The 210,996-nt window shown below is 40.7% G+C and overlaps 3 protein-coding genes and 1 long non-coding RNA gene across 6 annotated transcripts in view; 3 read left to right on the plus strand and 1 right to left on the minus strand.

Annotated features, from left to right (window-relative positions):
* SWT1 (SWT1 RNA endoribonuclease homolog) overlaps nt 1–13,953 on the plus strand; it is a gene marked incomplete at its 5' end in the record, with an annotated part of 63,608 nt that extends 49,655 nt beyond the window's left edge. Inside the window, one exon of the mRNA XM_079762056.1 lies at nt 8,030–13,953. Coding sequence (XP_079618182.1) covers nt 8,030–8,173 — 144 coding nt within the window. The 3' untranslated portion in view covers nt 8,174–13,953. The remainder of the gene's footprint in view (nt 1–8,029) is intronic.
* Nucleotides 13,954–14,322: 369 nt separating this feature from the next.
* On the minus strand, nt 14,323–34,301 carry IVNS1ABP (influenza virus NS1A binding protein). Of its 3 annotated transcripts, XM_079761341.1 has the most exons (15): nt 34,041–34,292; nt 28,388–28,613; nt 27,345–27,473; nt 27,000–27,169; nt 26,579–26,654; nt 25,231–25,404; nt 24,781–24,906; nt 23,330–23,437; nt 19,547–19,676; nt 18,646–18,870; nt 18,056–18,177; nt 17,833–17,959; nt 17,619–17,750; nt 17,304–17,477; nt 14,323–15,506 (listed from the first exon to the last, which is right to left on the minus strand). In XM_079761341.1, the coding sequence occupies exons 3-15, from the start codon at nt 27,453–27,455 to the stop codon at nt 15,253–15,255; spliced, it is 1,929 nt and encodes a 642-aa protein (XP_079617467.1). In that variant the 5' UTR covers nt 27,456–27,473; nt 28,388–28,613; nt 34,041–34,292; the 3' UTR covers nt 14,323–15,252. The 3 variants fall into 3 exon arrangements, with proteins under 3 accessions (XP_079617467.1, XP_079617468.1, XP_079617469.1); XM_079761342.1 differs by lacking the exons at nt 24,781–24,906; nt 25,231–25,404; nt 26,579–26,654; ... (2 more) ...; nt 28,388–28,613; nt 34,041–34,292 and adding an exon at nt 24,236–24,372 and having other exon boundaries at nt 14,342–15,506; XM_079761343.1 differs by lacking the exons at nt 14,323–15,506; nt 17,304–17,477; nt 17,619–17,750; ... (3 more) ...; nt 19,547–19,676; nt 23,330–23,437 and adding an exon at nt 23,444–24,376 and having other exon boundaries at nt 34,041–34,301.
* Nucleotides 34,060–36,124, plus strand: LOC307093331 (uncharacterized protein; the record flags this gene model as incomplete). Its single annotated transcript, XM_079761347.1, has 2 exons — nt 34,060–34,546; nt 36,067–36,124. The coding sequence occupies 2 exons, from the start codon at nt 34,060–34,062 to the stop codon at nt 36,105–36,107; spliced, it is 528 nt and encodes a 175-aa protein (XP_079617473.1). The 3' UTR covers nt 36,108–36,124.
* A 67,620-nt stretch (nt 36,125–103,744) lies between these two features.
* LOC307093332 lies at nt 103,745–209,446 on the plus strand. The gene is made up of 3 exons (XR_013812952.1): nt 103,745–103,836; nt 195,206–195,362; nt 209,182–209,446. It is a non-coding gene; the product is annotated as an uncharacterized lncRNA (long non-coding RNA).
* The last annotated feature ends 1,550 nt before the right edge of the window (nt 209,447–210,996 follow it).

The raw sequence follows: 210,996 nt of genomic DNA on the forward strand, positions 1-210,996 counted from the left end.
AGAGTGTTATCCCAATGTGCACCAAGGTTGTGGGTTTGATCCCAGGTCAGGGTACATACAAGAATCAACCAATGAATTCATAAATAGGTAGAACAACAAATTGATGTCTGTTTGTCTCTCTCTGTCTCCTTATCCCTTTCCTCTCCCTCCTCCTCTCCTTCCTACGTCCTTCTCTCCTGCCCCATCCTTCTATTCCTTCCCCCTCCCTCTCTCTCTAAAATCAATAAATAAAAAATAAAAAAATAAGTTATTAAAGACCCTCAAAGAGTTTTTGTTTTATGTGGGTCATATTTATCTGTATTTACTGTATTAGAAATTAGAATTGATAAATTTAAAATATTTATTTAAAAATAACAGTAGTTAATGAATTACATGTTAAGATCAGTAACATAGAATTATGAAAAGAATTTTTCCCAAACCAAAAATGTTATTGACGAGAGTGGCATTGTACATTTTTGCAAATCTCTTAATGTCTGGTTTAATAGAAGAAAGCTGGGTTCTCATAGCTGTTGCATTTATTCTGTTTCCATAATCATGTCATGTGTCACTGGGAAACTACTGTGTACTCTTGCAAGAGTGAGATTGCAAAAGGCAAATCATGTCTCAGTCTTGTTAGGAAAATAGCTTTGGCCTCTGACATCTCAGACCCTTGGAAAGAGGCTGGCATTCCCCAGACCATGTTTTGAAGAACAACAGGTGTAAAGAATGCTCAGTTGACAAAATAGACCTTTGCCCAGTCCTATTTGTATCCTCCCTCCCATCCTCTCCTTAGTGATTTTGTGTTTATAATTCTCAACCTTACCTTTATGGTTTTACTACATATTATTTATTATTAAAAATATGGGGGCCTGGGCCAGTGTTGCTTAGTGGTTGAACGTCAACCTATGAACCAGGAGGTCATGGTTCGATTCCTGTCAGGGCACATGCCTGGGTTGCAGGCTTGATCCCCAGTGTGGGGCATGCAGGAGGCAGCCAAATTAGTGATTCTCTCTCATCATTGATGTTTCTCTCGCTCTCCCTCTCTCTTCTTCTCTGAAATCAATAAAACTCTATTTTAAAAAGTTTTTTTAAGTGTTTCTAGTTTTTTAAAAAAGGGATTAAATTAGCAGTATCACACACTATATATTCTTTAAACAAATAACTTGGTTTCTAGCATTCATATGTAACAAAAAAGGACTAGTATAAATCTGATTCTTGTATACACAGGGTATATGTTTGAATCTCTCCATCCCTGGGCCCAGACAAACAAATCCTGAGGAGAAAAAACACATTTAACTTAAATCTTTCACTGTCACCTTATTCTTTGTAAGTCAACATTGAGATTCACCATGTTGAGGCATGGAGCACAGTTAGTTCTATTACAACATGACAGGTGCGTTCCTAATATCACCCATGCTCTATGCAAAACCATGCAGTAAAAACCTCTGGGTGCATAAGAAAAAAGGGGGCTGGAGCACATCTCTCAAAGATGTAAGGACACATTGAAAAATCAAAATGGTGTCCCAGATTTACGCATGTTAGTGGTTAGGAAATATATAAATGCTATAATAGATTTAACACTTGTAAAAGTGCTCAGATTGCTTATAGAAGTGGTTTTTGGAAGGCTGCAGTTCATCGGTTAGTGTGATGTGCTGGGGGAGGGGTTATCTAGAATTGGATGTAAAGTCACAGCACTAAGTGTGAATGGATGTAGCCCATAACACACAGGAAGCTGAAGTAGCTGTACATGTTTGAGGTGTGTGCATGCGTGTGTTTTGTCTGTTCCTAAGCAGCTTGTCTCAGCTGGGTGCAGTTTTCTCTCTTCATCTAGCACCTCTCACTACTGAAATTGTGCATAGGACAATTACTAGTATGGGCTCAAATTGCTCTTTACTATATAAGTGGTGTTGGAACAAATATGTGCATTTGGAACAAGTGTTGGAACTAAACTGACTGCATTTTTTATTTTCATTGCTATGTAATATGCCACTGCAACACTAAATCACTATTTATTTGCTATTTATAATTGCAGATGTGGTTACAAAATTTTATGTGCAAGCTCAGGGACTAAGTTAACTATCAAGGTGCTTCTGTTAAAACTTTTAATTGATAAATTTGATGGTCAAGATGCGAGGACAAATGTCATTAAGCAGCACAGCTATGAACGTTCACTCATTAGATTCAAATAAGTTTTCCAAGAAAATCTGATAGGCAGTGGGCATGCATGATGTTGTAACTGGGGGAGAGAATGGGTGTTTTTTTTTAACCGTGATCTTCAGACTATCTTTTTTTTTTTTCAGACTATCTTATTTATAGATCTTTACAGCCAGTTTACATGTAAATGTGTACATGAGATTTGTGTTAGAATATAACGTCTCTGAACCTTAGCCATATTTTTGAAGGTGTAGAAACCCCACTGTAGATAACTTAGAGGGCAGAGTCCCTTGCAGAATGGTTCCATCAGATCTCTAAAATTAGTTTAACTTCCCCGTACTGTTGGAGTAGTTGGGAGGTTTTTTGGAGGGGGTGGGAGGAGGTAGGGAGGGTACAGGGATCAAAATTGAATGTTCAAATTTCTAATTTGTTTTCTTTCCACTTATAGTACCAAGGATTTGAACTATGATATTAATAAGCTCCGTCTTATACCCAAAAAGATGATTTTGAAATCAAATATACCTAATATCTTGAATGGATTGAAAGATATAGCCTTTAGATTTATTACTCTGCTGTTGTTTTGAAATTATTTGCCCTATCTCTCCCCCATATTAGCCTCTGGGATAGTCCACAGCTCAGTTTTCAAATAAGCTGCCAAAAGAGACAGTGGTTCATATTAGACATGGGGCCAAATGAATAGATAGTAGGTGGTAAATTTTTCCTGTGGCTCAGAGATGAAAATAGATGAGTGATTTAGCTTGCATATATAGCTGGCCACCTTTGAGAATATTAAGAAGAGCAATTACTTAAAATGTCTGAATTTCCTGTTCTTTGCTTTTTAATATAAAGTGTTAGTTGTGAGGAAGGAGACTATTGACATGCCCAACATCATATTGATTGCAATAGGGATGTAATTAAGTAGCTGAAGAACATAAAACTTTACTTTAGGTTCTGATAAACAAGGAATTGAGGTTTCAGATTGCCAGTAGCTTTGATCCAAAGTTGAATTCCATGACACTGGAAAACATCCGTGTTCACTGTCTATAAACCAGTTAACTTTTCTGTCTTCTGTAGTTTCTGTCTTCTGTAGACTCTTGGACGTAGCTTTTGCTCTTGCCAGTAATATCTGTCTGTGCGCTTTTTACCCTGAGCATATGAGGAGTTTGCTCAGAAAATCCAGGATGGCCTGGCTGATGTGGCTCAGTGGTTGAGCATTGACCTATGAACCAAGAGATCACGGTTCGATTCCTGGTCAGGACACATGCCCAGATTGCGGACTCAATCCCCAGTAGGAGGTGTGCAGGAGGCAGCTGATCAATGATTCTCTCTTATCCTTGATGTTTCTCTCTCTCCCTCTCCTATCCTCTCTGAAATCTATCTGTCTGTCTATCTATCTATCTATCTATCTATCTATCTATCTATCTATCATCTATCTGTCTATATAAAGAAAATCCAGGATGGTAAATTAATGAGATTATAAAACAGGTTACCAAGTATATATCTTGTGTAGTGTCTTATATGTATGAGAAATAAGTTAGGAGCAGGTTTAAGTCACTTTGTTGGCCCTGTAAGTTCTTGACAGACTGTCCTGGCATGTTTGTGAGACAAGTTCCTAAGGTCATTTTTTTTTTCTAGATAAAACGCAAGCAGTTTGTGACATTAGCCTCATAAAACACCTGGCATGTCCAAACAATTTACTACCTAAGATGGCTTGTATATCAGAAGCTTTCTTTTGTTGTCAAGTGCTTTTAGGAATGTCTGCTTCCCTACTCCAGGAACCAGGTCCCTGGTAGTGTCTTCAAACTTATTTTTCGAGCTGTGGTTGTCTTGACTGTGGGTCCAGGACCTGAGTGTCGGCATCACCTTGGAACTTGCAAGAAATGCCAACTCTGAGGCTCCACCCCAGACCTCTTGGATCAGAAACTCTGGGGGTGGAGCCCAGCCATATGTGTGACAGTCCATCTAGGGCATGGTCAAGTTTGAGAACCCCTGTGTTAAATTAATGACCTGGTCTGTCCAAGAAACCTCAGACAGAAAAAGCCTTAGAAAAAAAATAATCTAGAATTCAAATTTAGACCTTTGATGTTTCTGTCTTTTTTTTATTAATTTTTTAAAATATATCTTATTGATTTTTTACAAAGAGGAAGGGAGAGGGAGAGAGAGATAGGAACATCAATGAGAGAGAAACATCAATCAGCTGCCTCCTGCACACCCCACATGGGGAGGGGATGTGCCCGCAACCAAGGTACATGCCCTTGACCGGAATCGAACCTGGGACCCTTGAGTCCGCAGGCTGACGCTCTATCCACTGAGCCAAACTGGTTAGGGCTGATGTTTCTGTCTTAATTAGAAAAGGATTACATTATTTTTGTGTCTATAGATGCAATAATACTTTGTAGTACATTTGACTATATTATTTGTGAAAGAAGATAATACAAAAGTATATACTTTTTTCTTTTTTTAATTGAGGTAATATTCAGGTAACAAAATTAACAACCACTTTAAAGTGTATAATTCATTGTCATTGAGAGCATTCATTCAGTTGTGCAGCTTTCACCTCTGTCTAGTTCCAAGACATTTCCATCACTCCAGTAGGACATTCCATATCCATTAAGTAGTCATTCTCTGTTCTCCCCTCCTGGCCCCAAACCCTGGCAACCACTAAGCAGCTTTCTTTCTCTATGGATTTATTCACTCTGGGTGTTTTTTGTAAGTTGAATCAGACAACATATGACCCTTTGTGTCTGGTTTTGTTCACTTAGCATGGTATTTCCAAGATGCATCTCATTGTAGCATACACTGAGTGGCCAGATTATTATGATCTCTGAACACATAATAATCTGGCCACTCAGTGTGTGTGTGTGTGTGTGTGTGTGTGTGTGTGTGTGTGTGTGTTAGAGGCCCGGTGCATGAATTCGTGCATGGGTGGGATCCAGCCAGCCTGGCCAGGGGGAGGGGACATGGGCGGTTGGCGGCCTGCCTGCTGGTCGAACTCCTGGTCGAGGAGACAGTTTGCATATTAGCCTTTTATTATATAGGATATACACTGAGTGGCCAGATTATTATGCATTCAGAGATCATAATAATCTGGCCACTCAGTGTATATCAGCACTTCATTCCTTTTAAAGGCTGAATAATATTCCATTGTATGTATATACCACATTTTGTTTATCCATTCATCTGTTGTTGGACATTTGGGTTGTTTCCACTTTGGAGCTAGTGTGAACAGTGTTGCCTTTGTTTGAATTCTTTCAGTTCTTTATAATTTGAGGAGGGTGTATACCTATGAGTAGAAGTCCTAGGTCAGATGGTAATTCTCTGTTTAACTTTTGAGGAACTTCCTGTTTTCAAAGCAGCTGCACTATTTTACCTTCCCACCAGCAGTATACAAGGGTTCTAATTTCTCTGCATCCTCACCATTTATTTTCCATTTTTTTATTATAGCTATTCTAAAGAATTTGGAGCTTTATCTCATTGTGAACTAACGCTGTTGAACATCTTTTTATACGCTTGTTGGCCATTTGTTTGTCTTTGGAGAAATATCTATTCAAGCCCTTTGCCCATTGTTAATTGGGTTGTTTTTCTTTCTGTTGTTGAGTTGTAAGAATTCTTTATGAGGAATCTGGCTCCAGGCCAAAATCTTAGGTGTGATCTTTTAGATCTGACCATGACAGTTATGTGCCTTTTATCTGGCGGCTCCATTGGGGAAAGCTGCCTTCTCCATACCAGATTCTGTACACAGCCAATGAACTACAGCCTTCTTGAGGGGGCTGCAGGCAATGCTCAGGCCCCCTGCCCCTGGGCATGCTCACATGCGTACTTGCATTCCAAGTCCTGGCAACTTCGTTTGGAGGCCTTGTATGGGGGGCTTTGGCTGAGGCATCTCTTCTGAGACCTCTTTTAAGAGGCCTTGGCCATAGTATTTTTCTCCACTCTGACTCAATGCTTTTCTGCTCCTAGCTCTTCTCCTTTTCTGTGCTCTGAATATTTATGTCCCCCCCAAAATTTATATGTTAAAATCCTATTGCCCAAGATGATGATCATACAAGGTGGGCTCTTTGGGGGGTGATTAGGTCATGACGGTGGAGCCCTCATAAGTGGGAATACTGCTCTTATAAAAGAGGGCTCTCACCAGAATGTAGCTATGCTGGCACCTTGATCTTGGACTTCCCAGCCTCTGCAACTGTGAGAAATAAATTTGTGGTTTAGCGCCCAGTCCATGATATTTTGTTATGGCAGGCTGAAAGGACTAAGACACCCTTAGCCATTTGCCTGGATGAGAGGCAGGACCTTAGTTCGGGGCTCCTCAGTAGTGAGATACTGCCCTCTCTCTGCACTGCATATTGTCTGACCCTTACATGGCATCATTCTGTGGGGAAAATGGAGCATTAGGGAGCTGACACCTTTCATTTGGCCCCTTGCAGTCGCAGTAAATAAATCAAGTCCTGATTGTTACTTTCGGTTTGGCTTGTTGACTGTCAACCACCTGGCAGCGTAACATATATGTTCTGGATATTAGACCCTTATGAGATATATTCGTTTGCAAGTTTTTATTTTTTTGAGAGATTTCTGTTTAATCATATTTTATGTTATACTTTACCGCAAAATAACATTGCCAGATAAGAAACCAGACAAAATATCAAAGACATAAAAGAGAACAAGAATCTTTGAACTAAACCATGCAAAGTTGTGTAAATGTCAACCCGAACAGGTGCTCGGGGCAGAGCACCAGGTGGTAGAAGGGGAAAAAAATTGCAGTCACCTCATCAGAATTGAGTTTATCAAAAGTGCTCCTGGGTTATTTGCATTTTTGCCTTAAAATGTGAACTGTTTATACTGTCGCAAAAGGACAAAACAATTTTTGCTGGGCAGTTCATATAAATTCTTGCATTTTTACTTTTTACTTAATTTTTTTTTATTTTTCAATTACAGTTGAAAAAGCTTTAATTTTGATAACATCCATTTTGTGTGTTTTTTCTTTTCTTGCTTTGGTTTTTGGTGTCATTATCTAAGAATCCATTGCCAAGGCTAAGGCTATGAATATTTACCCCAAATATTTTTCTAAGAATTTTATACTTTTAGCTTTAACAGGTCATTAATCCATTTTGCATTAATTTTTGTATAAGGTACAGGTCCAACTTCATTCCTCTGACATGTGGATATCAAGTTGTCCTAGCACTGTTTGTTGAAGAAACTATTCTTTTCACATTGCATGGCCTTGGCACCCTTGTCGAAAATCAGTTGACCATGTATATCAGGGTTAACTTCTTGACTTTCACTTCAGTTCCATTGGTCTGTATGTCTGTCTTTATGCCAGTACCACACTGTTTTGATTGAAGTTGCTTTGGGTCAACTTTCCACCTCCGGTGTCAAATAATTAATATTCATTTAACTGCTAGATAACTTATTTCAGCAATTTTAAGTGTTGAAGCCCTGTCAGCGTCCTATCCCCTCTCTAGTGTCTGTTCCTAGCAGGAGGAGCATTCTCTTAGAATCTTCTAGTCTACCTGTTCTTTAACTCTCAAACTGAAGAACACAAAAATATGTACTCTACCTCCCTGCCCCCCAGCCTTGCTTACCACTCAGATTAGAACATATTAACATCAGCCCAACCTCTGGGAGAGGTCCTTCAGAAACCATACAAAGGACTTTTTTTAAGCATCCAGCTTCGCTTGTTGACAGCAGGTCTGCCAATTCCCAGAATTCCAGGATCAAGATCTCCATGTTGATTGATAACTATTCTACTAAGTGCTTATCCTCCCATGTTTTGTCTGTGCTAAGAAACCGTAACTCTCGGCATTTTTCTCTCTCAAATATCAAATAATGTATTTCAAATCTCAGTGATATCCTGTTGTATGAAGTGTTTTCATTTACCTGACCAGCTCTCTTGCAGTGATTTAACATTTCTTTATTCCCCAGGGAAAAGTTAACTATCGGATGCCGACAGCTGGTTGAGATGGAGTATGCCATGCAGCAGTGCTATGCATCTGTGTATATGGAGGCCAAGAACAGGGGGTGGAGTGAAGACAATGCTCAATGATAGGACCTAATCTGGTAACTCCAAAGGATTGCATTTGTCCTCAAGAACAACAGAGTAGCTTTCAACCTTTTGAGCCAAACTCCAGAGACTTGTAAGAAATCTCATTTGTATAAAAAGGTGATTGCTTATTACTGACAGTCTCATTGAGGTTCTCTAAAAAGCCTAATGCATCCGTTATGGGATAAACTGTGAACTCAACTCTTCTGACGTTGACAATACTTTCCTACCTCCACTCCTGATACTGAGCCAGAATGTTTAAGGAAAGGAGAGCTGCTTTTTAGTCACCTTAGGGCAGGAGCCATTGTGGCCCCTGAGGAAGGCACAGCATTAGCTTCTCTCTCAACCCTGAATATATGGTTACATGATCAGGGACACTTCCAAACTCCAAGAAAGAATTAGGACATGACCATGCTCACCATACTCCACAAATGAAATCTTAACCCTGGACTGTTTTATGATTAGCGTCTTCCATGTAGACCTGGTGAATGTAATGCACATCCCTTCCACTTCCCCAAGGTACTGAAAATAGAATTGTCACTTCTGCTCCAACTTGCAATAGCAGCCTTTCTTCTGCCCTAGGCTTGTCACTTTCCGGTGCATTTCTAATGAGGAGCAGGGAGACCCCAATGCAGTTTCCCCTTACATGTGAAGCAGCATGAATTAATGGGATTAGGTGGCAGTGACTGACGTTTGCCTCTAGGTAAACCAAATGTTTAATTGACTTATTATACTGCAAGTTGGAAGTCCTTGTTTTTTTGGAGTATATTATGCTTTTGTTAGTGCATTAGATGAAATCTAATTTGGTATTCTATTATAAATGCTTATTTTTTAAAGTAATAAATTATTTTCACTAAGATTTAACTTTTCATTTTACTTCCAAATTGTATTTCTGAATGTGTGCAAGGTGTGATTATAAAGAGAACCTCCTTAGGATGCTCACTAGTAGTCTGTGCAGGACCCACTGAGCTTTGTTTGCACTCAGAGTGCTGGGGCTCACCATGCTGTCTGCTTTGCACCAGGGGGGAGAAACCCTCTGCTCTCCCCTTTCTTTTTCTTCCCCAGGAGCCAAAACATCCCTTCCCGTGGAACAAATGAATTTTTTTCAGGTCCTAATCTGTCAGCTGCTTTTGGTTATTACTGTTGGGTTTCAGCTCATCTTTGTTCCCTCTCTTTCCGTCCTGTCTTTTATTTATTTATTTTTTAAATTTCTTGATTAAGGTATTACATATGTGTCCTTATTCCCTCGTTATGTTAAGCATTTCTTTTCACTCCATTAACTGCTACTTTCTATTTCGCTCTTATTTATGTGCATTTTATCTTAGTCTGTGTCTTTTACTTTGTGCATTAACTTGTCAATTAGTTCAACATTAAATTTTATTGATTTGTGAAGGTGTTTTCTTCTAATGTTAGGTTTTGTGGTTGTTTTTATCTTTTTATTTTTAGAAACATTCTTTAAAACTTTTTTAGTCTTTGTTTCTTTGCAATGTCAGGTTTTTTCCCCTCTCCCTTGTTGCCTTCTTTTCTAATTTTTAATTTTATTACACTAAGTCTAGTAATTGTCACTGTGCACACTTATCACAGTATTATTGACTGTATTCCCCTTCATCTTTTCAGTCATTCCCCAATTTTCTCCCCCCTGGCAACCATCAGTATGATCTATTTCTGAGTCTGTTTTTGTTTGGTTTGTTCATTTGTTGTTGTTTTTAGATTCCATATACAAGTGAAACCTTACAGTATTTCCTTTCTCTGACTTATTTTACTTGGCATAATACTCTCTAGGTCCATCCATGTTGTTGCAAATGACAAGATTTCATTCTTTTTTATTTCTGAGTAATATTCCATTTGTTTATTTTTGCTTTTGTTTCCCTTGCTTGAGGGACATATACATAAAGAAATTATAGAGGCTAATGTCAGATAGTTTACTACCTGTGTTAGCTTCTAGGAGCTTTATGGTTTCAGGTCTTACTTTGAGTCTTTAATGCAGTTTTAGTTTTTGTATATGGTGTGAAAAAGTGGTCCAGTTCCTTTTTTTATTTTGCATCTGTCTGTCCAGTTTCCCCAGCACTTTTTGAAGAGGCTGTTGTTTCTTCATTGTATATTCTTAACCTCCTTTGTCATAGATTAATTGACCATATAAGCAAGTTTATTTCTGGGCTGTTCTGCTCCACTGATCTAAGTGTCTTTTTGTCCCAGTACCATTCTGTTTTGATTACTGTGGTCTTGTTGTAGTCTGAAATCAGGGATTGCGGTACCTCCAACTTTGTTCTTGTTTAACATTGTTTTGGCTGCCCGGCCAGTGTTGCTTAGTTATTGAGCATCGACCTATGAACCAGGTCACAGTTCGATTCCAGGTCAGGACACAGGCCTGGGTTGCGGGCTCATCCCCAGTGGGGTTTGTGCAAATCAGCCCCGATTGATGCTATTTCACTATCTCTCCCCCTTCCTCAATAAAAATATATAGTAAAAAAAAAAAATTGTTTTGGCTATTTCAGGTCTTTTGTGATCCCATAGCCATTTTAGGATTATTTGTTCTAGTTCTGAGAATGCCATTAGTATTTTGGTAAGTATTGCATTGAATCTTCAAGGTTGCTTTTAGACATTTGTTTTGATGAAGAATTATCAGATCTTTAGAAGAGCAACTTCAGGTTTTAAAATCTCTATTCTTTAATATGTGTGGCTATTATATTTTGAGCAGAAGCCATCATATGCATTCCATAAACCAAAGTGGACTGATGGGGAAAGTCACACCAGGGTAAGGGCTGCCTACTTTATGCCTTTGGCTATGCTGTAGTGAGGAGCTGGTGATAACTTCATGAGAAGCATCCATGAGAATTATTCTATCAAAGTTCCTGGCACCACTTTGCACTAGACTTTTCCAACTTACTTTTCCAGAATGCTATAGAGCTGTTTGAGGCTGCCTTTTCATGAAGCATCCTTCTGCAATCATCCATGTGTTATTAGTACTTCAATTCTTTTTATTCCCAAGTAGTATCCTATTGTATGAGTGGAATTTATTCATTCACTAGTTGGAAGAATGTTTCAGTTTTAGTTGGCAATTGTAAATCAAACTGCTCTATTCACACAGGTTTCTATGTGAACATGGTTTCCTTACACTTGGATAAATACCTAGCAATGGGATTACTGTCATAGGGTATTTCTCTAAGAAACCGCCAAACTGTTTTCCAAAGTGACCTTACATTTTCTGATTTGTCCAATAATACAAGTTCCAGTTACTCTGCATCCTAACCAGAATTTGGTATTATTCAGTTTTAATGTGACATTTTGCTTTTTATATTTTTCTAATGACTTATAATAGTGAGCGTAATTTCATGTTCTTATTGGAACCCATTTATCTTCTTTGAAGTGTCAAATCTTTTGCCCATTTAAACATTTGTTTTATTGATTTTGAGAGTTCTGGATTCAAACCCTTTATCAGATTTGTTTTGTTTTTTTCAAGCCTGTGCCTTTCAAGACTTGATGCCACTTTTGGTTTAGAAACACTAGCTTAATGTAGAAGATGGATCTTTTCATGACTTGCAAGTAGCCTTTGATAGATGCCTTCCAATTAATATAGCAACCCCGTTCTTTAATTGCTGGATATTTCACTTCATTTCATTTTCATTCAAGTTTGGTATCCTGTGTTTTCTCCAAAAGGCTAAAATTTTATCATTCCCTTAGCCACCTGTTCAAATGTATGTCCTTTTTAGATTCTCCTGTTTTCACAAGATACCAACCTTGTACATACCCAGTTTGATAATTGAGTTTTTGCTTCTCATTCTTATTTAACCTCCAATAAGTGATGAAGCTAATAGTGAAGTTTAAATGTTTTGTTGGCCATGTGCTATTAAGTTCAAGAATCTGTGACATGCATGGATATATCCCTCTCTATAAACTCTACTTGTTGATCAATGCATCACTTTAGAGAGTCTTCAGAAAGGATTTATTATGAAGGATATTGGTGCTTCACGTAATTTCTTTTTAACCTACAGATGATTTAACGTTCTTGGATTTTCAGAGTAAATTTGACATGTAAATGTGTAAGTTTAAGGTACAGTATTATGTTGATATTTATACATTGTAATGATTGCTGTGTAGTTATATTTATCAATTGCATAATTTATATTATCTATATTCATTATACTGTACATTAGATCTTTATGGCTTATTTACTACTTGTTGCCAAATTTGTATGTTCAAACATAACATCACTCTTACTCCACTCCTCCCCAGCCTCCTGCTAATCACCCTTTTATTGGTTTCTACAGATTCAACTTTTTTAGATTCCACATGTAAATGCTATCATACAATGTTTGTCTTTCTCTGACCTGTCTTAACATAATGTGCTCAAGGTCCATCCATGTTGTAGCAAACGGAAGGATATCCTTTCTCATGGATGATTTAACTTATTTAACAAGTCTGTTTATGGGACCAAATTTGTGGCTTGGCCTTATTATTGAAGATTCATATGTTGGTGTTTCCTTGCTTTTTGTTCTCTTTTACACCCAGTTAATTTACCTTTTGTGTCTCAGTAAAAAGACTCTTCAAATCCTTTTCTGGAACAGTAGGATACAAATAAATGCCTGACACTATAGTTTTCTGTGACTCATACGTTTCTTTTTTTTAAAATACACTTTTATTGATTTCAGAGAGGAAGGGAGAGAAACATCAATGATGAGAGATAATCAATGATCAGCTGCCCCTGCACGCCCCTTACTGGGGATTGAGCCCACAACCTGGGCATGTGCCCTGACCAGGAATCAAACTGTGACCTCCTGGTTCATAGGTTAACGCTCAACCACTGAGCAACCCTGGCTGGGCTATGACTCATACTTTTCTAAAGGTAACTCTGGAGTTGCAAAAATATCCTAAATCGTACTTCTTTTGCCTACTTCAACTTCAAGAATTCTGAGGCCCAGAGAGATTATAGGTATTAAGCAAGGATTCTAGCACTATATCATGTTCCCAAACCCAGGGGCTTCTCCTCAAAAATATGATTATGTTAAGAAATTCTAAAACATGTTGAGTAATGGTAAAGCTTTTATGGCATACAAGCCAAAAATCAAAACTCTTCAAGTCACACCAAAAAAATCATGCCTGAGGTATATGAGGTATAACCAATTGTTTTGTTAATTCAAACAGGTATTTTATAGTTTTGCTACTGTTTGAGGGGCCTAGAATATTTTATGCATTATGACAATGAACTGCAACTGTGGTTATCAATATTATTTCTAAATCACTCAAAAACCCATACTTAAAAAAAATTAATCGGAAGCTTCTTATATTCAAAACATACCTAAAAATATATTTTAGCCACCAGAATACCTATTTGGCATCAATGGTAATAGAGGAAAACTTTCACCCCAAGTAGTCTCATATTATTTGCATTTAAGTGTTACTTAGGAACTGAGAATTTCAAGGATTTTGCTGCTTAAACTTAATTTTCCTGTGTTAAATAGAACAATACAGTCATTAAAAAAAGAAGTTATCGTATTAGGCTCAAATTTGCCAACCTAGTTTTAGTTCAGAACTACCAATAGATATAGTCAGGAACTAGCCACCAGGTGAACTGAACTGACTTCCTTTCCTGATGGTTTTTGTGTGATGGATGATACAGGGAAAGTCAAAGTGCCAGTGAAATGTGCAGAAAATACCGCATTTTCTTCCTAACGCAGAATAGCTACCACTGGATAGTCATCTTGTCCCAGCTGGCTCATTAGATTCCTGTGTGCCTCTTTTGGTTTAGAAAACACTAGCTTAATGTAGTGTTTGTTTTCTCTGAGAGAAGAAACCTTAAAACCTTACATCAATCCTTACTTCAGATGTAAGGTGACAGGTGAATATTTTTTTCCAAATATTTTAAGCTCATTGCTATTGGAAAAAAGTTTCCCCAGGACTTTCAGTAATGAATGAGTACTCAAACAACATTTGGATATGAATCCCATGGTGCAAAGATTTCCTGCAAAGTACCTTTAATATGTTTGCATCAGCAGCAGGCAATTGGATGTGCTAATTTTGGCACCGCAAGTTATATGTATAGCATTACATACTAGATACCAAGTCACCCAACCAATATTTATCCATATGAATAGAAAAACTGAACAAAAACATAGTTCTAATAAATGCTGCATTCATAAACCCAATACAATTTAAATTGTTTTTACAAATCAAGGGCTGCCATTTGGGATTATTTTGTTAATGATAAAAATAGGGATTATAAGATAAAATACATCACTGTTCTTTACTGTTATATATTAAGTGGCTTGCTATATGAACTACCCTCAAAAAGTAATATTTAAAATCAGTGTTTCAAATAAAAATTACAGCTATGTTACTGTTCAGCAGCTCCATTCAAATAAACATTGGTACTTCATTCTCAAAGAAATTATTGTGGCTGAGGCAAAAGCTTTGAACTTTGCATTCTGGTGTGTAAAACAAATACCTCCCTCTGCATACTTTAAGTCTACCATTCTGCTTCAGTAATTTGAATGTGCCACATTCTACTTCAACAGGTAAAGCACTTTGCTGATGATATAAAAAGTCATATAAGGCAATCACACAAGATTAAATCTTGGTAGGCATGTCAGCTTTCTTTTAATAAAAAAAAGTCATTGCCATCTATTTAAATAAGTATCTTTTGTTATAGAGGGTTCCAGTTATTGAAAAAGGGCCCTTAAAAAACCCAAATGCCTAGATCTTAATACCCTACCCCCCTCTTGCCCTAATACACATTTAAGGTAAGTCATTTAATGTGCAAATTGGCAAAACAAATGTGGAGGAGAGGGGATTTCTTGAAATGATGTGCCCAATCAATTCTTGGTTTATTCTTTTACAGTAACAACTTCCAAAAAGTAAAATAACCAAAGTAGTCCTAAAAATACACAAAACAGATCTTCAACTTTGCATTCCTTTCCCAATAACACAAAAAGTATGTACAGCATGTTTAATAATATGCAATATGCAAAAGCTTTGTGTTGCTGTTAGCAACCTCTAGACCCACCCACCCTCCTTATTCACAAATGTACTTCTACTAAACACAATTACATCACTAAGCCTGTTAGTTTGAAAGAATCTTAAATTTGTTAAAACTGAAAAATCTTTGTATAGGGGCTCCACTCATTTGACTCAAGGTTATAGACTTCTACGGTATTCAGAAATTCATTGCCATCAAATCCTCCCACTGCATAAATGGTGTTCCCTACAGATGCAATCCCAGCATTGCTCCTTGCTGAAGTCATGTTTCCGATCATCTTCCATTCATTTCTAGTTGGATCATACATCTCCACACAGCTGATGGCATGAGAACCATCAAAGCCGCCACCTACAAATAGTTTCCCTAAAAGAGAAATGAGATAAATAAGTCTAGATAAAGAGAACCCTAAAATCTGCTAAAATCAATGGTTTTAGAAAAGGCTCTTCATTCTGTCAGAAATATTTATTAAACTAGAGGCCCGGTGCATGAATTCGTGCACCAGTGAGGTCCCTCAGCCTGGCCTGCGGGATTGAGCCAAAACCGGCTCTCCAACATCCCCTAAGGGGTCCTGGATTGCGTGAGGGCGCAGGCCAGGCTGAGGGACCCCACTGGTGCATGATTGGGGCAGGGAGGGACACAGGAGGTTGGCCAGCTGGGGAGGGATCGCAGAAGGGCTCCAGGGCATGTCCGGCTCGTCTTGCATAGGCTGGATCTCAGCAGCAAGCTAACCCACTGGTAGGAGAGTCTGCCCCCTGGTGGTCAGTGCACGTCACAGCGAGTGGTTGAGCGGCCTTAGCATATCATTAGCATGTTACGCTTTGATTGGTTGAATGGACGACCAGACACTTGGCATATTAGGCTTTTATTATATAGTATGACCACTAGGGTGAGAAGCTCTCTCTAGAGGTGGGGGATATAAATAGAATAAAATCAATAAAAACCACCTGCACATGGAACTTAGACAATTTAAGGGGAGGGCAACATCTAACTAAAGTGCAATTCTCACAACAATTCTATGTGGTAGTTGCTATTATTGCCATTTCACAGATGAAACAAGGCACAAAGAAGTTGGACAACTTGCCAAAAGACACAGCTAGTTAAGTGGCAAACCAGAATAGTTCTGTGCACTGGAACTTTTGTTATTAGTCTAGTGTGTAACAACTAAAATTTGAAAAGCAGATTTCAGAAAACTGAACCCTTTCCGATTATATAAAATGATTTTGGTAAAGAAATGTCTTCTTGGAAACAAAGTTGAGAGTTATGACTTTTCAAATATACATGCAGAGCGGTTAACATTTTCAAACAAAACATTAGCATTAAATTCTGTTACTTAAAAATTTTTTAATTACGGATTTTCAAATTGATCATTCCTACCTGCACCCATATACAATTAAGTCCTCACTTAATGTTGTCAATAGGTTTTAGGACTTTAAGTGAAAGACATTTAACAAAACTAATTTTACCATAGGCTATAAACAAGAGTTGAGTTCCTATGGCATCTCACCCATGTTTTAAAGAAACTTTATTGAAGGGCTTGCTGTACTTGTAAAATAATTGAGAAGGCCCACAGTAAGCTAGAGGCTACAGACCATACTTTCACCAGCTGAGGCACAAGCTTATTAATATTCTGCTTTTGTTCCAAAAACAATGTGAAATTCATTATAATAATTGTACGTAAATATACTGCATGTGAAAAGAAAGCTGTGTTTGTATAAAAACTTAAAGTTTAATGCCTTGGAAAGACTTCTTAAAAATAGTCTAGAAGTTTTACTTCCAATTAGGTATCAAGTAGACAATTAGAAAAATAACTAGATCTAGATGATTTGCAAATCAAATACTTTAAAATTCTTGCTCTAAAGAAGTAAACAAACCCTTAACTCCAAAATGATGCATTTTGAGTATGGTTTATGAAAGAAAATGACTTACAACTCAGTGAACTTATCAAAAGATTAATGAAGTGATATATTTACATTATATCAAGTACTGAGTTTCTGATAAAGGCATTTCTAAAAAAGAAATCACCAATCCCCACTGCATCAGAAAAGATGGCAGCTTCTGAATTCTTAATTATATAAGCATATGGTTATCACTGACATTCTCTTAGAATTTTAGAACTTTTGCCATTACCTATTCCTCACCTCTCCAAACCCTAACACTCACCGTCCAGAACAGCTACCCCAGCTCCTCGCCGAGCCACATTCATGGGTGCAATTAAAGTCCAGGTGTTATTTTCAGGATTGTAACGTTCTACGGTGCTCAGGCAATTCCAAGACTCTGCACCTCCAATTATGTACAAATAACCACCAAGCTCACAGACTGCAGACTGGTGTCTACCTATAAAATCAAGTCAAACCAAAATTAATATTCTATCTCCCAAAACTCTAAGTGTGTACTACACATACTATTGATTAAGAGGTCTTTTTAGGAAAAAAAAAAAAAAAAACCAAAAACTTTAAGGGGGAAAAGTGAACTTACGAATGTTTAGAGGAGCACAGCTTGTCCATGATTTTGTTACAGGATCAAAAACTTCACAATTTTTCAGTCCTTTCTGACCATATGGATCAGAGCCACCAAGGATGTATAACTTCCCATTCAGAGCACACACTCCTATGTGAGTATAAAATAAGGTTATACATTGATAAATTGTCACATTTAAACACTGACTATCTTAGTAGAGAAGTGTTATTACCTGCATTACAGCGGTTAGTTCTCAATTCTGGAACAGGAATCCAGTCATCTATGTTTGGATCATACATCTCTCCACAACTCAGGTCATCTGAGTGGCCATTCGACCCACCAACCACAAAGAGCTGGCCCTAGACCAAAAGTGAAAGATTAGCATTTCTGCCATTCTCAAGTTATGAGAAAAAGCCAAATATGGATTGCTTCTTCCTGAAACATAGTGCACTGACCATCAGTACAGCCATTTGAAATCGGGCTCTTGGTGTTCTCATGGGAGCAAGGAAGGACCAGTGATCTGTATGTGGATCGTAGCATTCAACTGTTCGAAGACATTCCTCTCTGTTATAGCCCCCTGGTAAAAGAACCATAAAGATTTACATTTACAGTATTAAACCGGATGAGGGTTTCTGGTCCAGAATGCTCAAAAGTAATCACAGTGAGAAAAATAATTTTTATCCACAAACTCATAAGGCCCCAGTATAGTTCATGTTTATTTAAGGGCTTATAAACAGCTTAATAACAACAATATCATTATGACTAAATGGCTTGGTGTTGCTCTGAAAATTAGGAGAACAATTTACCCACTTTATAGTGTTTTTTAAGAATCAGACACAGACTACTAAGAATCAGTCAAAGGTTAGACAATACAACAGTATTTACTTAATTTCTCTGTTGTCTTACAGTGTGGTAAAGTGGAGTGCCAAGGAAGAAGGCGTATTAAACCCTCTCTTCCAAAGTTTGCATGTCACAAAGTAAAATCCCCACTAGAGGTTTGGCTGGTTGGAGGTTCCCCATAAGAAATCACCCTTCTTGCTCTTACCTGCAGCTATGAGTTTGCCATTCATCTCCGCCGTCCCCAGGCCAGACCGTGCATAATGCATAGGCGACATGGGCTTTTCTATCAGCTCATCAGGCTGCATCTCAAAGCTTAAACTTTTAGTTAGTTTTGGAGTACTTGTTGGTGAGCTCTGCGGGCTGTTTCGCCCGTGAAGGAAAATGACACAGAATACACCATCCAGCACAGCCAGGCACAAGTAAGTGTTATCTGTTAAAGCACAAGAATTCAATGTTTAAGATGCAATTATTATTACACTAAAGGCCCGGTGCACGAAAATTCATGCAGTCAGGGGTGTCCCTCAGCCCGGCCTGCGCCCTCTCACAGTCTGGGACCCTTCAGGGGGGTGTCCGATTGACAGCTTAGGCCTGCTCCCCGGGGAATCGGGCCTAAGCTGGCAGCCTGGGAGTCCTCTGGGGATGTCCACCTGCTGGCTTAGGCCCGATCTCCCGGGGAGCAGGCCTAAGTCTATAGTCAGACATCCTTAGCGCTGCTGTGGAGGCAGGAGAGGCTCCTGCCACCTCTGCTACACTGGCCAGCCATGAGCTGGCTTCTAGCTGATCAGCACTTCCTCTGTGGAAGCACACTGACCACCAGGGGGCAGCTCCTGTGTTGAGCATCTGCCCCCCTGATGGTCAGTGCGTGTCATAGTGACCAGTTGTTCCGCTGTTAGGGTCAATTTGCGTATTACCCTTTAATTATATAGGATTTGGCTGCTATGCAATCCTGAATCAGACTCCAGATTCCAGACAGGAACAATCTGCTATTGTATTCCAAACTTAGTTTCTTCTGAGTTTTTTCCTCAATTTGAAAGTACTAAAAAATGGTCCCACTCCTTAAAATAATAACTACATTTTAGACACTATAGTAAGTATAATGCACTTACTTGAAGTCTTTTCTGAAGCAATGATTTTCCACTCGTGCTTAGGGCTTTGTACCGGGACATTTGGAGAAGGGAGACATCCAGTGGAACTGCTACTTATCGGCTTATGGCCATTCTCACGTGGTGGCTTTTTCTGCAAAATCAAAAGGCAGCTACAGAAACCTAGCCAAAGACCATACCTGGTGTACCTGTGTTGCTGAGCTATTTCACAACACTAAAAAAACACTTAGTATCCTTCACCTATGCAGGACAGATATAGCATGCCTAAATTTAACACAGACCAACATTTCCAACTGGCACAAATTACAGGCATGTTTCCATCACTTAATAACAACTACACTTCACAGATTGCCTGGTTAGGAAAAGCTAAATTCAAACAATTAAGAAATATATTGTGGGTCAAGTATCAATTCTTTAATGGAGGGAAAAAAAGGAAGTCCTCCACCCCATAACCCACATAAACTCACATACTCTTTATTCTTAAGTACAGAATAGTCTAGAAGAAGAAGTTGTTATAAATTTAAAATGGCATGAATTAACTGAAAATACATCAACCCACTGTCTTCATGAAACTGTCACACCTAAATAAATCATATGTACTGGTATGTTCACACAATGCCAGCAAAAAGTGAGCAGACATAAATAATATCCATCCAGTCTCCCTGAAAGTATTTTACAGGAAAAAAAGTGATAAATACAAGAAACACCTAATAGTATATTTCTTTAGGACTACCTTATAGGTATTATAGAGCGTTTTCCAGACAAGTAAGACTACATCAAAACATAAAAAATAGTCATCAGAAATGAAACAATACTAAAAGAGCCAACCATTCACTAAAGTAGAATACCAAGGAACACTAAAGGAGGGAGAAATGGGAAAAGTTGCAAATTTTCAAATGATAGTAAGAGAATTACACTGTGTTCTCATATGTGAGTTCCCTTTGATGATTTTCTTCCAGTTACTTTAGCCTATGACACTTCCAAACGATATGATATAGAGACTTGGAGGAGTCAACATTAACTATCCTGAGAGGAGCTGACAAGTGAACAGGTGCCACCTACACCTTCAATGCCTGGCCAAGTGTGCCTATCCACTTACTTTGGTCCCCAGGGTCAGAGTCCCATGGCAGGTAAAAATTTTAATGGAAATTGCTATTTCTAGTGGAAGCAAAAAGCCATGTAACAATAGAAAAAAAGATTGTGGAACTACTTAAAGCTGTGAAAAAGCTATTGAAGTTTGGTCTGTGCCCTCCAAGTATGGTTACAGCTTATGTAGACTATTTTGAGAAAGGGTAAAAATGTACCATGTAAATGGTTATTAAATTACATATGGACATTTATTATATACCTAGGTATTATTAGGCACTTTTTCACATCTCTTTTAATCCAATGAGGGCAATACTACCTACCTATTTTATAAATAAAAATACTGAAACTTAGAGAAAAGATGCATTGCCCAAGGCAGTAACAACTAAAACAAAGATTAGGAATTCTAAGTATAAAGCCCCTCTTTCTGCTATGACAGACTGCCCTCTGCTACTAGAATTACAAGGCACATAAAACCCCACCCAACCTGGGAAGAAGGGATCCAAAGTATCACAAATTGACCTTGCTCACATTAAGAGCTTTTATCACACTGAGAAACTGTTCTAATGTATGGAGAGAAAACCAATGTGAGAGAAAGCACAGTAACAATGAAGACTGCTGGTGTTCTGGAACCAACATGCCTTATACAGAAACGCTGGTTAACACATTTATGTTCCTTCTGGAACATTTTCAAACATAATTCCTCCTATCTCCAGACTTTCCCACATCTACTTTTACCACCCAGCCCACTCACTGGCCCATGCTTTCTTTGCCTCTGTCTGCCCAAGAGGTGGCCTCTGGGGATTGTTTCCTTTTCAGCCTCTCTAGCTAAGGGTTTCTTAACCTTAATACTCTGGAAATTATATCCACTCAAGGTTACTAGTAAGTGGTTTCCTAAAAGTAATGTAGGAGAGGTACCCCTGACCTTCTCTTTCATGACTTCCACAAAATTCCTCCTCCTGGGTTAACCAGCCTTTACCACACTATGTGATTCTGATTGTGCTACCTTCCTAATGGCTGCTACTCAACTTCTGTCCCTATTCCTGAAGCCTAGTTGTGTCCCTTCATCTTTTTTCCTTCATGATCTCGATTCATAGCACTTACCTCCTAAGGAGTCATGTGTCAGAATCCCGCTCTCAAATTCTTTCTTAATTTTCCTAATCTGAACAATCATTAAGAACTACAGTCTCAACCTTTCTAACCATAAATGTCTAGAGTCCATCCTTTTTCCTTCGTGCCTATACAAATTGGTCTCATGAGCTCTAATCTACCTTCTGTACCTGGTTATAAAAATAAAAGTTTAATGCAATCATTTTGTAAAGTCACAAAAAAAAAAAATCAGCTGGAATCCCATAATCCACAGGCTACCACCTGATAAACATTTGTCTAAAAACATGATTAATACACAGATCTTTGGTCTATAGAAATACCATAATTTAACCCACGCCTCTACTGTTGTGAAATACATCTGTTCATTATCATTTTATTCCCTTGTCTAAAATTCTCTGAAAGTTCCCCACTACTTGTAGGATAAAATATAAGCCCCATACAGGTGACATTTACCTACATTTCCAGTCTTGTGTCCTGCAATTCCAAGCGTATCATCCTTGGAGACTCTTTGCTATCTGACACACTTCTATCTGCTATGAAAACTCTTCTAATCCTGACTGCTCCAATGTTGCCTCTTTTGTGAAATTTCCCGTTTCTCTCCTCTTGACTCCACTAAGCCCTACCTTTATACTTTAAAGTAGATAAGTCTTATACGTCTGTGTTGTTTTACCTACTCCTATAAGATCCTACAAGTAGAAACCGTCTCTTAACACATTTTTATGTCCCCATATCTAACACAGGGCCTGCCACACAGGCATTCAACCTTTGTTTATTCAAAGAGTACTTTTGGAAAATGTTAACTTCACACCCAAAAACTTTTCCTGAAAATAAAGATATTCAGCCATTATTAACACAGAACACCTGACATCACCACCATACAGGTTACACCTGGATCTATCACTGTCTTCTAATCATTAAAGGAGAAGACCCCTTAAACTGGGTCAACTCTGCCTACTTTGTATTTTATCCCTCATAAATACAATGTTGAGCTGAAGGCCAAAAGAGGAATATACTATAGGTATGTAAACGTCAAACATAGGCCAACTAGCCTGTTGTTTCAGAAGTTAGGGTGGTGTAGAGTAGTGATCCAGAAGGGGCAAGAGGAAGAGTCCCAGAGCACTAGAAATCTCTTCTTGACCCGAGTAGTATTTAAACTTGTGAGTTCATTACTATGAGACACTTAGGATTTGTGCAAGTTTCTATTATTTGTCCATAAACTAAAGAAGTTTACATCTGAGATTTTTTTTTTTAAAATTGGGTCTATTTAATAGTCATTCCTGTTGCAAACAACTATTTTTCTAACCAAATAACTTCTACATTCCTTCATCTTATTTGCAAATTTTCTTACTATTTTTAAATGCTATTGAGAAAAATTCTAAATGGGTTTTCCTAATTTGTTAAGTGAATTCTTTTTTATGTGGCAAAAATGGTAGTAACTCGAAGGTATGCTTGTTTTCTCCCAAAAATGTTTCTGTCCAGTCATACCAATGAAATTCTTCCACTTTCCTTTATTAAAGGAAAATTTCAGTATACTATAAAATGCTCTAATCAAATTTCAACCTGAGGTTACCTCAGATGTGCAATGTGTACCTGCACAAACTGAATGTGGTCATCATCACTGCCAAACACCTCAGCCTGTCCATCTAGTAGGTTCCCATCAAGCAGCTTGTGATCAGCTGAGTAGTACAAGGTTTGAACCTGCAAAACAGCAACAGAACACCCATGTGGCTACTGTCTCCATGGCTACACCTCTAGTCCGCAGATCACACAACCGCCTCAAGGTAACCTCCAGTGTGCTTCTTGAGCTTCTTGACATCTTACTCTGGCAGGATCCCGAAGCAAAGAAAATACATGTCATGGTTGTAGAAATTTTAAAAATAAAAAAAAATACAGAATCTTCTAATCCTGGCTGAAGAGTCCTTGGCTTGATTGGCATGAAAGAAATCTTCATTTTTTTTCATAGCTTCTATTATATATATAGCATTAAGAAAAAAAGCACTAGTACAATATATAAGGTCTTAAAGAGTATACATATTTGCAATAAAATACTGAATATGGTTTACACCTCTGAGGATAAGTGGTCTAATTTGCATAAACATATTTCTGTCCTGTAGGCAATGTCAAGAAAAACAAATTCAGACAAGCTGTAGAGTACTTCATTTAACAGATGCAAATACATAGCGACTGCATCTGACTTTCAAATGGAAAACCATTAACTTAAAGATCGCCTGTTAGCCTTTTCAGAACATAATGATAACAGTATTTTTAAAGGTCTAACAGATTTGGTAAGCCATTAGTGAACCTGAAAGGCTTAAGTGGAAGGATAAACTCAAAGTCACTCCACTGTTCCATCTGCCTATTTTAATTCCCACTATTTTTCCATTAATTTTTTTTCTTGCGTGGTTTTTAAACGCCAAAGTTGAGTGACTATGTATGAACAACACCATTGAAAGACACAAAGCTTTAAAGATAAGAATCCTGTAAAGGAGTAAACACCATTAAATCATCATCGTTCTCTGCCCACAGCGGATTTTTCTTAGGAGAACTGGGGCAGGACTGCTGCTTCTTTACGTGTCAATACACTTGAGGTTTCTTCTTGTTTCTTCAGTCTTGGGTATCCTAGTTTTGTTAATAAACCTATGGGGAGATAAATCAACGGGGAGGAACAACCATTAGAAGCTTTTACCTACTTGTCAATTTTAAAGCAAAAACCTGTGAAGAAAAATTAAGAATCTACAGAAAATTTCAGTGTACCACCTCCCATTTCTAAAGCAAATTACATGCTACTTTAAAGAAAGTTAATAGCACATAATAAGCAAAGAAATTAAAAAAAAAAAAAAAAAAAAGAAAAGCAGAAGACCAAACTGAACAGTTCATTCAGCTCACCTGGACACCCCCCCTGTTTCTCAGCTTAGGGGTACCTATAGCAAAATTTAAATTCTTTAGGGTCATGGTTATAAAATAAAAGTGAAAGGGAATCCTTCATGTTATAGCAAAATAATTTTTAAGAATTGTTGAATCCCATTTACTTTAAAACTAACCTCTTCCATTAGCTCTTCCAGACTGTCTCCATTCTCCCAGATGCTACGCTGCACCCAGTTGATTACCTTTGTATACAATTTGCCATTGCTGGGCAAGCAAACATTATCTTCAAGCATTACCTCCAACTGGATTTGGAAAAAACACACAACAATAACACATGGATCAGTGTTCACCCTCCAATTTTCAGCTTAATTCTCAATTTCATAATAAAGCTGTCAATAAAGATGCCCCATTGCATTCCATGCATTTACTCTAACTTGTGAATTAGAATTAAGTAGTCAAGAAAACAAAGAAAGTAAACAAACTGATTGGCAGAAAATCATTACACTGGGAAAAATAACTATCATTTCAATGTACTGTCTTTTTCATAACAAACACTTTCTTGAAACACAAAGATTCCATGCCTGGAGCTAAGTAGTATATATCTCTTTGTAGATTTTACTCCTTACCTTTAGCCGTGGAAGTTTAAGAAACTCTTCCTCTTCAGAAATTTGTAACAAATGCTCTTGAATATAAGCATCAACCTTATTCAACAAACGGGAGTCTCCCATACAACTTGCAAAGTTCCGGTAGGAGATGCAGCTGGTAACATCCATTCTAGACAGTAAGTAATCGCCACAAACCTTGGAAAACAAATAAGAGTGCTAGTATTTATATACATTTTATTTAACAAGCATTTCATACTCAATGATAAGCATTACGTAAAGATATAAAGACAAATAAAAAATCACTGCCATAATAGAACAAGTTTAACAGTGGGAAGAAACAATGTATACTATACAAATAATGAACAGCAAAGAATGCCATACAAATGTGTAAACTAGGTAAGGAAAACAGCACTAAACTGAAATGCTATGATAATGCATATGAAATGTTAACACAAGTACAATTTTCAACTAGAATAATGAGATAAGGCTTCATGAAGGCAATATCTGAATTCGGCTCTTCAGGACAGATGATGGTGTAGAATGCAAATAGCAAGTAGGGTAGATGTTGCAATTTAGTTTGGAGCAAAAGATAACTAGGGAATACTTTTGGAAAAACAGCAACTACTTAGGGAAAACCTAGTGGTAACTGAGATATGTGCTATAAGCCAGAGGAGGATTCTTAAGCAGAGAAGTGCTACAGGGGAGGGGCCAGGAAACTATCTTAAAGGGTCTGACAGGTATTTTAGGCTTGTGGGCCTACTGCCTCTGTTACTTCTACTCCACTGTCACTATAGGTGGAAAGTGGCCATGAATCATATGGAGATGAAAGCTATGTTCCAAATAAAACTTGATAAAAACAGGCAGCTGTTGGGAGGGTTGCAGTTTACTGACCCCCACCAGGGGACTAAATGCTTTTCCTCATATGAATTATTAAGCACTTCTCAATGGTGTTCAATTCTAGAAGTAATACTTTTAAAAAACCAAGAAGAGTAAAAGAACAAAGATTGCTCTGACTGGGTAGCTCCACTGGTTAGAACGTCATCCCAATATTTTTTTAAAAAAACAAATGAGCAAAAAATTAAGGTTATGTGAATAATTTGAGAAAAACAATATTTTAATTCATGCTATCAGAGACTAACAGACACCCTGCCAGAGAAGACTATTGGAAAACAAGATTTTAGCCCATATTATCCGAGAGGAGGTATGATCTTGCTATATTATTACACCTGCAGTTAAAATAGCATATTCAGTTCTGTAGCGGAAAAAGGAGACTCTCAAGTTCTTGAGGCTAACCAATAACAAGATATGGATTCTAATAATAAGACTCCCTGACAACAGTAGTCTTTGTGGATTACTTCTGGTACTCTACCTGCTTTACTCGGTCCATCTTCAGCTTTTTAGCTGCAGAATAAACATCTTTTACTAATTCCTTATCAGCTTTCAACCTATTAAAAAAAAAAAAAAGGTCTTTATCATTTCATATACCACGGCCTTAAAACAGATGAATTTAAACCTAGAGCAGGGGTAGGGAACTTTTTTTCTGCCAAGGGCTATTTGGATATTTATAACATCATATGTGGGCCATACAAAATTATTAACTTAAAAATTAGCCTGCTATATTTGGTCCAACATTTAATTAACTCACCTCTACTGCGTTGGCAGGGCCAGACCAAATGATTTTGTGGGCCTTATACAGCCTGCAGGCCGGATGTTCCCCACCCCCTGATCTAGAGAAACATGGATTTTCCTGATGACATTCCTGATTACATGAATGACTTAAAAAAACTTACTGTGCAGTGTAGGCATAATTCAACAAGACTTCAACAGCTTCTGGATTGAGATCATCGAACTTAACATGAGAAACTCTATGAGGATCACTGTCACTATTGAAGATTTCAAATAAATAGGGACTGCAGCAAGCCAGGACCGCTCTGTGTGCCAACATCTCATGGCCGCAGACCTGAAATTACGAGGAATTAAAATCAGAAACATTGTCGACTATGTATTTCTAATCACTCTTTTTAAAAGTTATTTCATTAAATGCCTCCTATGAATGAGAAAATAAGCAAATCCAAGATCTTACGGCTTTTAGTAATGAAGACCAATTCTGTAAGTTTCTAATTAATTTTATCTACCTGAAGTCGAACATCACAGAACTGGCCACTTTTCCTCAGGGCATTTAATTTGGCAACAGAAGACTCAATGAAATTTTCATCTTCAAACATTAAATATCCGTTGGGAATCATTTTTCCTTATAAATTTGGCTGAAGGGAAAAAAGAAATAGTTATTTTAGTTGTGAACGGTGATTTTTATATTTTAAAGAGTAATACAGTTATCTTCATTTTCAAATTCCATCCTATCAACAACAAAAATTTTATCATACAAAAGCATTACTGAAAAAACACTGGCACTGTATGTCCAGGTCTTTGTACTCCTACGCTTTGGTCATCTTTTTAAGGATTCATACAGTACTGGGTATCTCAGCAATTTTGGTCATTTCCATGTCTATTACCACAGTCACTGTAAAGGGAAAGAAATGTAAACCCAGCCCTATCCAAACCCATCCCACAAGCAAAATAAAAGCTTGGATAGCTGTGAGTTGGTCCTCATGTGTAGGTTTTCAACTGCTGTCATTCCTTTACCCACAAATGAGAAAAACTGTTATTAAGATGAATTTAAATTCAGTTCTCTATGCAGGTTTCATATATCCTAAATCACTTACAGGAATACATGATAGAAACTTCTGTTCTTTTAAAGTTTCCACTTCACCTTTTCTTGTGAACAAGTGACTAATGGGCTATACAAGATGCATCATTAAAAAACAGTAATAGGCCCTGGCTCAGTTGTATTCCAGTCAGGGTACATGCCCAGGTTGCAGGCTCAAACCCTGGCAGGGGGGGGCCTGCAAGAGGCAGCTGATCGATGTTTCACTCTCACATCCATGTTTCTCTCCCTCTCTCTAAAAATCAATTTTAAAAAAAGGCAGAAATAGGAGATTCAGTTTGAAGTAACTTATTCAAATTCAAAATAGAAAGAAAAAATAGGAAAATGTGTTTTTACTACAAGCAATTACTGGCTTCACCTTATAAAAATTATGAAAGGCTTTTAGTGTACTTGGTACAGTGTTGAGAAAAACAAGGTGTCTTAATGCTGCATTGGGCATGAATATTCACTTACCTACTATACTGATAAATGTATTTCTGGGATGTCTTAAATAATTCAAGGACAAAGGAGTGTTAAAACTCAGCACTTCGTTGAGGTATGAAGATAGGTGGTTGAAGTGAAGGCAGAGGTGTCTTAAGCTCTAATGGTGATTCCAAAACTATCAGGCTTGGAAATGATGTAATCAAGTCCTTAAAAGCTATAGACATGAATTTCTTCTGTGATAATCATGCGTCATAATCTGTAACAATAAAAAATTTTAGATATTCAGAATGTCATTGATCTAGGTAGATTACATCACACAAAGTAAGTTGTGATCTTGAAGAGATTTGGACATAAATGGCAGAGAGAGAAAATAACTAACATAATGGGACTATTTACAAACATTTTCCATTTAATCAGCAACTACTCTGGTTAATTAAAAAAAACACAAACCTTTTAACATAGAAACAAGTGATCTTTCTGTTTTCACCAGCCAGCAAGCAACTTGGGCATCATTCCCAGATATGTATACAATGTTACAGTCAAACCAGATATACTGTTCCCCAAAGTGTGCTCTGTACTTCCTAGCCTCTGTAAATACCTTTAATCCAATTTCTTCTTGGAATACCTTTAATCCAACCTCTGCCAGATGAAATTTTAGCTCCAGAGAGCCCCTTCAAATCCCCCCAGGTAAGAAGTAGTTTCTCCACATACTGAACCCTCTCTGAAAAGTATTTTCATCTTCCAGCTGGCCTGTTCTGGGTTGTTTCTGTATGCCTGCTTATCTTCCTTGATTCAAGGTCCCTTGAAGGCAGAGCCTCTACCAAAACAACTTAGCTAGAAACTTAAATATAAAGACTCACCTGAACTGCTATTACACCACTAACTCAGGAAACCAGAACTAAGAAATTACTTGAAAGATGTGGATAATTTTTTAAACAAGACATCTTAAAATTACCCAAACTTTCCTTATACATTAATCAGACCTACAATTCTAAATCTAGCAATTATGTTAAGGTAAATAATCACTAAAGTCTGGCCCAGTTCTAATTCAACAAACCTTTTGTGTTACATTCAACACATATACGATCTGAGAGAGAGTGTGATCCCACATGACCTAACTGTGTAACTTAGGTCTTATTTCACAGAAACCTGAGTATTCTTCTGACTCAGTTAGGACTGTTGTGTAATATTGATTTCCTCTGCTCTACACTTTCATCTAGATTAGTTAGTTCAGCTTTTCTTAAGAAACCAGGTCTAATAAAATAAATGTTTTCCAAGTGATACACAATTCTCTATACATATAGAAAACACACTATTTCTTAAACAAACTGTCCAACATTTTGTGCCAAGGCAGCTCAAATTAAGAAAATTTTTGTATATAGAGGGCCAATCTACACACACAGTTGGTAACTCCTCACTTCAATTTCATAAGCTGCTCTTAAAACAAGGGTGGAAGGGGAACTGCCATGCAAATTCTGTTGATATGTTTAAAATGTGCCCATTGAAAAACCAAAAACATTATATATGGAGGTTTATAAATATTTTAAACTTTGACAAATTTTATTCACTATCTATTTGTAAACTAGTCTTGATCTAAGAATAAAATGGCACCTACTTATATTTAATAAATTGGAAGTTCTACTTTAAATTTATTTTTAAAAACAAAATCAGATGATTAACATCACTTCAGTCCTTTTGGGAGAACACATTAGAGAATTTTTGGAGCAACTCTTGGAATATAAATTTGTACAGTATTATTAGTTTTGCAATAGAGTGAGTCCCACTACATTTAGTACTTGATTTTCTAGTACATCAAGGTCTTAATATGAACCTCATCACTTTAATGTCTACTCGTAAGTACAACCTTATTTGATTTTAAAAGCTAGTCCAAGTCCACTTAACATTTAAATTAATGTAGCCAACTTACTTGATTCAACTGCTCTCCTCATATATGTCCCTGCTCTCACCCACTCTCAAGTTACGGGGTTATAGCAAAAAATGTCTTTCAAAAATTCACATTCACTTTCACTAAAGACTGAGCAAATTGAGAGTTTTAAACTATTGCAAAAATTCACAGAAAAATCTTACTTTTGCTCTATGAAACTCAAGCTCAAAAATCAGTGCATAAAAAAGTAGGGAGAACTTTTTTCCTTTGAAAAGCCAAACCAAAAGTCCCACCATCCCAGAGTTTCTGTAAAAGTATAAAAGTTTGACTTTTGTTTGATATATATTTAAAATATGTATTTGACTAATCCACTTTTAAAATTGAAAACCAGGGTCAAATACAGTATATTCTGGTAAATATACTTCAGTTCCTAATATGGCCAGTTCAAGAAAAGGGAGAAGACTCATAAATGAGTAATTAAACTTCTTCAGTAACATCCAGAAATTAACATGTTACCACAGCCCCCCAAAAAGATTAGCTTAACTGAAATACAATTCAACAGGTCTTATAAAAGAGTTTAAAAAAGGTAGGCACAATATTGCCTCCCCCTCTCCTCCTGCCTCCATTTTCCTCAAGCCTTCAGTAAGAAGAGCAAGATAAAACCTTATCAAACTTTCAAAGCATCCTTAAAACTAAAGCAAATCACAAACATTTAAGCTTCAAGGCAATCCTGAGGGCAGTCAACTCACATAAAATAGCAACCAACTCCATTTTTAAAGAACTTTATAATAATATAAAGTAAACCAATGAATGAATCTTTTTTAAAGCCAGAAGTTATAGATTCCCAGTGTTATCTATGAAACTATCACCATCCATCCATATCAAAAGTCACCAGACAGACCCACTTGGCTCCATATTTTAACCTCATTGTTCTGTATTTCTTTCATCCCACAAACAATCATGGCACCAAGCATATGGCAGGCACAATCTGGAATGGGGTGCTCATGACACAATGAAGTTAACTCCTTCCTCAGCCTTGAACACTATGCAGACCAACCAGACAGATAAACCAATCAGAGAAGACAGCTCAAACAAAAAAGGAAAAATGTATGACAGCACACACATTCCAGAAACTGTAGCTATTTCTGTTCAATAGGTTGCAGTTCGCAGGAGAGGAAATGCGAGAAATGAATGCTAGGTTTAAATAATGCTGGAGGCCATAAGAGGATTTTAGCAAGTTAAGCATAGGACACTAGCAGAAATGTGTGGATAGTCTGCAGGAAGGGTAAAGCATGGATGCAGGAAAATGAAGTATAGATATATACCCGTGCTTATCCTAAGGCAGTAAGGATATTTTAGCGTGGATATGTGGCATCATTATCGAAATCAATATCCAAATTAGAATTCCAAAAGGTTTAACAGTCATTTTAGTTTTTGCTGCATGCTGAAAGTTAGGAAAGGAGGAGGAGAGAAATTTGCTTTGGGACATTATAATGCTGAGGTACCTGCTGAGCATTAGGGTTGATACCACAAGTGTGAGAATACTGATACAGGTATAGGTTCAGAAATCGTTTACAAAGTGGTAATTGAAATTGATAAGTGAGACTAAGCATGTATTTTTTGTGGTTCTAACAACAACAACAACAACAACAAATACCCAGAAATCACTCCCTTATCCATAATTCCTCCATTTACACTCTAGCACAAAAATGTCGGAGGACCCCCAACTTTTAAGTATTCCTTCAGGCCCTAACTGGTTTGGCTCAGTGGACAGAGCTGTCAGCCTGTGGACTGAAGGGTCCCAGGTTCGATTCTGGAGTTTGCAGGAGGCTGCTGATCACTGTTTCTCATTTATCGATGTTTCTAACTCTCTATCCCTCTCCCTTCCTCTCTGTTTTAAAAAAAAAAAATCAATAAAATATATTAAATAAAAAAGAATTCCTTCAGTAGATTTGACTATACAGCCATACTGTTGAAAAGTCAATGAAATTATTTTTAGTGGTACTTGATGTTAGTGACAACGATTAAGACATTTCCTTAACAAGAAAACTTTTTCATTAAAAAACACTTAGTTGCAAAACCACATTCAATTGCCACTTGAAATATCTTTCAAGCAAGGAATGCAAAAATCCCACCCCAAATTAAGTGGTCAAAACCCCACCAATTTAAAGCTAAAGAAAACCTGGAATGTTTTGGCTTGGGGGAGGGGGGTTAGAAAAAATAGTACGATAAACTAAGAAATGGTTATCTATTAGCCAGAGATGTGCTCCATTAGGAAAAGACAAAGGAAAACCATTCTGGGTCTCTTTTTGGTCAGTGGCACTAGTCCGTTTTACACAACTCCAGCTACCAGATTATAGACATTTGATAAAGAAGCCTGCTAGGGGACAATAAATGATACTCTTCTCAATCGCCTTCTAAATAGGTCAGTGTTTGGCTCATCTCCAGGGGTACAAATACAACTAACTGCTCCTGGGCATCTTTAAGCCAGAAATTTCGGCAGGACGATGCCTACGAACCGCGTTAGTATTTTGTTACCCTTTAACCAACCGCCAGAGCTCCAGTTACTAAGAGAAAATACCGTCTGGTCCACGGCGTACATGTTCAACCGTTTCGAGTAGTGCTAGGCTTCCAGAGTTGTTCTTTATTCCTGGGCAGACGACCCACCACACACAAGTCCGCCAAGAACAGCTTCCATCACTACCAGACTTTAGGCAACAAAAAAATGCGCCCTGTAGGCATCTGATTTCTACTTGCTATAGTTTTCAAATGTCAGCGTCTTTCACACAAAGATCTGTGGACGACGTCCTGGAGAAAAGTAAATCTATTTCTAAAGTATTTGTGGTTCAAGTTTCCCCTACGTTCATCTCTCAATCGGATACTGCCGGATAACCTTCCTGAGCGCTTAGAAGAAGCAAAGGCAAGATGTGTACAAGGCCGGAAAAAGGGCAACCCTCTCCACCGATGTCTTGGGGAGTGGGGTGGGGGGGTTGGGGGAGAGAGGGAGAAAGTGGCGAGCGCCCCAGTGACTGGCTAGCCCGGCAGCCCCAGGCCTCGATCCGCGCGCCGCGGGGCGGGCGCCCCTCCGCAGGCGGGGAGGCCCGGCGCCCGGCGCTGCACACCCCCGCCCGCGATTGGCCGGCCCCGCAGTCATTCAGCGCCAGCGCGTCAGGACAGCCGCTCCCTCCCTCTTCCCGCCCCCCTCTCCCCGCGCTTGGCAAGAAGAGCGGGCAACGTGGAGCGGGAACAAAGGACCCCGCGGCCCACGGCGATCGGGGACGCGGTGCCTCCATCACTCTAGCCCCGGGGCACCGATGCGGGCCGGGCTCGACTCCCCGCCCATACGCGCCGGGTCCTGGGAGATGTCTGGTTGGGAGAGTCCAGACCCGGACTGACCCACACACCCGGCATCGGTTCTGACAGCGGGAACCGAGATCCCCGCGTCCTCCTTCCGGAAGGCAGGTCGTCCCTGCCCCGTGGCGCCTGGACCCAGGCCCCCCGAGTTCCTCCCGCCCAGCTTCCCCCTGCCCCAGCGCGCTCCGAGGCTGCGGGTACCCGCCCGCGGCCGCCAACGCCACCCAGCAACCATGGCAGCGCCCGGAGCGCGGGGCCGCGCGGCGCCCGCCTCCCGTCCTCAGAGGGCGGCGGCGGCTGGGGGTTCCTCCCCCACCCACCCAGGGTATCGGGACACCGCTCCGCGCCTCCCGCCCTCTCCGCGGCCGCCCGAGCCATCCCCCAGCTCCGATACCGGCCGCGCCCTCTCCCTCCTCCGCCGAGGGCGGGAGCAGCGCCTTATACCTGGTTCATCCCTGAAGAGATGGAAAAACTCATCTCTGGAGCTTCGACGGGGAGCGGCTGGAAGCGGGCGGGTACAGGCCCAACGGAAAGCGCCTCGAGGCCGCGGAGGGGGGGGAGGCGGTCGGCCCACGGGGGTTGCCGGGAGAGGGGAGCGCCGCCGGGGGCTCGCGGGGACTCGCTCGCTGGCAGGCACGGCCGCGCGGAAGCAGCAGGCGGAGACTCCGACAGACCGACCTCCACGCGCGTCCCGGAGACACTGCCGCCGCCGCCGCCGCTCGCGCGCGCCTCACCCCCCTCGCACGTCACCACGTGCGCCGCCGCCGCCGCCCACGCTCCGCGGACGCTCGGGCTCGAAAGCGTCCGCCAATCACAGGCGAGCGCCGGGGAGATGCCGCTCGCGGCCCCGCCCACCCCGCCCTGCCTCTCGCCCGCGCTCTCGGGCTCCTTCCAGCGCCGCTCAAGTAGGTCAGCGCAAGGTGATCCCCGCCAGAGAGACCTCGCTCTGGGTGCGCCTCCGTTTGCTGATTGCGCCCCGGCCCCTCCTTCCCTCGCCCCGCACCCTCACCCTCACCCTCATTCGCCCTCTAGGGCTGCCCCAGAGCGGGTTCCCTCCAGCCTCCTTCACCTGTTCTGGTCCCACCGGAAGCGCAGTCGCCAGAGAGAGAGAGGGTGGGGGGCAGGTTAGGTCTCTCCAGGTACATCCAGGCAACTGCCCTGGACCTGAGCTGGTCGCCCTGCGCCGTAGCGTCTGGGTGCAGTCGCCTTTGGCCCTTCCCTTTGTGGGAGGGCGGCGGTGTGCAGCGAGGAGGCATGGCGGTGGTGAGGAGAAAGAGGCACGCTGAGAGAAGGGGTGCGAAGATTCCGGTAACTTAGAAAGAACTATCGGAAAGGCCCGAAAAGGCACCGTAAATCTATATCAGTGTCACTATAAAAACCTGTTGACTTCTACTTTTTGTCCCCACCCAAAGCCCCCGCCTGGTGTGTGTGTTGTCTGAGCACAGCTCTCCTCGCCCGAGACACGGAATCAGTTCTTTGCCGGTCGTGCCCGCTTTTGGAGCTAGAAAATAGTCTTGAGAAGGGGTAGTCCCTATCCTAATCTTCAGGGGCCTTTTAGACCCCGGATGCCAAAGTTAATTATCCAGCCCACCAGCCTGGCCCCAGGAGGAGAGCCTGTGCAGGGAGCGGGATGTGTCCTGGGCCCTCATAGCAACTCTCTGTGACTCCGAAGGGCTGGGGGGCTGCCTTGGGGAGGTAAGCTTGTGTAGGGTTTGGCACCGGCTTCCAGGTTAAGGTGCTGTTAGCTTGTCCTGGTTTCCCAAGGGCATTCAAGGGACCCAAGTCTACCCTTGTTTGTATTTGGTCCCTCAGCTGAGTTTGTAGACAGTTCTAGGAGCTCTTTATGTCGATGCTTCCTACCATTCTTTAATATAAACTATTTAGTTTATGCTCATAGAAGCAGGAAAAACAAGTGTTGCAGCCCTTCATCTGCAACAGAACCTTTTTACAATGTTTTATTCTGAAATCTCCAGGCAAGACTTGTTTCCTTTTCTTCCGTCCCCCCCTCCCCCTCCTCCTCCCCCTCCCTCTCCCCCTCCCTGTCCCCCCAATGCAATTGTGGGAGGAAACAGGAACTAAGATATCTATTAGAATGATTCTTCTTTCTTAAGGAGAAAAAGACTGATGTTTGCCACTGGGCTCTTGCTTTTTAATAACCAACAGCAATATTCACTTTTATTGCAAATGAAACTGCTAGAGTACTTTTAAGTCCGTCTAGTGCCATGGGCTTCATACATGCAGTGAGAGAGTATGAATTGGCTGCTTGGGGTAAGCACATGACTGTGTGGCCTGCTGGACACATGGTCCCACTTGCTGTACTCTAAATAGTGCCTTTTGTGACCTGACAGAGTCAACACTTTCCTTAAAGCTACAGTGTGACCCGTCAGTGCCTCTTTGCCTTGTATGGAATGCCACATGCTACATTCTCTATGAATAATGGCATAATTTATACATTCCATCTGTCTTCCAGGCAACTCCAGAGTTAAACCCCTCTATCCAGTTCCTATATAATCCAGACGAAAACTTGCAAATGGAACATGGTAGGTAAATTTCAACCTTATGAAGTAACAAGTTATGAGATTTTGCTCTTCGTATTTAAATTAGACAATATGTATTTAGAGAGTGCTTAATAAAAATAAAAACGATCCACTGTTTTTGTGTGTCAGGCACTAAGAAAGACAAACAAGGAATTGGAGCCAATTTGCAATCCTTCCATTTTCCTCTCTGATCCTGCTTCCAATGTTGCCCCAGTTCTAACCTCTGACTTGTATTTTATCCTTTATGTATTAATTTGCTAGGGCCGTTGTAACAAAGTACCACAGACTGACTGGTTTAAACAACAGGAATGCATTGTCTCACAGTTCTGGAGGCTAGAAGTACGAGGTCAAGGTGTACGCAGGGCTATGCTCTCCCAGCAGGTGCTCGGGAAGGTCCCGTTCCAGGCCTCTCCCCTGGCGTCTGATCGTTCCTCGGCTTGTGGCAGCACAGCTCCAGACTTTGCACGGCACTTGCCCTGTGTGCCTTTGTCCAAGCTTTCCCTGTTTACAAGGACACCGATCATATCCTAACCCAGTATGCCCTCACCTTGTAAATTCACAATAACTCTATTTCCAAATAAGGTCACGTTTGGAGATATTTTGGGGGGTGGGGGGGGGGGCGTTAAGACCTTAATATGAATTTTAGAGGGGACATAATTCAAGTCATAAGACTTTAGTTCAATGTTTCTCAAGATTGGCCCACTGACCACATTTGTCAAAACCATCTAGATGTTCTTTTTAGAAATGAAGGTCTCTAGGCTTCATCCTAAGACAAGTGGTTTTCAAAGGGGGGGGGGGGTTGCTTTTTGCCTCTTGGAGACATTTCACAGTCTTTGGGGCAAAGGTGGTACGGGTATCTAGTAGATGGGTAATGCTGCTAAACATCCGACAATGCACACGGCAGTCTGCCCAACAAAAAATGTTCCCACGTAAAGTGGCAATAATGTCAAGATTGACAAACCCTAAATCTACATTTTGCCAAGCGTCCCAACTTCTTAAAAAAATTTTTTTTTAATTCATTTTAGAGAAGAAGGGAGAGGGGGAGAGAGAGAGAAACATCAATGATGAGAGAGAATCATTGATCGGCTGCCTCTCCTGCATGCCTCACACTGGGGATCAAGCCCAAAACCTGGGCATGTGCCTTGACAGGGGTTCAAACTGTGACCTGGTTCATAGGTTGACTCTCAGACACTTAGCCAGACTGGCTGGGCACATCCCAACATCTTGTACCCACACTAAAGTTTGGAAAGTACCACATTCCCAAACAAGAAAATGCTAAATGAGTTCATCACCACCAAATGTTGAGGGGACTTCTTGAAGAAGAAGAAAAAAAAAGATGAAAAATAATGAATAATAAAATGGCAATAACTACACATCTATCAGGGATCGATGTAAATATAAATGGATTAAATGTTCCAATCAAAACATGTTGGGTGGTTGAATAGAGAAGAAAACAAAACTCACACATGCTGCCTATAAGACAGTCACATGGAAAGACACTCATTGAAAGTATCAATGGCCCTAGCCTGTTTGGCTCAGTGGATAGAGCGTTGGCCAGCAGATTAAAGGGTCCCGGGTTCAATTCCAGTCAAGGGCACATGCCTGAGTTGTGGGCTCTGTCCCCAGTAGGGGGCATGCAGGAGGCAGCCAATCAATGGTTCTTTCTCATCATTGATGTTTCTCTCTCCTTCTCCCTCTCTGAAATCAATAAAAATGTATTTTTTTAAAAAAGAATCAACAAAATGAAAAGGGAGTCCCACTGTATGGGGGAACAATGATACATCTGATAAGGGGTTAATTTCCAAAATATATAAAGAACTCATACATCTTAACAAAAGTAAGACAATTCAATTAAAAAATGGGCAAGCAACCTAAATAGACACTACTCCAAAGAGGACATACAGATGGCCAAGAGGCATATGAAAAAAATGCTCAGTCACTAATCATCAGAGAGATGCAAATTAAAACAACAATGAGGTATCACTTCACACCTGTCAGAATGGCTACCATCAAAAAATCAACAAACCACAAAAACTGGCGAGGATGTGGAGAAAAGGTAACCCTAGTATATTGCTGGTAGGAATGCAGATGGTGCAGCCAGTATGGAAGGCAGTATGGAGTTTCCTCAAAAAATTAAAAATGAAACTGCATTTGATCCTATGATCCTGCTTCTAGGAATATATCCTAAGAATCCCAAAACACCAATCAGAAAGAATATATGCACCCCAATGTTCATAGCAGCACAACTTACAATAGCTAAGATTTGGAAACAGCCCAAGTGCCCATCAGTCGATGACTGGATAAAAAAGCTGTGGTACATTTACACAATGGAATATTATACAGCTATAAAAAAGAAGGCTCTCTTACCCTTTAAAATAGCATGGAGGGACCCGGAGAGTATTAACCAAAGCAAAATAAGCCAGTCAAAAAAAGACAAGTATCATATGATCTCACTCATATGTGAAATCTAATAAACAAAATAAACTGATTAAAAAAAAAAAAAAAGGTCCAGAGACATAGAAGCATGGAACAGACTGATGAATCTCAGAGAGAAGGCCAGTAGGTGGAGGGGGTGAGGTGGGAAGAGATTAACCAAAGAGCTTATATGCATATATGCATAACCCATGGACACAGACAATAGTGTGATGAAGGCCTCAGGGGGAGGGGGTGGAGGAAGTCAGTGGGGGAAAAGAAGAGGTCATCTTTAATACTTTCAACAATAAAATAAATTAATAATGAAATTTTTAAAAAGAAGGTAAAGGGATAGAAAAAGGTATTTCATGCAAATGGAAATGAAAAGAAAAGCTGGGGTAACAATACTTATATCAGACAAAATAGACTTTAAAACAAAGGCTATGACAAGAAACAAAGAAGGACATTTCATATACAATAGCCAAGATATGGAAGCAAACTAAGTGTCTAAGAGTTGATTGGATAATAAAGATGTGGTATATATAATATTACTTGGGCATAAGAAATGAAATCTTAATAAGCTAGAGGGCATTATGCTAAGTGAAATAAGTCAGACAGAGAAAGAAAAATACCATGTGATTTCATTTACATGTGAAATCTGAAAAAAAAAACCCACCACACACAAATAAGAACAATCAAAATAGAAACAGACTCAGGTACAGATAAAAGACTGATAGTTGCCAGATGTGGGGGGTGTTGGGGGGCTGGGTGAAAAAGGTGAAAGGATTAATAAATGCACATTGGTAGTTACAAAATAGTCATAGGGATGTAAAGTACAGCATAAGGAATGTAGTCAGTACTATTTAATAACTATATATGGTGTCAGGTGGGTACTAGACTTATTGGAGGGATCACTTTGTAAGTTCTATACATGCCATAACAACTATGCTGTACACCTGAAACTAATATAATATTGAATGCCAACTGTAATTGAAAATTGTTTTTAATTTTAAAACATAAAATAAATTCGAAAACCACTACAGATACAAAAGACTTTTCCAGACATAGGGACATGCTCCATTTCATTTCAGATATTAGTCACCTCTCTTATTTATTCTACATCCTAATTATGATAAGTTAGTCTAGTTAAATATTGCTGCTTAGCCATTCACACAATTTACAAGTGTTACTCTAATGTTAGTATTAAATTGGTAGCTTATGTACATTTTAAAACTTTGATGCCACATTACATTATTTTTTGTCAACTGTCTACATTTTCTGGATGCCATTTGCCTATTGAAAACTAGCCGTTCTGTGGCTTCGTAAAGCAATGCTTTGCCTCCTCCAATCCACTAGTTCTTATTTTCTGAGTGACTGACTTGTCTATTTCATCTATTGTTCTCATACCTTGCAGTCACTGCTTCTATTCTCTCAATTTTTTTCTCCTCTTTTCTTTTGGCGTTTGGAAATATTTTTAGGTTACATTAGTGTAGTCTTAAGAGCAGAAACAAGAATATGGTAGTGTCATAAAAGGCACAAGAACCCAGGGGAAAATCTTAAAACGTCCATGAAAATGGGTCATTGGAAATTGTTAGGTATTGCAGTGCATAACAGATTGAGAACTTGATGCCTCTAAAAAATTGTTTCCCTTTTAGAGAGAATCTTCCATTTTCCTGGTAAGATTTCAAAACAGACTTTGCATCAGAACAAGCAAACTGTTCAGATATTACTTTTTTTTTAATCCAGAGATTATAAAATCAGAATTCTTTTTTTTATCCTACATTATCCTTACTGGCTATTATATTAGCCAAGCTATTTCACTAATGACCTTTTGCTTGTTTTCTAAAGTCAACTGCTAAAAATTTTGAGAACTTTAGCCTCCTCTTTTAACAACCAAAATCCCCTAATAGTTTCTTTCTCTTTCAGCAATTTCTTAGGAATGAAAACTTCTCATGTCATTCAAACATTCTTCCTGTGACATTATATGACCTTCAAATTCGCTACTTCTTTGGACTATGTGGCCATCAACTGTTTAGTCAGCTCTTGAATTCTAATGAGCAACCTAAGTTTTCCAAAAGCCTTCATCCAAAAACAACATTTAAAAAATCAACTTGATTGCAAGAGTAGCAAGGCATAGCATAAGCAGACTTTAGACTAAGCTGAGTTTTTAATGCGAACATTAAAAGCAAATGTATAAACAAAAGTGCGTAACATGTGGCACAGTGTCTACTTTTCATTCCAGAAAGAGATCTTTTCTTATATACACATCCAAAACTTGATATCTGTGTGCGTGTTTCTTAAAGTTTCTATTGATTTTTAGAGAGAGAGGGAAGGGGGGGGGGCAGAGAGAGAGAGAGAGAGAGAGAGAGGCAGGCTACCTCCTGCATGGTCCCCATGCACTGAGCAGGAATAGAACCAGCAACCTCTTGCTGCATGGGTCAACACTCAACCACTGAGCCACACTGGCAGGGCCAAAAATTGATATCTGATGGATGAAAGTTACACAATATAATTCCATTGGGCTAGCCAGACAATGGTCATTGGAAATTGTTAGGTATTGCAATGCATAACAGATTGAGAACTTGATGCCTCACTTAACATGTGATGCCCAGAGACTACTTCAAAGAAAAAACAAACAGAAAGGACAGAGCAGTGGGGTTGTAACATCACTTCCCCCTTCTTCTATAATGTTTCCTACTGCCTGAAGGAGACTGGAGTGAAGTACAATGAGAAAGTGATGAAATTTTACAAGGTTCTAGTGAACTGGACTTTCCATGTACTGAAGACACAGTCGTAAAGTTGTTATCTAAAGGTTCCTAACCCTGAGAGTAAGCCCTCTCAGCCACACTTCTCCAGAATTGGTGCCCTCAAGAACAGAATTGCCAAGTGAAATGTTTTCCTTCCCAGTCATCTCTAATGTCTTACTAGAGAGAAAAATGTGAAAGAAAAACTGTGTATTCTACCAAATCCTTACGGTGAAAAAGGCCTGAGACACCCTCCTCTCTCCTCAATGCTTCTCTCTTCTCAATATCCTCCTACCTATCCTCCAAGAGAAAATCATCACCTTACCACTACCAAGAAGTGGACTAGAATAATGGAAGGAGTGCTAGACTTGAAGGCCTAGGTCCAAATCTTGGCTTGGGTTGCTTAACCATTTAAGGAAGACCTCTTGTCTTTTTGGTGAATCTGTTTTCTAATCTTTAAAATGGGACCAATAATACTCGCCTCACAGAATTTATATGCATGGCACATGGTGGGTGATGAGTTAATATTTATTTCAAGGCCTCTCCCAACTGCTCCAGTATAGATAACTTCTCTCCCATCACCCTGAACTCTGGAACATCCTCCTAACACTCATTTGTCACTTCATCCACCACAGGGCACTTTTATACTTGCAGACTTAAGAGATGAGTGATTTGAATCTGAGTACACAGTAGCAACCCAGGCTCTTAAATGGGTTGTTCCTGCCCTCAAACATCTACAAGTGTTGGATGAATGAATGTCAAAATCACATGTGCCTCTCAGGGCTCTTTCTGCCAAACTGATGTTTCCAAATAGCAGTAATAAGTGGTGGTGGAAGCTGGGGTGGTAGAGGACTAGGACAGTAAGAAAGGAGGTGGTACCTCAGACGACTTAGAACAAAGACATCAGATCTCCTCGCTGATTTCCTTTCTTTCTCAAAGAGGTCTCAAATATATTGAAGCGGGTGTAGAATTCTCAGCTCTACCCTCCCTTCACTTAGGTTCCTGGTCGTTCAGACCCAAGGAATATTCTGTTCCATTCGTGATGGGAGATTGAAAAACTACCCAGTGTTACAGAGAGGGAGAGGGTAACCTATTTTGCTTTGTGCTTAGTTCTATGTGGATAAAGACCATGGTTCACTGTGAGTCTAACCATGGCATCGAGACTAGCGTTTCTGTGCATGACTTTTGTCTTATAAAAAATAGAATGATTGCATTTTGGGGAGGGATTTCCTTTATGTTAGTTAAATAAGGAAATTAGGGAAGAGTTTTCTTCTCTCTGCAAAGTACATTTTCTTTGCTGTTAAGGAGGTGTTGTCAATTTCTAAACCTCTTTCTTCAAAACTTATAGTGTCTTAAATGATTTAAGGTCTCCTGAATCATAAAACTTTTATTGTTTTACTCTCTCTGGAACAAATTTGTGGATATCCAGTTTGCAAGTTAAATATACATGAAAGAGAAAAATCCTTCAGTTACATGTATTTTTTAACGGTACCAGATTGCCTACTGAGACATTAGCTTCATTAATGGACCAGAATATAGAAATTTCTGGGTAAGCTCTTCATGTTGCACCAATTCTTATTGATCTTATTAAATTTAGGAAATGTGATGAGCTCTCACCCTGAGGGACATTAATATAGACATGCCTTGTAATTAGCCTGACTTTTTTCAGGGTCTGAATCAGAGAAACAAGTTAAATATGGATTTGAAAAATCCTCAAAGATGCCACAGAACCATGGTCATTTTTTTAATGTGTTATATTTGAAGTGGTGTAAAGAATGAAACCCAGCCCGGAAGGTGTGGCGCAATGGTTGCGTGTCGACCCATGAATCAGGAAGTCACGGTTTGATTCCCAGTCAGGGCACATGCCTGAGGTTGCGGGCTTGATCCCCAGTGGGGGTGTGCAGGAGGCAGCCGATCTATAATTCTCTCTCATCATTGATTTTCTATCTCTTTCTCTCTCCCTTTCCATTCCTCTCTCTGAAATCAATAAAAATATATTTTAAAAAAAGAATGAAACCCAGGTTCCTGAGGGATTAGGGCACTTGTAATGAATTGAAAAGTTTTTAGAATGTAGACTGCTTCCTGTGTGTTTCTTCCAAGTGGAAAAATGTCAATTAGTCTGCTGTTTCTCAGATTTTTCCATAAACGTCTTTTTTTTTGCCATAATAAAATGAATCCTATTTTTTGTTAAAAAAGTGGAAAAGTGCCATTATATAGCTGTTTCTCAGATTTTTACATAAAATTGGGTTTTGCCACAACAAAATGAATCTTGGTTTTTTTTCCTTTGCATTTCCTAGAAATTTAAGAGAAGACTATTACCTGAATTACAGTGGGTTTCCAAGGTTCTTTCCTGTGTGTGTCTATGCTATGATGTAAGATCTGGCCCTAGTAATTTCATCCCTCATGTTCCTCCTCAGCCACCCTGAACCTCTCCCTTCTCTAGTACATGATGCCCTTTGGACATGCTGTTAGCACTGACTGAAGCTCCCTTCACTTGCTTAATTTCTGCTCATTCTCCAGACCTCAGTGGAGAGCTCACTTCCTCCAGGCAGCCTTCCCTGACCAGCCAAGCCTGGATAGGCTGTCCCACCTATGAACTCACATTGCACCTTGGCACATCTCCCCTTCTTATAGCACCAATCGCACAGTAATAAAACTATTACTTGTCTGCACCCCTGCATGCTACACTCGGGGAGAGAGCAAGCCATACAGATAGCTGGAGGAAGAATGTTTTAAGCAGAAAGAACAGGAAACCCAAAGGCCCTTGGCATTGGGATGGAAAGGAGGCCAAAGGGACTGGAAAGAAGTAAGCAAGAGGGGACGTGGCCAGAATAAAGGATAGAGATTAGAATAGCAATGCATTTACCAAGGTGGGTAGAGAGGAAAGCAAGTGTGAAAGGTCACATCTTGCCAGCTGTTGGTGCCTCAGTTTTGGATTAGGCCTGGGCTGGAAGGTGGGAGAGCCCAAGGCAAATTGCCCTTAAGTTCTGAAATCCTAAAAAAGATTTAAATTTGGAATTACTTTTCATAGTGTTTATTGTCCATTACAAGTGCATGATCTTACAGTTCTCAAGCAAATCTGCTAATATTTAATAATAAATAAGCAATAACTGCTTTTTAGAGTTCTTATTTTCAGGATAGACAATCAGATATGAACAGATGTGTTGGCTTCAAACTCAAACTACAAACCTATGGCCAACTTAGTAGGAAATTTGGGAAACCACTGTTCAGTGGATTGATGATTCTCTCTCATCATTGAAAAAGCATTAAAAGAAAGTTGATAATAGATAAGCTGTTCCCAATTCCCAACCTGAAGATACTAGTATTTCCTGGCACCAGTCAGAACTCATAACAGGAGTTAGAATTGTAATGTGACATCAAACAAAGTGAGGTGGAATGTTAGAGTCATCAAAAGAATGTTACCATTGGGAATGGGATATTAGGTTTCCAGGCATAAAATTTGGGATGTTAACCCTAACCGGTTTGGCTCAGTGGATAGAGCATTGGCCTGCGGACTCAAGGGTCCCAGGTTCGATTCCAGTCAAGGGCATGTACCTTGGTTGTGGGCACATCCCCAGTAGGGAGTGTGCAGGAGGCAGCTGATTGATGTTTCTCTCTCATCGATGTTTCTAACTCTCTATCCCTCTCCCTTCCTCTCTGTAAAAAATCAATAAAATATATTTTTTAAAAATTGGGATGTTAAAAGAAACCTCTCATGAATAGTTAGATTTTCTAGTGATTTAATCTAATGCTGGCACTGCAGATAGATTTCCATCTAGTTGTCAATTAGTCGACAGTGTTGCTTGGAGTATTAGGTTTTAAAGAGTTGAGACTGAGTCTCAATGCAGTGGAGCAAGTGTGGCTGCTAATGAGCAATATCTGCCTTAAACATTGAGGAAGACAGATTGGAGCTCCCCATCTTTATAGTTGCCATCCCCATTTTTAAGTTATTCTTGGAGGTATGTTAGGTCATAAATGGGCTGTGAGCTGGATTGGGTCAGAACCAACTATTTGAGAAGTGTAGGTTATTACATAAACGATTCAGAATATCTTGTCAAATCACCCAGAGGGTAAAAGAAGCTGGTGTACAACAGAACCATCTTACATTGAGCTAGGTTAGAAATGTGAACTTTGCAGAAATATGGTACGACACTAGACCCCATAGAAAGAGATATTTGACAAAGAAGTCTGCAAATCTCTGTTAGCACTTGAAGTATATATTGATAAGTCTTCAAATTTAGTATCTCTAGGAGATACTAAAATTCTTTGTGTCTATATGGGAACTTCTGTTGGAGATGAGGTAATTGATCTTTCCTGTGAGACACTGAGTTAATGTTCATTATTATCTATGTTTTACCAAGGAGGACTATAAATTCTTAATGAAATTATCAATGTGAAGAGTCTTTTATAGTTTCTTTCCTTTAGCAATTAGGGCCTCTGTTCCCACCAGGGATCCCAAAGTCCCTACAATGGGAGGGATTCTTCACTGGTAATGAAAGAGGAAAATAGTGTGGTACCCAGACACATCCCAGCCCACGTCTCCCGGTGGGCTAGGCCTGTCAGGGAGGAACTGCCACCCAGTGGAGTGAGTCAGGGACAGTTACACCTTCACACCCAGCTTCCTGCCCGGATACAAGCCCATTCTGTTCCTTAGCCAAATGATGTTAAAAACAACTTGAGGAAAATATAAAGAAGGGTATGCCCTTCTGAGACAGTCTATTGCCAGTAGTGTCTAGTCTGTGGCTAAAATTCTGGACTTGAAATTAGGAGCTCTGAGTGCAGATTAGACAGAGCCTTTCTCAGTTTGAACAGGCGATGCCTCAGAACCTTCAACAATTCAACTTCTCTGAGCCTCGGTTTCCTCATCTTTTTATTTGGGAAGAGACGGAGGTTGGAGGCAGAGACGGTGAAGAAAGGAATTTAATATTTAATGAGTTCTAAATGTTTTTTCTGAAGAGTTCCCCAGACCACGCCCAATGGACTCACCAGAACAGCAATGAGATGCCGACCCTTACAGACAGGATGAAATAGAGGGAGCCCGTCCTGACCCTCCCAACTATAGCAGGAAGTCTCCAAAGTTTGTCACACAGAGATTTGGGATTTCTGTGGCTACCTTGTGGTTTCAGATAATTCCCGTGGCTCTCGAGATGGGCATCACCATGAAGGTCGTACCCTACCTCTCACTTGTGTCATGGTCTGCCCTAAAACTGTTGTTTATTTTGAGCTGTCTCCCACAGATGCCTGGGTAATGTGATTCTGTGTTGTTTACTGGCAATATTATAGGTCTTTTTCCCTAGGAATGGACAAAAGTTCCTGGGGATCAGAATGAAAACAATCCAACTACATTTAAAAAATCTGATTTTCCTTCAGAAGGCTTGTCATTAAAATTGTGTGTATACGTTGGCAAAAACCTTCTCTCCTGAGGCTAAGTTTCTTAGACCAGTGGTCTTCAAACTTCTTGCTCTCAAAAACTTTAAGACTTTTGTAAAACTCTCTCTCTCTGTACATTTTCAAGTCAACATCTGAATGCTTTGTATCAAGACTATTTTATATCTCAGAGTTGCAGGTTTGCCTCGTTCAGGTCAGACATTGTTCATAAAGTGAGAGAGAGAGCAAAATATGTGGCCAAGTCTTCGACTGACTTTCTGTCAGGAGCAGGCTGACTTCATTTTTTAAATTGTAAGTAAGCATCATTAATGCACATCTGTACAACCTTACTTTGGAATTTGAAAGAAGAATGAGCGTGAGTTGAGATGGGCATCACCATGAAGGCAGAGAGAAGGCGTGGTGACTTTCTGAGCTGTGCTCCCATCTCCAGAAATCTGAGATCCTCAGGAAATCTACGCGGTCCCTGTTTGGTGGCCTGGAGGTGTTCACCCCTGGAGCTAGCACCGAGAAGTTAGGGCCCAGTGAGGCTTTGCTTTCACTTTCTTTCTGAAGGGGTGCCCAGCCTTTGGTTGGGAAAGGGGATGTGGAAAAGGGAACCTCCGGCCACTGCAGTGTTCTCTTCAGTAAAACAGTGTTAGGAGAGGACCTGTGGGAGTTGAAAAATTTACCATCGATTTTGTTCAAACAGTCCATGCCTGTGAATGAACTCTGGAAACCCTTCAGTTTTATACCCAGCTTTACTGGTACCCTGGTTTGAAGACCACTGCCTTATACCCCCTATTCAACCGAGTCTGTGACATGCCCTGGTGCATCTGATTTCTGTTCTCAACTTAGGCCTGCAAGTTTGTTAAACATTTACAATGTACTGGCAACTTAGCTACATAAGCTTGTCTTCCTCAGAACCTTGTTACAGCTAATTAAGTGTGTCATCCAAAGTCTTGTAGCACAGGACTCAGGAACCGGACTGAGGTGCCTAAATCAGCTTTTTTCCCCTACCACATAGGTATTAGTTGTACAAGATATGGTCTACTAAACATGTGAATTAGGGGAGGATTTAAAAAGAACCCTCAGCCTGTGTAGACCATTTCTGATCAAAGTCCTCATCCTCTGTCAGCCCCAGGTAATATCTCATTATCTGGCCTGCTTAATATTAGGATTCAGCAAGAATCCTAATAGGTCAATTTAGCTAGAATCCCTCCTTACTCTTCATTCTTCCTCTTAGTTCTTTTCCATCTACAGGATATGGTAATTCATAAAACAATGACTTGTTAATTCATAGGACATTTTTCTAGGTTTGTTTTTTTTTTTTTTTAGATAACTAAGTAGTGAAATAATTCAACAGCTCTTAAATAGCCTTTATTGAAAAAAAGATAAATTTTCTCCAATTTACTTCTAAGTATTTTGAAAATAATTTTCCTTTAAAAATAGCTGGTCAGAAATCCAGAAAAACCTTTCAATTTAGAGACTTTCCCTATCTTTTTACTTTCCTTTTCTCTTATGTCAGTCATTTTATTTGTTTATCCTGGGCACTCAGAAATCAGTTTTTAATTTAAAATTAAAGACACTCATATTTTTGTCTTTCAGTCTTTGAAACTATATTTTACTTTTTTGGTATTATCTTAGGCTAACTTGACAATTTCTAGTTTTTTTATTTTACTTTATTTTAGAGAGAGTGGAGGGGAGGGAGGAGGGGGAAGAGAGAGAGAGAGAGAGAAACATGGATGTTAGAGAGACACAATGATTGGTTGCCTCCCGTTCACACCCCAGAGCCAGGGAACCAGCCTGCAACCCATGTATGTGCCCTTGACCAAGAATTGAACCCAGGACCCTGCAGTCTGAGGGCCAATGCTCCAAAACTGAGCAAAACTGGCCAGGATCTAGTTTTTATTAATTAAAAATTAGTAGTTTTTACTGCCTCTGTCCACTTGGATAAAAAAACTAATAGTATTGCCTTGGCCAGTGACTCAGTGGTTAGGGTGTTGGTCACGGCTTCCATTCCTAGTCAAGGGCACGTATTTCTTCCTGGGTTGCAAGTTCAATCCCTGCAGGAGGCAACCAATCAATGTGTCTGTCTCACATGGATATTATTTCTCTCTCTCTCTCTCTCTCCATCTCACTCCTCCCCACCCTTCCACTCTTTCTCCATCTCACTCCTTCCCACCCTTCCACTCTCTCTCTAAAAAAAGAAAAAAACATCAATGGAAAAAATTGGATGAGGATTAACAACAAAAGTAAAATGGTATCTAATTATACTCTAACTTTCGACTTTTTCTTTTTTTACTTTTAACTGTATTTTTTCCAAAATTGAAATATGACTCACATAGGCTTAATTAAAAATGTACAATTCAGGGCTTAGCATGTGGGGTTACTTTTTTTTTTCTTCTTAATCCTCACCTGAGGATATGTTCTTTATTGATTTTAGAGAAAGAGGAAGGAGGAGAGAGAGAAAGAGAAACATCTATCAGTTACGGGACTATACTCTAACCAACCGAGTCACCTGGCCAGGCTTGGGGACACCTTTTGAAAGGGCAGATTTCACAATGTGGTTCTACCAGTTTACATATGAATGCCCTTGGTCTGTTCTTGAAGCAGGAGACCAGCAATTTATTGGCAGTTTATTGGTTCTCAATGGGCATTTACTGAATGAGTGAAAGAACTGAAAGGTCTACCTTTGGATACTGAGCTGCTCCTGACAAGCTGAGAATGAAAAGCTTTGAATAGTCTCAGCATCCCTTTGAACATAGCGATTGGCTGGCACAGACTCTTCATTTTGCTCCTTTTGTGCAAATCACATTGGCAAGCAGCACAGACTAGCAAAACTGCCCTCCCTGAGGTTACATTCGAATCTGGATGTTGAAAATGTCATATGGTTGATGGGCAGCTGTCACTCATGTTTCTTTTTTTTTCTTATTTTTATTTTTTTTAAATACATTTTTATTGATTTCAGAGAGGAAGGAGATGGAGAGAGGGATAGAGACATGAATGATGAAAATCATTGATTGGCTGCCTCCTGCACACCTCCTATTGGGGATCGAGCCCGCAGCCTGGGCATATGAACTGGACTGGAATCGAACCCGGGGACCCTTCAGTCCACAGGCCCACACTCTGTCCACTGAGCCAAACCAGCTAGGGCACACTGATGTTTCTTTAGTCATATTTCTATTACACATCGCCTTACAGGTTCTAAAAAATTCCTTTGCCATTATAGACATATCTCATGGAACTTGGGCAAAAAAATCAGGCAGCTATCTGTGTGGGATCTACCAGTCCACTTGGAGAATGTGTATATGTGCATACATTGCTTGCTCCTTCCTTTCCCAGGAGCTCGCTGGAGTCAGGGCCCAGGGACAGTAGCTGTCTCAGAGTTTGCTGATAGATCAAGGCCAACGACTTTAGTTTACAGTGTAAGAAACTTCAGGGCGCCCAGAGCACAGCTGCCCTGAAAGAAAAAAAAAAATTACGTATTTTTGAAATAGTTTTGAAATGTTAGATTTATGTATTTTTATTTCATTTTTCATCGGCTTCTTTTTCAAGGCAAGTTACTCAGATTATGGATCTACGTTGAAAATGTGTGTGTTTAAAATTTTTTTTTTCCACAAGGACAGTAATATCAACATATGGCTTTTTCGTTTTTGTTTTCATGTCAAGTTTAACATGGCAAACCAGTTCTATTGAAGTAAAAATGCAAACAAAACATTCCTCCCGCAGATAAGTCGCTTTAAGAATCCCATCTGGGAGTCAGCCCTCCATCCCTCTCCAGTGGTATGCGGCCTGTGAGATAGCACAGCCCCAGTTGAGCCGTAGCAGACAGCGGGGCCCATAATGAACTGAGCCACACAGGTTCACATTGTGACCTTGCGGGAGAAGCACCTACATAGGACAGCATTATGCTTATAATTAATTCGAAGGTTAATGATTCAGTGTTACATTTTAAATACTAGAGGACCGTTGCACAATATTCGTGAAAGAATAGGCCTTCCTTCCCCTGGCTTCACTCCCAGCTGCCTGGGAGCCAGTAAGTCCCCGCTCCCCGGCCCGCCCGGGAGCCGGCAAGTCCTCACTTCTGTCTGGAGCACCGCTCCTGTAGCTCCCTCCGCCGCGCCCCCCCCCCCCCCCTCATAGCAGGCATCCTGCCCCTCCTGGCCTGCATATGCAAATCAACCTCCATCTTTGTTGGGTTAATTTGCATACTCACTCTGATTGGCTGTGGGCATAGCGGAGTGATGGTTAATTTGCATGTTTCTCTTTTATTAGGTAAGATGTATTAATTTGTACTAGTCAGGCAAAGAATCCCTGTGAAACACTGCTTTTAGGGCTTCCTGCCTCTTGCCTGCCTTGTTGGCACTGTGTCCTAACTGGTGTGTCTGCCTCGGTTCTCAGGGGATATTAGAATTGCCAGCTAGAGTCCTGAATGCCATGTGAAGTGTGAATTCCAGAGAAACAAAGGAAATGTGTTAGTATACGGTTGTCCCAAAATATTTAGTATATTTTGCCCCCACCATATTACACAGGATGACTATCACATATGACGGCATGACTTGTCGTGAAATCTTGTAAAAATTCTTTTTTCCGACAGTGCTGACCACTTCTCAATCTCAGTAACCAGCCCCCTTGTGCTCTCTAAACTGATTACCTCCACCTCCCAGGTTCTCAGTGTCAGCGACATTGCCACCATTCATCCAGTTCCTGCACCATCCCTTTGCCCCACTCTCCTCAGGCGGGTCTCTGAGACTTTTCATCAGCCTTTTTGTTTCTTTCCCTCTTCTAGTCTCAACAGCCAGCGATACCTTTAAGAAGATGACAGCACATTCTATCCACTGCTCTCCCTTTTTCTGTCCTTTCTCCTAATCAAGTGACTTGTAAACATTGGATAATGATACTCACATGCACAGGAGTATATGCGTATAGAGAATTAGAAGCTTTCTGAGCCCAGCCAGTGTGGCTCAGTGGTTGAGCATTGACCTAGGACAGTGGTCGGCAAACTCATTAGTCAACAGAGCCAAATAGCAACAGTACAACGACTGAAATTTCTTTTGAGAGCCAAATTTTTTAAACTTAAACTTCTTCTAACACCACCTCTTCAAAATAGACTCGCCCAGGCCGTGGTATTTTGTGGAAGAGCCACACTCAAGGGGCCAAAGAGCCACATGTGGCTCGTGAGCCACGGTTTGCCGACCACAGACATAGGAGATTAAGGTTCGATTCCCGGTCTGGGGGGGGGCTCCATCCCCAGTGGGGAGCGTGCAGGAGGCAGCCGATCAATGATTCTCTCTTGCCATTGATGTTTCTGTCTCTTTCCCCCTCTCCCTTCCGCTCTGAAATCAATAATAATATATTAAAAAAAAGAAAAGAAAAGTTTCCTGAACTATACTCACAACCTGTGGGCATTCTGCTGTTTTCTATTGTCTTTTTTTTTTTTTAAGCCATTTGGTGACTCCCTGAATTGATGAATGATGACCTGTGTTTAAAACCACACCAATACTGCCTATTCTATTTTGTAAAAAAGATAGTCTTTATAAAACTTTGAGCAGATCATGTCACTCCCTTAAAACCTGTCGGTTTCCCACTCACCAACCTTCGGATAAAGTCCAGGATGCTTGTTGTGGCATTAAAAGCCTCCAGCTTGCCGTGTTCTCCCTCCCAGCAGCACATCTTGTCCGGAGAGGCACCTGCCTTTTCCCGAGAGCTCACTGCCCACAGTAAACGAGTTCTTAAGGCCCAGATGCCATTTCTTCAGTGAGGCTTTCACTGACCTCTTAATCCAGGTGAATCCCTGTACTGGATGGCCGTCCATACTTAATGCTTTTATAGCCGGGAGAACTTCTTAAAATAGTGTTCAGTCCCTATAACTGCTCACAATCCTTAGAGACTCTTTATTTCATTCAGACTAAAATCCAAAGTCCTTACGGTGGCCTACATAATACTCCATGATCTCCCTTCCCAACCTCATCTCCCGTGACCCTTTCTCCTGATTTCTTCTGCGCCAGCCCCACCCCCTCCCATTGGCCTGGTTATTCATTCAGGTTGGCCATGTACCCTCAGGGCCTTTGCACTTGCTCTTCCCTCTCCCTGGAGAACCTATCTCTCCCCCCCCCCCCCCCCCCCCTCATTCCTACCAGCTTTCTCAAATGTCCCCTGGTCAGTGAGGCCGTCTCTGATCACCCTAGTTGAAATTGCACCCCCCACTTTGGCACTCCCTGTTTTCTTCTCTGCTTCATATTAATTCATTTATTTTACTTTTTTATTTTGCTTATTATCTTTCTCCCTCCACTAGGAAGTAATGATGATAGGATTTTTTTTTTTTTTTTTTTTTACTGCTAAATTCCCAGTACCTAGTGATAGATGAGACAGAGGGCCGAAAACCAGGACTACAGGCTTTATTAGAGGAGAAGGACCCTGCCGGGCTGCCTTGCAAAGGAAGAGAGCACACGTGCAGGGGTGAAGGCGCCTTTTGAGGGGAGGAAAGGGAAGGGATGGGGCTTAGGGTACTCGGCACGCGCTGATTGGTGGTTTCATATAAGGCACATGATTAGGCACTTAGGTACTTAGGAACCGGGGGCTTAGGGTATTTGGCAGGTGCTGATGGGTGGTTCAATGTACAGTCCATATAAGGTGCCTGTTTAGGTGCTCAGGAATGTCCAGGCCGCAGGTGCAGTTTATGTCAAAACTCCGTCCATCAGTTGGGGGAAGGGAGGATCTATCACCTAGCAAGGTATTTGGTTTTAGTAGGTGCTCAATAAATTTATTGGAATAAATCTTGTATATCCACTTTCAAATCATAGTTTTCTTAGATGCCTGTTCTGTTCACCACTGTACTCACCTTAGTGCCTGGCACATAGTAGAGTCTCAAAAAATGATTTTTTGAATTAAATTCATTTACATCGGGAGTGGTAAGAATGAGAATAGTGTGTATCACTTTAAGAATACTTACGTTTGAAGATTAGCATGGCCCCTGCGCAAGGATGACACGCAAATTCGTGAAGCGTTCCATATTTAAAAAAAAAAAAAAAAAAAAAAGAATACTTACGTTTGTATTTAGAGTGTTTGGAAGGTGGCGGGGGAAGCATTCCTATTCTGTACAGAATCTTTAAAAGAGAAACCTATTGGTACAATGTATTCACTTGTTACTGGAACAAATGTTAGGCTTATACTATTTGCAAATATTAAAAAATCAGAGGGGTGTGTTATGTGGGAGCATTGTGGAAAAAGGATTTTGCTGCTTTCAAACTAGTGGCACCTGCACAGCCCCCCCTTAAACTGTAATCATAACCAAACGGAATATAGGCCCACAGTTCCTTATTGAAGACCTTTAGGACCAGCTGCATTTGGGATTCAGATTCCCCACCTCCCCCACCCTCAGGTTTCAGAAGGTAGAATGTGCTCAGTCATTCATTCCAGACCCACAGACCCTGGGGCAGTGTCCCATAATCAGCCATCTCAGCACTTACGCAGAGAAAAGTATCAATAGTCACACTGGGTAGGTTAAAGGTAACAAAGAGCCTACCTCCCTTCCATTTAGTTTTTTCCCACAAAAAGGGAGTTTTGATGCCAAAAGCATGGAAAAGTTTGTTTTTCAGAGCTTTTAAGTTGTTTTCCTGGCCTGGGGGTATTGTTGCTGGGCTTGTTGGTGTTGCCCGTCCCGGAGGACTGTGGTTTCAGGAAAGTTCATGTCCCTGCTCTCAGTTTCAATCTTAGCGATGGAACAAATGATGGAACGAATGATGCATCGTTCTGATTGAATGACAACTCGGTGTCATCCAATACACCGATTGTTTAATTTTGAATGACTTCATCTATAATAATTCAAGCAAATAGATGCTAGAAGGAACATGTCTTTTTCTATTCTAGTCAGTATCCAGAACCATGACTAGAAGAACTTGGTCCCATCATTAGTTATGCAGAAACCAGTGTTTTGATGTATTGCTTGTAGAGCTCGACGTCAAGGCCGAGGCTCTCAAAGTTCGGCATTTGGCCTCTATCACAGGGGTCGGCAGACTTTTTCTGTAAAGGGCCAGACAGTAAATATTTTCAGTGTTGTGGGTCACATACCTTCGTTATCTGTGCATATTTTCAGTATCTCCTCTGCCCCACCACCCCTATTCCCTGCCCAGAGAAGACTGCCTGACCCTGGAATTGTCAACATGGTAGGATAAAGCCATCCAAGGAAAGTCCTGTTGGTATTTGGATTTCTGTGTCTAAAGTAGAGAAGCATCCCCAGTAGTAATTATTTTAAGCTCACCGAAGTCTTGAGGAGTCTCTGTCTTATCAGCAGTGCCTGGGCTCAAGACTGTTTTTTGTGTTTGTTTGTTTGTTTGTTTTTTCATTGTATAAGCAAAGCCTGACTGAACCTAGAAGAGCAATACCAGTAAACATCCCTTGGGAGACTTTATCTTAAGAGAGGAGGGGAGAGGCTGCCTCTCAAAGGTAGCACAGTAATAAATCCCACCGGACAAAGTGGCGAAAGAGAAAGAAAGCCCACCTGTGCTCCTTTTCGCCAACTATCGAAACCAAGAGAAAGTAGATGCCAGCCAAGTCTCCTTTGGCAGAGGCAACTGTTTTCACTTCTGCTGCGAATCTCTAATTCTTGATTTATCAATTCTGGGCAACAGATGCTGACGCCTTGCTGTAAAGGGTGAGAAGAATTCTCATAGAAACTTCTACCTTAATTGCTGTCTTTTACCTCCCGATAGTTTTTAGCTCTTGCATTATCTTCACTTCTAGTGGTTGCCTTTGACGCCCGAACAGTACAGATGGCCTGAATTTTCCGACTGGTTTTTAGATGTTCCTATTGACTTCTTGCTTTGAAAGCGGAGGAATTCAGCACAGCTATTCACTGTTTCACTCTTTTCCGCCCAATTTTCCTTCATTATGTTTTTTCTTTTTTTTAAATATATTTTTATTGATTTCAGAGAGGAAGGGAGAGAGAGAGAGAGATAGAAACATCAGTGATGGGAGAGAATCATTGATTGGCTGCCTCCTGCACGCCCCACACTGGGGATCGAGCCAGCAACCCAGGCATGTGCCCTGAACCGGAATCCAAATATGACCTCCTGGTTCATAGGTAGATGCTCAACCACTGAGCTACGCCGGCCCGGCCCTGTTTTTTCTTTTTAAACTGCCATAGTTTATAACATTCATATTTATAACATGCTCCCTTGTCTTCCACCATCTCTGTCAACTGTTGGTTGCCCTCAGGATAAAGTCCACGTTCTCTCCTGCAGTGAATAAAAATCCGCCTGGCCCCTCCTATCTCCCGGCCTAATCTGCAGTACAGGAGTTCTCTCGGTCCTCCTAGGCACCATGGCCTTTGATCTCGCTGGGACTTGGTGCATTTTATGAACTCTAACTAGAACTCCAGCTTCTTTTCTTCCATATGGCAAACTCCTACTCATGCTTCAAGCCCCAGCTCCCATGTACCCTTTTATAGAAGCCTTCCTGCCTCACATTTTGAGGTGGCCAGTCCCTATGGGCCCCGACATCCCTCTTCCTTCCTCCCTCACTGCACTTTGTCAGGTTTATGCCTCTGCTTCCTCCCCTTGAATGTGACCATTAGGTGTGTGCATTTTGTTTCTGTGTCTCTGACCTCCAGTGTAGTTTCCATACACAGAATGAATGAATGAATGAACAAATGCACAAGAAAAAGTTTTAACAAAGAGGTCAACCAATGCGTTTGGGGTGTTCTTTCTTTCTTTCCTAAACTGATTTTATTCAGCAGAGTTTTCAGTGTCTTGGCTTGATTTATATTCTTCTTTGCTTTATCTGCTTTATCTACCTCTGAGGAGTAAGAATAATTGAGGAGAAAACAATTTCTGCCAGTATTGTTGGTAAATGATTGCCTTTTCTACACTGGGCTCAAAAGTGAGGAAGAAATGCCCTCGCTGGTTTGGTTCAGTGGATAAAGCATCGGCCTGCGGACTGAAGGGTCCTGGGTTTGATTCCAGTCAAGGGCACGTACCTCGGTTGCAAGCTCAATCTGGTTGGGGCCCATGCGGAGTGTATGCAGGAGGCAAGCAATCCATGTGTCACTCACATCAATGTTTCTCTTTCTGTGTCTCTCCCCCTCCCTTCTACTCTCTCTCTCTAAAAAAAAAAAAAAATCAATGGAAAAATATCCTCAGGTGAGGATTAACAACCAAAGAGTGAGGAAAATAGTATTCTTACTTTTTTTTGTATTCTAAGCCAGTGGTCTGCAAACCGCGGCTCTCGAGCCACATACGGCTCTTTGGCCCCTTGAGTGTGGCTCTTCCACAAAATACCATGGCCAGGTCGAGTCTATTTTGAAGAAGTGGCGTTAGAAGAAGTTTAAGTTTAAAAAATTTGGCTCTCAAAAGAAATTTCAATCGTTGTACTGTTGATATTTGGCTCTGTTGACTAATGAGTTTGCCGACCACTGTTCTAAGCCAATCTTCTTTAAAAAAATCACTAAATACACATTTGAGAAGGAAATCAATTCCCAGAAGTGATATTTATTTAAAGCCTTTCCTTAGAAACTTCTGTAACGGCACAATCTATTTTGAGTAAACACAGCATGTGGCCACAGGTTCAGTTGAATTGGCACAGTGCCAGTTCTCCGTTGACTAGAATCAGCTCACATGTTGATCCTCATGCACTTGTTAGATTTCTGTTACATGCTTACCTCCTCCTGTTGTAAAACTGATTAAGCCAATGGTGAAAAGCTGCTAATGAACTGAGCACCCAGATATAATTATAATTCTGTATTTCCTGACACAGTATAACTTTCAAAAAAGCTGTTCAGGCAATACATGAACTACCTGATAAAAGAAGGAATAGTGACGTGGTGGAGGCCTGGAGGCTCCCTGTCTGAGTTCGAATCCCGACTCTGTTGCTTTCTATATGCACAACCTTGACCAAATTACATAACTTCTCTAAGCTTCTTTCCTTATCTGCCAAATGGAGAATTTTAATGTGAATTACTGCATATAAGGAGCTTAGAACCATACCATAAACACCCAGCGACTATTAGCAATAATTATTTTTGTTGTAAGGAATATGTAGAGGAAAAAAACAAATGGTCATTTCCCTATGGGAGTCACCATTAACCACTTGGAGTGCATCCTAGAGCATTAACTTTTAACCAAGAGAGCAGTATTGCTACAGGAATGGTAATGCAGCAATGACTTGGTTCAACAAAACCTCAGTGTACAGTTTACAAATAGTTTTTCTAAGGAAATTTGCTTCAAAAGCCTGCTGTCTATGTTACTTCGTGGTTTTTGAGTAGCAAGGAATATACTGGAAGCAAACACAAGGGGATATAGTTACTGAAGAATTCATGGACCAAATGTATTTGAAATTCACACACTGTCATTGCGAATTCAGTATTCGTGACAAGCATTCTGGGCAAACAGCCAAACTATGGGGCTGGGTCTTTCTTGAACTTCATATATATGTAGATTATATTTTAAAAACTGCTCTTCTATGTATTCTATTTCTGGCCCTTGAGAGGAAAGCTGTTGCTTAGCAACCAGTGGTTGCTGCTTGGCTGATGTGTAAAATGGAAAGCCTTGTAAATCAGAGGCAAATGATTCTGTCCATTAGGAGTGCCGAGTTACTGGTTTTAACAACTCCGTTGGCAACTTAGTTTATGGTTCTTTGTGTGGAAAAGATAAAATATGAGACAGACTCTGTATCATGATATTTACTAATTATTTTTAAAGAATACAGATTGATTCACAAGAATGTAAATTAGTATATAAAAAGGGATAACTCCAGGACATAAAAAATTACCTAAGTTTTGAAGTATATATTTAAAGTTTCAGGTAAAAAATATTCCCATCTTAAAACAAAAAGGGAGAAACATAAAATACATATACTGAATTCTTGAGTTATAGCCAACAACAAAAATATGTTTATATCCTATACAACCTTTAATTATGTTTTTATATGTATTTTCTTCATTCATTTAACCAGTATATTTTTAACAAAGATTATTCACTGGGAAAAGAGAGATTAGGTCATATGGTGATAAGAATCCCTTGGCTGCAACTAACAAAAACTCTGACCAACTGAAGCTAAAGAATATTTATTGGTGCAAAGGATTTGGTGGTGCTGATGGTGTGCACAGAATTAACAGGATATTGGAGAACAAGACTTGGAAGTGGGCTAGAACGTTATGTGCTCCAGAAAACTTCTTTTGGTCAGAACCACTGCTGTTTCCTTGTATCTCTCTCACGTTTCAAAAGCCCAGGGAAAGAGCCTCTCTGGCTGATTCTCCATATGCCTGTCTGTCCCTTGGCTGGGGTGAGTTGGGGTCCAGGAAGGATCTGATCTTTTCAACTTCCGTGGGGGCATGAATCTAGATTCATAGGACTGAACACTTCTCAGCAGATTTCTTTTCCCCAAATCAGAAATCTGGGTGCTATTAAGAAAGAAATGGATGCTGGAGATGTATATATGGAGATATCAATATGAATATATGTTGTGTACATATATACAGTATATTGTGCAAAACTTATAGTGTACGATCAACTCATCTGTCACCCAGTTGCTTCTTTCTCCTCTTGTTCCTTACCTCTGAAGTGGATATAAAAACCTCAACTTCGTATATTTTCTAGGTACTATAAAAATTATTGTTTAGTTAGTGGTGTCTGGATCAATTTAGAGAGGTAATATGTAAGTACAGTTAAAATCTATGTAACAGTGGTGTTTGCATATTTTCATATGCAATTTAAGTCGAGTTAATTTTTATGGCTTTGTACTATCCCTGAATATCAAAGACATTGAAGAAATCAATAGAATCGCAAAAGTGAAATCAAAGTTAAATCTAATCAAGAATAAAATTCACCAAGGTCATTGAGTCTGACTTTTTTACAAAGTAGAAGGAAGCCAAAAAGGCAGTAAACCCCATCATTCCTTTTACATAACTGGATTTTTGATTCATATGTTAGCATTAAACATGGTTTTTAAATACCTTGATTTTCCTATGATAGTTAACCATGCAGGAAATAAAACAGATTCTGTTGGTAGAAGAGAAAAAAAACAGGAGACATTTGTTTATAAGTAAGAACTGTAATAAATCTTCCTTTATGTATAAGCAAATGTTCTTAGAAAATAGTAGTGGCATTTATTTAAATGAAAATATTTCATAATAAATATATGAGAAGACTTTCTATGATCTACACTACTTGATAAAATATTCAAGATATTTTTAAGCTATCTGAACATCTTAATTTGTAATAATTTGTCTTGTGCACAATGCTTCTTAGATAATTTATGTATTATAATACATGTACATATATAACATATGTATATATAGAATGTATAACATATATACACACACATTTATATATATGTATATAGAGAATGTACATACGTATATATATTCCCGTTTAATCCTTACAACTACTGTGTAAGCTGAACAGGGCAGGTGCTTTTCTTTTTCTTATTTTATAGATTTAAAAAACTGATGCACAAAAAAGTTAAATGATTGGCCCAACATCACAAAAAAAGATAGATATTGGATTTGAAATTTCCAGCTATCAAAATCTGGACAGCAGAGTAGGATCCAGGTTTCCTTAGTCTCCCTCAATGAGGTGTACTCAAGTTTGAGGTTAATTACACTCTGGTTCTGAGGTCCTGTGATCTGTTTAATTCAATCCAACAGGCATCTGCTGAGTATCTGTGGCTTGTTTGGAACTGTTCTAGTGAACGTGGGGAGTACAAAAAAGGGACTGGACAATCGTTGCCTTCAGAGAATTTATGTCACTATTAGGGAGGAAATGGCTACCTAAATGAAATGAATAATTAGGAGAAAGAATGAAATCAAATGCCACACTCTGGGAGGCTTCACACAGAAAATCCTTGAAGAATGGATCTGATTCAGAGAGGGGAAAGGTGGAAAAGCATTCCAGGGGGTATCAGTGTGTGTGTGTGTGTGTGTCCGCCTGCTAATCCTTGTGTTGGTGTGTGTAAATGTATTTGAACACGTGGCCAGAAAGTTTCTTTTAGGAAAAGAGGCATCTTTGTTTAGGAAAATGTTTTAAGAGTGCAAGGTGAGAGCACAGTTTGCCAGGAGACAGGCAAATCAAAGTAACATCTATATAATGAAGTGACAGGAATGTGGGAGAGAGGGTTAGCTGAAGAAATTGGGGAAATGTATAGAAGGAAGCCAGAGCCTGAGGAGCAAGTGCAGTTGGTGAGAAAGTTCTGGGGCCAGGGTGGTTGAAGGACTTTTAAGGACAGTGACATTTAATTTTTACTTTTAAATTGTTTTTGAGGCTCCCATGCAAGTCTCCATTGCCTCGAATCTTCCATAAGGGTTGCACCCAGAGCCCTGAGTCAATGGTGTTTTGGGAAGTACATAAAAGACGGGGTGTGTGAAGAAGCAGGCCACGTCTAGCATGGGACAGCAGCATCTCACGCAATGACGAGATGATTACAGTCCAAACCAAGCTGGAGCCCTTGATGACAAAGAGAAGTCTAGGTACATGTCCTCCTTCCCCTCCAATCCCTCTAGAAATTGGGAAGGCTATTGAGTTTCCCATTTCAGGTAGGATGGGATTCCAGGCAATTTCAGTTGAGCCATATTGGACATGATGACCCCTGCAAATATCTGGGTTTCATCCGCTTATGGTTAGTCACTCACAGCGACATTTCAGTCTCTGCTTCGTTGGGCGGCTCTGTCACCATGGAAAGGCCTTTCTGTTTGCTGAAAACCACCGGGCAAGTGAGCCAGCTCCGGGAGGAGGAGGTAGAGTTAGATTGTCCAGGGGTTGAGCCTCCAGAGAGTGACTCAGGTTTGGCTTCTCATGGCTCCAGAGCCTATTTTCTGTTTACCAGGGGATTAATCATGGTTTCCAAATTGGTCTGCCAGGACGCCAGCAGGACTGGGTAAAGAACGCCGAGGTGCTGAGTTTGGGATTTTTCCATGTCCTGGTGATTTTTCAGCAGGAAAATAAAGGGGTATGATTCCTCCTTTATTGGCTTGTGACAGATTATTGGAGGTCCTATAACTCACCTGATTCTGTCCCAGTGCAAATACACCAGATTTATAGCAATTGAGGTGAGATGCCTCAATTCTTCTTTCCTTTTTGGTCAGCATAAGAGTGAATTCAGTGTTTGATTAACCAGATTTGGTAGATAGTTGATTTAATTCAACCTAACAACTATGTGCTAGCCTACAGCAGAAGCCTAAATTTGATATTTCCAAGGAAGTCAAGAAGGGTTTGGACACACACACACACACACACACACACACACACACACACACACACGGTGGGGCAAAAGTAGTTTGCTATTGTTTTTATGGAAAATAATACAATAATTAACAAAGAATAATACAAGAAATCCTCTGTTTCACATACTCACAACTATAAACCTACTTTTGTCTCACCCTGTAGATAGATAGCTAGGTTGATAGACAGATAATTTTTAGTCCTTGTGACAGTGGTTTAAGCCTGTCTTTTTGCTGGATTCATTACAACCCTATTAGGATATAATTTTTTAATGCCGACACAGTGAATCAACACAGTGTCTTCTTGCACCTGACAGTGATATCATGGGAAAAGTCTTCTTAGAAGTTAGGGCAATAATGGTTTTGCTCTCATTTTTTTTTATTTTTATTTTTATTTTTATTTTTTTACCATAGGAGGTGGTTCGATTGTTAAACAGCTTCCCCAGATACCCACACAGATCACATTTTCCCACTGATAGTAAAGAAGCTCTTGAAAACACCACAGAACAATTGTACATGGAGATCTTGTTTCTCGATTAGCTGGAATTACTTTATTTTATATATATACTAGCATTCCCGTTGCAGGAAAAATCCTGCAATAGGGTTTCCTGCTGCACTCTACCCCACCCTGCCTGCTCTCCTCCCTTGTCCCCCGCCCCGCGATCTCCGCCAGCCCCCCTGCTTTTCTAACTTCTCCGCCAGCCCGCTCTCCTTCCTTCTCCCCTGGCCCCACCTCCGCTCCTCCCTTCTCCCCGGCCCCGCCTGCTCAACTTCCTTCTCCCCCGGCCCCGCCTCCGCTCCTCCCTTCTCCTCCCCCCGGCTTGCTTGCTTCTCTGCAGCTTTGATCCCTTCTGCAGCTCTTGGCTTCTTTCTATGCTGTCGCGATATGCAAATTAGCCGCCATCTTTGTTGGGATAATTTGCATATTTGTCCTGATTGGCTGGTGGGCGTGGCTTGGCTGGTGGGCGTGGCTTGGGCGTAGCGAAGGTGCGGTCAATTTGCATATTTGTCTATTATTAGATTAGACTAGAGGCCTGGTGCACGGATTCATGCACAGGTGGGGTCCCTTGGCCTGGCCAGTGATCAGGGCCAATCGGAGCCATCTTGCTCAGTCCTGATTGGGGTTGATCGAGGCTAATCGGGCCGGTTGGCTGGAGAGAGGGACCGAGGGAGGTTGGCCGGCCACAGGAGGTTGGCTGTGGGAGCGCTCTGACCACCAGGGGGCAGCTCCTGCGTTGAGTGTCTGCCCCCTGGTGGTCAGTGCGCATCATAGTGACCCGTCAACCGGTCGTTCGGTCAACTGGTCATAACAGTCGCTTAGGCTTTTATATATATAGATTTTTAATTAATTTCAGAGAGGAAAGGAGAGGGAGAGAAAGATAGAAACATCAACAATGAGAGAGAATCATTGATTGACTGCCTCCTGCATGCCCCTGCTGGGGATTGAGCCCACAACCTGGGCATGTAACCCTGACCGGAATCAAACCCAGGACCCTTCAGTTTGCAGGCTGACGTTCTATCCACTTAGCCAAACAGGCCAGGGCTTGGCATTACTTTAATTTGTGATTATTATACTTTAGAATTTAACATATAGGTATATATTCTTATATTGATCGGAATAATTTTTACCTGGGGAAATAATATTAATCTCACAAAAAGACATATTCCGAAGTAGATTGGTGAAAAGGAATGTGACAAGTCTGTCACGGTATGTTTTGCTTTATCAGTTTTTCTTTCAAAGTAGTAAAACCATTAGAATAAAGAAGTAGTTTACCATACTCTAACACATGGCTATTTGAGTCCTGATTAATTTCCATCCCTCCAACTGCTTGCTTTCTCTAAATCTGCATATCCAGGACAGAGGGACTAGCATTATTGTGATATGTTCTATGACTTCCCAAGAATGGCTTAGAGAAAATAAGCAAAGTTCTATCACCTTTGATAGAATAAAGGGAAAATAATTCAATAGGGTTCATGTTACTTGCTTAAGGACCCCATTTCCCAGAAGGCAACTGTGGGAGCTTCCCACTGGACTTCCTTTGGGAATGTAGATTATTGCACCCTTTGATTAAAAAAAAATGATGTCAGTAGTTCTCTTTTTAACAGAAGGTTCCAACTAAATCATATTTCCTTTCCCAGAGTAATTTTAAACAGAATATAAGAAAGGAAGTAAATGGAGTTCCAGAAAACAACCTTAAACCATACTCATTTTTGGGGGGAAATATCCAAAGGAGACATTTTTTAAAGCTACTTTTATTCAGAATTTTTTTTTAAAAAAAGGAATGAACAAAAAGGCAAGCAACCCAGATGTGGTCCTATAGTATACAAATGCCGTGTAAGAGGGAGAACCTAGGCATACCTGAACGGCAGAGGTTTGAAGTCTGAGGTTATTGGATTTGCCTTCCCTGGATGTACCACCTGGGTTACTCTCCTGAATAACTTGAATGTAAGCTCTCTTGTTCATCTCCCCCTATCCTGGGCTGGTCCAAACCCAGCTCTGCTCTGTCTGTCTGGGTTTGCTTGCTGGCCGGAGGAGGATATGGTCAGTGGCTGAGTCACAGGATAGAATGCTGCCTCTTCCTCCACTGACTCACGAGATGACTGGGCCAGCTCACTTCCTCTTCTGATGATGTTCCTGTCCCTGTGTGTGTAGTAGAGCCCCAGCAGTCCTCACCACCTTTCTCCATTCCACGGAAATAAATGTGTTTATTTGTGAGTGTGCTTTGTGACAAGGATTGAAAGGAGACTAGTTCTTGTCCTCTGGGGGCAAAGCACAGATTCACTCTCCCTCCATTGCAGTGGCCCCAACCTCGCCCATGGGATACATGACAGCTTCCTCAATGTTGGCTTGTTTATGGCAGGGTCCAACAAAATCTTGGGTTAAGCAAGTTACATCCTTCTCTTGACTCACTTCTTTACCTTCCTCCTAGCTGCTAGAGCAACGGCCAGTTGCCGGAAGGTTTATTTTAGCTTCCCAAAACAGGGTTCCGTGCACAGGATGGAGTCTCATTCTTCTACAGATACACAGGTGCTTTATGCTACATACTGTCCATAGGATCAGTTTTGTGAATATCAAATATTTGTAAATAAATCAAATTTCTCCCCCAGTTGAGATGACTATCTCAGAAGAGTTTCTTCTTTGTTTTGAGTTGTCTGCTTAGCATGATAAACTGGGAAGAGCATCAGAATAAGAGATTAAGCTTCTTATTCTGGTTATGCCCCTAATTAGCCATGTGACTAGTTTATGACCTGGCCAAGTGGAGCCTTAGTTTTGTCGTCTCTAAGATTTTGGATTCCGATTAGATGATTTTTATGTTCCAATTCTGAAATTCTTTAAATAATTCCCGTAATCCATGATGCTGTTCCTTTAAATATCTTCCTTTAGTCTTTCCTTAAAGGAATTTATAGTAATAATTATCTACTTTTGAGAATCAACTTGAAAGATGAATATATGAAAGTTAAAAAGCAGTCATACATTTTCCAAGCAGGATTCTGATTTATAATTATAACTTGTCTTTACTAGCAAAAGATTTGACTCTATATTTCTAGAAGTTTGAATATTCTGCACTGTCTGGGCCCTGCTTAGCTTTCCTGCCCTCATACTTCTCTCCACACTCACTTCCTTAGTGATTTTTACACTGTGGCTTTGTTGGTTCCAATGGATTCATTTGTTGTTTACAGTGGATTTATATATCCGGCTAAAGCTTCTCTCCTAAACCCCAGGCTCATATTCTGTGATCTGTGACATCTCCATTTGGTTTCCTAGTAGCTATCTCAAACTCCACTTGTCCAAATTCTAATGCCTGATTGGCAGTGCCTCCCCAGCTGCTTCCCCCATGTTGGTACACAGCTCTCAGACCTTCTACCTGCTCCCACCAGAAGTTGGTTGTCATCCTTACTGCCTCTCTTCCTTTGCCAATCCACTTAATGCCACCTAATTGGTGTCCCCACTTTCTGCTCTTGCTCTTTTATGAATAATTTCCCAAACAGCAGCCAGAGCCATCCCTTTAATTAAAAACAATGTCAGAAATCATGTCACTGCTCTGCCTAAAGTTCTTTTTAAAATATATATATTTTTATTCATTTCAGAGAGGAAGAGAGAGAGAGAGAGAAACATCAATGATGAGAATCATTGATCAGCTGCCTTCTGCACACCCCACACTGGGATCGAGCCTGCAACCCAGGCATATGCCCCGACCTGAAATGGAACTGAGACCTCCTGATTCATAGGTCAACACTCAACCACTGAGCCACGCCAGCCTGACTGACCCAAGTTCTTTAACTGATGAGTTAGCAATTGATTCCTGATCGCTCAGGGCATGAATGACACTCAGGACCCTGGTAATCTTTGTGTCATCTCTGTGTCTCCCTCTTTTGCTTACTCTGCCCTTGCCACATCAGTGTCCTTGCTCTCCTGCAATTTTCCAGACTGCCTTTGCATTTGCTGTTTCCTGTCCTATGATCTTCTTCTTGTAGATATCTGCACCGCTAATGGCTTTGCCTTCTTCAGGTTTTTGTTCAGATGTTATATTTCTCCGGTGTTCATCTCTGAACTGCTTCCCCACCTTCTGCCCTGCCCCTGGTATTCCCTGTCCCCTTTCTCTGCTTTTTTTTCTCTCCAGAACTTTCATCACCATCTAATATAGGGTTTTTCGACCTTGGCCCTATGGAAATTTGGGGGATACTTCATTGTTTTGAGGGACCGCCCTGGGCATTGTAGGGTGTTTAGCCACATCCTTAGCTCCTACCCACTATAAATACTAGCAACCCCCTCTCTTCCACAGTTGTGACAACCAAAAATTTCTCCAGACTTTGCCAACTGTCTCATGGGGAGGGGGGGAAAACCACTGATCTAATACAATATGTGTCTCACCTAGTACTTATTTGTTTATTGTTCCTCCTTTCCCCACCCCTAGGATATAACCTCCATGAGAAGAGGAATTGTTGTCTCTATTTTTCAGTGCTATAATGCAAGCACCCAGCATAGAGCTCAGTGCATAGTAGGTGCTCAACAAATATTTAAGGAGTGAGTGAGTAAATAAAATGGGCTCCTGCCTTGTTCCTCTGTGCTCATTAAGCTCTAATCACCCTGACCTCTCTTTTGCCTCTTGTACATCCTGAGCTCATTCTCACCTTCCTACCTTTTTCTTTCAATTCCTGCTCCTGGAAAGTCTATCCACAGGTTATCACCTGGTGGACCTGAGCTTGCTACTCAGGTCTCTACTCGAGTGTCACTTGCCAGAGAGCCCTTCCCTGATCACCTTATCCAACATGACCCTCCCTGCCTGCCAGGCTTACTCTCTATCATGTTACTCTGATTTAGTTTCTCTGTTACATTCGGCTCTGAAATGATCTTGTTTGTTTACATGGGGAATTTCTGTTTTTCCCATGAAAGTTTTCTGAGCACTTGACCTCATCTGTGTTGTTTATCATAGCATCCCCACAGTCTAGAACCATTTCAGGCCCATCGTCTGTGTACTGATTGAATGAATAAGCCTTTCTCCTAATGTTTCAGCATGGGAGAGATTTTCAGTGGTTGGGAGGTTTTATGTCTGTCAGGGTTCAGGTGCAAAAAAGAGAATCCACTTTAGCTAGTCTAAACTGAGCGGGATTAATTACAGCATATGGATCACAGAATCATTGAGGAGGCTGAAGAAACAACCTCCAGGTTGTGGACCTCGAGAAAGAATATATCCACCAAGGACTCCTTCTGGTGAACTGGGCCCAAATTCATAACCAGAGCCTAGCAGCCATTGCTGATAGAGGCCTCTCAGGCATGCTGCATTTCCAAGAAGCACTGCAGACTGAACCTGCATGATGTTCCTCTGGTCTGAGTCAACCCTTATAAAGGTGTTCCTAGTATTATCTTCTCACCAAGGGGCTGAGACCTGCCTGTCCAATCGGAACTGTGCAGCTATATCCCTATTTGCATCTATACTGACCAAGCAGAGCGGTTACATGACAACCAATCAGAATGTGTGAAGTCGACCAAGCAGGACATTGGTGTTTGGACCAAGCAGACCATGCAAATTTGGAAACCTCATTTTCATAAAAATGGACCAGTTGGGAACCAGGCAAGAACTTTATAAAAAACATCCTCCTCTTTGTCTCAGTGGAGCACACTTTAGGTTTCCACCAGAGACTGTATTTCCTTGGTTTGCACACTGCTTACCTAAATAAAGTTTCTCCTTTTTCCACACCCCAGATTGGGGACTCCCATTGACATTAGCTTGGTGGCAGCAAACTTTTATTGACAAGGTTGAGCTTTCGAGAACAACCTTGCAAGCCAGACACTGACTGAACCACTGAGGGAGACTCTGCTCTTTAATCGGGAGACCTCCTGCTGATTTGGGAAGCCGAGGTGCCAGCTGCTGGCTCTGAGACCAAACCACCACTGCCAGGATCAGAAAGCTAGCATGAGAAGGAGGTCAACCCTCTCAGGAACTGTCCAGATCAGGAAACTGCCCCAGAAAAACCAGACACCGCCACCCCACTGTCAGCCGGCAGAAAAAGCCAAATGTCGATCTTCCAGCTGTCATGCCAAGATTTCTGATGAATGGAGCAAATTAAAACTGAAATCTTGCTCTAGCTGGTTTGGCTCAGTGAATAGAGCGTCGACCTGCAGACCAAAGGGTCCCAGGTTTGATTCCGGTCAAGGGCACATGCCCGTGGTTACGGGCTCGATCCCCAGTGGGGGGCGTGCAGGAGGCAGCCGATCAATGATTCTCTCTCATCATTGATGTTTCTACCTCTCTGTCCCTCTCCCTTCCTCTCTGAAATCAATAAAAAAATATTAAAAACAAAACAAAACAAACAAACTGAAATCTTGCTGCTAGGAGGTCTGGGAGATGTGTCCTTAGCTTTCCAGGAGGACACATTGGAAGGAAGTGTGGAGGGTCATACTACCATACACAGAGGTGGTGGGTGGTTAGAAGGAAGAGACAAGTGATCAAAAAAAAAGGTAGCCCAGCTGGCATGGCTCAGTGGTTGAATATTGGTCTACAAACCAGAAGGTCATGGTTCAATTCCTGGGTTGCAGGCATGATTCCCAGTTTGGGGCATGCTGGAGGTAGCTGATCAGTGATTCTCTTTCATCATTGATGTTTCTCTCTCTCTCTCCCTCTCCCTTCCCCTCTGAAATCAACAAAAAAAAAAAAAATATATTTTTTTAAAAAGGTAAATGAGTCTTCAAGATCATACCTGCCAGCTAATAAGGTCACGTTAAAAACAAGTCAAATAGTCAAGAGTCTCTTGTGCATAGTCCTGATTGGTAGCATACATACAATTTCAGGATAATTACTTTTCCCTAAAAATGTGATAGCATGTCTGTGACTGCAAAGCATCACCATTCCTGCAATATCTTTCTCAGACCAACCAAGCTCAATAAAGCCGTGATCTGAGATCTCCTGGGGAGTGGGACTGTTCCGACCTTAGAGCTCTACAAGAAAAGTGAGCTTGGTCAGCCTGGGCATTGTTTTCTGTAGCTGGCCTTGTACATTTAGTTCCAACACAGGAGTGTGGTTATTAAAGTCCAGTCTCTAGGAAAGGCTTAAATTGCACAGAATATCCAATTGAGAATTTTTGGATTGGCCAAAAGAGAATCCATTACTTGATTTCATTTTTATTATTTGAAATCCATAAAGGCTTATTTATTTGAATTAATCTATTAATCTTTCCGTAAAATAAACTGTATACATAACATCAGATCATGTAATGCAGTGTGTGTGTGTGTGTGTGTGTGTGTGTGTGTGTATATATATATATATAATATTTTTGCTGAATTCATTTTTTAAAATAAATATGCCTTTTGCCATTTTAAATATATATTTTTATTGATTTTTTACAGAGCAGAAGGGAGAGAGATAGAGTCAGAAACATCGATGAGAGGGAAACATCAATCACCTGCCTCCTGCACACTCCCCACTGGGTATGTGCCCACAACCAAGGTACATGCCCTTGACCGGAATCGAACCTGGGACCCTTGAGTCCTCAGGCCAGCGCTCTATCCACTGAGCCAAACCGGTTAGGGCTACTGAATTCATTTTATTGGAAGGATAAAATCTGTAAATTTTTTTATTCTTAACTTTACATCTGCATGCTTTTTAATATTTAAAAAGCTCATTGCAATTATAGTTGTTGATTTCTCTGTTTTACACACTTAAATTCTAACTTCAAATAAAATCAATATGAAATGATAATTGGGGAATCCCTGCTCAACTAAAAGTATAGAGATAAAATAAAAACTAAACTAAATTTTAGAATGTGCTTTTAAGACTGTGATTATTATCAAATTTAGGAGACTTAAAAACTCTCTACACTGTTAAATTCTTCCTTTAAAGTACTTCACCCTCAAAGATAGCTTAAATATTTCTCCCATTCTTTTCCCCCAGTTTCCCTTGGAAAGGATTTATTATTATGAGAGGGAGAGAGACTTATTGTTCCATTTATTTATGCATTCATTGGTTGCTTTTTTAAAAATATATTTTTATTGATTTTAGAGAGGAAGGGAGAGAGAGATAGAAATATCAATGATAAGAGGGAATCATTGATCTGCTACCTCCTGCACATTCAACACCAGGGATCGAGCCCACAACCTGGGCATGTGCCCTGACCTGGAATCGAACTGTGACCTCCTGGTTCATAGGTCGACGCTCAACCACTGAGCCACACCAGCTGAGCCATTGGTTGATTCTTGTATGTGGCCCGGACCAGGGATTGAGCCCACAACCTTGTCGTATAGGGACAATGCTCTAACTAATTGAGCTACCTAGTGAGGGCCAGAGGACTTTTTAAATAGCTAATCTTTTTTGAGTACTTCCCATGTGCTAGGACTTGAACATTCTCTCATTTAATCTTCAGAACTTCCCTATGAGGCATAGATATTACTTCTGTTATGCCAGTGTGAACACCAAGTTTCAGAGAAATTGCTTGTTCAAAGATACATAGCTAGGAAGGGGCAGAGCTAGGATTAGACATTAGGACTCCTTATCCTTTCAACTTCAAAGCTTACTCCTTCTTCTGCAACATTTAGTATTTATTCACTCACACATTTATTAATTTATTCAGTGAACGCTCTCACGTGCTTACTATGGGCCAAGCATGTTGTGTTTGCTGGGATTAAAATGATGAGCAAAAATAAGGGCACCATTCCTGCTTGTATGAAGCTGAGAATCTCTGTTCCCTCCAGGTTAGTTGCTTATTCAGGATTTATGGATAGAGATTAACTTCCTGCAAACACAGACAAGAATGGAAAGATTTCCCTTTTTTTTTTTTAATGTAGGAGATGACCATTTTATAAATAACCCCCATGTGAAAGAATATTAAAAATGATTACCAGCCCTAGGTTGTGTGTGTTTGCTTAGAGTCCTGGATGACTTCAAGATTAATGAAGCACAGAAGTTAATTAGAGAGGCTGAAACCCAAGAAATCCCTAGTGAGAAAAATAAGGTTGATCGGTTTTTCACATGAGGCAGAAGCAATGGCAGAAATCGAGTTCCTGTCAGCAAGGATCTAGTGTTTAAGACATGGTTTAATAATGTTTCTGGACTGTTAGCACCCTGAGCACAATGACCGACACTGTCTAATTCCTGAGCCAAGGTACTCACCTCCCCTGCCATCAACTACAGGTGACAGAACCCATTACATATGTCAGGACGTCAGTGTTAGAGGGGCCAGCAGGCCATGTACCCCCAGGTCTATTAACAGGCAGGGATATTCTTCACTTCCACACACTGAAATATGTTTGCTCCTATGGGGAGATCGTTCATTTTTTGTCTCTTCTGATAAAGACATAGATCTAGGGCAGTGGTCGGCAAACTGCGGCTCGCGAGCCACATGCGGCTCTTTGGCCCCTTGAGTGTGGCTCTTCCACAAAATACCACGGCCTGGGCAAGTCTATTTTGAAGAAGTGGCGTTAGAAGAAGTTTAAGTTTAAAAAATTTGGCTCTCAAAAGAAATTTCAATCGTTGTCCTGTTGATATTTGGCTCTGTTGACTAATGAGTTTGCCGACCACTGGTCTAGGGGAACATTTCACTTTCCAGGACACCACAAACAAACAAACAGCCCTAGGGCAGCGATGACTGGTGTGCAGCCTCCCTGGGCAAGGCCTGTGGAACCCTGTAAATAACATGACTTGTCTACTGGGGTAGCGGTTACTCAGTTCCTGCTGATTGTAGCCGTGAAAGAGGGTCGAATGGTGCCAGATATTTCATTTTCTAAAGAAAAGCCAGAAATCTGGCCTCTTCTGTGATTCACCTGATATTTAAATCTAGCAGCTGATTAAAAATTCAAAACAAAACAAACAAACTCTTGGGCCAATATTTTTTTTTAATAGGGTAACTACTCATCCAGTTTTGTCTGGGACTGAGGAGTTTCCTGGGATGGTGGTCTTCCGATGCTAAAACAAGGGGAGCCCCAGGCCAACTGGGAGTGTGGGTCCTTCTAGAATGTGGAAGGTAAAGAAAACATCTGTAAAGGTTGAAGGAAGTCTGTAGGTGGTCAGTGTTTGACCTCTGATGAATAGGACAGCAAACCGGAATAGGGTGCACACCATCACATTTTCAGAGGAGGAGAGGATATTGATTAACAGAGGACTGTGTATACACGGACCAAAGCATGTTCAATTCTTCACTTCTGCTCTCTCCACCATCCATTTCTGATGGCGGCAGCCAGGTTAGAAGCTACTGTCAGATTGGTTGCAGTGCAGTAGAGTTCACTCTTCCAGCTGCCCATCCTCACATTTGTTCATCCAAGGAACACACTGGGGAGAGATCCCTTCCTTGGACAGTGGGAGATCCAGAGGGCAAAAGGAAGACTCCGAGTTCTCTGAAAGGATGCAAACAATTGAAGGAAATGTTGAAAGGTTATCTGGAAATGTCTTGGACCAGACTATTTTTATTCTACTTAAGTTTTGTAACTGTAACTATAAGGGTTAATTTTTCACAAGCTTTTTCTTAAAAAAAAAAAAGATTTTAGGTTTATAGAATATTGCCAGGGGAAGGGAGTTTAAACACCATGAGTTCGAATCTTTCAATATAAAATTGGGCAAATTGAGGTCCACTGTCCTATAGCTAGTTAGTGGTAGAATGGTTCAACTTGGTCCTGTTTGGAATGGGGTGTGTGGCCAATAGGGTGATAAGGGAAGGCAACTCAGCTCCTCTAAGATGCATTTCTAGCAATTAAAGTTTTATGGCACAAAGAAATAATCATTAAAATCTAAAAACAGAAGTTATTTCATACTCTGCCCTTTGTTTATGAAATTAAATGATGATGAATCACTGAATGCTCATATTGTTGAAACTCAATGCAAATACGTAAAATAAAGGACACTGAAGCTGAAAAAGGAGCATCCCGTATCAAAAAGGCTAATTGGTTGTATCTGGGCCATTTCCTGTGGGCAGAACCCGTTTCAAACTAAAAACCTATGATTGGAAAAACATAGGCAAGGAAGTTTTTTTAAAAAGTCTTTACACCCATCATTACATATTGGCATATATTTCACTTCATTCTTTAGTTCTAAATTCATCACAATAGAATTCTCTTTGAAGTCAGAGAATGAACTTTGTGGTGAGGGTGTACCACCAGGTTCGTATGGAGCAACTAAAAACAAGGCTGATTTTTATCTTATTATAGTGGCATTCTGCACCAGCCAAAGAACTGACTGGTCATATTTACAGCCACACAGAGGTACCATTAACGTTAAAAACTCACAGATTCCTTTTTTGAATAATTAGAATCCTCCCTGCTTCCTTTTGAGCCAAAAATGAAATATATGGTTCATCTTCTCACCTGTTTATGTAAATTTCTAGGGATCTTAACAGAGTAGGATAGAAACAATGACTCAGTAGCATGAATGTCACACCAACAGACCACAGGCCAACCTAGGTTCCTTGCAGACCCTAAGAAGCTCCTAGAGGCTGGAGATCAGTGTTCACACTGACTTTATTGTGGGTGGACTGCATGTAGTTCTAGGCCACTTACGGGCGTAAACATAAGCTCGGTGAATAGTTCAGGGTCAGGTTCATCTGATATGAGAGGCCAACAATTAGCAGAGTTTATGATTAACGTCCAGACTCACAGCTGCTCCAGCACTTACCAGCGAGAAGGGAGAGTTATGTTTATTCTTGATAACCATTTGGGGGTTGATCTAGGAATAGGAGTCAACAAAACACACCATAAAACAGTGTTTTGGTGTTCAGGCCAGACTCCCTCTAGGACAAATCTCTCAGGGGGTAGTTTTGGCATTCTATTTCAGAGGCAAAAAAGAGTGTTTCCTGCCCTAGCCGGTTTGGCTCAGTGAGTAGAGCATCAGCCTGTGGACTGAAGGGTCCTGGGTTCGATTTCGGCCAAGGGCACAGGCCTGGGTTGCGGGCTCGATCCCCAGTGGGGGTCGTGCAGGAGGCAGCCAATCAATGATTCTCTCTCATCATTGATGTTTCTATCTCTCTCCTCCTCCTCCCTTCCTCTCTGAAATATATTATAAAAAAAAGAGTGTTTCCTAAGAGTGTTGTTGCTGCTGTACATGCGTGTATGTATGTGTTTAAGCTTAAATCAACAAACATTTATTATCTCACATAATTTCTGAGGGTCAGGAATCTGGGAGTGGCTTGGCTGAATGATTCTGGCTGGACTGGAGTTTCTTAGGAGGTCCAAGTGTCAGCCATGGCTGCAGTCATCTCACGGCTTCACTGGGGCTCAAGGGCCCTCTTTCAAGATGGTGCATCATTGACTGAAGGTGGCTCATTCACATGGCTGTTGGCTGGAGGCCTCAGTTCCTTACATTTTACCTTTCACCTGACTATGGGCCTGCTTGAGTGTCTTCACAGCAAGTCATCTAGTTTCCTTCTAAGTGAGCAATCCAATTGGGAGAGAAGGCGTGACTGTGATTAACATGGCTTTCAGAACTGGATATTTGAGATTTCCAGAGCCATGTACCACTAAATTGCTCCATTTCTTCATGCTCCTAACCAGCATTATAGTTGGGGATAGTATGGACTTCCCAAGGGTGACTCAACTTGCTTTAACCTGGGAAGCAAATGAGTCCACATTGGAAGATGTAGAAGGTGAGAGTTGAAGATAGGAGGTGCCATTTAAGTAAACTACTGTTATATGAAAGTAGTGGTAAATTATCCTTTTTAACATTTGGGAATTGAAAAATTTGTGTAAGTGTTTAGCTCAAACCTTTCATTTTAAAGATGGCACTTGAGGGTACAATGAGTGAAATTCTACATATATATTTCAGAGTATTTTTATTTTATTTATTTTTTATTGATTTCAGAGAGGAAGGGAGGAGGAGGAGAGAGATAGAAACATCAATAATGAGAGAGAATCATTGATTGGCTGCCTCCTGCATGCCCCCTACTGGCGATGAAGCCTGCAACCCAAGCTTGTGCATCAAACCGTGACCTCCTGGTTCATAGGTCGATGCTCAACCACTGATGCACGCCAGCTGGGCCAGAGTATTTTTATTTTAAAGAGTTATTATCTTTAACGTTTGCTGTTGGTAGGTTAGTACAGTAGAGAAAAGATAGCCATCTCTGGGCTTTCCAGGCTCATTGTGAACAATGAAATTTGATTCTCAGCAGCCTTTAAGTTGAATCTGAATGCAGAAGTGGGATCCAGATCATAAAAGTAATTCTCCCACACATGGGACAACGGGTTGTTGGGAAATTGTATAGAAAGCTTCTTCTTTGGGGCTTCAACACTTTTAGAATAAGTATAATGGAAACTCTCAGGGAACTTGCTTATTAAGCCTTTGTTAAGATCCATTTCCTCTTCGGTCAAATGAGGCTGATGGTAGCCACCCTGTAGGATTTTTGTCATGATTAGAAATAATGCATACTAAGTGGGTGCTCAATAAATGATAGCTGATTTTATCATTATCATTATATTTATTTAAGGCATTAAACTCATAACCAATATGCGACTTATTCCTACTTAAGAGAAGCCTTGTCCCATTGGTTCTCAAAACTACACTGAAGTATCTGAAGGCGATGGTGGGAGGAGGGGGGACACCTCAGTCCATTGCAGTCTTGTGACGTTGTATTTCTCTTAATATCACTTGCAGCAGAATTACCTGGTTGTTAAAAAACAGATTCATGGATCCTGCCACAGGTCTACTGAGTCAGTATATCTGGGGATGGAGCCCTATAATCTGCATTTTTAACAATCCACCCAAATGATTCTCAGGCCCACTAAAGTCTGAGACCCAGTACATTGGTGTTTTGGAGCCCTTATAGGGTTCACTGTGGGCAAGGCAGCTAAATTGATCTTAACCAGAATTTTTTTAAAAAAATTCTTATTATGCATCCCCATCCTGTTGTATAATATAATACTAATGTTTGTGTCCATATATTTATACATTTATTCATAAATTATAGCTACCACTACACTGATATATCATATACATTATAAAACAAAGTAGAAAATTTAAAAAGAGGAGATAGAAATTTTATGTACACATTTTAATATTTTCTTTCCATATGGGTCATATGATATACCCTTGGAGTCCGCTGGCTAAACCTAACCTAGAGTCCGCTGGCTAAACCAAAAGTCGTCACTGTGGTTGTGATGATTAAATCACTCTTTAAGCAAATATTTACAGAGTTCTTTCCAAATGCCAGGCCTGTTCTAGGCTCCAATTGCTCACTCTGAGTGATCATCTCCTGTCATATTGAAGCACTAAGAACATCACTACCTCATCATGTGTAAACACGGTCTTATTTCCAGGTTTTATGGGTAGGAGGGTCCAGTTCATCTCCTCCAGGCAGTAGAGCAGTGCTACATCTAGTTCAAGGCCATTTCAAGGTCACAAATATTAATATATAGAATATACATTATAAACAGAGTATTTAAGGTTGATGGAAAGTCCAAGATAGTCTTGGTAAGTTAGTAAGAACCCAAACAATGAAGAAAACAGATAAATGGCCTTCACTGAATTACACGGAGCAGACTCCTTGGGAAGGTTGTGTGGCCCTGTGGAAAGAACACTGGGCTTGGTTTTGGAGGACCTATATGTGTGTACATGCTTCTTTCCTTACAGGCTGTGTGACTTTCAGTAAATTATGTACTCATTGAGCTTCTGATTGCTCCTTTGCAAAACAATGATAATAACACCTTTTATGCATACCTAACACAATTGCTCTCACAGCCAAACTCTCCTCATCTTTGATAATTATCCTGTTCAATTCCAGGCTTGATCAATCAGCTGTCAGTCACTATGCATTTACTGAGGGCTTGATGGATATTCCAGAGCATCACCAGGTAAGTAAAATGTCACTTCTGATTTTACTAGAATAAGCAAGTTCTTATTCTCCTGAATTCAACCACTGCTCAGCTTCCATCTGTCACACTTGCACTCCCCTGGGGATTACAGAAGTGAATTCAAAGCCTGATGTTGCCACTTTGACATTACATTTCCTTAAGCTTTCGCTCCTGCATCTGTAAAATGAGGGTAATGATATTAGCCCCCTAAATCATTTTGAGGATTAAATGAGATAGTTTATGTAAAATACTTGGGTACAATTGAAACATAGTGAAAAATTGAATAAATGATTATTACTTAAGTGGCAAACATGGTGAGGTGCTCTTTCAACATTTTGGTAAATGCCAACTGCAACTTGATACATCTGTTCAGAATTGGATTTCACTTGGTGATTCTAAAAACAAACAAGTGATTTGACCTTCCGTTTTTTTATATGATTAACCCTATACTGGTTATTGAGAATGAAGTTAAGAGATCAATATCTTTTCACATCCAGTTAGAGAATGAATAATGACGAGCTTGACAAAATGGAACATTTTACTATTTCAGACTGGTCTCAATTTAAGAACTGCCCCCAAAATGAAGGCTTAATCTTTACTAGACATAAAAATAAAAGGAAACGATGTTGCTAATGCAATCAGATGTGTTCATCGAAGTCATAAGTTGCGGGTCTATATGGGCCACAACAAAGCTTTGATCCTGATTTTTACGTTGTGAGATAAATCTTATCCCAATATTTAATGACAATATTTTGGTATTACACCAGCTATTGACATAGTTTAGATCACCCACTTAGTGACTCATGCCTGGTATTTCCTTCTTCCTCACCTATGCAAGGATGATTTGATTACACAGGCACATTTAACTGATCATAATTTACCTTCAGAATAGGCCTGGAGCTTAAAAAATGCCAATAGTTTTGTTTCTGAGTGAATTTGCATGCTAGTTTCCCTTCAGTGTCCTCTGTACAAGTCTGATCTTTCAAACAGGCTCTTCTCCTATTGCCTGAGTTTGAAGCTGATTTTCCGTGTTTTAATTTCTCTCAGTATCTTATTCTGTCTTCCTGTCACTGGACTCATGGTGGCATGTGGTGTTAGAACAGGAAAGAGCCTTAGAGACCTTCTAACTCTACGCCCTCATTTTTATTTATTTATTTTATTTTTTTGTTAATCCTCACCAGAGGATATTTTTTCATAGATTTTTAGAGAGAGTGAAAGGGAGTGGGAGAGACAAAGAGAGAGAAACATCGATGTGAGAGAGACACTGATTAGTTGCCTCACACACACAGCCTGCAACCAAAATATTGGACTTGAACCCAGGACCCTTTAGTCCACAGGCCAACACTCTATCCACTGAGCCAAATCGGCTAGGGCTCTACTCCCTCATTTTTTAGATGTGAAAAATCAATAATTTTTATCAGCATCAAAGTAGATTCTAGACTCTAGGTCACAACTCTCAGCATTTGTTCATAGTTTATATCTCCCCAAACTCAGCTTTTTTCTATTCCTCTGACTCTTGATTTACTTTTTTGGTTCAGATGGATAAAAGTTTAATCTGAAACATTGTGTTCAGTCCTTTCCCTAGAACAAGCCTTGATGTGTGAGGAAACTGGTCTTTCCAGGTTCTCACCAGTGAGGTGTGGCAAGTTGGCCATGGATGTGCTATTGGAACTGGCTGTCCTCATCCCATTCTATCTTTAGCATTGTGACTCTTGGAAACTAAGTGTAGAATCTTCTCCAATTTTAGTTAATATTTACATTGAGAAATTATGTTTATTTCTCATTTTTCACTGCAATGTGACATAGATGAAGTATTCCATAGCGAATTAATAACAGAGAAGTTCTGGAACCAAATTCAGGATCTTTATATATTCTAAAAGGACTTTTAATAACCTAAGATATAAAGTAATAGATTAGATACTGAAGACCCAAAACTCGTTATTGAACTTTAGTTGAGGAGAGCCATTATGAATGATAATTTGATATCCTAGGAGCTGTAAATATTGTTTTATATTATTGAAACAGAAGATGCTACTTAGCAAAAGTAAAAATAAAAAATTTAGCAAAAAAGGCAAAGTAAGTGTATGAATGTGTCATCAGAATAATAAGACACACCCTAGCTGGTTTGGCTCAGTAGATAGAGTGTTGGCCTGCAGACTGAAGGGTCCTGGGTTCAATTTCAGTCAAGGGCACATGCCCAGGTTGTGAGCTCGATCCCTAATAGGGGGTGTGCAGGAGGCAGCCCATCGATGATTCTCTCTCATCATTGATGTTTCTATCTCTCTTTCCCTCTCCCTTCCTCTCTGAAATCAATAAAAACATATTTAAAAAAAGAAAAGAAAAATAAGATAGGCTCTAATAAGATAGAATTATATGTGTTTGTAGAGAAAAATGGTAGAATGAGATTTGGACATACCAGAAGAGCACTGTCTAGAAGTTGCAATTTCTGGGTACGTAATTGTGAACAAAGAAATAACCCCCAAGCCAAATATACTTTATTCCATATTAAGGGATAGTGTCAAGTGTGAGGAATCTTTGATTTCTAGAAATGCAGATTGTATCACTTCCTTAGTCTCTGTACTTAGGTGTCTACTCCACCACTCTCCTGAAACTGCTTTCAGGGAAATCACCAATGAGTTACAATTTCCAAACTTCCTTTTTCAAGGAATATGACATTTGATACTATTGCCTGCTTCCTCCTGGGAACTCTTCTTTTTAGTTTCCTGATGTTGCCATTGAGTAGTTTTCTGCTGCTCTGCCCCTTCCTGCACCCATGCATTAAATATTGACATCCGGTATTCCACACTTGGTCCTTTTTCTTTTAATACTACAAGAAATCGTGAATATAAAATATGAATGAAATCACTCCTGCCCACCGCAGACATTGCTAATTGATTTGGGCAATTTTCGGTTATCCTCGATGGTATCCCAGAATTCTCAAAAATGCTTCAGGCAATCCCCAAGTGATCAGAGTTTGCACGTGAGAAGACATGTTTTCCCCCACTCTCTTTTACATGTCCATAGTGGAAGAGCTCATTTGTAGTCATGACTTTAAATTCCAAAAATCCTGGGGCTCATTTATCAGTCTCCAGCACCTCACACAGTGTCTGGAGAACATGGTTTGGCGTGGATAAATATTTGAAGAATAAATGCTAAAATGTTTGATTAGCTTACAATATTTAAGCATGTTCTAACATGTCTTGGATGCTTGAATGCCATTAAAATTAAAATGTAGTGATCACAGAGAATATACAAAATAGTGACCCTGTTACAATGAGATATGTACATTTTGAGAAATTTTACTTCTGAACAAAAATTCTTTCTGTATTAGACTGTGTAACTTTTTTCAAATGAGAAAATGTTAAGATCTGCTTAATAACAATAATAATAATTAAACACCCAAGGGAGTAGGGCTTTGAGGAGTCAGTAACAGGCAAGTCCAGTGGGATATTTTCCTCAAAGTTGTAAATTCCGACCCAGTGGCCAATGAGATTAAAATGTACTTTCTATTTATTCCTAGCCAAGGTCAAAGCAGGAACATAAAATTTTGCACTCCACTTTGTAATCTTTTGAAAGAGTTATAAATCTTCAGTAACCAGGGTTATAGCCTGATATTTTTTCTTGAAAATTAATAAAGTAAACAAATCTCTAAAATGTTTACCACAAAGAGACTCCCAATAAAACCTGTTTATAGAGGTAGAATACAGGATTGTAAACTTTGAGACTGATTTTCCTCCTTCCTCGTTGTCTCATTTTTAGATGGATCTGTAAAGGAGGATTATTATACAATAGGGAAGTATTGTTCACTGAGGTAATATTGCCTAACCTTTATTTGTATGCCAGCTTTACCATTGTTTATGTACAGTCATGTGTCACTTAGTGACGGAGATGCATTCTAAGAAATGCGTTGTTAGGCAATTGTGCACTTACACAAACCTAGCTAGTATAGCCTACTGTGGACGAAAGGGGCCACATGCTAATCTGACAAGCTCAGGAGAGGCCTGCATGACAGTCTTGCAAACTCGGAGACCTAAAGTAACCACAAAGGATGGCCTGAAATTAAACTTTAACTAAAAGCAGTTATGGTGGGTAGTTACCTCCTAGGCCCGGATCTTCACTGACAAGGTCAACCTTTACCTTAACTGAGCCTATCAGTCTTTTTGCATCTATGATAACATACCCTTTGAAATTTCTGGGTAACTTGTAACTTCCCTTTTTCTGGACCCCTTGGGGCACAACCTAGTTTGCTGGGCGCCAGGACAGATACCACAGATTCCTTCGTTATCATGTTAATTGTTCTTGCATCCACCTAAGTATGTGTCTACCATTTTACTTTTTATCCAATCCCAGGAGTTTCCCCACTTTGCTTTCTCCCGCCTCTCTAGCCTATCACCAATGGATTTCCTGTAACCCACCTTCGTCCCTTTCCTTTGATTGCAATCAATGTATAAATACAGGTGTAACCCGCCATTCTCCAGAGCATTATCTCAATTCATTGAGGTTCTGCTTCCTGCCATATGTTGACAGTTTGGCTCAAATACTCACAAAAATTCTTTACAGGTTTCAATGTTTTTTTATGTTAACACTACTATATATACCTACGTTACAGGGTATAGCCTACTGCTCAATTAAAAACCTGTACAGCATGTTCCTGTACTGAATACTATAGGCAATTGTAACATAGTGGTAAGTATCTGTGCATCTAGACATATCTAATATAGAAAAGATACAGTAAAATATGGAATAAAAGATAAAAAATGATATGCCTGTATAGGGCACTTACCATGAATGGAGCTTCCAGGAGTGGAAGTTGCTCTAAGTCAGAGAGTGAGTGGTGAGTGAATGTGAAAGCCTAGGACAGTGGTCAGCAAACTCATTAGTCAACAGAGCCAAATATCAACAGTACAACGATTGAAATTTCTTTTGAGAGCCAAATTTTTTAAACTTAAACTATATAGGTAGGTACATTGTTATTAACTTAATTAGGGTACTCCTAAGCTGGCCTTTGCTAAAAACTCAATGGCCAAAGAGCCGCATGTGGCTCACGAGCCACGGTTTGCCGACCACTGCCCTAGGACAATACTGTACAGTACTGTGGACTTTATAAACACTACATTTAGGCTACACTAAATTTATTTTAAAATGGAGTAGAGCCCTAGCTGGTTTTGCTCAGTGGACAGAGCATTGGCTTGTGGACCAAAAGGTCCCAGGTTCGATTCTGGTCAAGGGCATGTACCTTGGTTGCAGGCTTATTCCTGGCCCAGGCCCTGGTTGGGGTGCGTGGTGCGTGCAGGAGGCAACCAATCAATGTGTTTCTCTCACATCAATGTTTCTCTCTGGTATTCCCTCTCTTTGCCACTCTCTCTCTTAAAAAAAAAAAAATCAATGGAAAAACATCCTTGGGTGAGGATTTAACAAAAATAAAAGTGGAGTAGAATTACACTGTGACATCACTAGGCAATAGGAATTTTTCAGCCATGATATTCTTATGTACCTCTGACGTATATGTGGTCCATTGTTGACCCAAGTGTCATTATGCAGGATGTGACTGTATTCTTATAAAAGCACAGTAGACCTAACATACAGAACTAAGTAAATGTTAGCTGTTCTTATATATTATCAAAGATGCTTGGCTTACGCTGAGGATGAAAAGCATACACTTTTCAAGGTATGTAATAATGTGGTAGTTGTCAGGGGCCTGGTTGGAAGGGCCAAAACGTGACTCACCAACTCACACTGTGTTACACTCGTGCACATTTAATTTCAGGGTGCACCAGAAAGCAGCAGCACAGAGGTGGGGTAGAGTTGCTCAGGACTGGATGGCTGGCTTGTTTATGATGCATTAATTCTCTAGGGCAGGTATTGGCAGACTTTTTCTGTAAAGGACCCCTTGGTAAATAAATATTTGGGACTTTGTGAGCCATATGGGTTCTGTTGCAGCTACTCAAATCTGCTATTGCAGTGCAGAAACAACCACATACAATACATAAACGAATGTATGTAACTGTGATCCAATAAAGTTTTATAAAAGTAGGTGGTATCCTGAATTTGTTTCAGGGATCATAGTTTGTAGACTCGCTAGTCCAGTAGTGTGGTTGAGTATTTATTCCAATAATGCCAGCAGTATGGGAAAGCAGCAGGTCATCCATAGAAATCTGCTCTACCTACTCCCCCCACCCCCCCCCCCCCACCTGCCACACACACACACCGTAAGCCAGCTGTTTTTGTTGGGTACAAGGACAAGAATTACACAGGAGAGTAGGCAAAGGGAATAAGAATGGGTATGAAAAATGGGTATTAAAGAGATGGGGAAGTAGGCAAAAGAGAATAAGAATGGATATAATGGTTACAGATTACAGGCAGTGTGGGTTGGGGATTTGCAAAGGACAGAGTGGGGACTCCATTGTTTCCACAGCAGGGTTGTTAATCTTTCCATGATAATAGGCAGTTCTTGGATGAGAAGGGACCATATTCCAAGGTAGAATCCCAGATCCAATGTTGACTCCCAGATTCCAGGGGATGACGTACAACTCCCAGCCAGGTTAGAATGTGCTTTCTTAAAACAGAGAGGTCTGGAATTCCAAGAAAAACTCACCCAAGTCTACCTGATGCAAAGCGAGGAGCTAGTGGAACATAATGGGTCCCTGCTGGTACATAGCACTGGTTTGGTTTTGCAAGTTGGTCCTGGGTGGGCTTCTCTGGAATCCTGCCACACAATCCAAGTCACAACCCAAGTCACGGCACCATAGTGTTGTAGGCAGTGGGAACAGCACCAGGTGTTACACCAATGGGGTCAATAGGGAAGGAGAGTTCTGGCTGGCGAAGGAGAAGGAGGAAGAGAAAGATGCAGGTATGCTCCCAGGATGGAGAGTGCTCTCAGTGATGTGGTTTTGGTGCTCAGTTTTCTTAACACTACAAATTCTTTTTTCATTTTATTGTTTTATCCTCTATGTGTGTGTTTGCCATTGCTATATCATTAATTTTTAAAAAATATTTTTATTGACTTTTTACAGAGAGGAAGGGAGAGGGATAGAGAGTTAGAAACATCGATCAGCTGCCTCCTACGCGCCCCCCACTAGGGATCGAGGCCGCAACCAAGGTACATGCCCTCAACTGGAATCGAACCCGGGACCCCCCAGTCCACGGCCCGATGCTCTAGCCACTGAGCCAAACCGGTCAGGGTACTATATCATTAATTTTTACCTAGTTCATTTTTAATGTGCACAGAACTTCAGTTTGCTCTGATGTAGGTACATTTTCTGGACATTTTCTACCTTATCTGAGATTTGTTTCTCTTACAGTTTATAGCCTGCTTATTGACATTGGAGCTACATGCCATTTTTATTGCAAGACCTGAGCTCTGTTCTTTCATCTGAGTTTTTGTTAAATAGTCTACACCATGCCAAAACCGGTTTGGCTCAGTGGATAGAGCGTCGGCCTGCGGACTCAAGGGTCCCAGGTTCGATTCCGGTCAAGGGCATGTACCTTGGTTGCGGGCACATCCCCAGTAGGGGGTGTGCAGGAGGCAGCTGATCGATGTTTCTCTCTCATCAATGTTTCTAACTCTCTATCCCTCTCCCTTCCTCTCTGTAAAAAATCAATAAAATATATTTTTTTAAAAAAATAATCTACACCTGAGGTCAGTTGAAGTCCTGGGAGTATATTTTATTCTTGGACAGATTCTCTCAGGCTTTAGTCCATTTTTTCAGTTCTTCATGGATCCCTGAAAAATGGCAAAGCCTGGAGTACTAACTCCTCCTGACATTGCCTAAGGCATTCCATTTTTTCACTTATCTCCAAATTTTGGAGAAGGGGGTATTAGCAAGAATTTTCTGGATTTGTTTTACTCAAAATAGCAATTTAATATTGTTTCTGGTAGGTGGGAATGGGATTGGTAGACACTATCAATTCCCCCCCACACACACACACACTTTTTTGATGCCTCTTTTTAAAGTTTATGGCACAGATTCTTATTTGAAGAACTTTGCTTCTGACCAATCTCACATGCAAGATTCCAGTGGGAACTGGATAGAGCTTTCTTTATCATATCCCTGCATTGAAACTGGGAGATTCCAAAATGAACCTGGATGATTTTATCAGTATGAATCCTGAGGTAGGGTAGGGAGCGCTATACTTTCTGTCTGAGTTCGTACATCAAAACTACTGAACTTGAGCCCAGCTAGTGTGACTCAGTGGTTGAGTGTCAACCTGTGAACCAGGAGGTTGCAGTTTGATTCCTGATCAGGGCACATACCTAGGTTGTGGGCTTGATCTCCAATGGGGGGCATGCAAGAGACAGCCAATCAATGATTTTTCTCTCAATATTGATGTTTCTATCTCTCTCTCCCTCTCTGAAATCAATAAAAATATATTAACAAAAACAAAACAACAACAACAACAAAACAACAAACTATTGAACTTGACATCTGGACACAGAACCATGGAGAAATTCTAGAACATGAACAGTAAACTTGATGGTACATTTGTTTGGGGATTATGTTTTCCTCTTTTAAATCAATTCAGTTGAAACATGAGTAAACAAAAAAAATAAACACAACCTTTTTAAAAATATATAGATATCAGGTTGAAACTTGATTTATCCTTTTAAATACGTAGTGTATATTTGCTCAGATATTCCTATGGCTCATTTGTTAAAACATGTGATGACTTATGCCAGTATTTGCTTTTGTTGTGATAGATGTGTGGACTTTGTGTTTGTTCTGGATGTTGCATTTTTCTCCAGCAATACTACTAGTATAAGCTCCTGGAGGGCGGGGCTGTGGCTCCTTGCTCAGTGAATCGCTAGTACCCATAAAAGGTGGCGAAAAGATGTTTGCTAGGGATTATGTTGCTGCTTAAAGAGGGTTAATCTTGTGAGTGAATCAGCAATAAATATTAGTCTTTTTGGACTATTAAGTTCTTTAAAAAGATTGCAGTCCTTTCAGGCTTGAGTGTTACTTGGCCTATTTGTATATGTTGTTTTTGTAAATAAAATTGATTTAAAAATTTTTTAAAAAAGAAAAGATTTCTCAGAAGTGTACATCCACTCTCCTACCTTAATATTGAACATTAGAGGCCCGGTGCACAAAATTCATGCACTCAGGTTGGGGGGCGGGCGTCCCCCTCTCACAATCAGGGCTGAGGGACGCCCGCCCCCCAACCTGAGTGCATGAATTTATGGTTTTATGATAAATTTAAAGATATTGTATAATGCATATAATATCACGACTTACTATACATTCTATTGTTGATGTACATTTAAGTTCTTATTATTTTTTGCAATCAAAAGTGAAGCTGCTGAGGGACCCCACCAGTGCATGAATAGGGCCGGGGAGGGACGCGGGAGGTTGGCCATCCGGGGAGGGACCACAGTGGGGAGAGGGCTCCAGGGCATGTCCAGCTGTCTGGCTAAGTCCCAATCAGTGGGACCCCAGCAGCAAGCTAACCTACCGGTTGGAGCCTCTGCCCCTGGTGGTCAGTGCACGTCATAGTGAGTGGTTGAGCAGCCTTAGCATATCATTAGCATATTACACTTTGATTGGTTGATCAGACGACCAGACACTTAGCATATTAGGCTTTTATTATATAGGATGAGCAGATTAGCTTGACTTATTGCTGGCCCTAGGACTTAACCTGTAAGTCAAAGAATATCTTTGATTACAGCTTGTTTTTGTTTTCTCCTAAAAATAGATTTTTTTTCATGAAAGAAAATTTGTTTCTTGAGTTTTGATTAATTGAGGGTTTGATATTTTTCTCTAACTCATGTTTATGTGCTACCACAGAATGAGGTGTGGCCATAATATTTGGTCACTCTGAGTCACTGTGGTTCATGAGGTCAGTTACATAAGTCAAGGCCTAATATTTCAAAGTTTCTGTGTAGCCAGACTACATGAGATCCAAATGATGAAGGAAGTCTGTTAGTTATGTCTACTTCTACCATATTTGTATGAATATGACAAAAATGGAAAGAATGGTAGCATGCTTCTTTAAACAAATTAGGTAACATTTCAAATATTCAGAGTAATTCTGAAAATAATATAATGGATTCCCAGGTTGCTATAATCCAGATTTAACACAAGGTTTGAAGACATAAAATCCTTAAAAAATTACTGGTAAATGTAAAAAGTGAAGATGCCTCCCTCCCCTTGATACTTCTCCCTCTCTCTCTCCTTAAATGGTCATTGTTTTCAAAATGGTTTATGCATCACTTATCTATTTCTGTGTTAAAAAATCACACCAAAGATTTAGTGACTTAAAACAACAATAACCACTTATTGATCATGAGTGTACATGTCCAATGGAGGGTTCTACTAATAGGAAATAGGCTATGCTGATCTTAGCTGGATTTGTTCATGTGTCTGTGGTCAATTGGCAGGTCAACTGGGTGCTGGCTTATCTTGTATGGGCTGAATCATGTGTCTGGTGGTTAGTTGATTGTAGCCTGGGGCAATGAGGTTGACTGGGCCATAGGTTGCTCATCACTCAACAGGCTAGCCCAAGCTTATTCACAATGTAGTAGGAAGGTTCTAAGAGGGAGAGTAGAATGGAAGTATGTAGGGCCTTTGGCAAAACATCTCTTCCACTGCATTCTGTTGGTGAGAATGAGTGTCACAAAGATACCAGATTCAAGGGATGGGAAAGTAGACTTTGCTTCTTGGTAGAAGGAATGGTAAAGTTGTATTGTAAGAGAGAGTGGATTTCTAAGAGAGGGAGAAATTGTTGCCATTTCTGTCATCTACTACAAAGCATATGTATTTTTTCCATATATGTGTCTTATGATGTGCTTATACTTATAAATAAAATTTCATATTATTATTATTATAATTAGCATATTTAATATCCTATTCAATACATGGCTTTGTATATATTTTTTAGAAATTCACAAGTATGTTTTTATGATAAATTTAAAGATATTGTATAATGCATATAATATCACGACTTACTATACATTCTATTGTTGATGTACATTTAAGTTCTTATTATTTTTTGCAATCAAAAGTGAAACTGCAATGAATATGCTTGCCCACAATTTTGTGTGCATATATCAGAGTTTCTCTAGGTATATTTCTAAAAACGGACCTATTAGGTTGTACAATACATATATTTTCAGTTGTAGTGGATATTGAAATTATTCTCCAAAGTAGTTAGACCAGTGCACACACTCAATCAGGGTATTTAACAGCTCCATTTCCACTCTATCCTTAAGAATCACACTTTGTATTACCAGGTTTTTTACTTTTTGTGGAGCCAATTGGAGAGTATCATCATTTTACTAGTAGTTGCATATTCATTTAATAAGGTTGAACATATTTCATATGTATACCGGACAGATAAACTTACTCTTTTGGAAATTGTCTATTCATATATTTCAACATTAATTTTTACTTTAAACATTAAAAGTGTTTCCATTGAATTATTTATCCTTTTAAATACATAAGTACTGTAAGCCAGTCCTTTTTTCAATTATATGTATCATCTGTTAGATTGTGGCACATCTTTTAACTTGGTTTGTTGTGTCTTCTGTTATACAGATCCCTTTTAATATTAACTTAGTAAATTATTTCAGTATTTTCTTTTATGGTTGTACATTTGTTGCCTTGTTTATGCAAACATTTTCTACCAAGATGTTATAAATATATTTTCTTTTAAGATTTGAAAGTTTTTCTTTTTGTTTAGTTTCTTAATCATTCTGGAATCTACATTGTGTATAATGTAAAAAAGGCTTCTAATTTTTTTCCCAAATAGAAAACCAATTGTCCTGGCACAAGTTATTACTAGTAAATAATCTCTTGTTTCTCAATGATTTGTGATGCTAATATGTCATATCCCAAATTCCTATGTAGACATGCATTTATTTCTGGGCTCTTTGTTCTCTTTGATTGGTCTCATTTTTTCCTTTTCTATATCGTTGTTATACCATTTTAATGACTGTTGCTTTATAATGAGTTTCCTGTCTGGTAGGGGTAACATCCTTCTTCATTCCTGTTTAAAATTATCATGGCTTTTTTTTTTTTCCCTTTGCCTTTTTAAATTAAGTTTAGGAGCAGTTTTGTCAAGTTAAAAGATGAAAAATTTCATGCAACAAGAAAAAGTAGAACAATTATGGGGGATTGAGTGTGCAGGGACAAATTTATAATATTAAGTAGGGTGATGAAGGTAGACCTCAATAAGAAATAAGATTTGAGGGAAGACTTAGCAGAGATAAAGGAATTATTCAAACATTTTTCTGCAAAGTATCTTGTAGTCCGAAGGAACAGCAGTGCCAAGGTTCTGAACCAGATGCGTTTAAGGAAGAGCAAGGAATCCAGTGAGACTGAGGTGGAATATCCAAGGAGTCAGTTGAAGTTAGAGTGATTATGGGGACCAGTGGCTCACTGGCTTTTGTTCTGTGTGAGATGGGAAGTCATTGCAGGGTTTTAAGTAGAGTTGTAATATGGTCTGACAAATTATAAAATAATCACTCTGGCAGCTTCTGTACTGAGAATAGAAGGTAAGGAGTCTGTGTAGGAGCAGGAGGCCAGTAATGGGACTATTGCAATAATCCAGGAGAGAGACCTGGTGGCTTGGACCCAGGTGGTAGCAGTGTGAGTATGAGAAGTGTAGCTGAATTCTGGGTCTATTTTACAGGCAGAGTTGAAGGATTTCTTGATGAATTGGGTGTTGGGTATGAAGAAAGAGAGGACTCAAGGATGACTCCAAGGGTTTTGGCATGGGCAACTGGATTAAAGAACTGCTGTTAACTGGTTAGGAAAGACCGTGGGAGGAGCAGTTTTAGGGAAAGATCCAAACTCGGTTTTGGGCATGCTGCTCGAGGTGCCTATTAGACATCTAAGAGAAGATGAGTCTGAAGTTTAGAGGAGAGATGCAGAGTGGAGATACAGAAAGGACTCCAAGAGATGAGGAGGGACTAGTAGAACTAGGAAAGGATATTTAAGAAGTGGCCAATATTAGGGGAATAAACAAGAACTGGTGGGGTCCTGGCAAAGGACTCAGTATACTTTTCGTTCTCTTTGTCCTTCATTGTATCCTTTATCTGCTCTATTTTTCATAGCTAAAAGTTGAATTGAAAAAAAAAATTAAAAATTGTGTTACTGCATTTGCTTCAGTTTGTTCTTAACATTCTTGTCCTGCCAGCTTCTTTTTTGGAGTGAGTAAAAAACTTGGTGAAGTGTTCCTAGACTAAAGTCTCTCAGACTCCAAAGACTGATTAATGTTGGAGAAAAGGGGTCATGAGAAGGGAAGAGGTGACTTCACACAGAGGAATCTGTGCTAAGATGGGCCCTGCAGGTGTAGAAATAACAGTGGGATACAGTCATCTGGATGAGTCCTAGAGCCCTGGGCATCCTCCATGGCACTGGGTATCTTTTCAAGCAGAGAAACCAACTTTACAGTAGTTTAAAATGACATGAAGCACATGTAGAAAAATCCCTAGGCACTGGCTCTTCCTGCTTTTCTATAGAGCTTAGGACATACAGGTCATGCTTCGTGACTTTAGGAACTGACAGATGGAGTAAGAGGCAGCGGCCGGTGCCTGTCTTCTGTGTAAGGGCTCTGGTAGCATTGTGCAAAGCAACACAGGGTTTTAGTCCCCACCCACGGGAGCCTCCACTTGAAAGGGTGTGGTGTGCTGCGAGATGCATGAAGTCACCTCTTAGAGGTGTACTTAAGAAGGGAGGATTAAAGAGAAGCAAATACCGTCCTTAGGATCAGAAGACTAACTTGTGAGCAAGCACTTATTCTAATTGTTCTTTTTTTTTTCTCCATGCTGGGAAATCACATAAAAACCTGAGGCCCCAATAGGGAAACTCAAAGTTGAACTCAACATATTAAAACAAAATTTAAGAGGTGAGAAAGCAGCAGCTCACGGGGTGGCAAAGTAAGTCGGAACAAATTCATGCCAACCTCCTACTAGATAATATGATTCAATATGTTTCGTGAGGATGAAAATAAATGAACTAAGCTTTAGAGCAGGAATTGGGAAAAAAATACCTGTATTTTGAAAGATTAGAGTTTGAAGCATTTCACTTTCACCACGACATTCGCAGGAAAGATAATATTTGTTTTAGCACATCACATCCAAGAAGCTCAAAAACTAATACATGAGGCCTGGCCAGCATGGCTCAGTGGTTGAGCGTCGAACTATGAACCAGGAGGTCACAGGCTTGATTCCCAGTCAGGGCACATGCCCAGGTTGTGGGGGGCATGCAGGAGGCAGCTTATCAGTGATTCTCTCTCATCATTGATATTTCTATCTCTCTCTTCCTCTGTCTCTGAAATAAATAAAAATATATATTTAAAAAGCAACAGAAACAAAACAAAGAAACACGCCCTAATACATGAGGATCATTTTGGTTAGAAAGAAAAATTCATTGTTTTTTCTAACAGGCAGTATTAGTTCCTTAGATGTAGCTAATCTACAAATCACAGAAAACTTTTAAATTTAATCTGAATGTATTGTAATTTCATTTTATCTGGTGAAGGGGTCCTGCCATCAGGGGGGAGTAGGAAGGTGGCCAGTCCGCATGCCTCTCAGGCAGGGTCTGTGTGGTACCGGTGGCAGGAGGGAGCTGGAGGGTTTACCATGCTTGAAGGTGTTTCTGATAGAAGATGGAGCCGGTTCCTGTGAAGTGCACTGATTTTGCTCCCGTTCCTACAGGCGTGGGAGGGACAGTTGCAGAGTGGCGTCACAGGAACCAGCTCTTCTCGTGGTTCTGGGCGAGTGAGTTTCTCCTCTAGGTGAAGCCTGTTAGGGTCCCCGAAGGAGGAATGCACAAGGTCAAAAGGGGTGAAGCATTACACATTTATTAGGTCATCTGGATACCAGATGGGCTGAGCTCCAAAATGACGCCAGCCCCCAAAGACTGGGAGTCAGAGGTTTTTAAAGGGCTCTAGGCGGGCTTTTTTTCTGGGCGGAGAATTCTCTGTGCAGGTCTGGATTCCGGGAAAACTCCGGAGGGGAGAGATAATGGCCTTAGCAAGTGGAATGTGGTCTAAGCAAGTGGAATGTCCGTTGTGAAGTAGCCTAAAGGTCAGTTCCCAGGGGAGGGAGTATCGATTCAATTCTTTGATCCGACCTAACAAAGCCATAGGGACAATAAATAAACCCTCCTGTTGTGCAGGCTGCACCTCAGCACCGTGGGTCACTGGGACAGTCAGTAGAGTCAGGCAGCATGGAGTGGCCTGGTAAATGGGGGTGGCCATTTGCTCATTCATCCATTTAAAATGTGTTGTTGAGTGCCATCCATGTGCCAAGAATGGTGGTAGGAGCTAAAATACAAGAATGAACCAAGTAGACATAGAAACTGCCTCCATTTGTTTAACAAACTAATATGTAGTTAGAACTTGTGTTAAGTCCTCTAAAAGAAATGGAGTATAATGGGGTCGGGAGGGGAGGAGCCTAGGGAATAGTGGGGGTATGAGAGGGGAGAGAAAGGGAGCACCCACAAGGCCTGTGGCCCAGCAGTTACGGCGCCATTGCCCAGTTTTCCAGGAGGTCTGAGCTCTGCCCTGGAGGAGCAGGAGTCCAGAGGCAGGGTGGCTTTGAGAGCCGGAGCTCACCTGGGTCAGCAGCAGGAGGAGCATGGGGAAAGCCAAGGTCCACATGACATAGATGGGAGGAGGCAGTGCTGCTCCAGCCCTGTCCCCATTGGGGAGGGGGTCGTTTTTTTGGTGTTCTTTTTTTTTTTTTAACAATTGTAGAAATAGTTATATGCTTTTTTTGAAGAAAAACATACCCAATACCTTTAAAGCAATATATAAACATACATAAAGCAAGAAACAGTTCAGATTTTTGAGGACTCGCTAATACTGTTTCAAGGACTACAGGTGTTAACTCACTTAATCCTCAGCACAATGGCACAGATACCACTTTCCTCCTCTTCCCAAACTGGGTATCTAAGGCCAAAGCCACTTGCCCAACACAAAGGGTAAAAGTGGGAGTGGATGCTGGAATTCAGTCAGTTTGGACTGGTAACATTGACATCTTATCTGCATGTCCTCTTGTCCATTCTTGTACCCTGAATAGGAAATGTGTTCAAAATATAGATTCCTGGGCCTTACCCCAGAGCTACTGCATCTGAATCTTTGGAGGTGGGCCCCAAGAATCTGTGTTTTTAACTTGTTCCCTACTAGTTTTTATCTTTATATTCTATAGACCAGAACTGAGAAATAGATGATAGTAGAAAAAGTTTAAAAACTTTTTCAGTTAGGGTAGTAAAGCCTTATAATTGAGTGCCTGGATATTAAGTAAATTCAGCAGTCGTGTGGAAGGACATTGTTGTGTGTGTTGTATGCCACTATACACATACCTGTGAGTAACACATATATGTGAAAAGTGCCCAGAATCAGACAACAGATGAAGACATAAAGACCTGTGGACAGATTAGCTGTGGCCAGAGAGCTCGGTGGTCAGACTGAAAATGATATCTGTATGGAATATCTGTAATTAGTTGAGATAATTATAGCTAACTGTGTAATACATTTGGTTTATTAGTTTGCCTAGGGTGTGATGAAAAAAGAACAAATGTATCTGTTTCTCCTAAAGTCACAATTGAAGATCACCACTCATGAGTAGAAGAAATCCCTGATCCATGTGGGGGTCTATGATAGGGGCTGGTGAGGAATCCTATATAATGAATGGCTAATATGCAAATTGACCAAATGGTGGAATGACCCGTCACTATGACATGCACTGACCACCAGGGGGCAGATGCTCAACGCAGGAGCTGCCCCCTGGTGGTCAGTGCGCTCCCACAGGGGGCGTGCCGCTCAGCCAGAAGCCTGGCTCAAGGCTGGCGAGCGCAGCAGTGGTGGTGGGAGCCTCTCCCACCTCCGCAGCAGCGCTAAGGATGTCCGACTGCTGGCTTAGGCCTGATCCCCATCAGTCAGACATCCTCCAAGGGCTCCTGGACTGCAAGAGGGCTTAGGCCGGGCTGAGGGCCCCCCCACCCCCGTGCATGAATTTCGTGCACCGGGCCTCTAGTGGCTACATAATGACACCTGGCAGGCACAGTTGTGGAATTGTGCAGAGACAGTCACACATGGCATCGGGAGATGTAAAGGTTACTTCACTTTTGTGCCTTACAGTGGGTCCAGGATCTTGTACTCAATTGTACACATTAAAATAATCCATGTCCTTGATTTACCTTAAGGTGAACTCCTGAGGCAGTGATTTAAAGTCCAGATAGAAAGGAGTCCCAAATGTATCTATAGAGAAACATAGAAACATTCTTATTCTTGGGCTATATTGTCTCCAGCTCCTTAGGAACCACCATTTACCATTAAAACAACCAAATACTGTCTTCATGGCTCTGTAAGGTGATTTTTAAAAGTCAGAAAGGAAATGGGCAATACTTTGAAATCATTTATTTAAGGAAAAAGGAATTAAAATTTTTTTTATTTTAAAAAAATATATTTTATTGATTTTTTTACAGAGAAGAAGGGAGAGGGATAGAGAGTTAGAAACATCGATCAACTGCTTCCTGCACACTCCCCACTGGGGATGTGCCCGCAACCAAGGTACATGCCCTTGACCGGAATCGAACCTGGGACCTTTCAGTCCACAGGCCGACGCTCTATCCACTGAGCCAAACGGGTCAGGGCAGGAATTAAAATTTAATGAATGAGAAAGACCCCAAAAGGACATCCCCATATTCATGACTGCTTTACTTTTTGTTCCTCCTTTAATTCCATCTGTGTCTGATATTTTCTCTCTTACTTTTTGTAACTTGTCTCAAATTTCTTCGATCTCTCTGTCCATTCAGTTCTCTCACCCACTTTTCTTCCTTCTGACTTTTTGAATAGCCATCTGAGAGTCCCCCACCCAGGTATTCCTCTGCCTCCTCCCAGGCAGCTGCGGCCGCACAGGTTTTCATTACTGACTCTGAGGAACACATCAGTGCTTGAGTGGCGGTTCTCCTGATGAACAGTGGCCATCTCATGCAGTTCTCATATTTCTGAGATGCAGGGTGAGGCCATAATCTTCCCCACATTTTTATTGACAGATAAATTGAAGTGATAGAGATTAAATAGTTTTCCCAGGAACAAACAATGAGTCAATGATAAATGTTTTGCCAACTATCCACCCATTAGAAATTGGTCCATTGACAATATTCTTCTTTTATAATAAATCTCAAACAGACACAACAAGTACTCTTCTAAACACAAATGAGAACTTTGTGAAGATCTGGATACAGGCTCTTGGGAGGGTTCCCTGTTTCTCTACCCACGAGCCCCCTAAAGCACCCTCTTTTTCTCAACAGGCTCAGATGTTCAGCCCAGCTGCTCACCAGCCCGAATGCCCTTCTAAGCTGAGATACTATGACCTACTTTTCCCTCCCCTTCAATAAAACAAGACATTTGAGTTTCCTAAAGACCACTGAGCACTTAATTTGTTCCTACAACCTTCACTGGGGTCTCTAATACCACACGTTTTAATACCACACGTTTAAGGCCAGTATTAAGCCCTAGAACAATTATCTCTTGGTTCTCTCTGTTCAGCCTTTTAAAATCCCATAAATATGGCTTTCAGTTAATGTGTTCCTAGTTTAGATGTCTTGGCTGTTTGGTGGTGAAATCAGTGTGGTCATTCCTGGACATTGGGTATTGATGTGTGACAAGATGGGAGTGTTGCCCAAGAATTGGACAAGGCCGTCTCGCCAACCATCTCTGGTGGTCCATTGCATTAAACCGTCTGCCTTTCACTCTGGGAAGTTCCACAGTGCTGGCTCTATTTCTGCCACAGGTCAGTGGAGGTTGTTTTATAAACTTAAAAAATAGCCTCCTCCTTTTATTCTCATTTTTCTGTTACTCCAGCCCTCTGCCTTCCTTATTCTCCTTTCTGCTCTTAGCAAGGTACCGTATTGGCTGGAGGATACAGAAGTCCCACAATGGTGTGTGTGTGTGTGTGTGTGTGTGTGTGTGTGTGTGTGTGTGTGTAACTATAAATTGGATACACAGCAGCAAAATGGGGGAAAGTGAGGACAATGCTTTCCTCTAATTAAAAATGAAAACAAAACTCTTTCAAGTTTTTAAAGCTAACCATCTGGCCATGTTTATTCATCATCATGATAATATAAATAATAATGAACTATGTGCTTTACACGTGTTAAATCCTATGGAATATTTAAGACATATCTTTCCTTTGTATTTTATTTTTTTATACCTTTGTTTTTTAGATGAGAAGACTGAGGTTAGAGAGGGTATAGAGTTTGCCTAAGGCCACACAGCGCATAAATGGTGCAGCAGGTTTCAAACGCAGGTCAGGGTGACACCCAAGCCCATACTCTGCTGTTTCACACTCAAACGGGGTGGGAAGAACTTATTGCCATAAAATAAAACATAACAAACACACACAACATCTGTGTGATTTGCTGTCATGTTGCACAACAAATGTGATTGGAAGCACACACAAATTGACTCTGATTAATATCACTCTTATGCAATTAAGTCTATTTTTTATTGTTTCTTCCCTGATTTTGTTAGTTTTCAAATATCTCCAACCACTGTGAAAGTGCACACTTTCCTCAGATGCCCTAAAGTTCATTTCTTGCCTCACACAGTTTCTTCTCTGCCACTTTCTACTTCTGTGACCTTGGCTATATGTTTTCTAAACTTCAGTATTCCCATCTATAAAATGGGAATAGCAATAGTACTTAGTAGGTTTATTTGAATTAAATGAGCTAAAGCTAAAAAGATCTTAGTGCAATCCTTGATATAGTAAGTGCTTAAAAAATGATAGCTATTGCAATTAAGAGTAAAATACTAATCTTGTATTGTTCTCTATTATACAGTGAGAAAAGGTAAGAAATGGCTGAATGAATTCTATGAATTGTGTGATATTCATTTAGATTTTTTTCAGGGGCAATCTTATGTTCTTTAAACCCTGTAATGTAATATGAAATAATTATTCTGAATGGATCATTCTGAATTAGATTGAAAATATCAGCAAGTCGCTTTCATTCAGTTCATTTTGTTTTTCCCTCTTTTTTTCCTTTTTTCCTTTTATTATTTATTTATTTTCCCCAGTTTTAGAGACATTTAATTGACAAATGAAATTCTGTATATTTAAAGAATGATGGTTTTTTATAACCATATATTAATTTTCTTTATGGGTTTTTCAGTTTTATTGAGGTATGATTAACAATTATAAGATATGTAAAGTGTATACTAGTATCATGATGATTTAATATACATATATAGTGAAATGATTACTGCCATAAGATTAATTAACCCTTTTGTCACCTCAGTTACTTTTTTTTGTGGTGAGAATGCTTACTTAAAATCTACTCTCTTAGTAGATTTTAAGAATACAACACATTATTATTAACCGTGCTGTACATTAGATCCCCAGAACTTATTTTATAACTGGAGGCTTATACCCTTTGACCAACATCTCCCCATTTCTCCCACCTCCCAGCTCCTGGTAACCACCATTCTACTTCTCTGTTTCTATGAGTTCAACTTTAAAAAAACACAAAACTGATTTCAGAGAGAAGAAGGGAGAGGGAGAGAGAGAGAAATATCTCTGAGAGAAACATCAATGGACTGCCTGCTGCACACCCCCTATTGGGGATTGAGCCCGCAATCCAGGCACGCGCCCTGACCAGGAATTGAACCAGCGACCTCCTGGTGCACGGGACTAAGCTCAACAAACTTAGCCACACTAGCTGGGAACCTTTTGTTTTTTGAGAGTCAACATATAAATGAAATCATTCGGTATCCATCTTTCTCTGTCTAGCTTATTTTACTTAATATGATATCCTTTAGGCTCCTTAGAAGAAGTGAGTATCAAAGAATATGTGGACATATTTTAAAACAACAGTCTTCAAGAACTGCTGGACTAGATGATCTTAAAGGGTATTTTTAACCCTGAATTTCCATGGGGAAGGGAAATGAGGTCAGTGTTCAGGTCTGAGTAAAGATCCAAGGGGCCCTGTTGGAAGTATTTCCCTCATTATTTCCCTGGCAAATTTCCATGAATCCTTTCAAACCAAGTTCAGAAATCACTTCCTTTAGAAAATAGGTAGGCCCCTTCCTCTATACTACCTCCGTACCTATTTCTACATCTGTGATTATGCTTTTTACACGACATTGCAGTTATTTTGTTTCTTACTCTCTCTCCTTATTAGACTGTGAGCTTTGGAAGCCAGGAGCATTATCTTATTTCTTTCTTTAGTACCTAGAGCTGTGTCACAGTAATCATCTTTTGGGGTCACATTTCCTCTTCGTTTGTTCCGTCATTAGTATCATATACTGTGTTAAGCTTTGGGACAAGATTCCTGCTCTAATTGTATTTTTAGAAGGAATACAGTAAACAAGTAAACAAACGAAGATAATTTCAGAAAGCAATCCCTGCTCTGGAGAAAAGAAATACAGATTGAATTAATGTGGGTTGTGGTGTGCAGTGGTGGCTACTTTAAGGGGAGTGGTTGAGGCGCATTATAAGGCTACATGTCTGGCTCCAGCTGGCCTAGCCTGGAATCTGGAAACTGAAATTTATATAATGTTATTAAGCAATAATATCTCAATTTTAAAAAGTTAAAAAAGTCCTAGCCGGTTTGGCTCCGTGATTGGAGTATCGGCCCACAGACTGAAGGGTCCCAGGTTCAGTTCCGGTCACAGCGCGTGTGCAGGGAGGCAACCAGTCAATGTGTCTCTCCACATCATGGTTCTCTTTCTGTGTTTCTCCCCCTCCCTTCCACTCTGTCTAAAAATCAACGGGAAAAAAATCAGATCTGAGGTGAAGAATCTGTAGGCTCAGTGTGGCCAGAAGAGGCACATCTGTCACTTGCCTGTGGCCATGTCTGCAGACTGAGTGAGTGAGTCACATTGGGCAGAAATGTGAGCACTAAGAAGGCTGGCACCTGGGCCTCAAACCCAGGCAGTGGCTCAGTGCAATTGCATAATTGCTGTCTGCAAAGAAGCAGAGAGCAGACAGTGGGTGTCGGGATACGGAAATGCAAAGCAAGGCGTGGATGAGTGTGGGAGTGGCGGAGCTTGTTCTGGTCTTTCATGCTTGCACTTGTGCTGGCTTCTTTCCAGTCCCATCCCTCCAGGCCCGGGTGCCCGCAGGCTTCTTCCCCCTTGTGCAAACCTGCTCTGGGGGACAAGTCCCCAGTCTTCCAGGAAACCTTTAGCTTAAAAGGTGCATAAAAAGGTCCGGCTTTCCACGCAGCAGAGGTGGTCCGTTCAGGGAGTCGAGGTAAGAAAAGATTCCCCTGAAGCATTCTCCCAACTCTTCTCAAAATTAAGTCTGAATTATTATTTTTTTAAAAACCAGTTAACAAGCAAACAGCCCCCAAATCCTCACATGGTGCCTTCTCTGTGAAACCTCCTCTGAGTGGTCAACCTTCTCTCCTTTTTGTTGCCACAGTGTTTTGTATATAACTTTATTCAAGCCCTTATCATATTTTATACAGCAGTCTCTCTTTTGAGGGTGGGAACTGCCATTTTTTCACTTTTGGTATATTTTACTTGGCTAGATGTTGAATAAAGGAAAAAGAATCCGAAACCATTCACACCAAGATGCAAGGGGTTAGTATTTGCTTTAGATATTACCCCTCCCTAGGCAATACCAATGTATAGCAATAGGAGGTGGATGAGAGAATGATGGCGTATCTTTCTTACAAAGAATTTAAAATAAGGGAAATGCTTGTCTATAATAATAAAAGCATAATATGCTAATTAGACAGGACAGCCGAACGGCCTTCTGAACGTCCTTCCGAATGACCTTCCAGATGAAGCCAGGGCTGTGAGGGCTGAGGCAAGCCGCTGCAGCTGCAAGGGCCGAGCCCCTTGCACGAATTTCGTGCATCGGGCCTCTAGTAATATATAATAATGCATAGGAGGAAGATCTAGAAGGAAATGAATCAAAATGGTAAAATTATCATCTGTAATTGGTAGCATTATTGATGATTTTTATTGTTACCTCTCTAATTTTCTGTGTTGTCTGAAGTTTCTAGAATAAGTATGTATTAATATGTGTCAGATGAGAAATTTGGTTTTCCCAAAAAATATCCCTCAGAAAAGAGTGAGTCACCTTATATTCTAGTTCTTCCAGAGTCCTTTGCATTATGGGATTATTATTCTGACTTATTTTCAACCACAAAGTACTATTTGGGGAAGACACATTCACTTGAAATGACCTGAAGAAATTACAAACTATTAAATGATTATGGTCTTATAGTTAAAAAAAAAAAGAGCCAAGAAATAGAACATAAATTTAATGAATTATTTCTTTGGGGTGAGAGCCCCAAATTGAAAGCCTTAGCTTTCATTGAGATATTGTAAGACAGCTTTCAGAAGGTCCCTCTACAAAGCAATACTACAGGTGTCTGCACTGTGAAGGTCATGAATATATACTTGTAGAATGAGTGGGACAAAAAGTTGTCCTTGTGTTTTGTGAATGGGTACTTGTAGCTTGGGATAAAAATTCTAATGGCATCATCATACCTAAAACAACAACATATTAGATGGAAGAGCATATTAGATGTCTAGAAAACTGTCAGATGAATCAAAAATTTCTTTAATGTCAATAGAGGACATTTGCCAAAAAGACACATTAGCAACTTTGATCAAATACCATCCTGGTTGGAGGATAGAAGGAGGAATTATTTCTAAATTGAATACTGTTTTACATAATGTGATTTTAAATATATAGTATGCTTAATTAAATTGATGTTAAACATTGAACGTAGATGCATGACTATTTCATCTATACTTCTAAAAGCTTATATTCAAGTTGGTCAAAACCATTACAATTTCTTTTTCTCTTTTAGATAGTGACTTAATGTTAGGGTCACTTTCCATTCCTGAATACTTTGCTAATTAGAGCAAAATCAAACTTGTTATCCCTTCCAGGGACTTTTAAAATTTAATAGGCATTTATGCTTTTATGTAAGTAATTGAACTTGAATGGTGAACCCCCAGGCATCAGGATGGGAAAGGTACGTGGGGAGGCAGCTGGATCTCTGTGTCCTCAGAATTACAGCAGGGCATCAGCATAAACCTGAGTGAAGCTGGCTTTGCAGGCAAAGTTTCCATCAGGAAACATTGGACTTTGGAGCTCAGTCGATGAGTAGGCACTGGACTTATTAGGAAGAAAGGAATAAAAGAGTATGTGTCAGGGTTCAACTGCTACATTACAAACCACCCCCAAACTGAAGGGTGTAAAACAACAGCATTTGTTTGTCACTATTCTTTGGCTTGGCCATCTGGGCAGGCAGCTCATCTCCGCTCTGCATGTGTTTGCAGTAGTTAGTGGGTCAGCTGGTCGTGGACGGCCTTGTACACAGCTCACAGGCTGGGCCTCTGTCAAGGCTCCTGTAATAGCTGGCCTGCATGGTCTCTCACCCTCACAGATGGGTTTGCTCATATGGCAGCAGTGTTCAAAGAGGGCATCTGGAAGCCAAGGCTTCGAAGTCATAGGATGTCACTGCTGCCACATCCTATTGGTCAAAGCAAGTCACCACGCCATCCCAGATTCAAGGCAGTGGGGAAGTAAATTTTACTTTTGTGATGGGAGTTGTTGTAAAGGAGTTGTGGCCACATCTAACTTACTAGGGGAGAACAGCTTCTGGAAGGGGCTAGAAGCAAGAGCATGTACGGCACAGTTACATTTTGTTCATACATCCTTACTTGGAGTTCAGCTTGATTAAAACAGAGGAGGCCTGTTGAGCAGTTTGAAGTGACACCAGGTAGGCAGCCTGAGAGGCCTAAAGAACGGAAGCTTAGGAATAGGACTTTGACGTGAGGGTTAGCAAACCTCATGCCTGTGCCTCGCCCACTGCCTCAAAGGATTCCTTTTCATTCATCTTCCTTACTGTTTTCACTTTTTTTAAAAAAAATATATTTTATTGATTTTTTACAGAGAGGAAGAGAGAGGTATAGAGAGCTAGAAACATTGATGAGAGAGAAACATCGATCAGCTGCCTCCTGCACACCCCCTACTGGGGATGTGCCCGCAACCAAGGTACATGCCCTTGACCGGAATCGAACCCGGGACCCTTGAGTCCGCAGGCCGACGCTCTATCCACTGAGCCAAACCGGTCTCGGCTGTTTTCACTTTTTAAGGAAATTTTTGCTTTGAGATCTTAGAAGACCCTTTGTCATTAAAGGGCCATGTCCAGGAAGGACTTTACCAAAGCTTTTATGGACAAGGGGACACAGCAACAGTAAAGGACAGGGGTAAAGCACCTGAGTTCAGACCTTGGTTCAAGTCCTCTCTTCACCACTTAGATCCCATATGACATTTCATTAGTCACCTAAACCATTTGAATCTTCAATATCCGGTGGAGCTAAAAATAGTACCGACCTCACAGGATGGCTGTGAGGATTAGATCATTTACTTATGGATTTACCTTAGGATCTTAAGCATTAAATATGTAAGTCCTCAGCTAATGCCTTTGGATTTTCATTGTTCACCGAAAAAATGAGTAACTACTGTTGAAATTCCAGGGTCTTATTATTAAAAATAGCTAATAAAATTGAGCATCAAGAGATTTGCAAATATAAAAGGATATGCCCATCCCCAAGGATAGTGTTCTTTTTTGTGATCTGCATCCAATGGAGGTCTGTTTCAAAGCTAATTAATTCTCTTCCCTGAGAGAAAACTGACCTCTGTGTAAGCGCATCTTTCACAGAGTTGATGCTTTGCAGAAAAAATGCATTTATTCTCTGTTTGAATGTATCACGTAAGATGAATCAGGATTCTGGAGGCTGCTCTCTTTTAACCACATATCTTCTCTATGTTTAACAAATATTTTAAACCTCCTACTGTGTTATATGCCCTATGCTAGATAATGGAGATATAATGATGAATGAAATCAATATCATTGCTCTCAACAGCTGCTTTTTATACACTGCATAATATATATATATATATATATATATATATATATATATATATATATACATACACACACACACACACACACATATATGTGTGTGTGTGTATTACTCTGCATAAAATATATATATATATTTTTTTCCCTCCAGGAATATTGACAAATAGATGCCTTAATTTTTTGTTCTCAAAGCTGGATATTGTTCATGTTAACTTAACAGAAGTCATTTAATCTGTTTTGAAAAAAACAGTTCTTTTGATAGAAAACTCTAGAGCCAATCCTCAGTCAGATGGTCCATCTGTCTGGCAAGTAGAGTGGAAACCACATTGGCTGATAGTGTATGGCTTCGCTGAGCCCCTTGCCCAGAGGAAAGACAGGTTTTCATAAGGCCAGTTGTACCCCTCATAGTTTTGGTGGCATAACAACATTAGGTAAAGGAGACCTTTATCCACAGGTACCTTCTAAAAATATATTGATCTGTACTAATCCATGTAGAATTAACGCCTCCCAGACCATGTTATTTGGAATGGACTTGTCCTTGTTTTGTGTTAGTGTTTTTCACATCTCTACTAATGAATAACCCATTGACTCAATAAATAGAAAGCATCATAGTCACATATAATGGTTCCCAATTTAGACCCTAGGAGACTTCCAACTCAGGGCAAATGTAAATGAGACCTAAACAATTTCATAGATTATGGAACTAGGTTCAGCAGAAAAATATGCCATATTCTGGCTTCATTTCGTTTCCAGGAAAGTGGGTGATACCTAATTGAGGATACGTCTTGATCCCAGATGGAAGCACAACCAGGGGAAAGTACTCTACATCTTCCTGATTATTGCATTCAGAGCATCTGGATAAGGTACAAGAATTATTTGACTGCCCTACTGCATCCCACTGTTGACCAACTTTCTACAGCTCTTCTTGGAAGCATACTTTCCCCATTCTTCATCTCTTTTTCCCACTCCTGATTCATCCCTATGATTCTCTGTTCAACCATTTCCCAGGAAATAGTTGAATCAGTCACCTTGTCTTATGTCAATGCTTTCATTATAATCCAAAATGTAGGAACTAGAAATCTACAACTATCAGACAAAAAAAAATAGTGTTTCTTCAAATGTGGTAAATAGAGTAGCATGTAATCTACTGTCAGTTATCTATGAAAATGCCCATCCGAGCACTTTAAAACAAAATCCCCAAGAAAACTAAGAAATATACTTTTAATGGAGCCACTAGTGTCTCTAGGCCTTGAGAACTTTAACAAGGATCACTCCATAAAAATAGTTGCTGTAAGCATGTATAATAAATTAAACATGAACTTTAAATTATTCATTGAGTCTTCCTAAGGATGAGATGCTGTAGGGATAATGAAAATGCAATGTTAATAAGCAATCAGTAGTGATTTTTAAAAGTAAGTGAAAAAAGAAGGGTTCATCTAACTTTTGCCTTTGCTGAGGAAAGAGCTAAATGGATAACTTCAAATTAGTAGTACTAGTTAATGTAAACTTGCAATGCAAGACATTACTTTATGTATTAGTGCAATTTTATTGGTTTATATTACATGTTTAATCATAGAATAGAGCTAGAGGTGAAATAGTAGTAATAATGAAAATGATAGATTTATGAGTAACTTTGGCTGGACTTTTTCATAAATTATCCCCAGTTGTATAAGAAGCAACTGGACATAGAGAGATTGATTCACTTGCCCACAGTCAGGGTAGGATTTGAACACTTTCCTGTTGTGAGGATAAAGCTTGTATTTCCCCACTATGCTATTCTAGCCAAACTATATTGCCTTCCAAAGGTGGATTGATGAAGAGAAGTAGCTAAGGGCTTTAGAGTCAGAGTTCTTGGTTTAAATATCAGCTCTTCCTCTTACTAATTATGTGACCTTTGATAATTTCTTCCTATATAAAAGAGAGATAATAATGGGACGGTTAAGTGGTTTAATGTATACAAAGCCATTAACCCAATACCTGCTATGCAGCTAGAGTTTAGTATGTGGTATAGTTATTACTATTATCATTATTGTACTAAAAGTAAATCAAAGGAAAAAGAATGGTGTAGCTGCCTTAGATGACCAACTAAAGTGGTGCCATATGTTCTTGCTGGGTCTGGGAGAACAGCAGATTACTCACTATTATGAGTCGTCAAGCCTGGGTGATCCCAGTCTGTCTCACTCATGGCCAGCTATCCAAAGTCCCTAATGCATCCTACTGAGTGGTGCTTTTCATCTGCGTCTATCTTCTGGTGACAATGTAGGAGAGCCTTCAGCTTCCTTTGGGTAGTGTCATAGCAGGAAATGATCAGGATGGTTTCTTTTTTTTAATTCATGTCCTCTTCCTGGAGCTAATCCCAGCAGAGAAATTTCCAGGTTTTTCCTTTTTGAAACAGCTCTTCCACACTTTAGATGCCAGGCCCTTTTCTTTTTACAGAAAGCCTGATTTCATGTTCCTAGCTACAATCAAAGAACTATAGCTTTACCATTCTGTGATTTTTGAGATTCCTTTCCAAAGATGGGAGGATAGTGTAATGGGTTGAATTGTATACTTCTAAAATTTATGTGCTGAAGTCCTAACCCCCAGTACTTCAGGATGTGACTGTATTTGGAGATAGGACCTTTAAAGAGGTAAAGGTAAGACAGGGTCACATGGGTGAGCCCTAATGTAATATGACTTGTGTCCTTATAAGTGGAGGAGATTAGTACAGAGGGACCACCAGGTGAGGACACAGCAATAAGGCAGCCATCTGTAAGCCAAGGAGAGAGGCCTCTGAAGAAAACACACCTGCCAACACCCTCATCTTGGACTTTCAGCCTGTAGAACTGAGAGATAATTAATTTCTGTTGCTTAAGCCACCCTGTCTCTGGTGTTTGGTGATGGCAGCTTGAGCAGCAGCTAACACAGGTGGTCTGGTCCTCAGGTGGTCTTGAGGCAGATATTGCACTCAAGGTGCTCTCTGGTGAAGCCTGAGTCAGAGGACGAGCTTTCATACCAGGTCCCTTAGGGTCTCAGGCTTGTAAAGGTCAATGGAGGGACAGATAAGAGCCCTGGGAACTTTGAAGGCACACCCTCTCAAGAGGATCTTCTGACCTAAATATATTTCTCCACAGGTCTGAAATTTTATCATTAACAATTCATATGGAAGTCTGGAAGCCTTTTTTTGTTTTTGTTTTTTTTAGTGTTTGACAATCTCATGATAAAATGAGGATGTATTAGATCACTGGGATGCTGTTGATAGACTCCGAATGTGGGATATGGATTTTGGAGGATTTTAGAGGATTTTAGGAAAAGTCCAGTGAAGGAGAGGATGGAAAGGCACTGATCATCCAGTCCTTTCCCTCCCAGCTCAGCCTGGAAGAGCCTTTGATTGGCTGACAGGAAGAAGGGTGGAGTTTTGGGTTTTCCCTGGTGCTTCCTTCCTGGAGTTTGAGGCTGGGGGCACAGGGCTGTGGTGGTGATTGCTTCATGGTTTGATTGTTGACAGTTGCCCTTTAAGACTCTTCTTTTGAGCTTTAGGTGCTGCAACCTTTTGATCAGAAATGCGTGCTTTCACGTCAGCCTGCAGACCTAAGGGTCCTGGGTTCGATTCCAGTCAAGGGCATAAGCCTAAGTTGCGGGCTTGATCCCCAGTAGGGGGTGTGCAGGAGGCAGCTGATCCATGATTCTCTCTCATCATTGATGTTTCTCGCCCTTCCTCTCTCTGAAATCAATTTAAAAAAAAGAAAAAGAAAAAAAGAAGTGTCTGCTTTCAGTGGAGGGGATGTGGTGCAATTGGGGAAGGGAGTGTGGAGAACCATCAGAACAAACACCCTGGCCCTAGTTAAGTAGAGAACACATTTCTGACCCCTGCCCACCACCAAAGTGTTTAACATTTCCTCATTTTTTTTTTCTTCTGACTCCACTGCATTGATAACTTTAGTAATTTTGTCATCACTTTTCCTTAAAAATGCACAAAAAGAAGACTTTAACAGCAGTAAACTGAATAGCTTGTAGAAAAGCTTTTGTATTTGAGGTCAGATCAAATTTGTCCTCCAATAAGAGTTCTGCTCCTGCCCACTCTCCCACTCCCTCCTTCCCTGGAATCCTTCCCCCAACACTGGTCCCCACGCCCTCAGGATGTTAGCAGTTTTTAGGGACTAAGATTTACTTTATTTTTTTAAAAAAATATATTTTAATTGATTTTTTTTTTACGGAGAGTAAGGGAGAGGGAGAGAGAGCCAGAAACATTGATGAGAGAGAAACATTAATCAGCTGCCTCCTGCACACCCCCTACTGGGGATGTGCCTGCAACCAAGGTACATGCCCTTGACCGGAATCGAACCTGGGACCCTTGAGTCCGCAGGTCGACACTCTATCGACTGAGCCAAATCAGTCAGGGCTACTTTCTTCTTTTCATGAGATTGTTGAAAACTGAAAAAACGCCTATGAGACTCCCCAAAACAAATTGCAAGGTCATAATTTCTGACAAGGAGGGCAGATTTTGTGAGGAGGAGACTCTCCCAAAGTTTGCAGTAGGTTAGTCTCCATAATCAATGAGAGTTTTTTATGTGACTGGAATAGAAGACTCTGAGAGGAGAATCAGGGTGATTGCCTCTGGGTGAATGTAAGTAGAGATAGCCTCCTAGGAAAGTCAGAAATAGGCATCACAGTTTATTCTGAGTCCAATAGAATATTACATATCAAAGGAAAGGAATTATTAGTTAATTATTTCTTTTATACCCTTTCATTTTAAAAGTTTCATTTTATTTGAATGATAGCCATTTCTCTTTTTCTCTTTCTAGTTGTGAAAGCAGAATGTATGTCAAGGTATGGCCCCATCGATGGGGAGTGGTCACAAGGAAGGGCGTGAAACTTAAAATCCTCTTAGATTCCCACCAGCATTGTCATTATGTTTATGTTTTGTCCTCAGATTAAGGCCCACCAGCACCAGACAACCTTATTGTTCTGACCTCTGAGCCTTACCTGATTAAATATTTCAGGAGGCTAGTATTGAAAAATTTTTCATGCAGAAATATCTATCAGGATCAAAAGGGGGCAGGAACACAAAAGCTAATTTCATTCAGAAGATTGTATTTTCTCTTCACTTTGGCGGGTGTTTCCTGCTTGAGTCACTTCCCTTGAGAGGGTAACACTGGACAGCAGCCTGCAGAGCCAAGGAGAATTGTCTCAATGAACAACAGAAGATATAAACAAACTTCCTTTCAGTCCATGGTAGTACTTATTTTGCATTGGAAAGCATGTGTAATTCAAACTACTATAATTCCCATTCTTATGCCAAATGTAATCCTGGAGGAGGCTACTGCTGGCATGAGGTCTGGAGTTTGTACTGCATCAAAGCCAGAAGCTTCTTTTTCCATCTGGGCTAGGCACAGAGTTTGTTTTACAAGTATTTTTATTCTGAGTTACTCACTCTCGGGTAAATTCCAGTCTTGGGCTACTGTCGAACAGATGCCAGGTTTTGACCTAACACTTGGGCATGTAACATGACCTTTGTTTAAAAGTGTTTTGCTACTGGAAGTACAACTAGTTCTACTGAGGTTTATGTTGGCCACCTCAAGCTTGAGGGTTCATTTCAAAATTCTGATTTAGTTCTACAAGGTTTTATGGCTTGGCTACCTGAGGGGCTGGCCCTCACACTATTCCTTCCTCCCAGCTGGGAGGAGGGGTTGGAGTACTTGGCTCAGGATTTCCAGACTTTACTTTGGAATAGTCATGATGATGGCTCAAGTGTTATTGGAGGGTGTTCATATTTGAAACTTCCCTATCTGGTCGGATGTGGCTCCAGGTGTTGGCTTTTCCTGATAGGGATGTGTTTAAGTCCTTCATCTTAGGAATGCACTGTTTGTGGCACTGAATTTATTTATATGGGTGTTCTCTAAGTTGGGAGCCTGTATTAATTTCCTGTTGCTGTTGCAACAAATTCCACAAACATAAAACAAGACAAATTTATTTTCTTGCGTTCTGAAGGTCAGTAGTCCAAAAGATGTCTTAAGAAGCTAAAATCTAGGTATCAGCAGGGCTGGTCCTTTCTGGAAGCCACAGGGCAGAACCTGTTCCTTACCTTCCACTTGTAGAGCACCCTGCAGTCCTTGGAGATTGCTCCAGTCTCTGCGTTCATGGACACGCTGCCTTCTTCTCTATTGCAGTCAAGTTCTCTTTACTTTCCTCCTACAAGGACCCCATGGTTACATTTAGGACCCACGCAGACTACCCAGGATAATTTCCCCACCTCAAGATCCATAATCATATCTTCAAAGTCCCTTTTTCCATACAGGGTAATATATTCGCAGGTTCTGGGGGAATTGGACATGGACATCTTGGACAGCCTACCACAGAGTGTGATGCATATGAATTTGAATCCTGGCTCTAACAATATTTTATACATTCTAAACTAAATGGTAATAATGGTGCTAATGATGCTTATCTCTCACTAGGCTGGTGTAAGATTTTAGTAAGTAAATTAAGTAAAGCATTAAGGACCCCATAGGCATTCGGTTAATGTTAGTTTTCCCCCCATCTTCTCTTATGATAGCTGAAGAATGCAACCAATCTACCATAAATAATAACCTCTAAGAGATTTAATCAAGGGTAAATACAATATTATATATAAGTACCTAGCACCCAGTAGAATCAATAAATTCTAATTCTTTTCCCTTTTATCCTTCTTTCTTACTTCTTTTGTATTAATAACGTCTGGAAGTTTATTAGTTTTCTTAGCTGCCACATTATTTATCTTGGACTTAAAATAAATCCCAAACTAATTTTCTTTTTGTATGAATCTGTCTCTCCCATTCTATATTTATATAACACATTATATTTTCTGGTCCTAAATTTAGGATTTAAAATTTATCTTTAAATAAATTAAAATGTATTATGTGTATAGGAATGGTCCATATTTTGTGGAAGATGTTATGCGTCACAGTGTGGTGGTTAGGTGTACCCACTCTGGTAACAGACTACCTTAGGCTTGAATCCCAGCTATACACTCAGTAGCTCTGACCTTGGGCAAGTTACCTAACCTGTCTTTTGTAAAGAGAGAGTAATAATAGTATCTTATATAATACTAGAGCCCCAGTGCACAAAATTCATGCACGGCTAGGGTCCCTAGGCTTGGCCGGCCATCAGGGCCGATCTGTGTGGAGACCAGCAGGGGCCCCCTCTGGCACCCGCCTCGGTCGGCCTGGTGCCTCCCAGTCGTCGGCTCCACCCCCCACCACTGCCGCCAGTCTGCTGGGCGACCAGTGGGGCGATGGGGCGGGGGTGGGGGGTGGGTGGAGGCAGCGCTGCCCTCTTGACGCCTGGCCCCGCCTCCTGATCGCTATGCCACTGCCACCGATGCCAGTCTCCTCCCTCTGTGGGAGGTGACCAGCAGGGTGGTGGGGGTGGGGGGGCAGCGCCGCCTGCTCGCCGGCTGGCCCCGCCTCCCACTGCCACCCCCAGCCGCCGCCGCCACCAGTTTACTCCCTCTGCGGGCCAACCAGTGAGGCGATTAGGGCCCGCCCCCCCCCCCCCCCCCCCCCCCCGCTGGCACCTGCATTGGCTTGCCTGGGACCTGTGGGCTGGGGTCAGCTCCTGCATTGAGTGTCTGCCCCCTGGTGGTTAGTGCACATCATAGCGACTGGTCGTTCCACCCGTCATTCTGCCGTTCAGTCGGTTTGCATATTAGGCTTTTATTATATAGGATGATTGTTAGGAGAATCAATTTAATATTTTGAAGCCCTTAGGACAGTGCTTGGTACATAGGAAACTCTGTATGAGAAGTTGTTAAATAAATGAGGGAATAAATAAGTAAACTCCTCCTTTACTCTCAAGTTATCTCAGTAGTGGTCACAATTCCAGACACCGTTGAATGATTGTACCCTTTCTCCCTGAGCACATAGGAACCGTGTATAAACACTTATTAAATAAATTAATGAAAAATATATAAGTAAATCCCTAACTGTAGGACATCACAGCAATACACTGTGTTGTCTGGATGTAATGACCAGATAATGTTGATTGGTTTCAAAACTCTTGTCCCCCAGCCCTGCATGCCTTTAGAATTCCTCTCAACATAGTATTCCAACAGTTTTTTAAAAATATATTTTATTGATTTTTTACAGAGAGGAAGGGAAAGGGATAAAGAGTTAGAAACATTGATGAGAGAGAAACGTCCATCAGCTGCCTCCTGCACACCCCGTACTGGGGATGTGCCCGCAACACCAAGGTACATGCCCTTGACCGGAATCAAACCTGGGACCCTTCAGTGTGCAGGCCAATGCTTTACCCAGTGAGCCAAACCGGTTAGGGCTATATTCCAACAGTTCTTACAAATTATTCCAAGCAGATACCCAAGGTCAAACTGTTTCCTACCTAGTCTCCTGGGTTGGTTCTGATCCTGCCAAAATACTTTTGAGTCTTGATTAATTTGTTTTTTCTATTATCTCCAAGCTAGATTCATTCACAAAATTGTTTTACCCCCCCCCCCCTTATTTTTGAATAAAAATATTTCAAGACAGACACTAATCAAACTCCATGGCACTCCATGAGGAACCTCCTTCCATGTTGGCACAATTGTGTCTTTTTTTTTTTTTAATATATTTTTTATTGACTTTTTAGAGGGAGAGGAAGGGAGAGGATAGAGAGGTAGAAACATCGATGAGAAACATCATTGATCAGCTGTCTCCTGCACAGCCCACACTGGTGATCAAGCCCACAACCTGGGCATGTGCCCTGACTGGGAATCAAACCCTGAACTCCTAGTTCATGGGTTGACACTCAACCACTGAGCCACGTTAACCACACAGTGCTTCTTTTTTTATGTAGTTTCAGCCTCTCTGATAAAAATGCATTAATACAACCACAGATTTATAGTCCTAGAACCATTGACTTGAACAAATCATCTAATACTCTCACTTTTCATTATTAACATACATACCACTCTAAGGGGAAAAAATTAGACCTCACTAGATTTCATTGCAAGACATACTTCTTGGATGAGACAGGAATGAGGCAATGTCTGGTTCTTATTAAAAGTCATAAATAAATGGTTCATAACCCAAACAAAAGTATAGACTTTGTTATAAATATCATTACTACTCAATGCATTGTCAGTGGACCATGCTTTCAGAAACATGGCATGAGACCTTTCTTTGTACCTTATTTTAGCTTAGTTGTCACTTGAATCCTCCCTGACAATTTAACATCCAGCCTTGTATAAAATAGCCAGAGAAAGAGATGCATTGCTCACAATTGGAAAGAGTTGCAAAGGAAATTTATCCAAAGCTCAGACTAGGAAGAGACCTATGGGATTTTTTTGTTGTTGTTGTGGTTGTTTATAGGTATACTGGAGGCCCAGTGCATGAATTCATGCATGGGTGGGGTCCAGCCAGCCCGCCCCAATGGGGACCCATTCGGTCGGGCCAGTGTGGGGGGAGGGCCGCCGGTGGTTGGCCTGCTGGCCCCGCCCCCAATCGAGGTGTTGGGGGCCGATCAGGGGCTGAGCTGGCTGGGGGTGTGGGGCAGATGGGGCCCTAGATCAGGCTGGTTGGCTGCCGCAGTGCATGTTATAGCCACCGGTCATTCTGGTTGTTCTGCTGTTCCAATCGCTAGGTTTTTATATATATAGGTAGTTTTGTCATCAAACAGAAGTTTGAATGTTCCCTTTGTTGCACACTGCAGCCATGAATGAATGCTTTTTAATGCTTCTTTGCTACCACCTTGCTGGTAGAGGTGGGACAGGAAGTTAGCAAATATTTCTTAGTGAACTGGCCCAGATCTGGAGACCTGTTTTGCTTCCAGGTTCACTCTGACCTGTGAAGACTTTGCCCAGACATTGGTGGCTGTGGTGAGAAAAAGGCTATATTCCCTCTAAGGATTATGCTCAGTGATAAGAATCCCAAATGGGCACTTCAGTAGAACACTTCTTTCAGTTTACACACTCATCTCTAGAATCAAACCCTGAACTCCTAGTTCATGGGTTGACACTCATCCACTGAGCCAGAGAAGTTCTAGAATCCACTGCATACACATGCCAGAGTGGCCCCCTGACTGTGGAACCCTCGACCACATGGTGAACTTCCACTTGGAGCATGTTTTCCTGTCTTCACTTTGGTGTCCTGGTACCACTTGGGGGTAAGTTCCAAGGCTCACATTGGGTGGAATCTGGGTCCTGGACTTTTTACTCCCATGAGACTTCTCATCCCTAAATGATTTAGAGCAAAATGAATGAGCAGGAGGAGGGATGGCTCCTAATATTTGAGCCCCAAGTACAACCCCGCTATTGGTGAAAAGATGGAGAGCCTTAAGCCCTTCACATCCTCTATCGTTTGATGTTTCCTAATTTAGTCCCTGAAAATCCTAGCTCCATTCTTTTGTGATTCCTTCCATAGGCAATGAACTTCCTTGAACAGTCACCAAAATCTGAGATTATTTATTGATCTCAGAGTAAATTCTTCTTACTGGAGGAGTTCATTGACATTTGAAGATATTTCAGGGCGGTCCTAGAGAAAATATATATTTAACAGGACAATTGTAAAATATTAAATATGAGCTCATTGTGCGGATGATAGGAAAGTATGTCGGTTCAGAAGAGAGTTATATATGTTTGAATCCATTTTTTAAAACAGTGGTGGTATGTTTTCACCTATGTGGTTTTTGAGGTTTTCTTCACCAAATATTATTTGAACAAAGAAATAATAGTAAATAGCTAAATAAGTAGCTCTTATTTTGTGTAGGAGAATAAAAAATTCAATCCTTTGTGATATGACATAAGGAGAAGTTTCTCAAGTTGCATATTATTTTTATTACAATGAACATAAAATAACAAATCACTGTAATACTATGAACAATAAAAATATATTTTTAAAAAGACAAAAGAATAAAAGACAATGAATCACTAAATTTAAGCCTATGGGTTATGTGTGCATGCTTTAAACACTATTTCAACAATAAAGTAAGTAATTCAAGAAAATTCTGCTTGTAAAAGACTCACAGCAATACAAAAGTGAGAGATACTGAAGGAACATAATATAAAACATCCTTCTACAACTCGGTATTTACTTGATAATTACTAGTTAATCGCATGCTTTTCAGTTTAACTTTCTCTTAAAGTTTATATGTATTTTGATGTTTTGATTTCATGTATAGTATACACAATTCTTGGCTACATGAGGAGGAGGAGGTTTTTATGACTAAAAGTTAATATTACTGTTTCAAGTGAGAAGAAAGTATTAAACTTTAAAAAGATTGCTTAATCAAAAAGTGTCTCTAGTTACAGAGGAATGCGCAGTCAAAGCCAGAAGATGGTTAGTAGAATGTTCCTCTTTTAAGCCTACTGAAACCTGTAGATTATTTATTAATGGTAATTAGCTGACATAACATTCATAAAGTTGTAGCCTTGATGTGTGACAACACTGTGTTCATTGTACTGCCAAGACCTTGGTCTTAATTGCAATAGCTGTCAAGTCGTCTCAAAAGCAAACTTAGCAATATTAAATTTTACCTATTAGTTTAATGAAATATATTGTTCCATGTGAATGAACTTTCTGGATAAGTGAAGTTCACCACTTCCAGCACTGATATTTCCTTTAATGAGATTGTAATCTTGAGGACTGGGACCAAGAGTTCTTTATTTAAAATACAGTATATTTCCTAGTGCAAGTACTGCAGTGTTGGCCACAGGCACTTAAGAAAGACCTTTTGACTTTTACATAGTTTATTTTTCACAGCCTCATTAAAAGCAGTAGGGTGGGGTGGAAGGAATCCTTTTACATAATCTGGTCCAATTATTTGTTTATGTGTTTTTATCCACTCATAGACACTTAGCGTTCTGTTTAGTTCACCTCTGTACCCTTGGCAACCATCATGGTGCCAGCTCAGTGGCTCTCACTAAGTGTCAAATGATTTGACCTGAACTGCTTTGGAGTTAGATACTCTGAGTGTGTGTTCTCACTTTGCCAATCACTTAGCTGAGTGACTCTTGCCATTTACTTTACTTGAGTCTCAGTTTCCTCATCTGTCAAGCTGGGAAACTACTGCAAAGTTTTTATGAGACTCATGCACCTAAGCTGGTGTCTGACATGCAATAAATGTCTCCTCTCTTCCCTTCCCTTGTTGCTTTACAGGACAGATATTCTTTTCCTTCAGCTTATAGATGAAGTAACTGAGAAAAGTTATATGACTTACCAAAGTCCACTTTATATTTAGAAAAAGCACCAGGATAAGACTCTGTCTCCTGACCTTCTACCCATGATTCTGCTGTGAGATCATGCCGTCTTGTGTTTGTTTACCAAAGTCCATAAATAGTTATTGGATTTGGCTGTTTAAGCCCAAATGAAGAAATAGGTAAGATAATATATTCCAGACTAAAAGACAATGGAAATGTTATTAATTTATGCAACAAATGTTTCTTCGTTGTTAACTCAGCAGAAAGTGCTACGTTTAGTCTTTATGTAAGGTTCAAAGTTGAATGTTGCAAAGTCATTGCCTTAAAGAATCTACAAGTGGTGGAAATAAAAAGACACAAATCTAAAAGATGATGCTCCAGTGATGTGCACAACACAAGCCTCACAAGTGGTGTAAAGTGCTCAGAGAGTTCTGAGGGGTGAGAGGGATCACTTCCAGAGGTGGCACGTTTGGACAGGTGTAATTATCCCTTCCTCCACCACAGTGGTGTGGGGCTTCCGGGGACTTGAGCACTGCTCCTTCTCCAGCTCCTCTGCCAGTGTTACGTATTCCTTGTTTTAGGTCCTGTCATTAGAAGAAAACGCCTGGATTTAGATTCAAAGCTCTTTATAGAACCAGCTGTGCAATTGTTTCTGCTGCCTTGTCCCCATCTGTAACAGCTGTTCTGGAGAGTATTGCCTTTGCTGCTCACATTTAATTAGTCACTAATGACCAACACGGGCTATAAATGAACACTTTGCTCATTGTTGATGATTCAGGTTAAACATGGCAGATGGTTCCTTATGCTGAATTCTCCAACAAGCATTTATTACAAGAAGATGGACACACCAAGTTCAACAGAACGGCCAAGAGCAAACAGTTTGCAGATGGCCAGTGTGCATGGGGATACTTCACCACAGGATACTTAACCACAAAGTTCAGTCTTCCTTTCGAAGCAGGTCTTCCTTTCTGCTTTCCCCTTTCTTCCTCCTTTCTTTCCTCCTTCCTTCCTTCCTTCCTTCCTTCCTTCCTTCCTTCCTTCCTTCCTTCCTTCCTTCCTCCCTTTTTTCTTTTTTTTTTCTTGTGGTCCTACCTAAGGGAAGTATATAGAAGAAATATAAGCTATGATTTCTTCCTAGGAGGAATTGGCAATAAATTTAGGGAGATAAAACCTGAAACATAAGTGATGTGTGAATATAGATAAGTATAGGGCGAGGCAACCCAACCTATACACTTAAGGGTGGAGAGAATTCAAAGTGAGTGATCCACTTGAGGTAAAGCTGGTTTGCTTACTTTCTTTGCTGCAAAGCAAGTTACTTCAGGTTCTAGTCATTTAATTCTCTATGTATTTTGTTCTTTATTCATATTAGCATGTCTGCATTGGGGGTGGGTGGGATTTTTTATCATCCAATTCAAGCTGACTGATGCTTAGTTTTTTTCCTCATTTTCTGATATTTATAAGTGTTCAAACTTAAGGCCAATTTGAAATGAGCATGGCCTTTTAAGCCTCCAGATGTCCTTATCTTGGTGTGACTATGTCTTCCAGTGGGATTACACCAGTGGTGCATAGGTGTCGTGATACTAAGAGGGTTGTTTTGACCACAATTTGATTTTACACTCCAATTAAAACTTCCCATTGGCTAACCATTGCCAGGGAAATCCTCGGGAGTACAAAGGAGTGGAATCAATAATATACTGGATACTGTGCTATGTATTTTAGACAAATTCACTCAGTTGGTGTTCACAGTAACTTCAGCTGACAAATGAAGGAACTGAAGGTCAGTCCAGTTGCTTAAGACCATATGATGGAGCTACGATTCAAACCTAGGTTTCTCTCACTCCCAAATCCATGCGCTTTCCGCTGCACAGAAAACTTCCGTAACACAAGGCTTGGAAAGGATTCCCAGATGCCAGGAGGGCAACAGAATCCCAGATGTGCCAGTGCCACTAAATCCGCACCCTGGAGTCAGGGGCTCCTGGTACTCTGGGAAATGCTATGGAAACTGAGTGATGTGTGTAAGGAGGGAGGCTAGGGAAAAGGGGAAGATACGTGTATAAAAGATGCTCTTCTGTCACAGTTTGTGTTCAGCTATGTCTGCTAATATTAAAGTGCTAAAGAAGGTCTGTGTTCCCAGAGTTACAGCTTTATAGGAGCATTGGTCTCTCGGCCCGCCCACGTGTTCACAGCTACTTTGGGGAGAGCAGTGGTACTTTCTCTGGTATGATCTCCTTGTGGATCCAGAACCAGTGTCCCCTCCGACCCTCTCAGGGCCAGGGCCAGGGCCAGGCAGGAGGCTGCGGTGTTACAAATGTGGCTGGAGAAAACGAAGAGCAAAGGGATGTCTTTTCCTGTGGTAAGGGTCTTTCAGAAAACCTAAGTCAGTTCCTTCTATCTGGCTTCATGAACTGTGCAAAAGGTTGGGGCACCTGGCAAAGAAAGATTCTTCATAAGACACATCCTGAGCCTGGCTGATGGTTGTCTCCTGAATGCAGAGCTGGGCGCTGAGCAGAAGTGGGCCAGACCCCCGTGCCTCCAAGCACCTCCTCAGAGGTTTGGGGGGTTGCACAGACTTAGGTCATTCTCCATATGTGGAGTGAGGATGTCACATGCTATATTCTGGGCTTAGCACATTCTCAGTGTTCAAAGAATCAAACATCCTTGTTCATTAAACAGCTAATTGGTGACAACAGATTTATACCATGTACTTTTCCTTAATAGTTGGTTCTATGGGCTGAACTGTCTCCCCCCCCTCCCCCCAAATTCATTCAGTACCTCACAATGTAACGGATACAGAGTCTAAAGAGGTAATTAAGTTAAAATGAGAAGACGAGGGTGGGTCCTACTCTGATATGACTGGCGTCCTTGCACGAAGAGACGATCAGGACACAGACACCTGTGGAAGGTGGAGGCCATGTGAGCATGAAGATGGCCCTCTGCCAGCCAAGGAGAGAGGCCTCCGAGGAAAGCAAACCTGCTGACGCCTTGGTCTCAGATTTCCAGCCTCCAGAACTGTCAGAAATAAATGGGTTGTTTCAGCCACCCAGTCTGTGATGCTTGGTAATGCCAACCCTAGAAAACGGATACAGTGTGTTTTCAACATTCTTTTTTTTTTTTTTTTTTTTTTTTTTTTACCATTCAAGCTCTGGGCAGAACATTCAGCCATGGTCATTTTTACCACAAGCCAGCCTGGCTTGATACTTCTATTTAAACTGCCAGCAAGATTTATTGAGAAGCTGGTGAAAAAGGGAGAACAATTCAAATTAATTTCACTGAGATGTACCGGAGGATGTAAATAGCCCTTGGTTTGAAAATCTGGTTAAGGGTTCTGTCAGTCCAGAAAAATGTTGCTGGAGAGAGAATAGCAGGGAAGGCTGTAAAAGTGCAGGCTTATCATGGAAGGGGGTGTTTTGATCTGTGTTTTGAATAACATGGTTGAGGTTAGTGATATGTTTATTTCAGACACAGATGATTAATTTTAGTGATTATTTGGTGTGCATTATTATCAGCTGTAGAGTCAGCAAATGATGTGCTCTGCAGCCCTCGGAGGCGGGGTCACAGGGAAAACAGCACTTGGTTAGCCATAATTCATTAACCAGAGTTCATCTTCAGTCTGCTCTCAGGATAAATATGTGTGATTAAAACAAAAACAAACACGCAAGCCTTTTATAAAAATAATCACAGTTCCAGAGTACATCCTAGGATTCAGTATAAATTCAGGCCAATCTCATGTATCATGTATATCTATATACAAACATCTGTTTAGTATGAATGATTAAACAGGAATTAGGATACTAAAGTAATGCTAATGTTCAATTATCGAAAATTGAGTTAATTTTTTTTCCCCTATAGAATTTACTAAGGCAAGGGAGTGAGCTGATGATAGTAAGAGAGCATTTTATATTGCTGGGATAGAAACAAGGGGGAATTCCTATTTAATTGTGATCTAAGAAGAAACTTCAGTGAATAAACCTCAGCCCTTAAAAACAGAGGTATCCTTGTGTTTCTAGTTCCATTAGCAATAGCCTTTCATACCAGTCTCCCACATGTAAATGTTCACTTGTTGGCTTTCAAAACTTTCTGATATTTTTATTAGAGACAATAAATATTTTTAGGAAAGGTTTTTTTCCAAGAAAATATAGCTGTCCACCCCTGGCACCTTGGTCAGAACTGCCGGGTGGGCAACCACCTTTAGCGGGTTTCTTCACCGTGGATGCTGCAAGCGCCCGATCAGAACCTCCATCCTCTCTCACCTGGACCACTGTAGTAGCTTCCTATATTGTAGAGTCTGCCTGTTCCTCCCCTTAATCTTCAGTAGTCTATGCTTCACACAACAGCCAGGCGACAATTTAAAATCTAGGTGTCATTGCATGGTTCTCCTCAGGACTTCCCACCTGTCTCAGAGTCAAAGCCAAAATCCTAACAATGGCCTTCCAAGGCCCTTTGTGACCTGCCATGTCCCTCTACTCTTTCCATCACTGGCTCGATTCACCCTACTCATCCCCTCTACCTGGAGAGAGAATAGCAGGGAAGGCCTCTTTGCTGTTTCTCATTTCTGCCAAGCCTGTTCCCTCTGTCTGAATGCTCTTTCTACAGTTGTTTATATGGCTCTTCCCCACCCACTTGCTGGGTTTTTACTCAGTGTCCCTCTCTGCAACCCTGCCACCCTCCCCAAGCAGCACTCCCTCTCCCCTTTCCATGATTTGTTTTCCCCTGTCACTCTGAGTACCACATGACTTAGTCTCTACTTGTCTTATTGTCCTTCTACTAAGATGTAAACTCCAGGGAGGCAGGGATTTTAGTCTATTTTTGGTCACTGCCTAGAATCCTATTTGCCCATAGTAGTTGCCGGTCAATATCAGTTTAATGAATGAATAACTGATGAGGACTTTTTAAGTAACTTACTTACCTGTTTGCCAAAGGGGAGAGCAAGAGAACACAGAAGGAAGCTAAATAAAATTCTAACGATGGGTTAGGGCACTTACTGGTAAAGAAACAGGATGGAACAGCGGAAAATAGTAAATCATTCTAATACCATTGTGCAGTCTGTGGGATTTGACAATAATATATATAAAATCCAGAATGTATAGATATTCCCATAGTAATCTCTTTCTATATATTGATATCATAGAAAAAACAAGCCGGCTATTAAGCATTCTCTTTCAAGGTAATAATTTTTTTTCTTTATTTTTTTGCTTGTTTACCTAATCATATATGTTATAAAAATTAAGAGTAGTCCATTTAGAGATAGGCCATTTCCCAGAGGTTTGACAAGTAAAAATTCACAGATGCCATTTTGTTGTTACTATTGAACAGATTTTTAAATGAAGAAGTCTAATGACTTGACTTTTGTCATTGCATCTGCTGATTACAGCTGTCCCTAGGAAGTAGATTAGAATATATATATTTTTCCATTCTCCTCAAATAAAAATCTGACATAACAATAGCCATTGCTAATTTGAAGATGACGATTTCAGCATTTCATGATTTTGGAGCCCAGTTTATTACAGAAGAGCACTTGCTTGTCTGCTCATTCTCAAAGATAAGTGAAGCATTTACGCGCTGTAAAATGATTGGGTGAGGTTTACGTATGCTCTCAAAGGAGGAACCTATTTCCTGGGTTTCCAAAATATATGGTTTTGGAAATATGTGATTTTGCTGGTTTCTAAAAGATATGATTCTTCTTTCAGATAGTGTTATTGACTACCTAAGTTTCCTCACAGTGTATATTCATGTTTTCTCCCCTTTCCCTACCAGCTCTAGAACCCACGTAGTTACCATTTTTGGTTCTCTTCATTACTCTGATAAACTTAGATTTTCATTTGATTGCTTGTAAAGGAAATTATTTTTCTTCTGCCTGAAGGATTTCCCTTAATATTTCTTATCGGCCAGGTTTGCTATTGATAAAATCAGCTTTTGTATATCTGAAAAAGTGTTTATTTCACTTTCATTTCTGAAGGCTATTTTTACTGAGTACAGAATTCTGTATTGACAAATTTTTTTTCTTTTACTTTTTCAAATATGTCGCTTCATTGTCTCTTGGTTTTGTTATTTATGAGAAGTCTGCTGTCATTCTTAACTTTGTTCCTCTGTACTAAATGTGTCTTTTTCCACTGGTTTCTTTTAAAGATTATCTCGTTAATGTTGGTTTCAAGCAATTTGATAACAACATGATGGTGTAGTTTTATTCTTGTTTCTTGTACTTGGAGTTTGTTGAGCTTCTGTAGTTTTCGTTTTCATCAAATTTGGAAATTTTCAACTAATATTTCTTCAAATAAATTTTTAGTCTCTTCACCTCACCCTTCCTTTGGCATTCTATTTACATAGATATTAGGCTGTTGATGTTGTCCCATAGCTCACTAATGCTTTGCTCATTTTTTACCTAACGTTTTTTCTCTGAGTTCCACTTTTTATAATTTTATTGCTTAGTTTCCAGTTCACTGATGATCACTTCTGCAGTATTTAATATACTATTAATCTCTTACAGTGTATTTTTCATCTCACACATTATATTTTTATATCTCAAGAACTTTCATTTGAGTCCTTTTATATCTTCCAAGCCTCTATGTAATATTATTCATACCACTTTCCTCTAACTTCTTTTTTTAAAAAAATCTTTATTGTTGAAAGTATTACATATGTCCCTTTTTTTTTCTCCCATTGACCCCTTACCCTCCTCCACTAGGCCTTCATCACCCAATTGTCTGTGTCCATGGATTATGAATATCTATAATAATAAAAGCATAATATGCTAATTAGACTGGACATCCTTCCGGATGACCTTCCAGATGAAGCCGGGGCTGTGAGGGAAGCCTGGGTCCTGGGTTCCAGAGGGAAGCTGGTGCCGGCAGCCAGGGGAAGGCAGGCCTATTCCTGCATGAATTTTGTGCATAGGGCCTCTATATGCATATAAGTTCTTTGGTTTAACCTTCTCACCCACCCACCCACCCCTGCCTTCCCTCTGAGATTTGACAAGTGAAATGCAGTTTTAAAAACTGTTCTAATGTCTTGGTCAAATTCTAATTCTGTCATCCATATAATTTCTTGATTTCTATTGGCTGGTTTTTCTCAAAGTGGACCATATATTTTCCTGTTTATTTGAATACTTGGTGTTATGGGTTGATTTATACCTCCCCCTCAAATTCATAACTTGAGGTCCAAATCTTCAGTATCTCAGAATGTGACCTTACATAGAAATAGGGTTAATACAGAGTTAATCACATTAAAATGAGGTCATTAGGGTGAGCCCTTACCCAATATGACTGATGTCCTATAAAAAGGGGAAATTTAGAAACATACACACACAAAATTAGCCATGTGAAGAGACACAGGGAGAAGACGGCCTCTACAAGACAGGAAAGAAGGCCTGGAGCAGATTATTCTCTCACATCCCTCCATTTCTTAGAAGGAACCAACTCTGACAACACCTTGAGCTCAGACTTCAAGCCTTCAAAACTGTGAGAAAATAAATTTCTGTTGTTTAAGTCACCCGTTTTGTGTTATTTTATTACAGTTGCCCTAGCAAACTAATATACTTGATAAGTTACAGAAATGGTGAGTTTTATCTTCTTGGGAACTGGATATTGTTTTGGGATCCATGTAAGTTACTTGGAAACAGTTGAATCTTTTCAGCCTTGCCTTTGAGTTTCTCTAGATGGGAGCAGAGCCGGATTTTGTCTGGGACAGATTTGGCCCCACTCCCTGGGACAAACCCTTCTGATCCCTCAGTCTGATGCCTCATTAATTACAAGTTTTTCTACTCTCGCTGGTGGGAACAGGAACTGTTTCTGGCTCTGTGTGAGCTCTGGAATTGCTCTTTCTAATCTTTTTGGGTGGTTATTTCTCAGACGTTGGGTAGTTTCCTAACACACAGGCTGGTCATTAGTCACCTGATGAGTCAAGCGTGACCCTTTGCAGATCTCCAGAGCTTTCACTTTTCTGCTATTCTGCCCTACAAATTCTAGCTGCCTTAGTCTTTCTGAACTCCCAGCTCAAGATCCTTAACTCAGGGAAACTGTCCGTTCCAGTTGCAAAGGCTTGGCTCTTCTCCATTTGTCTCTTATGTCGTCCCAACAGACTAACCTGGACATGTTCTCATGGTTATGACTGGAAAGAGAGCAAGCTCATTGGTCAAAGTAAATTACATGGGTGAACCCAGAATCAACAGATAGAAAAAGTGAAGATTAGTATTATTACTGTAATTAACCCACACACCCATTTTATGGTCCTTGATATAGGTCAAATGATTATTTAGAAAGCATATACAATGTTACCAGCAATATTTATGTATATTTTTCACATTGTCTATTTCACATTGTCTATTTTTTATAATTTTAGTGCTTGGTTATATACTTGTGTTGTCTTGTTGAGGAAACTGGTTCTGAGCCATTTATAACATATTACTATTTTCAGACTCTTGTTTGTGAAAATACATATAGTATAATTTCGTTATTTGTTATCCTTGCAAATAATCACCCGAAGTCCAGAAATATTGATTTCTGTAATTTTTTCCCTCTCAATGGAATTATATCAATGCTTCAGGAGCTATAACCAATACTGACCTTTATTTTAATGGGATATTTCTATATGACAAAGTCAGTTCACTTAGAGACAAGTCTCACTGAGAATCAATATGGAAGTTAGAATTGGACTTAGAAGCAATGATATTTAGAACTGCAAAGGACTAGAGTTTATATGATACAATGCCCTCTTTATAGAGATAGGTACAGATAAGAAAACAGGGGCATAAAGCAATTTAGTTACTTGTCCAAGGTGAAAAACCTATTAGTGATGGAGGGTCTGGTACATAATAGGTATGTAATAAATATTTTTTGAATGAATACATAAATACAAGACTAGAGTTTAGGTCTCCTGACTTAATTATATCATCATAGAGGCATCCTGTCTCTAGGATTGAAAACTAGCCTAAGTTACAGGACAGAAAGAAGAAAATTGGATCAACTTAGGGAAGTACAAACTTTCAGAATTAAAAAAAAAATTCTTCATTAAGAGATTGCTACGGCTTTCTACAAACATACAAGTAGAAGATATCTGACCATTTTCAGAGGTGTGTAGAACAATGAGAAAAAGACATCACACCCTATTGTTAGCAAGTGACACCAGTGAGTCAGCTTCCCAAAGCTGGCTGTGGGGATGTGGAGACTTAGACTGGGTTAGGGGAAAACATTCCAAGGCAACGGTGCAGTCCAGGCCCAATGAATTTCAGTGCTTGGTTATATACTCGTGTTTTCTTCTCGAATAATGGATGGGTTGAATGCAAAGAAAGTATACCTGTCCTATTGAGAGAATGTAATTATCACTAACGTGGAGTACGGTATATTTTTAACTTTGTGATGCGTTTTAACCTAGGAGGTGGGCTCATCAGGAATGCCTAATAAAGCTCATCATTTTTTTTGTAAATTATCTTTTTATCAAGTTAAGTCTTAGAACTTTTACTAAATTATTTATCCAGTATGACACACAAGCCCGAGGGTCTTAGCAGTATTTCACCATAAAGCAATGCGAAAGACAATGCTCAGTTGTTAAGGACTGGCTTCCAATAGATTAAGAAAAGTTATTATCCAACACAGGCCCCTGGGGACAGGGTGAGATGGGGTGAGGGACTGAGCAAGGTGGAGGTTATGCAGGAATGAATGGCTCAGCTCCCCAAGAACTGGGCTACATCTCCTGCAGCCTTATTTAGTAGGAATTTTATGGTTGACTGGCTTGCAGAATCTGTTTTCCACAGTCTGTGGGTGTTAATCATCAACAGGCATGATCGGTAACTGCAGCTGGCTCAGGTAGGAGTGCTCCAGAGAGAACCAAGACACAGTGGTCCTGGGAATTTGGCGACTGCAGTGACAAGAGGGAGGAAAATGGTCTCATAGTTGTGATTTACATTCTTTAGTCTACACGATCAAGGTTGACAAGACTTATGTATAAAGCTCACAAAGTCATGAAGAAACATACACAGTGGTGAACTCTCCAAGGGCAGGGGTTCCTGGGTCCTGTTCCCTCCGGAAGACTTGTTTGGAAGCACCCATTCACTGTGTCCTCTGCCTGGACTGCATGCTTGCTTCTTGGTAGTCAGGTCTTAGCTAACTGTCAACTCCTCAGAGAGGCCTTCCTTGATCACCCAATGTAAGCTCATTTCCCCTATAGCCACTTCTCTCTCTCTCTCTCTCTCTCTCTCTCTCTCACACACATCAGCCTGTCTGATTTTCCTCATAGCACTCATTATTATCTTCAATTAAGTGTTTGTTTATTTATTGCCTATGTCCCATGCTGACACCAAGAGAGAAGGAAGTATTATCTGTCTTGCTCACTGTGGTATTCCCAAGCTCAACAAACGCTTATTGAGTGATTGAATGGAGCAAATATGGCTAAATTCCATTATGTCAGAAACAGAGGATACTTGTTTTTTCTTGAAGATTTTTTATTGATTTTTAGAAAGAGAGGAAAGGAGAGGGAGAGAGAAACATTGATGTGAGAGTGAAACATCAATTGGCTGCAGAGAATACATCTTGACACTATAAGTTAGTTTCTGTGTTCATTAGAGATAGAAAATCTATAGAAATTTGTACTTTGCTAATATTAATTGGTTCACAAGGGTATGAAATAGTAGTGATAGATCCATTAAAGTTCATTAAAAGGCCTTAAGGATTATGCAGCTGTAGATGTCTTTTACAAAATGACTCTGTGTTCTGTCAGAAAGCAAAATACTGTACAAAGTTGATTGTGGCCCAATCCAGAAAAATGTGTTTTTGTTTTTGTTTTTCTGTATCACATCTTTATTGGCGACCTCAAAGAGAGGGCATAACTCTCAGCTGGTGATGGGATAAGTCAGGGAGAGACTTTGGGATATGGCATGGAAACATTTCTCTTCTGTTTAGGAATCTACCCAATTGTGGTAATACATTGGGGCTGTGATCAAACAATATTTATTTGACATCAGACAGTGTAGAGGAGAAAGAGGAGGAAGAGGAGGGGGGGGAGGACGAGGGGAAGGAGGAGGGTGAGGAGGAGGGAGAAGAAACAGGCAGTGGTTTCACAAGGGTACATTTCACCTAAAATACACTTTATACAAAACCAGCAGTAGACACTCTATGTGGCCTAAGGTATTAGTTTGAGCAGGAATTGAGGAAATTTAGCAAGGGTTAGCTTCATGAACCTCACACTGCCCAACTTTGAATCCTGACTCTACCTCTTATAACGTTTCTGAGCCTCAGTTTCCTCACCTGTAAAATGGGAATAAGAGTGGCTACTTTCTAAATTTGTTGTGAATGTTAAATGTGTTAACATATTTGAAGTGCTTAGAATGAAATGAATCTGCCACATAAATGTTAGTGTTTTGTTTTGTTTTTAATAGAAGTAGCCAAGAGTATAGGAACTGAAGGTAGAGTCAAGGGTTCAATGGCAGAGTAGGGTATTAGGAAAGAGAGTTAAGAGGGAAACAGAATAGGACCAGGGTTATTGTTCAAGAAGCTAGAGAAAGCTAAGAGAGGAGGCTTTAAAAAAGGTCAGTTTTCAGACTGGAATTGCAGCCTTGGGTGGCTAGAAGTGAATAGTCTTTGACCAGGAAAACCACGTGGGCTTGAGTACTGGGAAGTGGAACTGTAGAATGCCTATTTGGCAGTACACAGTGGTTTATTAGGTCTTATTTAAAGCTTTTTTCCTCTCAAGCATCTAAGTGCTTCCCTGTTTTGGCAACCATGTTGGAATTTCAAACTAGGGAGACAACAGCCCTGAGACATATAATCAGAGAAGTATCGAACACTTGGGTGCAGATAAAACACACCTTCCAGCAGCATGTGAATTATTTTCATAAAAACCAAATGAATTTCAATGAAGCTTTATAAATTATAGGGCAGGAAATGCTTTACAGGTTTTTTAATGAGTAGGGAGTGGTAAATGGAGAAGAATACAGTAGTCATAATTGCTAATATAGAAATCTAAATGTCATCGATACTGTTTTTATTTAGCAAGTTGGGTTATGATTTGATTTTACTGAATTTAAAACAGTTTGGGTTAATAATGCCTTTCTGTTCCCTAATCCTGTTTTCCCCTAATTTCTAAAGCTCAACTGCAGTCTTTCTTCCCACAGAGGCCTTCGGAGACTTGGGAAGTTGGGCTCTGCTAGCAGGGATGGACCTCAGTGGTAGGTGGGGTGGCTTCTGGAGTAGCAGGAACTTAACTTGGGGATTAAGAAAGGAAATAGCCCTAGCTGGTTTGGCTAAGTGGGTAGAGCATTGGCCCATGGACTGAAGGGTTGCAAGTTTGATTCCAGTCAAGGGCACATATCTCGGTTGCAGACTTGATCTGGTTGGGGTGTGTGCAGGAGGTAACCAATTGATGTGTTTCTCTCACATCAATGTTTCTCTCTCTCTGTCTCTCCCCCTCCCTTCCACTCTCTCTAAGAATCAATGGGGAAATATCCTCTGATGAAGAGAGAGAGAGAGAGAGAGAGAGAGAGAGAGAGAGAGAGAGAGAGAAGAAACTAGCATTTATAGCACTCTGAGTGGGTGCCTGGCACCAAAACATACCAGGAACTTTCTACATATCTCCATTTTCTCTCACAGTAACACTATGAAGGAATTACTCTAATTTTACAGAAGGAGAAACTGGAGGTCATAGACATGAAGTGACCAAATAAGGTGATAGTATCAGGGTTCGAGTCATAGATGTCTAATTTGAGAAATCTTGTTCCTTCTACAACCTTCCTTCTCCCTTTAAAACTATCTTAGCAGATAGACACGATGAGAGGGGTGGGTGGAAATTTGTGGTGGGAGGTGAAGAAAAGGGAGAAGGTATGGAAACAGCATTTGACATAGAGGGAGCAACCTGATAAAATGAACAGAAGTAGAAAAACTCATTCATTCACAAATCTGTGAGCTCATATGTGCAAGACACTACATAAAAGTTATGTAATTAGTGAGGTAGGGAGTATTTTTTTAGGGTATGTTGACTGTAGGACTGATGAGGGGATGGGAGGCTGTTTAGGTAACCTGGGTCTGGAAAGGTAGGTGGGACTTCGAGGCTTTGGGAGCACAGAAAACTCCAGCTGTGTCTTAGATTGCTTTTGGAATTGACTTGGTCATCTCTTGCTTTAATGATCAAAAGCAATCAGGAGTCACCTGAGGTTCTCTGGGTTATTTTGAGTGAGCTTGAACTCTCTAAGCTCACACAGGGTTAGTCCACATTTTGAGGGTGGATAGGTGGATCACCTGCAGGTGGTGAAGTTTGTACTACTTTTTAAAAATCATGTTTGGTCTTATGACTAATTGATGAATCAATCACTAAGTAAAATTCCTGATAGAAAAATAAGTGGTTTCAAAATGTGTTTTTCAAGAAAACAGTTGAAGAACGGTTGCAGTAACCTCACTTGTGTCCTTTCTAGCAGTGCAACATTGGCCACAATGAGTAATATCCTTCATTGCTTTTTTTGAACCCACTATACCGTCTGTCTACTTTTTTTTATAGCGCTTATCGCTGGTTAGCAATAATATCTGTTTTACATGTTTTTCTCCACCACTCAATTGTTAGTTCCTGGGTGGCAAGGTGAGTTTAATCACCTCTGCCCCAGCGTGGTGCTTGTAACATAGTAGGTACTTAATAAGTGTTGGTTGAATTAATAATAATAATAATAATAAAGACTCTCAGAAACAGGTTAATAATAATAGTGAGGCAGGCAAGGCAGACTATGATTTCACTATAACTAAGTTTACTGGAAGTCCTGCCTGGAAAATCTGGGCCTTGCTTTATTAGGCAAATGCTAATTATCACCTGTAGCAACTCGGATCCTGCTGGCTAGTCCCCAAGGTGGAAATGCATTTCAGGCTTATCCCTTCATCAGTACTAGTATGCAGGTATGATAGCATCATTTTCACTTTCAGTGGAACTTTCCATTTACTGAAAGGACACCTATGAACCTGGGGAAAGTGTTTCCCCACACTGGGAATTGGAACTTGTTTTGAACTATATGCATGCAGAACTTTGTAAACCAGTGAACTAAACAAACGCACAATGTCCTCTGATGTTGCCGCTAGGAAAGTAATCTTTCTCCAAGTTCAAACTTGATTTATTCTTTGTCTCAAAATATCTTATCGAAGGGAATCAGCTACATGTATCCTTTTATTATGACTAGAAGATTTGCTTCCGTTTTCTGGTCATCATTTTTGAGGAAAATTTACTACCACATGTCCCAAGTATGTCTCACTGTTCAAGTGGTGATTGAATGAGACCGTGTCTCTCCTCTGTAGAAATTTCAGAGGTACCTGAGATTTTGGTGGCAGCAGCATCTTAGCAAAGAGAATAAATATTTGATCCAAAGCTTAAATTGTTCTTGAAGTGAAAGTGGTTTTAGTGTCATGCCGATGCAACTATTTGAACTATTGTATCTATAGAGCAGAAGCCACCTAGGTAATTTCTCATCTGAGTGGATCCCTACATAAATCCACTGTAAGTGACACACACAAAAATTTAGTCTTTTCTTTCTTTTTACAAAAATTTTAAATATGTTTTTATTTGTTTGTTTGTTTACTTGTTTATTTTAAAGAGAGGAAGGGAGATAGATACAAACATCATCAATGAGAGAGAAACATCATCAATCGGCTGCCTCCTGCATGCCTCCTACTAGGGATCCAGCCCGCAACCCCAAGCATATGCCCTGACTGGGAATTGAAGCAGTGAACCTCTTGGTTCATGGGCCGATGCTCAAACACCGAGCCATACCCATCAGGCAAAATTTAGTCTCTTCTATTTCTCCCTTGAGAATAGTCAAGAACCTTGATGACTGGGTAGTTTGGGGTGGTAATTTTATTCTTTTTTGCTTACCTAAGCCATGTTGCTAAACAATGAATAAAAAGCAAGCATGCGCTCTGGCAGAGTAGTGTGCTAGGAAGAAAGACACAGGCGATCAGATGCTGTTCTTAAGAACTACTTACAACCTAGCTGAGGACAAGGGGCATTTAAAACAGTTACAGATGTCACAGGCACTGATAAGGTACATGTGTGACAACTGAAAAATGAAAAGAGTTCTATAAATGTAAGATTTTTAAGGCAAGACATGATGAATTGCTGAATGGTGCCTTGAAGGAAGGGTAGGACAAGGGGCAAGATGGGAAGGGTATTCCCATGTGGCCTCTGGTGAGCACAATGTGATTGTGCTTAGAAAAGTGGTGAGTTTGCTCGTTTTGTGTAAAGCAAAGGTCCTATCCAGAAAGATGTCTTCAGAACATTAATCCATCTGCTCAAGACCTTCACATCTGTGGCTGCCTCTGTTGGTGGCGAGAATGGCACCAGTTGTTAGACCAGTGGAGTCAGAACAGACTTATTCAAGGGACTGCATGGGAATAGCATGAGGCCAATCTTTGGCCCCGTGTTCCTCTTCTAAGGAGATCTATTGCATGGCTAGCAACATACCCGGGGAGGAAAGGTCAAGGCGGGGGGAAGAGGGGGGGGTCGGGTCTGAACCACATGACCAGCAATATTAAAGGTCAGGGGTTCTAAACTGCATGATTGTGGATATGCTAGCAGAAGAAAGGTTAACCTGGGGATGAAGTCCTTGTTTTCCCAGTTTTGCCCATTGATAGGCACTTGGGGCTTTCCACTCGGTGACCTTCTGTAGCTGGCCCTTTGTCCTTGCTCTGATCATGCCTGTCTAACTGCCTATCACACCTCCACTTTTGAACCATCCCTGTACCATTCCATCTAGCTCAGCTTTCTCATCTTCACATTCTATTTTAGATCTTACTTTCTCTCACCACTAATCCTCTCACCACTTATAATATTAAGTCGTTCTCTTGAACTGTTATTATGCACTGTTAACCAATAGTAACTTCCTTGAAATTTCAAATGCCCATTTTCTTCAGCTGGAATGCTAAGTTCCAGTGTTAGGCCATGTGTTCACAGGTCCCCAAATATGTAACTCTTTGTATTGTAATTAGCTATTTTCTTTACTCATCTCTGTCCCCAAAAGACTTCAAGCAGCCTGAGGGTGGGACCAAGTGGTCTTGCTGATTGTTTATGTCCCTAGACTAAGTGTCTGACACCTACTGCAGTGCAATAACTTGTTGTCTAGTAAATTAAAGCATGAATGAACAATTGAACATACTTAGCAGACTTAAGGGGTAAACATTGCTGGTATAAAATAAACGAAGGGCCCTAGCTGGTTTGGCTCAGTGGATAGAGTGTCGACCTGCGGACTGAAGGGTCCTGGGTTCGATTCTGGTCAAGGGCACATGCCTGGGTTGCAGGCTTGATCCCCAGTGAGGGGTGTACAGGAGGCAGCCAATCAATGATTCACTCTCACCATTGATGTTTCTCTCTCTCCCTCTCCCTTCATCTCTGAAATCAATAAAATAAAAATAAATAAATAAAGGGAATGAAGGGCCTTTATTTCTCTGGGAACTATAACAAAAATTTGGGGGGCCAGGGATTAGGGAAATATGGGATGGGAGAACAGAGAAGAGAAATGATGAGAGGATAAGGAAGGAGGAAGGAAGGATATTTTTACAACCTGGTTTCTAGTCACTTACCTTCTTGATAGTTTCATTGAGATGAGTTTGAGTTAAATTTTATTTAATGTTCAATATTCTCTCCCTCTCATCCATTGATTTTCCTTCATTAGTTAACTCCTTTAATGAGTGCTTGATGACCAATTCTATGCAAAGTTTATAAAAACTTTAGTAACTGGATATATTTTGTGAAACACAGTAATTCAAGTTTTACAAGCTTAATTTTCTCTCTTTGCAACTGAAGTTCAGTGATTGATTTCATCCCTTAGGTTTCATTAGCAGGGCATAAGGATTTAGATGGAAAGTACTGGCTGCCATGAATATTTAATAATGGTAATTGGGTAAGGCCCTTTAAAGTTTTCTATACTAGGTTACAGTGTGATTTAAAAAAAAAAATCTTGATTAATTCTCCCCAACTCCCACCTTTTTAAGCTATTACTAGAGAGTAAATGGCTGGGAACTCAAAAGACAAAAGATTGCTTTCTCATTTCACTAATCCCTAACAATCTTTAAAGAGGAAGAGTAAAGGCAAGGTGGAAGAAATGAACTATCTTTATCTCATCATTTTCCAGCTTTATATTAGATAGAGACAAGCAAAGATTTTTACTCTTAAATCTAGGCCATTTCAGATGCTTCTCTTAGCATTAAGTGGCACACAGCAAGTGTGGGCGCCATCACAAAACCCCATTGTGGTCTGAGTTGGTGTTATGTATCATATTGTATGTCCATACCCACATGAATGACCAGGATGAGTCAGAGTTTACTCTGCTAAGCCTCAGTAAATGACACTAAATGTTATACTAGTAACAGACCTTGTTCTAGGAACTGTGGTATTATCTGGGATCTAGGAAGCCACTAGCAAAATCCAATTAGTGACTATTTCAATGGTCAGTGTTTCAAATTATCAGACAAATCACTTGGCAGAATTAAAAATGGTGGGTTACCAGTTAAGTCTGAGCACAATGATGGAAAGAAACCTTAAGAGATATTTAAAATGATTAAGACCTGCTTAATATCCTTTTCATGATTCTTCCTAAGCTGGCTCTGGGGCACTCCCTCTCATTCTCTTCTGGTTAATTCTCCTGTCATTTGGTCTCAGTTTATGAATAACTTCTGCTGAGAAGTCTTCCCTGACTCTCTTATATATACTAGTATGTCCACTGTTTCTTAGGCTTATGTATACTAATAACAGTAACAGTAATGACTGAACAGCAGGCTGTGTGGGGCGACCAGGGGGGGCAGCTGGGGGCAACCAGGTCAGCGGGGGGAGGGCAGTTGGGGGTGGCCAGGCTGGCAGGGGGCAGTTGGGGGCGACCAGGCCAGCAGCAGGGGCAGGGAGGGGCAATCAGGCCAGCAGGCAGAGGCGGTTAGGGGCAATCAGGCAGGCAGGCAGGCAGGTAAGAAGTTAGGAGCCAGCGTTCCTGGATTGTGAGAGGGATGTCTGACTGCCGGTTTAGGCCTGATCCCCAGGGATCAGGCCTAAATCGGCAATCGGACAGCCCCCGAGGGGTCCAGGATTGGAGAGGATGCAGGCTGGGCTGAGGGACAAACTGCCCCCCCGCCATGTGCACAGATTTTGTGCATTGGGCCTCTAGTATCCATTATAATGCTAATTACATCGCATTGCTCCTTCCAGACTTATTTTTTCCCTCCCTCACTCCCTCCTTTCATTTCTTCCTTTCTTTCTTCTTTTCCTCTTCTTTTCTCCTTCTCTTAGAGAATCTTTCATCATGTTAAGAAGAATATATTAGCGTGATTCTGGTTAGGGGAATACTGATGAGAGCAGTCATGCCAATTAATTTTTCCTACTCCCTCTAGAGGTTAACTCAGGTTCCACTGGCTTTCTTTGCATGGTTGCTTAAATATGTTAACACATGATTCTCTGGCCATTTAAGAAATATTAGACAAAAGGTTTTCCAAGTATGTGCAGACTTTGTAAAACAGTAATGCATAGATATACTATTTAACTATAACATGAATGCACATTAATCTAGTTTTCTTATTTTCACTGCTTTTGGAAATAACCATCAAATGGCCCAGTAAAATGGCCTCTTTTTATATTCTCATCCTATTTGACCACTTGGTGGTAGTTCCTTGGTGTCAAGTTGACCTTCTTATCTAATATGCTTTCCTGGTTCTCTTATTAACTCTCTCAACACTTTTTTTGTTTATTGTTTCCTTCATTGCTCCTCTTCTCTCCACCCTCTGAATGCTGTATTAGCTCAGCTTATGTTTGGCTGTAATATAGAAAACCTTACAACAGTGCTTAATATGTTGGAATTTATATGCATCAAGTTGTAAGAAGTCCTGGGGTAGTGTTGGTTTGGCCAAGTCAAGTTTGAGAAGCCTATAAGATAGATAGATATATAATTTTTTAAATTGATTTCAGAGAGGAAGGGAGAGGGAGAGAGATATAGAAACATCAATGATGAAAGAGAGTCATTGCAGTCAGCAGCTGTGCGTCACTGCAGGTTGCCCAGGACCAAACCAGAGAGGGTCGGACCTGCATTACCACCATTTGTCCAGAACTGAAATATCATTGCTGACATGTACACATAAGGAACTGTTTGACATTGAAATTGGGTCTCAAAAGATCTGTTGGCCCAGAAAGAAACTCACTACAGACTGATTCATTTGCCTGTCAGCATAACCATCATTGCTTATCTCATTTTCGGTTCTTATAAGTGTATTTCTAGTAGGACATGATCTCACTCATCTAGGGAAATTGATGAACAATATAGACTGATGAACAAGAACAGACCCAGAGACAAGGAGGCATGGATCAGACTGTCGGACCGCAGAGGAAGGGTAGGGGAGGGTGGGGGTAAAGGGGAGAGAGATCAACCAAAGGACTTGTGTGCATACATATGAGCCTAACCAGTGGTCAAGGACAACAGGGGGGTGGGGGAGGGGTATGGGATGGGAATGGGGGGGATGAGGACAAATATGTGATACCTTAATCAATAAAGAAATTCAAACAAACAAAAAAACAAAACAAAAAGGAAAGAGAGTCATTGATTGGTTGCCTCCTACACACCCCACACTGGGGATCAAGCCCACAACCCGGGGATGTTCCCTGACCGGGAATCGAACTGTGACCTCCTGGTCGATGCTGAACTACTGAGCCATGCCGACCAGGCCTATTAGATATTATAAGGAAGCCTGGAGATACATGAATTTGGGGCAGAGAGGCCTGTTCTTTATAGACCAGTGGTTCTCAACCTTTTTAATGCAGCGACCCTTTAATACAGTTCCTCATGTTGTGATGACCCCCAAACATAAAATTATTTTCGTTGCTACTTTGTAACGTAATTTTGCTACTGTTATGAATCGTAATGTAAATATCTGTGTTTTCCGATGGTCTTAGGCGACCCTGCTAGCGGTTCTCAACCTGTGGGTTCTCAAGGTCTTTGGTTGATTACCTCCCACCCACCCACCCTCCCCCATCTTCCCTCTGAAATTCCACACTCTGTTCCATGCTTCCATGTCTCTGGATCCACTCTGTTCATAAGTTTATTTTGTTACTTAGATTCCACATATGAGTGCGATCATGTGATACTTGTCTTTCTCTGACTGACTTATTTCACTTAGCATGATACTCTCCATGTCCCTCCATGCTGTCTCAAAGGGTAACAGAGTCTTCTTTTTCACTGCTGCATAGTATCCCATGGTATAAATATACCACATAAAGTGTTTCTTATTTTATTTTTTATTTTGTTTTAAAAACATCTTTCAAAATATTAATAAAAAAATTGATCTTTCCAGCAGGATCAATTATAAGACTAGTGTTGACCGAGACTTCATTATAATAACCCATTTTGCTTTCTGTTTCCCTTTATACCTTGATTTTTGTTATCTTTGTGTGCCTGAGAACTGTGCAACAGTTGGTAGTAGTCATTGGGGTAGATGGGTGTTATTTACAGTTGCATTGGAGTTGATTTCTAATTTTCCCTTGAAAAATGTTATTCATAGGTGTACTATTTACAGGCGTGCTAGAAGGTGTGAAATACTCTGTGCCACATGGAGAAGGAGCAAAGTGTCACTTCTGAGCTTTGTGATAACATTTCTTGATAGATTCTTCAGTGCGGTGGGAGGCCCTTCTTAGCACTGTGACACTGTGCCGCCATGGCCTGGAAGCCAACGGGAAAACGCCTGTGCTTTAGCGGCGAGTGCCTGTGGCCTCACCACTGTGCTAAATATAGATCCGAGAACTCTCCTGTTAGTTAATACTCTGTGAAGGGAATTAGCATCTTCTGAGTTTCAGGGAGTTTGTAATGTAGAACATCCTGCAGTGATTCCTTTTGCCCAGCGAGGTACCTTATTAAATAATACAAATAATTCATTTTAATGAATCATTGTTATGTATTTGGGTTCTTATACATTACATATCCATGTTCATTCCTAGGGCAGATTACTCATTTTCAACAGGAAGCCCTACTCAACATGATGCTAAAAAAGGTTGTTTTTTTGGACCCAGATTTTCTTTTTCTTCTTTTTTCCTTTTTTTTTTTCTTCTTTTTTCCCCCTCGTTGTTCCCATGCTTTCGGCACAGAGTCATCCACATGAAGAATAACCCTGTTTCCTAAGCTGGGGTTTAGTTTTAGCTCACCACTGGAATGCACCAGCCAACAGGGAAGTGGTCAGGTGCAGTGGTGGGTGGCTAGACCCAGATTTTCAATGATAGCAAAGAGGAAGCTCTGTAGCAGGTCAGATATCTTTTGCCTCGTCAGCCAGGTGAATATTGCTTAGAAAGTTCCTTTCCAATCAGGATTTTCCTTTTCGATTGCTTTAATCAGGAAGAGACAGCCTGTCTAATGAAATACCCCTTTTCTGGCCAGAGCAATGTAAGGTACATACTTAAAATTAGATTTTAAAGGGCCTGAACTGAAAGAGAATTTAGTTAAAGTGTTTACACATTAAAGGATGTGTTCCTTAATCTACAATATGTGTTTGCAAGAGGATTTATAGTTACTGATTTGGGAGAGTTTGAGAAGAACTTTGACGAATGTACATTTTATAATTTAAACATGCTCTCCCCCCCCCCCCCATCGCACCCCCAATTCAGTGTATCCCCATTTGAATCTTTTGACTTGCCTGTACCAAGTCCTCTCTAGATTAAGACTAGGAAGCTGGTTCAGAGACATCCTAATCTGCAAAGAGGACTCTGCTGATGTCCTGAGCCTTCCTTTCCTTCCTCCCAAACATCACACAGTGGATGGGAAAAGATGAGCACTCAAAGGCAGGAAGTTAGGATGGGCATGTAGCCCAGGCTAAAGGTTTTGACTCATCTCCTAAAGATGATGGCAAATATTAAAAGATTTGAGCTGAGGAGGAAGAGACTCTGATTCTTCTTTTAGAAATCAGACTGGAGATCGTGGGGAGAAGGGTGGTGGGCGGGCAGGGATCTGGAGCAGGAGACGGGTTAGGAAGCAGGAGTTGACCATTTTCCACTCCCGCCCCAGCTCTGTGTTGAGGGCTGTCTGCATGTGGGCTTCCATCTCTGCTTCTTGCAAAGAGTGTGGAGTACAAAGAAGTTGCAACGGTTGACGGAAATAAAGCTATTTCATCCTCTTCGCTCTTTTCTGCAGCCCTGGTCCCATTTCCCTTCCACGTTGGTAGGAGGAAAATCTTTACTGGTATTGCCTTTCCAGGATCAGTTATCTTCTACCATTACAAAGTTTAGTGCCTTTTTAAAAAATAGTCAAAAGAATTGGGACATCTGTCTTTGGAAGATGCCCTGGCCCTTCTTCATAACCTGTTTCTCCAAGCAAACTTTTTAAAATATATTTTTATTGATTTTTAGAAGGAGGGGAAGGGAGAGAGAAACATCCCTGTGAGAATGAAACATTGATCAGCTGCCTCTTGCAGGCCCCCTATCAGCGATTGAGCCTGCAACCCCAGGTATGAGCCCTCACAGGGAATTGAACTGATGACCTTACAGTGCACAGATGATGCCCAACCAACTGAGCCACACCGGCCAGGGCCCTCCAAGCAAACTTAATTTGCTTATTTAAATAGGCATGAAGAAGCCCCTCTGTGAAGCTTCCTTCCCCATCTAAACTGTCCTAAAGGTGATGTGTTTCAAGAACATGACTGTGAACCCCCCACCCCCAGAGCTGTTGGTGCCATCCCAGGCTCCCCTGGGAGGGGCTTGAGGGGCTGGCCCTGATGCCTGGGGTGTTGTCTGCCCTGGGGTTAGCTGGCTCCTTCCTTGGGATGAAAAAGAAATGGAAATCAAGGTGTGTGCGATTCTTAACTATGTCTACTTCACTGGAATTTGTCTCCTATGTTAGGATCAAGTCTAGCTTCAGTGTAATTGTGAGGTGGGGAAGAGGTAATATTTCAGACCAGATTTCCTCCCCAATTAATGCTTCAACTAGGAAGAAAATTGGGCTGGGAGTCTAGAAGGCTAAGCTTTAAGTGTACTCCATGACTAATTTTGATAAAAATTAAATAAAATTTTATAGTACTTATTTTCTATACTCGTTTTTGCAGCTGATTTCATGTATTTGATTTTTTGTTTGATTTTAATATAGAGACATTTCTCAGAAAATCTGACCTAGCCTTAGCCATATATTTTTGTCTTCCCACAATGTCTCTAGTTTTATTGTCCTCAAACTTTCTTTGATCACTCTTTTAAAAAAAACTGCTTGAGATCTCATCTCATATGCTGGAAGAATTCCAGAACTTTCCATAGCTCTGAGGGGAGAGAAGGTGAGCTTGTTAGTCAGTCTACCTTACAAGCCATAGTCTGCATTAATGATGTAATGTGACTGCTCCAGACTTTGGACCCAAATTACCCGAGTCCTAATTCTGCCACTTCCTGTGTGACCTTGGCCAAGTTACTTACCTTCTCTGTTCCTCATTTCCTTACCTTAAAAATAGAGTAATTATTGTATCTGCCTGGTAGGCTTGTTTGGAAGATTAAATGAATCATTAACTTAAAGAATTATTAGGAGCTTTGAATAGATTAATGTATATAAAATACACAGCAATAGAAAACTGATAGTTACATAAAGTGATTAATAAATATTAGCTATCATTATCACATTTATTATTAAACATCATCAGTGAATGATGTGCTGCATGGGGCACTGAGGAAACAAGGTTGACCCAGAGGTGGTGCTGGCCTTTAAGGAGTTTATGGTCAAGAGGATAAACCGTTTCAGTTTTTCTAACATCCAGGCTCTGTGGAGATTGACCCTTGTTGTATCTAGTACACATTTCTTCTTTCCTTCAGTTTACTTCTTTTATCATAAATATTTATTCTTGTTTCTTTCATTTTTACCCAGTGGCTAGACCATGTTTAGTCACCAGCAGCAAACTGTTTGCCACGAGAGAGTTGGGGCAAGTATATATTGTTTTTCTCCCATGCATAACTGTCAGGAGGTCTGGGGCGCCCCTGGCATTTGTGCTTAAATATTGTAAGTCATACAATGGGGACGTCTGTTTTTAACGAAAGATCTATGCAATCTGTTATCTCTAGAATCCACCACCTGGTGTTCTCAACAGCCCTGAGCCAGAGCAATTCCCAGTTTAATCAAAGTGGCACACAAAGGGAGCGATGGGGGCTGCGGTGCGCAATCCCCTTGAAGTCGGGCCAAGGGAGAGGGCCCTTTTGTTACAGAGACAGCTCATTTTAGAGTTCAGTGGCCCGTGACACCTCCCCAGCTGGCCGCTCAGCAGGGACCTTCGGATACTTTCCTACACTCAAAAGCCATTTTGGTGGGCAGAGCAGTAAAACGGTCATTAAGGGCTACTTGGTGGGAGGGTGGGTGGGGAGAAGGAGAACAATAAGGGAACTGGGGTATTAATGAATGTGCCTGCAGTGATTTGATGGTTTTTGTTCAAATATGAGCTGTCTACATTTTCTGAGTCTTTTATAAGATTGGTGAGTGTTTGTGTATATTTACTCTAGTGGTGTAGTGGTGATGATTTCATTGGATTTTTAAAAAACATTCATGTTGAAGATCCTTGGATGGCAGCTGGGGTGGGAAGGGGGAACCTATTTGTTGCCCATAATAATTTTGAAACGCCAAATCCCCTTCCTGGACTGGAAAGTCGTTCCTTCTACTGAGGTCTTTCAGAGGAAAGACATGAAATATTCTCAGAAGCCATTCCAATATCAAAATAAATTTCATAGAAACCTAGGGTTGCAAGGCTGGGGAGTATCTCACAGTCATTTGTTCTCACCCAGAAAAAAAAAAAACTGCCCTCGTGGGTAGGCGTCTGTCTGACCACTTTCCCAGCAACATCATCCCAGCGTTTGGCCAGCGGGGCACTCTGAAGGGCAGGAGCGTGGGGGCAGACGGAGTTGTTTTACAATCATCATTCCATTTCTTCCCATGTGATCTTAAGCAAATTATTTCTAAGCCTCAGTTTCCTTTCTGATAATGGGAATAATAGTATCTAACCTTGTGATGGTTAAAATAAATAACCAATGTTAAGTAACTCCTAGTCCTAAGACGTAACATTTAAGCACAAAGATCTCTATCCAGCAATAGTTTTTTAAATTTCCCTGGTGTAAGTTATTGTGAGAAATGACTTGGGCAGATCTAAATTTCGTTTGGAGAGGCTGGAGAATAGGGAAGAAGAAGGGATGTTAGACTAGGTCCCCGAACACCAAACCCTTATGTCCAGCTATCTATAAGGAAGAGCTATCTATTCTCCTCAATTTATTTATTTAATCATTTCAGTGTGGACCATTAGATATTTATTTTATTGTATAGATTACAATCCAATACTATTGTGTTTTGTTACTCAAACTGTTCTAACTCAGTACCACTGGCTCATTCCTACATGCCTCCACCCTTATTATTATTTTTTACTCTAAAAATGTGTCCGTTTCTATTGGCTAGGCGGAGGGAGATGAATGTAGGGTTGGTAAGGTCTCATGCAGGCTAAAGGGTCCTGTTGGATCTGTGGTCCTCCACAACTTCCTTGGGGTGGAAGGAGCCTTGGACACAGGAAAGTTGAATGCCTTGTGTATATAAGTGTTGTTTAAATCATGTGCTGTTATCAGGGTCCCAAGTGTTGCCTTGATTCCAGCTATGGATAACAACAGGCCTAACACATGTCATCCCAATGAGTCTGAAATTAATATCTGATAGAAAAGAGAGGAATCCCAACTCCCCGTTGCCAGTCCAGTACTATTTCTGTGTTCTCGAGAAAGCTTAAGGTTGACTGTGGCACTTCTGAGCACATACCATCTGGTTGTCTCTCAGCTCTGTGGATTTTGAAATATGATGAAAGACGGAGAAAGTGGTAGCTTCCTGGGTGTGTATAAACTCTCTTAAAGTGAACATTTCCATTCCTGTTTTTATTGGGAGAGCCAGTGACACGGCCACGTAACGAGTGCTTAATGTCTCAGATAAAATGGGCGTTTGTGTTAAGAAGCTTGGTATGGATCGCCTTCTCAGCATCCCAGCTCTCAGATGCTTGCTTCTAGTTGTCACCTGATATACCTAATCCCTGTGCTCTTGCCCATGACTAACCAGCACTGCTCTTGCTGGATCAGTCTTCAGGGATCACAGGACAGCTTGGCTGCTTCCTTCCTCCAGCAATGCACTGTTCATGCCAAGCACGAGGAACGTGGTGTAATGCAATACAGACACTTGGAATCGCTGAATCATGTCAGTGATGGCCATGCCTCATGTTGCAACTTATAATTTTCTAAAAGCTACATTTAAAAAGTGAAAAGTAGGTAAAAATTAATTTTAATAGTATATTTTACTTAACTCAATAGGTCTGAAATATTATGGCAACATATAACCAACATAAAGATTGTTAATATGTTACATTCTTTTTTTTTTTGTACCAAGTCTTCAAAATTTGCTATGTATTTTATAATTACAGCACATCTCATTTTTACTAGCCACATGTTAAATGCCAGGTAGCTTCATATGGCTTCTGGACTGGGGCACTGTAGGTTTACTAACACCCTATACTTAATCACACAAGTAAATTTTTAGATCTTGATGGCTATACTAGTAGTGAGGGAGGGAACTGCTGAATCAGCACTTGGGAAGAGTTTGGGGATGCTAAAGGTGAGACTTGAGGGCTGTGTTGGAGTTAGCCAGGTTAGTAGAAGGTACGAAGGAAGGTGGGTGTGCTCCAGGCACAGGGAACAGTCTGTGTAACCACTTCGAGTTGAAAAAGGAGGCCAGCAAGTAGAAATTTGTGAGTGAGGGGAAAAATGATGCTACCAAGAACAGAAAAAGAGAAGCCTAATTGGAAATTCAGACCAGCAGAAATCTAGTTTCAGAGGAAAGATAAATTTGATTTTAAGATTTTGACTTTCAACCCTAACCGGTTTGGCTCAGTGGATAGAGCGTTGGCCTGCAGACTGAAAGGTCCCAGGTTCGATTCCGGTCAAGGGCATGTACCTTGGTTGTGCCCAGTAGGGGGTGTGCAGGAGGCAGCTGATCGATGTTTCTCTCTTATCGATGTTTCTAACTCTCTATCCCTCTCCTTTCCTCTCTGTAAAAAAAAAAAAAATCAATAAAATGCATATTTTTAAAAAAAGATTTTGACTTTCAGGTGCAAAAGATAGAGCGATGGAATAGGAAAATGGGGGAGGAAGGACTGGAGATTTAGCCTTCTCTGTTGGTGGAGCTGGCAAGTCATTCATTTTGTTGAACTTCTAATGTGTGAACTTCTTTTCTGGGGTCACTTGTCAGGTGAGCTTGGAGGCTAAGTGGGGAATAATTTGGTTAAATGGATCAGGAAGGGAAAGAGAGAGCATGAACATATTGGTGGTTCCAGCACAAGTGACCCAGAGACTGAGGAGAGGTCTGGAAAATGGGCTGATTCTTCTAAGGGCCGCAGTCCACTTCTAAGCCCGGAGAAAGAGCTTACCTATTTGGGCACTGTGGGAAGCCTGCGCCCACGGCTACCTCTCACGTGCTTACAATCTGGCAAGCAAGGTATCTGCTGCTCTCAGCAAATCTTAAAGAAATTGTGGGGATGTATACTGATATTTATCTTTCAGATGGTGAAGTCTCTCCTCTACCCATCACCAGAGAAAGGCAGGGCACTCCTACGGCACTACCTGGTGAACAGCCACTCATTTTAGAGCTTGAACTTGGTTAAAATAATGGGGTGATGTTCTGCTGTGGGGGTGAGCCTGGTTTTCAAGGACAGACATTTTGCTCAGTGATGTTTTTGGAAATGTTAATGTCTACTCTCTAGGTCATGGCTCTCATAATCATCCAAAATTAAGGATGATAGGCACATGAGTAATAGGGAGTAACAAGACTGGAAGAGTAATTTATATCTGAGCTTGTCAAAATAACTGTGTGCCTACATGAGCGATTGTGTTGATTAAACAATGTTTAAGAGTTGTGTTAATCCAATAAAAAATTGGCAAAGGACCTAAATAGACACTTTTCAAAAGAGGACATACAGAAGGCCAAGAGACATATGAAAACACTAGAGGCCCAGTGCATGAATTTGTGCACAGGTGGGGTCTGGATGGCCTGCCCTGATCATTGGCTGGCCTGTCCGGCCCCCAATCGGGGTGAGGGGAGCAACTGGGGGCAGAGCTGGCCCAGGGGGAGAGGCCTCGGGTGGTTGGCCAGCTGGCCCTGCCCCTTAGTTGAACTCCCAGTCGAACTCCTGGTTGAGAGGACAATTTGCATATTAGTCTTTTATTATATAGGATGCTCAAAGCCACTAATCATCAGAGACATGCAAATCAAAATGACAATGAGGTACCATCTCACACCTGTCAGAATAGCTTTCATCAACAAATCAACAAACAAGTGCTAGCTAGGATGTGGAGAAAAAGGAACCCTCTTACACTGCTGGTGGGAATGTAGACTGGTGCAGCCACTGTGGAAAACAGTATGGTGTTTCCTCAAAAATTTAAAAATGGAACTGCCATTTGACCCAGTAATACCACTTCTAGGAATATATCCCAAGAAAACAGAAACACCAATGAGAAAGGATATATGCACCCCTATGTTCATAGCAGCACAATTTACAATAGCTAAGATTTAGAAACAGTCTAAGTGCCCATCAGCATGTGAGTGAATTAGAAAACTGTGGTACATCTATACAATGGAATACTACGCGGCAGTAAAAAAGAAGGAATTCTTAACCATTTGCAACAGCATGGATGGAACTGGAGAGCATTATGCTAAGTGAAATAAGCCAGTCAGAGAAAGATAAATATGACATGATCTCACTCATTTGTGGAATATAATGAACAACATAAACTGATGAGCAAAATAGATGCAGAGACAGAGAAGCATCGAATAGACTGTCAAACTTCAGTTGGAAGGTGGGGGGGGGGTCGTAAAAGATCAACCAAAGGACTTGTATGCATGCATATAAGCCTAATCAATAGACACAGACACTAGGAGGGTGAGGGCATGAGCTAGGGGGTGAGGGTGGACGGGGGGAAGCCAATAGGGGGAAAAGGAGACATATGTAATACTATATATAATTCTTTAAACAATGATAAAAAAAAAGTTGTGTTAAATCATTCTGGAACAATGCAGACTTAATTTTTTTTTTTTTTTTAGTAAATTAAGAGAAAATATGACTAGGTCTTGGACTGTAAGCCATTTCTTGGGTGGAAGTTCATTTAGGCCTTTGGTGGATGGGAAGGGAGGGAGAAAGGAGGGGGGCTGGAGAAGGTTGGAAGCTGCATAGGACCAGATCATTCAGGGACTGGAGGTCATGACAGGGAGTTTGGATTTTACTCTAAGAGTAAGAAGAAGCTAGCAGAGTGTTCACAACATCTGATTTGTGTTTTTAGAAGCTTACTCTGGCTGCCTTGGGTTGCAGCCATATTAGATCGAGAGGGAGAGTGAAGTTTGCGTTCTGATTCTGGTCATGTCGCTGGTGAAAGGCCTGATTCTCAGGGACGGTGGCAACACACGGAAACAACTCAGAGGCATAAAAGGAGCAGGACAGCGCTGTCGCCAGAGGTTTCCACTGCCCACATTTCTCGCTGGCTTCTAATGCATCCAGAACCAAAGGAAATATAGCATAGAAAAGACTTCTTTGAAGTTTTGTTTAAAGAGAAGCCATGCTTGGGTTGGTTTTGAAAAATGTGCAGATGTGATGATTAATGTCAGGCTTGTCCTGCTCAGGGGGCTGGCACACAGGAGGTGTGCTGGACTGATTCCCCAGAACAGACCCCAGACACAAGCCTGGCACAAACCTTGCCGGTTTCTCAATATTGTTTTTCCCACCCTGAGGAGGAGTCACAGGGGAATTGCCTCCCAAAAGACCATCTTGGATTGAAGCCCACCCCTTCCAACCCTTAGGGAGACCGACTCCTCCACTTCTGGGCCACTCTCTCTGCACCCAGCACATCAGCACGCGATCTCCCCTTAGCCAGGCGCCGTGCCCTCTGCCCTTCTGCAGTGTCTGGTGCAGGGAGGAGCCAGACAGCTTACCTCTGTCAGCTGTCTGCTTTTATGACCAAGAGGAACTGTCAAGGGAAAGATTCCATGCAATCCTTTTTCTCCTCCTTGGTTTGGAGTCAGTTAAGGAAGAAGAAGCCCCTCATTGTGCCCAGGTGCCTTAGCTGAAGGAAGCCGGGGTGCACTCTGGTAACCCCCCCTGCATAAGTCTGCAATGCCGAGCTCTTCCTTTCCAGTGCATCCTGACTGCCGCCCTCCAGAGCCGGGCTGGCCTGACTGGTTCGGCTGACCTGTTTCTCTTTCTCGGCTTCTGGGGTTTCTGGAGAAGCAAACTCCAATGTAGGGGTGGCCACAGACTTATCTCTTTAACCACAGGCTGGGGTGGTTTTTCTTGAAGCCACGTGGACCCCAAGCACCTAGCAACCCCTGGATTCTGCCCTTGGAGCTTGCCAGGTTCACCTTCTCTTGGCCACAGAGACTGGGCTCCCTGCTGCTGCTGCACTCAGAAGGGATTCCTATCTCTGCGCAACCTCAGCTCGAGTGAAGGCTCTGGGCCTGCATTCCTCTGTGAACCACATTGGTCCTTCATGAGACTTTACCACGTAACCTTCCACACACAGGTTAGCATGGCCCCTCATGTCATCTTTTGCATCCTGAGCAGTGGGATCTGATGAATGTGAAACAAACCTGTGCTCACATCATATCCCTGGGGCCTCTATGCAGTGAATTTCACAACTTGGATAGATTGTGAAAGGCCATCTCTGGAGTTCTCTTAATTAGATTTCCTAAAAATTATTCTCTGTATTTCAAAAGTTTTACCCTCTACATACAATTTTCAAACTCTCTGGATGGCCTGAATTTATTAATATCTCTCTCTAAATATCTGTTTTTCTTGAGGAATTTTATGCTCTATCTGACCATTTAAAAATATTCAAATATATTTTTAAATGTACATTTTAAACTTTAAGTTGAGATGTGTCAGATCTTTTTACTCCAGTAATTACAGTTAAAAATAAGTTTAGCTCTGATTTTAAAAAAAAAGATGTACACCCTAGTAGTAGAGTACAGTGTGCATTAGTAAAAATGAATATTTCTATTATTATAGAACAAAGGTTCATTGGAGTTGCCCCTTTGCTGAGCATTCTGGCATGGCTGCAAGCGCAGGAAGAAGAATTAAGGTAGCAGGGAGGGTCTGTATCCTAAGTGTTTCACAGATGCAGGCTGGGGACGGGGAGAAACAACCTTTGCCTTGAATTTTACTTGGGTCAGGCTTTGGGAGCTAGAATGACTTCTCAGAAGTTAGGGAGGGCAGCTCCCTGACCATTCTTGGATATTTTGCCCACAGTTACAAATTCCCTGGAGGCTTAATTACATATGAAAATGTAGATATAGAAGGGTCATTGAGCAGCCTATAACAAGGTCAACGTGCCTGTAGATTCTCCACCTGCCTTTTGTTGCACAATAGTATTTCCAGGTAATAGACAATGAACCAGGTGTTCAGAACCCTTAGGACTCCAACAGAAAAGGGCTTGCATAAAATCCAGGTCTCACTGGCTTTGAAGTGGGTTCAGATGGACGTAGAAAAGCAGGCCCTTAGCTGTGATCTCTGAGTCTTCGTGGAATTCCACGTTTGCCCTCTTTGCTTCCCTTTGATCGGTGACTTTTAACAATTTATGCATCAGTGGAGTTTATTATGAAAGTCATCTTTTCAAAAAATTAGGAACAAAGGGAATACAGTTTAGAGATGTAATCTTTTTTCCTTCTTTCTATTCATAGTCCTCCCACTTGTCACTGTGTCCAACAAGATTATTTTCTTCATCTCTAGAAGCACTCTATGTTTGCTGTGGAAAAATTAGAAAATACAGAATAGCAAAAGGAAAAAGTTACCCACAATGCCACCATGCGGAGGTGGCCAGTTTGGTTTATAGCTGTGTCCTCATTGGGATGCATCGACACACCAGTTTCTGTGAACTCTTCCTACGGGTGCAGTCTACCATGGCTCGTTGTATAAAATGTACTGTTACTAGAACCATGGAGAGACAAACTGTTCCTGAGACTAAGTATAGAAGGATAATGAGAAGCAGTAAGACTACAGTATAATGTGCAGTCAGTGCCAAGGAAAGACGAACCCGTGTGTGTCCGCCATCCTGTGGACCACTTGGCTTTGTGAGGACGGAGGAGGTCTCTGTCAGGACCGTGAACACAGTGGCTCACACAGACCTGAACTGATTATAGTATGGGGTTACTGTGGGGTGGCGTAGTGCTTTTTTTCTAAATCTTGGAATCCTTTTCACTGTCTGGCCTCATTTTATAGTTAAAGAAACATTCATTGAAACAACTCTGAGCTCTACTACTACTTATTACTTGAGCAAAAAAAAAAATTAGTTTCCATGGCACAATCCAGTGCTAATGGAGGTGTGGGAGCGTAGATACATTCATATGTTGCTAGTGACATTTAAATTGCTCCAATGATTCTGGAGTGCATTTTGTCCAATTATAAGAGCAATATAACGGATTTTGTGCCTTTTACTCACTTATCACCCACATTATGGGATATAGCTCAAGGAGGAAAAAAAAGCAAAAAAAGCAATTTATATAAAGATTTAGTTTAAATTATGGGTAATCAAGAAAATCATTGTCAAGAGACTCCTCTTTTGCCTCATCAATCTCAGAAATGAGTTTCATCCCCTTCAGAGAGCTCTTGTAAGTAATGAAGTCTTTACTCCATGAGAAGCGGTGCCAGTGCTTCTCATGATCCTGCCATCCTTTGTCTCAGGAACAGTTTGTCTCTCCGTGGTCCTAGTAACAGTACATTTTATACATTGGTCCAAGGTAAATTGCATCCTTAGGAAAAGTTCGTAGAAACTGGTGGGTCAGTGCACCCCAGTTGTTATCAGTGGGGTGCCTTCTGCATCCCCACCTGTTGCCAGTAGCAGTGGAGTTCTTGGGGGTGCTGCTGGAAAAGAATTTCCTGAGGCCCCCTTTGGGAGGATGAGGTATCATGGAATGCTTTATTGATGGTGTAAAATTAAAGGGGGTCCCCATTCCAAGGTCCCATCACCCTCCAACTTGCCATGGAAAAAATCCAATCATGTCTTCAGCAGGGCTGGGATTCAAGCCACCGCCAAGAGTTTCCACTCCATAGTAAAGTCCAGTCCAGCCCAGCATCTGGCTAGGTTAGCTTGTGTTCCCCGCTGCAGTCCGTTGTTTACAGGGTCTACATAGCCATGGGCTATGGGGCTGCGCAAGGCCACATGGCAGGCAAGTGCTGGTCATGAAGCAAGAGAGTGCAAGGGAGCAGGGCCGAAGCAAGAGAGAATCCTTTGTCTGGGGATTGTAATTGGAAGCTTAGCCAATTAACCTTTCAGGGTTTTGCATGCTTGTATTGGCTCCACGCCTTTAGCCAATCATGTTTTTCCCAGGTTAGACTGACAGGCAAGGACCGTCCCTACAACACCCCAAATTTACTGTACATGCGCCCATCTCCCCTGCTTTGTTGGATCCCTCCCCCCAGTAATTTGCAGGGAATGGACCAGTGATACCATGGAGAGTGTGAAGTTGCAGCTTCCTAGAGGAGCTGCCCACATGACCATGCTTATAATGTCCAGCCTTCCCTTTGCTTTCTTTCTGTCATTAATACTGACTGGCTAATTATGATGATAGCACAATGAGAACACTGCTATAAACCAAATTGGCCACCTCCACATAGTGGGATTGGGGGTAACTTTTTCTTTTGCTATTCTATATTTTCTAATTTTTCCACAGTAAACATGGAGTGCTTCTGTAAATAAAGAAAATAATCTTGTTGGAAACAGTGGCAAGTGGGAGGAATATGAACAGAGAGAAGCCTGCAGAGCAGAGAAGCCTTGTTTAACTGGCAGCATGGAGTCAGTGACTTTCTGCACAGAATAAGCCGCTTGTGCAGTTCCTTCATTCCCACCAAATGTTCCCAATTTATACACTAATATTGATTAGAAAGATAAATGGAATGCAGAATTAACAGGGATCTTGAAAGACATTTCATTTAACTCACTAGCTGAGACAGGATCTCCTCTAAGTATATAGGCAGATGTCTAGTCATTGCTTCATTAACCCATTACCTGTTGGGGCAATTTATTAGAGCTCCATTATTTAGCAAATTATTCCTTATATTAAAATAAACCTACTTACAATTTCCATCCATTAATTTCATTTCAGCCTTCTGAGGACTTGTAGAATAAATATGGTTTCCCTCCCTATTCTCTCCCCAGTCCAAAAAGCCTTAGCTCTTTTAGACTTTCCTCAGATATTCAACATACGGTTATTTTTCTCTGGAAGGATACTAATTTGTTGATGTTCTCCTTAAAGCATTTCAGAGGAAAATGTTCATCAGCCCCTGGGTAGTCTAAACATTGCAAAGAAGGCCTAGTAGGACTAATCATTTTCTACACCACATTTTCTGAGTATTAAGACCTCATTAGCTTTTATCCATGCCATTTGTCCAGATTGTGCATGTATAAAACTAAAATTCATTAGTATTTTCATTTGTGTGACTGTTTGGGTTCTTCTTCTCTATCCTGTAGAATTGCTTATTTGAATCTAAGTGCAGTTCTTCATTTATTCATATATATATATATATATATATATATATATATATATATATAGAGAGAGAGAGAGAGAGAGAGAGAGAGAGAGAGAGGAGGAGAGAGAAATAATTTAGATATAGTAACAGCACTAATCTGAAATTTTGAATATATAAATGCCCATATAAGACCACTACCCAGATCAACATATAGAATTTTTCTAGCACCCAGAAGGGTCTCTCATGCTCCCCCCCCCCCCCCAGAATCAACAGTTCTCCCAATGTAACAATTATTCTGACCAGTATGACCATAGATTAATTTTGCTTATTTGAACTTAATATAAATGGAATTGTGCAATTCCAATTCTTACATTGGTATCTGTGAGATTTATTCATATTATTGAGTGAAGCAGAAGCTTTCTCTTTTTTTATTGCTATGTAGCATTTCATACTATGGATTATACCACAATTTATCTATTCAGCTATTTTGCTTTTTTGAATAAGGCTACCATGACAACTCTAATACATGTGTTTTGAAAGATAGAAATACTTATAACTGTTGGTTATAGAATTGTTGGGTCATCCCATCTAATAAAAGAGTAATATGCAAATTGACCATCATTCCAACACATAAGATGGCTGCCCCCATGTGGTCAAAGATGGCCACCCTCATGTGGACACAAGATGGCCATCACAAGATGGCTGGCAGGGGAGAGCAGTTGGGGGCGATCAGGCCAGCAGGGGAGGGCAGTTAGGGGTGACTGGGCTGGCAAAGGAGGGCAGTTGGGGGTGACCAGGCCTGCAGGGGAGGACAATTGGGAGGGAATCAGGCCTGCAGGGCAGGGCAGTTGCGGGGGACCAGGCCTGCAGGGGAGGGCAGTTGGGGGGACCAGGCCTGCAGGGGAGGACAGTTAGGGGTGACCAGGCCGGCAGGGGAGGGCAGTTAGGGGCAATTGGACTGGCAGGGGAGCAGTTAGGTGTCGACCAGTCTGGCAGGGGAGTGGTTACGGGGTGATCAGGTTGGCAAGCAGAAGCGGTTAGGGGCAATCAGGCAGGCAGGCAGGTGAGCGGTTGGGAGCCAGCAGTCCTGGATTGTAAGAGGGATGTCCGACTGCCCGTTTAGGCCCGATCCCGTCGGGCAGTCGGACATCCCTTGAGGGGTCCCAGATTGGAGAGGGTGCAGTCTGGGCTGAGGGACACACATACACACACACCCCGTGTATGAATTTTGTGCACCGGGCCTCTAGTGAGGTATATAAATGTCTTGCTTAGTATATACTGCCAAACAATTTTCCACAGTAGTTTTACCAATATATATTATCACTAGTAATATATAGAGTTCCAATTTACCATATATTCTCCAGCATTAGTTGTTGTAACTCCTTTTAATTTTAGCCATTTTAAAAGGAATATGGTATTATTTTTTCTTAATTTGCATTTTCCTGATGACTGATTACCCACATAAATTTCCCATTAAAATTTGCATGATTTTGCTCTATTGAATTCATTTTGGATTGCTAATTTGTCATCCCATGAATTTGCTCTTCTACCTAGCCTTTTGCTACCCACTCATTTTTTAATGTCATTTATCCTCCAAATCCCCGTCATAGGGCTATTAAGCCCCTCTAAGTTAATATCAATAATTTGATTGACATCCTTGGGTAGTCCAATTTAACTAGTTATGAAATTAGCCAAATTGTATCCTATCATCCCACATTTCACCATGCTGTCAGTAAAGTTATCTGGAAATATTGAAATTCTGATCTTTTCATGCCTATAGTATTCTTTGGATCTATCAGTCTAGTTAATACAAAAAATGAAGTATGTTTAAGTTGGTATTCTTATAAATCCAGAATGGCCCCCATTAATCATTGAGTCCTTCTCTGTGAGCACACAAATCATCCTTTTGGTTTCTTAATGATACTAGAGGCCTGGTGCATGAAATTCGTGCATGGGGGTGCGGGTGGGTGGGGGTGTCCCTCAGCCCTGTCTTGGCCTGCAAAGACGCCAGCATCCCTCACCCTGGCCTCTAGCCAGAGGTTCCTCCCCTCCTTCTGCACAGCCTCTGGGAAGATGCTTGTCCTGGGGCCTCCTCAGGGCCCTGGCCCACGATGCCCTGCAGCTCAGGTACTCGGGGGCTTGGGCTTTCAAGTCTGGCTTCCTCACCTGGCATGGTGAGCATCAGCTGCCATGGGAGCCTTGCCTTAGGAGTCACCCCCTTGGACCATACTACTTGCGAGTGTGTGTGTGGGGGGGTGGCCTCGGTGGCAGTGATTTGATGTCTGTAGCATGCCCGCTGACACCCACCACCGCGGTGCCACACTGGTCCCGTCTGGACTGCTGGCAGGGGGCTTCCAGTCTGCGCCTGGGGCTGATGGGCTGTGACTGGGGGCTGCAGGTGGAGGACCCCGGCACCCATAGGGCTCTCAGTATCAGGAACTGGAAAGATCCATTTTTCTGGTTCCTCCCCTGCCGCGTGGATGCTGAGCTCCAGGCCCCACAGGCCCCTTCCCTCCCGCCGCACGGCCGGCTGGGGCGGAAACGTGGGCGGGCGGCGCCGGAGGCCCGTTCACTCCCGCCGCACGGCCGGCCAGGGCGGGGACGTGGGCTCGCTGCCCCAGAGGCCCCTTCTCTGCCGCAGCACAGCCGCCACTGGCGACGCGAGCTCAGCGTCCCGCTCCCAGTCCTCTAGCCAGAGACCCCTCCGCGGCCAGGGAGCAGATGCTAGGATCCTGTTGCCGGGGCAATGCCTCCAGTGTCTGCTATGGACGCCGCCATTTTGTAGCGGAGTGACAGCTAATTTACATATTACTCTTTTATTATATAGGATACCTTTCACTTTATAAATGTAGAAAAACATTTGTATCTTCTTACTTGAAACAAAAGTATGATTTACAATGGTCTCCTGTTTCATTCAATTGCTATGTTTGAATTGATATTCTTTTTTATAAATTAAATCCTTCCTTTAAGACTTTAAGGCAACCATATAATTAGTACCATTTTTTTTTGAGGATGGGAATTAAGTCTTTTACAATGTAAGTGATCATTCACTAATTTATCTCTAAACTTGAATTTCTAATTATATGATTTTCTTAATCACATGTATATTAAAGTAATGTTTTACTTTTAAAAATGGGCATAATGATAGAAAAAAATGGATAATGGGAACGATTTTTAAAAGATAATTTAAAACTACAAACCACTAAAGATCATTTAATAGCCGAAACCGGTTTGGCTCAGTGGATAGAGCGTCGGCCTGCGGACTGAAAGGTCCCAGGTTCGATTCCGGTCAAGGGCATGTACCTTGGTTGTGGGCACATCCCCAGTAGGGGTTGTGAAAGAGGCAGCTGATCGATGTTTCTCTATCATCGATGTTTCTAACTCTCTACCCCTCTCTCTTCCTCTCTGTAAAAAATCAATAAAATATATTTTTTTAAAAAAAGATCATTTAATAAAATTATCTTGGCCCATTAAATAGGACTTCAGTGGCTTATAGTCAACGTTTTTTTGGTCAGATTTATTGAGATACAGTTTACATTAAAGTCAACTTTTAAAGTGTCTTAGGTATTAAGAGAATCTGATTTAGCCTTGAGAAATCTTGCATCAATAACAGAAACAACCAATCTGTATTATAGGGCTAGAGTTGCTGGTTATATTTCTTTGTGATTTAAGTAGGAAAAAGTGAAGATTTTATGAAATATATCCAATTACTAGTAACTAGAGCAGCTGCCCTAATTGATTGAAGATTTTTTGGCCATCACAAATCCCAATTAACTTTCTCTTTTATGTTTCTTGTTATATTGTATAAATAATAAAATTTTTGAATCAAAGAAAAGCTAGAGGTTATCTAGTTCAATGTTTCAAATTTACCTATGTGGAAACTAAGACCCAATGAAGCTAAGTGATTTGCGTAAATTTCACCACCCAAGAGGTGGTTGAAGAAGCAGCTGGACAATGTTTCTGATCTTTTAGTTGGAGAGGGACGAGGAAAAAGCAAACCACAAATACTTGAAGAACAAAGTATATGCTGCAAAATGTTAGACAGAGAGGCTGGGATACATTATATTGAGTGGCCAGATCCCAATTTAGTTCTCTTTCTGCTATATGTTTCAACAAAATAGAGGAGTTAAATGACACAGTACTTTGTGGGTATATGGAATGTCAAGAATATAATTTTTTTTTTCAATCAACTTACCTGAATTTTTTCTTTAAGAAATAAAAATTCAGCCCTAACCAGTTTGGCTCAGTGGATAGAGCATCGGCCTGCGGACTCAAGGGTCCCAGGTTCGAATCCGGTCAAGGGCATGTACCTTGGTTGCAGGCACATACCCAGTAAGGAGTGTGCAGGAGGCAGCTGATCGATGTTTCTCTCTCATCAATGTTTCTAACTCTCTATCCCTCTCCCTTCCTCTCTGTAAAAAATCAATAAAATATATTTTTTTAAAAAAAGAAATAAAAATTCAGACAATATTTCCATAATAAAGATATATGTAAATGAAGAATATACTGAAGAAGATCAGAAAGTCCAGCAGTGTTGTCTATGACAAATAAATCATCTATGTTCGCCTGTAAAACTATTTTTCCAGCTGTATTAATTAAAGAGAAGCTTTTCTTCTCGTAAGGGTTTGATAAAATGGTGCAGATCAGAGGCTTGATGGATATCTAGAGGAGGGGCAAATACCTCTCTGTAGGAGGAAGCTTACTTTGGAGGAGCTATGAGTTGGGCTGGACTCTGAAGGCTGCGTGCTTTGAAAAAGAGAACCCTATAATTATAGCAGTACCCATGGAAGATTTTCAGATAAAGCTTCTGCAGGCGCCAGGGGCAAAGGTTATTACAGCTCCCCAGTGACAGAGAACTCAAGTCCATTGGTGGGCAACAAAACTCAGAGGCTGGATGAGGTGAACAGGCTAATAGTTTAGGGGACAGGTTTAGCTGGAGATACACATTTGGGAGCCATCAGATGAGAGACATGAGACCAGACCCCATCACTGGAGCGTGATGGTAGATAGAGAAGAGGAGAGGACCAAGCACTGAGGCTTGATGGATATCTGTGCATTCTAGCTGAAAGAGAAGGGGACGGAGCAGCCAGAGTGGTAGCAGGAAAACCAAACACATGTGTCTTGGGAGGAAATAAAGGGATAGTCATGAATGAAAGGAAATGATCAACTATCTAATCTAATAATAGACAAATATGCAAATTGACCGCACCTTCGCTACGCCCAAGCCATGCCCACCAGCCAAGCCACACCCATCAACCAATCAGGACAAGTATGCAAATTACCCCAACAAAGATGGCGGCTAATTTGCATATCAAGACAGCATCAAGGAACCCAAGAGCTGCAGAAGGGAGTAAAGCTTCGGAGAAGCAAGCAAGCCGGCGGGAGGAGAAGTGAGGAGCGAAGGCAGGGCCAGGGGTGAAGGGAAAAGCAGGCGGGCTGGCCGAGAAGGCGGGGCGGGCGACAAGGGAGGAGCGGAGGCGGGGTAGAGTACAGCAGGAAATCCTATTGCAGGATTTTTCCTGCAACAGGAATGCTAGTATCATATACTGCCGATAGATCAAGTCAGATGAGGACTTAGACTTGATCATTGGATTTAACAACAGGGAGGTCATTTGGGAGTGGGGAGGGCAAAAGCCTCAAGTGGGAGGGTTTATAAGAGGAGAGAAAATGGAGACAGCAAAGCTAGATAACTTCTTTCAGAAGATTTTCTCTAAAAGGGAGGAGAGAAATAAATTGATAGATGGGAGGAAAGTGGAGTTGAGAGCATCCCCCCCCCCCCCCCCCCCCCCGAAGATGGACCAAGATCCAGTAGAAAAGAAAAACATTGAAAATATGTCTGTGAGGAATAAGAGTTGTAGAATAACATCAAAAGGATATCTCCCAGCCAGGTGGACCAGTGGTTGAGCATTGACCTATGAACCAGGAGGTCAAGGTTCAATTTCTAGTCAGGGCACATGCCGGGGTTGTGGGCTTGATCCCCAGTGTGGGGCATGCAGAAGGCAGCCAATCAATGATTCCCTCTCATCATTGATGTTTCTATCTCTCTCTCCCTCACTCTCCCTCTCTAAAATCAACAAAGAATATATTAAAAAAAAAAAAACACAACACGAAGAAGGAATAGAGCTAGTACACAAATTGCAGGGAATGGTCTTTGCTTGTAACTTGGGCATTTAGTTCACCTATAGTAACAAGACCACATGTCAGTAGGTAAATGTGGGAGTTGCTGGAAAGAGTAGTCCGAGTCCTCAGTTCTGGGTGTGAGCCTGGCCATTCCTCAAGTGAGCTGTCTGCCCAGTGGTGTTGGGGGCGAGAGGGGCATGTCCACTGTGGACCTTTTCATAAGGCTCTCTAGTCTAGTCATATTAATGTCAGGTTGGTATTGTCAGTGTGTGAGACATTGGAAGTCGGGATTTATTTCAGTTCCATGTGAATTTCCCAAAGGCAAGCTATTTCTCTGATTTTCACTTTCTTCAGAGAGAGAAATATTAGCGTAGATTTTTTTTCTCTTTTTCTGGGGGGTGAGTTTATTACTTCCCAATTCTATGCTTTCCTCATTCTACTTCATTAAATTCTTCCATCCCCTCACACTTTAGGTTTCTCTTGTGTAGAAGGCAAAATGAAACAACTCTTGGAAATTTTCCTTTCTGTTGTGTGGCCGTTTACTTTCGTTACTTTGCATTGGAGGAACATTTCTTAAAAAATATTTTTTATTGATTTCAGAGAGGAAGGGAGAGGGAGAGAGAGACAGAAACATCAATGATGACAGAGAATCACTGACCGGCTGCCTCCCGCACATCCACCACTGGGGACCAAGCCCACAACCCTGGCATGTGCCCTTAACCGGAATCAAACCCGGGACCCTTCAGTCTGCAGGCCGACGCTCTATCCACTGAGCCAAACTAGCCAGGGCTGGAAGAGCATTTTATGGCTCACAAGTACTGTCTTAGAAAGTATGTCATACTAATGGGCAAGAAAGTATCGAGTTTATTGTTTTAAATAGGGTGATTCGGGACACAGAGAGGTTAAGTGACTGGTCTAAGGTCATACAGCTAGTAAGTGGTAGACCTGGGCAAGAAATAAAGCATTTTTCTCACAGTAGGTTGACTGCCTTTCACAATATTAAATTGTAATGTTGGAACAGAGGCTTACACTTGAGTATAAAGTGGAAAGAAATTAAATAAAGAAAATATCCAAAGTATTTTCCACCATTTTCCTGTTGTTAAAATATAATTATTTTTATTATATACAAGTAATAGAAGACTATATTCTTGTTTTAAAGAATCCTAGCTCATTCTGGTTTGGCTCAGTGGATAGAGTGTCGGCCTGTGGACTGAAGGGTCCCGGGTTTGATTTTGGGGTTGCCAGCTCGATCCCCAGTGGGGGACGTGCAGAAGGCAGCTGATCAATGATTCTCTCTCATCATTGATGTTTCTCTCTCTCTCTCTCCCTCTCCCTTCCTCTCTGAAATCAATAAAAAGATATTTTTAAAAAATATTTAGAAAAAGGAAGAATCCTGTAAATGCAGACAAAGCAATTTCTCATTTACTCACCCCAGTCTCACTGCCCTTCATAGAAGTGACTACTCTTATCGGTTTAGTATGCATCTCTCTATTTTAAAAAGGGGCTTCTCGTGTTGTTTTTGTCTGGTTAAGAAAAGCAATACTTCGTTATTATAAGAGAAAAAAGAAAAGAAATCAACCACTCATTATCTCACTACAGGGAGATAAGTATTTTAGTGTATTTCCTACTAGTCCTTTATCTAAGCATACATTTATAATCATACATATTTTACATAATTGTAATTTTAGTGCACGTACAGTTGCCTGTCTTTAAAAATTTGTAACATTATATCACGCACCATTTCCCATGTCGCTTAACAATTTTGGGGAGACATTTTTATCTATTTTTAAATATATTTTTTTATTGTTGATTGAGATATTACAGATATCTCCCATTTCCCCTTCTCCCCCTCCTCTTCCCACACGCTCCCCCCTCCCCCTAGGTCTTGAGGGAAACATTTTATTTTTAATGGCAGCATATTTCTTTAGTTAGATGTGGCCCCATATAACTATATAGTATAAGGAAAATTTCCAGTGTTTTTGTAATTATAAATAATGTTGAGGCAAACTACCTCTTGGATAAGGTAAGAAGGTTTTCTTTTCTCTTTAGTAGTACACACCTTCCTTTTTTGATCCCCATTGAGTGTTTTTGTAGGAAGAGAGACCAGGTACCATATTGAATCCCAGTATCTGGGTAAGTGCCTCCCATCTCCTGAGCCGTTTATGTCAGAAAAATAATGGAGGCCACAATAACGATGAACATGCATCTTTGGTTACTCATTAATGCCATCTGCTCAGTGAAACACTAATGAGGTTGCATTTTTGACCTGTGAAAATGGGCTTTTAATTACAGTTCTTTATCTTTTTGCTGGTTGAATCTACCAGACTGCTTGATCCTTTGAATATATTGTCCATTGTTTGGAACACCAAATGAGCTCTCTGGTTTTGAGCTGACCTAAACTTGACGGTAGAAAAACAATGTATAAAAGCAAATATCCCTTTAAAGCTTTGGATGTTGCACTGTATATAGAATAAATGTTATAGGGATTAAAAGTTCCCACAATCTATTTGATTAAGAAACAAATCACAACACTTTTGAGTAATAGGTAATTGATCAAGGATTACAAATAAAAACAAACAAAACAACCATGAAAATGAGCAATCTAACTAGTAATCAAATAAATTAGAAAATCTGGTTGCGGTCACATCCCCAGTGGGAGGTGTGCAGGAAGCAGCTGATCGATGTGTCTCTCTCATCAATGTTTCTGACTCTCTCTCCCTCTCTCTTCCTCTCTGTAAAAAAATCAATAAAATACTTTTTTTTTAAATTAGAAAATCTGATGCAAATATATTTTAAAATAAAATACCCAATTCTGTCAAGGATATAGAGAAATAAGCATTTATGAAAAGCCTTTTGGCCAGTGATGATGTAAATTAATTCCATTTGGTCACTTTGGCTGGGCCACAGAAGCCTATTTACAGGAATGTTGCCTTCTGAAATTCCCAAAGAGGAGTATTACATCTTCAGCTTCTTTTTCATTGGGGAAAATGAGTGTGTGAACTGAGCAACCTCACCTACACTTTGGAGGTGCTATCTCAATTTGTCCCAAATCACTGGGCCCCCAGAAATGTCACTGAAGTTGCAGATCTTGATATTATCTTTGAATTCTTTTCTTCTTCTTAAATATATTGTCTTGCCAAAGTATCTAGTGTAACATACTCTTTTTTGTTGTTGTTGTTGTATACAGGGCCAGGGAGCTGTGAGATGGTGTTATTAAGGGACCCATCAACTAGATTTTAGCACAGACCCAAGAAGTTGACATAACTGAGGGAAATGAAGATAGGGATTTTGGTGTCTGCATACTGAAGAGAAGTGGGGGGAAAGGCATTTTCCAGTTTAATAGTTGTATATCAGGTACTAAGGATCAGGTTGGCTTGCTTAAGTATAGAGAGTATCTTGAGGAGAGCAGATACAGTTAGAGATGCTGCTTGATTAAGCTTGTTAATCCACTGTTGCTCTGAAGGACCTATCTTTGTGCTACCCTGATCAAAAATAAGATAAGTGCCCAGCTGGCATGGCTCAGTGGTTGAGCAATGACCTAGGAGGAGGTCACGGTTCAATTCCCAGTCAGGGCATATGCTTGGGTTGTGGGCTCAATCCCCAGTGTGGGGCTTGCAGGAGGCAGCCATTCAATGATTCCCTCTCATCACTGATGTTTCTAACTTTCTCTCCCTCTCCATTCCCCTCTGAAATCAACAAAAATATATTTCTTGAATGTTCTAAAAAAATAAATAAGGTAAGCAGAGTTGTGATAAAACCACCACCCTCACATCTATCCCATCTTTGTTGATAGAACTATTCTTTGTGTTAGCAGTGGGAGTTCAAAGAGTTTTTACTCGCCCAGTTCTACCATAATACTCCACAGCTAGAGATCTAATGTGCAGACTGCGCAATTCTGAGTATACCTATTCCAACCACACACTCAGAACTGGGGATGTAGTCATGTGATAGGCTAGCGGTCTCCCAGGGCCTATGAGTAGGTAGGCTTATCTGATATTCTAATCCCAACTATGAATGGTATATCTTTAGGAATTAGCACATTTTTAATACCTGTGTCAGAAAAGATTTCGATCTTTTCCTTTCTCCAGTGCATAGTTATCTCGTCAAATGGCCATACTTCGAATAGTTTTCATAGTAGGAAAAGCTAGAGGCAGGATGTGTGACACCTGCCCTCATGAGATTGTAGTTTCTTCCTCCAAGGTGCCTTTCTGGTTCTATGAAATGCTTCAGATCAAAGAATTGGACAAGCGTGGCTTCCTATGATAGTGGCTCCAATCAACCCTTTGTTTGCAGACCTAGAATTTTGTAGTTATATAAATCAAGTAGAATCTTAGTGGACTACCCACTATTTCAGTGCAGGGCTCCACAACTAATTAGCCACCAAAAAGCACCACTGAAAATCAGGCAGTACTGTCCATTATGTAATCTTGCACTTGTCTACCTTGAATTTGAACATTAAAGACAAATACTCCGCCTCTGTGACCCCAGATTCCTGGTATTTTCAATGAAATTGGTGGAGCCCATTTCTGATGGAGCACCTCTAGCTTACAGAAAATAGTCAGGTGAGAGGTTATGAGACCTTTAAGCAAGAGAGGGACCATTTTATTAAAAGGAGGATTTGAGGCTTTTTCCAATGGCAATAGACTCTCAGTGGTGGTCGAGCTAAATGCAGTCAGTCATCTGAATCTTCCCATATGTCCTTATTCTAAATCTTGGGGTTCTAGTCCATTATTATTTCTGCCCTTAGGTCACCTCAAAGATCTGCCTAGGCAGTAAATTTAGCTGACATTGTAAGTTGGCAACATCTGAGATCAATCTCTGAGTTTGTTTTTAGGCTGTTAGAGACCTGCAGGTTAAGAAATATGAGATTAATTCATACAGGATTGTTATAGAAATCCCTTGATTATTGGTCTGTATTTTTGGCAATAATTTTTAGGCTTGAGCTTGTATTTCTTAAGCTATCCAGTGCTATTAACAACCACCCCATCTTCACGATCTGCATTTTTCATTTCCTTCATACAGTACTTATATGACATTGGCTCTTTCATGAAATAGATTTTGTGCAGTCTCTACTTCTTTGGTCATTAACTTCCAATCAAAACCTGGAATCCATGTGTCTGATTATCCTGGCTTGGCTATTATGCTTACAACATAGCTGCAAGGGAGGTTGAGTAAGGGAGTATCTGGAATATTTGGCGTCTCAACTCTGCTTCAAAGCTGGTAAATTTCTTCAAAGCTTATGACTTAGATGCTGGTGACCAGAAACAATGACTACAATCCCAGAAGAGGAGAGATTTTTCTCTGTCTCCCAGGTCAGTTTCAATCTTGCTTGGGTGTTTTGCTGGCCCCTGTAACCAATTCCTGTTTAAGGTGTGGAGAGGTTCATTGGACTAGCTGATTTTGGAGGGGATCCCTGACTGACAGCCCTTGATGGGAAGATGTAGGTACCCAAAGGAGAAGTGGTCTGTTATCAGAAAAAGCGGGGAGGAGGGGAAAGTCATATTGTGGTGAAAAGAGCTTATGATTATAGCTAGACCCATCTGAGTTAAATCCTAGCTATACCACTTGCTTGCTTGCAAAGTCGAATTTACTCAAACATACCTGCAGTTTACCAGAGGAGTTGAGTCCTGATTCTGGTGCCAAGTTGCCTGGTATGTGTCTGTCCAGGTTCTGTCACTTACCACCTGTGTGATCTTTGTGTTTCAGTTTCCTCACGTGCAGCATCGATATAAGAAAAGTACCTCCTCCATAGAATCGTTGTGATTAATACATGAGTTAATAACGGTAATGAGCTTAGAATAGCACCTGGAACATTATTATAGCCATCACTAATTTATATTATTATTTTAATATGGCTCACACACACAAAGAAAAGAAATAAAATTATTTTTCTATAACTGATTTAATCTCATTTTCAAACTCATTACTGGTAATGGTGATAGGGGTGCGGGTCGTGGAAGGAAAACTGAAAACTGCTCATAATGTAATTTCAATAGTGTCTTTTAGATAAGAATGCGATTAGTTTAAAATTCAAACTCCTTATGAAGCTGTCTTCCCTCTTTATGGGGTTTCATGCTGCTCTCCTTTCCTTCCCTAATGGAACTGGATACAGAGAGAAAGTGTAGATCAGGGGTCCTCAAACTTTTTAAACAGGGGGCCAGTTCACTGTCCCTCAGACCGTTGGAGGGCCGGACTATAGTTTAAAAAAAACTATGAACAAATTCCTATGCACACTGCACATATCTTATTTTGAAGTAAAAAAACAAAACGGCAAAAACACCCGCACGTGGCCCGCGGGCCGTAGTTTGAGGACGCCTGGTGTAGATCGTCATGGTGGCAGGATGGTGTTAGGACTGTACTGTGTCTTTTTGTCCCTGGGTTGCTTGAGCTGGTGGCCATTGAAGTATGGCTGGTCCTGCCTGGTTTTGAGCATCAAACTGTTATCTTCCCCTGAAGAATTTAGGTCCTGCTACAGCCTCTAGACACAAAGTCCCTGCTCCTTGTGGCCCTTCACCCTGCCTCCAGGATGCTTGACTTCGATTGTCCTGGGATGCCCAGGATTTCCATCTGTTTGCTCTCTATATATTATGCTGAGAGGTACCACCTGCTACTGTTCCTACACTATTAACCATGCACCATGTTAAAGATGGCATGTCAAATGCTAGCCTTCTTCAAGGAATTTGCATTTTTAAAGGCGAGTTTTTTGAGAAATGAGAAAGAAGTCCCTCTGTACTTGGATTTCCCTAGGGTGTTTTTATTCCTACTTGTATCCCTCCCTGGAGTTTTGACCCTTAGAGGACAGTCAGGATGCCCAAGCCAGAACTCCTTCCTTAATTTCTCTCATTTCTCATCTCCAGCTCCCCCGGTAAAATTTATTTTCTTTTCTTACTCTGATTTGGGTGTGAAATCATATCCCAGATCATATCCTGAGTTTTTTCTGGCTTCATTTCCCGATTTTATCTTCCTGGCTCTGGTTTATACTATTTCAAGGAAAGTCTTTTGAGTTTGCAAAATTCTATTTCTTCTCAACAAATCCTGGTGACCAAAACTAAAAATGGAACTAACAAATATAATTTGCAAGTTAAAGCTGAACAATAACTTCTTTGTTCTTTATTCCTCCTCTGGAAATGTTAAATGACTGTTAATTACTGGGTGAGGAGCACCAAGGCAAGTATGCTTGTTCAATATTTTCAAAATAGTATCCCTGTTCCACCAGCTATGCAGCAAAATCTTGATAACAGCTCTTCTTGTTGTTTTATGTAAATATACTTGTTCAGATGGAACCAATAAATAATGCTTAACTTGATACGTAAGTATCTGAGTTGCTCGGCAATATACTAGAGCCCTGCATCATTCATTCACTCAATAAATACATATTGATAGTCTACTGTATGCTAGGTCCTGCTCTGAAGTGTTCCATAACTTCTTTTCTAGAGTTTAGGCTCAATGGATGACAGGGGTTTTAACAGCGAAATTTCTACAAAGTGTTCCTAGGTTCTCCAGCAACTAGGTTGGAGATGGCTCCAGATGGACCAGGTGAATACCAAATGCACACATTAACTAATTTTTTTAACTTAAGTGAGTTCAATTGCTTCCTCTGTTCCGCACCCAATAATCTTAGCTAAGTATAGAGTGAATGACAAGGTGGTTGTTGGGGGTGGTACCACAGGTCAAACCCAGCCCAGGACTATTGGGAGGTTCATGGATCTCCTGTTGGCTTCCTTCTCCTTTTTTGCTCAACCTTGGCCATGGCAGCAGAGGGAGGGCTCATGGCAGTTATGAGCTGTACTGAGACCCAGGAGAGGTGCCGCTCATCTCACTGATTTTTGAGGCGGGGAGCCGTTGGTAAGATTGGTGTCTGTCCATTACTAAGGCATTGCCCCAAGTAGCCAAATGACTACAGCTTTTTGACTCTCTATTTTCTATTGTTATGTAAATCACGGTATGACTAAACTTGAAATAGTGAGAAGGCCATTGACAAAGAAGGTAATTGGGAACATCTTGTTTATACTGTATATCATGTCTAATCATACTTATTATAGCCAGTTAATAAGGTAATGTATAAGGCTCAAAATAAACTTATATAATTTCATTTGACCGATTCTCAGCAATGATAAAAATATAACCAAATTTTCAGCGATCATATGACTATTTTTGTATGTGTGAAGGAGACTTTAAGTGTTTTGCTATATGTGAAATGGCAATTTTGTAATGTGCAAAAGCAGCTTTTAGAAAGATAGCAATAGATTTGTCAAGATAAAAATGAAGACGCTTGCCCATGCAGGAAAATGTCATATGTAGCCAGATTGGCTTGTAAATGCAAAAGTTTCTTGTGATTCTCTTCTTTTGATTCTCTGCAACACGTTTTTTCCCCCCTGTGGTATAAAACTTACAGAGGTAGCTCACCAGTTGTGACATGCCTACTATGAGGACTGTTTTCTTTGAAAATAATCTCAGTTACTTATGCTTTTGGGAGTAGGTCAAATACCTGAGAGATTCTTTGGAAGCAAGATGGCTGAGACATGTTATATTTTTTGAGCTGATTCTATACAACATATATGTTCCCCAAAAGCTATTTTAAACTATGTATTTGTAAATCTAATCGGTGTAGTAAAGGATCTTGTTATTTAAAGGAACACCCAAGCAAGTATCCAGAGCAAAAATTATCTTGCACTCTGTCTAATTACCTCTTAACTTAGCTATTTTATAATTCTTTTCTTAAAAGTAGGACATGCCTACTTGTCGTTCAGATCAAACCATGTATTTGAAAATGCTAGCTTTTTCTTTATTAATGTATAAAGTGCACAGATCATAACTGTACATTTTGATGGGTTTTTGACAAATATATCCACTATGTGACCAACATCCCAATAAAGATGTAGAACATTTCCATGGCTTGTAAAATTTCCTTATGTGCCTTTCAGTCTCCTCCCTCCCTCCCACCCAACCAGTGCTATGATTTTTATTACCATAGTTTAGTTTAACCTATTCTCTTTATTTTTATTGATTGATTTTAGAGAATGAAAAAGAGAGAGACAGAGAGAGAGAGGGAAAAAAAAGAGAGAGAGAGAAACATTGATTTGTTGTTTGTATCTGTATGATGCTCTAACCAACTGAGCTACCTGGCCAGGGCCTATTCTTGAACTTTCTATAAATGGATTACTTCTTATATCTGGATTCTTTTGCTCAACAAACTGTTTTTGAGATAGTTAAGATTCGTTAGCGTTGTTATGGGTATCAGTAGTTTATTTTTCTTTATTGTTCTCTCCAGCACTCCATTTTATGATTATACCACAATTTGTTTAACCATTCTCCTGTTGATGGGCATTTTAATTCCCAGTTTTTAGTTAGTATGAATAAAGTTGTTGTAAACATTCTTATAAAAGTCTCCGTGTGAACATATTTTCACTTGTCCTAAATTAATTTCTAGAAGTAGAATTATTGGGTCATAAAGTAGGGATATGTATAATTTATTAAAAACCCAAAAGTGATTTTCCAAAGTGGTTGCTGCATTTTTCTCTCCCACCAGTAATATGAAAGTTCTAATTGTTTAACATCCTTGCCAATATTTATATTTTCAGTTTTTAAATTTTAGTCATTTGAATGTCATGTAATAGTATCTTGTGATTCTGATTTTAATTTCCCTGATGACTAATGATATTTAGTAACTTTTCATGTTCTTCTTGGCCATTGAGGTGTCTTGTTTCCTTACTTTTTTAGTGTATTTTCAAGTTTGCCTATTTGAAAAATTGGGTTATCTCTATTATTGATTTGTGGTTGTTCTTTATATAATTCTAGACATAAGTCCTTTACCAGTTATATGGGTCACAAATATTTTCTCGGTTTCTGGATTATTTATTCATCTTCTTACTGTATTTTAATGCATAAAAGTGGTTCAGACTATGTTCTCTTCATTATAGGAATACATTTTTTCTTACTACCATTTATCAAAAAGACATTTTCCCCTTTACAATTGCATTAACACTTTTGTCGACATTCAGTTTTTATCTAGTATGGATCTATTTTTGGATTCTTTATTCTATTCCACTGATGTGTCTGAATATCTGGACACTATATTATATCAACTCAGTTACTGTAGGTTATAGTAAACCTTGGAATCAGATGGTGTAAGTACTTTAATTTTGTTTTTCTTTTTAAAGAATGTTTTGATTATTTTCTACCCTTTTATTTTCATAGAAATTTTTAGAAATAGCATGTTAATTTCGCCTTTAAAAATACCTTTTGGGGTTTTGCATGTGATTACTTTAAACCCATAAATAAAATTTTGAGAAAATTGCCATATTAACAAAATTGAGCGTTCCCATACATGAATATTATATATTTCTCCATTTATTTAGGTTTTAAATTCTCTCAGCAATGTTCTATAGTTGTCACTATAAAAGTGTTCCACATTTTTTGTAAAATTTGTTTCTAAGTAATTTTTATATATTTTTAAAAAATATATTTTTATTGATTTCAGAGAGGAAGGAAAAGGGAGAGAGAGATAGAAACATTAATGGTGAGAGAGAATCATTGATTGGCTGCCTCCTGCATGTCCCCCACTGGGGATAAAGCCCACAACCTGGGCATGTGCCTTGACCGGGAATCGAACCATGACCTCCTGGTTCATAGGTCGACTCCCTGTCGGCTGGGTGAGTTTATCACTTTTTAAAAATCTTTTTTAAGATCTAGTTTTTGTATCTGTTGCCTGTTTATCATTTTATTGTTATTCATTCTTTTATGATTTCTTCTAATTAATCTGAGTTTCATTAGCTTGTCTTTTTCTAGATTATATAGAAGCTTAGATCATTATTTTTAAATATTTCTTCTTTTCTAATATAACCAACCAAAGCTAGAAATTGTCCTCTAAGCACAATTTTAGCTACATCCCACAATTTTTGACTTCATTATCTTTTGCTTGAGATATTTTCTAATTTATATTTAATTGCTTCTTTGATTTATGGGTTATATAGAAGTAGATTTGTTGATTTCCAAATACTGGAGTTCTTTCTATATCTATTGGAAGCTAATTTGTAATTTAATTTGTTGTAGTCAGAGAAATATTCTTTATAATTAACTTCTTTGAAATTTTTAAGATTTTATTTTTGCCATATTATTTGGGCCTTCTAGATATTGCTCCATCTGCATTCGAATAGAAGTGTTTTATACATAGATCAAGGTGATTTTTCAGTGTAACACAAACCTGATATGTTAGTTTTGGTCAAATCTTTAATATCCTTCTTGATTTTCTTTATTTGATACATTAATATAATGAGTGAATGAAAAAGGTATACTCCAACTCTAAGGTATAACCCCAGTCTGTCTGTATATTTGTCTTTTTCCCTTCAGTTCTGTCAGGTTTTTAAAAAATATATATTTTATTGATTTCAGAGAGGAAGGGAGGGGGAGAAAGAGACAAAAACATCAGTGATGAGAGAGAATCATTGATCGGCTGTCTCCTGCATGCCCCCCACCTGGGAGTGAGCCCGCAACCTGGGCATGTGCTCCTGACTGGAATCGAACCTGGGACCCTTCAGTCCGCAGGCCGATGCTCTATCCACTGAGCCAAACCAGCTAGGGCAGTTCTGTCAGTTTTTTGCTTCATGTATTTTGAAGCTCTATTATTAGGTGCACACATTTAAGAATGCCATTTATTCTTTTTTTAAAATTTAATAAATCTTTATTGTTCAGATTATTACAATAGTTTCTTCTTTTTCCCCCCATAGCACCCCTCCACCCGGTTCTCACCCCACCCTCTGCCCTTATCCACCCCCACTGTCCTCATCCATAGGTGTACAATTTTTGTCTAGTCTCTTCCTGTACCCCCCATATCCTTTTCCCCCTGAGAATTATCAGTCCACTCCTTTTCTATGCCCCTGATTCTATTATATTCACCAGTTTATTCTGTTCCTCAGATTTTTAATTCACTTGATTTTTAGGTTCACTTCTTAATAGATATGTATTTGTTGTTCATAATTTTTATCTTTACTTTTTTCTTCTTCCTCTTCTTAAAGAATACCTTTCAGCATTTCATATGATACTGGTTTTGTGATGATGAACTCCTTTACCTTTTTCTTATCTGTGAAGCTCTTTATCTGACCTTCCAATCTGATGATAACTTTGCTGGGTAGAGTAATCTTGGTTGTAGGTTCTTGTTATTCATCACTTTGAATATTTCTTGCCACTCCCATCTGGCCTGCATAGTTTCTGTTGAGAAATCAGCTGACAATCATATGGGTGCTCCCTTGTAGGTAATTAACTGTTTTTCTCTTGCTGCTTTTAATATTATCTCTTTGTCTTTTGCTCTTGGCATTTTAATTATGATGTGTCTTGGTGTGGTCCTCTTTGGATTCCTTTTGTTTGGGGTTCTGTGCGCTTCCTGGACTTGTAAGTCTGTTTCTTTCACCAAGTGGAGGAAGTTTTCAGTCATTATTTCTTCAAATAGGTTTTCAATATCTTGCTTTCTCTCTTCTTCTGGCACCCCCATAATTCTGATGTTGGTTCGCTTGAAGTTGTCCCAGAGGCTTCTTACACTATCTTCAACTTTTTGGATTCTTTTTTCTTTTTGCTTTTCCAGTTGAGTGTTTTTTGCTTCTTTGTATTTCAAATCTTTGACTTGATTCTTGTGTTCCTCTAGTCTGCTGTTGGGTCTCTGTATAATATTTTTTATTTCAGTCAGTGTATGTTTAATTTCTAGTTGGTCCTTTTTCATATCCTCAAGGATCTGGCTAAATTTATCGGCCTTTTCTAGGAAATTCTTGAAAAACCTTATAACCGTGGTTTTGAATTCTATATCCAGTCGTTTGTTTTCCTCCATTTCTTTCGTTTGTGATCTGCTACTTTGTCTCCACATTTTTGCTGCTTCCCTGAGTTGGTAGGGTAGCTTTGTGTGCTAGGTTTCCTATATGGCCCAGTGGGTCGGCCTCCCAGTCACCTGAGGTGGACACTCTTGGTGCACCTCTTTGTGGTCTGTGTGTATAGCCTTGTTGTAGTTAAGTCTTGATTGTTGTTGGTATCACTGGGAGAAATTGACCTCCAGGCCAATTGGCTATGTGTATCAGCTGTGTCTACGCCAGGAGACCTGTGCTGGAGACAGCCTTATAGGACCAGACTTGCAAAATTGCCAAAGCCTCTGTGCTCAGCTTGGATGGGGCGGAGTCTCAGGGCTGAGCAGACAGCCTTGGCTTCCCATCAGCCCTGCCCTTGCTTGCGCGCCTCCAGACCTCTATCTTCCGCGGCTCCCCTGAGTTTCTGCCTAACAGTCCAGATTCCCCCAGGCTTGCCCGGAACTGGGGTTCAGTGCAGTCGGAACTGGGGTTCAGTGCAGTCAGGAGCTTCCGACTCCCTTCCGCTAGGGAGAGCTAGCGGCAACCTTAGCCAGCAGTCAGTCTTCTCTGCGTGCACGTGCCTCCAGACCCCTGCCCGCCGCGGTTTCCCCAAGTCTCTGAGTCTCCGTGTGCCTTTCTCTCTACCTGACAGTCCAGACTCCCCCTGTATGAGCCTGGGTTCACGGGGTTTTGCCCGGAACTGGGGGTTCAGTGCAGTCGGAACTGGGGTTCAGTTCATCGGGAGCTTCCTTCCCCCTCCCGCCAGAGAAAGCCAGCCAGGCACTCAGCCGCCCTTCCTCTCTGCACGCGTGTCTCCGTACCTCAGTCCTTTGCAGCTCCTCTGATTTTCAGTGAGCTTTTTTCTTTCCTTCTAGTTGTAGAATTTCCACTCAGCCAGCTTTCCTGTGGTTCTGGATGATGTCCATTCTGTCTTTTAGTTGTAGTTTTGAAATTGTTGTGCAAGGCAGTCATCTTGGTTTTCATCAAGAATGCCATTTATTCTTAATGAATGGACCCCTGTATGATTATAGAGTACCTTTTTTAAAAAGATATTTTTTATTATTTTGTGTTTGTTTGTTTGTTTGTTTTTAGAGAGTGAGGGAGAGGGAGAAAGAAACATCCATGTGAGAGCAACCCTACCAGGGATTGAACCTGCAACTGGGGCATGAGCCCTGACCTGGAATCAAAACTGGCAAACTTTCCATGCATGGGACAATGCCCAACCAACTGATTCACAATGGCCAGAGATAGAGTGCCTTTTTAAAAATCTCTGGTAGTATTCTTTATCTTGAAGTCTACTTTGTCTGATATTAGTTTAACTAGTAAGAAAATGATAGACTTTAAAATGTTTTATCTTCATTTTTCTCATCTGCCAACCTGCTAGCCCTCCTGCTGTTCTTTGTCAGGCAGTGTTATTACATTGGTGGGGTACAGATGGTATCAGGTACTACTGATCATTGCAATTTCTTCAAACTGGGCAGTCTTGAGGCCCATGAGGGCAGTAGCACAAGCAGTTTGTTGGTTTCAGGCTAAGTGAATGGATGGCTTGGCTTTATCTACCTTCAGAAATGTTTCCAATCTTTGCTTCCACCAAGCTAGTAGAGGTATTTTTATTTATTTATTTATTTATTTATTTATTTATTTATTTATTTATTTATTTTTGCCTGAGAGAGATTAAAACTGAACTTGTATTTTTAGGTGGTGTCAGTTTGCTGAGGATTACAGAGTCTGTTTTTCTTTAACTGTCTTTATTTTCAATATTTTTACATAATAGAAGAATTCTATGGCATTTTGATTTGAAAAGTTTGAAATTCACTGAAGTGAAAGTTCAGTCTGAGAGTCAGGCAAATGGTAGGGTGTTTTTTTGGTTTTTCTTTCAAATTCCAAATGTATGACTTAAGGCAAGTCATAAAATCTATCTCAGAAGAATAAAGATCAGTGATGTTTATCCTAATCTGTACAACCCATGGAATTTTATAATTAGACATGATGTTAGAGAGTATCTGCTCCTACCTGGTAATTTTATGGATAAGGAGATTGAGGCTTTGAGAGGCTAAATGATTTGCCTAAAGACATTCACCTTCTTTATAGCAAAGATGGAATTTGAGCCCTGGGTTCTTGTTATTAATCTAATGGAATTCTTTACTGAAGTATGACAAATTTAGAGAGCATTTAGGAAGACTCCCAAGATTCCAATATAATGAGTCAATACAATTCTTTACTAATGTAAGATGTTAAATTATTTAAAATTTTAAAAATACTGTTACATGAATTTCAAATAGCAGTTTATCTTCTATTAGTTTAAATTTGAGCAAATATGTCAGAAGAGCCCCATAAATCCTTGTCAAGTACCAAATAATCTGATTTGAAGATATCATTCTCCTCTTTATTACTGACATAATATCAACTTGTCCAGCTCTCAGAGATTACAATTGTATCATTATGTCCTAGGCCAGTGATGGGCAACCTTTTGAGCTTGGTGTGTCAAACTTCGCCAAAAAACTGAGCATAACTCGGGTAGTGTGTCACTTTGAGGAAAAAACTTTATTTCACAATATTTATAGTTTAAATAACATAAATGTTTCATCCTCGGCATGCGGCCGCCTCATCAGAAATGGCTACGCATGTCAGTGCTGACACGCGTGTCATAGGTTTGCCATCACTGTCCTAGGCAGTTAGGCATGACTAGCTTAGGAACCGTAGGATAGGCCAGATATGGAATGTCACCAGGGCAGAAATCCTGGGGAACCTAGCAACGGGCAAAACTAGGAAGTCAGTATTGTAGGGTGGGACCTTGCCCCCAGGGTGATCTTTCCTCTCCTAGCAAATCCCTAGACCTCTTGACCTTTTATATTGCTGGTCATGTGATTCGGACCCTCCCTTGATCTTTCCTCCTCTAGCATGTTGCTAGTCAGGTGGTAGTTTCCTTCAAGGAGGAACAAGGGGGCCAGAAAGTAGACAAATCAGTAGGACACACCTGGAAAGCTGATGAATATTCTATTGAGATCCTCCCCTGAGACTCCTGCCATGAAATCCCCACCTTTAAAAATCCTCAAGATGAAGGACCCAGTATGTTCCTGCTTCCTCTCTCCCTCTCTCTCCCTCCCTCTCCCTCTCCCCCTCCCTCCCTCCCTCCCCCCCCCTCCCTCCCTCCCTCCCTCCCTCCCTCCCTCCCTCCCTCCCTCCCTCCCAGTAAAGGCTGGTGCCTTTCCCCCTCTCCTTCTCCTAGGTGTGTTTTCTTTGCCTTTCTTTCTCCTAAGCTCCAAGGGCCCTTCTTTGCCTCTGTAACTTATTTCCCAAGTCCGCGCAGCCCAGCTGGCTCACTACTTTTACCTTTGTGAGTTTCTAAATAAACTTTCTCCTTCCATTTGGGTTCCTTGGCTCTGAACTCTTTCTTTGCCAAATTCAAGTACCAAGGTTGCTGAACCAAGGTCCAATCGCCAGTAACTTCTAGTGCTGTTTCACAGTTAACCATTAGATCCTCACAAACAGCACTATAAAAATAACATATGCCAAGAACTCCTCTAAGTGCTTTATATCTGCTAACTTTATTCATACAACAGCCTCATTTTTGCCCTCATTTTATAAATGCACAAGTAATTAAAGTAATTTGCCCAAGGTCACACAGCCTTGAGGCAGAGTTGGGAATGGACCTAGAATGGATATCATTTGTACTTTGTCACAAGTAGGCAGGGCAAAGATACAGATTGCTTTATCCTTTTTTTCATGAGTGTATCTCTTCCCCGCCTACCCCCACCCTCCGCCCCATGCTTTTATTTACATAGAACAGTTTACCCAAGTACCCATTCCAAGGCCATATGATGCATTGTACAACTTGGCACTGGCCAAGTCTAAGGCACTAGAGGAAATGTTTCTCAAGGTGTTAAGAAAAGTCATGATAATTTTTTTATAACTAAAATGAAATAAAACCTTTAGTTTTTAAAATTATATTTGAGTCTTCAAATTACAGCAATTAAACCCTTAGACAACGTATCTTGTTTTCTATTTCACCTTTATTACAAATGGGTATTTTCTCTATTACATTATTCAATTTGCCATTATTTATTTTGTATAATTTTATAGAATTCTTTTTCTATATGCTCAAAAGAAAATCAAGAGACTGAGAAGACAAGCCTCAGACTGAGAGGAAAGTATCTTTTTTTCTTTTTTAATTTCAAAGGCAACATTTTTGCCTTTATTTGGCAACATTTTCTTTTCTTTAAATTTTTTTTTTTTAAGAGAGAAGAACAGAAAGGGAGAGAGAAACATCAATTTGAGAGCAAAACAATCACTGGGGATCTAGACCACAACCCCAGGCCGTACTGGGAATTGAACTGGCAACATGCACAGGAGGAAGCCCAATCAATTGAGCCATACCAGCCAAGTGCTATTTGGGGACATTTTCCATTGGGGCACCAAGTGATTCCCAAACATGAATGCTCAAGTTTTCCAACCTTTTGGTGGGGAAACAAAAGGGGCATTGATCTGCTCTTTGTTTCCACTTCCATCCTGATCCCTTTAACATCTCCCCCATCAAAGAGTTAAAAGAAAGTTTCCACATTAGTGATTAAAAAATCGTTTGCAAGCTTCTAAGAGATTCCTCACTTGGCTAATGCACTTACTTTCTAGAAGAAGATCAAGTTCTTTGCAGTAATTTAATGGTAATTAATCTAGTGCCTAAACGATAATCCTATAACTAGAAGCAATTAAAATCCTGCCCAAGAATGATCTACTCAGTCGGTGTCAATGTCCCTATATGATCATGGGGTAATCTTTTTTTTTTTTTTTTTTTAATTGATTTGAGAGAGAGAGGAAGGGGGAGAGGGAGAGAAACATCAATGGTCCTCCGACTGGGGATCAAGTCCACAACCCAGGCATGTGACCAGACTGGGAATCAAACGACCTCTTGTTGCATGAGACAACACTCAACCAATTGAGCCACGCGTCCAGGGGACTCATGGGAGAATCTTGAAAGAAGCTCCAGAAATCATTTGTTTCTCCCCTTCCCAGAGATGCAGGCACTCAAGGTCCATCTTAAGAATGGCAAGGAGTCCCTCAAGTCAAAGTGGAGGGACGGCTGAGGCCCCGGGAAAGAACCCAGGGGCTGGAGATCATCTGAAGCAGGAGAAAGAGAAGGCCATGCCGCTTTCAGCGTGGATACCTGTGACACTGAGCTTTTCACCGGTGACCTCAGCTTCTGGTAGAGTTGCTCCTCTTCTTAGTGTGGTCCACCCTACAGAGGCCGGGGACCTTCGTCTCACACCGCCTGTGCACATTCATAGAGCAGGCCTCACATTTCATCCCCTGCCGGATCGGGCCGTACAGCAGCGACCCACAGTGCTGGCAGAAGGTGGGCCTTCGGTAGCTGTGGACTTTAAACTTGTGCTTGTTCTTGGGGTCATCGGTGTCGGGCCCCTGGCCTGCGCCCCGACAAGGAAGAGCAACAAGCTCGTGGCACCTCTTGTGAACCACAAAGCGGCACAGCTGGCACTGGTAGCCTTGTTTTCCAAGCCCCCAGATGAAGCCGGCGCAGTGGCTGCAGAAGGTGGGCTGCTTGAACAACTGAGCGGCGAATGTGTGGCCCTTCACCTCGTGCACCTTCTTCAGAGTCCCTCGGCGGGCGAGGCTGCTGGCGGCGGTCTGGGCCTGGGACGCAGACGCCCTGGAGTCAGCCATGGTCCCTCTAGTCTAGGCCAACCTCTAGGCTCAGCCGGGGAGCAGCAGCCGGGGAGCAGCAGCCGGGCGGGCAGGGGGCGCAGGTGGGAGGCGGAAGTCCCTGCGGGAAGTCGAGGAGGCCCCGCCGCGGAGAGTCGGGCCGGACTGGCAGAGTGGGAGCTGGAAGGGCTGACAAGCTGGCAGGCCCCGCGCTCTCTGAAGGCCCAGCGCCCGGCGCTCGCACTTTCAAGACCGCGGGCCCCGGCAGCACCGCCCACCGCGCCAGCCCGGAGTGCCAGGGCGCGGGCGGGAAGGGGCGGGAGTGCGCGGGCGAGTGCGCGGGCGGGAAGGGGCGGGAGTGCGGGGGCGCGGGCGGGGGCGGGGGCGGAGGGGCGGGCGGGAGTGCGGGGGCGCGGGCGCGCCTGCTATGGAGCGGGGGTCTTCGTGGTTGGGGCGCAGCCCAGAAACCGGAGGCGGCGGAAGCGGCCCGGGCAGCGCCGGCCGAAATTGGGAGCGAAGAGGGGCGCCGGTCGGTCGGGGCGGACTGTTCTCTGCCGCCGCCTTTTTCTTTGCCTTCCTTTTCCTCCCGTTCCTCCGCCCGCCTCTCCTTCCTCTGCTTCAGCTCCTCTCCCCTTGCCCGCTCTACTCCCGTCTTCCTCCGCCCGCTCCCGCTGGCTCCCCCCAGCTCCTCTCTCTCTCCTCTCCTCTCGGGTCAGAGCCCAGGGTGGGCGCCTGGCCCCAGGCTCCGCGGAGCTCCCGCTGGGCGTGCAGGGCAGCTCCCCTTCCTGGTCTTGAATCAGCCTGTATCAATCCGAGGTTTCACCTGGCACACATGAACTAATTGCTCAAGTTCTGCGGCACTAAAAGCTAAAGACGTTTTTGCCAATACCACACACAAAAAAAGGTAGAATTTTGGTTCATTCATACCAGACAGCTATTGTGTTGGCTGTGGTCAGTTTTTAATTTGATAATCTCAGGGGGAAAGAGGTCAGTGCCCCTGACTCAATAGTCAGGTGTTGCCCGTTTTAAAAATTCTTGTGGCACACCTGCTGAAAGTCGCTGGTCTAAACCCATGGCAACCTCCAGAAACTAGGAGAGAGGCTCTCCTTGAGAATCTCCAGAAGGACCCAACCCTGCCCACACCTTGATTTCAGACTTCTAGCCTCCAGAACTGTGAGGCAAGACATTCCTGCTGTTGTAAACCACCCATTTTGTGGCGATTTGTTATGGCATCTCTGGGAAACCTACAAACCTGGTGAACTTTGGCATTATTGAGCAGGCCCTATGTTTAAAGTTTGGTGTTCAGCCACCCCTTCCTGGGTGCTCTGGGGCAGGACATGTCTTTCCAGGAGGCATGAGAACCCGGACTGTGGGGCTGCTGCTCTGGGCCCCTCCACACAGGAAGCCTGTAGCCTTTCTGGTCTTCCTTAGGCACTTGATTGCCTTGGATTCTCTTGAGCAGCTCCTACTATGGTCCCTCTGTGGGAGTGACTTCCAAACGTAGACCAGGCCCAGCAGGTGTGGCTCAGTGGTTGAGCCTCGGCCTATGAACCAGGAGGTCAAGGGTCGATACCTGGTGAGGGCACATGCCCGGGTTGCGGCTCCATCCCCAGTGGGAGATGTGCAGGAGGCAGCTGATCAGTGATTTTCGTCATTGATGTTTCTCACTCACTCTCCCTCTTCCTTCCTCTCTAAAATCAATAAAAATATATTTTGAAAACAAAAATAAAAATGTAGGCCTGAACTGAGAAGAGACATGTAGAAAACAATTCTTGGCTTCCTTTAGCAGATCTTATTTTTTTTTGTTGTTGTTGTTTATGTGATGTATCATGTTGATTGATTTGCGGATATTGTACCATCCTTGCATCCCCGGGATAAATCCTACTTGGTCATGGTGTATGATCTTTATGATGTACTGCTGGATCCGATTTGCTAGAATTTTGTTGAGGATTTTGGCATCTATGTTCATGAGGGATATTGGCCTGTAATTCTCTTTCATTGTGTTATCTTTATCTGGTTTTGGTATTAGGGTGATGCTGGCTTCATAGAAGGAGCTTGGAAATGTTCCTTCCTCTTGAATTTTCTGGAATAGTCTGAGGAGGATAGGTTTTAGTTCTTCCTTGAATGTTTGGTAAAACTCTCCTGTGAAGCCATCTGGCCCTGGGCTTTTGTTTGCTGGAAGTTTTTTGATGACTGCTTCAATTTCTTCCATAGTTATCAGCAGATCTTATTTTAATTTATAATTTTCATGTCAGGGTGATCACCAGGAAATTATTTTTCTTTAAAGACATTATCGAACAATATCATGACAGTGTCATTTTATGTTGATGTGGTAATTTGTCCCTTTAGAAGGAGCTACTTCTTGAGTAATTATTTTGGGTACTGTGTGACAGGCTCAGACTATTTTAGGACTCTGTGGCCCTGTCTCATGCAAGCATTTACCTTGAAGATAATGCTTGTGGCAGGTGTTGCCTGTGACTCATTCCTCTTCTAGCAGTGTCTGCATTGTTCTTGTCTTCAGCAGAGAATGTCATGAGACAAGGATGGCTTGGAAGATTGGCTGCCAATGTGATTCTTATGTAAGACTGGCATGAAAGATTGTCTTTGTCCTTAGTAAGCATCATTTCTCCCAGACTAGATTTTTTTTTTTTGGTGACAGTCCAGGACATTCACTAGATGTGAGGAAATATGTGATAGCCACATATTATGTTTGATAGTTTTAGATACAGCTTCCAGTTTGAAGCTGCCTCACTTAAGCTAATATGGGTTTATAGAAAGTTATCTTTATTTATGGTTTCTAAAATGCAGAATTAACAATCTCTATATTAATTTGTATAAAAATGAGTAAAGAGACACAAACTATTTAAATTTATTTAAAAATATTAAGGAAAACCCTTCCAAAATTTACAAAACACAGTGCATTTTCAAGGCGATTACAAATGTATTAAAATAACATTTAAATCTTCCAACTTCCATCTTGTCCCCACCTTCACCTAAAGTAACCAACATTAAGAGTCTGTTGTGTATCCCATGTCACTTTTTGGTGTTTGGGTTATAATTTCATTTTCCCCACAGTTTCAAGCCCATAGCTAATCTCTGTGTGTCAAAGTTTATCAATGCTTAAGAGATGGAAATGTTATTTTAGTAGTATTACCTTTTGAATATCCGAAGCTCTATGAAGACAAGGGTGAAATGTCCATTTGCCTATTGTGGGCAACAAAGGTGTGAGTGTTCAGATATAAAGATAACTATCTCCTTTATATATGAAGAAAGTGAGATTCAATAGGTTCAATTACTTGCTCCCAAGTATATAAAACAGCAGCAAAACAGGAAGATTGCTTTATTCCAAAGACCCACTCATTTTATACCAAGAGTTTGAGAATCTGCACTCAGGAATATTCAGACAAAATTATAGAGTGTAATGCAATCTTACTAATAAATGCATTTTATTTATTTTGGCCTGTATATAATTTAATTACCTTACTAGCTATTAGCTACAAACTTTTTAGCTCCTTAGTGATTTTTAAAATGTGATGAAAACCTTAAGCCAAAGAGCCCAAAGCAAAACACAGTTTTCTTTTGATAATGACATTTTCCAGATGTGGTTTTTCCTGCTGTCAGCATGTGATAAAGAGCTCATGTTTATAACTTGACCTAAGCCTTACCTAGGTCTTGAATGGCAGAAATATGTGTTTCACTAAATTAACCACAGATCCCAAAGCAGAAAGAGAAGTCAAGCTGATCACCAAAGTATGTAGTTTGTCCCTGTAACTTGCAGGTGAATGAGGACAACAGAAATCAGCTTAACATAATTTACCCATTTTTCTCTGTTCAACTTCTGAGATGGCAACTGCTGGTGTCAGTTTGTCTGGGGAGTTCATCTTCCAGGGCTATCAAGAATTTTAGTGGCCATCTGAGGAGCAGCAGCCCCACTAGCAGCCCGCCCCTGTCCAAGGAGCAGTAGCCACACAAGCAGCCTGCCCCCATCTGAGTAGCAGCAGCCTCATGAGCAGCCTGCCCCCATCCGAGGAGCAGCATCTGCACAAGCAGCCTGCCCCTGCCAGCCAGGGGAGCCACCACTGCTATGAGCAGTGCCCATCAGAGGAGCTGCCGCCAACTGCGACCACCTGAGGAGCAGCCACCGCCCGAGGAGGCACTGTCACCCGAGAAGCCCCTGCATGACCCGACACCTAGATCCTTTGGTGAGAGCAAAAATGGGAGACAAAGAAACTCCCAAAGGTAAGAAAAGGAGAAATCACCAGAAAAGTAGCTAAGTGAAACAGAGGCATGCAGTATGTCAGAAAAAGAATTCAGACTAAGGGTCACACAGTTCATAAACCTGATGGATGAAAAAAAATCAACAACTTATGTGAGAATCAAGAAGAAATAAAGAGTGATATAGCTGCAATACAAAACACCATGGAAAGTTTCAACAGTAGACTAGGAGAAGCGGAGGACCGAACTAGCGAATTAGAAGACAGGGAAGCAAAACATACCCAAACTGAACTGCAATTGGAGAAAAAAATTAAAAGAAAGGAGGAGAGCTTAAGGGAGCTTTGGGGAAACATGAAATGAAACAACATACGAATAATAGGGGTGCCAGAATGACAGGAAGAGGAACAAGGATTAGAAAACCTATATGAAGAAATAATGTCAGAAAACTTCCCTGATGTGGGGAAGAAAAAAGTCACGCAAGCACAGAGAATCCCAAATGAGATGAACCCAAAAAGACCCACACTAAGACACGTTGTAATTATGATGACAAACATTCAGGACAAAGAGAGAATCTTAAAAGCTGCAAGAGAGAGACAGAAAGTTTCGTACAAGGGATCTCCCATTAGATTATCAAATGATTTCTCAACAGAAACACATTAGGCCAGAAAGGAATGGAAGGAAATTTACACAGTGATGCAAAGCAAGGGACTGAATCCAAGAATACTCTATCCAGTAAGGCTATCATTCAAAATTGAAGGGGAAATAAGGAGCTTCACAGATAAAAAAATAATAAAAAGGCTAAAGGAGTTTATCACTACCAAGCCAGCAATGCAAGAAATACTAAAAGAACTGGTGTAAAAAGAAGAAATAAAAAGGGAAAAAGGAACACAGGCACAAAAAATAAAAATGGCTACAAACAAGTACCTATCAATAATAACTTTAAACGTAAATGGACTAAATGCTCCAATCAAAAGACATCAAGTGGCTGAATGGATAAAAAAAACATGACCCATCTATATGCTGTCTACAAGAGACCCACCTCAGAACAAGGGACTCACACAGACTGAAGGTGAAGGTATGGAAAAATATCTTTCAGGCAAATGGAAATGAAAAAAAATCTGGGGTAGCGATACTTATATCTGACTAAATAGACCTCATAGTGAAGGCTATAACAAGAGATAAGGAAGGCCACTTCATAATACTAAAGGGATCGCTACAACAAGAGGATATAACTCTGGTAAACATATATGCACCCAATGCAGGAGCACCCAAATACATTAAAAAACTCCTGGAAGATATCAAGGGAGAGAACTACAACAATACAATCATAGTAGAGGACTTTAATACCCCACTGACATCACTGGATAAACCCTCTAGATAAAAAATCAGCAAAGAAACAGCAATCCTAAATGACTCACTAGATCAGATGGACTTAGTTGATATCTTCAGAACATTTCACCCCAAAGCCACAGAATATACGTTCTTCTCAAGTGCACATGGGACATTTTCAAAGATAGACCACATATTGGGTCACAGGCAAAGTCTCTCCAAATTCAAGAAAATTGAAATCATATCAAGCATCCTCTCAGACCACAATGGCACAATATTAGAAATAAACTACAATAAAAACAATCACAAAAATTCAAACACTTGGAAGCTGAATAGCATGCTATTAAACAATGGTTGGGTTACCAAAGAGGTCAATGAAGAAATTTAAAACATCCTGGAAATGCCGAAACCGGTTTGGCTCAGTGGATAGAGAGTCAGCCTGCAGACTAAAGGGTCCCAGGTTCGATTCCGGTCAAGGGCATGTACCTTGGTTGCGGGCACATCCCCAGTAGGGGGTGTGCAAGAGGCAGCTGATCGATGTTTCTCTCTCATCGATGTTTCTAACTCTTTATCCCTCTCTCTTTCTCTCTGTAAAAAATCAATAAAATATATTAAAAAAAAATAAAAATAAAAATAAAACATCCTGGAAATGAATGACAATGAAAACACAATGATTCAAAATCTATGGGACACAGTGAAAGCAGTCCTGAGAGGGAAGTTTATAGCTCTACAGGCCTACCTCAAAAAACAATAAAAAATGGTAATAAATCATCTAACTCTACAACTTAAAGAATTACAAAGAGAGCAACAAGAAAAGCCCGAGTGAGCTGAAGGAAGGAGATAATAAAGATCAGAGCAGAAATAAATGACATAGAGACCAAAAAAAAAAAAAAAAAGTAGAAAAGATCAATGAAACCAAGAGCTGATTCTTTGAAAGGATAAACAAGATTGATGAACCTCTAGCCAGGCTCACTAAGAAGCAAAGAGAGAGGGCCCAAATAAACAAAATCAGAAATGAAAGAGGCGAAATAACAACAGACCCCACAGAAATACAAAGGATTGTTAAAAAATACTATGAACAACTCTGTTCTAACAAACTAGACAACCTAGAGGAAATGGACATTTTCCTAGAAAAATACAACCTCCCAAGACTCAACAAGGAATAATCTAAAAATCTCAATAGGCCAATAACAATGGTCGATGCTCAACCACTGAGCCACACCAGCCAGGCCCCATTTTATCCTTTTTTTTTTCTTAATATGCTTTCATTAAGCATATTAAAACTGATGGCCTCTTGGTTCCTGGGTCAAGGCTCAACCGCTGAGCTACACTGGCTGCCCATTTACTAAAGGGATTGATACAACAGAGGATCATATATGCACCCAATGCAGGAGCACCCACAGCTTCCTTAGCACAGCTTCTACAGCAATGCAGTTTTTTTTTGTTTGTTTGTTTGTTTTACTTCTATGGCCATTTTCTCTCAGATGTCTTTGCTCATTCCTCCATTCCTTTTTTCTGGAAAATATGTCCACTCCCTAAGATCATGCATGAGATCCTATTCCCTTTTTCTCTGGCTCTCCTCTCTCAGTCAGGGCCTCACATGGCTCCTGGTGGAGCAATGATTTTACCTGTTTCTGTTCATCCTCCTCTCCCACTTTAAATAACAGCCATCCATGTTCCAGCCTGACCCCTTCCCACTCGCTTGATGGTTGTGCCCCTCCTGGAATGAGAGAGTGGGTCTGTAGGGTGTGAATCCCCTTGGCTTTCTATCCACAACAAGTTGACCTTCAAATGCACTCACCCTTACCTCCTGCCCCAGTTTATGAGGAAGAGGTGTGCCTTTCCTGTTCAAGGCCAATCCTTTGATCCTACTTCTTCTGTGCTATTGATCATTTCCTCTCTATCCGATACTTTCAACTTATCAGATAAGTTGAACCCGTACACATGCTCAGCTCTCTCCAGTCCTTCAAAGTGTCTGCCTCTACCCAGTGTCCTCTCTTACTACTATTCTGTCTTCCTCTTTCCCAGCAAGGCCAAGGTTCAGTAAGGAAGAGTATACAGATGTTCTTTGTATTTCCTCTGCTTTAACTCTTTCCTCAATCCAGGCTTTCATGTCAGCCTTCTGCCCATACAGAGGCTTCCCAGAGACATTCGATTGCCTCATGTCACCAATGTTACTTAATTTCTCAGCAGCAATTGAGCCTGCCCCCAACCCCTTCTTTTTCTGGACTTTGCTCCATTGTGCCAGTCTGTGCAGTTTCCTGACTGTTCTTTGTTTTGTTAATCTTCACCTGAGGGTATTTTTTTCAGAGAGTGGAAGGGAAGGGGAGAGACAGAGAGAGAGCTACATAGATATGAGAGAGACACATCCAGTGGTTGCCTCCCGCACATGCCCCAACTAGGGTCAAGGATTGAGCTTGCAACCGAGGTACGTGCCCTTGACTGGAATTGAACCTGCAACCCTTCAGTCTGCAGGATGATGCTCTAACCACTGAGCAAAAACTGCTAGGGCTGATTGTTCTTACTTTGTTTCATTTGGGCTCTCCTCCTCCTTTCTCACTCCTGACAGTGTTGTTTTTCTTCTCCTCCTTTACCACTGCCCTCAGTCCTCCTTCATATTCCCCTCCCCCTCTTTTCCTTTTTCTTCTCCTCCTTTTTACTCTTTCCCACTGATTCTCTCCTTTTGGCTGTAAGTGTGTACCCCCCCATTTTTACACCATGGTACAAATGACAGATGTTGTTCTCACATGCTGATGATACCTTCTATGGGACTGTTCACATCATTGGCCTTCATGTCTTCTTTGCTCATTTAGTAACATGTATTAGAAAGCAAGATGAATGAGAGTGGTTATTATAGAGTCAGTTTTAGTTTCTGGAAACTTGAAACTTTATTAGTGACAGATTACTGGCAATACACCTCACAATTGGTTGGCACAAATTAGTACATCATGACAGCATGATTGGGAAAGGCTAATATGTTAGGTGTTCAAATGATTGTTGAATTAATTTGGAAGTAATGTTAATAATATTATAGTTACTTCCTGGAGATTTTTGAACCAAAAAAAATGTTTTATCTCCCCCCTCCCAAGACTCACTAATTTATTTACATATTTATCTTCCAAATAGGTAAAATTCTTATTCTGTAAACACACTGGATTGGTAGGCCCTGCTCTCAAATTCTTAGAATTGAGCAATGAGAAAAATCATTTGCCTAGGTCTTAAACACAGCTTAGTTTCTAAGGGAACTAAGATACTATCCTTCAGGGAAGGTAATCGGGAAAGCATTTTTCTGGGAGCTGGAAAGAATGAACAGAATGGAATGCCACTCATAATCTTAAATTGCTGTTAAGTTACAATATCTTGAAACTTTGCTAGGAAAAGGTTAGAGATATATGTGAATCAGAGCAGCTTAAGTCCTGAAATATTACATTATCTTCTCAGGGTGGCTTTTAGGATAACTTTGAATTTCGTAACCTCAATGAGTATAAAATCTGAATGAAGAGAAAATATAATGTTCTTTAGAAATTTATAGCAAGCACATTCTTTTAGTTTATTTTTATAACTTGAAGTAAAACGTTAGTCATGATGAACTATTAAATCTGCTTTTTCTTTAATAGTTAAGGGTCTAAGGACCAAAATTTAACCTAAACATTTACATTGACCAGCTCATTTACTAATACAACCTTTTCCCCTCTAGCTGTCCTTATCTACTTCTATTTTTAACTTACATCGATAAAAGTACGGAACAACCTTCCTTTAGCAAACACACCACTTTACCTCATCAACATTAGATTAGGAGCGTTGTAAAAGGCAGGAACCATGTTCTAATCTCTATTCCTCAAGTTCCTTGTTCACAATTGATGTGTAATAAATAATTTGTAAGTTTTGTTCATCAGTAAAACATTTATAGGAAATATAGATCTTTTAAAGAAAAACAATTCATTATCTTATTAACTAGAGATAATTATTTTCTGCAATTTAGTATAAACCAGAGAGGTTGGCCAACTTTTCTGTAAATAGAGAAACAGTAAGTATTTGAGGCTCCTCTAGCCTTGTGGTCTATGTAGCAGCCACTCAGCTCTGATGTTGTGGTATGTAGGCAATAGACAAGACAATTCATAAATGATCTATGTGGCAGTTTTCCAATAAAACTTTATTTACAAAAACAGGCAGGTTGGATTGGGCTTGCAGGCTATAGTGTGCTGACTGACCCCTGTATAAACTATCCTTTAAGCCCCTATATATGTAATATATATAATAATGAACATGTATAGTATATAAAATGTAATTTAATATGTATAGTGGTTTTTTTAAAGTGACATCATAGCCCTGGCCAGTTTGGCTCAGTGGATGGAGGTCCCAGGTTCAATTCTGGTCAAGGGCATGTACCTTGGTTGCAGGCACATACCCAGTAGGGAGTATGCAGGAGGCAGCTGATCAATGTTTCTCTCTCATCGATGTTTCTAACTCTCTATCCCTCTCCCTTCCTCTCTGTAAAAAATCAATAAAAATATAAAAATAAATAAATAAACTGACATCATAGACTACCAGATATCCTTTCAGTGGACTATTGGAGCCTCTGGGGGGTTATTTGTCCTATAGGGAATGTATTCTCAGTCACCCAACAGGGGCAAAAATTGGTTCTTGGGAGTGGAAAGAAAATGTTAAGCTATTACAGTGGTTTGTGGCTCTTCAAAGTCCAATTCTGCTCAATAAAATTTTATTCTTTAGCATTTAATTTGGAGTGGGGAGAAGATTAAGTAAAAAGTCTGCTTTGGAAGGAATGAAAAAAAAAATGGGTAAAACACTGCTATAGGGATATGAACCTTTGCTTTGATAAGGTGATTTTTCAACTCTGTAGTTTGCAGTTCACTGAAAAATTGTTGCAAATGCAAGTAATTCTTATGTACTTGCAAAAGACTTCTGTGCACCCACATCCCCATTATCAGGAAAAACCAATTTGGTTTCAATTTGTAAATTTATTTCAACATTCATGTAAAATGTGTGGTTTTCAATTTCTCCTTTAAATGGGTTGAAACACTTGCCTGGTTCCCTCATTTAATAATCAATAATGAGTTAAGTAAAAATTTTTGACAAGTATTTATTTAACATCTATATGAGTCATGGTTTTACCATTTCAAAAAATATAATTAAACATTTTCCGTTGGTTTGTAACAGCCCGTTTTTAATATAAAAAATATTACCATATCATCACATATTTTAAAGGTTATAAATATTCTATTACGTAAAATATCATTTAAAATTTTATCTTTTATTCTTGGAAAATAAGGAATCATTCTTATGAGCAAACATGGATTTCTCTCTTAAAAACACACAGAATGCGGAATGTCCTAAAATGTGTCAAAAGCTTGTTACTTAATATTTTGGCAGAGTGCTTGTTTGCTTCCAGTTCCACGTTGACTTTTTTGAGGACATGGGCCAGTGGACATAAAGGCCAGTGCTATTTTCATGGCTCTGCTTGTTGACAGAAGGTTGCATGTGTTGCTGCTGTGAACCTGAGATCATTCAGGGGAAAACTCCGTGCCCTGGCCTCCTCAGAGGGACACACGAGGTGCAGGACACCGAGTATGCTTTGACCCTTTGCTTGGCTCAGAATACCTGGTCAGGATTCTGGTTTGGCGTGTCATTTCTTTTAGGAAACATGGAAATCTCCACTGTTTGTTGGAGATTTGCATTACTTGCCACTCCCTCCTAGCCTTCTCTTTACCCTCTTAGTGTACCCACCCTGACTTCTAGCCCCTACGTACATGGTGGATATTCTTGAAAAGTTTCTTCTCTAGAATTGTTTCCAGAAGACACAAAAAGAATGGCAAGGATGGCAAAGTCCTTGGGAGGTGTGATAACACATAATTGGGCATACACATTTGTGTGTTTTCTTAGGGCGACTTTGCCTCTCATATTTGTTCTATCAAAGATCTCCTGATAAGAGAACCAAAAATAAATAAATAAATAAGATTTGGCCTTGTAAAACAGAATGGGTATAATAGTACTGACCTAAGGAGATTATGAGGAATAAGTGAAGTAACACTTGCAGAATTACTTAAGACATTATAAATGTTAATACCATTTTGGAGGGGATGCCCAATGAAAAGAAATGTTGGAATATTTTACAGCAAGATGAACTGCTCTTTTAAAAGTGTTTCTTGCCGAAACCGGTTTGGCTCGGTGGATAGAGCGTCGGCCTGCGGACTGAAGGGTCCCGGGTTCGATTCCGGTCAAGGGCATGTACCTTGGTTGCCGGCACATCCCCAGAAGGGGGTGTGCGGGAGGCAGCTGATCGATGTTACTCTCTCATTTATGTTTCTAACTCTCTATCCCTCTCCCTTCCTCTCTGTGGAAAATCAATAAAATATATTTTTAAAAAAATTATAAAAAATAAAAGTGTTTCTTGTGTTGGAGATATCAGGTCAGCTTAGACCAGACCTTTTCCTGGGAAAAAACACTTATTGGCTCTTAGAAGTGTGAATGCACAGTAACAAGCATCCCTGGTTATGTAGCAATATGAAAATGCTTCCATTGTAGTCAACAAAAAGAATACTCAATTGAGTATACAATAGAATTAAATACTTATGATTCATCCTACATAATAAAATGGTAATATGTAAATTACCATCACTCCGCTACGCCCACGATTGGGCCAGCAGGAGGCGCAGGGGGCGGGACTCAGGGTGGCCGGGGTAGCTGATTGGGCCAGCAGGACGCTGAGCTCGGGGCGCCAGTGGCGCCACGAGCTCAGCGTCTGTGTCATGGCTGCCCCGGAGGCTTTCGGAAGGCCTGGTGCACCGGCGGACAGACAGACAGCCGGCTCCCCCGCGATCAAAAGCCAAAGCGGGGGAGCTGTCTGTCTGTCTGCGCCGGCGCAAGGCCTTTCGAAAGCCTCCGCCGCGCCGGAGGCTTTCGGAAGGCCTGGGGCACCAGCGGACAGACAGCCAGCTGGTGCACCAGGTGCATGATTAAATCATGCACTGGGCCTCTAGTGTTATAAGAAAGATATAACAAAGATGAAGAAAACACATGAAATACAGATGTATTCTGGTGGTGAAATACAATTTTATTTGGCCGGACAATGACAGCCCCCTCTATACTCTTGGTATATAGTGGTAGGTTGCAGGTTTGATTCCCAGTCAGGGCCCATACCTACATACCTGAGTTACAGATTGGGTCTCCAGACAGGGCATATATGGAAGGCAACTAATCTCTCTCTCTCTCTCTCTCTCTTCCTCTCTTCCTCTCTCTCTCTCTCTCCCTCTTTCTCTCTCTCTCAGCATGACCTTGGATGAGGATTTAAAAAAAAAACCACGTTAATATTTTCAACTCTTCCTTTTTGAGGCTCACTATTGTAAGAACATCTTTGGCCTCATGGATTGAGGGAGTGCCAGCTGAAGTCATCAATAAGAAAAGGAGAGCAGATTTCTACCACCCAGGAAGGAAGTCGCTGTGAAAAAGGAGATAGTCTAGCTTTGTGACACATTTCAAAAATAAGGGCCAAGATGAGCAACTCTGAACCAGTTTCTGTTCTAATGCTAACAGAAACTCTACAAGGTTATCCCTATTTTCCTGCTACAGAATTTAGCCTCGGAGAGGTTAAGAAATGTGCCCAAAGTAGGAGTGCAAAGTAGGAGGTGACTGAGAGCTGGGACTTGAACCCCACCTGTCTCTAGGATCCTTGCATCTCACCACTACACTCCCCCTACTATCTGAGATCTTTCAGGGCTTTTCTTCTTTGTAGGACAAAATAAAGAAATGCAAGTCAGGGTTAAGGATTAGGAGAAATACTTCAATGAGAAAGGCACTTGTAATTAGAGGAGGAGAACCTACTAGTAAAAGGGCTGTGAGGTTTCCTGGCCTCTCCCTGGAGGCTGCTGATTATGTGATGTAATCCACATTCTTTCTTGCCTTAGGTCTGGAAATAAAAAGCAAGAATTTTCAAGATAATTGCCTAAGATTAAAGGCCATTCTTTTGCCATGTATAGATGTGTGTTTTTTTCTTCGCAAACTTGGTCTTTCCAGACTTAATGATCTCATCTGTAAAATAAGAGGGTTGTGCTAAGCCATTGTTAGGGTTCTTTTCATGCTCTAATGTTTGTGAGTCCAGGGGTTTATAAGCTTTTTTCTGGTATTTAACCTTTGGCCTTGGCCTCCTTAGCACTATGATCAAAACGAATCAACTAAATTTAAAGGTTAGGACAAAGGGCTTAAGGAAGGTTATGAGGCAGGGAGTATGGTAGCAGATGGTTTTACAGCCGTATATTAAATGGAGTTTAAAGGAAAGAATTCAGGATCTCAGAAACCAGTGGGTAAAGCAAAAAAGGCCGAAACTTCCAGACAAATATATGATTTCACTTATAGGTGGAATCTAAAGAATAAAATAAACCAACAAACAAAATAGAAACTAGACTCATGGATACAGAGATCAGACTGATGGTTGTCAGAGGGGAGGGGAATTGGGGGGCTGAGTGAAAAAAGGTTAAGGGATTAAGAAGTACAAATTGGCAGTCACGAAATAGTCCTGAGTATGTAAAGTACAGCGTAGGGAATATAGTCAATAATATTATAATAACTGGTACAGTGCCAGGTGGGCACTTGAAACATTGGGGGCGGAGCACTTGTAAAGCATATGATTATCTAACCACTATGCTCTACACCTGAAACTAATACAAAATTATATTGAATGTAAACTGAAGTTGAAAAATATTTTTAAAAAATACACAGTGTGATGAAAGAGTGGAGCTAAATGCTTGCCTGATTAAAGGAAATGAAAAGTGAGTATTCATGATGGTTGAATTGTGAAATTATGATAAGACTCAAAAAAAATAAAAATAAAAAGCAAAAAGAAAAGGAAAGACTTTCAGAGGATTACATAGAGAAATGGGTAAGATCTGATAGTGCCCTCAATGTTAGCAGGCTGTAATTAGATTGTCCAGTGTGAGTGAGAGGAAAGGATTGGCCATCACAGGGGCCTGTTTAATGGGGTGGCTGTCTGGATCCCCACCTCACAGCCCCAGCCTCACTCTCTCTGAGCTGATGTAGCTGCTGACACCACAACCAATAGCTCTTCTGTCGAGTACATAAAGCTTTCCGAGTCTTAGTTCAGCTGAACCAAAGAACAGACATGAATTAAGTAAGGGAAATTTATAAAGAAAAAAATCACAGAAACAGAGATGTGAGCCAGCTTTACAGAATGTAAGTTTCTGATTCCCTTTCTCATTCCTCTCTTCCTTGCTTCTTTCTTCTCATCTTCCTTCTTCTTTTGGAAATAAAAAGCAAGGATTTTCAAGTTAATTGCCCAAGATTGAAGGCCATTCTTTTGTCCCGTATAGAATGCTCACCTGTTCAATTCTTCCTTCTGCTTTTCTCACCAGTTCCTTTTCCTCACCTCTTTGTTCTTTCCTCCCACTCCTCCCCACTTCCTGAACACCATGTTGTAAAGTCTGTGTTGGGCCCTGTGGCCAATGTGAGATAAATAGGACAGTCTCAGCTTCTCAGGTTTCTCTCAGGCAACTAGGGAGACAGATGCAGATAAGACAATGTGCAAACCAACTTTATAAAACAACCCTCTCAGGCTCCTTTTCCTCACCTCCACCCTGACTGTGCAGCCCCATCCCCAAATCTGCTGATACTTTGTGACCCTCCTCTTCCCTCCCAAGGCCTGTTCTAAGGATCAGATGCCTAATGGCTGATGATTTTCCCTAAACTGGGCCCATTTTTTTCAAGGTTCTGTCATAATAAGTGAATTCCATATATATGATCACTCTCCAGCTGGGGCTTTGTTCTGTTTTTATTAAGACAGATTCACGGAGGGTTTAAAAATGAGTTTTGGCATTTGTTCTTTTTATTGAGTAATGGTATTTCCAGGATTTTATTGCATGCTTACCATGTGCTAGGTACTTATATGTTATCTCCAATCTTGTATTATCACTCCCCCTACCATTATTTCATACATGAGATCGCAGAGAGATTAAGTGACCAGTCTCAATTAAAACAGCTAGAGGTGGAAACGAAACACAAGTCTAACTCAGAAACCCAAGCTTGTCTCACTGCCTCTGTGCTTTAATGACAAAGGGCAGCTTCTATATAGTCTTTTTATTTTTCTCCAGAGGAATTCTACTTCCAAGTCGCCTTTGTTTTTGTTTTATTTCTGAAACTTACTCAGGTAAAGCAGATGTTTAAAGCTGGGCTACTACCTTTGAGACAACTGGACCCCTTCTAGGTTATTCAATGAGTCTCTAATCTGTTTTTGTTATCATGATGTTGTAAACTCTACTATGAAATTCAGTTTTAAAATTTCATAATGGAAAAAGTCCAAGTGACATAATTTTTAAAGTTAAGGCATTTTCCGCTTACAAAATGATTAATGATTATTTGTAAAAACACATGTAGTCTCATATGCATTAATGTTCATTGTACAAAACACACATGGATTTACAGACATTAACAAAAGCTAGAGACAATTGTAAGTATTCTTACTGGATGGAATCATAGACAAATTTATTGTATATTTACTATACTAGACATATAGAAGCTTCCAGAATTAAAAAAATCTCACTTTAATTCTTTAAAGTTTAAAAACAATATTGTGAATTTTACGGCCAATTTAATTCAAAAGACTATAAGAGAAGCCTAATGTATTGTTAATTTGTTGTATCTCAGCATTGATTACATCATTCTTGCTGCAGGACTATTAATTTGTCATGAGGCTATTATGCCAATATGCTTCTTTTGTTACAACATAATAATCATAGGGGGAAATTTTGGCATTGAATTGAGGTGAATTTTATAGATTGCAAGATTAGCTTGTGCTCATTCTATCATAATGGAATTTGTGTTGAGTTTTTGAACTGATGCAGGTCATGTCCATATTACCTAGTATCTCATCCATGTCTATAGGATACATAGATATTGGTGGTGATGTTTAAATAGTGGTTCCTTTAATTTCCCTGGGTGTCAGCTCTTTCATCTGTAGATCATAGTGCATCAAAAGAGCTCCTGGCACAGAGCTAACATTTATTGCGGGCTTACTATTATAACTGATAGACCCTATTTTAATCTTGGCAAATTATTAGTAATGTTGCCTGAAGCAACTGTGCTTAAAGCTACGCCCACGAGTGGTCAGAGATATTAAACCTGAGTTAATGTGGACTCCTAGTTCCTTAACTGATCTAGTTTACAATCCACAAGGGAGGTTTGGAGAGAAGGACTTTAGCTTACCAACTCTGGAAAAATTGAGAGGACACAAGATATAACTTCTAATTCAGCAGTGTCTATAATAAATAGTTAGCTCCTAAGAATTAGATGAGTCAACATGATTTACAATAATGTATTTTAGAGGTCTAGATGTTAAAACTTTTTCTTCAATTCCAAAGTGTCATTCTGTTACACTGTTTTGCCCAGGGCATGTAAGAATCACTACAAACAAACAAACAAACAAACAAACAAAGCAAATACAAATTCCAAGCAGAATTTTCATGAATCCCACTACTTTCCAGGAGTTTCTAGCCAATTCCTGAGATGAAGGACAAAGGCAGAATGAATAAGAAGTGATAAGAAATACTGAATAACTTTGGTATTAAAACCCTTTCTTTCGTTGAGGGTCAACCTCTATTAGAACTGCTTCTGAATTCTTAGGATGTCTTGAATTTGAGACACTTTCCCAGATGGGGGAATTCTTATCTTGCACAGAAAGCTTCTTTTCTTCATCCAAGCACTTTGAAGACATCTCCCATCCCCAAAGAAATTGGGAGATATAGAGAGATGCTTTTGTTATCACTGTTGACTAGGAGTTGTTCTTGGTTTTTACTAGTACTTACCACATCATCTTTCTGGACCAAACATCTCACTAATTTTAATATCCCTAGTGTTGAGCTCAGCAGAGATGATCAATAAATATTTGTTAAATAGTTCAACTAAGGTTATAGAATTAAAAGAAATTTGTCTTTTAGCTTGTTAAAAATCAGCTGTTCAAAAAAATTAAGAAATGTCATCTTTAAGCTGGGAGAGGGGGCTTTGAGTGGCATAATGGGAATCTTGAAATCCTCTCTGTAATAGCTCCTTTTTGTAGTGAGATTAGCTTGCCCCCATTTCTTCAACTACTGTGCCTATTTCTAACTCTGTGCCGTTACTTAAGCTGTTCTCCTCCCACATATGTTCTCCTCACTACCCTGCATTTTCCCATCATCAAGGCTAAGTCCTATTCCTCCATGAAGGAACCTTCTCAATCCACCATACCCACCTCTGATTCTGCTGTCCCAAGCCTTACCTTGACAGTTTATAGACTTTATTGATATTGTCTGTAGACCTTGCCTATGAAGGAATTTAAATGTTTATCTGGTAATAAAGTAAGTTTACATACATTACTCTATTTTTAATCTTTAAAAAAAATAAAGTGTGATGATAAAGGAACTTTGTTTCAGAGAAGTACACTGATGTTTACAAAATGAAGCTTTTGATAACAGGCATATATTAGGGCCAACGAGTTCTGCGATATTAACTTCTTCCTACTTTTACAGTGATAGAACTGTTAGGTGAGCATACTACTGCTAAGAATGAAGACTACATTTTCCATGCTCCTTTGCAGCTATGTGGCTATGTGACTAAGTTCTGGACCATAAGATGCAAGTGGAATTGTATTATGATAGCTTTGAGGAGCCTTTATTTTAAGCGACAGTGTTTATGCACACTTTGTTTTCTTCTTCATCTTTGCTTTTTGGAGTACAAATGCCACCATTTTGGGAAGTGAGGTAAGAAACTGATAGAAGCCTGGTCGATGTGGCTCAGTGGTTGAGCGTTGACCTATGAACCAGGAGGTCACGGTTTGATTCCTGGTCAGGGCACATACCAGGTTGTGGGCTCAATCCCCAGTGGGGGACGTGCAATGATTCTCTCTCATCATTGATGTTTCTATCTCTCTCTCCCTCCTTTCCTCTCTCTGAAATCACTAAAATTGATTTTATTCACAGTTGCCAGATTTAGCAAATGAAAATACAGGATGCCCAATATGTAATGAATAGGACATAATTTTACCAAATGCTGTTTGATGTTTATCGGAAATTTAAATTTAACTTGGTGTCCTGTATTTTATCTGGCAACGCTGCCTGGTTATCTGTAACCGTGGAATGCTATACCAGCTGTAGGACATCTCCTAGAGCTTTTCTGTGTGAGGAAACTAAACCACTAAAGCAGAAAGAGAAGATCTTCTCATATTTCATGCTTTAAAAATTTCATTACAATGTCCTCTTGGTAAGACAATTGATTATACATCGTCTAAGCTCTTGAGGTTCACGAACAACTACAATATTTTACATTTTGTATACTTCTTTACATTTGCTGCGTAACTTTCATATGTTTCGTCTTATTTAATATTCACAATTATCTTATTTTTAAATTTTTTAGATGAGGTTTAGCGATTTGCGCTAGCTAGTTCATGTAGCTGGTAATAAGTGGATGTGGCATGTTTATTGCAGTATTAGTCAATCACAGACGGACAAATGACTGCATCAGACCACTTATATAGGGTAGGCCAAAAGTAGGCTAACAGTTGTCAGTACTAGAAACACAGTTTATTCTTGTAATAATGGGAGTTTCCAGGAGCTATAAAGAGAAGGAAATAGGTATTAGTCAAAGGGTACAAAGTTTTGGTTATAAAAGATGCGTTAAGTCTTAGAGATAGACTGTATAGCATAATGACCACAGTGCCATATTGTATAGTTAAAATTTTACTAAAAGGTAGTAAAATAAGTGTTCTTATCACACATATATCCAAAAAATCAATAAGCAAGAGGACACAGGAAGAAAGTTTTAGAGCTGATAGATAGGTTTATGCATAGGTCATGTGATGGCTTCAGGGATTTTATAACTCTAAACTCATCAAGTTGTATATGTTAAATATACTATATATAGCTTTTTATATGTCCATCATACCTCAATAAAGTAGTATTTTTTTAACCTCACACTAAGATAATGCTTGATAAAGACATTAATACTCAACTTTTTAAATGTTAGTTTAGTGCTATGCATATAGTAGGTGCTCAATGTTGAATGAACACATTTGCAGTACTCAACTTAATTCCACCTGACTAGTCTTGTTAAATTTTCAGCTAGAGAATAGATACTGTGAAATCCCAATAAATACACATTAATTCTTGTTTTCCTGAAAGTATGACATCTGAAATATTTGTAGAAAAACCTTGTCACAACTGATTTGAATGTTTGTATTTTCTTTTGCCTTTGTCATTATGATATTGGCTTGTAATGTCTCTTGTCATCTTATGTAATATTAATGGAACATGCAACTCTACCCAAATCATAAGAATTTCTCAATGAGGGTTGTCCGAAGCCATTAAGTGAACTGTTGGGTTGGATTTAGCTGGATGTGGTAGTTGTTGAACCTTACAAAATTGAAGGGTTTGTTAAAAATACCTTCCAAAAACAAATGCTAGAATCCTATTCGATTGCATATGCACATTGCCACAGAGCAAAGTAAACGGAAACTGACTGCTATATTTTACATAATAACTTCTTCAAAAGCTCAATTTTTGGATATTAAGATTTGGCATCACTGATTCTTATGAACTTGTTGGAATTGTTTATTGTTAATAATGAAATAGATAATTTTTAATTATCCTAAAGTAACATTTCACTATTAATGGTTTGAAATGGGTGATAAGCAAACCAATTTGAAATAAAACATGAACTTGTGCCATCTATATATATATTCTATATATATAAAAAGCAAATATGCTAAGTGTCCCTCCCTCTGTCTGACCGCTCGCTATGACATGCACTGACACCAGGGGCCAGACGTTCAACACAGGAGCTGCCTAGCTACAGTGACTTGGCAGCAGTGGTTCTGGGATGATGCACCCTGAAACCAGAGAGGAGGGAGCCCGATTCTTCTCAGGGCTGCGCAATCCCACCTTTGGCCATGGGTTATGTTGTTGCTGGGGCACTGTTGGCCCCGAATCTGGTTTACTGCACACTTGTGTTTGCATTCCACACCCTGTACAACAGCAACTTTGCAGAGTGCCCTCTTGCACTCCGGGACCCCTTGGGGGATGTCGGAGAGCCGATTTTGGCCCAATCCCCGCAGGCCAGGCTGAGGGACCCCACTCACTCTGCAGACGCCTTTCAAGCCACGGCGCCATCCCAGGTGCCGCCAGCCGGGGAGGGACTACAGGAGGTTGGCTCCGGGGTGTGCCCAGCCCGTCTCACCCAGTCCTGTCCCGCTGGCCACCTTCTAATTAATTTCCTTTCAATGTGCATGAATCCATGCACCGGGCCACTAGTTGTATTATAACACTGTACACTTTCTTGACAGTTAAATTTTGCAAAAAAAATGTTTTTTGTAGCATGTATCATATATGTTTATAGTATATGTAATAAATAAAAATATAGCCCCCCAAAATAGTAGTGGGTGTGGGAATTGAATTTGGATCTCCAATGCTGACTTTGCTGGTCTTCCTGCTTTCCACAGCTTCCCTTCTTACTGTGGCTAATTCACCGTGAACAGAATGGTGGAGAAGATGCCCCCCCACTACGCGCCCCCCACTTACCTCTATTGTAGAGATTTATTGGAAGAAAGATGACGCCCTGCTCTACTTTATACCCTGAACCAACTGTGGATGTAGCATGTGAGTTTCCTGTGATTTATGAAGAGTGGGTGAGCCAGGGTGATAATGGTTTTGGGTAGGAGGGAAGAGAACCTTAACCTTCTCACAGTACTGCATAAAAATGGAAATTACCTTGCTCAGAGCAGTGTTCTCACCAGTTACTAAAAGCCCTGCTGACTTTTTGGTAGCTTTGAGAGAGGGTTCTCTTTGCTCTGCACGAAGGAAGGTATGTCTCTCTATAAAGTTTGAATGAAAGCTCTGGTTTTCAATTTGTGGCTTCTGGATAGATGTTTGAGGGGTTCTGCAAACATTCGATTCAAGTGTTATTTCCTTTTTTACCTTAACCGATATATTAGTAAAGGTAAATAATGCTAGCTGCCGTAACGAAGTTCCAAACCTTAATTGCTTAACACAGTAAAAGTTTATTCCTTGCTCTTCTGAGTCTATTAAGGATATTCATGCTTTGCAAGTGGCCTTCTGAACAGTCCTTTGGGAAACCAGGCTTTTTTCATCCTGTGGCTCTGCCCTCCTCTCTGGATCCTCTGAGTCCTTTTCGGCCAGTGGGCTGTTGAGAGAAGGATTGGAAGGTTGCCTCTAGTGGGTTTGCAGGTGACAAGTCTGGTGAATATCAGTTTTGTTCTCATTTCGTTGGCTGGATCTCAGACAATGGCTACAAAGAAGGCTGACAAATGTGGTTGAGCTGTGTACCCAGGGACAAAAAGAAGAGGAACTGATTTTTGTTAAGAACACAGCCAACTGTCTTTATCACTAAAACCCTCTTTCTTTGGAGACCACAGTTTCTTGATATGTTATCGATGTTATCTTCTTTTAGTGCAGACTTTGGAATTAAACTTCTTATGCTCTATTTAATTGAAGAATATCCTGATGTTGTGTGAAACACTGTTACCAAAAAACAAACAAACAACCCCCCACAACATTTATTATCATTGGCAGTGATTTATCTGTGGAAATCACTGTCATCACCCTCAGAAGGGGTTGCAGAGAAAATACAAAAATAAATTAGATTTTAAAATTTATGGAAGTGCAAGTTATCTATAAATCCTGAATCTCATTCATCCAAAAAAAAAACGAAAACGTTCTTGTTCTTAGAGACTGACTTTATAGCATTTAACAGAAATGTGAACTTATAAAATAAAGTTATATCAATAAGATATTTCTTTCATATGTTCTAGATACACTGAGGTTGCATAGAAAAATTTACCTTTTTAAAAAAGGGTTCCATTGCTTAACAAATTAGGGACAGTGATAGCTAGAGTCTTCCAGCTCTAATGTGTATAATGTTTTCTATTTTTATATGCCATTGAAAGGAAGGCTAGCTTTTGATTGCATATAAGTGGTTGCAATGCAAATTACTTAAGTTGTTTTCCTTAGTAGAATGGTGATGTTGCATTAGAGAAACTATTGCACAATGTATTTTCCCAACTTGTCTTAAATCAGTTATTTCAGAAAATCCTGGACGCTTGAAATCTCTAGAGGTGCCTACCGGCTGATAATCCATGCTAATCGTTTCCATAGTTTATTTGAAGTTTTGCAGTTAAAACATGCTTTTGCTTGTTCATAACCAAGCACATCTCTCTTGCATTAACTATAATGTCAAGTCAGGGGTCTGTTTAATTAAAGAGCCACAGGCCTGCCTAAGAGAGGCATTGATTCTCTTCTCCCTGGGACTTCTTCTTGATTAGCTTTGGACATCTGCTTTGGGACCTACCGGCTACCCTACTACCCCTTTAATGGAGAAGCCCCCTGCCTGCCTCACTCAGGGCCTTGGGTCTGATATAAATAGCCAGGCAACTCTGCCATAAATTAGATGTTGCTGAGGCTGGAGGTGCTGTGGCTTTTGTTTTCAGGATTGCAGTTTGAGGAGAAGGTCATAATTTCTGTCCCCATGACTGCTGGCAGCAGCCTCTGGGTTGCTAAGGAAACAACCACACACCAGAGTGTGATGGGAGAAATGAACACAGGTGACCCCGCCCACCTTGCACAGTTGAAGCCATATTGAGCTGAGCCTCCACTGGGGAGTCTCTGTATAGGGCCAGGCTCCTAGGTCTGTCACTGCCCTCTACTGGATCAGCATAGGTGCCCTGGATGCAGAGTGGGGACTTTTTTTTTTTTTAAATATGTTTTTATTGACTTTTTGAGAGAGCAGAAGGGAGAGGGATAGAAAGATAGAAACATTGATGAGATGAGAGAGAAACATCATGGATCGGCTGCCTCCTGCAGGCCTCCCCACTGGGTATAGATTGAGCCGACAACCTGGGCATGTGCCCTGACCAGAATCAAACTTGGTTCCTGGGTTGATGCTCAATTGCTGAGCCACACCAGCCGGGCCAGAGTGGGGACTTTTAATGAATAGTCTTACAGAACTGAGCTCTGAGGAAGTAGAAACCACAAAACCTCATCCTCAAGTGGGATTTCTTATATTTTTAAAAATAAAAATATTTATAAACTTTCAGAAAACAAAGCCTAATCCTAATTCTATCTGCATGCAATTCACCAGTGACAATGCTTTCTTTGGGTTGACATCTGCTTGTACTAGTCACATCTGTGAGATCTGCTAGATGTGGGCTCTCCTTCACTTGGTGCACTTGCAAAAATGACCATTTGGGGTTTTAGAGCAGATGCATTTAGATGAGAGGCAGAGAAGATGAAATGGTTTCAGAATGCTGAACTGGGCCTTGGTGACTCTGAAATGGTGTTTTCATTCAGGGCTGATGTGTTTGTCAAATCCAACCCAGGAAAGTCCCTTAAAAACTTCCCTTAGCAATGACTATTATTTCTGTCACTGTTCGTCTTTAATGTGCAAAACAGTGAGGAGCTGGAACGCACTCAGAAACCTGTTTTCTTTAGCCACCAAATGTGTCCTTTATATCCCCTGGTCATTCCTCATGTTAGTCTTTTCATAATTTCACATGTTTCCTCCTATTTTCAATCTTTTTTTTTTTTTTTTTACCCACACCCCATTTTGTTTTTCATTCAACCTACGGCCAAGAATGATAAACATCGATTGAAGCAGGAAAAAAATTTAAAGCTATGAAATACATGCTCTAAATACTACTTGGAGAAAACAGAAAATTCAGAATAAAACACAAGAAAAGAACATTAAACCACCCTCTGTGTTCCTCTGGACCCATCCTTCTGCACCCTGCTGAGTGCCTGGGAGGCTGCCCTGCACCCAAAGGTCCCCTTTGCCCTTTGACTTCCCCTAGAGTTTGGCTGGTGTGAGTGAGGTTGGGCCATTTATTTCCCTGTGGGTTGCTGCCATCTGGCTGTGCACCCTGAGTGAAGGGCACAGTCCTGTTAAGCAGCCCCCTCAACATAGTTCTCTCTATACAGGCTTAGGAAATCATTCCCTCTCCCGACTCCTACTGGGGTAGGCTGGGAATGGGGTCTACCCTTCGTCTATATCTTGCAAATAGTCCCATAATATACTCTCCTCAAATTAGTTAGTTGAAGAGTTTCATCTCTTTTCTGCTGAAACCCTTGGTAGCACAATTCTAATTATTACCCAGAGAAAAGCACCGCTAAGTGTTTTGGGGTATTTCCTTAGCTGCCTTTATTTATGATCCTATGTATGGGCAACAGATTTAGCCCTAATTCTGTGTATGCACCTTTATATCTTGTTTTTCCCACTTATAATTACTTATGGGAGTGATCCCCTCTTAGTAAAATCTTTCATACCCCCAAAGATGATTTTTATTGGCTATACTTCGTTCCACTGTATAACTTGGGTTTATTTTAGGATTCAAAAGCAGCTTTGTGATCTGTCTTCTTTTCATTCCTTCAAACATAGTTGTTCCCTATTTCTTATCTGTTTATTTCACAGCTTCATTTTGCAAGATAGAGTGTCTGGGTCAGTCCGTCACCACCCCTTTGGGGGCACTGCGATTGGTCACCATCTTAAGCCAGGTTTCTTCATGGACAATTAAGCCTCTTTATGTTCAGCTTTACTCACCTCAGAGGCGTAAGTGATTTCTCCAAGGCTTCATCCTAGTAAATTGCAGGGCTGTCACTTAAACCCATGACCGCTGTCCCTAAATCCAGGACTTCTCAACTCTAATACATTGTGTTTACTGATTTGTAAAACGCCAGCACTACCTCTCACCAGGGAAACCACACTTCTAAGTGTAGGAAGCATGTGTGGCTCTAAAGAAATGAGCTCTCAAGCCACGAAAAGGCATGGAGGGAAGTTTATTGCGTATTACAAAGTGAAAGGAGGCAATCTGAAAGTCTACATACTGTATGATTTCAGCTATATGACATTCTGGGAAGTCAGGCTGTACAGACAGAAAAAGAGTCAATGGTTACCAAAGGTTGGGAGGGACGAATAGTCAGAGCACAGGGGAGTTTTAGGGCAGTAGAACTACGGTACTCTGTATGATACTACCGGTACACTGGTGGATCCATATCATTATACATTTGCCCAAATCGATAGCATGGACAACAACAAGAATGAACTATAGCCAAAACCGGTTTGGCTCAGTGGATAGAGCGTCAGCCTGTGGACTGAATGGTCCCAGGTTCGATTCTGGTCAAGGGCATGTACCTTGGTTGCAGGCACATCCCCAGTAGAGGGTATGCAGGAGGCAGCTGGTCGATGTTTCTCTCTCATCTATGTTTCTAACTCTCTGTCCCTCTCCCTTCCTCTCTGTGAAAAACATCAATAAAATATATTAAAAAAAAAGAATGAACTATAATGTAAACTGTGTATTTTGCATGATAATGATGTGCCAATGTATGTTCATCAATGATAACAAGTGCGTCTCTCTGTTGTGAGCAGTGGGGGAGACTGCATGTGGGGAGGCGGGAGATACATGGGAACTCTCCCTTTTTGTTCCTCCAAAAACTTAAAACTACTCTCAAAAGTCAAGTCTATTTTTTAAAATGTGTGGTTCCTTTGAAATGGGAATAGTATTAATTTTCGGTGCCAAAAGATTTGTCATGTCTGACTCTAGTTTTCCCTTAAGAAAAATGACCGGCTTCTATCTTTTATCACAAATGTCTGCAATAAATTGACACTCCTATCCTGGGGCTTTCTCACTAGAAACCGGTTTTCCTATGTTATTTTAAAGCAGCATCCATGTTGGTCTCCTACATTCAGGTGGTGTGCAATTTTTCAGTAATTGTTTTATTGATATTCCATATTTCATGTCTAATATTGTCAACAGACATACTCTTAGGAGTGCTTTTGACCACATTTCTGGTGTTAACCTTGAAGCTCACCTCTTTTCTATCTCAGAAATAGCATCTGGCACCTATTTATTAATTAATAGCACCTAAATGCCACTTTCTTATTAAGCAATATTTTCAACTTCTTTGGCATTTCTAGCTAATCTTTTTTTTTTTTATTGTGTCCTTGAGGTAGTCATTTATTTTGGATCTTAAATATGATCTTAAAAAAAAAGCATTTGTCACAAGGTTCAACTCCAATTATTGAAAATAATTAGTGTTTAACACTTTACAACTGTTTGGATAGTTTATCGCTTGTTCTGCTTCCCGCTGGTTCTATAAATTCAGGTATTTAGTACCTGACTGCATAACAATATTGTGCAGTATTGTAGCAACTAAACCAACCATGCAATGAGGAAGAGGTTCTAACAACTTGCTTGTGGTTACGGTTGTCAAGGAAACCATTTCCTTATATAATGTTTAAAAACAGCCCTGTTTTGTTTTCCTTCTTCTTCTTTTCTATGATGCTATAAAAACAAAGCTTGTCTAGTAGCATGAAGAAGAAAGTGTATGCTGAAAGGAGCCACAGGCCAACTAGAAGTTATGAGAATGCACTAGATGCAAAAGTCTAGCTATCAATTGATGTGTTATTTTGTAAACAGAAATGAGACTCAAGAAGGTCAGCATGCTCAGAGTGTGGCCGGATGGGGTGGGAGTTCAATGTCCTTGTTGAAGCAAGTTCAAGGTCCCTCTATGTGTACATTTGTAGGGGGATTGTTTCATTAAACAAACAGCCAGCCTCATCTTTGCCATACACAAACTCCTGGGATGAAATTGTAAGCAGATTTGATAACATAATCAGTGGGAGGTTTGCATATATTGCCCAACGATAGACTCGATTTCTAAAGGCTACAGGGGCTGCAGGAAATGGAAAGCCTGTTTGGGGTGTTTGTCCAGTTTATGCTAGGTTTTGCTTTAAGAGAGAGGGCATGAGTTCTGGTGTTCTACACGTGGAACAAGACCCCAAGAAGGAAAAGGTGTTGGTTTGGATACTGTAACTTTTGATTCTAAAACTGTGGGTTCCCATTTATAAGTGTGAATATAAAATATGAGAAGATGAGAAGAAAGTTGAATTATAAGGTGAATGATTTTACAGAGAAAAGGGGTAAATTGAGTCTCATTGAAGCTATCCAACCTAAGAAAAGGGACTATATTATTTAAGAAATATACTATTTGAAATGCTAGAAGTCAGATGAGAGTCTAAATTGGAAGAGATCATTTCTGAGTAAATTCTAATTTCCAGAATAAATACTTTCTTCCTTGATTGAGCGGTTTCTTTCTTTATTTTACAGACTATTAGCCTAGTTATTTATGTAAACAAAAAATTGAGTGTATACCCCTTCCCTCTTTTACCTTTATGTATACATATAACTAACTGTAGCACATGACTCAGTAAAATATTCACTTTTTTTTTTTTTTACAATTTGCTGCAAAGGAAATGCTTGGACATCTTAAGATGTACAAACAAACACCTCCAATGTCCCTTGCAACATTACTTTAATAAGTATTTTAGTGCAGACTAATAGGAAAAGTGAGACAGAATTAATATATTTTAAGGGCAAGATGACTGCCCTCATAAAAGAGGATGCTTATGAGAAAGTACTTGGGAAATGAACTGGAGGAGGAGAATAAGGAATCATGTAATTAACTTCAGATCCCTATTTCAGTTTGTATAAAGAGAGCCTGACCCAGTGCTTTCTTCTTTTATAACTCCTCCCCTAGTCCTGCCAACCACAATTTTCAAATTTCTTATATTTTAGGTTCTCTTAGAATTTCCATTTTCCAATTAGCCGATCTAAGAGCATGAGAATGACAAAAATGGTAAAGCGTCTGAGAGTCATATTATATGAACCTCAGTTAAAAAGAGGACATGTAGCTCTAACCGGTTTGGCTCAGTGAATAGACCGTCAGCCTGTGGACTGAAGGGTCCCACGTCCGATTCCAGTCAAGTGCATGTACCTTGGTTGCGGGCACATCCCCAGTGGGAGATGTGCAGGAGGCAGCTGATCAATGTTTCTCTCTCATCAATGTTTCTAACTCTCTGTCCCTCTCCCTTCCTCACTGTAAAAAGTCAATAAAATATATAATTTTTTTTTTAAAAAAAGGAGGACATGTATTTGTAAGGCTGTCACATAGAAGAGGAATTGAACCTATTATGTGTGGCTTTTGTAGATAGAACTAGGATCAGTAGGCAGAAGGTATATCACAACAGACACTCAAGTCCTCCGAGTTGTTAAAAATGAACCGGGATGCAGAGAACTCATCATTATTAGAGGTACACTTGTCTTATTACCTACGTTATCTTGTTCTTTAGGTCTCTTTTAGGGTGGGTTGTAGGGTTTTCATTGCATCAACTATCTCCTTTCTCTTAAATGGATTTTCCCCTTTAGATTAGATATCTGATGTCTCTCTCTTTAATCTGAACTCTTCTCCTCCTAATTTCCGTATCATCCATTCATTGCATCTAACTGAGAAACAGGCACCAAATGCTATGGATTTGATCCCCTCGCTGTCTTTTGAGCCTGCCCCCTTCCTTCCATCTTACCATCCCTTCAGCATAGTTTCTGTCTCCCCCTTGAGGTTGAGTTCCTTGAGGGTATGGGTTGCCTTTTGTTTCTTTTTATTTTTAGTTAGCACAGTAGCTGAACACTCAGTGAATATATACTGAATGAATATGTGACTGTCAAATGTATTTTGAGGCCACTTTAATTTTGAGTGTCTATTAATTTCATAAATATTTTTGACATACACTGTGTGCATAATGATCATGGTCTAGTTGGGTGGAAAACATGTTTTTAAAAAATGACTTTGCTCAGGAAATGTTATGAAAAGAAATCTTTACTTGATCAACTTAATTGGAGCTCAGAATATGAGATTCCCACCACTTGGCAGGGGCCTTGCAGCCAGCTCAGCCAGGTGTTCTTTGGGAAGCCAAGGGTGGGGTTTGGGGACACCAATATCTGAATGGGTCAACTAAGCAAGTTCAGAGGGCAAGCCATAGTTCTGGTTCTGACTGCCAGTCTCTCCATGGTAGGAACTATTTCCCCTTAGTATGGACATTCTCATATTTTCATTTTTCTTCTTGGGTTTCATCTCTTTCTACATCACACTCTGTTCCACACTGGTTCACCATCAAACTGATCCCTCCTTAGACTTAGAGTGCAGGTGTCATTACAGAGCTTTTGAGTTTTCGATCTGCAGTTGTTTAAAGTTCAGACTTTTCACTTGGTTTCACAAACATAGCTGTTTTATGATCACACTAGTTATTTATTTTCCTAGTTCCAATTTTGTGAATCCAAGTAAATGCACACAATATTAGACCTGAGAGGCTCCTCCCGTGTTACATATTCAATGAGAGTGGTTTTATAGACCATCCTGGATTTAAGGAGGGAAAAAAGGTACAATCTTGGCTGAGTGTGGCCTGGAAGACTTTCCCCTCATTACTGTGATACCCTTTCTCCACTTATTTCTGGTCTCCAACTACTAGAGGTCACCAGGCTAAAGTCTTCTGCAACAGAATGTGATTTTTATTTTATCTGTTTCATGTTCCTCCCACATAAGCAGGACAGATATTGCTATTTTAATAGAAGAGAAATACAGGCATTTTGCGTATGTGTGTGTACATATGTATGTTCATATGTATACATGTGTGCATATGTACCTAAGAAACAGAAGAGTCAAGGGAGAAAGATCTTAAGGGGTAATAACGTGACTAAGTACAAGAAATAACATTTGGTCTTCTGTATTTGCGATCTCAGCTTTGACTTTTCTTCTTTCTTTTTTTGTCTCAAATTTCTTTCCATTCAATCTCTAAATGTTCTGACATTCGGAATGCCAGACACACAACATGAGCTTTGTCTCGTGAACTCTGATGCCCAGTTCTGCAGTCGGAGTGACTGACTCCATGTGGGCAGCCTGGACACACCTAAGCCATGTGATGCCACCAATAGCATAGTCAAGCGAGGAACAGATAAAAGTCCCAAGTGTGTGTGTGAGTGGAATCATGAGAGACACCCTCAGGTTACTTTCCAAGAGCATTTAACTATTTTATTTTATTATTTTTATTTTACTTTAATTATTTTATTTTATTTATGTTATTTTAGATAGATCATTTTACCTGAACTTGGTAAGGTTGCCCTCTATGCATCCTTTTCCCACTGAGGGCAAATGGAAATGCAACAGACAGGTGGGAACAGACAGGACCAAGGGTAGAGAACAGTATTCCAAGCTTTGGAAATCGCCTACATAAAAGAATGAAGTGAAATTACATGACATCCTGGGTAAACTGAAAGGTGGGCTAAAGATGGGACACAGCACAATACCTTGCAAAGCAAACACGTTCAAATGCAGTTTCTTCCATTTAGCAATTGTTTGTGACAAACTGCTCCTAGGCTTCTAGCTGAGGTGTCTATCAATAAAACTATGGCCTCTGTCTTGGAAAAAAGAGAGCAAGGGCAGGAGGGAAAATGGGAAGGAAAAGAAGGAAGGAAGGAAGGAAGGAAGGAAGGAAGGAAGGAAGGGAGGGAGGGAGGGAGGGAGGGAGGGAGGAAAACCAGTAACTATTTGTCAGATGACTACAGTACATAATGGGGTATTTTAAATATTCACAATAGGAGGCTATATAAAATGAGAAATGTGAGCATGGTTATCCGAAGGTAATTCTTTTTGCTCACTAGAAATGTTCTGAATTAACCTTAATTCTCAGCAAAGATTAACAACTTTACAACTGGCAACTGATTTTGAAACATAGCACATCTGGTTTCCTAATCTTTGGGAGAGAGCAAAGAACACTAACTGAAATGTGTGAATGTTACTTCTAAGTGCTAAGCACCTAAGTAGCATAGAATTCGCCAGTTATATTATTAATCAGCTGTTAATTTTAGACAAGTCACTTAACTCCTCTGGGACTGACTTCCCTATACTTGCAAAAAGCATTTGACTTTTAAAAACGGTCTGTATTTGGATTTTATTATCTAGCCAATTACTCATTCACCAAAAATGTGGTATATGCCAGTGATACAAAGCGTGCTTACTTTATCAATTATTCCATTGCTGCCTCGTAATGATTGGGGGTGGAGTGGGGCGGGGTGGTATGAGAAAACCAAAAATAACATGTGTTCTACTCTTTCCAACTCATTTAAAATTTCCAATTAGTCTAATAGGCATTTGCTTTGGTTATTACTTTCCAACTCTTGAAATGTTCTATCCCCAGTGCCTATACTATTTGGTATCTCTCTTCCATCTTTCTCTTTTCAATCAGAATTAAATTCTGCTATTATTTCTTGCTCATCCTCTACATAGCAAACTCGGCATCTCTAGTGGCATCTAAATTCACAGGCATGGAAGTGCTCTTGAGAAAATATCACCTTCAAAGTTTGTGTTCATGGAAGGCTTAAATCAAAAACTTAGACCTCTTGGGCTCAAGATCACATAGATTTTTCCTCTCAGTAGTTCATTCCAGACTTGGATAATAAGAATTGCATGTTTTAGACCATATAATAAGGCCAACTCCAGATTATTTAAAAAATATATTTGGGCATGGTAACCTTAGACTTAAAATATGTCAACTCTATAATGAAAATTAGGCAGAACATTCAAGTCAGGCATGAATAATCATCTTTCTAAACTTAGCCAGTGCTCTCTGCCAACTCCTGATTATGTGGGAGATGCTATTCTGTTTTTTAGATTCTCCGGGGGTCTCCTAAGGTCATGTTCTCTCCTAGGATTCAGGTTCCTATGCTTAAACAAGAGGCCAGATTCCAGGCTGCTACTTCTAAAGAGGATAGGAAAGAGATACCCTCAGTGCCCTGTGTCATGACATCCTGGTATATGCAAGCTTGACCTTGAGTCAGATTAAGTGGCAGCTAAACTGCCTGACTTTGGAAATCTTCCTGGAAGCACCACCTTACCTTGGCCTGAAAATCGCCTTCATGTATTCCATGCAGAAATGATTGTCTCCAGAAGATCATTGTTAAAACAGTCCAGACAGGGCCAGGACTGGTCATCGTTATGTCATATACATTGAACACCTGGCCCAGGGCTTGTGCGTGTTTGCCAGTGAAGGGATCATTCTTGTGGGAGAAGAGAGGTCCTGATTTAGCTTATCCAATTAGCTGATTGATTAATGCAAATAGACCATGCTTGTGACCAGAGAACATTCACGAAAGGCAATTGGTAATGAAAGGAGGGAACCGTGCCACACACCTGGGTAAAGATGCTGAGAACCTCACCAGAAACACCGAGTTGGGATCTTTGGAGAGATGGGTCCAGGCATATGCATTTTCCCGCCCCCTCCCCCACATTCCTCAGGAAATTTAGACACAGTCATGGTTGGAAATGATTCCGACAAAACAAAGTTTCCTAGAATGGGCTTGGATTTAATGCTTTCAGGATACATGTAGAGACAGTAAATGCTTATGAAATGCTGATTGATTGAATGAGTTAGAAAGTTAGGGACTAAGGAGAAGCTAAGCCCTTCATTATAATTACAGCCTTGCTGTCCCCATTGCATCCAAGCCTGGGCCTCAGCTGGAAACTGGAGGATAAGGAGAAGACAGGTTGATTAGCGATGAGAAGACGAGCAAAAGATGATGATTGGGAGAGCTACTTGGGATGCATTGGGTTCTATCTGGCCTCCCCCTGTTCCCAGAAAAGAGACAGATTGACATCCCGTCTCCTCCAGCTGGCTTACAGCATGCGCATGATTGAAAGTAATTTATGGCTCCTTCCCAGGCTCAGCCTCAGAGCAGGAAAGCTGACATTAAAATGGTTCCTGTGACAGAAATGTGGCCTTGCAGGACCCCCAGAGGAGCTCCAGATATGATCAGCTGTCCTTCATTCATCAAAAGTTGGCTATAGCTCACTCCTCTACTTGGAACGAATCTAGCCCTCCATCATTATGGCAGACAGTGGGTTCATGAATGAGGTTTTAGCATGAAACTTGGTACACACTTGTGACTGTAATCTCAGCCTGTGAAATGCAGTGTCTCAAGGGCCGAATCCACCTCATCATCTGCAGTACCCCATTTAGAATGTGCATTCTCTGTTGTTCGTGGATTGCGTCCCTCCTTCTTCAATGCAAATGTGTGGCTCATGCTCAGGGTGTGGGCCCTTATGCTTTCAGCTGGAATCTCCAACTGTAAGTCAGGACTCGGGTCAGTCTCCAAGGAAGAAGCACTGGCAGGGGGGAAAGCTTGTGACCCACGCCCTTCAGCTGAGCATGATGGTAATCACTCTGCAGCACAAATTCCTTGAGACATTATAGTATTATCCCCACCTTATGGATGAGAAAACTGAAGTTCCAAGATGTCAAAAAATTTGCCTAAATTTACATAGGCCATAATGTAGGGGAGTAGTCAGGAATAGAGGCTGGAGGTAGAGAAGTGGTAGGGAAGCTCCAAAAAAGAGAGGACTTGAGTCTTATTCATAAAGCAAGAGGAACAGAGATGTGGAAAGGAATGAGGAGAGAGGGGGTCAGTGAGTGCACTATTTTTCTGTTGTTGCTGTTTTTCCAAACCCTATTCACCTGGAGTTCAGTTATTAATCATTTGATATTTTGATCGGTTACCTATATACTCATTGCTAGTTTAGAATCTTTTCTCTAAATAGTGTCACCCCAGCCCGTGTTTTTGAGCATCAACCCATGAACCAAGAGGTCACCAGTTGGATTCCCGGTCAGGGCACATGCCCAGTTTTGGGCTCAATGCCCCGTAGGGGGCATGCAGGAGGTAGTCGAGCACTGAATGATTCTCTCTCATCGTTGATGTTTCTATCTCTCTCTCCCTCTCTTTTCCTCTCCCTGAAATCAATAAAACACACACACACCACACACACACACACACACACACAGAAAACAAAATTTAAAAAATAAATAGCATTAACAGTAGCCCAATAGGGGGAAATCTTTGGGCAGAGCTGGTTAAGGTCTAGTGTAAGATCAAGGACATTTAAAAGTGGATCTGACCAGGGGACAAGACATCCTCTCCTGCTGGTGTCAGGTAAATGTGACCCAGTCTGGATAGAGTTGTTTCCTGCCCCAGCCCTTCCCTCTACGTGCTCACCAGGCAAGGGTCCTGCATGCTCCAGGAACCATGTCTGTCATCCCCCGCCCGTCATTGTCCTGGGCCACTTGCTTCTCACTGACAGCAAGTTGTACCCTGAGTCACATCATATCACGTGATGCAGCCCAAAAAATATTCTGCTTGACAAATTTTCCTGCGACACTCAGCATGCTCAGCTATAGATAAAATAAATGTGGCAGGAAAGTAGTTGAATGATACAAAGTGGAAGTCAGTGGAGTAATAATGTTGGAATACATATTGGAATAGGTTGATGAATCAATATTTGAATGAGGAAATAGATTCAGCAATTTCTGAATCATTAGTTAATAAGGTTCGCTGTGGTTAGAGAGCAGAGGAGTGAGGCAGACTTTTTTATGTAGATGGGAATGATACAGTAGCAAGGGAGATATTTATCAACGTTAATTATTAATCAAATCGCTGATTTGGCCAATTCATTGGGTTGGTTTGAAAAATCAAATGGCTTCTGTAGAACTGCTCTGTAGACTATAAATGACTTTAAGATTATTTTTTAGGAGAGAGATCCAAGATGGCGGCATAGATAAATATCTGGGCTGCTGCCTTCCACAACAATTTCCAAAACTACAACTAAAAGACAGAGCATCTATCACCCAGAACCACAGGAAAGCTGGATGAGTGGAACCTCTACAACTAGACCGAAAGAGACGGGCGCAATCAGGACACAAACGCTGAAAAACTGAGGTACAGGGGAGCACGCGCGCCGTTGCGAGCTGGCAGCACAGCCCAGCTAGAGGCGGGCTTTCTTCAATCTGGAGAGAGACAAGCCCCCAGTCTCTCTGAAATCCAGTTTCTGGGGAGAGACTGGGCTGTCTGCCATTGGGTCGGAGTGAGGGTGGATACTAGCAGAGCTGCGTGGAGGTAGCATTGTTGGCTGCGCCGGGCACGCGAGACGGCGGGGACTCGGTTGCAGGGACGCGGTTGGAGGCGGCTCATTGCCAGCCATTGCTGTTTGACACGCCCTAGCCTAGTGATGCCCTGAGACTCTGCCCCACACAATCTACAAACACACCCAAGCTCCTAGCAGCGGCTTTTGCATATGAATGGCCTTCTCTATTGCAGTTTAAACTAGTAAACTTGCAACCCGGTACAGACAGCTCCAAGGCCTCCAAGCTCCAAGCAGGGAGGAGAGGGCCTCGGTTCTAGCTGTAGCTCCTGCAGGGTAGCCTCATACAGCAGCTGAACTGCACCCCATTGGAGATCCAGAAGCCAATGCACCTAGTGGCCAGTGTGAGGCACCAGATTTCAACTCCTCACATCCATAAGTGACACACTCGGGAGGCGGACTCAGTGAGCACCAAAGCCCCACTCAAACAAGCCCTGTACCACAAGCGTGTCTCCAGCGCAGCAGTGCTTCCATTATAGACACAGCAGGTCCTCACAGCCAATTGGCCTGGAGGTCAATTCCTCCCAGTGTACCAACAGCAATCAAGGCTTTTAACTACACCAAGACTTTCCACTCAGCCCACAAAGGGGTGTACCAAGAGCGACCACCTAGGGTGATTGGGGAAGCTGAGCTACCGGCCCCTATAGGTCACTGACTACACAAAGCCACTCCATCAACACAGGGAAGCAGCCAAAATGTGGAGACACCGAAGTATGTCACGAATATAAGAGATGGAGGAAAGTAAACTAATGGACGACACAGTGTTCAGAACCACATTTATAAGGTTACTCAAGAATCTTCTAAAAACCACTGAGAAACTTGAAGAGACCTTCAAGGACCTTAATGAGAATACCAAAAAAAAAAAAAAAAAAAAATGGAAAAGGACCAGTCAGAAATTATGCATACACTGTCTGAAATAAAGAATATACAGAAACTCAACTGTAGATCACCGTACCCAAAGAGTCAAACCAAAGATCTGGAATATGAGGAACCAAAAAACACCCAACCAGAGAGGCAGAAAGAAAGAAGAATCCAAAAGTGTGAAGATAGCGTAAGGAGCCTCTGGGATGGCTTCAAGCGTACCAACATCCGAATTTTTGGGGTGCCAGAAGAAGAGAGAGAGCAAGATACTGAAAACCTATTTGAAGAAATAATGACAGAAAACTTCCCCCACCTGGTGAAAGAAATAGACTTACAAGTTCAGGAAGCACACAGAACACCAAACAAGAGGAATCCAAAGAGGACCAAACCAAGACACATCATAATTAAAATGCCAAGGGCAAAAGACAAAGAGAGAATCTTACAAGCAGCAAGAGAAAAACAGTTAGTTACCTACAAGGGAGTACCCATACGACTGTCAGCTGATTTCTCAACAGAAACTATGCAGGCCAGATGGGAGTGGCAAGAAATATTCAAAGTGATGAAC

Source organism: Cnephaeus nilssonii, assembly GCF_951640355.1.
Source record: "Cnephaeus nilssonii genome assembly, chromosome: 21".
Lineage (NCBI taxonomy): Eukaryota > Metazoa > Chordata > Mammalia > Chiroptera > Vespertilionidae > Cnephaeus > Cnephaeus nilssonii.

Excerpts from the sequence above, each read along its gene's own strand:
- IVNS1ABP (XM_079761341.1), bottom strand. The coding sequence starts at position 27,455 with ATGATTCCCAACGGATATTTAATGTTTGAAGATGAAAATTTCATTGAG. Across the intron at positions 27,170-27,344 it reads TCTGTGATGTTCGACTTCAG|GTCTGCGGCCATGAGATGTT; the intron begins GTAGATAAAATT and ends TCGTAATTTCAG. Across the intron at positions 15,507-17,303 it reads TGGGGTAGCTGTTCTGGACG|GGAAACTATTTGTAGGTGGC; the intron begins GTGAGTGTTAGG and ends TTTCTCTTTTAG.